General features: G+C 46.9%; 1 protein-coding gene across 2 annotated transcripts; it reads left to right on the top strand.

Moving 5' to 3' along the window:
- Positions 1 to 112,558: 112,558 nt before the first annotated feature.
- Positions 112,559 to 270,712, top strand: PNPLA2 (patatin like phospholipase domain containing 2). Of its 2 annotated transcripts, XM_069624022.1 has the most exons (10): positions 113,234 to 113,566; positions 208,282 to 208,514; positions 214,894 to 214,959; positions 239,982 to 240,191; positions 255,158 to 255,218; positions 262,428 to 262,610; positions 263,200 to 263,332; positions 264,624 to 264,746; positions 268,704 to 268,790; positions 270,230 to 270,712. In XM_069624022.1, exons 1-10 carry the CDS (start codon positions 113,380 to 113,382, stop codon positions 270,534 to 270,536), a joined length of 1,590 nt encoding a protein of 529 aa, XP_069480123.1. In that variant the 5' UTR covers positions 113,234 to 113,379; the 3' UTR covers positions 270,537 to 270,712. The 2 variants fall into 2 exon arrangements, with proteins under 2 accessions (XP_069480124.1, XP_069480123.1); XM_069624023.1 differs by lacking the exon at positions 268,704 to 268,790 and having other exon boundaries at positions 112,559 to 113,566.
- Positions 270,713 to 288,358: the final 17,646 nt, after the last annotated feature.

Genomic DNA, 288,358 nt, shown 5'->3' with positions numbered 1-288,358 from the left:
AATAGCAAAAAAGAAAATTGAAGCACACTACGCTGAACATACCGCCCATCAAATGACGAAGGCTAAACAGTTCTACTATGCCAAAAACAACAAAGCAAACAAGCTACTGGTGGCTAAACTTGCCAAGACAAGAAGGAATAACACAATTGTGGGCCTTTGGGATCAGCAGGGCAAGACTCAATACTCGGATCACGACAAGCTTCAAATCGCATCGACCCACCTGACCCAAGTGATGACCGCCCCGGCCCGAGACATCAAAGAACAGAGGGAATACTTGCAAAAGGCGGCGCTCCCCCGACTGAAAAACGTAGCTCGGGACTCGCTGGAAGCCCCAATCACCACTGAGGAAGTCGATGAGGCGATAAAATCCCTTAAATCCCGAGCCCCAGGCCCAGACGGCTATACGTCGAAGTTTTATAAAGTCTTCAAACCCCAACTCCTGCCACCTCTGGTACAGCTGTTTAATTCATTCAGGAACACAGGCACTATAACCCCGTCGATGCAAGAATCCATCACAGTTTTGCTGCCCAAACCTGGCGGTGACCCGAAGAATCCTGCGTCCTACAGACCGATTGCTTTGCTCAATATAGATGCCAACATTTACTCCAAAATTTTAGCAACCCGCCTGTCCCGGATTTTGCCAGAGATAATCGACGCCGACCAGAGTGGCTTCATCACACACCGCTCTACCGCTGATAACATTCGTAGAGCTCTGAACTTGGTGGAACTTGCCTCCCGAGACTCCCAGGAGCTGGTGCTTCTGGCCCTGGATGCAGTTAAGGCCTTTGACAAGGTGGACTGGAACTTCATGAGGCTTACCCTTGAGGCCTTTGGCTTTGGTCCGGAGTTCTGCGCCATGACGTTGGCTAACTATACAGCGCCCAAGACCCTTCTCAGAGTCAATGGCATCCTCTCCCCCCCCTATCGACCTGACCTGTGGAACCAGACAGGGCTGTCCGTTATCGCCACTGCTTTTCGCACTAATTATGGAACCATTCACCCAACGGATCAGGCGAATCCCGGCGATTAAGGGCTTCCAATCGAATGCAACACACCACAAACTGGCCCTCTACGCAGATGACGTCCTACTAACCATCACGGAGCCTCGTACTTCCCTCCCTCAGGCCCTAGCTGAGATAGAGAGCTATGGAAAGGTCACGGGCTTTGCTATCAACTTCCGGAAGTCAGCTGCCATGGGGGTGGGCCTGTCCCGAGAGATCCGGGAGGATCTGGCCCCACTATGTCCGATACAATGGACGACTAAGAGCATCAGTTATTTGGGTGTCCAGATCCCAGCGGACCCTGGGGAAGTCTATCGAGCAAACTTTCCCCCACTGTTCACGGACCTCGAGGCAGACTTAAAGCGGTGGGCGGCACAAGAGATTTCACTCATGGGCCGCATCACGGCCTGTAAAATGAACTTGCTACCAAGGCTCCTATATGCCTGCGCTTCGCTTCCAGTACCAATTCCGGCACCTGCTCTTCAGAAGCTACAAAAGGAAATGACACGGTTTATCTGGAAAGGGAGGAAGCCCAGAATCCCCAGGTCCACGATGCTGGGCAACGCTAGACTGGGTGGCCTCGGAGTTCCAGATCTACAAAAATATCAAATGGCGTCCCAACTCGCCTGCATCCGATCATGGCAGATACTTACCAACCGCCCGAGATGGGTGGACCTCGAACAGGCGCAACTGCCGCTCCCGCTACGTTTTCTTCCGCACATCAATCCCTCCGAGCGCCGACTGTGGCAGAACCTCCTGAGGACCACCAAACACACTATTGCTGTCTGGGATAAAGCGCTGAAACAAAAGAAAACCCCAGTGGGACTCAGCCCTTTCTCCCCGGTGTTCCTGAACCCAGCTTTCTCCCCTGGCTGGTCCACCCGGAACTTCGGAGCCTGGATTGCGGGAGGCCTGGAGACCCTGGGGCAACTATTCGAAGGGGGACAACCCTGCACCTTTGGGCGTTGTAAAGAACTCTTCCAGCTTCAGGAACAGGATAGATTTACGTACATTCAGCTGCGCCACTGGTGCTCCCATCCACAGACCCGCCAAGCCGCCACCCGCTCTCCCACGGCTATTGAACTGACCCTAAATGACCTCCCAACCAGGGGGAGAATTTCCACTCTATACAAACGCCTCCAAAATGACTTCCTAACCTCTAAAACCCGATACATGGCCCAATGGGAGGCGGACCTAGGCCACCCAATCGAGGACCAGCTATGGGTTGACATTTGGTCGCGGGCACACACTCTTCATCCTGCATTACGAACAGAGAGGGCGCATACAAAATCCTTCTTCGCTGGTATTATCCTCCCCTGAGACTACACCATATGAACCCTACACTTAACCCGAACTGTTGGAGGCAATGCGGCCAAGTAGGGTCTTTCTTTCATATGTGGTGGTCCTGCCCGAGGGCCCACACCTTTTGGAAACAATGCCTAGCAACAATCGCAGACATCACTCAGATACGACTTCCCCTGGAGCCCGAGCCCATCCTTCTGGGAGCCCCGGTCCCCGGGATCTACCCTAGATCTGGCCCTACGGCCAAACTACTGTCCCAATGTCTACTGGCAGGCAGAAATGTAATAGCCCGCACTTGGAAAACCGCAGAAGGACCACTAATGCCTTTTTGGTGGATTAAAATTTGGGACATCTTAATCGCGGAGAAGGTGACGGCTGCTGGGGCAGGCCGCCTACATCGCTTCGAGAACATCTGGGGCCCGATCCTGGACTTTGATCAGAATTATCCAGCTCTGACATACAAGCCCCAATTAGCCAGGAGAACCTTACGGAACGATAATTCGCAGCTGGGCCAGGTAGAGGAACATTAAGATCATGGGGAGGGGAGGGAAGAGCAACCAACTGTATTGCTTCTGTACCATATGTCGTGATTGATTAAGCTTTGTATCATTTTATCCTGTTTGTTTAAAATAAATATTTTGGAAAAAAAAAAAAACTAGACTTAGCAGTGTATCGTTCAATGTACCGATCTAACGAAAATCCCCATAAAACTTATATTATTAAGTTTTGAAGGGATTGAACCCAGATACTGATGAGCAGCCACAAGATAATATATAGGGGCAGGCAAGAAATAAGGTAAAATGTACCTCTTTGCACTTTTTTGAAATGTAAAGGAATGTGTACTATGTTGACAACAAAAAAAATGGACTAAATTCTTTTTTTAATTTTTTTATTAGTGTTAGCTTCAAAAGAAGCTTTTTACTATTTACAGTTCAGATTCAACATGAGAAAAATGAGAAAAAAAAAATATATATAGGCAAAAAATTCCATAACTCTCAAAACATTCCATAGTTCTGAAAACATATAATACAGTTATTTCAGTCAATTGCTGTGAAAAGGAAAAGGAAAAAGAGAAAAATAAAAGGAAGGAGAAAAAAACGGATAAAAGGAAGAAGAGGGAAGAATAAGTTCAGCCACAGTTGGCAGCTTCTATCAGTCTTGTTATGCAGAAATAAACTTTCTTTCTCACTTTTCTCCAACAAGTTTTTTTTAAAGATTATTGATACCATCTTTAGCAGGGCAAAAGTTATAGATAACCTTGAGCCCTGTAGCAGCTGTAACCAAACGTCTTTCTTTGTTAAAGTTCGATTGTTGACAAAAAATCTCCCCAGTAGTTTGCGACGAATGTCCATGATGCCCTGACAACTCATGATGAGATGGCGAAGTGTTTCCATTGGATGACCACAGAGTCGACATTTATAGTCTCTCGTACTTTTCTGTTTTCTTGCTTCAAGAATTTCTTTGGTTGGAAAGATATTGAAGCGAAGTCTGAGAAATTGCTGTCGCAACTCGGCCGAAGGAAACTTGCTCAGATACAGCAGAGTTTGGCCTTGCTTGTTCAAAGCAACGCAGTATTTGCCATAGAGTTTAGAGGACTGCGCCAGCACTGAGGACTCGATCCAATCATACTCATACAACCGTTTCTTTACAAGACCTGGATTTTCAATAAGTAGTTTCACAGTAGAGTCTATTGAGTCCAACAGGCCAAAGGTGCTCCATTCAACAAGTAAAGGCTCGCTTTCTGACTTCAGTGCTTGGCCCAACAGTCCAAAACCGCTATCTGGTGGAGGCAGTATGCATTTGCGATAGAAATATAGAGTTTTCCAGCTGACGTAAGTAATGAGAGAAGTCAGTCCAAACTCTTTTCTTATTACAGCCACAGGTATACAGTTAGGGAGGTCAAGTACAGCTCTCCAGAATAGGCCCTCTAAGATTTGCCATATCTTCCAGCTCATCTGAAGAGAGCACTCAGCCCCATAGGTCACAATGGGGACTACCTTCATGGTGTAAAAACGGAGCAAAGGTATCAATGTAAATTTACAATATCTGCGTTTGATCAGTCTTGCCTGGGCTGTCGGCATCTTCAATTTGCGCCTTAGCGCTATTTCTCTTGGAGCTTCACTATAGCTTGCGTTGATTGGGATGCCTAAATAAAGCAATTCTGACATCTCTTGGATCTGGTCACCATTTATGTGCCAACCCTTAAACTTCATAAGGTTGCGTCTTGTCTTCCCCAAGGTAAGCACCATTGATTTGGTGGCGTTTACTCTTAGGTCATTGGAAGATAAAAAGAGAGCTGGGGCATTCAATTGGCGCTGGATTGGAGTTTCATCTAGAAGAATGACATCATCTGCGTACAATAAACGATTCATTGGGGAGCCCGCAATACAAGGGTGGAAGCATCTAATTTCCGTAAAGGCGTCACCTATGTCTGAGATGTATACTTTAAAGATGGCTGGGGCTAGTCCACACCCTTGCTTGAGGCCCACTCCTGCCTCGCATATGTCAGTGGGGCACCCCCAGACTCTTAGCTTCTGCCAAAGTTTCTCTCGATTTACTGAATCAAAGGCTTGAGACAAGTCCACTGATGCGAGGTATACGTTTTTACTGTTCTTTTTTACCGTTCTCAGTTTCAGGTAGTTTATCAGAAAGAGGTTTAGCGATGTTCCGATTCCCTTTTCAAACCCTGCTTGCCAGCCATCCCGAGGTTTTGATACCCAGCTCCAGGCCGTGAGGTGATTCAAGATCAGGGCCGCAAAAAGTTTGCCGATAACACCCAAGAGGGCGATAGGTCTGTAATTTGCGGCCACAGACCTATCACCCTTCTTGAAGATCGGTACAATGATGGATTTCGTCCAGGTGGCCGGGTTACAGCGTTTTATTTTCACCAGTAGAAAAAGTTGGTGTAAGAAAGTTGCCCATTCCTCAGGATATTGTTTTAATGACAGATTCGTGAGGCCATCAGGACCCGCCACTCTGGAATTGTTGGACGATTTAATTAGGGCGAGGATATCTTCCCTTTCAGTTTCAAACTCCAAGTTCGAACAAGAGTTTTTTTTACAGCTTTTGAGGCTTGCAGGGTGGGCTTTGAGAAGAGCTTGGAGAAATGGTCCATCCAGTCCTTTGCTGGAATAGGGTTGGAAATTAGAATCTGTTGAGGTGCGTCTAGCATGTTAAAAACTTTGCCACATTTCACTAGAGTTTTTAGATGCAACTAATTCCAGCATATGTTCAGCATTCGATTGCAATAGAGATTGCTTATGCTGTCTTATCCAATTATTGTATGCAGTCCTCATTTTCTTGACAGCCACAAATGATGCCGGGGAAGGATTTTTCTTCAGCGCTCTTTGCAACTTTTTTAGCTTCCTTTTTCTTGTGGCAACCTCATGGTTGAAAGTGTATTTGTGGCAAAAGCCCTTTGATGTTCCTGGGCCAGATTTTTCGCTAAAGATGGCCAAGGGCAGCGTATAATCTATGTCTTCCAGCCTGCCATTGTCTCTTAGATTTTTAGATAATGTTGATACATTTTCCCTCAGTAATCTTACTCTGTTTCTTCCAGGCTGTACTTCCAAGGCATCTCCATCTAGCGAAGACTTTGATGTCCTGCCCAGTTCAAGTGTTAATTTCAACATATTGTGGTCACTCTGTGGCGTTTCCATGATCGTCAAAGCCACTACTCTAAAATGAAGGCTGTCAGAGGCAAGAAAGTAGTCCAAGATATGAGAAACGGTCCCTCTCTTCCAGGTTGGAGTTGGTGGGATGTCCCCCAATGTAATGCCATTTAGTAATGAGATATTTCTCAGCTGGAACTCCTTCCTAAATGACAGGCCTAGTTTTTCAGCTTCTTGTAGATTGCTCGCATAGAAATTTATGAGAGCCCCACAGTTATTGAAAAAGTGAATGTTTAGGTCCCCACATAAGATCACATTCAAGTTCGAGTAGTCAACAATTGCAGCGTCGACCTCCTCCAGTAACTGGTCCATGAAGTTCTTGGGTGCAAGGTTGTTGCAGTTCCAATACAAGTTACACAAAAGGATCCGCCTCATAGTCTCCTCTTCACCAATTTGATATACCAGTAGGGTGAGCTGAATAAATGGTGAAATGTTCTTTGACCAGGCCACCCGCAGGCCACAGCTTTCGTTGATAGCAGTCAATAGGCCTGCCATTGGTCTACCCTTCGTGCCTTTTATTGCTGGGTTCATAAGGACGACAAAGTCCTTGATGATAGGTTGAACATACAGCCACGTCTCCTGCAAACAAATGACCTCAAAATCTTCCAGCCGAATACTACCATCACCCAGTAGATGTTTAAAACCACACGTGTTCCAACAACCCAAGTGGATGTAGGGCGGGGGATAATTGTCGCCTGGGCCCTGGCATTATGATCTTCTGGCCAATGAACTTGCCAGCCAGTCCCAGTTGTCCCCATCCCCATCACCCCTGGTCCCTCGTGGTACACCGGAAGTGATCTTTGAGGCAGTATGGTTATTGATCGTGATTCTGAATTTGCCCAAGCATTTTTTTTTATTTTTAGTGCCTTAAGGCGATCTTCCAAGGAGGCATCAATGTCAAGGACCTCGTCCCAATCAGCGGAATACACTGAAAGGTTCATTAGATCTTCCAGGTCCTCTGAGTTTAGGATATTTTTAGGCTTATTTATGGAATTTGGGGCAAAAGAGGACTTTCTAATTTCATCTATGTCTTCATCTGATTCCATGCTCGTAAAAGAGTCTTCATTTTCTATCAATTGTTGGTGCATTTGTTTTGGATCATGGATGATGGCCTGTTTAAGCACCAAGTCCTTAAAGTTTTTTATTGCAACAGGTGGACGTGATTGTTTGCTTTTAGCAAGTTTATTTGCAAAGTTCACATGTTTAGTTTGTTTCTTGGACTGTATAGGTTTCTTTCAAGAATTGGAACCAATCTTAGTGGCAAAACTGGGTCCCATATCACAATTTGTGAAGATGTCATATGTTTTAGGAAAAAGTGAAGGCGCAGATGCAAAAGGCCTAGGTGCCATAGTAGATCCAAGTAGCAAGGGATTGGACAAGGCGGACCTAATCTCCTTTGTTTTTTTGGCGTTTCTCCCCACGGTTTTACTACAGTCATGGTATGTCTTAGGGGGAGACTGCTTCGAGGTCCCTGGGATCTGATTGTCTTCAACTCCCACAAACTTTCATTGCCCTGGATGGAGCATTGGGTCGTCTGGGTGTGACTCCTTGCATGATCCATTGATGGATTGTGTTGAGGGCTTCTTGGTTCCATCCAGAGGGGATGCAGCAGGGCCGCCAGTGTTGACCGTGCTGGTAGTCGATGAAATTGGTGTAACACCCAAATTCATAGAATTTCCCCCAGAGTTTGTCAATGTAGTGTTTAGATCAACATCGAAGATGGGACCATTGTGATTAGTGCTTGACAAGGATTGCCTTCTTTTTTCCTTGTCTCTAATTAGAGGTTCCAGGATAGTTTTCAAAAAGCTTGTAATGTGCTCCTCTTGCTTGTGTTTATTTTCAGGTAAAGCCAATATGAATCCTTCCACGAAGATCATTTTGGTGTGTAGCATTGCGATCAGGGTGGATTGGTCTTTTAGTTGGTCCGCGATGCTCTCGTACAATTTCATGAAAGGACTCATGGTGACCGAAAATGCCGCAATCATATTGGCATCTAAGAGTGCATTCGATGAAGACTTTTCCTCCACCTGAGCTGCAATCATGTCCAATAATAAATCTTTGTCAGATATTTAATCATTGTTCCTAGGGTCGATCTCCACTGATGAAGAAACCTGCGCCGTTTCCTAGGGCAACTTGCACTTAGTGAGGTCAAAGGATCTATGGGCCTTGGGGACTTGGCTTTAGTTGTGTTCTTCGTTCTCCCACTGTGCTCAATTTCATCTTCTTCACTATTATCCGCTCACTTGCCTGTTCGAGAAGGAGAGTTAAGCGCCCGGGAGTTTTCTCCAGAAGGAACTGCTTCCTTCTCACAAGCGATTTCCAAGCCAAGGCTGCCAGGATTTTTCTCTGGGTCGATTGTGGTTATGTGATGAATAATTGAGGTTTGCCTAGTTTTTCCGGGGCACCCCTCTTGGTTTTTCCGTTGGGGGGTGCATCCCCACCTTTTTACTTAGGCGGAGAGTCTCAGCAGTAGGCGGCAGGATGGATGGGGGTCTTGAAGAGGAATCACTCTGTGAATAGCATAGGTTCCCAAAATTAGAGCCAAAGCTTAGGCCACTAGGTTTCCATGCCTGTCGCCTAGGGACCTCTCTATTAGAGGTCTTATGGGGTTTGGGCTCCAAGGATTTGGGAGGACCGGTGGATGTAGCCGTATCACAGGATATAGCGGCTATAGGTAGGTAGACACCATCTATACTGACCACGGTCTCCTTATGAGGTTGAATTGAACCTGTGGCGATGTGCTTGTCCGTCATTGGACAATTTTCCTTAATCTCCTGTGGCTCTATTGTAGTCGCCTCTAGGTCAGGTTCCACATAGACGCAGGAATCATATAGCTGGTGTTGTAGTGTTGCCGAACTAGCCCCATCGCCAAGGGTATTTTCAAGATCCATGGTATTTTTAGCAGACTGTTTTATGCCCCACTACAACTAGAGCCTCTACCGGTTGATTTGTGGTAGGCTCTGGGTCGAGGCTAGCGACTAACCCTCCGCCCATGGTTTTGTCTGAACTAAATGGGCCTACAGCTGTCATTGCACCAGTGATTTGGTCAGGCAAACGAAATTCACAGCCACTCATGCTAGGCTGGGGGGTGGCTATAGTGTGTCAGTTGTCAGCTGCAGCTATGCCAACTGCAGCTATAGGCTATGGAAAGAGCACTGTAAGATGTGCAGGGATCTTTCCTAGCGTCTTTATCCTGTTCTTTTTTGACAATAGACAGTCAAAGGCAGGAGCAAGAGCAACTTTATTTTAGGGCGTAATCGAGTAGCAGCAATGTGAGTGAACAAGTAAGTGGAGGAGGAGGAGGAGGTAGAGAAGGAGGTGGAGGGAGCACTCTATGTGGCTAGGGGAGCTCAAGGACATATAGTCCACAGTCACTCTATAATCACTCTACAATCACTCCTCCTCAGACATGTGTCTGTGCTCTGTCCTTAACAATAGTGCAGTATAGTGTTATTGTCGATATTGGAGCAAGGAGCTTTTATAAAGCTGTAGTAAAATCAGCGCAAATCAGAGTGAATACAGCATCTATGGTGGCATCTAGGGCTTCTTACCGTGGTCCTCATTTTGTTTGTCTCCGCAGCTGCCCACAGTCCACGGCCTCCAAACCAGGTCCAACTCTCCTCCAGAGCTCCGTTACTGGGAGGGACGGGTAGGAGTGGGGGTCGGGGTGGGAACCATAGTGCTCCCCAAGCTCCCAGGGATGACAAAGACAAGGCAAGGATGAAAAGTACGGCACACGGACACAGACCTTGGGACTCAGCACTCGGCACTCGACTCTGTAGAGGAAAGGACCTGAAAACGTTCACGCACGCACGCAGAACTCAAGCCGCACCTCTCAGCTCGTCAACGCAGCAAACAGCAACAGAGGCCGCTTCCGAGTTCTCTGCTATGGACTAAATTCACCTTTTCTCTTCCTTTCTGTGTATCCTACGAATCCTCCCCATCGCCAACCCTTATCTTTCTGTATTTATAATTTTTTTCTTTATTTTACATTTCTTACATTTATATTTATTGTTTCGTTTTCTTATGTTACGAACATTTGAATATACCTAATATATGAATTTATATATGTTGTAATTTGATTATGCTTTATAATGCATTCAATAATGGTTTCTTTTCATTTTGAATGTTTCCTTTTGAATTAATTGCATGTTGGCTAACACCAACATCAAATGTTTGCTAACAGATTGCATTAATAATTAGTAAAGCGGCCCTGATTTGAAAAAAGGCTTTAAGGAAAGCCGAAACACGTGTCATCAACGAGGGCAAATTTGTTATGAAAAGCATCAATTGGTTTTGCAACCTATACTTGGCACTGTCTTCTATCTGGGTTTCATTTTTAGTAACTGGGTTTCTTTTTTAGTAACTCACCTTTGATGAGGTGCCAGCCATCGGTTATATGCGATATAAAGCTGGTACAAACATTGAGAGTGACTTGATATTCTTTCCAAAGGCACTAAACACCATCCCCAACATATTTTAGGACTGATGCTATTATATAAACAAACTCCAGTTCTAGAATATTTGGGGAAAGTGTTTTATAGTGTCTTAAAAAATATATTGAGTCACGCTCAATGTTTTTTTTCCCAGAGATGATATCACTCTATACCCCAGCCGTCCTCTCTTCCATTTCCTCCTTCTCCAATATTTGTACCACCAGTCTGTGATGTCAATCATCCATCCCCAGATTTTCAGCCCACTGCCAGCTCTCGCACTGCAATAGCCAATCATAAAACCCTCTTCAAATCGTTGTTCCCACAACTGTGCTCCATCCCTGTCTGGGTAACAGAACAGCCACTCCTTCAGCCGGTCGAGCCTAATCAGAGTTTGAATCTTTTTCCAACAGCCCCCTATCACAGTGTCTCCCTCTCCCGACTCTCACCAAGCTCATAAACCCTCTCCCCTGTCCTTAGCACTGCACCAAATGGTTTTGGCTGCTGCACTTGAAGCACTGATGTTTGTAACAAAAGGACGCTCTTGCACACAGGTCACTGTTAAAAGCCCAGCAAGTGCCCCATGTGACAGAACACCACCTGTGAGGGTAGAAATAGCCTGAGCATTTTTGATTTTTGTTAATCAAAAGATGCAGGTAGCTCAGTCTCTAAAATGGAGGTCTACTAATCAGACCCCCATTTCATAATGCTCCATGCGAGAAAAGCTTAGTGCACCCATGTGACTTTGCTGACTTGTCTACTGACACCGCTCAGCAGCTGCCTTGTGGTTTGGCCACATGGGCCATGGCAGTCATGAAGTGACATGTGCATTCCTTCCAGCAACTGTTAGAACCAAAGGTCAAGCATGTAAGGCTCTACCTTTAATTTTGGGCAATCATGTGCATACATTACAGTACATTATTGTGGGCCCCATGAGCTAGTGGCAGATGACAAATCTAAACATGATCCATGCCTGGTTATGACATGGTGATCTTAGGGACTCCACATGTATATGGGTCAAAATCTATTGATGTAATTTTATTGTTGGCTTGGTGGGCAGTGCCACATTTTTGTCAGCGCCTGGCGTGTACTCTTGACTGGGCTGGTTACGCTCAAAGCAACCATTTGGGTCCCACCCAAGGAACAATCTATTTGATCCTCTTGGAAAGGCTCACCGTCTTCTCCAGGGCACATGAACTCTCACTAGGGGGATAGCTGGGAACTGGTTCTCCAAAGGCAGCCCTTTCAGTGAAACGAACAACTGACACCAGTGTGCTGATAATTTGAGACCCTGTGATATGATATGATATATGATATGATATGGCATTTGTAACGCGCCTATACACAAGTGTTTCATATAAAAAGTAAGAAAGGGGCAGAGTCGTAGTATCCCAAGAGACAGCAACAGTCCACTGAAGTGTCCCACGATATGGACCAGCAGCTTGTATTTTCCTAGGATTTAGGGTATGACCTAACCAAGCAAGAATATTGTGAAACAGCATATAAGGATTGAACCCCTTTCAGAAGGATAGAAGGGAACCAATCTGCTGTGATATTTTGCCTATAATGGGTGGACCCTCCCCTTTGTTGATTCTTCTTTGCACTCTGAAAGAAGAAGGATTCACCTAGAACTCTGTTGGGGGTACAGTCTGCTCCAGAGCCCCCTTTCATAGAGGTGAAGACAAAGTTATAAGGAAGAGACAAGCGTTTCTCCCCAACTGTCCCAATGGCATTTTTGGGATGACTGATGTGGACTAAGTCCTAAACAATGGAACCAGGATCCTGCTCATTGGACGTGAAGGATCCCTGCAGGTGCTCTTGCAACTTCCTGGTATCGAGGTTCAGAACAAATGACTCTCCATGCCCCTGAAGGCCCTGGAGTGGGTCTTGCAGCCCAGAAGCAGCCCAAAGCCAGTCTGATGCCTAGAGATGCTTTTTGAGACTTATCGACTAATTTCAAGGCACTGAAAGACCTGCTGTGCTGCCTTTGGCACTCCAAGCACTTCAAATCTGCTCATCTGCTTTCCAAGCCGGTTGAACGCATTGAACCCAGTCGTCTCAACACGACCGCTGGATTGACCTAGTAGAAGAAGCTGAATTTCCACCTCCCGACCGCTGACTCAATCCAGCGGGGGCCTCATCTCAACACCAACTTGAACCCGCTTGAGGCAATCGTCTCAACCGATCTCGAGTGGCGATTTGACCCTATTGGGAGCCCTTTTCTCGAATTGTCTTGATGCCAACTTGCCATTGGGAAACCCCGACTCGACCCAGCTCAGCACCGTCTCGAACTTGAGCAATGCACCTGGAAGCCTGACCTGATGCCAGTTAGCCCCAAATATGAACATTTATAAGGCATTTGAAGTGGTTGTGTTCCCTTAACCCACCTTAAAGAGACCTAGTAATTTGTAATACACCATTTTCTACATTTTAAAAGCCATCTCCAATACATTTGACATTTGCTGGTGAAATCAATGCTTGTACACCTCTGTCTTCAACCCAGAGTGCCACCTTTTTTCCAAAGTCTGCATTCGCTATGTTTCGTTAACAGGAGTGGGTTACGGTGATTGTGATTAGTTCATTTGCATTATTAGTTTAATTAAAGTACCTTTTCTATAGAAGCATGGGTGGACATTCTTTTATTTTGGTGCCATAGTAGTATAAATGTTTGGTTTGCTTCTGTACTAGCTCACAAAACTCTTGAAGAGTATATCCTGCCCCTGGCCTGCACTATCCCATGAAGCTAGGGAAGTATACCGGTCCGGCTGTACCTATTTTGCCTTCATGTTTTGGATCACTGCTGGTTTAGTAGTAATGTGGGGGTGAGTAGGAGTTTTATTCACTACTTAACCCTTCGCTACTCAACCCAGACATAAACAGCATATGCAGCACCTGCAGACAAATATGGATGGATAGACAACAGTATCTGTCATGTGGTAAGAAAAACAAAAAAAAGGTTGAAATTCAGGGACCCTGGGGGCGTGACTTGCAGTCCTACAAAATGGCAGCCTGCCTCTGGAGCTCCGATCGCTCAAGTCCCATTTCATTAATAAAATAGAGTGGAGGGTCGCACATTGATATCTACTACTCGGGAAAGGCTGCAATCATCAGATTCTGCTTGATATATTTGAAGGTTCTAGGACTGATGTTATTTGGATGCAATCTATTCAGCCACTAGTCTCTGCCGTGGCGTCATGCTGAGATAATTATGCCAGAACCCCTCGAATGGAGCTACTTGGCAATTAAAAGGTAAACGATTGCAAGATTAATCCGATGTGTGTCTCACCATTATGGTTGCATGACTCTTCTCAGACATGCATCACATACTATTGATGCGCATGGCCTATAACGGTAATCCCCATAATTCAGTGATATGCTGTGTAAACTGAGCCTCTACTACAGCAAGATACTTAAGGCTCAAGCTGCACTCCTCATTAGGGCACACAATCATACTGAGCCTTGACAATAGGGGTTGCCCACATCTGTGATCACTTCTACTTCTGATACAAAGTTTGAAAGCAACAGTTTCCATGAGAATACTGGATCTTCTCAGAGCGATCATGAATACGTCCTTATAACTTTTGAGACTTTTAATCTTTGAATATACAATTGACACTATGACAACTAATAACTAATATGTATTTATATACTGTGATGCATTTCACTCCTCTGCATCATAGATTGTTCATAGTGAAATGCATAGTATGAAAAGCATATTCTGAACATTTCATTATATTACACATTCCTGTAAGACAGTATTGCATCAGAAGGATTTTGCAGTTCCCATGGGGACAGTAACAGCTACTCCGTTATTTTTAAAGGTATATTCCGTATACTACTGGAATTAAATTGTATTGGATCATCGTTACATGCGGTGGAATAATCCTCACTATACAAACAGAAATGTGAGCGATTACAGAAGATATAGCTGTCTGGGAATGGCAAAATGTATCTCTTCTGTGGAAGATGGTGTTGAAGGTCTTGAGCACATGCAAATGTACATCACTCAACTGGAACTATCTAATGCCAATTTGGAAGACTGTAGCAGGACAGAGAAAATAACATTCTTTTGTATACCTGTAACGCTCACCTGGTTCCCACGGAGGCGCGGTGTCGAAGGCGCAGAACTCTGAAGATGGACAGGAAGGGCCCCTCTATTCTGGCTTCCCTGGCTCGTTGGATACCCTCCTGTGCGTGAAAAGGGAGTATTACCACTGTGGAACAATGCTCAAGCCTCCCACTCCCTTCCAACCCTCCACGATACCTCCTCCACGATTCCCCGTGAAGCCTCACCTTAGGGTTTGGAAGGATGAGCTCTCCATCCTGCTTCTGATGCAGGGGCGCGTTGAAACCCAGTTACTTCACTGGATTGAGGATTGATGGGAGTTCAGGTAAGCTTTACTGTTCAGGTAAGGCGCTGTAAAAGTTCTGTTCAAAAGTTCAAGCTTAATAATAATGTTCGTTGTCTAATTGCAGCAAGCGCTAATGCTTATGTCTTTTTCCCCTTAGGGGCCGGGGTTCGGAGTGCCGGAGATATGGCGCCGACCCGAAGTGAAACAGTTCTGGATGAGCGCTCAGGTAATGTCTTTGCATTTGCTCATTCAATGTCTTTGTCTTTTTTCCCCATAGGGGCCGGGGTCCGGAGATGCCAGGAAGCGGCAGGACCCGAAATGCAGTGGGAATAATCCAACAGGTAAGACTTAAAAGGAAACTGAGCTTTCCTTATTCCTTTTCTTCCTCTCACCTTTGTTCTTGTCTTTTTTCCTCTAGGCGCCGGGGCGTAGCTGAATCCGGAAGATCGCTGCTGAAGATGGAAGCGCCTTGCAAAGGTGAGTAAAATGCAGCGCTGCAGCGATCGAAACGAAATGCCTTTAAAATGATGTCTTCCTTTTCAGGGCTGTTGGAGAAATGACTCCGGGATGCAGATTTAGCAGGTAAGGGCTTTTCTTCCCCTATTCTCTTCCTTTCTCCCCTTGCAGGTGTTCCAGGGTGCTGGCAGGCGTGGCTGAAGTCAGGATGCAGGAGCTGACACGGTGAGCGTCCAGCTGCTAGGTGCAGAACAACGCGAAGCATGTGTGGCTGTTCGGGTGGGGTTTAAATAGCCTTGGAAGAAGTTCCTGGTATGTATCCTTCCACCAATCAGGTATGTATCCTTCCCCGACCACACCCGGGTGGTGAAGTAGTCCTACAGGTTAAGTAGTCCCATTCAGGCCTCAAGAGGGCCTGGATGAAGCAGCAAGGTCTGCATCAGGTAAGTGTGCACCCAAGCACTTAAACACATATCCTCTTCTATGAGCCTGGCGCCTAAGGCGCCAGGACTGGGGTCCGCTATGAGCCTGGCGCCTAAGGCGCCAGGACTGAGTCCAAAGGGCCCGACTTGGGCCCGCTGAGACTTCCCTGGGGAAAATGATGTCTGCCTCTGGGGTTGCTGGGCCCGGCCTGGCTCCTTAGAGGTAGGCATCATGACAGTACCCCCCTTCAAGGCCCCACCCAAGGTCTTTTCCTCCGGGGGTTTTGGTTTGTGCGGGAATCTTCGATGGAATCTTTGAATTAATCGTGGTGCGTGAACATAGTTACTGGGTTCCCAAGATCGTTCCTGAGGTCCATATCCTTTCCAATCAACAAGATAGAAGAGTTTCGACTTAACTATCTTGGAATCTAAAATGTCTTTCACTTCGAATTCTAATTCTCCATCAATTTGGACAGGGCCTGGGGGTTCAGACAGTCTGGTTCCAGGTTGTACTGGTTTTAGAAGAGATGCGTGAAAAACGGGATGAATCCGCATGTTGGATGGTAAATCGAGTTTAAAGGCCACTGGGTTTATAATAGCTTTGATGGGGTAAGGCCCAATGAATCTGGGATTAAAAGTTTGCTGACCCTTGAGGGGTAGATGTTTAGTTGCTAGCCATATCTGATCTCCTACTTGGTAAGGAGGAGTTTTACTTCGGTGCAAATCAGCGTTTTCTTTATACTTTTTCTTGGCTTGCTGTAAGTGGGTTGTAGCTTCTTTGAAGGCTTGGGTTATTGTGGAATGTAGGTGATTTACTGCAGGCATCTCCAGGGTCAGAGGTGGATCTAGGTCAGAGGTCCGAGGATGGTGACCATACAGGGTATAAAAAGGAGTCTGTCCGGTTCCAGAATGCACTGAATTGTTGTATGCATATTCTGCAATCCAAAGGATGTCCTTCCAATTCAACTCGGATTGGTGTAACATGCACCGCAGATATTGCTCGAGAGTCTGATTGGTTCTCTCGGTTTGTCCGTCGGTCTGGGGGTGGTGGCTGGTGGATAACCGCACGTCTATTTGTGCTAGTTGGCAACATTTCTTCCAAAAGTGGGAGATAAATTGACTTCCATGGTCTGAGACTAATATGGAAGGGAAACCATGTAACCGTACTATATTTTCCATAAATTCCTTGGCCAAGGTGGAAGCTGACGGCAATCCTTTTAAAGGGATAAAATGGGCCATTTTGGAGAATAGATCCACTATTACGAGAATCGTGTTGTAACCACCACAAGGAGGCAGGTCAGTTATAAAGTCCATTGACAAGGTGTGCCAAGGTGCTGGTGGAATGTCCAAAGGTTGAAGTAGGCCGGCTGGCCTTTTCTTTTGACTCTTATTTTGGGCACAGATTCCGCAAGACAACACAAATGACTTTATGTCTTTTCTCCAAGAAGGCCACCAGAAGTGGCGTTTGATCTTTTCTTCTGTTTTCGCGATACCGGGGTGTCCTTCCATTAATGATTCATGATGATGGGTAATGACAAGTTCCTGCAATTCTTTACTTGGCAGAAATAACCGCTCTTGGAAGTAGGGTAAATCATCCTTAACGGTGTAGTGAGGACCCTTTTGACTCCATTCCAGTAAGGCAGAAGAGTCAAAAAGCTGTTTTTACTTGAGTTTGGATGTCCTCAATGGTTTGTAATGAAGTCAAGCCCAGAATTCTTTGTTCCGGTATGATTGGCACAGGTTCTAAACTCGAATTGGGTTCTTTCATGCCTATCCGGGATAAGACATCTGCCTTACCATTCTTGTAGCCAGGGCGATAGGTAATTACAAAATCAAATTCCGCAAAGAATAAAGCCCATCGGAGTTGTCGCGAAGATTGAGCTTTGGCCGTCTTTAAATACTGCAAATTTCTGTGGTCCGTAATTACGGTGATGGTGTGTCTTGCACCGAGAAGATAGTGACGCCAAGCCTTGAAAGCTGATTTAATAGCCAGTAGTTCTTTGTCAGTAATTGCGTAATTGAGTTCAGGTGGAGAGAATTTTCTGGACCAAAAGGCTACAGGGTGTAGTTGGTTAGTTTCTGGGTCTCTTTGCGACAGGACAGCTCCCATGGCCGAACTGGATGCATCGGTTTCCACGACGTAAGGGAGATCTGGGCGCGGGTGCTTCAATACAGGTGCAGAGGTGAATTTGGTTTTCAGGTCCTGAAAGGCTTGTTCAGCCTCAAGAGTCCATTCAAAGCGTTTATTTTTCTTTAGGAGAGCTGTGATGGGTTGAACAGTTTGAGAAAATTCCGGGATGAACCTTCGATAGAAATTGGCAAAGCCAAGCATGCTTTGCACTCCCTTCACAGAGCTAGGAGATGGCCATTTGAGAATGGCGTCCACTTTCCGCGAGTCCATTCGGATTCCTTGAGGTGTCAGGATGAATCCGAGAAACTCCACTTCTGTGGTATGAAAAACGCATTTTTCGAGCTTGGCAAATAATTTGTGCTGGCGCAATTTCTCAAGAACTGCCCTAACATGGTTTCTCTGATCAGATTCTGAGGAGGAATACACCAGGATGTCGTCAATATAAACGATGACACAAACATCGATAAGTTCCCGAAGAACATCATTCATGAAGTACTGAAAGGCGGCAGGTGCGTTGCACAAACCGAAGGGCATTACTTGATATTCGAAGAGCCCAAATTTGGTGCGGAATGCAGTCTTCCACTCGTCGCCCTCTTTTATACGTACCAGGTGGTAAGCTCCTCGGAGATCTAGCTTGGTGTACACACGAGCATCTTTTAATTGGTCGATAAGCTCAGGTATCAGGGGCAAAGGGTAACGATTCTTAATCGTTACCTGATTTAGGGCGCGGTAGTCAATACAGGCCCTAAGGTCTCCTTCCTTTTTAGGTACGAAGAACAAAGCGGAAGAGACTGGTGACTTTGATGGGCGAATGAAACCATTGGCCAGGTATTGATCCAAATACTGGCGCAAATGCAGGTTCTCAGGTTCAGTAAGAGCATAAATCCTACTACAAGGTAGTTGTGCATTGGGTACCAAGTCGATTTGGCAATCGTAAGATCGATGGGGAGGTAAGGTGTTAGCCTGCTCTTTCTGAAAAACGTCTTGGAATTCTTGGTATTCAGATGGTAGCTGTACAGGGGTGGAAGTTACAGAGGCTAGACCCATAGCTGGATTCCTTGGGTAACAGGTTGGTTCACAATCAGGAAAAGTTATCTTCTTTGCTCGCCAGTCTATTCTCGGATTGAGTGTTTCTAACCAAGGGATTCCAAGAAGTACTTGAAATTGTGGGGCCTTGATCACATCAAACACGATTGCTTCCCGATGTCCGTCCTGACCCACCAGAGTGATTTCAACTGTGGAATGCGTTACAGGCCCTGAGGCTATTTCGGTTCCATCAACTGTAGTAATTACATCTTGGGTTACTTTCGGGCGGAGAGGAAGCTTAATCCTGGAAGCCAATTCACGGTCTATGTAATTTCCAATAGCTCCACTGTCTATGTATGCTTTTATAGCATGCAACTGCTGAGGCTGTTTTGGGTTCACAAGCACCATTGGCATGACAAAATGCGAGGTCAAAGAGTTTGTTTTCAAGCTCGGCAAGCGGACCCCTACGCTTGTCGGGCTAGGTCGTTTCCCGAACCAGGTGTCAATAACTCGTTATCAGTGGCTCCAACCACCTTCTTGGGTGGTTTAACTGGACAACTTTGAAGAAAGTGACCGGAAGTTCCGCAATACAGACAAAGTTGCATTTGTCGCCTTCTCTCTCGTTCCTTCTGCGTTAATGGTCCTTTAACACTGCCAATTTGCATAGGTTCGGAAACGTCAGTACTCTTGGAGTTAACGTGGGTCTTGATAGGTACTCTGGTTTCATACTTGAGCCGATCTGCTTTTCTATTTTGAAGTCTGTGATCAAGTTGAACCACTAAGTCTATGTAGTCTGCGCAGGCCTGGGGTGGATCTACTATCTGAGCTATAACATCTTTAAGCTCTCCGCGCAGGCCTCGATGAAACAATGTGATCCTTTTATTTTCAGGCCATCCGGTTTCCACAACTAGTCTATTAAAGGTGGCGATATAGGACAAAAGATCCTGATTACCTTGTCGTAAGGATAGCAGTTCGTTGTCAAGGGCCTGTCCCTGCGAGTGTCGAGCGAACAATCTTTCCATGCTGGCCTGGAAGCCCTGGAAATCCCAGAGAATGGGATCATCCTGATTTACCAATGGAATAGACCAATCGGCAGCAAAGCCACTGAGGTAAGATCGTACAAAGGCTACTTTGGTCTAGTCGTTGGGGAAGGCCCCGGGCCTGAATAAAAAGTGTAAACGGCATTGGTTCATAAAAACGGCATATTTCTTGGGATCCCCCGCAAAACGTTCCGGCGGGGCCAAAGGCATGCGTCCAGGTAGATTGATTTGTACCGGGTTATTCGAACCCATTGTTGTAGAAATATCTCCGGAAACAGGCAAAGGAGTGTGCTCTGCCTGGCCCTGCAATAACCTTTTGGCCAGATCATCAGTTCTTTCCTTGGATAGGATTAGTTCCCTTCTGAGAGCATTAGTCTCCTGGCGGGCTAAGTGCACTTCTGCCCGTAATTCCCCTAAAAGATGGGCCAGCTGATCTGTCTCGGAAGTCTCCATAGCGCCCAGGTGGGAAATTGTGGTAAGGCTTCGCGTTCTGTAACGCTCACCTGGTTCCCACGGAGGCGCGGCGTCGAAGGCGCAGAACTCTGAAGATGGACAGGAAGGGCCCCTCTATTCTGGCTTCCCTGGCTCGTTGGATACCCTCCTGTGCGTGAAAAGGGAGTATTACCACTGTGGAACAATGCTCAAGCCTCCCACTCCCTTCCAACCCTCCACGATACCTCCTCCACGATTCCCTGTGAAGCCTCACCTTAGGGTTTGGAAGGATGAGCTCTCCATCCTGCTTCTGATGCAGGGGCGCATTGAAACCCAGTTACTTCACTGGATTGAGGATTGATGGGAGTTCAGGTAAGCTTGACTGTTCAGGTAAGGTGCTGTAAAAGTTCTGTTCAAAAGTTCAAGCTTAATAATAATGTTCGTTGTCTAATTGCAGCAAGCGCTAATGCTTATGTCTTTTTCCCCTTAGGGGCCGGGGTTCGGAGTGCCGGAGATATGGCGCCGACCCGAAGTGAAACAGTTCTGGATGAGCGCTCAGGTAATGTCTTTGCATTCGCTCATTCAATGTCTTTGTCTTTTTTCCCCATAGGGGCCGGGGTCCGGAGATGCCAGGAAGCGGCAGGACACGAAATGCAGTGGGAATAATCCAACAGGTAAGACTTAAAAGGAAACTGAGCTTTCCTTATTCCTTTTCTCCCTCTCACCTTTGTTCTTGTCTTTTTTCCTCTAGGCGCCGGGGCGTAGCTGAATCCGGAAGATCGCTGCTGAAGATGGAAGCGCCTTGCAAAGGTGAGTAAAATTCAGCGCTGCAGCGATCGAAACGAAATGCCTTTAAAATGATGTCTTCCTTTTCAGGGCTGTTGGAGAAATGACTCCGGGATGCAGATTTAGCAGGTAAGGGCTTTTCTTCCCCTATTCTCTTCCTTTCTCCCCTTGCAGGTGTTCCAGGGTGCTGGCAGGCGTGGCTGAAGTCAGGATGCAGGAGCTGACACGGTGAGCGTCCAGCTGCTAGGTGCAGAACAACGCGAAGCATGTGTGGCTGTTCGGGTGGGGTTTAAATAGCCTTGGAAGAAGTTCCTGGTATGTATCCTTCCACCAATCAGGTATGTATCCTTCCCCGACCACACCCGGATGGTGAAGTAGTCCTACAGGTTAAGTAGTCCCATTCAGGCCTCAAGAGGGCCTGGATGAAGCAGCAAGGTCTGCATCAGGTAAGTGTGCACCCAAGCACTTAAACACATATCCTCTTCTATGAGCCTGGCGCCTAAGGCGCCAGGACTGGGGTCCGCTATGAGCCTGGCGCCTAAGGCGCCAGGACTGAGTCCAAAGGGCCCCGACTTGGGCCCGCTGAGACTTCCCTGGGGAAAATGATGTCTGCCTCTGGGGTTGCTGGGCCCGGCCTGGCTCCTTAGAGGTAGGCATCATGACAATACCTGAAAAAGAAGAAGGGGATGATCCCATTTTTTTCCTGGAAGAATTTGCTCCTAAAGTCAAGGGTCTTTCATTCTCCACACAAACTGAGATTTAGAAGCCTCACAAAATTATCCCTTGCAATCCAAAATGTAATGACTCTCCAAGAGCCTTAATCATTTGTGTCTTGAGACATCAACATATGTAGGCTATTGTTAGGGCTGCAAAAACAACAAACGCATTTCAATATGATGTCAATTGAATCTACATTGTGCCTGAATTTTCTAAAGAAACTGCTGCTAACAGGAAACTATTTTTGGACCTTAGACATGTCCTAAAAGGCTTAACTTTAATTATGGCCTGATGAATCCTGCTAAAATATTGATTAGCACAACTGATTAAATATCTACAGTTTTTTTAATTCTAATTCCCTCTTATTTTATCAACTTCTATGCTCTAGACTCTATGAAAACGTCATCTGCTTCCACTGCAACGAACCCACCAGAATACAGCAAAGCCTCTAGACTTTATTTAATCCTACTCGCCAAGACTAACTCAAGCAAGTTTCTATCAGGGTGCAGCATAACAGATAATTGCCTGGTACAACTATCTTCATCGAATAGTGACATATCCTGGGATAAATCAAAGATCTCCCATTAAAACATAACTATCAACCTACTAATACGGATGCTTCTACCATCTCACCTCACTCTCCTTTGCATTTCCTACTAATATTATCCTGATAAATCCTTTAAACTTCCCTCAATATCCCATACTACACCTCAAGCCTAATCTCATTCCTTCTGCATTCTTTTCTTTTTAATCTAAATATTTCAACCTCATTGCCACAATTATATTATTGAATTACAATTTAATTCATGTCATAATATGTTGCATGAGAAGACATTTCTCTAGTTTGGAGTTTTATGATGAAGAGAGCAGGATTACTGCATGGGGATTCTGTCATCAAGCCTATCCAAACAAAATGTTTGAGAAAGCTTACCTGAAAGTTCGTGAAAATAACAGAGACAGTGTGTTATCCTCTAGGAACCAGTTAACAATACAGGAGGGTAAAAGGAAGATATCAGGTGTATATTTGGTTTCGATAAAGCGGACAAATATGTTAAAGATATTCTACGCAGACACTGTCACATTTTGATGCTAGACAGGAATATTACACCCATATTGGGCAAACGGGCAAACATTAGCTATTGTAGATCGATATCCATTAGAGATATGCTTGTACCTAGCTTTATGCAATGGAGGTTAAAACAGATGGTAAGTGGTTTGAGACATCAGGAATGGTTTTCCATAAATTTACAAAATGTAAGGTTTGCAAATTTGCACAAAATACTACTTCATATACATGCCCTGTGTTTGGACATAAAGTAAATATTGTTTGCAAGATAACCTGTAATACCCAATTTGTGGTATATGCTTTAATATGTCTTTGTATGAAGTGGTACATCGGGGGTACCATTTGTAAATTAAAGGTTCGTATTCTTCAACATATTACAGCCATCAAACACAATGACCAAGCATACCAAATGGCAACCATTATCCTGAAAAGCATGATGGTCAGGTAGAGGGTCTCGAATGGGGTGTACAATATAGAATTGTCACCTAGAGGTGGCGACAGACTATTGCTTCTGAGACAGTGTGAAACCAGATGTGTCATGGATTTTGAGATGCAGGACCCTAAATGTCACAACATTGATGAAGAATTGTACACTTTCTTAGGAACATGATTTGCATTAATTCTTGTATATAGATGATGAGTTGGTTACACTTATAGTTATTTGATTTTTCATTTTCCCTTCAAGTTTCATTTTCTTTTCTTGTGTTTTGTCATTTCTCTCTTGTTTCTCCCCCCACCCCACATATCTTTTTCTCTGTTCTTTTCTTTGTCTTACTTTTACATTTTGTTCCATCATTGTTATGTTGTTTTTGGTTTTCATTGAATAATGATATAGTATGAGCACTGTTTGGTGCTCTTATTCTTACGCAATTCTGGACAAGGTCTTCCCGGCCATCCCCCTCCCGCAAGCCCTCCTGCCCCATTTTCTTTTTGTGATCAGTGTAGCAAGTTGAACATGAGTCCCATTCATTTTTAACCAAACGTGTCTCACAGTTTTATATGGTAATTAGGCAGTTTGAAATTATTTAAGCTACAGACACTTTCTATTTATTTACATAGTCATACTATGTAAAAGTACTGTATTGTAGTTTTTTACATGCTTTTTTGCACAGCACTTTGACACTTTAGAGAACAGGTTTACATGCTTATTTGCACATTTGATCTATTGCCTATAGTACTGTATTTGAGGTGTTTACATGCATTTTTGCACAGCAAAAAGTCACTGTCTACTTGCGTATTTGTACGATTGATTCACTGCCGAGGGTATACATTAGATAATGTATCGAGTGTTTTATATATAAACTAATATATTGTGTGACATGTATTATATGGGTATTAGACATGGATTTTCTTGTCATATTTCCTGTGAAGAGTGCCCATTTAACACAATACGGAAAGTTTTTGTATGGAGGCGGGAAGTGGCAAGTGACTAACCTGATACAAGTAGTATTGTATTTATGTTGCCATTTGTTTATGTATCATGTTATGCAGGACATGAGAATGAAAGCATTGTGATCTTAAATTGAAATACATTTAACATTATATTTATGTGTATAATAGCACTATGCACTCCAATTAATGTAAATAAAATCATAAATAGGGGATTGGTAAGTTTGTATTTGAATTACCTAGCTACCTTCTCCTATGCCTGCATAATAGATTCAGGTTACATCCCCATACTTCAAGATGGCAGCTTTCTAACCTATGTAATACTGTTAAGGCCGAATTTTGAAGACAGAAAAGATGGACATTGTTTTTCCAACCATAGAGTTGTGTGTATATATGGCAAGTCTAAACAGAAACAAGTTTGTGTGATCAAGCCACCAGCTGGTGGTGGAATGCTTTACATGCAGCTTTCATCTGCCTTTTTTAACCTCGTTTGATATTTTTAGAAATGTAATACTGTTTTCTATACCCCACGGGAATTTTCGACTCTATATTGAGGAAGACTAGCGCGGTCCGTGCCATTATTGTGTTTGCTTTTCTTGAAATATCATAAAATATATATATATCTCTTTACTTTACTCCAATAACAATTGGTTGCAATAGTAATACGCTTACTATATCAAAATCACAAAAATTGTTTTAAAAGTTATCTCTTGGAATGTTAAAGACATTTCTGGGGCTGTGAAGCGAGACAAGATTATCTCTCATCTTGCAAAATTTAATCCTGATGTTGTTTACTTACAAGAAACCCCATCTTCATGATGCTGAAAACAACAAGTTGATCAAGTTATGGGTTAAACAGGTGAGGTTTTCTCCTGTGAAACTGAAGAGGAAAGGTGTTGCTTTTGTATTACCCAGTAAAATTCATGCTCAGGTAATTCAACAAGACAGTGATAATTTTGGAAGATGAATACTAGTATCAATACAATTTGCTGGAAAGATTTTAAACATTTTCAACATTTACAGTACCACCATACAAGATAAAACATTTTGTCAAATCCTTTGACAATATATATATTAGGTCTTGCACTTAATATTGTAATCATCTGTGATGACTGTAAACAAGTTATCTCTGGATCGTAGATTTCAAGCCAAATTCATAAATTCTAAATCTCCTAATGAATTTCTGAAATTCATAGACCAATTGGGATTAATTGATGCATGGCACCTGGTCAACGAGGATACCACTGAATTTTCTTTTTTCTCACCCGTCCATTAAGCTTACTCACATATGGACTACATTTTCTCTAATAAGTCCTTAGCCTCAAATGTTATACGCTCGTCTATCGAAGATAAGTTATCTCTGACCACGCTGCCAATATTTTTATTGTGATTTTTTGGAAACTGGAAACTCATACTGGAAATGTAGTAATTAATTACTCAATTATTAGCTTGTATAAAGAATTCTTCAAAAATAATATATTCTCAGATACCTTGGTTCCCAATACATGGGTTGCCTTTAAAGCCACAATACACTGACACTTTATTCGATACTCTGCTCATAAGAAGGAAAAGTGTAATTGCTATACCAATAATTTACTTACTGAAATCAAACAACTAAAAAAAATGTATCTTAGAAATTCGTCTGAGACTACATTAAGAAGACAATTAGAAAACAGATTGAATATATTACCCTTAGCCGTAATAAAACTATTAAAACTGAAATAAAAAATGTATGTCAGATCAAATAAAGCAGGTAAACTTTTGGCCGTATTCCTCATGTACAAGTCTGAACATACCCAGATAAAATCTATTTATTGTCCCAATACAAGTAAATCCTTAACTGCAAACATAGAAAAAGTAAATACCCCTTTTCAATACTATCAAAAATTATACCCTCCTGAAGATACTACTTCTATACCATTAATACATTATTTGCCCCAGTAATTCATACTTTATTCATTATACTTATCAATTATCAACAATCATCCAGCACTTTCTTATGACTCAATTCCCAAAACCAGGTAAAACCACAATTTTCCTCAAAACTACTGTCAATATCCCTTAATAGAGATTGCAAAATCTTTGCCAAAGTACTGTCAAACAGATGTATCGTCTCTCATTCACCCAATCAGTCTGGTTTGATAAAAATAGACATGCTGCCACCATTTCCCACTTATTATGTCACATTATTGATTTAGCTAAAAGACTCCTTAATTCTTGCATCATTGGATGCTGAGAAACATTTGACTGAGTTTCTTGAGACATCTTTGTTACTTACCTGCAACTGTATTTCTCCAGCATTGGTATCTTTCATAGATTCACATGCTTGAATATTCCTCATCGTCAGAATGGGAATCCTCAGTAATTTAAAACGGATCATTAAAATAAACTTTATACAGATAGCCCCATAGGGCCTGTGTAGCCATTCACTTATGTGGTCCCTCCACCTCCTTTGGTCCTTTTAGACCCTAACCAATGAGGTGGCAGGGCTTAAGCTTCACCCCAGGCAGCCATCTTCAGATTTTGGACCATGTAGGTTGATAGGTGATGACTGAATGGATACGGAGCAGTCACTCTGTAGGGAAGGAGGGCTGGTGCATGTGAATCTATGAAATATACCAATGTTGTAGAAATACAGTTGCAGGTAATTTATTTTATTTATTTGTTGGTTATTTATAATGCGCCTATAGAGCACAAAGTGGTTCAAGGCGCATCAAGACAAGGGAGTAGAGGGTACTGGGAAGAAAAAAAAAACAATAACGTTGCTACTATGTCTTAAGACATTCAGATCATGCAAGTACAGTAACAAGAATGCAGGGCAGAGGGGGAGGAGGGGAAGTGTAGGATGGGGAGGAACAGGGAAGAAAAACAAACAGTAACGTCCCTACTAGGTCTTGAGACAATTTGGAGCGTGCAAGTGCAGTAACAGAAATGGGGGACAGGGGGGTGGGGGAGTGTAGGATAGGGAGGTACGGGGAAGAAAGAAACAGTAACATTCCTACTAGGTTTTAAGACAATTTGGAGCGTTGCAAGTGCATTAACAGAAATTGGGGGACAGGGAGGAGAGAAGTGGGGGGTTGGGGATGAACAGGGAAGGAAAACAGACAATAACATTTCTACTAGGTCATGAGACAATTTGGAGCATGCAAGTGCAGTACGAATAGGAGAGGAGGGGAAGAGAAAGGAAGGGGAGGAATGAGTAATGCTCAGGAGGGAGGGAGGAAGAAGGGTATATTACGTGCAAGTGAACAGGTTCAAACATAGCACAAGGGTGGAAATGAAGCAGCATTGGAGCGGATGCACAATATGGGAAAGCCACATTCTATGTGCAGGTACAGTAGGTAAAATACAACAATGGAAACTCTCACTCTATGGTGAAGTGGGCTACATAACGTATGCTGGTACAAGTAGGTAAAATGCAACAATGGAAAACCTCTCACTATGGTGCATGGGGCTATATCGGGCATGTAGGTACAAGTAGGTAAGGTGCAAATTCGGACTGCCTCACCTAATGATGATCGGGCTACATCAATAATGCAGGGAAAATGGTAACAGGTAGGTTACGTACAAGTTCACTGCAGGGCTGAGAAGACTTTTACCACTTGGGCAAAGGGGCAACAACAATATGCAGGCACAATGGGTAGTACAATGCGGGCAGAGAGTGACAAACCAGAGGTATCATGTAGGCTAAGTACAAAAGGCAGTGCAGGGCTGAGAGTGTCAATCCAGTGGTCAGAGGTAGGTCAATACAAAGTACAACGCAGGGCTGCGAATGTCAATCCAGTGGTTAAGGTGAGTAAGGTACAAATTGCAGCAGGTACAGAGAGCTAAGCACTAGTAACATTGTGAGTGCCCAGATTGGAAAGGTCTCACCACATGGTGCATGGGGCTGGTATGCCGGAGAAATAGGTGAAATAAAGAAAGTCAGAACACAAACCCGCACAGCCTTACTACGTGGTTCAGGGGCAGGGTAGAAGTGAGGGCTGTAGCAGGGACAAGAAATGGAAGAAAAGGTGCAAGAGGCAGGTTAGGGCAGGTTCAATGCCATACCGGAAAGCGCTAGTGGGAATAGGGAGGAGGGAGGTGCAAGCATAGAGTCAGAAACGCGCAGGCTAGAAAGGAATGTAACCTTGTGGGGATCATTATAGGGATGTTGATGGGGTGAGGGGAGTGGGAAAAGCACAGGGCAGGAGGTAGATAGCGGAAGGAATGCTCCCTAGGGCTCTTCAAGGAGAGATGGTGCAAGCACACAATGACAATACACATGATGCTTGGTGGAGGAGCGGAAGCCCTCCTGGCCCAGACAGGAGTGGAACAAGGCCCTTTGATGGGGCCCTTAGATGGGAGCCATTTTCGACTGCCGGCTCCCTCGTTATCATAAAAGTAAAAAGGTCCCAACCAATCTGCATGTAGCAGATGGGGGATCGCGAGCAGCAGCACATCCGTTGGAAGGGGGGCCATGGCGGGCATGATGGAAGGAGCCAGCGCTCCATGCGGGAGAATGTATGCCCCACACTGTTTACCATGGATTGTTGTATTCTGGTGGTCATGGGGCCCAGACAGGAGTGGAGCAAGGCCCTTTGATGCGACCCTTAGATGGGAGCCGGCTTTGCCTGCTGGCTCTCGGAGATCATAAAACTAAAAAACAAAGACTTATCTACCATTGTATCTTTCATAGATTCACATGCTTAAATAGAATACCAAGCAGTTAAACCAAATGCGGTGTCTGTGTACAAGAGTCTTTCTCTATATAAGCAAGCAATTGCACAGAACACGCATGTTAGGAAACAACGAGGATAGGGAAAGGAGGGATATATAGGGTGCTCCCCCCTAAAGCGAACTAGTGCCGAAGGACTGCATGTCTGACTGCCGTTTCCTTTCTGGTATCTTCCTCCAAGGAGTAATGCTTGGCGAACATGTGGGGCGGGATCCATCTGGCGGCTCTACATATACCTTTCAAAGACACTCCCGCTTGTAATGCTGCTGATGCTGCTCTTCCTCTAGTGGAGTCTGCTGTCAGCAGAGACGGTAGTGGATCGCCTCTTATCTGGTGACAGTGGGTGGTTCAGCTTGACACCCAGCAGGCAAGTCCTTATTTGGAGATACATTGACCTTTGCTACAGCCCACAAAAATTACAAAAAGTCTTGTCAAAGATCTAAAGCAGTGGTCGCCAAACGGTAATTACCAAAAGTCTTGTCAAAGATCTAAACTAAAGTCTTTTGTCATCTGCTTGCTTTAAGAATGCCCCAGCACTCCGAGTCTAGTGCAGGGTTGTGGAATATTTACTGCTGATGTACTATCCGCTAAGAGACAGACTGGCAGGATTGTGGTGGAGGAGCTTGCCCTTGTGTTGAGACAGTAGATGCAGATGTGGTGGGAGAAGGATGGGGGTTCTCCCATGACATTTGTAGAAGCATTGTGTACCACACTTGACAGGCCCACGCCGGGGCTATCATGATCATGGAGCATGGTTGTTCCTTCATCCTTCATCCTTCTGAGTACACGTGGTGTCAGCGGGAAGCTGTAAAGGAATTTCCCTGTCCAATCCACTGAGAATTTGTCTCCAAGAGAGCGATTCTCTGGGTATCTGGAAGCAAACTGACTGCATTTCTTGTTGTCGAATGTGGCAAATAGATATATTTTGGGCTTCTCCCACCTGGCAAACAGCCCGCCCAGCTCCTATTTGCTCAGCTCCCATTTGTGGGATTGCAAAAATTCCCTGCTGAGCTAGGATGTTGTCCTTTCCCAGGAAGTGCTCTCCTCCCAGGTGGATCCTCCAGGTGGATCTTGTGCTTGAGAACCTTTGCGCTTCTAGCGACAAGATGTTAGATTGTGCCCCCTTTTGCTTGTTTGTATAGTGCATTGACATTGTGTTAGTTTGTACCGTCACCACTGGACCGGTGAGGACTGGTTGGAATGACTTCAGCAGCCAGCGAATTGCCCTCAGCTCCAACACATTTATGTGAAGGAGCGATTCTTTTTCTGACTCCGCTCGCTTGCAGGTCTCCCAAATGAGCGGCCCATCCTGATACAGAGGCGCCTGTCCAGAGCAGTGCCGTTGATGTGGGTGTTTGGCATGGTATGCCATGAAGTAAGTAGGCCTCTTTGGACACCATCCGCAGTGCCCTAGTGGAATGCTGGTGTGAGGTGCACAACTTTCTCCCATGATCCGCTGTACTGGACCCATTGCTTGTCTGGGTCTTCCTGAATAGGCCTCATCTTCATTCTGTAATTCGGTACAAGGAAGATACAGAGGACATCATGCCCAGGAGGGAATTGTATTGTCGTACCGTGGACATCACATTCTCTTGAAACCAAGTGACCAGCCCTAGTATCACTGCCACTCTGTCTGGCGGTGGACATACCCTTGGGATACATGTATCCAGATCTGCTACCAGAAAATCCCAGTCTGCGCTGGTACAGCAGATCACTTTTCCTTGTTGATGGTAAATCCTAGGTGCTGAAGCAGGGCTGTAGTCTGCACTACCGCTTCTGATGCCACTTTGAGGGAACTTCCCTTTAAGAGCCAGTTGTCCAGTTACGGAAAGACCTCTACTGTTGACCCTCTAAGATGGGCAGCTACTGCCGATTTGAGTCCCAAGGAGAGCACCTTGAACGGGAAATGGTCTTTCCTCACGAGAATCAAAGAAACTGTCTGTGCGAGTGTTGGATTGGAATATGAAAGTGGGTGTCTTCTAGGTCTAGTGTGGCAAGAAAATTGCCCTTTTTCAGCCATGGAAGGACCATCTGGAGTGATGTCATCTTGAATTTGAGGCGACGTACAAACTTGGTGAGGGCCCTTAGATCTAGTATTGGACACCACTGTCCATTCTTCTACTTGATCATGAAGAATTGTGAATAAAACCCTTTTCCTTGTTGCTGGAGCAGGACCCGCACTATTGCCACCTTCAGTAGTAGTTTGTTGACTTCCGCCATCAGTTGTTCTATTAGATGTGTGTTTCTTGATCGAGGAGACCACGGCAGAGGTCGCTGTAGGAAATCTAGGGTATGGCCTCCATGCACCACCTGTCACACCCACTTTTCTGTTCAAGGTGCTGGATTATCCGCCTTCCCAGTGGGATGCGATGTGGGAGACATGTTGCCCTGAAGTCAAATATTCTTGCCCTGTTCCAGGCCTTTTGCCTCTTTGGGTCTGGTACCAGGAAGAGGTTTGATGGTATCTGCCCTTTGTTGGTAGGAGCCTGATGAGGAGCCTTGTGTCTGGAAGGACCTATCATAGGATATTTACCTACCTCTTGAGCCTCAAAAACAGCGAAAAGGGCTACACTCTTTATCCTCGTCTCTGAGGGAACTAATTGCCCTTGCCGCGTCAGTGTCCGACTTGATGCCTTTCAGGAGGTCATCAATCTTTTTCCCAAAAAAGCTCTTGGCCATCAAAAGGCATGTCCAAAAGCTGTGCTTGAACCTCGCGTCTAAAATTGATGGCCTTCATCCACGCCTGCCGCCGCAAAACTGTGCCATGAGCCATTTGACGAAACCCACACTGGGCCACATCCACAGCGGGATCGATCATATGGTCAGAAGCACTTTCGCCGTCCTTGACTATGGACTTTGCTTCCTCTTGAAATTCTGCTAGTAGGTGGTTGACCAGTCGTGACATTCTGAGCCATGGCTCCCCATCTAATCTGGCCATCATAGCCATTGCGTAGTCAGCCCTCACCACACCGATGCCGCTGCTGACACCTTCCATCCCATAGCCTCGAATTTGCGTCCCTCCTTGTCAGGAGGGGCTAAGAGGAGCTGCTGTGTTACGCAACCTTTTTCTAGCTGTCACCATAACCATGGAGTCTGGCTTTGGGTGACCTCGTGTGCACAAATCAGCCGATTTGGGGGCCTTGTATTTTTCTCAGGTCTTGCCACCAGGTGTGGAGAGCACAGTGGCCAGGATCTTCTCACCCGCTTCCCAGATTGTGTCCAAAATTGGTATTGTGGTAACTGTTCAGCATATTTTGTCTCTATGTTCATAAAGAACGGATGTCTTCTCCTCAGTAGCAATGAGAATTTTGAAGATTTCAGCTCATTTGGCAATAGTTGAGTGAAACAAGACTAAATCATCTGGCAGAGAAGCCCCACCCGGAGAGTCGTGCCTGCTCTGCTTTTCAATGATATGGGTATCCCATTCATCCAGGCAATTTATCGGGTGCATCTCTGGGCAGCTGGTCTTCCTCCTGCTCTACACAAAGCATCTCAATGTCAGACAAATCCGTGAAAAGGTTGTCCCGTCATCTGGGTCCATCAAGTCCTCCATAGCGTCCTCTTGCCATTCAGAGACTGTAATAGTAGATTGCCCCGCCCGCCCTAGCCACCTCCCCGCCCCCGCCATAGTCCTCTGCAGAGAGGAACGTGACCGAGTAGGAGAAGTCTACATTTCTGAAGAGCTGATGGTGATCTATTCCTATGGGACCCACTGCAGTGTGAGCGTTCTCTACGATGACTGCTCACTGACGCTGAGGAATATCGAGAGTAAACCGTAGGGGACCTGCCCCGGTAAAGGGGTAGCCAATCCAGCCTTCTGTCTTCTCTGAAATCCATCTACTATTCTTTGCATGGATTGCATTAAGGCTGGGACAAATGTAAACCGATGTGCCTTTCATGATAGGCTGCCAGTGTGGCTGTGCTCTTTAGGCTGTGCTGGCTGTGGCTCCTCTGTCTCTGGATACTACTCCTGCAGGCAGTGCTTACTATGTAAAAAAATAAGTGCCAGTGTCCAAAAAATATTGGCCCCATATGCCGGGCGCGGCGCCGCCCCACAGTGCGGATGCGCGGCTCATGCCAGTTCAGTGCTAGACCTACCTAGATCGGCCCACCACCAGCCCATCACACTGCTGCTGCTAGGCACCTGGACTCCAGTTGTGGCCGTTTTGACATTTTTTTTCTATGTTAAGTTTTACGGAATGTAACCAGTGCACATTACCAAGGGTCTTGCCAGGTGCCACTAAAAGAAAGGAGTGGTGACCCTGTGAGTTCTACGATAAAGCAGAGAAAAGTTTAACCCTGGGCTCCCCTGGTCCTCACAGTTGCTCACCCACCTTTTGCCAGCTACCCTGCATTTTAGGAAGCATGGGGTTCCCCTGCCCAGTCTTAATCGAGGCACTGGGGTAGACATGTTTTCGATAATGCGGGGCAGAACTGAGATTCCCCACAAACCTCGAGAAAGTAGATATCATATTTCCCCAACATCCACATTGGGGTAACATTGGGGTAATGGGTTTCCACTTCCAAACCCAACTCATGTTATACAATGGCATTATTACAAACACATTCTGCAATCAAGGGGGATGCAAATGTAACCAAAGCCCAGTTAACTTGTAATCGCAGCCCAAAGGGGAGACTGGTTTCAATGATTAGTATGTCCACAATTCGCACCAATTTCTTGTTGAAATCTGCATGCACGTCAAAAGCACAGCATTTTCCCATTGCATTGCACCATTATAAAACTCTTGTGTGAATCAGGCTGCAAATGACATCCACACTCATTCACAGCACACGGTGCCCATCATGGTGTTAAGGAAGGATAACTCAGGCACAACACGCTTTTCTTGGAAGCAAGACAACAACGCGGAGCAACACCATGCATCAAAACCATCGTTGGTATTAAGCGCGTTATAAAGGAACAATTATTAAATCCTTCCGAAAACAACCAACTGAATTACATGTTACAAGAGTGACAATCTATGTTGGAAACAATTGTACAAACAATAAAAACAATTGTTGTAACACATAATATGTGTGGAAATTAACATTCATTAAGGATTAAGGAACACTTAGTCAGCGCCAAAGTACAGCAATTGGATCTCAGCCGCCCACACCAGCGTTAATTTACACAGGGACTTTTGGAGCTTTGTCCCTCTGAGATCTGCATACAGGCGGCACACTGAGCACAGAAAGAACGGTTGAAACGATAGTGCAGATCCACAGTTCCAACTAAGCTCCAACATCACTTCATCAACCAGAAATAGAGTGGTCTGGCGCCACGTGGGTGTTCATTTCAATGTCTATAATGGATACCCCTCTCGTAAGGAAAGAGAAAGTAATGAACTAAGAACTGTTTTTGTTAATGAAACTACCAAACCAGTAGGCCTAGTGAAGGCCAATGTAAAGTGTCAAAGTGGTCATACGTGGGTCAAGTCAAACCCCTTGTACAGTCGAAGGTCTTTGACATATGGTGAATGAGGCTAAATGAATTGGGAAGGTGCCGTTTGCGTCCGGAAGAGCGGAACACTGTCAATTTGTGAAAACCAGCATCTGTTATGGGTAAAACCGAATAACCCCACAAGACGTAATCGCCCTTCTGAGGTCTTTGCAATCAGCTAATGTTTTTTGGAAACCATAAAGGAAGAGAGTAACCTTCAAAATTGTTTAAAAATACATTAGGATTCCAAAACATTACGAAATGATGATACTTTTACTGACAAATGTGAACCAAACTGAGGGATGCCTACAAATTAGGGTGAACAGTTATATACCCACGAACATTGTGTCGACAAACGTGAACCCAACTGAGGGATGTCCACAGTGAATGGTTTGTCTGAGCCCAACTGAGGGAGACTATTATGAGAGATGAATCAGAGCCTGGCTGAGGGGGAGCCAGGGGTGAGGAATAATCGCCCACCATAAAGATTAACAGAAGGAACCTTTGTTGTTGTGTACGATACATTAGGCCCTCTGAAGCAAGAGCCTTTGCATGATATAGACTTGTGCATAGAAGGCCCCAATATTGGAAAAGGAACTGTAAATTCATGCCGGAAAGGCACAGCAGTGTACTGTGCTCAAGAGTCCCTCCTTGTCCCATGCTAAAAACGTGGGGAAAGGAGACCCCGGCCATACCATCCTGACTTCACATTTTGAGAACACCTCTTTCTTTTCTAGTCAACATTATCCCACACTCTTTTGTAATATAGCAGTAAGGATTGGCAATAGGTTGTTTAAGTGAATGTAGGGCCTTTTGTTTGACTAGACTCCACTAGGACTGCATCATTATTATTTGATGGTCACAGCTTGCTCCCATCTTAGATTTAGGTTTAGATTAGATGTTTATCTCACCCATTTTTACAGTTTAATATACACCCTTGAACTGTGATCACTTATGTATATCTTGCATAGATGCCATGCCTTCCTTACAAACCCCTACTCCAAAACATTTGTTTTAATGCATAAATCCAATGATTTGAATATAACAAAATAGAAGTAAAGGTTTCAGTTTATGCAGATGATACAATTATTTATCTCGCTAACCCTAAAGCATCACTTGACAATGTAGTGAAAGATAATACTCAATTGTTACAGGCTACAAATGTAAATGTCAACAAATCACAAATGTTCCCCTCTATAATCTTCATCCCAATCTGATGTAGACCACTTCTGTATGTCAAGGAATGCTAATCACTTGGAATATCTTGGTTTGATAATAATGAAAGACTTTAACTCTATTATAAATCTGAATTAAAAAAATATAATCTCCAAACTTAAATAATGAACTAATAGATGGTCACCCTTTTACTTATCATGGTTGGTTTGATTGGAGACCATCATGATAAAGTTTACTCCCATTATTCTACATCTTTTATCCATGATATCTTCTATATAACCTGACTCATTTAAGAACATTGATTTTATAGTACTAAAATTCATGTGGAAATACAAACGTGCATTAATTGCATTGACAAACTTAAATGACCTAAAACTAAAGCTGGGTGTTGCCTTTCCAACATTTGTCTCTACTATCATTTACACTATGTACTTTTTGTAAACATATCATATATCCTAAAGTAACTGATGATTCTCCATCTTGGTGCTAACTGGAAGTATCTTTAGTAAAAACTTTTAGTATCTATGATTTCTTAAGATGTACCGAAGAACCTCGTATTAAAAAGTATTCGGTTCTTTAATGTGCTAATCATGCTTGGAATACTTTCTTAGATATCATTGGTGTGGATGTTACCCAATCTAATATTTCTAGTTTGTTTAGCAAGGAAATAAAAACCATGAATAGATTATTCATGGATTACCAAAGGCATTCTATGCGTGGAACAGTTATTTCATGAACTATCTCCTGTTCCATTTATTTTTAGTACAAACACAATACAACATTGATGATGAAGAATAATTTGCATATCTAAATCTTATCAATGTAGTAACAGACTGTGGCATATACCCTTCTTCCAAAACTATTCCTGAGCCCATTTATGCACTACTGAAATCGACATTGATTTGAGCGTCATGTATATATACACATCTATGATCATGCAAAAACTACCTGAATGCAAATCCAAAACTGAATTTGCATGCAAAACATGTGGCCTTTTTAATAATCCCATTGAATGTTGGGAATAATATGGATTTGAATCTTTAACATTAGTGCTGCAGCAAATATAATGCAATAAATCTTTTTAATGCACAGAGCTCTCTTTACTCCTCAGTGCGTTTCTAGATTTTCTTTTCAACAAACAGAAACTTGTTGGTCCTGTAAAATTAATGGAGCAACCTTCAAGCACATGATGTACGACTGGTCTGGTTTAGATATTTCGGGCCCATATTTCGCCAATACTACAAAAGATCTTCTAATTCCCCTATCACTGGATAATATTCTAGTAAATTATTTCGGTACCTCAGATTAGATGCATATTAAATCTCCAATTTTGTAGAATCTATTGTCCATGGTTTACAAATTATTACAAAGCATTGGAAAGATGCACACAGTCTTAATATTAATGAATGTTGGAATTTACTGTGTGATGCCCCTAGAATTGAAGCTTGTGTAGCAAAAGAATACACAATCATACAAATATGAATTAAAATGGGCTGCTTTCATTGATTTTCTTAATTATTATCCACCTGTCGATGGTGTTTAACAATGTAGCCATAATTCTAATGTTTCCAAACCTCCATGCACTCTCAGTTTATCACTTATCACCTCCAGTTCTCACTCCCATTCCTTTTGTGTCTGTTCTGTTTTCATAATGTGGACTCTTATGAAATATCTGACAATATTATATTTATTCATTCTGATAACTTAATGTTTGACTATATTTATACTCGTTGGCTTATTAATTACCATTTATGAACACTTAATATTTATTGTTGCAAAATGTTATGGTATTAATTCAAAACTTGAATGCAAATTATTAAGCATCATGGGAGTTTTAACAAATTACTTTCAATGGTCCTTAGAACATACGTTTCATACCCCATTCTTTCGATTACTAAGTTTTTCAAGATCACGATACCCCCATCTTTTCAAGCTATAGGTCACCTATTAAATAGAACTGGGTATTGTAGGGGATGCATGGTATTACAAGTATGACACTGACACAATGGGTACAATTTGTAAAACCTTTATTGAAACGGTTGGGGTTGGAGAAACTCCTAGTCTGCCCTAAAACTAAGATGGCAGTGTTTTAGACCATCAAATAATAAATAACGCAGTCCTAGTGGAGTCTGTCAAATCAAAATGGCCTATGCTAACAAAACCTAATGCCTGCCCTATCTCTTGTATAAAAAGGTTAATAAAGGAGAAATGTATGCAAAAGGAAAAATCAGTGTTCAAATGAATAAATGTGGTTGAACCAGCTGTCCTCCCCACGTTAAGGCTCACGGAGTAAGGCTGTGCCTGTAGGCAGGATGACATACTCTGGCTTGGCTTCCAACACAAATACAGTTCTGGAACATGGATCAACGCCCATCTAGCCTTCCATGTTTAAGTCTCTTTTCTTGACTTTCAAAAATAATGTTTCAACCAAAAGTTCAAAGGTCCCCCCTCTGCTGGGTTCAGACCTCTCATAATAAAGTGCAACAAAAACCTGCAAGGGGGGCTTCCCCAAGCTTGCTTCACTTCGGGTCTCCCTCTGTCAGGCTTGGACCACTTTTGAATTTCTAAGTCTTTTCGAATGCGAGTGGCTTACTTTTCAGACCACTGCAGGACCACTTCGATTCAAAATGTATAATTCAACTTTTACTTCCCCCTTTCTAGGAGTTAAACTTTTCCATATCACTTTTGCTGTATATTCGCTTTCTCGCTTCGAACAATTTACCTTTCACAGAGACTTTCGAGTGGGCTTCTTCCTTTCACCGGACCACTCTGTTACGTAGTATCGCTGAGCTCGCAGCTGCCTTTTACTTCAAAGTTCATTCACAGGTCTGCCTTTCCTCACGTCTTATTCACATGCTTATAGCCTTCACTTGTGATAAATGTTGCTATTTCAAACTTTCACACACACCGGTCTGTCAGGTCTCTTGCCAAGTCACCGGCGTTTCTACTTTGCTTTACGATTTCCAATTCACGAGTAAAGGTTAGTACCACAGGCTTGGCCTTGCCTCCACTATTCAGCCGTTCATCCAGGAGGGTTGCTGACGTCCTTGAAACACAATGCAGTTTTCACTTGCAGGATCTGGCCTTCTCCATGCGTCTCTCATGGCCTGTCGGAGCCAAAGACCTCCAGTAAGGAACTCTGGTTTTCCGACCCGCTGCTCTCACCCCTTGGTCTGTCGCTCTGCTCCAATAGGTTTGTATTTGTCCCTGAAGCCTTGCTTCTTCTCGGTCTTTGCGTTCTGCCTTTTGTTTCGTGTGAGGAGAGCTAATTGTTATCAGGTGTATGCACTTAGAAATAAGTGCCTGATCCGATTAATGGGGAATGGCCAGTACGATGTGTGAAAGTTAATGTGGTTACTCTCAGTCTCCCTCTTCCTCGGCCCAGTGTTTGTGTAAAAAGGGTGGGGGGAGTTAAAAAAAAAAAAAAAAGGATGGTTTAGATAACCGAAATAGGGGGGAATACCGCATCTCGCTGTCGGCTGTCTTCCCCCTACTCCCCAAAGACCCCTCGCCCAGGTGATCCTCCCACACTGGTCCAGCCCCAGGGTATGGATCCAAAGGTGATGGCCGTGCCCTGGCCAAATGAGAGAGATCGATCCCCAGGGACTAGCGGGTAAGATACCCTCTGGTTTCTTATAGTATCCTTTATCAGCTTGTTAAAAAAATACTTGTTAGGTAGGATTGATGAATCTCCTCTTGTGATCCTTGATGGTGGTTTAAACCTAAAGATGTGTCACAATTTCCCTGAAAAAGAAATTGTTGATACTGAGGAATACAAGGCATTTGGAATTTCCTGACCTGTAACGAGCAACCTCAAAACAGATTGTAGAGCTTTGGAATGTATTACACTTTTGACGTAATCTTGGAAAGATCATTGAATGGGTGTTGTAAGGGCGCAGAAGGAGGACACTGACAAACAGGTGGCATGCTTGTTGGTATAAACTCTGTTTTAGTAAAAATAAAGAGGCAACCTATCCCTCCCTAACTCTAAGAGGCCTCAACTAAGGAACTAAGGAATCTGCCAAGTAATTGAAAAGAGTCCACCATTGTGTGTCAAAATGCCTACTTCTGTCCCTCACACTTGTAACTACTACTAAACAGGTAGTGGATCTTCTTGGTCCAGAGCAATGGCTCCTTTCTTCTGGGCAATGATCTATAGTTCCAATTGCAGATGGGAACTTCCTCTGTGGGAATTAATACCTTCCCCATGTCTCAGTTCCCTTCCAAGACACAAAACAAAGTTCCAGCTTGTGGTGTTGTAACGTTCTTAGTTCAAACTAAAAGCTTAAGATCCAACTCAAACATCATCCTCATTGGCCATAGTTTTCTCCACTATAGGGTCCCTGGAGAATGCCACCCTTCTCCAAGTGTCCTGTCCTCAATACTTTCACAGTGCCAGGTTAATGACTTGCTTCCCAGGGTCTTCCTTGGCTTTGCTTTATAGTACACGTGATAGCGGAGTATGGATTCCTTCCCCTGGCCTTTCTCAGGCTCTTTATCAAAGTTCACAGAGGCTGGGAGATTGACTCCCTAACTCACGCACTCCTCAGGCTTTCTGAGGCAGTTTGCAACGCCAGGGACAATGACTCCCTTCCCCTGGCTTTGGTGTGCCAAGAAAATGTCCCCCTTTTCTTGGCACCTTATTCTCACAGTTCTGCTTCACCAGGGAGTAGGATTCTCTTCCCCTGGCCTTCTTTTCACCTTCTAAGTGTGGGTCCCAGGCATCGAGGATTCTGCTGCTTTCCCTCGGCAGAGCTGGTTCACTTTCCTGCCAGATGCTGCACAAACAAGAGGATTTGTGATGCTCTTCTCACATCGCTGCGGGTCCCAGACCTGTACTTCTCTCTGTGGTTGCTCTGGCCAGCCTGGCTCACCCGTCTGCGAGGTACTGTGCTGAAGAAGAGGATGTGTGATGCACTTCTCAATTGGGTGCAGGTCCCAGACCTGGTGTTACGCTCACCTGATATGCCCGGGGCCGTCTGGAAGGCTCAGTGATCTGGAACCCTGGATGCGTAGTTGCCCAGTGCTGAATAATGAATCTGCAATTACAGAAGGGAGGATTTGTGATAACTGTCTCTAATGGGTGAATCTCCCACCTCCCTCTGACCGATTTCCTTCCCACTGGATTCTGTTCTCACCTTAGTTATTTGTAGGGTGAGCTATCCGTCCTGCGTTTCTTGTGCAGGGGCGCTTGACGTTTGTTGGCGAGCTGCCCGAGTTGCTTCACTGGTGCAGTATGTCTTCCTTGGGCCCAGGCCTGCTGTGGCCCCGAATCTGCTGGTAGGCAGGTAGGTTTGTTAATTGTAAATCTTTGTTCTGTATATGGTGGGAATTCGTTAATGTCTTTATCTCCTTCTTTTCAGGTGCAAAGGTCTTGATGCGGGAGTGCCAGATGGAGAGGCACGTTTCTAGGTAAGAGAAAGCGCGAAGCGCAGCACCTTTATTGTCTTTTAAAGCTAACCTATGTTTTCTTCTTCTCCTCCTCACAGGCCACTGTGGTGCTGCGAGTGGATGAGAGCGCAATGAAAAACAGGCCCCCGGAATCTGTTAAGGTAAGTACAACGATGTGCGGTTGTTTAATATTCAAAGCGAACCTGAATATATCTCTTTTCCGTTGCAGATGTTGCTGTGGTGCTCTGGATGGAAGCGTGGCGTAGCGCGATGGAATTCAGGTAAGACTGATGGAATTCGATGTTTTAGAAGCACGCGTTCTAATATTGTTTTTTCCCTTTCTCGTTATTGCAGGTCGCAATGTTCGAACAGCAGCTGTGGTAGCGGTTCGCCGGAAGTCCTTAAGCTAGTACTCACAGGTGAGTGATGTTTCTTTTTCTCTCGGTTTCCACCGATTGCAGCCCAGTTGAGATGCTGAGTGCTGGATGGTGTTTTCTCAGGTAAGACAGAATAATCTTGTTATTGTTCTTGCCGGATTATAGGAAGATGCTGAAGACCAGGAGCTGGACACGCTGCTGTTTGCTGCAGAACAAAGCATGTTCTGCAGTCAGGGTGTGGTTTATATAGCCCAGGGAAAGTAGTTCCAGGCCTGCCACACCCAAAATACTAGACCGCATGAACTAGACTGTGTGGGTGCTTCCATGTTGGATTTAAAGGCCCATGTACATAATTGGGACATATTTTGAACAGCCCTTCCTTCCTACATATGAGCCTGGTGCCAAAGGCGCCAGGACTGGCTCCAGGAGCCCTTTTGCAGTGGTTTTAAGGCCCTCAGGGTTCTGGTGGGAGCCTGCTTGTGGCACAACTTGTGCCCCCTCACAGTGGTCATGAAAGCACTCAACACCCACCGACCACCACCCCCCCCCCACCCCAAGGCCCCTCTCATGGTATCCTTCCTGTCCAGTCTGGGTTTGGTGGGGTTATCCAGGTGAAACCTCTTAATCAGCCGTGGTGCGTGAATATGTTCACTTGGTTCCCAAGTTCTGTCTTGAGGCCCTAACCCTTTCCAGTCCACTAAATAGTATAGCTTAGATCTGGTACGTTTCGAAATCAAGAATGTTTTTGACTTCAAATTCAGACTCCCCATCAACTAGCACAGGTTTTGGTGGTGTTAAGAATCGGGTTCCTGGTTGTACAGGTTTTACGAGTGACACATGGAACACCGGATGAATTTGCATGCTTGGTGGTAAGGCTAACTTGACGGCCACCGGATTTATCACTGATTTGATGGTATAGGGTCCTAGATATCTTGGACGAAAGGTCCGGGTACCTTTTATGGGCACATGTTTTGATGCCAACCAGACTTCGTCTCCAACTTGGTAATCAGGAGCTTTCCTTCGATGCCGGTCCGAGAATTTTTTTTGTCTGTCTTTGGCTTGCAGTAAATGTTCATTTGCCCTTTTGAAGGCTTGGGTTATGCTTGTGTGTAGAGTCTTTACCGCTGGCATTTCCAAGGTCGTGGGGGAGTCTAGTTCAGAGGTACGCGGATGTCTTTCGTATATTGTGTAGAACGGGCTTTGTCCCGTGCTGGTGTGTGTGGAGTTATTGTATGCGTATTCGGCTATCCATAACAAGTCTTTCCAATTCTCTTCCACTTGATGCAGCATGCAACGTAGATACTGTTCTAATGTCTGGTTTGTTCTTTCTGTTTGTCCATCCGTTTGGGGATGATGGCTAGTGGATAATCGAACATCGATTTGTGCCATGGTACAACAGTTCCTCCAGAAGTTGGATACAAATTGGCTTCAACGATCTGAGATTAGGACTGAGGGGAAACCATCCAGTTTTATAATCTGTTCAAGAAATGCTTTTGCCAGACCGGTAGTGCTAGGAAGTCCTTTGAATGGAATGAAATGTGCCATTTTAGAGAACAGGTCTACAACCACCAGAATGGTATTAAAACCTTGACAGGGAGGTAAGCCGTAATAAAAATCAAGAGAAAGAGTATGCCGGGGAGCTGGTGGAATATCCATTGGTTGTCGGAGGTCTGCTGGTTTCTGTTTTTTGTAATGTATTCTGTGCACATATCTCACAGGATAGAACAAATCGAGCAATGTCGTTACGCCAGTTTGGCCACCAATAATTCCGTTTAACCTTGGCTAGAGTCTTAGCAATTCCGGGATGGCCTTCGATCAGGGAACCGTGATAAGCAGACATGACCAATTCTTGCAGATCTTTACTTGGTAGATGTAATTGTTCCCTGAAGTAGGGTAATCCATCCAGAACCGTGTGATGTTCATTTTGGGAATTCCATTTCTGCAAGTTCTCGGGGTTCATTAAGGTTCGAATCTTATCTTGCAGTTCACTCAGAGTCAATGTGGTGGTGAGTCCCAGTAGTTTATCACTTGGGATGATGGCAACAGGTTCCAGGGTACTGTTTGTTTTCTCTTCAACACCCATCCGAACTCCCGGTCGGAATGTTATTACATAATCGTATTCTGTGAAGAATAGAGCCCACCGCAACTGTCGTGACGAATGGGCTTTTGCTGACTTTAGGTATTGAAGGTTTAGGTGATCTGTGATTACTGTGATGGTATGTCTGGCACCAAATAGATACTGCCGCCAGGCTTTGAATGCTGATTTTATTGCCAACAATTCTTTGGGCCTCATTAAATGGTAGGCGGTAAGGGTTTACCGGTACCGGTAAATCCTTACCGCCTTACTACGAGGTCCCTTTGCGGGTTGGGCAATTTAACGCCTGCTTTTTGCAGGCATTAAAAATCCAACCCGCAAAGGGACCAGGGAGCTAATTGCGGTACCATAATTAGCGCCTTCCCCATTCCCATTATGCCCTATGGGGCAAAAATGGGAATGGGGAAGGGCAATGGAGGAAGGAGGAATTACCACCTTCCCAACCTTGGAATAGGGCGGTAATTCCCCTTTCCTCCAAGGCGGTACCGGTAAATTACCGGCATGAACCATGGCGTTAATAACGCCATGGTTTACCGCCTACCGTGTAATGAGGCCCTTTGTCTGTAATTGCATAGTTAAGTTCTGGTGGTGAGAATTTACGTGACCAAAAGTCCACGGGGTGTAATCGTCCTGTCTCTGGATCTCTTTGAGAGAGAACTGCTCCCATAGCTACGTTGGACACATCAGTTTCCACTACATAGGGGAGATCAGGGCGAGGATGTCGTAAAATTGGCGTGGAGGTGAATCTTTTCTTGAGTTCTTGAAAGGCCTGTTCTGCCTCTCCAGTCCATTGGAATTTTTAGTTGTTTTTTCTCAGTAACGATGTGATTGGGTGGACTATCCATGAGAAATCTGGATCGGTGATAAAAATTGGCAAAGCTGAGCATGCTTTGGGTTCCTTTAAGTGAAGAAGGTGACGGCCAATTAAGGATGGCATCTACTTTGTGTAAATCCATCTGGACTCCATTTGGCAAGAGAACAAAACTGAGGAACTCAACTTCGGTGACATGGAAGGAGCATGCTGGCGAAGTATTGCAAGGACTGAGCGAACATGTTCCACATGATCTCTTTCAGAGGGGGAATACACCAGGATGTCGTCAATATAGATGAGGGCACAGACATTGATTAATTCCCGTAATACATCATTTGTGAAGTATTGGAATGCTGCGGGAGCGTTGCACAGTCCGAAAGGCATTACTTGATATTTGTACAGGACATACTTGGTGCGAAACGCGGTTTACCATTGATCCCCTTTCTTAACACGTACAAGGTGGTATGCTCCTCTGAGGTCTAGTATGGTGTAGATTCGGGCATCCTTGACTTGGTCCAACTGTTCCGGCATAAGGAGCAAAGGGTAGCAGTTTTTTACAGTGATTTCATTAAGTGCGCGGTTATCGATGCAAGTCCTCAAATCTCCTTCCTTCTTGGGTACAAAGAATAAGGGAGAGGCTACCGGTGACTTTGACGGGCTGATAAACCCATTAGCCAGGTATTGATCCAGATAGGACTTCAAGTGGAGATTTTCGGTTTCCGTAAGTGCATAAATTCGACCACAAGGAACCTGTGCGCCAGGTATCAGGTCGATCTGACAGTAATAGGGCCTATGTGGCAGTAATGTGTTAGCCTGTTCGTTCTGAAAAACATCTTGATAATCCCGATATTATTTTGGTAAGGTGTCCATTAGTTCTGTGATCTCCAATGCTATTCCTTGAACAGATTTCAGGTTTGGCTGTGGTATAGATTTCGGATAGCAAGCGTGGGCACATTCGTCAGAAAAGGTCAGTCTCTTTGCTCGCCAGTCTATGTGGGGATTGTGAGTTACTAACCATGGCATCCCTAAGATCAACCGGAACTGAGGAGCTTTGATGAGGTCAAACGTGATTGCTTCTTGATGTCCTTCCTGACACAGAAAGGTTAATTCTGTTGTACTTTGGGTTACTGGTCCCAAAGCAATTTCTGTACCGCCAACAGTAGTTACCTTTTCAGTTGTCGGTTTTGTGCATAAGGGAAGCCCCATTTCCGTTGCCAGATATCGATCTATGTAATTACCAACTGCTCCGCTGTCTATATATGCCTCTGTGGCATGCATCCATGACGGCCGTTGGCGATTGATCAAGGTTACTGGTAGGGCGAAATGTGAGGTCTGTGACTCATCCTTCTCGCTCGACAAGCGGACCTCTACGTTTGCCGGGCCTGGTAGTTTTCCGATTCCTTTCCATCATCTTCTTTCTCTGTAGCACCTACCACCTTCCTTGGAGGTTTCACTGGGCATTCTTTGAGGTAGTGACCGGATTTACTGCAGTATAGGCATAACTGTAGCATCTCCTCTTGTCTCTTTCAACCTTGGTTAAAGGGGGTCGTACTCCTCCAATCTGCATGGGTTCTGTGGTATTTTATGATGGACGTTGAACATTATCTTTTGAACGTACGTACATGGCACGATTTTCGAGTCTACTTCGGTCTGTTCTTCGATCCTGTAATCTGTGGTCCAACTGAACTACCAGGTTGATAAACTCTGCATAGTCTTTAGGTGGGTCTACCACTTGAGAAGGACGTAGCCCCCGTTGAAACAACTTGGTCCTTTTATCTTCTGGCCACCCCGCTTCTACAACCAGTCTGTTAAAGGTGGCAATATAAGTCAGCAAATCTTTATTCCATTGGCAGAGGGACAGGAGTTCGTTATCAAGAGCTTGTCCATGCAAGTATCGAGCAAATAACTTTTCCATCTCCTGTTAAAAACCCTTGAAGTTCTGCAGTAATGGGTCTTCCTGGCTCACTAAAAAGGTACCGACGAGTCTGTGGCACTTCCACTCAAATATGATAACACAAACGCCAAACTCACCTGGTCGTTTCGGAAAGCCCCAGGCCTACAAAGAAAATGGAGGTGGCACTGGTTCATGAATGTGGTGTACCTTCTGGGGTCTCCATTAAACCGTTCTGGTGGTGCCATGGGTACTGCTCCCGGCAACGTTATCTGTACTGGATTGACTGATGATCGTGTAGCAACGGATGGGGTGAATCCGGGCAATGGAGCCTGCCCCGCCTGTGTTTGTAGTAGCTGTTTGCTTAGTTCTTCAGTACGGTCTTTTGTGACTATTAACTCTCGTCATAAGACATTGGTTTCCTGCCGGGCTGCGTGTACCTCGGCGCGTATTTGTCACAAAAGCGTGTTCTGCAGTCAGGGTGTGGTTTATATAGCCCAGGTAAAGGAGTACCAGGGAAAGTAGTTCCAGGTCTGCCACACCCAAAACACTAGACCACATGGCTTGGTTCTTAGAACTAGACTGTGTGGGTGCTTCTATGTTGGATTTAAAGGCCCATGTACATAAATGGGACCTAGTTTGAACAGCTCTTCCTTCCTACATATGAGCCTGGTGCCAAAGGCCTCAGAGTGGTCATGACACCTGGCTTTCGTATCTCTTGAAACCTTCCAAAGCCCCACCAAGTGTCCCAGCAACCCTGGTACCTGTGAGAGCCTTGACTACACTCTCCGGGTGGTGTGCATCTTTTTCATGTCTTTCCTGGGTTTCTGTGGTCTTTGTTCGCCTTTCTTTATGCTGCGGTGGCTCAGCAGCACTCTGCTGCTCGCCGGCAGCGTGTCTGTCTCTGACCATGAGGTTCAGTGGTCTTTGTCATCTGGAGGTTGGCTCTCATAGCCTTCTGGGCCATTCAACCTCAGCGAACGGCGGGTTAGCTTCCCAGCAGGCCGGTAAGCGTCCCAGACACAGTGTTCGAGTTCCTCTGTTTTCCCATTTCTCACAATCCCAGGTCCTCCAGGAATGACTTCTCTCTGGGTTCCTCTAGAGAGGGTCAAACTCTGTTTCGAGTCCCTCCTCACTTCTTATGTTCATACAGTGTCCACATTGACTGGAACACTTACTTTGGTTCTGCGGTACGTTCCTCATAGCTCTGCACTTCTTCATCCCAGTACTGACATGTCCAAACGCCAATGGGTTAGTTGGATGCTTCCTTGTCCCAATCTTCCAGTGTACTTCAGGTGGGTAGTCCCTACTGTTCCTCATCTTAGTGTTTCTCATGAAGGTTGTGCTATCTACCCTACATAAACACATGGAAGGGTGGGGAACTAGTGTGCCCTGTATAGGGTAGGAAGATGAGGGAAGTTTTGGTGCGGAGTGGACATACCACGTTCTCCTCGGATAGTCATCCCTATTCCCATAGGGGGGATCCCTCCCCATGAGAACCACCCGCTGAGTACCACCCCCAGGAGAACTATCAGGTTGTGGCCCCACATCCCTGGCCTCATGTGAAGGGGCTCCCCCCCAAGGGAGAAGAGATGGCATCCAAGGATTCGTCACAATGTGTAAAACCAGGTGCACCTGGGAAAAAAACTGTCTCTGGTACTAGAGGCACCACAACAATCGACTATATTTGTGTTTCTGTTGAATTTTTCCACACAAAGTCCTTTGAAAGAATTGCTAGAACAAAGAGTGATCACTCCCCATTTTCAGTTGCATTGAATTTACAGATTCCGGCGACCAATGGAAAGAGGAACAATTTATTTCTGGAAGGTTCATTATCTAACAATTGCAGAATTTTTTGATGTCTAAAAGAAGATAAGGATACTATAATTACTAAACTATTTAAAGAGAATTTACCTCTTACAGAGTAATGTCTTAACAGACATATTGATGACATGATGGTTGTTGAAGCTTTTACATTGATTACTCAGGGATTTAAAAAAGGACATTGACGAAACAAATGCTGCACTTTCCCCATAATATATCTAGGGGACTACCGTGGATTAATGGAGGATGCAAAAATTACCATACCCTTCCTTTGTCAATATTAAAACTAAAAAGTAGACATCTGATGGAGATTAGACACACTAGAAACCACTATAAAGCTGTGGGAGAAGAAAAATACAAACAAGAAAATAAAGAAATAGCTTGGGAAGAACTTTTGCAAGCATCAATTTGATTTAACGCCCGACGGTTTTGGGAATTGGTTACCCAAGTGCGCGGCTGGGACACAGCTGGTACGGTGGAAGTTAATGTCCCGGAGGAGTGCTGAGAAACCCATTTGACAATACTTTACAATGTGCAATCTACTTTAGTGAATAATATCCCTAGTCAGGAACGCCAAATTATAAGCCCTCCATTTAAATTAACAATTTCCGTCACAGAAGTAATTAAAACTATTCGGTTGATGAAAACTAATAAAAGTCGGGGTTGTGAATGGGTTCCAGCGGAAATGTTTAAATACGTCATGGAAGTATGGGCCCCATTATTGGAAAGCGTTTAACTCATTTATTGAACTGAATGTTTACACAGAGTCCTGAGTTATAGCAACAATGATTTTGATCAACAAAAAAGGAGATAGATCAGATCCTAGACATTATGGACCCATATCTCTTCTGGACAACTCGAATAAGATGTTTGGTAAAATTCTATGCAATTGAAAACGGAGGTCCAAGTACAGCCCTCAAGAGCCCCTTCATGACTCTCAGCCCGAAGACAGAGACACTCTTATGCCCTGCACTGTCATTTTCGAGGTATCACAGATGTGAAAAACATTACTCTCTCAGACAGCCATTCAGGCCATACCCACTTGATAACCTGGAGGAGATGGAGATGTCAGCAATCGAACAAGTCGACTGACCGCAGATCAAGAAATCAATAACATCATCACTGACATCACAACGTAGCCGCACTTAGACATGAAGTATATAGCCATCCATTAACAAAGTTACATGAACATGCATTAGTTTATTGCATATAGACATGAAACACATGCTTATGACTGATGCAGGTAGATGATAGACACACATACATATCTCTCTATATACAGTAACATTATTTGCCAAAACTGTACCGCAAGACGCCAAAGTATACGTATACCAGGCGTGCAAATGCGTTATTGCCACTAACATGAAAGAGCCATAAGGGAGAAATATGGAAGCCATAGACCGGCTGAAATGAATAGGGAAGGGGAGACAGGCCTCGAATACATGGAAGGGCTTGCATGATTGCTGCAGCCAGATGCAAGCTGAAACGATGCACCAAGCCAAGGACGGGCGGAGACGGAAATTTCCTGGTTAGCAAGACGATAAGCCACCTGAGAGAAATAGACTAAAATCCCCATAGTTGCAGGAAAGAGAGCTCCATTTCGTGGTCTCAACACACGTGACCCAGCAGAACAAAATAATGCCCATTCAATCAAGGTGGACGGAGAGAAGCTGTTCCCATCAGAACAAAGATGGAAGGATACAACTGCTGCTCTCAAACTGCTAAATTAATGCACTCTCGCAGGCTTAGGTGATCAGGGATGGCAACATTAGGAACACACAGCCTCTCCATGTTCTTTCTCATTTCCTTGAAAAGGTACACTCAGTCTGGTAACCGTCCAGGGTCCCAGGGCTGGGAGGACACATTCTGACCAATCCAGAGTCATCTTCCATTTGGAGAAATATATGTTGCACAAGCCAATGGTCCCTCTGCGTCCATGCAACATTGTATATTGACACATGTAGAGGCGGTCCCAGGAGGAGCCACCAGATACGGCTATCCAAATGGAAAACTAACCCATTTAGGAGATATATGTAATGTACCTAAGCTGACCAATGTAAATGCCCAATATGCTTTGGGGTCAGAGCTTGGTTTTATGACATCCTGCCTGGATAAAACCAGTTGACACACGCTCAAAAGAAGAGAACTCTAGAGAAATGCTGTTTTTCTAGAGTGATCCCCGTCATTTGCTAGCTAATAAAGACAGTAAACATTTCCCGATGGCCGAGTCTTCCGTTGTTGTGGCAGGGAGAACGGGCCCAAGTTTCTCTCTGCTGGTAATTGGGGGTAACTGCTATACGGTCCCTGCCGCAAATTCTCACTAAACACAACAGGTTAGAACAATGGATTGTCAATCAAGATATTTAACTCCTATTCAATATGGCTTTCTGGAGGACTTAATATTGTCCACCAAAGTTTACAATGAAATTTGCTCTTGACAATGTCAGTCCATATCAGAAGAAAACCAAGGTCCAAAGCCTTTATGGACATGAGCATCAGTTTTGATTCCCTTAAATGTAACGTATAGACGATTTTGGCTTGTATGTGTATCTCTGAGGATCTTTTAGCAGCCTTTGTAGCTTTACACTCTAAAAGCGCGAGCGTAGGATTTGTTAATCAGTGCCACTTGATCTGAGATTTTCAAGTCACAAGAGCTGTGAAACAGGGCTGTGAATGGGCTCCTTTATTATTTAGCCTACACCCTAATGGTCTATAGGGGCACCTGGTTCATTTAGCAATGGATGTCCCAACTGTAAACAAGGAAAACTCCAGATTGTATTAAATGTGGATGACTCCATCCTGATTGCTTGTCCACCCAGCGTGCAACATAAATTATTTGTGGCCTTCACTCCCCATGTGGCCATTTTAGACCCAATAGTGAATGTAACTAAATCAAAAATGTTTGGCCCTGGTGGCTAGCATTATCGTTTGTTTCTTTTTAAATGCTAAGGAGAAAATGTTCTGCACATATGCAAGTTTAGCTACTATAGCACTTAATGAGAAATTGAACGCTAAAAAACATATTGAGAAGACTGTTCATATGAAGCAGGAAATTGGTGGCAATCACTTTTGTTTTAGATATAAACTACAACCATCAAATATGATTGTGAAAATGTATGAAGCTCAGAAAACGTTTATGTAGTAATGATGATGTTAAACAGCTAAAGTTTGTTGAAAACAGTTTTTTTTTTTTACGGTTATTGGGTTAACCCTCTTGAGCCCCTAACTTTGCTTTGCATAAGGAATGGCCTCTCCTTTCTATTACAGAATTAATTATGTTTTTACCTGCTCGTCTTTTAAAAAAAAATAGTTGGGAATCCTAATGGTCATATTTAGTAACTTTATTCTGAAGGATCTAGTAGTACATCTGAATAGAAAATTGATACTGAGGCTTAAACACATATCGGATAAGATAAATCTGGTAATACCCATTGAAACATGGCCTGAACCTTAGATCATGATTAAAACCACAGTATCTGCGCTTATTGAAACATTATCTGCTCAGATGAAATCTGAAAGGGAGCATAAGGTACTCTATTTAGTCACAAATAGGATTATTCTGAAAGGTGCCACGCAGACATATTATTTTCACCCTTCTTTGAGGGACCATATTTTGATAACAAGCCTTAGATTAAACGGTTTACCTACAAATCCACAGTTTATTGTGACAAATCCAGGGAATTTGTCCCTTCTCCCCAAGGAGGAGCCTCCCCCTGTGTGACTAGGCAGGCGAGACTTCTACGCAATACCCTCCCTATGGGTTTGGGTAAGCAGGATATCACTGGAAGTCAGTATGTATAACTGGGGGGGTGGTAGCTGCCGAAAGAATGAAACCATTCTTGAATTATAGAATGTTGTATTAATTGCAGGGAACTGTGACGGTGTTAGAGCTAATCACCCTATTCCCAGCATGCAAGTATTTCAAATTTTGCTTACATTTAGAATAATAACAGAGTTTTTTTCAGAATAAATTATAACAACTGTTATAAACCCCTTAATTCCAGGGACATGTGTTTATTTACATGTATTGTAAATTAAAATCAAGTGGACAAAACATATACACAAAGAAAAATCATTGTTATTATGTGTAATCAAGGAATGGGGCAATGTTCAAATCCATGTTTCCCCACATCTAAACTGAGCATAAGTCTTAGAATAGGAGTGGATAACAATGTTGGATTTAGCAAGAGATTACTTTCTTCATGAAAAATAATGGATTCCTAATATCAAGACTGGAAAAGATCATCATAGGCAATTTACTGATTCTGCTAACTTCTATAAAACATGGATAGATTGTAATATATCCAGTGTTTGCACAACTAATTGTGATCCAATGCCAACAAACAAATTAACAACCAAGGTTTAGTACATTTTGCTGAGAGGATGCTGTTGTTAACTAGGAACATGACATTTTGGTTAGGCAAAGAAAGTGTTCCAAGTGCATTGTTCTTGGGGAGGTCTGGGCCTAACTGTTTGGTTGTTAATCAAGCAGAGCCTTGTTGTTTATAGTGAGATATTACACATTAGTTGAGTAGTGGCCAATCCTTGGTCTATGTCGGGAAAGAGACTTTCCAGGTGTTGGACTGACGGCAGGTAAATACCTGCTGCAGTGACAGTTCGGCTTTTGAATGGACAGCCTTCTTCTGGGCCAGTAGGATTGTGAGAGCCTAAAAAACGTGTAAGAAGAAAAAACAGGAATAGTCCGTTTAGAAAGGAAAACTTGCTCGTATTTTACATTTACAGCAAGTAATGCTGGGTCAACAGTTAAAAATTGACACAGAAACACATGAAGATGTGTGTTCTGATATGAGAGGGATAAAATTAACTAACCTTGGGTAGGTCCGGGCTTGGAAAGTTGGGGTAAAAATCAAACTTGAACTGGAATGTGGTAATAAAGATCCAGTAGCAGTATGAGGGTGAGACCCTAGCTGGACGTTATAGAATTGGTCTGGTGTATGCAGGAAAGTCCACTGGGGTAGCTGGAAACCTAAGATAAAACAAGAAAAGAAAAAAAAGAAAAAAGGGGGATGATTTCTAGTTACTGGACAGTTTACTAAGCAGCCATCGATAAGTAGGCGGTAAAAAACGTACGCCATATTCTTACCTAGTATGGGATTGGACTGCTGTTTGGCTGGGATGGAGGCAAATCCATGGTGGAGAGTGTATCTGCAAGGAGCCAGAAGCGGTCAAAAAATTAGGACTTGTTTGCTGTTTTGGTGGAGGCGCCTGTAAAGTAAAATGGCAGGCCATTAGTAGATGGCTACAGGAGAGTGCAATCTAACATATGGTAGGAGAAAGAAAAGGGTACTGAGTGTGAGCCTGCTGGAGCCTGCTGGAGGCTGCTGGAAGCGTGAGCCTACCTCCAGGGGGCAGATAAGTAGAGCGTCGTAGTCCGCTGCGAGCTTACGGTGGGCTCAGGGCTGTGACCGAACTGTATCCCAACAGAGCGGTGTGCTGCATGTTCTGAGCATGCGTCTGGGATTAGTAGGCTAGAAGGCTCACGGTTTGCGCGCTCCTCTGCGCATGCGCTGAGAAATAGCGGCACGGTTGGGATGCGCTGTATAGTACCCCTCTACGCAATGCTGAGCGTTGCTAACATAGCGCATGCGTAGGGAGGGACAGAAAGTGTTGTGTCCCTGCCATGTTGTAATGGTATATTGCTGGGACAGCAGGGCTGGTATGCGACACCGCGTGGTGCAGGCGCTCTTTACATACAAAGGCTGGGGTACTTGTTGTGTCCCTGCCACGGTGTAATGGCATAATAATGGGACAGCAGAGTTGGTATGGGACGCCGTATGGTGAGGGCGCTATTTACATACAAAGGCTGGGGCAGTGGGAGGGTATATGTATTAACCCCTCACATGTTGCAAGATGCCTTTCGATGTAGCAGAATCCAAATATCATTGAAGCGAGTTGCTGATGAGGAGTGCAGGCGTTATTTCCATACAGAGGCTGAGGCGGTGGGAGGGTATATATATAAAAAACACCCTCACTTGTTACAGGATGCCGTTGGGCCCAAGTTTACAGTATGTAGAGATAGATGGGAAATAGGTTCAGTTGGTGGTAATTTTCTGAAGGGGAGGCTTCATTTAGCCCTTGTTCAATTGTCCGTAATTTGAAAATCCACCAAGCCTCTTTGTAATTTAAGGCATTTTTGATGTTTGAGGTATTTTGGATCTTGTCAAGGACCCACCATTTCATCTGATCTTTTGTATGTTGAAGTTACATAAAGTGGGAAACCAAAGGTGCTGTGGTGGAGCGGCATCTTATTTTGGAACGGTGTTCGCCGATACGTTTGTGTAGCGGTCTTGTGGTTTGGCCCAAGTAACGGAGGCCGCAGGGGCACTCTAGGGCGTAAATCACATTGGGAGTCTTGCAGTTGGTAAATTGTCTGAGAGACCAGTCTTTCCCTTCAATTTTGAAGGATTTGGTTTTGCTTGTATATTTGCAGGCTGTGCAGTTACCCCATGGATAGTGGCCTGTCATTGTTCGAAGTTTCCACATACCTGTTCTGATGGTTTTTTTGGGGAGACTAGCATGTGCGAGCCATTCGCTGAAATTTTTGGATCTCTTGAGAGCCATCCTGGGTATTGGTTCGTCGCAGATTTTGTAGACCAAGAGGCCAGAATTGTTTTATGATTTTCTTGATTCAGTTGGTATCTGGGCCGAAAGTAGTCACACAAGTGATGCGATCTTCTGGTGTATCATGGTTTCTGGGTTGGAGTAAGGTTTCCCTTGGAATGCATAGGACTCTTTTGCGTGTGTTCTTAAGTAGTTTCCTTGGGTATCCGTGTGCCAATAGTTTAGATTCAAGGTGTGAAGCGTGCTGCCGGTATTGTTGTGTTTCCGAACAGTGCCTGCGTACTCTAATAAATCGGTCGAATGGTAAGTTAGTTCTCAGGCTTTGCGGGTGACTGCTTTTGAAGTGGAGCAGTGTGTTGGGGTCAGTCTCTTTCCCATACAGCGTACATTGGAGCCTGTTGTCATCTGTAGTGATCGTCAGGTCCAGAAAGTTTATAGCTGTTTGACAGTTGTTAAGGGTGAATTGAATCTCTGCTGATTGAGTATTCAGCCATGTGTGGAATGAGACGAGTTCAGGAGTTGTTCCTTTCCAAACAAACAGGACATCGTCTATGTATCTGTACCAATTTTGAATTTTGTTCAGGAATGGATTATGTAAATTCAGAAAAACAAGGCTTCATACTCTGCCATAAAGATGATTGCTAAACTGGGGGCAAATGCTGCCCCCATGGCAGTACCACTGATCTGTAAGTAGAATGTTTCATCAAAAGTAAAGAAGTTTTTCATCAGTGCAAGAGCTGAAGGATGAAGTTGACGGGCACTCTTCTTCGTTCCATATGGGAACTTAGGGGACAATGGCTCCCAGTCGAAGAAGCTTGGAACATCTCCCTTAAACCCCAATGTCCCACATATGTTATGCATACATGAGAGCGGATGATGGTATTAATGTGGTGGTCTTCAAACTGGAGGGCCCGAATGATGTCCAGGGGGTCCCAGACTCTTTACAAAAGGGATTAAGATGACTGTGTTTAATATAACGTAAGATGTTCTACTGCTTGTATTTTCTATTAAAAGCAGTCACTGTAATCCTTTTTTAAAAAGAGCCTCCCACCGCTCACGGAAATCCTTTGGGCCCCCTAGCGGGGCGAACCCCTCAGTGGGGGGGGGGCAAGAAAGAATATTTTTACTCAGGTGTGTGGGGGCATGGTATGAAAATGTTTGAATACCACTGTATTAATGTAATGGAGCACTCACACATGTTTGGCTTGGTTGCTGACCCCACCTTAAATAAGAAGCCCCAGGACCAAGGGAATGGAGTCCTTCCATTTGTTGACCGGCATATAAGGGACCTGGCCCTTACCTGGGAGAAAGGAGCTGACATGTATCCAGCCAACCCGGAGGAAGCCATGCAGAGCGTACATCGCTGATACACTGCGGAGGAAATACAGCCTGGAGGCAGGACCATGACAGCTACATAGTGGGTGGAGAGCCTGTGCAACGCAGCCCAGCCCAGTTGTTCCTGAGTTCCGCAGTTCAGAGGTCTCTGTCAGCAAGAGATCAAACCTCAACCAACACTGAGATGGAAGTACCAGAGAGAAGGCATCCGCAAAGATAATTGCTGCAAGGGGAAACAAGGAACTGGCATCAAGCACAAGAAAGTTCCACTGCAGACAGAGCAACCGTCTCCCCCTTGGAAGGAGCACACAGAACAGCAGGTACGCAGGATGCAATAAGCAGAGAAACGAGGGCGTTCGAGCTCCGCGGCACAATGCAAGAAACTCTGATTATGAAACCATTTAAGTAGTTTAGGGGCCACAGTGGCCTAGTGAAGAAGAGAAAATAAACTCCAATGAAGGGGTTCCAAAAATCACAAACAGAAGAAGGGAGAACTAGAAACCAGGATATAGAAGAACCACTAAAAGTGGAAAATGAGAAGCATACACCATAGAAACGGGAAGAGGAAGAAAAATCCTGAGAGGGAGTTGTGTAAAGGACGTATCCTTCCAGAAAGAGAAACACAGTCGAGGGGCAACAGCCGGAACGAGACAGATACCCAAAGTCACAGACAGTGGCTAGAAACCCATAATCAGTTAGCTGAATACGAATCTACATGCTCACGCGGGACCACCCAGAGTTATCCCCATCGGAGAACGGCAGTGACCTGAAGGGTGCGGGGAGTCAAAGCAAACTCTTTAGAACACAACCATCTCTTAGGAATCCGACAATCTGGTTTCAGACCCCAACACGGAACAGAAACCGCCTTGGTTGACCTTAAGATACAAATTGACGAGTTGAGAGACGAGGGCAAGACAGCATTCCTGCTGCTCCTTGACCTCTCAGCAGCATTTGATTTAGTCGACCATGAGATTCTGTGCAAACACCTCGAGTCGGCCGCACACTTCTCCCAAGAGGCAATAGGCTGGATTCAGTCCTTCCTCAGTAACAGAACAATGTGCGTCTTCTCACCGTTAGCAGCTGCTGACCCCACGCCCATTGCCTGCGGCGTGCCTCAGGGCTCCTGCATCTCACCTACCTTCTACAACATCTTTACAAATCCCCTTTTCTATGATCTCGATGGTCTGGGTATCACCTACACAAACTATGCTGATGATACCCAGATCCTCATCCCGTTGACGGGGGATTATGAGGATTTGGCCTTTGTAAACAGAGTGTACCTCATCATCCAGGCATGGATGGCCTCACATGGACTATACCTGAATGATGACAAAACAGAACTCCTCATTCTTGATACTTCTGCTAATATTACCAAACTTGGCCAAAACTACAATTGACCATAACATCATCGCTGTGGCCAAGGAGGTAAAAACTCTGGGTTTTTACCTAGACTCCTCATTATCATTCAAAAAACAGGTAAACGCAATGGCCTCCACCACTGCCTATACCTGTAAACTCATCTGAGCAGCCAAACCATTCCTAACCCCCAATAACTGCATTACCCTGGCTAGAGCATTGATCTTATCTAAGCTGGACTACTGTAATGCCCTTTATGTAGGCAGCAACAAATACATCATAAATAAGATCCAAATCTTACAAAATAACGCCCTAAGAGCAGCCCTAAGTAACCCTAAGAAAGCCCACATCTCGGATACCAGAAGATCTGTTAACTGGCTCTCCACGAAAGATAAGATCGTCCTTAAATCTGTCTCCCTGACACACAAATGCCTCCACGACCTGGCCCCTAAATATCTTACAACGAGATTCTCTAGACAGCCTTCCCACCGCCCCTCCAGGAGTGCCAATGCCAATTTACTACTAGTCCCAAGATTTAAACGGACGTTGACAGGAGGGAGCAGCTTCCCTGTCAAAGCAGCAATACATAGAAACTCATTACCGCCACCTCTAAGGAAAGACCTCTCTATCCTCACTTCAGGATGAATATTATCCAATGGATTAAGGACCATGATAACTAACACTCTCTGGTATCCCTCATGCCTGGCCAACCTATCATTAGTTAAATTGGCCAGTGTGATCTACAGTAGGTTTTCATGCTCAGTGTACTCCTGTTATTTTCTCTGTCATTATGTAAATTGCCCTAGATAAAAGTGTCATTGGTATTTGCTACTTATGCTGTCATTGTGTCCCTATTGTAACTCCATGGGACGTTATCTAATATGCTATATGTAACCAAGCTATACAACCCTCTTGCTATTCTTGCGCCTTGTTACCCTTTGGGTTATGTGCGCATTATAAGTAATAAAAACAAACAAACAAATCTGAAGCATATGTCAAATGAAGCCCTACCTGCAGGAAAGACTTGTAGAGGTTGCATGGACTTTGATGTTGGGGCACTGGAGATTACCCTTTTTGCTATGAGAAAATCTTGAGGAACTTCATGATTTGTTGAGTCCGTTATAGGAAGCCAGGTCTGAGAAGGACAAGAGGAACACTTCTATTTTGTTTACATAAGAACTTTCAGTGATTCATTTTAACTGTGAAAGTAACAGAGAATCTGCAACGCTGAGAGGGGCAATTTCTAGAGACGTTGGTTAGGAGATGGTCATTCACCAGCCAACAACAAGCAGAACCATTGTTTGAATTTGTTTTCCTTTAATAGTGGTAGGGTCAGGTAGATAGCTTAGGTTCTGGACAAAGGACAGAATCTGGTTATGTATGAAGTCCTGACGAGTACCTTTCGTTTTGATTTATCAGATAGGGAATCTCTCCCATAGCAGTAGGGCGAGGTGAGGGATATTCTTTTACTTTAATAAAACTTGTACTTTCTCATCTATGTCCAGTTGTCTGAATCCTATCTCTGATCCACCACACTACTCAATGGTCCCCTGTTGAGGCCAGATATGGCAGGTGTCCCTTTTGTATAAATAAACTGGAGACAAGACTGCATATTTAATTTTTTGCCCTTTTTATAGGGATTTACTCCCGAATATAATTGGCCAAGTGCTAAAGAACTTTGGTTATTCAAGTCATATTCCAGCATTTATGTTTATACGGACAGCAAATTCAAAGTTAGTGTTGTGAGCCGTCAAAAGGTTTTTTATACAGAGTTCGGAAGAGAAGAAAAACATCTTTTGAATCATGTATCATGATTAGTTTGTTAGAAAGAACGTTTAGGATATATATACAGATTGTTTATAAGGTGAAGAATGTTTAGTTTGATTTAATTTATGCTGTTATGGCGGTACTTCAATTAATTTTAAGGTTCAATGCATTATTATACATCATGCAGTTTATAATTTTATGAATATCTCTTTTTTAAATTATCTGGTGGATTTTAATTATACTGTTCTGTTTTATATCATATTTCACCTTTTAGTCCTCAATCACAACTTGTGATCTTGTTATTGCTTTTATAGATTAGTTCAAAATAAAATAATGATCATGGGATCTGCTGCTTTAGTAGTAGTGTGGGGCTGAATAGGAGGTTTATTCATTACTAATCGCTGTACTCCTGTAGAGCAGTAGTCATTTTGTCACCCCACAACAATTGTCAGCAGCTGTCAGGAGTTGAGGTGGGCTTACATCATCCCCATCTCATCGTACACGACATGTGCTTTCAAAAGCATTTGACTCATACACTCACTCAAACGTACCATCTCGTAGCAAACACCTTAAGAATGTTTTAATACCTTGCTGCCCCAGGTTCGTGAAAAGCTATCCTTCCTTTCCTTTGCGATGGCGGTTGCCATGGAAATTGGGGCAGACACACTGACCCCTTCAGCGTCAGACGCACATTTTGATCATGTGATCATAACTTCTTAAACTCTCGTTTGCTTAGCATTCATTGCTTCTGATTATTCCGAAGTGCTCTACGTTCAAGTTTCCTGCTTTTCTATTCTTGACCTTTTGAGGGATTTTGTACCATGTGTTCTCCCTGTGTTTTCAGTCCCCAACCTGTCTCTCTGAACCTTGTTCTCCATTGTGTCTTGTCTCCCGATTCCTCGTAACCACCCCGCTTTGAACCCGATTACCTGCTGCCGACCCGAACTTCTTTCAGGATTGCCTTTGCCTCACGTTTGTTATTGTTGAAGACACGCACGTTGCCGACTCGGTCTTCATTTAGGATTACTCAGCTGCAAGTGCTACCCCGTAAGACTGACTGGTACCATCCTCCTCGCCTCACCCCTGTACGGACTAGAGATTGCCTGTGTACCATTGTTGGGGAAAAGGGGGAGCGTCCTTGTTCTGTCTGGTACTCTTTTTTGGACTTCCTCACCCCTAGGCGTTCGCGTGCCGGCGGGAATAGTCCTGTACACCTCGGTACCTTACAGTCTTACATGGAGCACTTGTCCTATCTTTGATTATCACATGATCATCCCATGGTAAGAAGTGTCTGTCCATTACTTTTGATTTTTTCTATCTCTGCTTGACCTTTTTCATACTAAGAATTCTTTCTATCATTATCTATTGTTAAAGATTTCCTCAGGGCTTCCTTTGATGATGTTTTCAAGCTGTGTCATCTTGGGATTTTGAGCATCTACACTAAGGTAGTAGATTATCTGTCCTCCCTATTTGTTCTGATAGTAGGAGAGAATTGTTGATAATCCCCCTTTTCCTTTCCAATTTAGGGAGTCTCCTGCCAAGCGTTTGGGTCCATTCTTCCAAACAATTGACCCCTGGTGCTGTTTTTTTAATATATCCAGACACAGGGTTACATTGTAGGGTAGAATTCTTCTTCTACACTACGTGGGCAACCGTGACCAGGCAAACCTGACAGCAGCTCACCCCTGGCCTCCATCCCTTGAAGAGTGGGTTGGGAACTAAACAAAAGTGTGGCAGTCCGCTTGCTGTGTACGCCCAACCAAAACGCCTCTTTGAAACCATCCACTGAAGCCACAAAACTTCACAGCTCCTTCCACAGCACAGAGATCCTTACACATCCCGCACCTGAGCACCTCAATGGATCACAGCAAGGATTACCTGCCAAAATTCATCTGTGCCTTCCTGACCACATCCATATACTTTATTAAAACTACACTATGATAGTGTATATGAAGAATGTCGAAGTCCAGTTCTCGATCATCATGGGCACCCTGGGTCTTCTTTGCAGATCCCACTCTTCCTCTTTGACCGCCCACTTTTCATATCATTTCCCAATACAACAACTTGATGACCTTCACAAACACCCCTGGACACATTTTTCCTACCTCCTGTTATGGCAACTGGATCTCATCTTCCTTGCTCTCTTCACTTACCTACACTTGATTCTCCACACAATTCTGTATGACTGTACATCTCAGCCTTCACCACATCATGGTCCACCCCATCTCCCACCTTACCCATGTTCTATACTACATTCTTCTCAATCTCCATTCCTTTTCCCATTTAATATTCCCAATGTGTCGGCCAACCCAACATTCTTCTCATGCCACTCTATTTCTTCTAACTTGATCTGTATGGGATCAGACCTTTTTGTTCTTTAAGGGTTGATGTGTAGTGAACACCTGTGTGCTTTCAGTTCAGATCACGTCAGATTACTCTACCCCCTGATGCACCTTTATTCCCACCACTCAGGAACATCCCATATCTTCACCTATCTGCAAGCCTGAATGTAGCCAGGTGGAAGCTGCTTAACAAGATAGGTGTCTCAAAAAGATCATCTACTATCCTATATGTGCAGCAGGGGTTCTGCCTGTTTACATGGGTCACAATGAAAGTATAAGGGTCACAGATGATAATCTTGCCAACCCTTACTGTTATAGTAAATGTTTGTTCATCAATTCAAGTTTGTTCCTGAAAATGAAGGTGTGTACTAAAGCACATATCAAGCCTGCAAGTCACAATATAGTGCAGACTAGCAGGCAAGCTACTATGCATTATCTGCCTGCCTCCCATCCATCAATCAATCCTCTTGTATATCCATACACGGAGGGAAGTAAGGAGAGAGGAAGATTGATTTTCCTCTCTCCTTACCTCCCTCCATCTGCCCATTGATACAGGTGCAGCAGGGGTTTCCCTCTAAATTACACATACAATGCCGTACATGGTCAGGCATTAAAGAACAGAGGGTTCTTTGTGGTTCCATTGACACTCGTTTTTGTGCTCATATTCGTTCATCATCGCTTATTGGCTCATTGTCCAACGCCAGTCTTTTTTCGTCCTCCCTTTACTCACATATGTAAGGGAAGCATGGTATCACAAGTATGACAATGCCACTAGAGGTACAATTTTGTAAAACCTTTCTTAAATTTTCAGGGTTTTGAAAAACTCCTACTGTGCCTTATAACTATGATGGGAGTAGTCTCAGACATCAAGTAATAAAGAAAACACAGTCCTAGTCAGTCTCTGTCAAATCAAAGATGGCCTATGCTAACAAAGCCTAATGCCTGCCCTATCTCTTGTACAAAACATGCGTGAAGGACAATATGAATGCAAAAGAAAATCAGTGTTAGAATATAAAGAATCAATGTGGCTGAGTCAGCTCTGCTCCCCACGTTGGACAGCACGGAGAAAGGCAGCTCCCGTGGACAGGATGACACACTGACTCGGGTTCTCAAAACAAAGGCAGTTCAAAACATGGATCGAGGCCCACTTGGCCTTCCATGTAAAAGTCACTTATTCCAGCTTTCAAAGGGACTTTCACAGTTCAACAAAAGGTTCAAGCAGTCTCCCTCTGACCTCTGAAAGCAAAGATTCAAAGCCAAAATGTTCACGTAGGTCTCGCTCGGTCGTGCTCAAACCTTTGCGATCACAGCACTTACAGGGGTTCCCTTGCTCTAACTTATCACACTACCTGTCTCCCTCAGCCAGGCTCAGACCTTTTCTTGATGTCGAAGACTTTCAAATGTGTGAGGCTGCGCAGGACCACTTCGACTTTCCCTTCAGCTCACACTCTTGTGTTATTTGACCCAGTCTCTCCTAGTCTGGGTAGTTCAGTATCGTAAGCACAAAGTTCAACATTCCCCTTTTCACTTCCCATTTTACAGGGGTTAATGTTGACCAATACGCATTTTAGAGTTCATTCACTCTGTCACTTTATAACAAAAACATTTCACCTTTTCGCTGAGACTTTCGAGTGGGCTACTTCCTTTCGCCAGACCACTCCGCTACTGTGTATCTGTAAAGTAGTCAGCGGGAGACAGTAATGGTTGGTTAATTCACTTTTATTACAGCGCTCACTCTTGCCACATCAAAAATCAGCTTAAATAGGTTATCTTCCTTGGGGTTTCTCCGCTTATCTAATTACTCTCACAGTGCTCTGTTATGTCTGACGGTTCTTCCTATGTACCATGTAAAACACAAGAATGTCCAAAAATAAAGGTTGAGACGGCTGTTGGCTTTCACTCCTTCAAGCCCAGCTGCCTGCCGTGATAAACTCTCACAACAATGGAAAAAAAACCTCCAGTGCCAGTCCTCACGCTTAGCAGTGCCTTCCCTCAGTCAGCCGTCCTTCTCCGCCAGATTGGGATCTTGGTGCTCGGATGAGACAGGAAGTTTTCCGGTGTTCGTTCCGCTTCTTGCTAATATGCCCAACGATATGCTTCCCTGGTCTCACTCCACTCAGGCGCTGCCTCGTTAGCCACGTTCCGCTAATGCAAGAAGAGACCCCGTCTAAGTGCTTTAGCTGTGGTTTTAACACCTGCTCGCTCCTCCCCTCCAATTAACCCCTGCCCGTCCCAGCAACTGGTTTTCCCACACCTGCAACTAGTTCTTCCTCCCCCCCTCTCGTGCAATCTGCCCCGCGGTACAACATGACTCAGTCATTGCCTATGTGGGCTGCATAGGATATGGACCCCAGGCTTCCTGTCTATTTTGTTTTCTTTCTGTTCTGATCACTTTGCCCCCTCCATGATGCTCTATCCTGTCTGAGGATCTAGGACATGGAGTCCACCTGTGGTTTAGTTCTCCCCCCCCCCAATACTGGCTCTGGCTATAGGTGGTTCATGCTCTTTTCCCCTTCCAAATGCCAACAGCTGAGTTTCTGGCTGGTACGCTGGGTTAATTGCCTCCTGCCTGGTTTCACTCGTAAACCCCTCATTCCTCACAGGATTTCGAGTGGCCGCCACAGCTTCCCTCTCACATACTCCCCCCCAAGGGCCCATGCCATTCGGGCAGGTCTATGGCCCGGGATAAGTAATCTGCCACCAGCTGATACTTCCCCGGTTTATGTACTGTTACAAACTGGTAAGGCTGCAGTGTCAAAAACGATCTCAGGACTCTGGAGTCTTTCTGGGTAGCCAAACATCTCAGCGGGGCATGATCTGTAAAAATAGTAAATCACCTTCCCAGTAGGTAATACCGTAGAGATTCCACTGCCCACCTTATGGCCAGGCTTTCTTTCTCTAAAGTTGAGTACGGCATCTCATGTGGAAGTAGTGTCCTACTGATGAAGGCTATTGGGCAAAGGTATGATTCAGTTCCTTGCGATAGCATCGCTCCTAGACCACTACCAGGTGCGTCTGCTTGCAAATAGAAGTCCTTGGAGAAGTCAGGACAATGGAGAACCGGTTGAGTCAAAATCATCTGGATCAAAGTTTGAAACGCTTGTACCGCCTCTGTCGTGATTTGAAGAGGACGGTTAGTTCTCAGAGCGTCTGTGAGGGGTGTGGCTATGGTTGAGAAGTGGTTGTGAGTACAAAAATAGGGATACCCCTGGTGCTAATGTGGATAGGGTGGTAAGATACTGTTAACAAAAAGGGGGAAATCCACGTAGAAACCAATATTCATTTCATTGTCATAAATTCACAGAGAAAGTAATAAACTTATGGAGAAGGATTTGAATCAGTGTCAGATAGGTCACTATAGAAAACGACAAAATACAGGTGCACTCTGGTAGCTTTGCAGTTCCAGTATATTTAAATTAAGAAAAAAGTAATAAGAACATCTATGTAACAACCAAAGACATGTGACAAAAAGTTCAAAAAAACATACAAAAAAGTTAGATATGTGCAAACAAAGAATACATATATATTTACATAATTAGATTCTTGAATCAAAACAAAATTGCAAGTAGTAAGAAAAGATAGTCAAACTGAAGTAATAGTTACAGTCATCTACACAGTAACAGACTTGTGTTTAGAGAGTAAGTTGAACAAATCCTGTTGGGCAAAAAAGGAGTCAGGATATTGTTCTATGTAAAGCATACGGGGCTGTAGTCATTTACAGGACTGTGGACCTGTTAGCTATTTGAACAGGTCTTCAAATCTGTTGAGTGCCAACGTGTAAAGATACCAAATCTTTTAAGAAGGAGTGTCCAGTGCTACTCTGGAGGGTATTTTGGAAATAAATTCCCCCCGTGAAGTTGCCGTGCACCGGAAAACACGTTTCGGCTATGCCAATAGTTGGTGGCATCTATATATAGCCTTCCTCAGGGCGAAAAAGACAAGCTGCTGGCTCTGTGAGAGAAGGAGGCAAGGAAAAGAGAAAAAAGATACAGATGTGTATCAGATAGGATAAATGAGTGCACCAACATATTGTTGTTTTAAAACCTCCTCTATGGAGGGTGTTTAGAGAGCTAAAAACAGGGAGGTGAGTCCACAGATTACTTACCCTGTTGCAGAGGCAGGAGTAAGCACAATATGCGACTACACACGCGCATATCCAGAGTCACATATGATGCATCAACCGGGGGCATGCTCAGGGGTCCACCTCGGCATTCCAAAGGGGCAGATATCTAAAGGCAAAGGTAAATAAGATGCAGACCGGAATGGCTAGCACTGAGTCAAATGAATACTCCTACCCATGTTAGTATTAGTGAATGCAAATAACAGTGACACCATGTGTAGCATGCTTGTCATCTTACTCATGGGGAGAAGTGGGTTAGTATAAATAAATGGAAGACACTCGGGGGCTGGACTGGCGCTCCCTGGTGGTGCGGGGGGAAATCACAATGTGGCATGAGTGCTGGGTAAGGCTGCTCGGGGTGTGATAAGAGACATGCTTAGGTGACCTTGCAGGCAGGCCTACCTGGGTATTGAGTAGGGAGACCTTAGTAGAACCAGGAAAAAAGGTCTAGACGTATCGGCCGTACGGCATCAGTGTATATAGTTCACTCTCCAGTGGAAAGGACAAACAGCTCACTGTTCTTGCATGCTGGAACGAGGAGTCTTCCAGTATTCGCAGGACTGAAAAAGGCGGGCAGGGGTAGGAAATGGTAGTATTAGCAGCATGTATCGCCAAAGAGTTTTTTTTATGGTTGAGAAGTGGGGCAAGAATCTCCTGTAATACCCCACAAACCCCAGGATGGCTCGAATTTCTTTCCGGGTTTGTGGGAGTCGCAGCTTCTGCAGGGCTTGGATTTTGTCCATTAGTGGGGTTATCCTTCCCCGCCCACTGCATAACCTAGGTATTTGGTGGTTTGAGCCGCCAATTCGTTTTTTTGGGATTAATGTGTAGCCCGGCCTCCTTCAATGCCTGTATCACTTGTGTCAGATGTGAAAGGTGTTCCTTCCAAGTATGGCTGAAGATAACAATGTCATCTAAATAAGCAGCTGCATATAGTTTGTGAGGCAATTTTTAAAGAATAAGAAGTAAATCTATCGGACTGTAGTTTTTCTAAATAATTCAATTTCACAAGTTCATTCACCATGTTAGAGGTTGTATTTGTATGCTTTAAACAAGTAAAGAAAACTTTTTTACACATTAGTTCAATTCAATCAATTAACAAATTAGAAAGTTGAGTCGAGAATGACATTTCAAAAAACAATTAAACATGTGATTTAAAAAAATGCAATTAATCATTCGATTGTCTACAGAGCTCTACGCGTTTCGAGAGGTTGTGTCTCTCTTCTTCAGGAGCAAAGTGTAAAAGTATTTAACAAGTTATATTCTCAAAAACATTTTTTTTTAAGTCTTTCTTTGTATATGGTGACCATTCCGTTGTGAAATCATGGAATCGTCATCTATTGGCGTCAATGTTCATTTTGTGATGATAATCTGTAAATAGTATGATGTACATATCAGTAATGATCAATTGAATTGATGTTGTGATAATTAAACTAAATCTCACATCAGTGAGTGAAATACCTGCGTGTGAGTGTACTGGATCTTATTGCATAGTCAAAATGTCCCCAATGACTTCTTATTAGAAGAGACTTCTAATAAGCCACAGCTTCCCTCTCACAGTATCACTGGCCTCACGGTTATCAGTAATTTAAAGTTCACCATAGGTCTGCCTTCCTTCGCATCTCATCCACACGCGTGCAGCCTTTAATGGTATATACTGTTGCAACTTCAATCTTTCCTTAGCACACAGCGGCTTTTCATGTTGCTTGCCAACTCACCGGCTGTGTGCATTCCTTTCTTGTCGTACGGTTTTAATTCACGAGTCAAAGTGAATACCACAGGCTTGGCATCACCTCCCCAACTCTATTGTTCACCCGGGAGGGCCACTGGCGCCCTTGGACCACAATGCAGTCTTCTTGTCTGGGATTTGGCCTTCTCTGTCTATCTTTCACATCTCTTTGGAGGCAACAACCTCCTGCAGGGATCTCCTGGGTTTCTCTACCCTTTGCTCTCGTCCCTCGGTCGGTCGCTCTGCCCCAGTAGGTTCACCTTCACCCCAGAACTTCTGTTCCTTCTCGTGTTCCACCCTGCTCTGAGTGTGTCTCTATATTCCACCTTTTATCCGTGTGGGGAGAGGTAATGGGTATCAGATGTATGTTATTAAAGGAAGTGCCTGACTTTGCCTGACCTAATTAGCTGGACATGTCCAATGAGATATGTAAGGGTTAGCCTCTTTACTCTCATGTGCCCTCTTCCTCAGCCCAGTGTTTGATACACAGTTAGACACTCCGCATAATGGGAGGAGTTGAACTGTTTGGCCAATTACACTTCTGCCACTGCCAAACGGGGGTTGAAATCTTTCATGGTCAAGCTTTAAATAACAGATCTCATCCCCTAAATTGCACCAACTGAAGACCCTGAAGGGCCTGTGTGTCCCAAGAATGCAGAGCATGTACAGATACAAGGGAGAAACGTACTGAAGAACAAAGAGGAGACAAGGTAGGGCCTTTATGTCAAGAGAAGACAGGAAATGTGCAGCTTGGATGGATCAGTAAAAAGCGGGATATGGCACAGAAAATACCATGAAGGGCTTCATGTAAGCAGAAGATAAAACAAGTACAGACAAAGGGAAGAAATGCTATTGAAGAGGCAAAGGAAATGCTGGGGCGCAGAGCCTGCGTGTCACAAGAAACCCGAGCATTATCAGGCAATCAGGAGCAGCCCACACGGCCAAAGCACAACTTTTTGTAGCTTTTAGAACTAGCTACTCTGCAACTATAATTTTTTATACTCATCCCAGAAATCATACCACATTGTGCAAAAGTGTAAATATTGCAGTACAAATTAGTCAACCCGTCCTTACTCCAGGAAATCATCCCGTCATACTCCCACACCCTTTTGCAGTGCAAATAGCTGTTGATATGTAGGGTGGCCCTTTCCTGGATACAGGAGACCCCTGTGGGGACAGTTCCCAATTTGTGTATATGATCAGCTGGCTGAGATGGGTACTTACAAGAGGCCGTCGATGCTTCCATCTCAAAACTGCAGTGTTATTGGACTGCCTAGCCTACCCCACCCCCCCAACCACAACATTATTTCTTCCCAATCAGCATGCTTCATTTAGCTTTCCTGCACCCACAGCACCTGCTTTAGGCCGAGAGATGGCGCACCCCACTCTTTATGGGGCAGTTCAGTGTTTCAGCATCATTCTGAAACCACAATTGTGGAGCTGCCTCAACACCACATGAGGCGGCCATAGGGAATTTTATTTTGCCTGTGGCTGTGTGCACCATGTGAGAGGAGTTTGAGACATGTACAGACACTGGGATAGACTTCTGGGAGAAATGACCAGGTATACTGGCCCTTGCGCCAAACGCCTTATTAAACGCTGTTCATTGCCATGACTGGCAAAAGCACCAGCTGGCCACTGGAGCAAGTTAGAGAATGGTTTCCCTGCCAAACAACATACTAAGGAAGGTAAAATGGGCACCTGGGGTCTTCATAACTCTGGACCAAACATGATTGCCTCCCTTTACCCATAGGGCCTAGCTTACAGTAATAAGTGGAGTCTCCAGACTGCCCCTTCATTTGCCAATGCCCAAATACTTGTTACACACAAGGTATAACTTATCCAGTTGAGAGAGCGAGAAAGAGGGTGAGAGGGTTTGAGAGTGGCAAAGTGAGAAAGTGAAATGGGAGCTGTCTGCAGAGGCCAGTGGTAGGAGCCTGGGGAGAACACCAGGTTGTTTTGTCGTGGTAGGCCTTTTTCATGCATTGCTATGCCATGTTCCGATTTCCTATAAATGGTTTTAGAACTGTCTGTGTTCCTCATCAACTTGCTCATCAAGGTCAATAATAGAACACCCTCAACAGACATATTATAACACTAAGCCTCCACAACCAACTTACATTCCACAGCACTAGGCAATGCATCCAAGCACCATAGGCACGGAGAATCCCCTTTGGACACAAATGCCTGTAGAGTAGACCCAAAACAACTAAAAACAGTACTGCAGGCAGAGCTCACGCATCAACACAACATCAAAGCTGTCTTGCATGCGCCTTCTCTCCCCCCTATCAAGTCCACCCCGTCCCTTTACGATCCGGAGGACAATGCAGATGGGAGTGGAGTGCTCTATAAATACCAGTAACACAACATCCACCGATCCATCCACCAAGTCCTCCATCTGCCTGGCGACTCATCATTCCATTCATCCAACATCTCATCCATACATCAGACCTCCTGCCCATCTACCACCGGGAACCAAAAGAGGCTCTGGAAATAATGTTCAAAGTGGCCCCATATTACACATGTTCAACAAGCCCAACACCATTCCTATGGGGAAATTCAGAAATCCCACACAGAAGACGCCCAGGGCGCAGAGGCCTACTGGGAAATCTCCAGAGTTCCCTTTAGGCCAGTCCACCCCTGCCAACTCCCCATCCATCTATCTGCATGCCCAGCTAGCCGCACATCTGCCCATACGCCCATCCAGCCATACATCCCCTCCTGTGCCTCCATATGTCTATCTGTAGGTTTTCTCTCAACTTTGAAGTTGTAGCAGTGGATTGGATGGGTTATATGCAGATGATAAATGGGGATACCAGATGGAACGCAGCATTTCTCTTTTCACCTATGTTAAGTGACAGCAATAGATGTGGTGTACGAGGCGATTCTAGACATGACAATTTCTTTTATCTTTACAGACATGAATCGAATGTATTTTTGGTTACTCTGGGCCTACTGCAAACGATATAAATAATGGTTTCATGCTCAAAGTGAATATCTTGAGTCCTTGCCACTTGCTCTAGTCCTAGGTAAGGCCTAGGTGCGTGCCGAAAATCTCGAAAACAGAAGTGGAAATGGTGATATGCACCCGAGAGAGTGTTTTTTCTACGGAAAACCCAATAGAAAAAAAAAACATTTTTTTTCTATATGAATATGTTCTTCAAACCAAATTCAGCAGTACTGTCCGTGTCTGGTCAAATCACACGTCTGCCAAATTTGGTGACCTTTCATGGGTGGGGTGAAATGTTGAAGCAGAAAACCACATCTAAACAGACATGCCAAATTTGGGGAACTTTCATGGATGTTATAAACCCCCCCAATAGTTTTTTTAAGGTTTTTCTGTTGCTTTGGTGTTACCACATGTGCACTAAAAACATTTTTTGGAGGACCTACACCTCGAAATTCTTTGCTTTGATTGTTGTATGCAAGCAGCTGCGGAACTAGAGGATGTCTCAACATTTTTTAAATCTAGGGCACGAGATGTTCATTTTTTTTTAAACAAAAAAATGCTTATTATTTTGACCTGCTCAGACTACACATTAGAATACATACATACATACACACGCACCCATGCACAGGACATGGCATTGAAGTACAGGGACAGATGGATGGATATGTAAGCACTCACTGGCAGAGACTGGCACAGATATAAACAATGGCAATCTAAACACACATGCCAAATTTGGTGAACATTCATGGATGTTATAAACCAAAAAACTAATTTTAAAAAAGGTTTGTTTATTTGCTTTGGTGTTACCACGTGTGCACTAAAAAACATTTTTTAGGACCTACACCTCGAAATTCTTTGCTTTCATTGTTGTATGCAAGCAGCTGCGTAACTAGAGGACGTCTCAACATTTTTTAACTCTTGTCACGTGATGGTTATTTTTTTTTAAAACAAAAAAATATTAATTTTCGGACTACACATTAGAATACATGCATACACACACACACACACACACCCATGCACTGGACATGGCCTAAAAGTACAGGGACAGATGGATGGATATGTAAGCACTCACTGGCAGAGACTGGCACAGATATAAACAATGCATGCGCAAGTACACACTGTTAGGAAAGATTTCGTAATTGTAGGGAATTTTCCTTCCATGTGGCAACCCCTAAACTTTTTGCTATTGTTTTTAACCTTGTTCTTGACTTTGCCAGAGAAGTACAGCCTTCGGCCGCACTTCTCTGGGCTTTCGCTCCTTTCTTACGGGGAAACTGACATGCCCTTAAGACAGTCAGTACCGGGGAACGTGGTTTCCCGTAGTTTCTTTTATCGTGTCGCAGCTTTAGTGCAACACGACACAAGAGGGCACTGTAAGCTAAGTTACAGCTCTCTTGGGTCTCTAGCCTTCTACAGGCCCTAGATACTCTTTTAGGATGGTATGTGATCGGTGCAAGTCATTCAGGGACTGGAATGGTGGCAGCGATCGTTTTGTTTATTTTGAGCTCCTTTTGGCGTTCTGAGCACGTTTTTGCACTGAACCCAAAATGGTGGCCTGGCTCCCAAAATGGCCAGGCCGCGAGGCTCCTTTGTCCTGTCCACTGTCCGTCTTGCTCCCTTCACCTTCCCCAGGTCCGGCGACCCGGGGCCTTCCTTATTTGGGCATGTACTTTCCCGCGAAACGTGGTTGCTTTCGCGGGCTTCTACATATCGTTTGTGTGCCTCCAGGGTGTGGGCTGGGATGTCTGGTCCCAATACACATCCTGGGTGCCAGAGAGTCTAGGGTGGTGTGAATGCCTGGGACCACCGTGGTCCGTGATTGGTCCACGTATGGTATGTGTTTTGATGAGCGGATCTCCCATTGGCTCCCCTCCGTTTTGGCGCGAAGGGAACCGTGGATAAGAGGGGGCTGGAAACACCACTACAATGTCGATCTCCTGAGTTCTCACGAACGAAGGAATACAGGAGCCAAGTATCCTGCAACCAAGAGGCTGGACCGAGGAATCGCTGGTGACCCGCTGAAGGAATCCTCCTTTGCACTGCTGTCGTCCTGTGAAACCCTTTCCTCCTTGGATCGAACCAGAAGGCCTGTACTGGTGCTTCGACCTTTGGAATAGCAGGAACAGCTATTCCCGGCGACTTCATCATCTCCTGCCAAGTAAGCCTTCGGAAGTGTCTCTGGGCCATCCAGTTGACTGACCAGCTTACAAGGGAGTCCTGCTCTGTAACTGCCGCCAGGTTGTGTTGTATTTCGAGTCCTGGTCACTCTCCCACGCTTCGTACGCTTGGCGTTCCCAAGTCTGAAGGGAGGAGTGTACATTTGACTTGAATACACACGGCCGCTCCGTTGTCCTGCTGCGGCAACAAAACTGTGCTGGTTTCGTCGATTGTGACGTCTTTTTGCTCTACACGACTACGAGGCGTTCCCTGCTCTTCTGAACCTGCCAGCTGCTGAAACTAACGTGGAGAAGCCTGGGTCTGCTTGCTTCGGGGACCGGTGAGTTGTTTAGCTAGGATCTGGTCGCCCTCCTGCAGTATCCCATTGCTTTTCCCTGCTGTGTAAAAACAGCACCCTTTTGGCCGTACTCGCGCTCTGCTTCTGCCCGCTGTGGAGGCTGCGCTTGAGTTGCGGAACCTGTTCTCCTTCTGCTGTGCACTAACCCGAACTGCCTGACTTCCTACGAAGAGCTCCCCCTTTTGCCCGTTGGCACCGGCGTGGCAGGTACTTTGAGCACAAGGCTCCACTCTTCGCAGGGCTCGGACTTCCATCTAGTTAGGTGCATGTGAAGGCGAACTGAGTCTAAAGCGTTATCGCACTGCCTGTTTTCCTTTCCTTTCAGGTGGACTACATATTTCGTGCTTTAAACGCTTGCGACTGTATTTGTATATATATTGTGTTGATATGGTATGTGTTGGTTTAATATTGTGATATTGTGATTTTCTCGCTACGGTCATTGTTTTAAAGGCCTTAAAATAAATGTGTATCTATTTTTGATATAACAACTGTTTGGAGTAGTTTGTAAGCGCTCTTGCTTTGTGTGCTCATTGCGGGCTTTCAGTCACCCTCACCCCTCTTGAGACCTAGTCTTGACCGCCGCGATCGCTACCTTGATTGGTCTGGCTCGTCCAGAGGTTACCCTGTTCCAAGTAATTAGGTTGGCCTTCTGAACTTCTGCGCCACCAGGACAGAGTTCAGAAATCCGTCTTAACACACACTGCCCTCAGCCTGCTGATCCAGAACATGTACACACCACACATCACTGGGCATGCCCGCAGAAACACACAAGGACCAACTGGATTCTTCTGGACAGATAATAACACTTGTGCATATACACAATACCCGGGCTCCAGATAAGACGAGTAGCAGACTATTTTTTACGCATGAAAATCTTGTAAATACGCCAGCTTTATTATTTTCGTGGGTACATTTACACACAAGTTTAGAACAGAGGGCAGTGCAAAGGTCAGGTTACTTGACAGAAACCAGAAGGCTTCTTGTGATTTTTATCTACATGGATGTAATTGCAAGCCACCTCTGAAACAGAATGTATTTCTCTGAAGCCTTTCAAAAAAATAAACTGCACATTGTGATAAAATGAATGGTTTCTTTCCATTCAGCTTCAGAAGCACTGTGCATGTTTTCCTAGAATTTTAGGATTGTATAATTAATAAGATGGAAAACTAAGTGCAATTGAGAATTTTCTTTAGTTTTTTTTTTTAAACAAGTACTGCCTTTTTTCTAATACAATTGTATTTTTCAGAGTTCCAGTGCTGTGTGCATAATCATGCAGAGGCAGCTCATTTTTACACTTCTTATTTAATTTACAGTCTAATTATAAAAACAGTGTGTAAAATGATGGCTATGCACAGTCTAGTGTAAATCCATACAACCTTGCAGTCAATGGGGTACATTACTATAAATGGTCAGTGTCAGCAGTCTTTGCTCAAGGGTGAGTAATTGTCCTTACACTGATCACAGGTGTTCTAGCCTCTCAAATCTTCAAATAAAACATCCAAAACCTGACTCTCAAGTGCAAGCTCTGTTCAAAAACAAATTAAAGTTACATTGGTAATTGAAATAGAAACTCAGCAAAACCTGTCCCTGTGATGATGCAGATAGGTATTTAACTTTATGTAGCGCTTCATAAAAGGTTTGTCATACATCTAGGTACTGTGATAATTATACCTCAGTCGATACTCAGTTAACAACCTCTGAAGGACGTTAGCGAATAAGATAGCTCAGCCAGTTGAGCACGCGTTGCTGCAATCTCTGTGTGATCTGTGGGTTGCTGGTTCGAATCCCGGCAAGTCCAACTCAGCCTTTCATCCTTTCGAGGTCGATAAAGGAGTAACAACTTTGGTTTGGTGGTAATTGTGGTGATACATATTTTCTATGTACAGCGCTTTGCCAAAAGAGCTATATAAATAACCATTTGACCACTAGATTAGATATAGAATTTAGCATGGAGTCCTTGCCTCTCTGCACTGTTGTATCATAACATTGGCATACCATTAGGTAGTAATAGCTCCAGGAAATTGGGACCTTCATTAAACATCAAAAGAAAATTCTGCTATTGAATCTCAAAACACACAATACAATTCATGTTTGCTTTACTATATAATTGGCTAGGCCTTTGTGATTTCAACATTTAAATACATACAGGAGAGATGAAATGGCCAGAAATAATGAAAGGTGTATTCTGTCACAATGCAGAAAGCTGCCGCATAGTAATGATTTTCATACAGGTTTTTTTCACACTTCGGCTGGATGTCGCATACATTTTACTCTCTTGCACAAAAGTCATTTTTACTCTCTTAAAATCACATTTACTCTCAAAGTTTAAAAATAGAGAGTAAAATACTCCCACCGCCAAATCTTATCTGGAGCACTGCTCCTTGCCAGTATACATGTCCACATATGTTTGGGTGATGGTATTGTCAGTGACAATACCATCACCCAAACATATGTGGACATGTATACTGGCATGGAAATAGCATGTGCATCCATAACAAGCCTCCAGATAACCCCTGAAATGGGTGTGGATAAGGATAATGTTCACACACACACAAAATACACAAATGCAACACATACAAAACAGGGATTTTTTAATTCTTAAATAGTGAAGGTTATTACCTATAAAAAGTCAACTTTACACCTCCTCGGAAGGCCAGCTTTACAGATTCCATAAGCACTTAGACCAAACAAGGCTTATCGCATGGAAAATTAAACTTTATCTCACTGTATGCCACTACTTCACAAGAGGTAGGTCTTTATGAGTGGGCGGTAACTGTAAAGCTAACAATTTTTGGCAAATATCACTGTTTTTACTGTTCGCCCAATTAAGAGTGAAACTTGGGGAATACCTTCAGTGATATTTCCATGGAGTACCACTTGAGGTATTAGGAGTCTGACTTGCCCAATGGAAACACACCAGTTTTAGCTCCATCTCAAAGAGGAGCAAAAATGCTAAACTGGCCCACAAAATCGATTTTGTTAGATTGGAGGCCTTCATATAGGGTGAAAACATTACTATCTCTGATGCACCCTCACACACACACGTAAAGTATAAAAGAATCTGACGTGAACCTTCTTAAATTGAAAACATTTACAATAGTGGCAAGAACCACAACTGTACATTGGCCAATTTCTATATCAGTATGGGGAGGTGGGGGGGACCGATGAAAACAATGAACAAAAAAGACTGATGCAAGTGGCATTCCTGGAATACTGCTGGAGGCACTGAAAAAATAGTGTCCTAACTTAGTAGACACTCCCATCCCCTGCACACATCATATACTGACATTAAAGTCAGTCAACACTGATATATATTTTCAAACTTGAAAATTTGCAAAATATAGGATATCAGTTAGACTGTTAATCGTATGTGTCTATAGTCAAATCAATCTCCATATTTGACAGTTGCATGAGTAAGTAATTTATTTACACGAAACAATATATTTCAATGAAAGTTGTTAGAGATACAAATAATAAAATCAGCTCAACGTGTTTCGGGAGAACATCTCCCTTCATCAGGAGCAACGTTTCATAAGATTCTAAAAAAGTTCCTGTCTTGGCTTCAATCTTCTAGCTTCAATCACTCAATTCTATCTATGAGGTAAATGAAATAGCTCATGTCCGTATTCTCAATGTGAAATTAATTCCTTAGACTGTCAATAGGTCAACCTAATTTCTGCAACAATAGTCACCTTCTGTGTTGGCAGTTCCAATTCACTGCGGATAGGATTTTGCTAGTTTTCTGTTGTGCTTATTTCTAACATGTTCTGCAACAGAGTATCAAACAAGATCTATGTAGGTGTGGGACATCAACATAAACATAAAAGTATTTATAGTTCTGAATCTAAACGCCTTCCTGTTCAAGAAGGCAGTAAGGTACGTCAAATGTGTGGAGAATATCTACTAATTGGGTTATGATAGCCCAAAGAGAGACACTTAATGCTAGTCAATGGCTGTACTCATATAGTGTTAAAGACCAGATAGCATCTTGGTTTATCTAATCAATGGCTTACCTCTGTTTTGCCAGGTAAGTATAGTCCATTTCCTAGTGGAGAATAAATGAATATGTGATACTCTCCAAGTGCTTCCTGAAGTTAACGTGCCAATCTCAATGTGCATAAAAAATATCTTACCAGAGCACCAGAATGCTTAAGTGGATGGCTCTTAACTTCTGAAATTCAAACATTGCATGTTTGCTGTCCCTTTTGAAAATGGATATAATCTGACTAAGAGGTGAACTAAAATAAAAAGTAGCAGTATCAAGAATGCCGATATTCGATGCAATAATGTCCTGTGGTGCTTACCAGTATTGCAGGATATCTGGCACCATGTAGCATGTTCGTCCCTTCTGCAGTGAACCACTCTCCATCCAAAATGGCTGTTGGTATATGGCGTGCAAGACGTCTTGTTATACATGCTGCCATCATCTCAGGCAGTCTAATATTTACACCTCGAGTGTGTGACTCCTGTGAAGGCTGTTGTACGAGTGACTGTTTACATTAAAATAGCTATGAATGGTTTCACGCAATGTTTGATGTTGTATCTACATATATGCTGTGTTATAAAATATAGTGGTTCATTACCTATCGGGTGGGTTTAAAGTTACGTGATGCTGTAGTCGAAGTGATTATAGTATGAATGGCAAGTGAAGTTAGATCTACAGATTCCCTGTATTAATGGATATTATACTCCTACATGTCGATACATCTTTCAAATTTAAGATAAATGCAGTTATGCACAAATGCAGTTGTCTCTGGCTATAGGGAACATACATACTGATGTCAAGTTAGCAATTCCACTTTCATCCATGATATAATTTCATTGTGCTCATCTGGGATTGATGTAGCTATCAACAATATCCATATACTTTAGCTTATGAGAAGTTTAGATGCTGACATTTCCAATACCTCAGGTGGTAGAACATGACAATGTTCGGATTGCTTTTATCACCTTAAGTGACTTTATAGATGATAGATATCTTCCCATTCTGACATATGTATGACCATAACATTTAAATATATATTCTAGTACATTTTAGTCTGGGCTTGACATCTTTTTCATGGATATCTGGTCTACATATGGGTATTTACAATTTCACAAGATGATCACAGTCAATATTATGCATAGAAGTCTACGATTCTGCAACATTCCACTTTAGAGAAACTGAGTTAAAGAAAATTCTTCATTAATCCCCGTCAGAGTGATGGAATACAACATATGGATCCAATGCATTTCTCTTTTAGAAAGTAGCTGATTTGTGTTCCCTCCCCTTGAAGGAGATTTGACAGTTTCTAATACTACAAATCTTAACTGTGCTATGCAATGCCTATTCTCAGTAAAATGTCTCACTATTGGTGATTTCTGATTGTTGGTTCTTATGGTTGATTTGTGTTCAGTGATTCTCTTGTTAATCTTTCTGGTATGTCCTACATAGAATTTGCCGCAGGGAAATATCAATCCATATATCAGAAATGTAGAATCGCAGGTGGCGAAATCTTTTAATTCATATTTCTGTCAGTTGTTTGGATGTCTGATATACTAACCCCTTTGAATATTATTGCAGTGAAGACATGGAAAGTCTTTCTGCCTTAAGGTTGTCCTTCAAGTTTCTCACTCTAGTCTAGGCAATCATTGGAGGTTTTGGAAAAGTTTGCCCAGTTGAGCATCAAGTCTTGTAATCCTCCAATTCTTCTTAACGATGCAATTAATCTACCCACTTTTTGAGAGAATCTTCTGAGATGTACAAATAGTGGTTCAAATTGCCGGACACCATATGCAGCAATTTTAATGTAAACAGTCACTCGTACATCGACAAGCATCAGGGGATCCACACACTTGAGACTGACTGAGATGACGGCAGCACGTACAGCAAGACATGCTGCACACCATATAGACAGCCATTTTGGATGCAGAGTGGTTCTCTGCAGAAGGGACAAACATGTTACATGGTGCCAGATATCCTGCAATACTGGTAAGCGCCATAGGACATTATCGCATTGAATATCAACATTCTTGACACTTCTACTTTTGAGAGGACCACCAAACAGGCCTTTATTTATGAGAATGCTGCCCTAAGAAAATAGTGGGAGCCTCAGGATCTCTAACCACTGCGCAAACAGCAAAATATTAGGGTACAGAAGTACCACAAAAAAGGAAACCCCACCTGACAAACTGTGCCTTAGTTAAAACATTGGAGGTGGTAGAAGAACCCGAAGTGCCATCATGGAGTAAGCCACTGACCGATGCCGGGAACCTCCACTCTGCCCAAGTGGCTAGTATAGCATACATTTTTTTCAATCAGAGGAGCAAAAAGGAAATTAACAAAAAGAAACAAGTAACAAAAAAAAAATCAATAAGACTATCACTCGACTAGAAGAGTCAATGCTCAATATACAAGAATTGTTTACAAGAAAAGAGCTGTCGTCATAAAACCAAAAGGGTAGAACTTTGATTAATGGCATAGTACAAACAGAGCCTGCTATTCTTACTTGTAACCAATGTGGCTCTGCTGGAGATCTACCGCTGGCCACTAAAGTGAAGGCATTACAAATCCAAAGCCTCTTTGGGGACGGAACTAAGTTGTATTTGAATCGCACCCGTCTCATGGAGTTGTTTTAATCGGTCATTCCCTTGCGTTTCATAAAAAGCTGTGACATTAAAATAGTTGACATCTGTGAAAATGGTTGCCAGTTATAGGGTCGAAAACAAAAGGATCGAATTCCTTTTGATCGACAAAGGACTGAAAAAAAGGGTCGAATTATTATTTTTTTTTTTGGGGGGGGGTCCCACAAACCCCCCCATTTTCTTTATTAAAAACATTTTTACCAATCCAAACAAAAAAATATATATAAATAAATGAAAAAAAATTCGACCCTTTTTTTTTGATCCTTTGACTGTCGATCAAAAGGTCATTCGATCCTTTATTTTTGATCCTTTGACTGGACACCTGTGAAAATGTTAGTCGTCATGTTACCACTCTGATATATTTCTGTGCTTTTAGCACTTTAGATTAGTTCATGGAGCATTGTTCCCTCGTTAATCTATTTATGTATGCAATGTTGTTGATATTGAAGCACAACGGGACAATAAGTCATTTGGGATACGTGGCTATGGAGGGAGAGAACTGAATAGGGGACATGCAGCACTGGCTGTTGAAGCTAAACATAATAATGGCAAGCCGAGTGACAAGAAAAACTGGGAGAAAGGGGAAGTGGTTGTGATGACAAGGAGGACAGGGGTAGCGATGCACACTTGGAATGGTTGACAAACTTAGTGGAACAGCGGGGAACGTGGTTTCCCTACCAATCAGGCACTGAAACCCACTCTGCTGCTGAACTGTAATACCTGTGGTCACCTGCACCTGTTTGACCGGGACAGTGTTCTGGAGCACATAGAGCATCTTTGTATAATAGTGCTCCAGGAGACATGGCTCACAGAACCCATATTAATTGATGGTTGGCATATCCTTTTCTCTCTGGCCACACAGGGACCTTGGTGCCACACTAAGGGCGGTCTGTTACTGGTAAAGAATCCATTGCCCCTCTAGAACTAACCTGTGTGTCAGCAAATGTTGTTGCTGGTAGAATCACTCTCCCCAGGAGATCACTAAATGTAAGATGAAGGAATTGATTATTATTAACATATATGATTCCCCTTACAAGGGAGCCCATGAAGAGACAATTAAAGAAGTCAAACTTCTAATAAACAACTTGTCGGGGAGCTCTCCAGTTCTGATATGTGGTGATCTGAATTCTAGAATCCCTACGGACGCTAACCTAAAGGAATGGGAAGGGGGAAAGGTTTCTAATCCTACGCAGAGTGATGGACTTTCACAAACATGCAGGCGTGGATTAAGATGGTCGAGATAACTCTACTCTATCGGCTTTACCATGGCTAATGTTGCCTTTCCTCTTGATTCAGTTCACCCGAATAGGGAATAAAAGCTTTAGCATCATTGATTATATTTTCTTTGCTACCACCTCGCCACTTATCAATGTGTGTGGCTAAGAGAGAGGAGAGTGACCACTATTCTCTTGTAGCTGCTCTTACCTTGCCTCATCAACTGTCTGGTCTGGTTCAGTCTGGGAAACTGAGGATTAACCCAGCACAAAACTGGATCACTTGGAGTGATGGCAACATGGGGTCAGCGAATGACGTGGCATAACAAATGAGTGAATACTTGCGGAAGTGTTGGTCAATCAAAGCATCTCTCACAGTGGACACTGCTAAATTGGTAATTACTGAGTACAAAAATTGTGTTGAAAAGATTTTGATTAGTGCCCTTGTTGGGGTCAGCTCGTACTCTTGTACTGGAATAGGTCACAAAACACATCAGCATCAATTTAACAAACACATCAAAGAAAAGAAGAGGGAGCTTTGAAGAGAATGATGCACTTTGGCCAGTGGGGATAAAAATATAGAGCATATCCAAACAGCCAAAAATCTAAAAAATACTCATCAGAAGTGGTTGAGGCAATATAAACATTAGGTGGAAGGCCCTTGATGGAGGGATTTGGCGTTTTCTTCCATCACCAACAATTCTGTTGGATTCTTGAAGATCATCAACTCTAAAAACACAGGAAAGTACAGAAAATGGTGTCAGCGAACAGGTATGGGAAGCTCATGTTGAGCAGACATACGGGAGAGAAGGGGGAGGGGATGACCCTCCGGCATTAACCATGGCGTGAGTTTAGAAAAAGAAACTCCGATAGCCGTAACTTAATTGGTGCTAGTACGTAATCTAAGGCCCCCAGGCCTGATGAAATGTCCAATGTACCAATTAAGGTAGACATGGACCTGTGGGCCCAGACATTTTATTGGCTCTTTTGTTGGATTGGCATAAATCAGGAGATGCCAGCGTCATGAAGGGACAGCATAATTGTGCCAGTGCATAAAAAGAGGAGCTTTGCAGATCCATGTAACGACCGCCTGCTAGCAATGCTAGATGCCCCGGCCAAAATGTTTGCTTGCGTTCTATTGAAAGAGCTAGGGGAATGGGCGGAATCAAAGATGGTCATCCCTATTAACCCGACAGGGTTCCGGGAAGGTCTAAATATCACTGTTAACAGTTGGGCCCTGGTAACTACTATCCAACAATAATAATAATATCGTCCAACTGGAGTCTAGATAAATAAAAGGGCCTATACTAAGAAACCTATTGCCAATCCTTACCTCTATGTTACAAAATAGTGTGGGATAATGTTCATAAGAAAAGAAAGAAGTGTTCACAAAATGATAAGTCAGAGTGTTATGGCCAGGGTCTCCCTTCCCCACTTTTTTTTTTAACACCGGACAAAGTGATACTCTCAAGCACAGCACACACCTGGGCTCCTCCGGCACAAGCTTACAGTTCCTTATCTCAGTATCAGGGCTTTCTTTGTCCAAGTCTCTTTCGAATGCAAAGTCTCTTGCTTCAGAGGGCCTGATATGCCAAAACAACAAAACACAAGTTCCTTCTGTTAACCCTCATATCGGGCGATTACCCTTCACCCTTGGATCCCCCTCAGCCGGGCTCTGATCCTTCGCTCAGTCGTTAGCCTCCCTCAGTTGAGTTCAGACGAACCACTCACTGTGGACATCCCTCAGTTGGGTTCATACTTGCCATCACACTGTTCACGGGTGTATTCACGCTCACCCTAATTCGCATGTATCCCTCAGCCGGGTTCACATTTGCCAAAATAACATTTTAGTTTCAACAAAAAGTCCCTTTAGACCCCTTAGGTTGTTCCCTTTACCCAAGCCCGGGTTTCAGCCCCCAGTCAGGCTTTCTCTAAAGGCCCCAGTCAGGCTTTGCACAGTTGTTATGTTCAAAGAGTCTTGCAGCCTGAATCACAGAGTTTTATAATGGTGCAATCCCATAGGAAACCGTTCTGTGAATCAGGCCCCAAATGTCTTTTTAAACAACCCCTTTGGTAAAGTGAGGTCCTCCTCATCCGGGCTCAGACCTTCCAGAGCACTTGCCCATCCAAACAGACTTCTGAAGGGTGATCTCGTCTCACTGGGTCACTCCGTTTGCTTACGGCAAGTGCGGTTTTCACACATTTACAGTTCACACAGCGTTTCCCTCAGCTGGGCGCAAATGCCTGTTTCACAATGTCAAAACTTCGGCACTGGGTTAAGGCCTTTCAATTGTACAAGGGATCTGGTTTGACCCTTGTATGACCACCTTAACTCTCTATACCAGCCTTCCCTTTGGCCTCTTGGTACTTGTAGTTTTCTTTCTTCCCAATATGTAATACAGTCTCTTTGTGCATAAGAGGGGTACCAGCCAGAGACCTTCGACTGTGCGCCCACCTGGTGTTGGGCCACTCTTTCTCTGGGACCAATGTGTTCACAACAGACCCCTTGTCTAATTATCTTCTTACTGTTTCCACTGCAACCTTGAGCCCAACATAGTCCAGTTGACCATCAGCTTCACCTGACGCACCGGCTCTGCTGAACTTCGTTGGCAGTTCCTTTGCCGCAGGAGTCAAGGACGGCACCACGATGGCAACCTCCTCTCCCGCCCTGGCTATCAGTGTTGGAGGGTGCCATGTACGCTGACATCCATCACACCATAGGCCAGCTGAGATTACCAGTGTTATGCTTCTTTCATCTGCGGTTTTGCAAGTCTTTGTTGAAAAGGGCAAGGGCAACTCCTTCCTTGACGTCCTTTCAGGTCTTGCCGCCTTTCTTCTCAGTTTGAACTGCCGTCCTGGAATGGCTGCTTCCTCATGCGTTCGGCCTTGCTTGGAGGGTGCTCCTGTGCTCTGCCTTTTATCACTAAGGGGAAGGGAAAGGCTAATCAGGTGTGTGTAGTTGTCAGTAATTGCCTGACTCTGCCTGCCCCTTGTGTTGGGACAGGTCAGGTAAACGGCTCGGGTATTAGGCCTTTGTCGTTCACATTGTGAGAAAGTGTTAATGTTGGAAAGGGGAGGCGGTAGAGTTTCTAAGTATCCTACTAGGTAGGATGGGGGAAAGTTGTTATAAGGAAGGGGATACCGCGTCCTAACCTTTAGTGTCACACTTCCACTCCCTGAAGACCCCTCATCCAGGTTATCCTCCCGCACTGGTCCACTCCCAGGAACTGGATCCAATAGCAATGGCCTTTGTCCTAGCCACCTAGATGAGAGCTCCCCAGGGACTAGTGAGTGAGACACTTTCAGGTTTCTCATACTACTCAGTAGGAGTTATATCAAGCTAAAACCCTTCCGATTTTACTGTATGGTGCGGAGATCTGGACCCATGGAAATCTTCCAGAAATTATCCAACTAGAGCGTAAGCTATTAAAGAGACTGGTTAGAGTGTCTCATCACACAGCTCCCGAACTAGTATTTCTGGAATTTGTCATTGACTCTATATAGGTGAAATGTTGTCTTTCGTACCTTACATATTGGAAGTTGAAAAATGATCATGAAGCGGTCAGACATAAAAATTGGAAATGTGCCCATTATCTGTATTGCGAAAATAAAATCAATAGCGGATAGATGGCTAGGACTGGTCCCTGCGAGAACCATCTGCCTACCGTATACAAAATACAAAAACATCATGAAGATCACTCTGAGAACAGCCGTGAACAACTCATCATTGATTTGGCAACTAAAAGTAATTCTGCAGAATACATTGAGTATATTCAGGGTCGTTCAGATCTCTATAGATATGTTGATCATTTTTGGGGAAACACGCTAGTATGGGAATATATCAAAATAAAGCCCTATTTAGTAAAGTTATTGGAGAGAAAAGGAGCTTTGATTAACATACTAAGAGAACATAGATGATGCCATCTTTGTGGGGATCCCACACTGGAAACTGTAAGACACCTGTTAACTGAATGTCCCTCACTTGAGAACTTACGGCACACAGCCATAGGGGCTGTGGGTGGGTATCGAAGTTATCATTCTGGGGGAAAAACTTTGGCATACTTTCATGCATGGAAACCAAGAGGCATACATTATATACTTCACCATCTTTTAAATAAGATCCTGATGATATTGGAACTGCTGGCCTGATATTAAGGACTCCCTAACCTGCTTGTGTTCTTTTATGTTATTTTAATTTGATTTTATGTGGAATGATTTTATTACTCTATGTTAAGTGTGTCTTGCTTTGGTTATTTACGGTTTGATATTATAGAGATGTATTAAAATTAGAGTTTTATTAATTGTATAATAAGATTATAAAAAAGAAATTTTACATATCCCTATCTAGACCAGATGTCCATGAAAAGATGCAGAATTGTAGACTTCAATGTATATTATTGATTGTGATCATCTTGTGAAATTGTAAATATCTGTTTGTAGACCAGATGTCCATGAAAAAGATTTCAAGCTCTGACTAAGATGCACTAGAATATATATTTAAATGTTGTAGTCATAGATATGTCAGAATTGCAATAGATCTATCATCTATAAACTCCCTTAAGGCGATAAAAGCAATCTTAACATTGTCATGTTATACCACTTGAGGTATTGGAAATGTCAGCATCTAGAGTTCTCATAAGCTAAAGTATATGAATATTGTTGATAGCTACATCAATCACAGAGAATATTATATTTTAGAGAAAAATAAAATATTGATATCATGGATTAAAGTAGAATTGCTCACTTGAAACCATTATGCATGTTCCATACACCCAGAGACAACTGCAATTTGTGCACAACTACATTTAACTTAAATTTGAAAGATGTACAGCCATTTTGGATGCAGAGGTTCTCTGCAGAAGGTACGAACGTGCTACATGGTGCCAGATATCCTGCAATACTGTTAAGCCCCATAGGACATTATTTTCAAATTTCCGATTCAGATTCAGGGAATGACCCGCCACAGGTGCTCCTGTGGGAGATGAGTTCCACTAACAATGGAGCGGCTGTGTTCAGGGGGGTTTATCATCAGAGGGATGAAACATACTCCACGTTAGTGCTTTCCAAGCGTCTAACATCACACTTGCATCATCAGGAGATCTGGCGACACTATACTCCCAAGCTTTGGTTTCAGCTCCCACCCAGCGTTCTATCTCTGCGTACCATGTGTTGTATTGTGGGCCATTAGGCCGTTTCCATGCCACTGCAATGGTCCTTTTGGTTATTACACAAGCAATGTCCGTAGGTTTCACCGTGTGCTTGATTTCAGCTAATCTGGGATAAGTTCCTAAAAGGCATTCACTGGGGGACCATTCGTATCGGGACATGCCTGCCCTCCTGCACGCATGCTCCACCTCAGCCCAAAGACGCCGCACATTGGTGCACTCCCAAAACATAAAACATATGTAAAAGATCTGCTTTGTCTGCGTTATACCAAGTGCAAATAGGGTGAACTTGTTTGTTGAACTTCGCCATTCTATGTGGAGTTAGGTATGTGCGATATAGTACATTCAGGCTGAATAAGTTGAAACCTGGAATTCCTGGACACCTCTTTAGGGAACGCGGGAGCCCTGTCCCACTTCTTAACAGTCATTTCTAGCCCTAGATCTTCCTCCCACCTGGATTTTAATTCAATGCTGCAAGGGTTAGGATTATCCATTAGGTGGCCGTATATTTGGGACACTGGTTTCCAGCCCTCCCCGAGGTTCTATAGTAATGTCACAAAGGGGTCAGACCTCCCGTGCCACCTTACAGATCTTTTGGTACCATACAAATTGACCACTGGGTATGTCATCTTTGGACTGCAGCGAGGCAAAAATCGCAAAAGGTGACACCTGTATGCAGATCTCTCCACGTGTAAACTCCCTTTCTTTCCCAGAGTCTAATTGTTGCCAGGTCGGCGCTGGTTTTGCACAGGTCTGAGACCATTGGAATTTCAGGGGAGTATGAATGTTCTAGTTACAAGAGTATCTTGGCCCTATGCCATATTCTTCTTCCCAACGTAGCTAGTAGAGGCGCTCCACTCAGGAGGTGTTGGGGCACCCAGATGAGTTCCTTTAGTCGCATTGGGGTAATCGGATGCTGTAATAAAGCAGTTTCAGAGGTGACTTCGTCTGCTAACCACTTAGCCAGGAAGCTAAGGTGGGCTGCTAAGTAATATTTCTCTAGATCTGGGAGTTGAATTCCACCTTGTCTATATGGAAGAGTTAGAGTGGATAGCGCCATCTTGTGCTTACCTTTCCCCCATAACAAAATCTCGGAATAATGTCTCAAGCAGGTGAAAAAAGGGGGTTTTAATGTAGCAGTGTACGTTTTGTAACCCATAAAGAAATCTGGGAAGGACAATCATTTTGATGATTGATGCTCTACCCATCATGGATAAGGGAAGCTTGGACCAGAAGCCTATCGATTTGCGCAGGGCAGGGAGTGTGTCCATAGTGTTGCCTTCATGCATCATTTCTGGGGTGTGCATTATATTGACCCCGAGGTATCGGAATGTGGTCAGTTGCCAATGTATGCCCACCAAAGGTAGGTCTTCAATGTTCTTGCCCCTCAAGTCTGCCAATGGGAACAGGCAGGACTTTTGTTTTCTGAACTGTATTCCAGAGACCATGGCGTAATTATCCAGGACTTCAAGCATGGTCGGTACGTTTAGGCGCGGGTCCCTGATGTATAGGAGTACATCATCCGCATATAGGGAGAATATATGGTTTACCCCTCCCAACTGTATGCCTGCATCAAAAAACTGCTTCCTGAAGTAGACGGCAATGGGTTCTAGTCCCAGTATGTAAAGCATGAGGGATAACAGGCAGCCTTGCCTAGTGCTCTTACATATATCCCATGCCACAGAGAAACCTCCCGGATTTCACCCGTGCCCTTGGCTTAGTGTAAAGTACTTTAGCCCATCTGATGAATTTCTCCCCAAAGCCAAAACTCTTAAAGGACCGCCAGTAGCCATTCCCAATAGATGGAATCGAATGCCTTTATGGCGTCTAAGGATAGCAGTGCATAAGAACCTCTGTTTAGATTAGGCTGGGCTATAACGTGCTGGAGCCTGCAAAGGTTCTCAGTTCAAAGCCACTTTGGTCCTTGTGTACTATCCCGCCTATCAATCTGGAGAGCCTTTTGGCGAGCATCGTGGTTAGTATTTTAGCATCATAATTGAGCATTGCGAGTGGGCTGTAGGAGTCACACTCGTCTGCAGGTTTATTGGGTTTAAGCATTGGGACCACGAGAGTCTCTTGCATGCTTTCTTGTAGGACCCCTTGATCGTATGCTTCTTGAAAGACTTTATGTAGTAGCGGTCTCAGGGATGATTCATAAGCTTTGTTGAATTCTGGGGGTAACACATCACTGCAGGGGGCCTTACAGGTAGCCAGGGATTTAATCGCCTCAGTTATGTCTTCCGTGGTGATGTCTGCATCTAGGGCTTCGGTCTGTTTGGGTGATAATCTTAGTAGCCGTATTTCATCTAGTGTGTCTGTAATCTTGTCTGGAGGGACCAGGGTCTTGTGAGAGTATAACTGGTCGTAGAAAAGTTTAAAGTTTTCATTAATGTTTTGTTGAGTCTGGTGTAGGGTACCATTGTCACCTTTCAGTGGGGTAGTTAAATGTCTAGGATGTTCTTTCTTGCAGAGCCAAGCTACTAGGTGGCTGGGTCTATCTGCTTCTGTGTGTGCCCTAGTGGTTCTAGTGGTGTAGTCGACTTTAGTGAGCCTGCCCCATGCCTCTTTGCATTCGACTCTGATCTGTCTTAGTTTGTCTTCCTCCTGCCGAGTGCCCTGGGTGGTGGATTCTAGTCTCTCAATCTCTTTTTCCCCATTGTTCCAGATCAGTCTGCAATAGCTTCCTGATGCCCCCTGCTTTTGCTATGATTTCTCCTCGCATTACTACTTTCAGCGCATCCCATACCGTGCTTAGGCGGTCTACACTTCCCATGTTTTCCTCAATATAATTCTCTAGGGAGTCTCTAAGGTCATTTCTAAATGCCAGTTCCTTCAGAGCTTCAGTGGGCATTCTCCACGTTGCGATCGGGGGGTCTAGAGCCAGCAATGTCCATCCCACCACTGAGGGCAAATGGTCTGAAATAGATCTTCCCAAATATTGTGCCATTTCCACCTGTGGTAGATGTTCCCTACCAGTAAAAACATAATCTAACCTAGTGTAGAGGCCATGTGGGGATGAAAAATAGGAGTAGCCCCTTTCCCCAGGGTGTAACTCTCGCCAGACATCTATGCGCTCCAACATGGTGTTCAGCGCGGTAGTGGCCGCGGTCGGGCCGTTTGGGAGGGGTCAGGATCTATCCATCTCCGAGTTGCATACACAGTTTAAGTCTCCCCCCAGATAAAAAAGCCACTCCTATATTGTGCAACCTTGGCATACATTAGGTTCAGGTGCACTGGGATATTGCTATTGGGTAGATACGAGTTCACAATGCATACCTCAATTTGCTCAATAAAACCCCAAAGTATCACATACCTGCCCTCCGGGTCCGATCCTCTTTTGGTTAATTGAAAGGGGAGTTGGGGGCTGATCCAAGTGAACACCCCTCTAGTGTATCTGGAGTAGGCCGCCCCAAATCCCTGCCCACCCCAGTGTCCCTACAACTTGGCCATGGATTCCTTTGTAAAATGGGTTTCTTGTAGTAGGGCTATTCCAACCTTCCTGTGCAGGTAAGATTTAATTCTGTTTCTACAGAAATAAGTGCCTAATCCCCGCACGTTCCATGATATCACATTAATACGTGTTGCCACAGTGATTCAGGGGATAGTTCTAGGGTTACCTTCCCTCTGCCATTGATACCTCCAGTGGTGTCGAAGCAGTAAGGGTGTCTTGCGTCCCAGACTCCTGGCCTCAGCCAGGTCGCCCCTCTCCCCTGCCGCCATCCCCCCAGATCATTGCATCACCACACGGAGACTTTGTAACTGCATTAACATTCATTCTAGCGAATGAGAGAACAAACCATAACAACAAAGAACTGCCCCCAGCAGTTGCTTCCAAAAGGCAACGCTCAGGAGCTCCCGCGACATCTAGGCCCGTCTGGGTCATTCGAGGCAGGTAGTGTGCCAGCAACAGACCTGCACAGGTTCCAGTAGGGTGGGTTGTAGCGACTTGCATATATGGTTCTGTGGGCTCCCATCCACAGTAGTAGTCAATGGTATTGCAGTGGTGGGTGGTTATAGTAGTTCTGCAACTTGCATCCACACAGAATAGTCGCTAGTTCGTGTGGAGCCTGCTGTCCCCACATCTCGCATCAGCTCATGTAATGGGTTCCTCATCTCCGGCAAAGTTGTTGTGCTCCAGCTACATGTTGGCCGCAGCTGGGATTTCCAGGAATATCGCCTTTCCTTTGTAAAGCACCTTGAGGCGTGATGGGTAGAGCAGCATGTATTTGAGGTTGAGCTTCCGGAGCCTTGCCTTCACTGGCACATAATAATTCCTTGCACGCTGCACTGTAGGGGTGTAATCTGGGTACATGACAATCCTGGAATCATTTTGTTTGATCTCTCCTCCTTCCCTCGAGAATTTAAGTATCGTTTCTCTGTCGCGAAAGTTTAGGATTTTTGGGATCATTGGCCGTGGGTATGATCCTGGTGGGGGCCGTTTCTGCAGAGATCTGTGAGCCCTCTCCACAGAGAATCCTTGGGAGAGTTTTCCAGCCCCGATTTCTTGTTGTAGCATGGTCTCCACGAATTCAGTTGGATTCGATCTTTCCATATCTTCCGGGATTCCCAACATGCGTATGTTGTTGAGGCGGGCGCGTCCCTCCACATCTTCTGATCGTGCCTCGAGTCGTGCCACCTTCATCTCCAACTCTTGGACTCTAGCTTTCAGATCTGAGGTGGTCTTGACTGTGTCCTGCAGACCTGCTTCCGCCATGGTCACTCTCTCAAACAAGTTGTGGGCATCTTGGCGCATTAGTTGCATGTCTGATTTGACCTCGTCTATTTTGGTGTCAATAAACGATCTAAGCGCTGCAATGGCCTGCAGTACTTATGCGTCCTTGGGATTGTCATCGGAGGTGGGTGGTTCCTGGTGTGTGGCGTCCTCGTGTTGCGGTTGCTGTTTGGGCCCGACCGCTGTGAAGGAATCCATGATCAATGACTTAGGTTTGTTCCTGGAAGAGGACATTCCTATTTGGGTCTCCTGAGTTAATGCAATGGTGTCGGCCTGGTACAGTTTTGCTGCGATGTGTTATGAGTGAAACTGTACTGTTGGCCCCTAATTTGACCAGCCTCAATCGTGGGTGAGCGTGGGACCCTCACAAGAGGTGTTGGAGCTCCTCCTGCAATGGATTCAACCAGAGTACAAGTGTGAGGAGCATGCACTCTCTTGTTGTCTTTCCGTGATATCAAACCCAGTGCGTGGTGTCTAGCACAGTTTTGTTACCCTAACTTGAGTGATAGGGTTATGGGGAGGTGTAGCCTCAGATAGCAACCCTCCAGTGATAAATGGGACGAGTGGAAAGGTCTGTGGTTCCTCCGTTGCGTGCAGGGGGTGCGCGCTGCAGATTGAGTGGTGGAAGTGTTCCTGTTGCCCCAGCTTTGTCTGGCGCCCCTTGCTCACAGCGTATTAAAGGATCAAATAGCCCTGCAGGGTTAACATATATGTCCCACAACGTCATGCAGAAACCTGGTGGCCTTGTACATAAGAGTGTGGCACCTTGCGGTTAATACCGGGCTTGTGCTGGTTAAAAGGATCTGTGCGTGTGGCTTGTTTCTATGCGGTCCAGAGTTCCAAGAAAGGGGTCCCAGGTGCTGGGAGGGTGAGAATGGGTTCAGGTAGTAGTAGCAGTTATGGGTCCGGGGGTGGGAGCCGGCACCGATAGTATTGCTTGCTGAAGCAGCTACGGCGTCACGTACCTCATTCCGGGCTTCGGACCGCCTAAAGCCGGTCCTCGGCAGCGGGATCTCCTGCTTAGGAGACCGTGGTGGCTTGGTTCCTCTGGGCACCCTTAGTAAATGACAAGTACAAGTCTCAGTAAGCCCTGCAGGGTCAATCTGACCGTTCTGGTTCTTCGTGTGGTGAGCGTATGGTTTGCATTAAAGGCCAGGCAGCCCAGGCTTTCTTGGTGGGATTTCACGAGTGGGTGCCCGCAGCGTGTGGAGAAGTCAGGGTTAAATCAAACCCACAGGGTCTTCATGCCTAGTTCGTGCCTCCGTGTTCTGTAGATTTAGGAGGAGTGTCCTTGGCGTTACGGCGACAGGAATGGTAATAGTGACCTTAACTTTAAGCATAGGGATGAACATCTGTGCCAAGGCTGCACGAGTAGTTCCGAGGGGTTATGGGTTTAAGGGCCATGGCGCTGTGTACCTTGATATGGGTTCCGGTCCTCTCTGCATTGGACCGCGGCTCTCCAGCGGCTGGGTGGCGTCTAGGGAGCACTCTTGCGGCTAATGGTGTCTGTCCCTTCTGTGGGCTTGCGAGTCACCGTTCCAGACTGTCGCACAGCATTGCGTGCCGTTTTTTGGCCCTCACCCCAACAAAGGAGGCTCCAGCTTGCACTCGGGATGTTCCGATGGGCAGAGAAGCAGCCTCTGCGTTTAGTCTGCCGTATTCAGTGGACTCGATTCCTCCTTGACCGAACTCCGCAGGCACCCAGCGCCATTTTGTGTAGTGTAGGGGAATTGTCTTATGCGGCTGCTACTTCGATACATGGGGTCCGATTCTCGTTGGAAAGTGCACCGGCTGGTGGAGAAGAAGTTTATACACTGGTTGTTGTGTTCAGCTGCGAAAAATATATAAAATTACGGCTGCAACAGGATCATTAGTAGGATCGGGGACGGGAGCTCAGTGGAGCTGCTCCTTCACACCATGCGCGCTAGCCACGCCCCCCTCCCATAGGACATTATCGCATCAAATATCAGCATTCCTGACACTGCTACTTTTTAGATCACAGCTTAGTCAGATTGTATCGATTTTCAACAGGGACAGCAAACCAGCGCTGTTTAAATTTCAGAAGTTAAGAGCCAGTCACTTAAGCATTCTGGTTCTCTGGTGAGATATTTGTATACATATTCAGATTGGTACGTTAACTACACGAAGCACTTTGCGAGTATCACATACACATTTATTCTCCATTAGGAAACTAGACTATACTTACAGGCCTCCTAAGACTTTTGGCAAAATAGATGTAAGCCATTAATTAGATAAACCAAGCTGCTATCTGGTCTATAACACTATATGAGTACAGCCATTGACTAGCATTGGGTTCTTTAGGCTATCATAACCCCATTAGGAGATATTCTCCACGCAATTGTCGTACCTTACTGCCTCCTTGAACAGGTAGGCATTTAGATTCCGAACTACAAATACATGTTTATTATGATGTCCCACACCTACATAGATCTTCTTGTTCGATACTCTGTTGCAGAACATATTAGAAAGAAGGACAACAGAAATCTATCCTATCAGCAGTGAATTGGAACTGCCAACACAGAAGGTGACTATTAATGCAGAAATTAGGTTGACCTATTGACAGTCTAATGAATTAATTTCACATTGAGAATACTGACATGAGCTATTTCATTTACCTCATAGATAGAATTGAGTGATTGAAGCTAGAAGATTGAAGCCAAGACAGGAACTTTTTTGAATCTTATGAAACTTTGCTCCTGATGAAGGGAGATGTTCTCACCAAACGCTTTGAGCTCCTTTTATTATTTGTATCTCGAACAACTTTAATTGAAATATATTGTTTTGTGTAAACAAATGACTTACTCATGCAACTGACATATAGAGAGTTCGATTTGACTACAGACACATATGATTTACAGTCCAACTGATATCCTAAATTTACTAATTATCAAGTTCGAAAACATATCAAGTGTTGACTGACTTTATTGTCATTATGTGTGGTGTGCAGCGGATGGGAGTGTCTACTAAGTTAGGACACTATTTTCTCTCGATTGTATATTAACGGCTTTCAGTACCAGAGACGTATTGTTCTCCCCTGCACCTATGAAACATCACTAAATTGAAGTGACGAATCATTAATAAGATGTGCACGCCCTTTTATAGATTTTGTGCACGATATTGTTTGCAGTATTACAGGAATACCACCTCGTTAGCACTGGGCCTTGTGCAAACTCGTAATTAAGCGGATTTTCAGAAATATCTCCAGCGGAGGTGGTCATTTCATTTTTCTTCCAGCAGTATTTAATTTCTACCCAAAAATCTGAAACGGCTATAGGGCTGATGTTTGCTGCCCAATGCTTCAAGTGAGTGTTGTGGAGAAGTGGTTTCGAGGGTATCCCTACAAAATATCCCCACCAAAAATATTGCCGTACATATGGCTGTTTGTCTCGCCATAGGCGATATTTTTGGGGGGGAAAATTGTGGGAGCGGGGGTGTCCCCTGCACATTTTAAAATAATGCAGGGGCTGTGGGGGTGTCCCCCGAAGGGTCCATGGGTTAATATTGCTGCAAATATATGGCAATATTTTTGTATCGCAATATTTTTGTGGGGATATTAACACATGGAACCTTTTGGAGTGAGTTATAGCATGTGTAGTGTGATCGGTGTTGTTTAGACATTGTTTGTAGTAACCTTAACATTTTAATTTCCAATGATTATAGAGTCCTTAGTGCCAAGGTCGAGGTTTCTCATCCTTACCACTACGTTTGCAGAGCCAAGGACGAGATACCTCTTCCTTTTTGCCACTTCACTTTGTGCGATCGCACAAAAGTAAAATCCAACCCCCTGGGCTATGTGAGGAGTAGGTTCCTCCTCACAGTCAGGGGGGTTGGATTCAGGGCCATCTGAAGCACTTTTGGGGCCCTGAGCATGGACATCTTTGGGGCCCCCTCCACCAAACCAAAGAAATGAAGTGATTCAAAATAAGTATCTTTACTCCCTTTCAGTCCCCTCACCCTCTTCATTCTTGCTCTATTCAGAATGATAAACAAGTAGCATTTGAAGGCCAACATTGGCAGTCTACGAATAAGTTATTTCTGTTCTAGTATAGATACAGGAGACTTTATCAATATATGACCTTTCCCGGAGGGAGAAGCGGTCACGCAGGCCAGCCAGAGTACCAGGATCATTGGGGGTAATTCCCCTAGCCTTGGGCACCCGTCTCCCATATGGCGTGGCCATCCCCAAGTGCAGCAGCTGTCCCATGGAGCTCCCGCGGGGTCCCCATCCCTTCCCCCCCAGGGAAATTCTGTAATGCAGCCGAGGCAGCGCTCCAAGATTTGTCAGGGGTGATGTCCCTGGCCTTGGGTGGTTGTCTCCCATGTGGGTCGACCCTCCCCATGTCCAGTGGCAGTTCCAGCAGGGTCCCTATTCTTCCCCGGAGGGAAAGGCTATAACATAACCCAGCCAGAGCTCCCAGCTGGGCTTGGGGATGGTCGACGCACATGGGAGGCGGGTGCCCAAGGCCTGGGACATCACCCATGACCATCCTGGAGCTCTGGCTGGGCTGCGCTGCGTTGCTGAATTTCACTCCGGGAATGGATGGGGACCCTGCCGGGGCACCCTGGGACTGCCCTCATGCTTGGGGATGGTTGACCCACATGGGAGACTGATGCCCAAGGGCAGGGACATTACCCCCACTATCCTGGAACTCTAGCTGGCCTGCGTTACAGCTTCTCCCTCCGGGAAAGGTTGGGCACCTTGCCGGGGCTCCCTGGTAGTACCGCTGTGCTTGCGGTTGGTTGACCCACATGGGAGATGGTTGCCCAAGGCCGGGGACATCACCCCGACCATCCTGGAGCTCTGGCCGGCCTGCGTTAAAGAATTTCCCTCTGTGAGCCGATGGGGACCCCGCTGGGGCTCCCTGGGATTGCTGCAATACTTGGGGAGGGTCAACCCACATGGGAGACGGGTGCCCAAGCCCAGCAGTGGTTTCAGGAAGCCCTGGCAGGGTCCTGGTCCTTTCCTGGAGGGAAACGCTTTAATGCAGGCCAGCCAGAACTCCATGATGGTCGGAGGTGATGCCTCCGGCCTTGTGCACTTGTCTCCCATGTGGGTGGACCATCCGCAAGCCCAGGCTGCACCTCTGGCTGGGTTCTGTTACAGATTTTCTTTCCAGTGAGGAATGGGGACCCTGCCGGGGCTCCCTGGGACTGCTGTTGCACTTGGGGATGGTCAGCCCACATGGGAGACAGCCGCCCAATGCAAGGGACATTACCCCTGACTATCCTGGAGCTCTGGCTGGGCTGCGCTACAGATTTTCTCTCAGGGGAGGGAAGGGGACAATGCCGTGGCTGCCTGGAGCTGCCGCTGTGCTTGGGTAAGGTACAACCACATGGGAAACGGATGCCCAAGGCCGGGGACATGGCTCCCTGGTGGGGAAAAGCTGTAACACAGGCCAGCAAGAACTCTGCGACAGTTGGTGGTGACGCACCCGGCCTTAGGCATGTGTCTCCCATGTAGGTCTACTGTCTCTAAGGAAAATTCTGTAAGCCCAGCCAGCACTCCAGGGTGGTCGGGGGTGATGTCCCTGGGTTAGGGTGGCTGTCCCTCATGTGGGTTGACCATCTACAAGCCCAGAAGTGGCTCCAGGGAGGCCCGGCACGTTCCCTGTCCTTTCCCACAGAATCTGTAACACAGGCCAGCCAGAATTACAGGATGGTGGGAGGTGAGGTCTCCTCCCTTGGGCACCTGTCCCCAATGTAGGTCGACCGTCCCAAAGTCCTGCAGCAGTTGTGGGGAGCGCCGGCAGGGTCCCCATTCTTCCCCGGAGGGAAAAGCTGTTAAGCAGCCCAGCCAGAGTTCCAGGCTGGGTTTGGTGATGGTCGACCCACATGGGAGACGGGTGCCCAAGACCTGGGACATCACCCCGACCATCCTTGAGCTCTTCCTGGGTTGCGTTACATCTTCTCCCTCTGTCACACTTTGCCTGAAATCTCACCGGTTTGTCTTTCGATGTCTTGGACTGGGTCTTTTTCATCTTCCGGACAGCTCGGGACTTGTAGAGACACGGTCACGTATCCTCCGTCGCCAGCGTGCAGGCGAGTGCGACCGAGGCGAGTATGCGTTCAATTCCAGGGAGTAGCACGAATAATATGCAGAGTCCCGGAAGGAAGGTAGGAAGCCAGGAAGGAACCAGGATTAAAACAAGGTAAGGCGCAAGCGCTACGGGCGGAAGGCCCTGGGAAGGAGAGCGCTGAAAGATGGCTTAGGGTAGAGGAGGGCTATTAGAACCCGGAAAGTAAAAGGTACGAGCACAGGGAAAGTACGACCACACTTGCTGAAGTTTGGAAGTTAGCGTTGAGACGCGAAGTGCCGCGGGCCTGTCTCTTTTCAAGGAACTGGCGAACTCCTGAAAACGTTAGAGCGGTAATCACGCACTAACGTCGGCCATGTTGGGTGTACCTTGGAAGGAATGTCGCAATGTCTTATGGACCACGTAGTCCAGAAGGGGCTGAAACGTCGATTCATGACAGCATGCCCCCTCTTAAACTGCGATCCACCCGGTTTGCCCGGATGGGTCAAGTGGAACCGTCGTAGCAAGCGAGGGGCATTCATATTGGACTCAGGTTCCCATGTTCGCTCACTAGGTGGGTATCCTTTCCATTCCACCAAATATTGTAGGCGACCCCTTCTGTATCTGGAGTCACAAATCCTGGGAACTTCGAATTCGACCTGGCCATTGTTGATCGCAGGGGGTAGGTCGAGGAGAGGTCCTAGTGTCTTGTGAATAAGGTTTCAGTAGGGACATGTGAAAAACTGGATTAATCCTTTTCCAGGATTGGGGCAATCGAAGCCTGAAGGCTACAGGGTTGATTATTTCTTTTATCAAAAAGGGCCCATAGAAACGTGGAGCCAACTTGTTAGGTCTTAGATGTCTAGGTAACTGGAGGAAAGGCAGACCTTATCACTGATGGCATACTTAGGACCTGGTCTTCTCCTGGAATCAGCATATCGTTTAACATCCTTCCTGGCTTTTTCCAAATTACTTTTCACATCTTTGTGTACTGTGACCAAATGGTCTATCCAGGAATCAACCGATGGAACTGGGGTGGAGTGAGGTAGAACAGTAGGTAAGACTGAAGGATGAAATCCTTGGGAGCAAAAGAATGGGCTGGTCTTAATGTCAGCATAGTCAGAGTTATTGTAAGCAAATTCAGCCACAGGAATCAAGACAGACCAATCATCCTACACCTTGGAGGCAAAACATCGTAGATATTGTTCGAGTGTTTCGTTGACTCTTTCTGTAATCCCATTGGTCTGAGGATGATATCCTGAAGACAAGGCAAGTTGGATGCCCAACATTTTGCACAGGTATTTCCAGAACTGGGAGATGTACTGAGGGCCCGGTCAGAAATGATTTTGGAAGGAAGCACATGAAGTCTAAAGATGTGGTTTACGAAAATTCCTGCCATTTCTTGTGCTGAAGGTAACTTTTCCAAGGGAGTGAAATGGGCCATATGGGAAAACAGGTCGATGGTCACCATTATGGTCGTAAAGCCCTTGGAAGGAGGTAGCTCTACAATGAAATCAGTAGCAATAGTCACCCAGGGTCGGTCAGGTAAGGCAGGCTGGTAAGGGGTCCTGCTGGTTTCTTATTGTCATGCTTATTCTGACTGCAGACTGCGCAGGCTTGGATGTAGTTTTTTATATCTTTGGCCATTCTGGGCCACCAAATGTTCCTCTGAATGAGTCTGAGAGTTGCTGATATGCCTTGATGCCCTGAATGGAAGGTATCATGGCAGAGTTTTATTATCTTCAACCCCAGTTCTTGCGTAGGTATCACTAGATTCTTATCTTTAAATAGGTATCCGTCTTTAGCCGAGAGTCTGCATCTGTTTGTCTTAAGGTATTCCTTCCAGAGATCTGATGAAGGTGTTTCTAAGCGAATATTATCCAATAAGGAATTTGCCTGGGAAATAAAGATGGAATCGGGAAACATCTTTGGAAGGGCACAGGTTTCCTCTGGTTCATAGTCGGGTTGTCTGGACAGGGCGTCAGCAATAATGTTTGTCACTCCTGGAACATGGTTTATCTGGAACCGATATTGAGCAACAAAAAAAAAAAAAAAAAAAGGCCCAGCGAGCCTGACGACTGTTTCTGCACTCTAAGGATTGAAGAATTTGTAAATTCCGGTGATCAGTCCAGACTTGAATCAGATATTTGGCACCCAAGAGCAGATGCCGCCAGTCGGTAAAGGCCTGTCGGATGGCAAGCAATTCCTTCTCCAAAACAGAGTAATGGAATATAGAGTTTGAGATAGATAGGCGATGGGATATTCTTTTTTGTCTTCCAATTCTTGTTTCAGAACAGCTCCTATGGCGTAATCTGAGGCATCTGTTTCCACCAGGAAGGGTTTGTTAATGTCAGGCTGTGCCAGGATGGGTCCATGAGTAAATCCACTCATGGAAGGCCGATTCTTGGTCTTTTGTCCAGTTGAAAGGAACGTCTTTCTTCAGTAAGGCAACTATGGGCTGTACAATAGCAGAAAAGTTAGGAATGAATTTCCGATAAAAATTGGCAAGACCCAGGAAAGACTATTTGTTTTACTGATGTGGGCCTGGGCCACAAGAGGATTGAGTCGACCTTTGCAGGATCCATTTCAATTCCTTGAGGACCTAGGATAAATCCCAGGTAACGAACAGTAGGAACATGAAATATACATTTCTCTGGTTTGCAGAGTAGATTATTCTCTCGTAAACGTTGTAGGACCATCGACACATGTTCGTGGTGTATTGCTAGATTCTTGGAGATTAGGATGTCGTCCAGATAAATGATGACAAAGAGGAACAGCATGTCCGAGAACACTCTATCCATAAACCTTTGAAATACTGCTGGGGCATTAGATAACCCGAAAGGCATTACTAAGTACTCGAAATGCCCAAAGGCAGTTTTCCACTCATCACCTTCTCTTATGCGGATCAGATGGTAGGCACGCCGAAGGTAAAGTTTGGTAAAAATCACAGCTCTACGGACCGCTTCTAGAATGTCTGAGATGAATGGTAATTGATAACGGTCCTTTCGTGTGCATTGTTTGAGCCCCCTGTAGTCAAGGCAGGATCGAAGTTCCTTAGTATCTTTATTTGGCACAAAGAATAAGGATGCTCCTGCAGGGGATTTCGTTGTGCGAATGGTGCCGTTGGATAGATTAGTGTCAAAGTATTCACGTAGGGCTCTCTTCTAAGGTTCCGAAAGTATGAACATCCTTCCGAATGATATGACTGCAGAGTCGTCTGTTTCAATGGCACAATCTTCAGGTCTGTGGGGAGGTAACGCTTGAACAATATCTGATGAGAACACATCTGAGAATTGTTGGTAATGCTCGGGTATCTGGGTGACAGAAACACTAATAGGCGAGTTCTTAGTCTCCTGGGATTCCAGGGAATAGGGTTGTGTCCATTGAAACAGACAATGTGAAAGACAATACTCTGATCCTAAGAACAAGGAACCCCCGGTCCAGTTAATATACGGATTGTGTCTTTGAAGCCAAGGCCTGCCTAGCACCATCGGATAATGAGCAGCCTTTATTATGTCGAAGTGTAGCATCTCTTGGTGGTCGTTTATAGTCAATAACAGTTCCGTGGTTTGTTGGGTTATGGGTCCTGAAGACAACGGACTTCCATCGATACCTTCGACTGCCTGGATCATGTCTTTGGTCTTCCGTGGAATATGTTGTTTCAGGGCCCCATCATGGTCAAGGAATATGCCCCTTGCTCCACAGTCTACCAGGGCCAGGACAGGATACGTTTCATTTTTGGTGATTGACAGAATCACCAGGCTGTTTGTGGGTTGACTGGTTTTGCTTGGAGAAGACTTGGAGCACGAATATTTCTCCTGAAGCTGGGCTCCGTTCAAGATCGGGAGCTGGTATTTCCTGAACGCCTGGGAGGAGCTATTGGGCAATTTCTCACTAGGTGTTTGTCCGATGCACAATACATATAGTCCTGTATCAATTCTACAAGCTCTTTCTTGTGGAGAAATGGGGCCCCGTAAGGAGCCAAGTTGCTTTGGCTCAGGATCTGGCTAAGGAATAGAAGCCGTCTTATGACTGTTATAATCCAAGGGGGCCTTTGTTGGCAAGGAACGTGTCTTTCTTTTCAGACGTCCTTTCCTGGATGCGGAAATCAATTTGCAATGACAGATCCAGTAAAGCCTGAAACGAGCTTGGACGGGCTACCCGGGAGAGTTCATCCTTGATTTCGTTGTTCAATCCACAGCGAAACAGTGTGAAACAGGCTTCCGGAGCCCAGTCAGCCTCCTTGGCCAATTGTTTGAAATGGGTGACGTATGACAACATATCCTGAGAACCTTGTTGAAACTCCAGTAGCTTCTCTTGAGCACTGTAAACTTGTTCAGATCGATCAAACATAGTTTTAAAGGCATCTACAAATCCTTCATAGTTGTCCAGGAGTGGGCCCCCCCCCTCCACTAACCAGGGGTGTTGCCCAGGCCAAGGCATTTCCTGAAAGGTGGGACATTATAAACCCTACCTTGGCTCTGGGTGTTGAGATGTAGTAAGGTTTGAAGGTAAAATGCACTAAACATGAGTCGAGGAAGGAACGCAATGCCTTGGTGGTTCCATAACATTTGTCCACAATACCCCCTACTATGGCACTTTCCTGGAAGGCCGAATCCCTGGAGAGCACGAGTTGTTTCAATGCTGCATTTTCAGCCTTTAAGTTCTGTACTTCTGTAGTCAGTTCTTGCATACCTCTCATGAGGTCTTGAACGGCTGCTTCCATTGTAGAATCAATATTCAATCCTTGGCGTCTCAAACTGTCACACTTTGCCTGAAATCTCACCGGTTTGTCTTTCGATGTCTTGGACTGGGTCTTTTCCTTCTTCCGGACAGCTCGGGACTTGTAGAGACACGGTCGCGTATCCTCCGTCGCCAGCGTGCAGGCGAGTCCAACCGAGGCGAATATGCGTTCAATTCCAGGAAAGAGCATGAATAATATGCAGAGTCCCGGAAGGAAGCCAGGAAGGAACCAGGATGAGAACAAGGTAAGGAGCAAGCGCTACGGACGGAAGGCCCTAGGAAGGAGAGCGCTTAAAGATGGCTTAGGGTAGAGGAGGGCTATTAGAACTTGGAAAGTAAAGGTACGAGCACAGGGAAAGTACGACCACACTTGCCGAAGTTCGGAAGTTAGCGTTAAGATGCGAAGCGCCGCGGGGGCGTGTCTCTTTCCAAGGAACTAGCGAACTCCTGAAAACGCTAGAGCGGTAATCACGCACTAACGTCGGCCATGTTGGGTGTACCTTGGAAGGAATGTAGCAATGTCTTATGGACCACGTAGTCCAGAAGGGGCTGAAACGTCGAATCATGACACTCTCTGGGAAAGGACAGGGAGCGTGCCGAGGCGCCCTGAAACTACTGCTGGACTTGTGGACGGCCAACCCACATGAGGAACAGCCACCCAAGGCCAGGGACATCACCCCCGACCATCCTGGAGCTCTAGCTAGGCAGCATTACAGAATTTCCCTCACGGAATGGACAGGGACCCTGCCGAGGCTCCCTGGGACTGCCGTTGGACGGTCAACACTTTCTTTTCTGCCCAGGTAGGTGCACCCTGTGAGGAGTACCACACATGTGAGGTACTGTTTTCATCCGGACACCTGTGGGAATGTGGGAAGGTAGGAAGGGAAATGTCTGAAAATAGTGTTTTTTTCCCTAACTTTTGGACTTTGCCGGGGCTTGTGGGTAAAAATATTCTAGGGCGATTCGCGCAAGTCAGACATCTGTGGATTCCCACAAGCATCTTCTTTTCAGGAATGCATGGGGTTCTCAGTTTTCCTTTGTGGCTGCGACACCCCAGGCCCAAATCTGTAGGTTGTCCACAAGAGCAAATTCCTGCAAAATCTGCTCTGCCGAAACACTTGGGGTTACCAGTGGTTTAGCCTTTTCCCTTTGCGCCCAGGGAGGTGCACCCACACATGTGAGGTACTGTTTTTGCCGGGACACCTGTGGGAACACAGGAACGTAGGACATGTGTTGTTGGCGGCGGCGTGTTTCAGTGGTTTGGAGGTGGGACATGTCTGAAAATTCTGTTTTTTCCCCTAAAATGTCAGAATTTGCCAGGGCGTGTGGGTAATAAATTCTGGGGCAATTTGCGCATGTCAGACCTCTGTGGATTCCCACAGGCATCTTCTTTTCAGGAATGCATGGGGTTCCCTGTTTTTCTTGGTGGCTACAGCACCCCAGGCCCAATTCTGTAGGTTTTCCACAAACGCCAATTCCTGCAAAATCTGCTGTCCAGGGATACCAGTGGTTTCGCCTTTTCCCTTTGCGCCCAGGTAGGTGCACCCACACATGTGAGGTGCCGTTTTCATCGGGACACCTGTGGAACACTTTAAGGTAGGACATGTGTTGTTGGCGGCGTGTTTCGGCGGTGGGAAATGTCTGAAAATTGTGTTTCTTTCCCTAAATTTCGGACTTTGCTAGGGCGTGTGTGTGAAATAAATTCTGGGGCAATTTGCGCAAGTCAGACCTCTGTGGAATCCCACAGGTGTCTTCTTTTCAGAAATGCAAGGGGTTCCCCCGTTTTCCTTGGTGGCTGCGACACCCCAGGCCCAAATCTGTAGGTTGTCCACAAGAGCAAATTCCCGCAAAATCTGCTCTGCCGAAACAGTTGGAGGTTACCAGTGGTTTAGCCTTTTCATTTTGCGCCCAGGTAGGTGCACCCCCACGTGAGATACAGTTTTCGTCGGGACACCTTTAGGAATGTTAGAAGGTAGGACATTTGTTTTCTCTTGGTTTTCATAACGTTTTCATACATTTGTTGCTGCACTTTGTTGTTACACAACCCTTTCATTTTGCAAATGTGACTTACATTTAGTCCCTGCTTTAGACACTACGCTTTTGTAACCTGCACAAGTCACCTACCCTTCAAAAGGTCCGCCTGTGCTCTTTCAAAAAATGTATGTTTGCCATTCCTCACCACATTTGTTTTCCTTATTTACACATGATAAATAGTCTGTTTAGGCCATCAGCATAAAAATCCTGTGTTTCACATCTCCGTTTTTGGCCTGTGGTAGTGCTTGTTTCATGAAACATTATGAAAAATGTGTGATTTCCTAACTGGAAGAGTCGGGGGAATGTAGCGGGGCATTGCTTTTCTCAATGTTCACAGAAGCCATTACCTTACAGGTCCAACCATGTCCAGCACATACCTTTTGTATCTGTAATTTTTCCAATTGTTCCCCAAACTATGGGAATTTTCCCTACATAGTTGTTGCCCGACCTGTGTAAATCACCCCTTCCTAAACTTGGAATTTTGTCTACTTTTTAGAAATGTATGCCTTTCTGTCTTGCCCTTCAGTTTTCCTACCCTCCTCTTCCAATCCGTCCACGCATGTCCTATTGGAAAAAAAGGGTAAAATCGCCTACCTCTCACAAAACTAATGGTAACCTTATAAAAACATGTTTTTTTGGTTTCCACTTGAAAGCCTGGAAAATGGCGAATTCAGCACAGCAAACCATTTGTTCCCAGCTCTTACAAGGAAAAAAACCACTGGCTTATTTGTACATCATTTTATTTTTTGAAAAAAAACATGTTCTCCCTTTTTTGGTTTTCTCTCACCCCTATACAGCAAACTAGGATCCCTTATGACCGCCTGCCTACATGTGGGAAGAAAAGGGAACAAATTTGGCCTAGATATCACATGTAACAAAAAAGTTACAAGGGATTGAATGTCGACATACCAAAACCACCAAAAAAGGGCTTGGCACTGGAGAGGATAACGATTGGCAGTTAAGGGGTTTAAAACTTGTTTAAATATACATGTTTTGCACTAAGGCCCAAGAGGTTAACTTTGTGGTGTAAAACAGATGCTACCACTGAATTGTACTTGATTTGTTGCCACTGGAATGAGGACAAGCCAAGCCGACCAATGAAAATTCTAATCTGTGACCTTATGTTTGACTTTGCATACAGATCTCTCCAGCACGCGCATCAACCAGCACGGCTACTTGGTGGACTGTCGCTCAAAACTTACAAAAAGTCACCTCGTGGTCGGTCTACTTTTTTTCTCTGCCCTAAATTCTTCTATTTTCCCTCAGCGCGGTTCCACGCGAGCGTGTGTTCCATGGTATGTGGGTTAAACGCTTGGAACCTTTGATTTACGTTTGACGTGCACAGCTGCGTCCGGAGCGTAGCGCCGGCACCCTCAGTGGGGTGGCACGGTGACAGCCCTTGTTGCTCCCAAAGCCCCCCCCCCAGCTTTCATTCCACATTCCGTCTCTCACTCCTGCCCAGCTACCCTCCTCCCAAAGCAGCCCAACCCCCCTCCACCCAAAGGATAGGCAGAGACCAGTAGGCTGAGTGGGAGAAAAAATTGCCACAGCAAACTTTATTACACAAAGTCAGGAGTTAGCTTACAGGTGTTCCGTTCACGCTCAGGATTTTCTGCGCTGAGAGCAAGCAACTTCCCCCCCCGCCCCTCCGGGTCCTTGGGGGACCCGACGCGGGCGCCCAGTCCCTTCCTCAGCAGTCCCTCTCTACCCTTTGGCCATTTCTTTATTTTGCAATTTTTCTTTTCATTTTCTTTCCCCAACGCTATTTAAGTGCAATTGTATTCCGTGATTTACTTTCTTTCCATTCTCCATTTCCGCTTAGGCTCCTTCTAAAGGATGCGTTCCGGTCTCCTTTCCCCTTTTTGCTCCCTTTCCCCTGGATTCCTTCTTCCCGCTTCCCCAGGTTGGCTTATTGATCCTAGTTAACTTTCCCTCCCCAAACAGGTCTTCCTCCAGCCCATCATGCCAGGGAGCCCCTCTCCCCCCTTCGGTCAAGACGCCGATCAGCCCTAGCTCTCCCTGCCGCCTTAGCTGTCCCATCCCCTCCGGCCCCCATCGCGCCCTCCTGTTCTAGAGAACCCCATCCATCAAGCGCTACCTATCCCGCCGAGCCCAGCATCCTTCTTATCCCCATCCTCTTCCCCTGCCTTTCGCTAAGGAGGGGTCCACCCCAACTAACCCCCCTGCTCCTGCTGGCCCCTACCCGCGCACTCCAAGGCCTCCCCCTCCCCCAGTTTCTTTAGATCTCTTTAAGCTGCCAATCACAAAGGGCCCCCCTTCTCTTGAGCCCCCCCCATCATACCCCAATCTCCCAGGGGCCCCCCTTCCCCTCAGTTACCAACGTACTTGCCGGAGCCCTGTTTACAGTGCAAACTTTTCAATTCACCCCCCCCTTGCTGACTTCATTGTTACTTTCCAATTTTCAGTTTCCAACGATGCACTTCCCATTTCCCCCACCCACTTTTGGAGTTGGAAAGGTCTTCCAAGCCCCCTAACCCTCCCCATTAACGTGGGCCTCCCCTGAGTCTAATACTCCTGGGCGCCGTTCTTGATAAACTGATGGCTGTGCAGTTCCCCTTGTGGTCTCCGCCAGTACTTTCTAACGGGAACACCAGGTAACATCCGCTGGGCTTGTCCGCCAAAGACCAGTCGCTGCGACCGGTGTCACCGCCATGACTCACAGCGGGCCACCGGCAGTAGTGAGTTCCCCCTCATGCACCTAGTCGCCTTAGCTCAGGAATCCCCAGTAAAACTATCAATGCACCTTTCACCCCTTTCACTCCGTCCGCAACAGGCACGCAGGCCCTCCGGCTGACAACCGGTGGCGTGATGACTTGTGTTGCAGCCTTTCCCGCTGGAGCTCCTCCTGACTGTTTGCAGCTTAAATGGGCTCCCCTGCAGGAGGGCCAACTGACCTGGCAGCGGCGTGCCGAAAGAGGTCTTCCCTTGACCGTTCCGTTCCATAACTGGAGACCCCCCCTCCCAGATTTAGGTGGGAGGGAGCGTTTCGGGCCCCTAAAGGCTTCCTTCATTTGCAAAACCCAAATCGACACTCACCCCTGCCCCCCCACCGCTGTTCAATTGCAGCCCATCCCCTGCAGAGCATCCTTTAGGTTGTACACGATCAACCTTACCCCTGCACTTTTGTAAAATCTTTTTATTTTTTTACCATTATTATTGTCTACATTCCCATCTAGTAATGATTGCTGATAAAATTGAGTTCCGACTGAGCCCTTGTGCCCCTTAAAAGAGAATTGTCCTGTAGGCCCCGTACTTTCGATTGTTCGTGCCTTGACCTCCCTTGCGGCTGCCCCTTCTATTGTCGGTCCGGGTTGACCCCCCTTCTCCTAGCCACTAATCCCCCACCTGCTTGTGCTCCCATCGCAAGCCGTGGTCGCTCTCCATGCTTTTCCTAAACCTTAGGTCGTTCCTCAGCCAAAACGTGCCCCCCCACTTTCTGTGTTCCTCCACCACGCATTCTCTGTAGTGTTGAAGGGCTGGCCCCTGGTCGTGATCCTTCTCCATTATTGTCTGCTCCATGACTCTGAATGTCGCCAATCAGTTCTGCAGGTTTTCATCAGGCCTCACCCTTTTTCCGGCCTGCCCTCTGCTCCCACATGACTGCAGGGTGTCCTGCCCTCGGAACACGACCTCCGGTAGGCCGCCGCTCCCTGGCGTTGGTGCCCCAAACCGCTGGCTCGACCTTGCGTGTCCACGCTCCTCGTATTTGTTGGCTGTAAGACTCGCCTGGTTAACCCTGTTCCCTGTAGGAAATGACGAGCCCGAGTAGGAGGAGGCGGCTGCAGCCCGGGAGCTGATTGCTTCTCCATCTGGCTGTGGGCCCCCCATCCTGGCCACCGCAGTTTCCCATCCTTCGGTCTTGGCCAACACTGCAAATCTTGCCCAGGCCTCTGCGTTCATTATCTCAAGCGGATGCGGCAAACGACCGATCTCGACCCTAGCTTCTGCTGCTGACTGCTCGTCTCCCATCTTCTCCCGGTCCATCCTTACAAGATGAAGCGTGGCGACCCTGTCTTCCTAACCCAAACTAGGGGGCTCGCCGCCGGCTCCTCTCCCTGCGTGGTACGTGAGCTGTCTGGTGGACCCTGAAGGATGAAAGAAACACGGTGAGCGAGTCGACAAACTGTCGTTGCCCCCCCCAAAACCCCATGCTCCAGGGCTATGTGCTGTCCTTTCAGTGTGCTGAAAGACCTGCCGATTCTTCCATCCCCCCCCTCCCGTGTACCCTCTACCATCGCCCACTCCCCCTTCCTAGCAACCCCCTGTAAATGTGCGCGTACTCTGCCCCACCTAGCGACCCCCTCCCTTTGCCCCCCTTCCCTCGCCCGCCCGAGCACCCCTCTCCTACCAGAGAGAGAGGGGGATCAGGCTTGCGCGCCCTACCCTCACTGCCTCCTAGTAACCGCCAACCTCGCCACAGTTCTATACTAATAACGTTGTACACCCCCCCCCCACCCGGCAAGAGCCAATTGTACGTCCACGCCTGATGCCCAAAGAAACCTCCTGAACACCATCTGCATGCCATCTGGATGTTACCCAATGCCCTTCCTTCTTTGGCCCCTCTGCTGGGGTTTACCTGTTTTGCATTCCGCGCCCCCCGCCCTCGCAACCCTGCCTTCAAACGTAACTCAGCATGCAGTACCTGATGTGGAACCCTGCATGACCCCATTGAACATGCATTAACTCGAGACGCACTACCCTCAAAACCTCTGCCTTGCCACGTGGCTAAATCACTCTTATTGCACCGCACACCACCCGGTAATCGGGACCCCTAGCCATCCTATTTTGTTACCGACCCCATCTAGGGTATATTATTGTAATGAAACCCATCCCTATTGCCCACCGCGGTTTAAACCCCTCATGGCTCGGAATGCTAACCTCCTCCTGTGATGGCCAGATGGCATGAATGATTAAACCCCTGTGTGGTACTCCAACCCTTCCAGACCCCTTTTGTGCCTTGAAACACTTGTGTATGTTCGTGTCCTAAATTCCCCACCGTATCAAAACGTGCGGTGTTCCTAGCACCCATTGCTTCCTCCTGCCACAACTGGCACCTGCGAACCCCATAGCAGCCTCACATGTATTTAATCCCATGCCTGTTTCCCAACCCAACCGCCGCTACCATTTTCCGCCTGCCAGCTCCACCTCTCCATGGTAAGTGCAACTGTCATGCTGCGTTAAGACTAGGCTCCTGTTAAGTGCCTGGAATGTTATTTTTTATTTTTTTTTTTGGCCCCTCCACCCCCGCAAACCGAGCGCCCCCGCCATCCCGTCTTACCGGGCCTGCCGTGAAAATGGTCTAACCAAGCTGACTGTCCCAATCTAGCCGCAGCAGCTAGACACCCTCGAACTTAAGCCCGCTTAGGCCGTTCCTTACCAGCCTAGCATTGAACCAGTTGCATTCTGGGACATGTGGTCCCAGAGGTACGCAGGTTCACCCATCGGAAAACATTCCTGAAGTTGCTCTAACGGTTAAAACAAAGCATACCTAAAGCCTCACTGGTGCCGTCAGCCACCTCTCACCTACTCCTGGAGGCATAGGTTCAAATCCTTCTTTGAGGGGCAGGCTGCCTTGACATTGATGCCCAGCCGACCCATCTGGAAAAACTTCAACCAGCTTGTGAGCGGTAAGTTGCCCCTTTTCTAATTCCGGCTCTACCGACCCAAGGCAGTCATCCCATAGCCATGCTTTCTAGCACCCCACCTCGGACTTCCCCAGCCCGACACAACAAAGCATTACCTTGTACCCCACTCCCACCGTCACCCTGCTTGCACCATCTATTTGGACCTAAACAACTGCCCTCTTATCTCCGCACATTTGTTTACCAGCTGTAACAGCAAAACCAATGCCTTTTATGGCACCCACCAGGAAAGAAAAGCTCCCAGTCACCAGTGCCACAGTGAAACGCTTTGAGGCCCCTTTACCTTTGATTCCACCACTGTCCCTTTCGGCTGCGATAGGCCTGGTTCTGGAGCCCTCCTCCGCGCTATGTGTCCTGAGGGATGGAAGAAATTGCATGAGCTCTGGGAAAGCCAGCCGTTGCGTTGCCCCTTTGACAGACCTGCCCTGTTTTGATAAGATATGATATGCTAGTTTATTTGATATAGCGCCTATGCCCAATGTGTCTGAAGCCGCTTCAAGGCAAGGGATGTCCATGCTGTCTCTTGTTACCTCTTCATCTATTGTATGGTATTCTGTCGAAGTGCGCTTAATTCTCATCCTCCCTAGTTCGGAGCTGTGCCCTTATCATTGCCCAATCCATTAAATACTTGTTTGTATGCGCGTTGCAACCCCTCTTCATTGCAATTACCAAAACATTCCTCTAAAGCAAACAGTACATCACTGCCTACCTAACTCTCCACAAAGACACGGAAAACAAACCGTGCCCGCGCACTCGCGGTGATTTTTACCAATTGCCGAGTGCACAGTGCCTTTTCAATAAACCCTCTGCATCTGCGCCCACCCCCGTACGCACTTGTGTATAGGTGCGTTATACATTCCTCCTCTCTTCTGCCAATGAAACTGACCCCATGTTTCTTGTATCGTGCCCGACTGTGTAATGGGCCATCTGTTTTTGCAGGGGCAGCCTGCTTACCATAGCTCGCCGAATCTCCGCCCGGCGCCCCGGTGCATTTGCAATTACCATTACAATTTGCTTGCATACTATTCTACCCAACTTCCTGCATTGCCGCCACCTGAAAGAAGGGGGGGCCGGGAGGGTACCGAAACCCTCATTCTCGATTGTCCTGCTACATGTCTCCCCTCCTGCGTAGGCGCCGCAAACCTGGTGCGTTGCTCCCCCTCCCAAAACCTCACCTACTTATCTCGTGCCCTTAAAACGCTCATCCCCGGCCCTCACGGGCAGCCAGCCCAAAACAATGCAATTGTGTCAAACAAAGGAAACCATTTAAAAGACACCGGCCGACAGACATTGAACATTCCCCCACACCGACCCCACCCTTGCCCTTTGTCCACGGGCATGTAAGTCATAGGCGTTTTCCCCCCACCAGGGTGACTCCTGGCCGCGGGGCTCGGAGGCCCGGATATCGGCCGCGAATCAAGACATCGTGGCAGGATGGGGCATTCCCTTTTAAAATATGCGCAAGGGTGGTGAGATGGTTCGGAGGTGCAGGGTCACCAGAACGCCCATAGGAGGGTTCGCTCGGGTGCGAGGGATATACCGGGTTTCAGGTGAGGGCGTCTGGAGGTGCATGGATGAAAGGGCAAGGTCCATGGCGCGGACTACCGGGCCCTTGTGCAACGGTTCGCCCGCGTGGGGTGATGTCGGTGATACCCCTTTCCCCATTTGCACCCAACCCTCGGTCTCTCCAAGGCACTAAGTGGAGGAAATACTGCGGTCTCCGGACCGCAGCAAGGACAAGCGCAACTGCGCTGCCCATCTACTCCACTCTGTCCCCATGCCTCCAAGGCACTAAGCCAACCCTCGCTAATCCCCCTAAAATCCCGCACCCAAGCCAACCGTCCCACAACAATGACCCCTCTCGACCCGATCCCCAAAATCTCCACCCATCGCGATGCCCTCCGCCTTTCCCACATAGCCCAATGCAAAACTTTCCGTAAGAGCATTTAACTTCCCCTTCTTCCCGGAACTGTTCGACTCCTTCACTGGAACCGCAGGAACAAACTGTCCTGGACCGCTTTCCTCTTCGCACTCGAACACGAACACAGCAGCAACGTAGGCGAGAGCTGGCAAAGAGAGACCCTGCAGCTCTTTCCAGGTCACCCGCCCCCCATCCCCCCTTCCGGATGGAGTGGTGCCTGTCTCACCCCTCCCCCCATGACTCCTCGTGCCCCTGTGCCTCGTGAGGCAGTCGGCACTAAGGGGGGCCCCCGCCGAGGGGCCCTCCTTCGTAGGGTGCGGGAGCCCGTCGTTGTTTCCCTCACAGAATGGACAGGGACACTGCCGAGGCTCCCTGGGACTGCCGTTGGACGGTCAACACTTTTTCTGCCCAGGTAGGTGAACCCTGTGAGGAGTACCACACATGTGAGGTACTGTTTTCATCCGGACACCTGTGGGAATGTGGGAAGGTAGGACATGTGTTGTTGGCAGCGTGTTTCAGTAGTTTCCAGGAGGGAATGTAGCGGGGCATTGCTTTTCTCAATGTTCACAGAAGCCATTACCTTACAGGTCCAACCATGTCCAGCACATACCTTTTGTATCTGTAATTTTTCCAATTGTTCCCCAAACTATGGGAATTTTCCCTACATAGTTGTTGCCCGACCTGTGTAAATCACTCCTTCCTAAACTTGGAATTTTGTCTACTTTTCAGAAATGTATGCCTTTCTGTCTTGCCCTTCAGTTTTCCTACCCTCCTCTTCCAATCCGTCCACACATGTCCTATTGGAAAAAAAGGGTAAAATCGCCTACCTCTCACAAAACTAATGGTAACCTTATAAAAACATGTTTTTTTGGTTTCCACTTGAAAGCCTGGAAAATGGCGAATTCAGCACAGCAAACCATTTGTTCCCAGCTCTTACAAGGAAAAAAAACACTGGCTTATTTGTACATCATTTTATTTATTGAAAAAAACATGTTCTCCCTTTTTTGGTTTTCTCTCACCCCTATACAGCAAACTAGGATCCCTTATGACCGCCTGCCTGCATGTGGGAAGAAAAGGGACCAAATTTGGCCTAGATATCACATGTAACACAAAAGATACAAGGGATTGAATGTCGACATATCGAAACCACCAAAAAAGGGCTTGGCACTGGGGAGGATAACCATTGGCAGTTAAGGGGTTTAAAACTTGTTTAAATATACATGTTTTGCACTAAGGCCCAAGAGGTTAACTTTGTGGTGTAAAACAGATGCTACCACTGAATTGTACTTGATTTGTTGCCACTGGAATGAGGACAAGCTAAGCCGACCAATGAAAATTCAAACCTGTGACCTTATGTTTGACTTTGCATACAGATCTCTCCAGCACGCGCATCAACCAGCACGGCTACTTGGTGGACTGTCCCTCAAAACTTACAAAAAATCACCTTGTGGTCGGTCTACTTTTTTTCTCTGCCCCAAATTCTTCTATTTTCCCTCAGCGCGGTTCCACGCGAGCGTGTGTTCCATGGTATGTGGGTTAAACGCTTGGAACCTTTGATTTACGTTTGACGTGCACAGCTGCGTCCGGAGCGTTGTCTGGGGCTGCGGCCTGGTTTGGTTATCTACAGATCACTTCCCGTGAAGAAGCAGGTCAGCGGGAGTATTACTCTCGGGCGGCTCTGTTCCTTTAAGTGGCAGCTCAGGTGTATTTTTGTTTTTGGGATCTGGGGTAGAAGTCGTCACAGAGCGTCCAGAGATCTGTCCCCTGACGGTGCAGTGATCTCACAGTGCACTGGCTGCTGATCTCCCGGCCTGTGGGGAGGTTGGAGGGGAGTGGTGGGAGGGGGAGGAGTGGGGAGGGTGTTGACAAACTGTGCTCGCTGCAGTCCTCCGTGGCTCCACCCCGTGCCGGCGTGACACACGGTGGAGGTGTAGCCCAAAGCTGGCCAGCTATTGGTTGACTGCAGAGGGCTTATCAACCTCATCTCCCCATCAAGCGTCAGAGGAAAAGATTGGGGCGAAGCGGTGCTGCAAGGATCCCCCACATTACAAACCGGCGCCAATCTCTCAGGTGCGGAAGAACACAAAGCACCAAACTGTACTGCGCCCGGTGTAGGCAGAGGGGGAAGAGGGAGCAGAAAGACCCCTGCCCGAGTCATAAAACTGCTCTTATTCCTATCAGCGGGCGGCAGGAAGCAGAGGGGTCGGGAGTGCAAAGGGGCTGGACAGTGGGTCTCTTCCCTGCGTAACAAGGTGTCTTCTAAGGGAACGAAGGAAGCAGCGGACATGTGAAATTAACTGCGGAACGCAGCCTGGCCCTTTTCACCCCCGAGAGGCTGATCCATTCCACCGGGGGAAGGGCGGCTGAACTATACAATCTGATTTTTCAACCAGTGGCTGCCGAGCCTGGCCGGTCGGCCCGCCCTGGCACCAGCCCTTCGCCTTCCCCATTTGAAGCAGGTTTGCTGACTCTCTGAAACATTGTACGCGATTTGCATTCGCGGTAACAGCGGCCAGCCGGCCACACCGAGCACTTGGGGCTGCTACTGGTCCGGGGTCATTCAGGGGCAGCGTTTCTGTTCCCCGGCGGTGGTGAACCAGAGGTCAGACATGTTCCCACCCGACTCCTCCTGGAACATTTCCTTCGCCGGCTGTGGCTTCCTGGGCATCTACCACATCGGCGTGGCCAGCTGCCTGCAGGAGCATGCCCCCTTCCTGGTGGGCAACGCCAAGAACATCTACGGGGCATCGGCCGGGGCGTTGACTGCCACCGCTCTCGTCAGTGGAGCCTGTTTGGGTAAGCTGAATTTGCATTTCTTAAGTATATGTTTGCATTTCTTAATTTAGTTTGTGGCGGACACTCCCACCAGAGTTGTCGCCAGACGCTTTGTTGGCTTTGGGGTTGTGTACTTAAACGACATGAGTCTCCAAGAGTGTTCTGGGGCCAGGGTTGTTTCTCTGGGCTGTATGGCGAGGGCAGCATACCTACCAAATAGCCTCGTCCCACGTAGAACGTATGCTTCCCCTTTCACTTGATAGAACGAATGACATGGGCAACTTGGCAGCTATGCAAATGTGTCTCACAAGCGTATGGTGCGCATGTGTGTTGTTGTGTTTTCCACTGAGTTAAAGTGCTCCAAACCCGGAAAAATCGATCAGTGGGCAGGCGATACTACAACTCCTGTGCTGCTGCCTGGCTGGGAACTCGCCTACATTGAACCTGCTGCAGGGGGCGGGGGTGGGAGGGGGTTCTAATGTAGGGAGAGGCGCTAACTTCAGAGATGGTGGGGGGAAAAGGCAAACACGTATTTGTGTGGGGGCAATTTAACTTCTTTATGCAGTTTTTAAAATTATTATTATTAAGCACATAGTTAATTACAACAACTTTAGCCTTAATATCAGGATCATCCCAGGAGCCCATCACTTACACATCTTTGAATAAAAAAAAAAAGACATAAAATCACTTCCAGAAATGTTGCCAAGGCACAAGTCAACCCAGCATTTTCTCCCGAATACAAGATCTCCCACCAAGCATCCGTATCAGTCCGCATTTCTTGGGCAGGTGTTTGTACAAATCCAAGGTCCTGTATGTTCTTAACTCTGGACAAAACGGAACCAAATGCTGCAGATTTCAGCTGGAGCATTACATAGCCTGCATGTGATGTCTTCTGTACCTAGACCATATGTACATAGGGTGGTCTTGGTGTGTAGTATATTTAACCTAAATCTGAGGAATAAGTCTCGGTGTCTAGCACTCGGTAGCTTTTTTTTATTATTTTTTATTTTTTAAAGGTATGATGATGTCACGTTGAAAGAGGCTACCGGATTTTTTGAGAGAGAGTGCACGTTAGAATGGGCTCTTCTCGTTAGAGTGCCTCTCCAATCATCAACCCAATGTCCTTTTCACATGTGTTGGATTACGGCATAAGATCTCAACTGTTAACCCCAGAGCACTATTTGTTGTAATCATACCATTCTAATGCAGTTTCAATGTTCCAAGCAGTTAACTCTCTCCTTTAAGGTTGAAAGCACCCAATTATGGACTGCTGTTAGAAGGAGCGGTCTCCCGTCCCCTCTCTACCCTTCCAATCACTCGTGTGATGCAAGTACTAACCCCACATCACTTTTTCAATTGCCTAAAAAGGGTATGCAGGGGCGGACAGTGCTATAAATGGAGAGAAAAAAAAGTGCAGGTACTCGCCAAGCTACGAAGACAGTTTAGTGCATCGCTTTCGGCATAGCACCTTGGGCACTGGTTCCTATTAGGCACACTGTTTTGTTTGCAGGCAATGCCCAGTGAGATGAAATGATGTGTCATGCAGCACACACCTTGCTAAAGCTGTGTATCTGAGATCCTTTCACACAAACTTCCAGTTTGTGGTTATGCATTGTGTCAAGAAAGTTTGACTATCTATATTAAATGAGACTTTCTTTTTTGCATATCAAACTAGCAGATATCAGAGGAGTAAACTAAGCTTGAGAAGGGGAGACAGGGACGTCATTTCACCAAAATGCCAGGGGTAGCGGAAGTGACATCACACGACCCTTGACCCCTGATGACATCACAGGAACTGATATCATTTGACCCCACCCCGAAGTGATATCGCGGGAAGCGATGGAACACGAACCTTTCACCCGTTGCCAAAACAGGAAGTGACATCACAGCATTGTACAGTACGAAAAATATGGTTACGATATCACTATAATGTGATGTACATTTCATGCAAGAATGGATTGCCATATGTAGCGTTAAGGTCAGTGTGTATAGGCCCATATTACCAAATTACTATGAATGCAAGCAGACGTCAATGACCAAATGATAATGATGTGTTAGTATATAGCACTTACACTTAAGCGCTTTATATAGAAAAAATATACACCCAATATCACCCAACCTGTCTTGGTACTCATTTATCGACCTCAGAAGGATTAAAGGCTGAGTTGAGGCGTTTAAGAACCGACTAAATCAGTGACTCACCCCCTGAAGTGTGCCTGAAATAAACCTTTAATGAGTTTAGCAATTATTGTACAGAATTCCAGAAAGACACATTATTTGGTTTCCTATTCTTTCTTATTTAGGGTCAGTGCTGAAAGTGTTAGACTTGTGGCACTCCTGTTCTTGTTTGTCTTATTATTTTTTTTTTAAAAGGGCCTGAACATGAGAGCCAGCCACTCCAGGACCTTGCATTACAAAAAACGAAAAAAAAAAGAAAAAAAAAACCGAAATTTTTTTTTTATTTCTTTTTTTTTTAACAGAGGTCGCAAGGGAGACCACAGAGGTCGCAAGGGAGACCTCAGAGGTCGCAGTTGCGACCTCTGGCGACCCCCAAATGACGTCCCTGAGGGGAGACGGGAGGGGCGAGGGCACTGCAGGTGGGGGAGAGAGGAGCAAGAGGGCACTGCTATCCCCAGCCAAGGCTGCAGAAGCTTAGTCCTTTAAGTTGAGATAAAGTGAAATGAAAATCTTTCATTTTCACCTCACACCATAGGAGTACCAGTACTCTCTTTCAGGCGTTGAGAAGCGCAGCTAGGTACTCAAATGCTCAAATAAGCTGAGGGCCGGGTAGGACTGGCCCATTTAAAGCACTATTGACAGTAAATGCTTTGTTAGTAATCGCAGGGCCTGTTAACAGCAAAGCCCAGGCACCATTTAACTTCCGTGTCCTGTTCTGTCCGGCCACAGGTATATTGGTCAGCCAGGTCGAGTCAACCTAGCCCAACATTTCGGGGCGGGGGCTGGCTGAAGCCCGGCCATATCAATGCTGTTGCGCCACTGACCTGCTGCCCTCGAGTGTACAAAAAGTTTTGGTTGTATTTGTTCAGATACCTGTATCCCGCCCCTGTGATCCATGGGGGATAGTGGTGCCAGACTCTCCCACCAGGACCCACACTTCACGAAGCCCACTGACTCACACGACAGCCCATCAAGGATTACACTAGAGCAACATCATCGCCAAGAGGCTCTGCACGATGGCTGTGGTGCGCTTTACTCCTGCTTCTTTATCTTGCTGACAGTTTTTCTCAGCGCTGTTGTTGAATGCGGAGTCTCAATTTCTGCGCTTGAAAGTGTAGTCGCGGTTTGGGTTGCTTCTCGATCGGTCGGTCATCTTGCCACAGGAGAATTGGATCATCAGCGCTGGGTAGCGATCACAAGGATTTGCAGTGTGCACACAGGTTTCTGGATCAGTGCCTCTGCGTCCTGAGCCAATCTTTGGCGTCTCTAGATGTGCGCTTTACGATTCCCCGCTCACCAATTTACGGCTTGACAACGACACGGGGGCGGGGAACAGGTAGAAGGGAAGTGCGTTTGACCAGTGGTTGATGGCTAACAAGCCACAACTTCCTGGTAGACACATGGATAAGAGGGCTGGGGGACAAGCGAGGCCTACCCGTTTAAGCAGCGTAAACAGTAAGTCGCCAGGTCAAACTAAACCTGTCGAGCAAGTGCATGTTATGTAATAGGCTGAGTGGTAATTAGGAGGAGACCTTGTTGGGATCGTCGAGTATTTGTACATTTTCTGTCACCCCACTGTTTGTGCAACAAAAGCCCTCAAATAAAATTGTAAAAACAATAAATCGCCATCGCCTCTTCATTACTGCCGGACAGAAATCAATGTAAGCAGTAGTCATAAAAAATTATGAACATCTACCAGGTACAATAAGAGCAAATTCTGCCAGTAAGAGGCCAGTAAACAGCTGGACATGTGCATGTCTGATGCATATGTTCAGTCTAAATCATGTTGTGTGGTCAAGCTGCAACTGTACTTTGCTACAGGAATGTGTTAATTTCAGTGTGGGGGTTCTTGCCAAACTCCTGTGATCCTTTTGCTACCCCCATCATTTCATTTATATACAAGAAAGAACAATACTCCTTTTGCTCACAAAAGAACGTACAATAGATAAATCATATTTGATGGGAAGCAGCGAGTTTTTTTTTTGTAATGGGTGGGTTTGAGTGATATTCTGGCCAGGTTGTGGAGGGACGTAAATGGAAAAGTCACTGGATGGGCGGACTTGCATAGATCAAGGACAATTAATATTAGACATTTTTAAGTGCAGGTAGGCGGTAGGGCCATCTGTGTTAGGCATGTACCCATGATGGATGAAGTGCTAGAGTGGAGGCAGAGAAAGTGAGGGACAGATGCAGGTCACAGGCAAGGGAAGAATGCTAGCCAGAAAGCAGATGAGATGTAGGCTTTTAGTTTGGTTTTGAACAAATTGGTGTGGACTGTTTCTCAGTTGTCCGGGGGAAGAGAATATGTCACAAATGCACTTTTTGAACTGTTGATTTTGAGCTCACCACACTCTCCTAGTGTAGAAGCAGCAGCTAAATAGCACCCAGCAATTTCAAACCATAACACGTAGTAACATTGTTTGCTTTATCATAGTTGCCTGCACTCTCCCTTCTGCTGCTAATATCGGTGCCCCGGCCCAAAACACACACACACACACACACACACACACCCCGCCCCCCCAAGGCCCTGCCCCCACAACATTGGCAACAACAGTGGAGGCAGCCAATTGTGAGGCAAGAAACGTGGGATGAATCTCCCGCTGTAAGTCCGCGTTCCACGCTGCTTGATGGCCCCCGCCCCCCCCCCTCTACCCTCCCAACCATCCCTTCCCTTTTTTCCTTTCCCCCACTTACCTGATGGGGCAGCAGAGGCTGCCACCTCCGCAGCTGCTTCCACTCCTGGTCCATTGTGGCCACCCTGGAAATGGAAGTAGGGCTCTGTATGGGACCCCACCATCTAGATTGCAAGGCGACCCTCTTACTGAAATATTGTATTTTCAATCAATGAATGGCCTCCCGTTCATTGAATGCCAATACAATGCTCTCAGCACCCCGGGCTACTGGATTGGCAACCAGGGGTGCTATCAGCATTAAAGCCCTCTCGGCGTGCTGGATAGGGCGTTTATCGGCCCGGGACCCACGTTAAAGGCACAAGCGAAATACACTTTAAAGTTAATCTTACCTTCTGCCCCTGTTCGGATGCTCATTACCACTGGGCTTCTCTTTAAATAAATCTGCCGCACCACAAATAGGAACCAGTATGCAAATGGTGCCTTCTGGTCTTGCACATGCGCCCATGAGCCTGAGCGCCAATAAGGCACTGCCCCAGGCAGTCTGAATGTGCAGGAACCCCCCCTAAACACATTCAGAAGTGCAGTTCCCAACCTGTATTCCCAATCTGGCACGCACGCTGTGGAACAGAAACTGTCAATGGAGTAACCACGTTCCCTTTGAGAGCTTAAGCCAGGACGGCACAACTTATTTTGCTGGAGGGCCGAATGTACCACACAAGTCCCATATACTGGGCCGAACTTTCAATGCAAATGTGCAGGTAGTAGGGGCACCGGTTTACACATTGGAGTTAAAAACATGTTTTTAAGGTGTCATTTTTATTTATAATTTTTTTGCTGTAAGCTATTATAGCTAGCCCTTTTTTTAAAAGTGCACAGATCATGATGCAAAGACAAAATGTGGCCCACAGAGGCTTCACACACCTGATATAACACTTAGCATCTGAATGACTTTAGGCCAGGCAACACTTCATCATTACATTCATTTGACTTGGAGGGCCATAAATAATGTCCTAAAGGGACGAATTTTGGTCCACGCCACAGGCCGCATGTTGTGCACCACTGGCTTTATGCTCCTCGATAAGGGGTGAGGGTACAAGCGGTCTTGGTCTAACGTGATTGCTTGGCTGCTGATGTGCCCAATGGCTCTTCAGCAGAGTCATCTGACATGGGACTTATTCTGAAGTGATATTCCCATGTGTTTTCTATTTAACTGCATTTTTGGTGTGGGGATACTGTACCTTGGTTTGGACCAGGAAGAAAGGGTCAATATGTGTTTTTAAATATTTTTAATTTTAAAAGCTTATATCATCTGCATGCAGTCTGTTTTGCACTGCACCTCACACCTTCATGTGAAGGCACTGTTTCGGTAAGGGGGAAACTATGTCGCTTCCCCATCATAGGGGGAATTGAAACAATGAATTCGCTAGCCAGCCTCTTAGCATGTTGAGCACCCAGTTATGGTCTATGTGCGTATAGCGTATTTTAATTTTTGTAGTGTGGCGTGGTTGCTGGTGGCATGTGGCACGCTGGAAGTACACACACAAATCAAGAAACTAAAAACAAATGTGCGTTGTTAATTCTCAAGGGGAGTGGCCAGTGCTTTAAGTGGGCCGGTGATGAGCCCCGCCAGTCTCCAAAAAGAGGGGCTGAGCTGAGGCTCTGCCGGGGCCCCCTGGTGCCACCCGCCATGGCGGGACATTATCCTGCCACGGCGGCAACAGCGATGGGCCATTTGCCCGCCGCCATGATGAACACAGGCAGCTGACAGAAGCGCCAGGCAAACTGCAATGCAACTTGCAGTTTGCGCAACGCTGTGGCTGGCCCTTCCGTCGGTCACAGCTGCAGAACTGTGTGACAGAGCCTCGTCAGCCGCCTTACAATAGGACTCCAGTCTGCATAAAACCGGAGCCCAGGTGCACCCTTAGACAAGACAGGACCTTCGTTACAGACACGGCAATTAGATGAATTAGAGTACCGGCTCGCACCCAGAAGTCCATGGTATTTGGGCAACAGATGGCTAGGGATTTTTGTTTAACAGAGGCAGGGTTTAAACAGACTGGCAAATACCTACATGCGTTTTAGTCAGGCCCGGCCTTAGGAGGGGGGGGGGGGGGCGAGCCGGGCGACCGCCCAGGGCGCGATGCTCCCCAGGGCGCCATTTGCTCCTGCCACACCAGCTCAGGGGAGTCTTTCAAGGGCTCCCCCGAGCTGGCATAGCAGGAGAAGGCGTGGCAGGCGGGCGGTTATTAAATGTGCCTGCGGCGGCCGGCGCATTCAATGACAATAGGGTGCTCAGCACCCCATTGTCACCAAATGCGCCCCTCTGCCGCGGGTGCCTTCAACAACAAAAAGGCGCCATTAGCCCCCCACCACGCCAGCTCAGGGGAGTCTTTCAAGGGCTCCCCCAGCTGGCAAACTGGCAGAAGGCGTGGCAGGTGCCCCACTGTTACCAAATACGCCCGTGGAGTGCATTCAGCAACAGGGCGCAGATGCACCCCATTCATATCATTACCTCCTTAACGAAAAAAAAAAAAGCCACTTCCTGGCCCTGCTTCCTGGAAGGGGGGGGCAATTCGCCCAGGGCGCTGCTGCCCCTAAGGCCAGCTCGGGTTTTAGTCAGGGCTTGAATCGATGGTACATGTGGGTGGACGGGCACCTTGATATGCTAATTTCTGGCGAAAGCACATTCAATTGCTGTTAATGAGCCCCTCCCCACTTTTTTTAACGACTTGACCCCTGACTTTAGTTTGATATGTTTAAAGCATCTTTGGTCCGGATTAGAATGATGTCCTTCAAACTGTCAAGGTTTTTGGGCAATAAGGTAATGTTTCCTACATGAACCTTCTAACGAAGTGCATTGAACTGCTTGGATAGTTGAGTGGAAAAACAGTCAATTGTTTTGACAAAACATGTTACGGTAATTTCAAAACGATGGGCACTAGAAGGGTTAGGCCAAAAGCGTGCATTATAATTTAAGTGCCCACACCCCTAATTATATATGCAAGAACACTGTGCCTCGAGACAAAAAAAAAATCTTTAAACCAATGCAATAGTTTTTGTTTAAAACGAGGCCACTAGTTGGGCACATTGATGCAGATTAGATCGCCGAGCCCCCAGCTTCTGCGATGGACAAGGACACCTCGTGCTCGGTGATCTAATCTGCTCTGCCACGCACATATCACCGAGACGTCTATGTCCAATGGCAGAGTTTGGGGCTCAGTGATCTAATCTGCCCTGTGCAGTGCATATTATATCATCAAGTCCCCTTTGGTATTTGTAGTCTCTGAAGATGGGGGGCAGGGGGAGGGGGAATGGTTGTCACAATTGTGCACGTTTTGCCTAACCTATTTCTAGGTTTAAGAAAGGTGGCTTGAAAACATAGTAAGGTACGCACAGAAACATCTATCCTTGTGTGCGTACCTTACTATGGTTTGTGTACTTTCCAAGCCATCTTTTATAAATCGGAATATCGTTGAAAGCCAGACCAGGGGGTTAGGTGGCGAGATGAGTGCAAGTGAGTCGTGAATATTTGAACATTAGCTTGGCAGTACCTGCCCCCACACTGTGGAATGTCCTTTTTTCCAACCTAGGGGCAGGAATTAACGATATGCATGTCCGAAAGCTCTAAAAAATGAGTATTCACCCTATCCTTTACCAAGGTCTTTCCACCACACAATTCAGAGGGATTCCAAGTACCTGCAATCTGTCCTACTCTACTGGTGTTTATGAAGTGACTGCAAATAAACTAAAAGAAGCAGGGGTCCAGATTTGCAATCTCATGCCTATGCAGAAGACGCCAAAAACCATGAGGCTGGTCAGGGGCTTACAGGCACTCATTCAGTGAGCTGTTTAGAAGCTGCATTGTTTTCATTCAAATAATGTTCGTCTTTATGCCACGCCCGTCATGCAAGCCACAACGTGCTCGCCTTGGAAGCAAGACGACACAAAGCAACACTGGTTCGATCCCTGGGTCCACGCTTAGAAACCTCTGGGTATTTAAGCGCGTTATAAATACTCAACTAAGAAAAATCAATTACGCAACTGAAAAACAAACAATACCTGTAACAGCGCCTCAATGCCCGCGGGCTGTGTGAGTGCTTTAAAAATGCAAATAATATAAACACCCTGAAATGCACTCTTCCCCCCCACCCCCCCTTTTTTATCATTAAATCATGGCACAAGCATGAAATCATGACACTACTGATCAAGTCACAAAATCTGCGATTGAAAATCACTGGGTGCTTAATGAGATCAGTTGGGGGTGGGGGGAGGGGAGAATCCTTAAAACATAAAACACCAAGGGAAAGTTGTTCGACAAGCTGAGCAGTGGTTTAGAAAGAAGTAATGGGATTGATTAATTAAAAGAACGGCATGGGAAGAAAATCAGGAGAGGTCAGTGACCATCTTGGATTTGCACCCGTTTCCTTATACCCTTATTTAGAAAGTGTAAAAATGGAGCAAAACTGCAGGTGTCTGGAGGGTATATATTGCCCCAAAATACTAGATTTAAAAAAATGCAGAATAGGTAAAAAAATGCTGAATCCGAAAATACTTCACCAAGTATACGGGAGTGTCCCCCCAGTTCCCTAGTTTGGTATTTTCTGGTTCGGGGATTGCAGGGGTGTCCCTGGAATACAGGAAGGGAAAGCGGTGGACACTTTCACCAATTCCGAAAAGCTTGAATTGCAAAATGCGACAAAGTGTGCTTCGCTATTTTGTATTCGAGCTTTTCAGAATGCGGTGTGATAAAATGTTACTTTCAAAAGCTCCTGTACACAATGTGATGCACACATACTTTCTCAAGGGCTTCTGCAGATTTGCTCCAGTTTTAGGCCTTATAAAAAGGTGACCTCTGCAGATTTGAGCTACACACGGCCACCAGCTGCTTGCTTCCAGTGCAAATCTTTGTAAATCAAGACCATTGTTTCCAATGGTGCTTGGGCCTGGATTATTTATTTATTGCAGGAATTTATTGGGCACAAACCTTACTTTGGGAACCAACGACGCACTGTACATAGAAGGGCCTGCATGCATACATTATATCTGGGGTCTGCAGCGTTTGTCTTTCCAGATGTTTTGGACTACAGACCATCACCCCTATCCAGCATAGTCAAAAGGTGAGTTATCCTTGCCGCAGGTTATCGACCAATACATTAGATAGTTGCACGAGGCAATAGTCAATAGAAGAGGTTTATTTAGGATGGCATGGAATAGTTAAAACTTACTACATTTGCAAGGGAGGTGCTACATATTTACATCTGCCAGGCGGGTGCAGAGCAAGCGCGGAGCAACTTTTTCCAGGCTTTTTCTGTTCTTAACCTGCTTTGAAAGATGCACCTCTTCGTACAGTGCCGGGTTGGAATCCCTATTGTTTGGGAACGTGTGTAACTGCCTAGTAAATGGGACTTCAGAAATCAGCACTCGTTACAACATAGTCTGTCAAAAGTGTGAATCTGCAACGAGGAGGACCATCTTGCCTAGGGGCTGTATTTTTTCTTTATTGGGTTCAAGGTAGTAACGCACATCACCCATCACTTAGTCTAACTACTTACTTTACTTGGCTGGTATTTTTGCCTAGAGCTGTGACTCTCCCCTGACCCCTCAGGGTGGTGGCAGAATGCTGTTGGGAACTGGTATAGAGCTACAAAAATCCTGCCCAGACCAATTTACGTGTCCCAAGGCTCAAACCAAGACCATCTTGTTTTAGGGGGTGTGTTTATTTAGGTCTTGTGGGTTTAAAGTTCTAGGGCCAATCGCCTTTGGTGCTGATGCAAAGCAAAGTGATTTCTTTTGGGGAACATCAATGCAGGCATGTCCGAGAAGGCACTTGGAGGTAATGCAGCAGGAACAGGCGCATTGTTCTAGGGTGGTTACTGAATAAAAACTTCATTTCTTTTAGATGAAAGGCCGCTTTTATCATTCTTCACAACAAATCCCCTATTTAATTATCTTCCTCTTCCCCGCCCCCATCTTCCCTTGTACTTCGTTTCTTTCCTTGCTCTTTCTGCTTTTTTCTTTCTTTCTCTTATCTTATCAGCAACAACTCAGCACCTTTTTGTGTAAACAAAACCTTGTGTTACACCATATTTAGGACAAGTACTTTTACAACATATTTGGACCCTATCCTTAATCCAGGTGCCACTATCCGTTCTTTATAGTTACGAAGCGTTTTCTTGGTCGACACGTGTTTCGGTCATGGGAACTGGGCACTAACAATCTTGCCCATCTGTTTTTCAGACCTTCATCGGGACGTAAAGCACAGATCTCATTGTGTCTTGCCATTCATAGACTGGAGTGAGCCACATCATCTCCATGTATCATATTCGGAGATGTAGAAGGTGTAATGGAATAAATTGCTGGTACCTCAATATAGACTCTTCAGTATGGTCAATTAAGTGACAGGATGCCTGAACGCTTATCCCATCCTTGTTTTTCTATAGATCGATGCACTTCAACTGATCAAACACCAGATATCTATCTTTTGTTCGTCTTTCCGCCTCAGGGTGGATGATTAAGTGGATTCCTTTTTCCAGACTCACAGGTGTCCGCTTCTTCTTTCAGATATATTTGTTATATTTTTTTCTATTTTCTCCTTTTCTATTTCTGTTATGAAGTGCTATGTTACTCATGTCCATGGATGGAAGAACCAACTGCGGTGTCTCGCAGCGTCTCATACCCGCTCTAAATTTGCCCCTTCTGTGCCATTCCATAAGGCGGCCCAGTTCTTTTTTTTCATAATTTTTATTATTTCTAGGCCGGTGCATTGCGTTAATTCATTTTCCCCCAAATGAATTATCAACAAACCTGCCATCCATCTTCTATCCCTTAATTCAAACAACATTGGCATCAACTGTCCCCATCTCATGACTCCCCACCCCGGACCATGTGACTGCCACCTCACTGTAGGCTCTTCCCAGCAGTTTTCCATAGGTCCTTGTCTCTGCTTGTTTACCCGGCCCATTTACAATGGAGTGTTCACAAATCCACACTTCCTTCGGCTTCATTGGCTCTACATAAACGACAAAAGGGGCGCCCCGTTACGATCCACCATATTCCACTACATATTCTTCACATCCCTTACATACAATCTAAACTTGTGCGACTTCCGCCTCTCCAACAATTTTACCTCCCTTTCGCCCAAACCAACAACTTTTGATGCAGCTCCAATACGGAACAAGTGTGTACTCCTTTGAGTCAGCCCCCACTCTTTTTAAACCTTTCCTCAGCACTACTAACACCTGTTCTCCTTTTACCCATTCCCCATTGTCATGTACAAAAACAAAAAAATACAAAATAAAGCACTCCACTCCGCTGGGCTCGTCCCCCCCCCCCAACTTCAACACCCGCACTGGGCATATTTCCCTGCTTTCTGACCTCCCGAGTTCCACCGCCACCCCTTTTTTTTTTTTTCTGATCCGTGTTGCTCCGTCTTATCCATAAACGCACTCCTTTTGTCCATGCCTCTTCGTTCACCCTCAAATCCTCCCAACCTATCCTGCCCACCAACTCTGACACTCTAAACGCTCCTAAAAACAAAGCTGCAAACCTAGCTTTAAACAAATGCACTTCCAAAACAGAGGAACACACCACCTCTAACTCTACCAACCGTCTCCTGAGAAAACCCACCCACATAGGCCTGCAGCTATCTTTCTGCCCTCCCCTCTTCCTGGCCCACCATTATAATATCCTCTTCCCCAATTCACCTGCTGAGGGTTCATAACCCCCAAAACACTTCCCATAAAATGCCACCCCTGCCAACTTAGCGGCGACAGCCACTTGTGACCGTCCTTTCTTAATAAGCATCATTGTGAAATCCACATCATCCATCGTTTCTATGCCCACCTTGTGTCCCAAACCTTTGTACCACTCCCCTGAAACTCTTCCCAAGCAAGCCTGTATGATGCTCTAGTCGATGCAGCGAAATACCCTTCCACCAGTTCCATCACTTCTTGATCCTTAAGTTCCACAGTTCGGGGGGCATCTCTGTCGGCCATTCGTCTGCCGCTGGTGCCAGCCCACGGAATCTCAACCACTTTGAATGAGAGTGCTTCAACAATATTATTAGTTGCCCCTGCAATAAGTTTTGCCCTGAAAATTACATTCCGTTTCAAACAAATCAGCACCAGACTTTGCAGTAAATTCAGTACCACACATCTTTGGTAGACTGCCTATTTATCACAGGCACAATATTCTCATTATCTACACTGAATACTATTGTTTCAAAAATCTCTCCCTCAGTTCCAAAGCCACCATCACTGGAAAAAAAACTCAAAGCGCAATAATAGGCTTCACTTTCGCCCATTCTACTGGCCATAACACCGCACACCACTCCGCTTCCCAGTATACTCCAAAACCCTTTGCCCCAGCTGCATCCGAAAATATCTCCACATTGCAATATCTCACCCAGTCATCTAGCCACAATGATATTCCATTGTATCCCGATTTAAAAAAAAAAACACCTTCGCACCTCTAGATCCCGTCTCATCCGAGCGGTGCCCCTAATCCTATGATATGTTCTTTTTGCAACTGTCAACGCCATCTGCCTACAAAAACGGCCTTCCTGGCGCTACCACCCTGCAAGCAAAATTCAGCTGTCCCAAAAGCTGTAGTATTGTCCTCACCACACACTTTTCTTTTGATGCCGCCTTGTACAATTTCGCTCTCAATTTTCCAATTTTCTCCAAAGGTAGTCTAGATTCCATTCTTTTTGCATCCAATTAAATGCCCAAAAACTCCAGAACTGACGCTGGACCTTCAGTTTTTTCTAACGCCAGTTTTCAGTTCCTCTGTTAATCTTTGAAATTCCCTTAGTAACCGTTCACATTCCTCTGCATTTTTTCTCAGCATCAAAAAGTCATCCAGGTAAAGCACCATATTCTTTGATCCAGGTGTTCGTAAATGCCCATTCTATGAAAGTGCTGAAACACTAAATGGTGCGCACGCTGTTGCACATCCCATGGGCAATGCGTTGTCCACATATATGCCACCCTCAAACTGAATACCGAATAGCTGAAAATCCTCTGGGTGTACTGGTAACAGCCTGAATGCTAACTTTACGTCACATTTTGCCATTTATTTATTTGTAGTTCTTGTAAAGCGCTACTTGCCCATGGACCTCAAAGCGCACAATTTGAGCCGTAATCCCACATGTCTTGGTGCAATTGTCTCATCAACGCTAGCATAAGTCACTGTACAGTCAAACGGGTTGATGTAATCATTAATAGACTCCACCTCTGGCCATGGCAGTTGATAAATAATTAGAAACTTTTTTTTTTTTGTTTTTTAGGCACAATGCCCATAGGCGAAACAATCCAATTTGACAATGGACTGTATTCAAATGGACCAGCCATTCTTCCTTCCCTCACTCTTTCCTGAACTTCTCCACCACTAAAACTGTATGTTCTTTTATAGATTTTAAGCTCTCTGCCCATCTTACCACTCTTGGACCCGTATACGGTATTTTGAAGCCATTCCCAAATCCCTCTGCTAGTAACTTTGCTGCCTCCCTGCCTGGGTATTGTAGCCGCTCCTTCAATTTTTTTACATTAACCGGAGCATGCCCCTTTTTCTAGAGCCGCCATGTAATTCCCGACGCCCTTACCTCCTCCCTCATTTCCTCTTCCCCAGCATTTTGTGAGGGGATATCGTTAGTGCCTTTTGTGTTTGTACTTGCATGCCGCTCTTGAACATGCCCCATCTGTTGTAAGACCAGCATGCTCCCCCCCACCACCATATCCCCCTCTCTGATGGCTCATCCCTCTTAGAATGGGCCTTCCTTCAAACAGGACAAACAGCACCGGCATCCCACTGGTGTGTGCCCGCGACTGGCCTGGTAGGAGACATCCACTGCAGCCATAGCTCTGCATCAATTTCTCCCCAATCTTCACCTTCATCCTCTGCCATCCGTGACCTGAACTCCTCATCATATTATTTTAACCAAGCAAACCCTCCAAAATGTATCTGCACCTTCCTAACCACATCCATGTATTTTCCCAGCGCCATGCTCCATTCAGGGATTTTTTCACAGTATATGCCCAATTCTCAATGGTCGTTGGTACTCTGGGTCTCCTAACTAATGCCCATTATTCTTCCTTTGACCCTTCCTTGCATCTTACTTCTCTGTGTAACAACTTAAATCTCAAATTCTCTCTCCAAATTTGTTATTTTGTAGTTCATGGGCGGTGCAACCCTAGAGGCTTTGCTACCCCCACATATGGCAATCTGTTTTATTTTTCTTATCTGCATCTGCCTCTTCCTTCTCCTCTGTTATTGCGTCTTTCACTTCTTTCTTTCTTTCTTACTCAGCCTGTTGCCCCTTGACACTCCTCATCCTTACATTCTTCTTTTTCTATACTTCCTCTATTGTCAACTAACCTCCCTTCTTTGCCCATTACACTTTCACTATCAGGCCCTATTTCCTCTTCCTCCTCTTTCTTGTCTCTTTTCTCTGCATCACAACCAATGTTCTTGCTCTTTTCCTTTATAAGAGAATTCCACAAACTCCACCACATCTCCTGTCTTTCGCATTCACTCTTCTTCTCCCTGCTCCTCTCAGCCACACCATGACGATATGTCATTCACCTCTTTCTGTTCATTTGTATTGCCATTATTTTCTCTTCACTTCTCTTGATACCCGTTGCTCAGGGACTTTCCAAAAAGTGCAGCCTGTGTGCAGACGTCCCTTCCATCTGTCCATTTTCTCTATGTTCCGTGCCAATCCTCCTGCCTGTAGTACTCCTCCCTTGTCCTTTTGCATTCTTCTCCAGTCTCTGTCTCCCACCACCCTCCCCTTTCTACCTGTTGCTCCATTCTTTCTATTGGCGACCAAACCCTTTCCTCTTTTGACCTTGCCCAATCTTCGCATCCACCCCTCCCCCCATCCTTTCTTCCGGTATCTTTGGTCATCGTGTATATTGCGTATTCCTTCCACCTCAGCCATTTCTCTTTGCTCCCTTTTTATCTTTTCTATCTGTAAAGTTGTAGCACCTCCTTTCTCCCAAACTCTATTTCACTTTTATTTTCCTCTTACCTCTACTACCTGCCTAGTTGCCTAGTTGCCTGCATGTCCCCTTCATCCAACATCCTCTTCCCACGCCATCCCAGCCATTTCTATTGTCCATTGTGGCAACTGCTGCACTCTCAACCCCTCTTCGCCTTCTGCTGTTCACCCTCTCCATAGGTCGGTCCGCACACTGGGCCCGTATCTCCCTCTTGTTTGCCACCCCTTTCATTTCTTTCTCCTTCTTGTCAGTCTCTCGTGCACCTTCACACTTCCCTTGTACCCCTTCTTTTACCTTCACTTCATTATCTCCCCTCTGTCCTCCAAATCCTAACCTCTTCTCCTCATTACTCCCATTTCACTCATTCTCAACCTCACATTCATCTCCTTGTGTCAATATACTTTGACTTATTTTGCTCATGTTCCGCTTCTTCATTATGGAACTCCTTTATTTCCCCCGCCCCCCCCCCCCCCATCTTTTTACCTCATCACCCTTTTTTTGCCCCCTTTATTTGTTTGCACTTCTTTGAGTTTTTTTTATTATGGGCTCACCTGTGCCTTCTCCCATCACCCTGTTCCACCTTCTTTCTCTCATCCCCACCCTTCTTTTTTCGCTTTGGGCTGCTACAAGCCCACACTGCTGCAGCTACACCTGCTGATGCAGCTATTTTATTAGGCCTCCCTCCTACACACACCCCCCCCCCTCCTTAGGTGGCTCTTCTGGCCCATCTTCCTCACTTGCCCTTTATTTTTTCCAAACCCCAGTTTCTTCTACCTCTACCCCCTCGCCCACCTCTGTTCTGCTGCCTGCAGTACCACAATTGCAGCTGTGATCTCCACTGCCAACATACCCGCTGCCTGTGCCGCCATTGCCTCTTTCCTCCTTTCAATTCTCCTCAGAAAGGAGTTTTTTATCTGGATGACGTGCAAAGCCGCGTCGGACGTCATCCCGGTCTCCTGTCCCTTCCTCTCCTCTCGCTCAATGTGCCTGTGGTCGGGATCGTTCCTTCCCACCTACGGGGCCCCCTTTCTAGAGCAAATCTTTTGTTGAATCAGCGATGTGTAGGCAATGCATGTGGCACACCACAGATCTTACATATTTGCGGGTGCGCTACAACTGCATGCACAAAGGTTTTTGTACATATAGTTTGTCTTTTATGAAGCCGCACTCAGGCAAACGTGTGCATCAAACACTTGCCTGTGAGTTTTGGCACATGCAGTGATTGAGCACTTTTGTGACTCAACAAATTGTGTGGGGGAATGTTTGTGAAAACAAAAAGTGTTCACAAAATGATAAGTCAGGATGTTTGGGCCATTGGCCTCCCTTACCCCCGTTCATCATGGGGTAAGGTGGGTCACTCGAGCCAAGCACACGCTCTGGCTCTCTTAACACGCAGATATAGTTCAAATTCCAGCATTAGGGCCTTCTGTGCTAAAGTCTCTTTTCCATCAAAGTCTCTTGATTCGGAGGGCCTGATGTACAAAACAAACATAGAAAGTTCTTTTCTTTCCAACTTTGTGAATCCGGTTTCTCACCCTGGATCCGCCTCAGCCGAGCTTGGATCCCTTTTCTGTTACTGTGGATCCCCTTCTTCCAGGCTCAGATCCCCTTACGTTATAGTTCCATAAACCTTCTTTCTTGGGTGACCCGCAGTTCACCCCGGATCCCCCTCTGTCGGGCTCAGATCCCTTCTTTGTATCCAATTAATCTCCCTGAGCCGGGCTCGGACCAATTGCAGTTCACTTCACACCTATCGAAGACTTGAATATGCATGCGGTTTAGCTTGACCCGTCGCAGGACCACTTAGATATAAAGTTACTTTTTACAAAATGGTTACCATTCAGTTGGATACCTAACAGAGACCTTTGAATGTGCACCTACATGGCGCGGACCACTCTGCACAAGGTATCTTATTTTGCGTTTCAAAGTACATTCATTTTCCACTTGTTCGTGCCTCAAATCACATTTGCTTCAAACACTGTCTTTTGTGGACTTCTTCATACAGTGTTGCCGCTTGCAACTTTGGTTCAAACACAAGCAGATTCCGTATCGGCTTCTCAGACTCACTGGCTGTGCTGCTTTTACTGTCATGGCTCTCTTGCTGGAGCCAAGGACAGTACCATGGCGCAATCGTTCCTCCTGGCCTGGGTTTTCAGCATCGGGGCACCCCGGATACCTTGATGCACAGTGTCGAATAGATCAGCGTCAGTTCCGGATCTTGGGCTTCTCACTTTCCATGGCTTCTGAAATTTGCAACCCTATCCGGTCTCTCCTCCTTTCTCCTTGTCAAATCGCCATCTTGGAACTGCTGCTTCCTTGTGTGCTTTTCTTTGCTCCGAGTGGGGGGGGGGGTGGTGGTGTTTGTCTGTGTCTGTGTCTGTCCATGGTCGCTTACGATGAAATGTCTGTGAGAAAGTGTTTGTGTCTGGAAAGGGGGAGGAGTTGAGCTTCTAGGTATCCTACCTGGTAGGATGGGGAAAAGTTACAAGGAAGGGGATATCGAGTCTCACCCTTCAGTGTCTCACTTCCACTCCCTGAAGACCCCTCATACAGGATTTCCTCCTGCACTGGTCAACCCCCAGGAACTTGATCCAATAGCGATGGCCGTGTCCTGGCTACCTGAATGACAGAACCCCCCGGGACTAGTTGGCGAGACACCTTCAGGTTTCTCACACTATGTACTGGATGCTCCTCACACTGCTGTGTTGCAAATTCCTTGCACTGTCTATTTTGTAGGCACTAAGTAATCAATACTCCGTCGTCATGCCCCTAGTTATGTCCATGTGTCTCGGGTACCCTAGAGAGATTACCCACCTCCACCCATTCCCTTTCTCCCCATCTTCCTTAGTGGGGGTTAGCTATTTAGGCAGCTTCTGTTAAGTGGTAGAAAATGAATGTAGATAAATGTGACTGCAACAATTCATTTACCTCCTTCATCAGTACACAGAAGGCTTTTATATCAATATGTGCGGTTTGCACCCAAGTGATTGCTAGCTGCCCAAGCCAGGTCCTCTCACGTCACTTTCCATTCAAGCATTTGTAATCTTAACAGTGTTGTAGTATACATATAGTCTCTACCATCACAACGTACTGAAAAAACCACTAGGCTTAGTTTAGTCCCACATCTGTATAGCTTTGTAGACGCGCAGTGAGTGACTTAAGCGAGGCGAGGCGTGACGGACTGTAATGCTAGTTCCAGCCAGAGCTGTTGGTCAGGAAAGCTATTATAACCCTCCTTTGTTCATGCACACACCAACCATGTTTAGCGCAAGGTGTAATCTGGTCTAGACACTGCCATCACAGTTCAGTCTTGCTTGTAAAACGGCCTGCACATTCCTTGAACTTTCTCTCATGCAAACCAATAACTAATTGCAGTTAAAGGTGCATCCAAGCAAGCACACCATGGTTCCTACAAATAACCCGTCCCACCCATTCCCCTCATCCCCCACTAAGTTGTTCACTGTCTTATCCCTTGTTCTTATCACCTCCTCCCAACCCTCCTTTTATATCCACAGACCATGGTCTGATGACACCATGTAGGGGTCACAGTGTGAAACTTCTCTGACAAACTAAGGCAAGTAAAACCACTACGGTGGTGATGGGTGCTGTATAAATACTTGATAACGCAACCTAAATTGAAAATGGGTGTGCATAGAACAACGGTTAGCAATGAATCTTCCTCCGTAATTTGCAGGGAATTAGCTGTAGATATGCTGCCCATTGGAATGTAGTGCTCTGAACAATCTGCAGGTTATATGATGCATTCCTCAGGCTATATAGATTATTAAAGCCCGCAAATTGTCCAATGAGGACACCATCTGAACATTCCAGAGTGTAAGCTTCATAGAGCTAGGCCGTACTGGGAATTATGGGCTCTAAATACAGAATTAAAGCACAAGGGTGTTTAACAGGGTATACAATACAGGCCCATACCTCCTGGTACTGTCCGAGGTCGAGGTATAAGAAGCTTCTGTAGCCTACGTCGGACATCAAAATATATAGTGCATTCACACATGTTGCCAGCACAAAAATCTGCCTGGGTGGTCGCAGGAAATTGGCTGCAGGGACTCTGCCCTTCTGGTATCCTTGGAATGTAGTTTTCAAAATAATCTGCAGGATGTCAATGCTCTTCCCATCATTCCAGTGGTTATAATTAAGCAATAAACCAAACCCGGCGGGGGCATTACTGGTTCAGGTAATGCAATGGACAAGTCTCTTCTCCCTTTCCACGGTGGCCATTACCATGACCGGAATGACTGGACAGCGCAGGGACCACCGAGTGTTGCTCGCGAGAGACCCTGCTCCAGGTAAGTGGGGCGGGGGTGGGCGAGGGATGTGGAAACTGGGGGTGGGGGGGGGGGAGTGCAGGGACACTTCCTGCTGTCCCGGCAGGGAAGATGGTGGCCTGCTGCCTCGGAGGAGGATCAAAACACAGGCTTTACCATAAGGTAAAGCCCCTGTTCCGAACTTCCTGATTGGCTGGGTGGGGGGCCTCCTGCCCGCCTCCCGCCGGGGTCCTAATGGAATTTAGTCGCTGAACTGCTGTGTGAAGCGCTTTTTTGTTCCGCATGTGATTGGAGGTTGCACACAGAAGTATGCAGCAGGTAGTTAACCAGCTGAGCTACTTTATCTGCTTTCTATTAGACATATTTATGGACATCATTTTCTTGCTGAAATTATGTATATTCGCTTATATTATAATTCATGGAGTTTGGCTTGTGTATTTCTACAGTAGCTTGTGCACGAGGTTTATAGTCGGAGGAATATAGTTTTGTTGAACTACGGAAACTGTGTGGGATCTTGGGTTCATCCACTTTTCGAACTGTTGTGTTTAGATGGACCATTGGCCAGTGATCTGTAGAATTTGGTGGCAACCTGTGTCAAAAGACCTGCATCTTCGCGTCCACTTGGATTTTTAATTAATGCTTTATGTGTATGCATGTCGGACTCCTTCATCAAACTAAATAAGCCACTGTGAGAGAGCAAACCGGTAAGAGTGAACCATCGTCTCCAACAGGTAGCTTGGGTCCTCATAGCCCACCAGTCGCCTAAGCAGAAAGAAAACACCTAGTTATTAAACAACACATGTTACATCTTTCATTGCCCATCCCACTCTAGGGCCCAGAGACAAACAGCCCAAAAAAAACAACCAATGGGGGTCCCTGGGCCTTTGTTGAGTTGAGGGGGATATCGAAGGTAACACCACCCAAATAGGATATAATGTGCCGTAGGGGGCAAATCGTTTCTTTTTTCAGGGCACTCAAACGGTTGATGTATTAATACCACTTCTATTTTGGTCATTTAGCCTTCTGGAAAGTTAAATGGCAGTCAGTGCTGGGACTTGAACTTGTGACCTGCAGGTTTACACGCACAGGTCCAGATCCAGTGAGCCACAGTCTCTGATCTCGACCTTTGTGACTCTTTAATAACTAATGAGTGTGTGCTCACAGACCAAGCTGTATAATAAGTTAACCATTCACCAAAATCAACTGTCACATTGACTTCTGTGCTGCAGCATCTTGAAAGATAAAAAGCAGTGCAATAATGAAGCGCATGGTGACCAAAATACAATCCTTGTGAAAAGGCTTTACGGAAAACGAAGAAACACGAAACCTACAAAGAATGCAGTGACCCATTAGAGAATGGGTATAGACCCATATTGCATAGGTGCCCAGGTTCCAGTCACAACTTGTTGCAGAATATGACGTGGCACTTGTGGCGAGGCCCACATGTGCACTAGAGGGGGGTGGGGATATGGGGATACATGCTGCGGCGTAACTGGTATTCTGTGCAGCATCTGGGCGTAAAAAAAGTAACATTGTGGCGCGAATTGCGTTGTGATGGATGAGAGCCCAAAGAGCATTTCCTGGTTGTGTGACTATGGCTTAAGACGTGGGTAAATGCCATGGGCTTGGGTTCAAGTTCCTAATTGTCATAAAAGTTGGCCTCCAGTTGTGCATAGTGGATTAGGCAGTGAGCCTGGATCATGTGGATTTCCCCTGCCATGTTGTCCCAGTGTCTGACCAGCATGTCGTAGAAAGCTGATCCTCTGTTTCCCTCTGGCGTAGCACATGGGTTCTAGTAGGATATGGTTGTGGGATTTTAGTACGCTTCTTGGGTGGTATTGGATGATCCGTCCTTCCCTTATTTCAGCTTCATGGTCCAAACATGTTCTGTAACTGATGCACGGTACAATTAAGGGAATTGTGGTACGAATGGAAAGCTTTTCGAGCTGGTGTTACCTCCTGCCGTGTCCGAGTAGTGGCCCTGCTGCTGTTTTCTGGATTCTTCGTCTATTCTTAGTACGTTAATCTGCCATTCCAACAGAAATGATGCTGGCATAAACTATTCCTGATTTTAAAAAATAACGGTGATACGACAGTGCATGTCCAGAAAATTGAGGAACAGCAATGTTTTTGTGAGCAAAAATGGTAGAATCATTTTGTTGGTAGAGAATTAATTAGGGGTCTGTGAGAAACCTGACAGTATTCTCCCACTTAGTTCACCCGGGATCTTGCATTCAGGTGGCCAGGCAAGGGCCATCGTTTTGGATCCTGACCCGGAGGGTGGACAAGAAAGGGAGGATCACCCGAGTGGAGGGACTACCCAAGGGCGAGATATGGTATTCGTCCTTTCCCCAATTCTACCCCAACCAACTCTCCCTCAGCCTTCATGGGGTATTTTTAGTCACAACCCATCTCCCCCCTCCGCATTTCCAACAAACACTGAGAAGGGGAAGATGCAACTAAGAACAATGAGGATTACCCATAGGAGTTAAGCAAGGTCAGGCACTCCATTCTAACTGTGCACACCTGACTCCATTTGACTTTATACACCAGTATAAAAAAAGATGTGGTTTTTCCATAAGCAATGATCGAGCTGGGGATGCCGACTGGACCAGACGAGCCAAGGTGTGGGAAGAGCCAAGAAGAGAAGCCTGCAGAGTCCGGAGGGGAGCAGTGTGCAGAGACGCTGTCCCGGTGGGTTTGAGGGGGTGCTGCGTGGGCAAGGAGCTGCGTTTTCCAAGAGCTGGAGTGAGGCAAACTGTGACATGCTGTCCGAATCCAGAAAGATGCTAGTTCCCTTGGGACGTGTGCCAGTCCCAAAGGAGTCTGAGGGGCAGGTGGTGAGACACTGACCTCGACCCAGTCTACCTCGAGGAGACCACTTGCAAATGCCACACTACCCAGTGAGTTTCGTGACCATGAAGAGAGAAACTCCGGAGCGTGTGGGTTGCTGGAGCTGGGAGTGAAGACTGAAGAGATTTATAAGCGGCACAATGCTAAAGAAAGCTGAAAGCAAGAGAGAAAGTAAAGAGAGCGGAAAACAAGAAAACTTAAGGAAAGTGAACTTTCAGGAATGTAACAGAATTGGAGGGTGCAAGTGACCCAAAGGTTGCAAAAGGAAAGTTCAAGCGAAACGACAGTGAAAAGAAGGTGCAAGGGTGCACACGGAACAGAGGGTGCCAGGGGCACGTTAAAGACAAGAGAAGTGAAAAGAGGGTGCAAGTTTCCACAATAGAAAAGAAGGCGTGCAGGAGGCACGATGGAGTGGAAAAGAACAGAGTGAAAGGCACAGAAGGGAGAAGGTGCCAGAAGAAAGGTCCAGAGTAAGGAGACTGGTTAGAGGTCATAGTGGTCGCTCCTGCCCAGTGTTTTCGAAAGTCTCAGATACATGGGGGGGAGGGGGGGCGGTGAGTAGTAAGAACTGTGCAGTGAGTCCTGAACAGGAGAACTGTTTGTTTTAAGACGAAAGGGGCCTAGACATGGGTATGGCAACCCCTAGAGGCCCAACAAGAACTGTGTTTTTTGTTTGGAACCAGAGGAGTCCGAGCTTGGGGAAGGGATCCCCAAGAGACCCAGAGACATTGGGAACTTAGTTGATTTGCTGCAAGAGACCTACGTGGAAGGTTCCAGTGGCTCCCCTTTAGAATTGAACTATCTTGCACTGGTAGACCTACACCTATTGGTAAGACTATCTGAAACCAATTGTGGTTTACATTTCCTTTTTCTTGAACCACTATTTTTCTTTAAGAAGACTTCCTATCACATTTTGTCAAAGAGTGAGGGCAAGCCTAGGTTAAGACCCAGGCGGATTCTGGTTTTCGATTTTTAGGCAGCGACGGTCCTTAGAAACATCAGTTGATGGAACAACCCCTTTAGAGATGGGGCCATTTAGGTATTACACCAACCCCGGAATTGTATTAAATAATGGTTTTTGAAATGGTTACCTTGAGTCTGTCTATCTTGATACCATGCCTGTCTCGCAGGTCACTCTATAAGTCCATTGCCCATAAGGATCCTGACCTTCGTGGTGGCTTTTTAGACTTGCACCCACTACAGTAGGCAAAGGTAATTGCACTTCTGGTGTGGCATTGGGTGAAACCTTTACGATTTGTTTTGTCCGGGTTAAGATGTTTTTAGCTGTCATCTATGTGTTTGCTTGTGTGAGACAGTTGGTGAGGGTAGCGTTTGTCATTGTTGCTGGTTATTTCGTAAAGGATTTGCATTTTGCTTGCATATTTGTCGCAAGGTAGTCTGTGGATTTGAAGTTGCCTCATGTGGGGGCCATTATTATTGTTATTTATTGATCTCGGGCCTAGCTTCAAGAAGCAATGGAGCGCTTTACAGAAGTGTACACCAGCACAGATGCATAACAGAGTGCTTTTCAGAGGTAACAGAACAGATTTACAGCAGGATACAGGGGGGGGGTATAGGAGAGGGGTACAGCTGTGCAGGGAGCAGAGGGGCGGATCGTGTCGGGTGATGCGGAGGAGAGGGGGGGGTGACATGATGACCTAGGTGTTAAGGAGGAGAGTCTCCTTGAAGAGGTGGGTCTTGAGTTATTTTCTGAATTATAGGAGTGAGTCTGATGCTGACGGGGAGGCAGGCAGTACACACGCGAGGTACCTGGGAATCTTCCTTCTTTTGTTGATTACGCCTAACGAGGACTGTATAAGAAGCCCTCTATATTGATCAGGCCTTGATGCAACCCAGCAGGAAGGACAACAGTTACCAGGGACCAAGGACATAACCACATGGCAATGCCATGGCTTATTCAAGTTCAAGAACTCACCTTTACCCATGGGGAAACATGATCATTTCTTTTTTTCCTTGAATATGACCCTGTGTCGAAACGCGTGTCTGCTGCAATTAGATATTACTATCTGGATTTGAATAAATCGAGTCTGACAAATTGTGAAATGATAGTTGAATTTTTGTGTGGCCAAGCACGACTCACCAGCCTTACTAGATTCATTTCATGTTATGTTTGAGGTGAAGGGTCAAACCTCTGTGTGCTGGTGATGCAGCGTGCCAAACCTTATCTTTTCGAGCCTGAGCGCACCCTTAAGCGTTATACCCTTACTTGACACAGACAGGTCTGTATGTCTGGGTGTACGGTGTTGTTGGTGAGGAGTAGGAATTCGGTCTTGGAGGGGTTGAGCTTCAAGAATGCATTGGACATCCAAGACTGGATCAACGAGAGACAGGTTTTGAGCCTGTGGATGTCCTGGATGGAGTCGATCTTGGGAGGTATAGCTGTGTGTTGTCGGCGAATTGGAGGATGTGGATGTTGTGTGTGGCTAGCTGGGCTCCCAGTGGTAGAAAGAGGGTGGTAAGGTTGAACTTTGCACAACTCCACAAGGTATGTAGTGTGAGTTGAAACTGATGAGGGCAAGGTGGGTTAGTTCTGTGTGAAGCTAGATCTCATCCACTGTAGTGTTTTGTAGTCTTAATTTTGAGGATGGAAATCGCTGCATTTTGCTTGGTGCCAAAGTGCAGGAATCCCTGGGCTCTGAATTCTGATTTATATTTTCTGGGCATCCATCTTATTCCTGCTGTCTCGTTGATGGGTTTCAGCTGAGTCTATATATTTTGCTGAGGAGACTTCCCACAGACCACAATCCTGCTGTAACACTTTTAAAAAATCTCCAATTTCATTGGTTCAGTTGTCGGCGGGTATTGGCCAGATGGCCATACTAATCCCTTCCTTCACCAAAATGTTTTAGTTGTGGAGGGGTGGATGTTTTCTCTTGTTGATATTTTGGTGGTCGGTCATCAGTACAAGTCTGCCACAAGTCTTAGGAGGCGTTGTCCTCTTCTTTACTTGGTAGGTGGGACTTTGTTGTTTTATTGCTATGGTTGAGTATGTTCTATTGTCATGGGTTGTCGTTCCGGCCCACAGGAAAGCCCAATGTAATGTTATTCGTTTCTATGTTGGCTGGAGAGGTTTCCAGGCCTGTAGTCATATGCCCATAGGAAGATCCTCTGGAATGTTTTGTAGGGCCACTCCATTGTTGATTCCTTAGTGGCTTTGTGGTAGCCACTTGGCGGGCAAATCTCCCGCACAATAGTTGTTGTGGGATCTCACCTGGTCACAATTATATTTTAATTGATGGGCCTCTTCATCATACTCTAGTAGCTTCAAGATGGATTTTGTAATTTCTGGACAGGACATGTCTTTACTTCGGTTAGCCACCTAATCTTCCTGTTGCATTTCTCCAACCAATAGGTAAGAGAGTGACTTATTGGATCCAATATTCCTCCAGCCAGTTAGTATACTGTACCGCCCTTTCAAAATTTGGATTAAAAAAAAGAAAAAGGAAAATATTCTGGTTCCTCCCGTAGTGAATATTTTGTAGAACAGAGGCGGGAGTATTCGGTGGGACCAGTGCTGAAGCAATCATTTCCTGGAGATGTAATATGGTTCCCAGTTTCACCTCCACTGCCCTATGCCGAGTGCCTTGTATCTCAACGGGTTCAATGGTTTGTTGGAATCCATGTTGATCTGTGGATGCATGCTGGGCCTGCTACTGCAAATGTTTGAATCAGAGTTGTATCAGTTCTCACATCTTTTGTTGGTCTTTTAACCCCTTAACTACTGAGCTTTAATCAAGCCTATGCAAAAAGGACGAGTGTACTCCTCCTTAGCACTAAACTAGTGCATGCCTGATATCATCTCACATACATTCTCCTTCCTGTTTTGAGCGGGGTCAGGGCATTTTGAAGAAGACCATGGATTCATCTCAACACCTTTATCAAAAGTTATTAGTCTTAGTAACTTGTTTGTCTCATGGTTCCTCCCTTTAGCAGCGTCCCGCTTCACACCATCTCTTTCTCAGTTTCTAAGTGCTTTTTCAGGTTTCTCAGAGCAGTTTTCAAAATCTAGGCACGTCTGTTCATGCATCCTTCAGGTTCAGGACCCCTTTCGGGGCTGTGAGCACAGCGTTCAGACTTTAAGTACAGAGGAGGGCTCTCATGGGCCCTCTCACGTTCCAGGTTCTCTGCATCCTAGTCAGGACCCAGGTGTGCTTTCAGGACCCCAGCAGCCTGCTCGGGCTCCAATTGCTTTACACGGTTTGTGGGTTCTGGGTGCTCCTCCCAGGCTTTCTGTTTTTAAGTCGCATCCGCTCTAGAAATGAGGAGTGGGAAAGATAAAATATTGCTCAAAGTGTTCCACAAACCGAAGTCCACCATTCCTTGCCTTAAAGGGGGTGCTGCGGATGCAGGAAGTTGAAGAGAAGCTTGCTGACAGTGAAAGAAAGGGCATTTGGGTGGTGGGGGAGATAGGCTGGGCAGTCCAGTAACACTGCAGTCTTGAATGTTCTCACGCTCTGGCCCCTTCCTTGGCAATCGTCTCTGTCTGAGCTGCTTTTTTTAATGCTTTCTTCTAATTTCTGAACAGCATTAGGTCATTTATGGTTCAAGCAGATGTTGTATTTGTGCAGAAAACTGTTTTATTCGTTTACCTGTGTGCTAGGAGAGTTGGAATGAATCTACAATTGCTGTGACACACCATTTGTTCTTTTCCCCCTATAAGGGGGGCACCAAACTTGATCCGTGTCACGTGGGGTAGCCCATGCAATTCCATCTTTGGTTATTAGGTATAAGCCGAAACTATTGCAATAGAGTACAGCTTGGGAGAATTGGCATATGAGGAGGGAAACAACACTGGTGTTTGGTTATTTGCCCACCCATTGACTGCCCATGGTTATGCTAATCTCCATGGCTATACCCACCCTCTTCCTTCACCCCTCCACTCAAAACACTTCCTCCCGGGATCTCTCAGCTAGCTATATCAAGCCTTGCAATCAAGCTCTGTGCTCGAGGTTCCTGCCAATATTTTTTCAAAAGCAGTCTTCTGAGAGTTAATGGTTTAATGGAGCTGTACACGGTGCTACTGGTGTAATAAAAATGTCTTAACCACGTCTGCCTTCAGCCACTTGATTTATAAGCACTATGCGTGTCCATCACCGAAGTCCTGTTAAAAAAACAACAGTTTTGACATGTGTATAAGTTATTAGGCACTTGCTATGCACTGCCATTATATGCCCAGGCACTCTCACCATTTGGCAGCTGCTACCATCGATGGCCAGTTAATACCAAAATGTCAGTGTCTGCCAAATGCCTTTCCCATGCCTACACAAAAGCCAAAACTGTTAAAGACAAGCTTTTCTTTGCATTAAGGGACAAGTAGAATTTAGAATGGAAAATAAAAAGGCCAAATAAAACCACCACTGAATGAGCTACGCCTGCATGCCCTGTGGCAAGTTGGAGGCTCTAGAGAGTTAGCCTGAGCACAGCTAACATGCAAAATATCAGCACACAACCTGGAAGAGCTTCAATATGTTCTGATTTGTATATTGTGTTGCATTTTTTGGATTGGGATCTATTCCTGCTTTTGCAGTCAAAATTCTGCTGAGCCAGTTTGCAGCCGAAACACAACTGCATAAACAGGAAAATGTTCAAGTACAAAATGTGAAACACAAAGAATGAAACAAATGAGAGACCAAAGATCGCAGGTAGAGGGGTTAAGTTCACATAAAGAATGCTAGAAAATGCTACAAATGAAAAGCAAACGAATCAGTCCCTATGTAAAATATAAAAATAAAAAGGGTCGACTTGAGAGTTCATGCACTGCATAGTAGACTCCATTCATTGTTTCTTTGTGGAAAGTGTGCTGACTTCAAGCTTCTGGGCGGGGCAGGCGCTTGCAGGGAGGCCGGCTGTGCTGTTGTGAACCATTGAGGGACGAGGTGTGAGGAGACACGCCTTTCTTGGGCTACGGCGAAGATGAAGGCAGGAGGGTAAAGGAAGACACTGGTTATCGAGGTGTTGAGGGCTCAGACAGCTGAGCCAGCGAAAGCCTGTACTCCAGTTTGGGGAAGTTGCAGCTTGGCAGCAACAGGGGCGGCTGAACAGTCTGTTGCATCCTTGTTGTAGACGTAGTCGCAATCTGAGATAATATTATGAAATTAATTTAACACTGTCTTTTTAAAGGCCTTTTCGATCTTTACAGTGTCCTGGGCCCTGCCCACTTAAAGCTCCACTCAGCTCAATCTTACCTGTTTGATGTGTTGTAAACTTAGTTGCATAGCTTCAGCCAAGTCGATAGGCAGGACCATCTGACCTTTAAGAATAGCACAGTCAGTGGAACAGCAAGCCTTTAAAGAGGGTGCTTAATGGGGTCAGGAGGGGGGGGGGGGGGGCTAGGTGTGTTTAAAGCCAGTAAGATAGCACAGTGAGTAGAGCGCTCGCTTTGACATCGGTGCAGAGCCTGCTGACGCAGGTTCAAATCCCAGCAGGGACAAACTCAGCCTTTCATCCTTCTGAGGTCAATAAATGAGCACCCCGCAACGTGGGTAATAATCAGCGCTCAGATGCCTGAGGGTTTGATGCGCTATATAAATGCTAAAATTAAATAAATAAAGCACTGTTTGGTTGATTGCCCTCAGTCACCCCATGTCTGAATGGCGTACGGGTGGGTGCAGCATAGGTAAACTATGAACTAAACAAGGTGGATTGTGTTTAGGGAGACAAAGATTTATGTGGGCAGCTACATTTCGAATTGTCATTAAAGGTAGTTTCATTGTTATGGCAGAGGTGCTGTGCAGTAGTGTTTGTTGTATGTGCGTGCAGGATGTGTGGAATGAGCCAGTGCCTTCCACTAAGTTACAAAGGTGCAAGGGGAGAAAAAGGTTTAGCTGTACAAACAATGTTTACATCCTGGGTTCCGTCTATGTACAAGGAGCAGTGCTAGGTATCCCCTGGATTCAAAAGGAGAGCCGGGCCTAAAATGTGTAGAAAGGTGTAATATGAACACAATTAGGAAAAACTTGCAGATTTAAAAGGGCAGCAGGGCCTCAAAACCATAGAGACTTCGAGTGATTTTAGAAACCCATCATGCAATGTATTGCTACCGTACACTATTAGGCTAAATGCGGAGTAAGGAACCTTACGGCCAAATGCAGAATATGGCTCCCTTACACAACTAGGTTTAATGCAATTATAGGCTACTCTACCCAATTGGGTCAAGTACAGGATAAGGCTACCTTACACAATTAGGCCAAATGCAAAATATGGCTATAATATTCAAGTTAAGATTGTTGATACTCATGTGTTTGTATGTAGCGCTAAACTGGCCACCTCATCTCCATTAAAGCCCTTCATTGTTGTTGGGGTTAATCACTTATGGTCAGTCAGTTGGTTGGGCCTAGGGATGCCTGTCAGATTGGCGTTCATGTTGTGGGATGAGGTATTGCCATTTGAGCCGAGACGGGCCTTGTCCTGGGAAATGGGTAAGCATGATGGAGCTTGCTGGAAATGTATTGCATCCTGACTTGGTAAGACCTTGTTGGGTGGCAGGCGGGGAAAGGATGAGCAGCCCTTTTGTGGAATGTGGGGATTAGGCCTTCTGTGGCATGCTAGCACACAAGTATTGTCTAAACTGTGCAGTTTTTCTTAAATTAACTGTATTTGGTGGTCTCCTAAAACAGGAATGCATGTGCACTAGCCATTGACTAGTAATATAGACTCTTGGCAAGGAACAAATGGTGTGTTGTTTATGTATAGGACGAAGGTGGAAAGTTATTTACTTTTTAAGGCTGGCGCTTAGCCTGCAACTTGAATTTGTACCCCTGCTCTAAGAGACTGGTCGGCACGCAAGACGAGTTGAACGCGTGGCTCGGGTTCCCAGTGGAAGCCCGTTGGGGAGGCCTTTTTTGTGGCTAGTTTGGACAGCTGCTCCAGAAGGCCTGCGTGATGCAGGATACCTTGAATTGTTTTCATTGGTTCTTGGGAGCCAGTGGAAACACTACAAAGTTGCAGTTTTGGTCTCGCATTTGTTCAGGCCTAGATGCATCTTGGCTGCTTGATCCTTTATTCTACAGAGATGTTGGCATTGTGCTTTGAGCAAATCCCCATCCAGATACTACAGACTTGTAAGTATGAGAAGACCTGTGCTTTAGATCTGCACTGTGGATTGTCTGGTAGAGTTGAATTATTGCAATGTATGTTCTGCTTAAGGTTGGGTCCCTTAACCTGCACTTGTCCTGGGGTGAAAGATAAACTGGAATGCTGAGAATGTCTACTTTCTACAGCACAGATAGGGCTAAACACAGGGACCATGCCCATAAAAGTGGGTCGGCATTGCCGTGTCCACTGGCAATCTGAAGAATCGGCATGGCTGCGTTCAGAGGAACCTGTCCTTCACCCACTACCTGCTGTAGTCCAGGCATGCTGTAATCACGGGCAGGCACACGGTTACACGTTTCAACCAGGGGCGGAACTGTGCGTTGTCTGCATTTAACGGGGAGTGAAGATTATGACTCCTATTAACACAGCGAGGCACATGTTAAATAAGAAGGGCCTGGCTATCTGTCATTATTGGAGTCTAATATTCTCCTGAAGTTCTTTAATGGCCTTGTGTGATAGGTTCTCGAACAGATGTAGGCAATTCTGATTCGGGCATTTGTTGGAAGATAGGATTCAGTGCGGACCATAACAACTCTATCCAGAGGGAAACTGCCTCTATGGAATTTACCTCCAGGAAATTTACCAAGTCTCTTTTAAAAATCCATTGTCTGAGCCTGCAAGTTATTCTGATCCCATATCCGCCACTCTCCAGTTATTCCACTCTTTCTGTGGGTCATGCATGGCCCACTCTGTCGTAGTGTCATGGAGTAGGCCGGTGAAATGATGCTCGACTCCCGATTTCGTACCTTTCTCAGAGATATGACGGTCAACGAACCAATGTTGCCTCTAATCTTTTTTTCTTTTATTGTGTTTGTTCAGAAGGCGGTAGTGGCAGAAGCCTGAAGGTTATCGTCTTTTAGATAAGATGGCCAAGGCTACCGATCAACACCTTCAGGTGGCCCCCTGCCTCTGAACTCCATCGGATCTGCGCTGAGCCTGCAAAGCTGAAGGGTCTGCACTTTGCCCGTGTCCGGCAGCAGGGCATGTCAATATTGTTCTCCGAGTAGCGAGGTGAAGAAGAGGGCTTAGTGTAGGAAAACTCTTGAACTTTCATCATGAGTTGGGCTGGTGCGTTTTGTGTTCAAGGGTCCCTAGTGGAAATTACATCTAGGCAAACCAGCTGATGCTTTGTGCCCAGGGTCACCAGTACTTTTAATACAAAGCATTGCGGTAGTTGCTTCTTTTTAATTGGACTACATTTTCAGACTACAGTGTGGTGTGAAACCAAAGCCAAAGACTGGGGGAAAAAGCGTGACGGTCAGTAACTTCTCTAGCAAATCTGAACCCCTGTATCTGTTGCCTTTTCCCCAAATAGTCACTTACACCTGCTGTCCCTTCCAAATGACCGCCCCTGCATGTGCAGCCATTTTCAGGTACCATCCCATTACCTGCACCATTACCAAATTCCAGCGCACCACGCCAGCGCCAACTCACGGTGTCGGCAGCACAAGGGCACTCCCGGCACAATAAATAAAGGGCACCTTGTCTCAGGTTTACATAACACTGAGCTGGAGGCTCCAGCTCAGTGTCATGTAAACTTAAGTATCATCTCGCCCAGCGCCTATTAAAGAATCACGCCACGCCCTTAAACACACTTTACACGAACAGTAAGGGGCTCAGTGCTGTTGTTCGGCTGAAATCAATAACCAGTAGCGGCCACACAACAGAATGGAGCCCCCTGCTGTTTCGTATCGAAAGGTGGGGTGGGGGGGGCACATAGAAAAATCTTGCACAGGATGCTGGCAGACCGGGGGCCGGCACTGCGCCACGCTTGCTGTTCTTAGCCATTCTCCCTCAAAAAATACTCTCCATCTTTCCCAAAACCCTGTTCTATACTGACTGTCCTGTCAGTGTCCCTAGATTAAGTTCACTCATCAAATTACTGCTCCCATGCCCTTTACCATACCACAGCGCTCTTAATTTTGCAGAATGCACTCAGATTTACATGGTCCTGTAGACCTCACAGCAAGAGCTGAATGGGAGGACACCAGCAGCCCTGGTAGAATGCCAGTGCAACCTAGTTTAGAACCTCAAAAATGTATTGGTACAGCCCTAAATCTGCATGGTATCAGCCCTATATACAGTCAACCCTACTGGTTAATGGCCAGTCCGCCCCTGCCTACCAAAATGCAGAGACCGTAAACCCCCACTTGCACCTGGTATGGCAGCACTCATCTCGAGGTGTGGATCTCGTTAAGGGTCAGATTCAGTCGCGTGCCTTCCTGTGCACCTGATCATCCCTCACCCTCATCCCAATTATATACCCGACTTTGCTTCTCCCTACCACTACTGAATGTCCAATCATACTCCTTCCTTTCCTCTCTGACAAATCACCTTGATGCCATAAGCTGTGGAAAGGTGAGCCACACAAATGCAAGATAATTAACATACTAGCGGTCATAGCCTTTCACTGGGCATTTCAGCTAGAAGTCTTTTCTTAAGCAGAGGCAATGAAATCTTGTTTTTTTAGGCAGAATTTGTATGCAATACCCTTTGGGACCACTACACACAACTAAGACTACAGGTGTAAGCAAAACCAACCTTTGGTTTAAGTCTGTACTACACAGTTTTTGGTAGTGGAGCTGAGCAGCCAGGCTTATCTCAAGGGGGAACGTGAGCTGTAATGATGTTACACAGAGATCTACAATCACAAGTAAGACTCTTATACTCAAGGTTTCTTGGTAAAACACTTATTAATTTATTTCAGTCAGTTATAAAACATTCAATAGAAGGAGGCAATATATATATATCACACACAAATATACCTCGGTACTTTACACTATAAGATACTGAGCATTTAAACTACTTTGAAGTAGGAGCAAAAAGGCATAGGTTAATAAAACTAAGGTTACAAGTATTCATAAACAGTGAAAATGTTTTGAGTTCACCAGAGGAGTCGATTCAGTGCAATAGATTAGGCCAAAGTCAATGGGCTAACGTCTTGTATAGGATAAAGCAGCTCAGGTAGTTAAAACAGAAAGTCTTTGCCAAAGTTCTCAGAAGTAGGTTTGTAAAAGAAAGAATCATATGTTGGGTCACAAGCTGATTAGGCCTGCAAGTTGGGAAAAGTTTTGAGCACTTTCACTGTGAGAGGCTAGTACTCTGTCTCGTTTCACAATACCTTAAAAATGAAGAAAAAGATGTAGCTGAAGACGTCTGTTCCTGACAGTTCCTGCAGATCTCGTCGTTCCTGTGCCTCAGTCGTGGGGACAAAAGGGAGGACGTCTGGGGACTCCTGCACTGCACAGGCACTGGTCAAAAAGCTGGCAATTCTTCTATTCCGGTAGCTGTAGTCAAGCACACAAACTGGTGTCCCTCTCCCTGGTTATTCGGTCGGTTTCCTGCAGCACTGAGGAAAATACAACCAGCTCCGAGAATGGTATCCAGGTGGCTTAGTGTCAAGTTGATTGGTCCCACCAACTCAAAGGGAGAAGTCGTCCTTGCAGTACTTTTCTGTCGAGATGAACTTAGTGATTTGGACCTGCAGCAGGGCTTCACCGGGCAAACTAATGGTCCAGGAGTTGTAGCAGCCGTCCTCTTCAAGCTAGTCTTCGGTTCTTTCATTCCAGTGATCGACTCTGAGACTTGCCTTTTATCCAGTTTTCTCCCATTCATTCCTGCCTAGCTGCCACTCACCCAGCAGGGTGGCTGTCCTTGCCAGAGAGTCATCCAGCCAATCACGCCAGAGTGAATTTGGGTCTCCTAGGAGACTAAGCACAGGGAGTCGGGCACCTCCCTCACTTCCAATCCACCCCAGACACTCTGGCGCCAGAGGCGGTCTTCAGTCCTGAAGCCCGTCAAAGGCAATGGAAAAAAGGTACAAAACCTGGTTTGGCACGCAGAGCAAAACTCTAGTAGGACCTTGCCAAAAAGAAATGGCAAAAAAGAAGACTGTGACCAAAGGGGTTTCAGACACCATCTTGAAAAACATGGCTCACGCAATTTAATGCTACCGTGTTTGCGGTCGGGAAAAATCATGGTAGTTCATTGTAAAACCACTGCCACCAGCCCTTTCGAGAGGAAAGGGTAGCATTTGACTGCTACATGAGTTTTTAGACACAGGGGATACTAAGTAACCCCTCCAGCACTCTACTGTAAGATAGGGTGTGGTGTGCTGGGTCTAGGAATTTGAAAAGACTAGTAAAGTCAATTTAACTTTACTTTCTCTGGGAAACAGTAGTTTATCCCAGAGAAGGTATTTAAACCTTGGGAGAGCCTGAAAGGCTTCCCTGTGCCACTGCACTGAGGGTGCTGTGTGACACAAATTAAAAGATGATGCCTAATGGAGTTGTCTAATATTAAATAATCCAAGAACAAGAGTAAAACACACATCAAAATACATGAGAGACTGGGAAAAAAGGGTCACACTATTCAAGTAAAAAAAAAAACAAATACAAAATAAATCCTCCAAATCCAGCAAAGTTGTTGGGGTTCTCTAAGGTGAAGGGAATTAGCACATTTCTGAGAATTCACCTTAACATTGTTTTTGTCCACATTAAGACCCATAAACCCGTTGTCAGTGGGAATTATACATTTATTGCATTGCACATAAATGGTTTAGTCCCCATAATTTACTCTAATTGGATAGCCCATTTGAACATCCAATCCCACCCTCCTTGGCCAGTCTTAGAGATGGATGCCAATGTCTAACGCTTGATCTAGTGGCTCATGAAGTTGTAGTAGAACAGACTCCTTTTCGGTATCGACCCAAAAGGCTGTATCCAGAAAACCGTACACATGATGTTACTGCGTTAGCTATATAAATATCATGAATCCAAAGATACCGAGGTAGGTGTGCAGGGGTGTCCCCCACACTCCTACTTCAGTATTTTCAGATCCAGGGGCTGCGGGGGTGTCCCCTGCATACATGAAAGTGAATGCAGGGGACGTTTAAAAATAAATAAAGACATTAAGATAGAATTCCAAAATGCGGCATAGTGGGCCTCGGCATTTTGCAATTCCATCTTTTCGTCCTACGTTATTTTAACGTACATCCCTCCTTTACACCTTACTGAAACTTGCTACCATCTTGTTTTGGAAGGATATTTATAGGCCGCTGGGAAATTCCTGGCAAAGACAACTGGTGTTGATAAAGACTGAGTCTAAAGGTACATTTATAATGGTATCTTCTCAACGAGAAAGTGGCGTTTTGACTGGCGTGCTAGGCGGCAGAGTAGTAGCCGGGATACTCTAACAAGTGGGGCCTGAAGCTAAGGTAGTTGGTCCCACCATAGTAACATTGACACCTGTAAATACCCTCACAGCGTCGCTCAGTGTGCATTTACAGGTTCGGGGTGGTCTTGCTGGGTCAGGCCCTACCCTGTCTATGCCCCTGTTGCTAGGTTTGGAGAGTAGACTGGCGGCCTTGATTGCGTTTAAATGCAAGGTCGTGGTACTCGTCCTCCTACAGTGGGGATCCGCTCACATTTACAGTAGCGTAACTTGAAAATTCTACAGCTATGCACTTTAGCACTTATACCTCCTATACTCACCAGCTTGGGGCGGGTGTCCTCCGCCCTTGACTAAATTCACCTTCAAGGCAAGCCCCATACACCCAAGCGGGCTCCCACTAGCACGAAACAAAAACATCCCATATCGCTCTCCATGTCCAATCCTCTGGTTGAGAAAAATGACTTTAGAGCCGCAACAAAGAGCATCGTCAGTAAAGGGCGGGTGAAAGGGGGGGGGGGATATTTGCATGCCATGTTAGTTTTTAAAAGTAGGAGATCGTGATTACCTGCTCACTGGAGCCGGGGGTTTATTTGTATTCGCCTGTTTTCTGGCCTTGTGTATCTTGAGTCCCAGGCATTGTGTGAGACCTGTAACTAGCGCGCGCATGCTCTCTCCTTCCTTCCTTCCTTCCTCCCTTGCCGCTGCCGCTGCCGCTGCCTCTGCCTGCAGGCTCCCAGCAAGGCTACTGCAGGTCAATGAACTCAAGTCACCTGACCCTCCCCTCCCCATATGAGAACTGCAGTGCACGAAAATATGTACGAACAGGCGGGGCGTTTTACCGAAACAAGCCGATAGCTCGCGCCTACACTTGATGCGCCTGCCCGTGCACGCAAATGAGGCGGCCGCAGGTGGTACTCTCCTTGAAAATTAAAGGACAGACCGCTAAACGTATTCGACGCAGACTGTTTCAGGTGCAGTGCATTTGACGCAGGCGTTTGTTTTCCTGGAAGGGCGAGTGTTATTACACTGGGCTCCGACCTTTTAAATTTTGAGTTGGAGCACCGTATGAGATGATTAGGAAGGGGGCGCGTTACGTTGACGTAGGCGTGGAAAGCAGCCACCTGAGTTATTTCTTATCAATTTGCGTTAGTCGGCTATTCTGGATGAGCCCGTTTCTTACAGCTGCTGGGTGTGGTGATTGCTTTGCGCGTGCGCTTTCAGTATGTGACTAAAATACCCAGTTGATACCTCAAACAGCCAGAGTGGTCCTACTTGACTGGTAGGTACAACTGTTATGCGTTATGCAATCTCGCGGAAATGCAGAGTTTGCAATGTGTGTAAACACGATCCAGTCCTGTTTTTTCTCACATGGATTCTGGGACTTGTAGTTTCTATACAATTTCAAACTTGGAAGGAAAAACAGTGCAAGTAAAAACAGGACTCGCTGGCCTTCTCGCACATGGCCATAAGAAACAAGAGCCCTCTGTGCACCTTATGGAGAGTGGTTGAGCCGGGATTTGGTGATCTCAGCTGTGGGCTTTAATAGCAGCACTTCAACACCTGCTCTGCCCACTCTTGTTCCCTTGGGGCACCCAGCCCTGCCTCTTTGTCATTCCGCATCCATGATTCTGCTGCCATGTCATAGAATTTGAATGCGGGTTAAAGATGTTGGACAAACCAGGAGATGCCGTAGCACTACTTTAGTGTGTGGGCACACCAAGGAAAGGGTGGTGGTGGTTGGGTGGAGCGAGTTGGTCTGTGCCTGTGTGTGCTGGGGTTTGTGTATTGGGCACAGAGGACTCAATCCAGTCAGAGAACTGGTCCAATTGCAGTAAACCTCTAGCCCATTGCTGGCCATCATTTCCTACACAGACAGTGATTTTTGCTTTCCCAAGGACTTCTTGCAGGAAGCAGGACAGCTTTCTGCGAAAAATAACCAGGGATTTTGGCCTCTGCTCAAGTTGCCTGACAAATTAGGTCCGCTAGGTGGTTGTTGCCCTAATGGGCAAAAGGCTCCACCGGCCTCATCCGGTACAGTCCCTTTGCAAGCTAGTGTGGAGCCGGACCTGCTCCAGAAAGGAGAAATGGACGCCCCTTGGTGTCCATATCCCGCAAGCTAGCTCTGTCCCATCAGAAAGGTTCGTGCCTCCCAGAAATCCTAGCGCGTAGGAAATGGAGTTAGTTCGCAGGCCCCCACCCCCCACATTACCTACTGTTCCCTGATCCTTGTTGAACACTGTGTGAGACAGTGCTACAAGGGGACAGTAAAAGTGGGGACTGGCTTGAGAGGCCAGTAGGAGAGGGGTGGGGGGGGGTCCTAGAGAATGGGAGCAATAAGGGCAGGGGGAGAGGGGTAACAAAAAAAAAGAAGACGAAAGGGGATACGCCCACATGCCCAGAGTTCATGGGCACATTTGAAGATGATTTTTGTTTTGATGTGCTACATTCACCCTTCCTGCTGGTTCCAAGGCACACCATTTTTTCCCCATTCATTTGGCTGGGCAACTTTTCTTCTGATGTCATGTCCCCCCCAACATTTTCAGCAAAGTTACTCCACTGCCTACGACACCAACCTTCAATATGCCGACTTTCCACAGGCCTGTGCAGGAGCCATGCGGGTACTCGCAGCCAGGTACTACACACGTAGGAGATGGGGAAGACGAAACGCAAAATGCAACACCCCTCTGCAAGGGCAAACAAATCACGTTACATCATGCGTGCAATTTAGGGGGGGAAGGGTGTTTGTCTCCCCCCACCCCCCAGCTTTTGTAGCATACCATTTTTGTCCCACCGATTTGGCAGGGCCCCCCCCTTTCATTTAGATGTCATGTACTCCCCTTCCCCCCTCCAACCCCCCCCCCACACACACGTGTTCAGCAACGTTACTCCACTGTGTTTCGTCTTCACACTTTATAGTTTCAAACACTGCTGGCTCGTGTTTCTGGCTTGCCAGCTCTCGTTCGCAACAACCTCGATATCCTCCAACACCCAACTGGTCCCACAAAACTAGACTGCTACTCCTGTCTAGCCCACAATCATTAAACCATTTCCCACTTCGGCTCTACTAGCATTGGGATAGTGAAGCAAAACGTGTGGTGTGTGTGGTGTGTGTGTGTTCCACAATGAAAAGCAATCCATTTTATTCACCAAAAACACCGCAGTAAGTACAAATGGCAACTGAAAAGAAGATCAAACACTGTAATAAATGGAACATGTTCCCTAAAACCAAAAGGAAACCAACAACATAAAATAGTGAGTGGAGAAAATGAAGTACCAGGAACCCTATACCGTGTGTTGTGACTGTTGCTTTATTAAGAATCCGAAAAGTTGATGTAAATGCATCGTGACAAGCCTTAAATAAAATTGAAATGCAAAAAACCTTAAACCAAAAATATAAGCATAGAACAATCATGTTACTACTCGATCTTCACATGGTTAAAAAATAACAACCATCTGGTGTGAGAAGAAACCATGGAAATGCACATTATTTCTCCCCCAAGAATGCCCGCAGGTTCAGAACATCCCAAGACCACACTTTACTGCCCCAGAGGCAGTCTCCTCTCCCTAGTGCTGTTGGGTACCTGACCCATGGCAACTTATTTCACTGCACCGGGATCACCTGGGTGTGACCCCCTGAAATGCTCTGCTACCCGATGTGTGCTGTTGATCTGCCGCAGGGCCCTCGAGCATTCCATGCTGCACTCTTGCATTATTCTGCTCGCATAGACCTTTCTACACGGCCATTGGAGAACGCAGAATGTACACAGTTTATCTCACGACTGATCAGAAGGAAGATGGATTCTGAAAGTCTTGGCCCCATTATGCTAATCTTTTTTTGTTTGTTCCATTGCATGCAGTCAACTTCATATATTTGAAAAACACACTGTTTGGATCACTCCATGGGGCTGTTTATTCCGCCTGGTTGTGGGTACCCCTTTGTTGCATGTCCTCTCGGGATATGGTCAAACTACTTTGTTGGTACTAAAAAAAAAAAAAGTTTGCTTGCTGGATGAACCTCAACTCCTCCAAATCATTTGCTCTGGTTCCTCACTCTGGTGGACAGGCACATTTCCCCTTTATTGTGTCGAGTGCTGGTATTTGTTGTGTTGCTGCTTTTGCTGTTGTAACCTATTTTCATGAATCTGCGTGCCACTACGAAAGCATATTTAACATACAATTTATTCTCACTACAAATACTCTTAACCTCCATTTCCTCAAATGGAATGTTTTTTTTTTTCTTCTTTTTTTAGCCTGCAGCATGTGCAGACTCTTCCTGTGCAATGCAGTATTGACTGCAGTTGCGCAACATCTTACCGCTTGTGTGTTTAGTCCACCACACATTTCTTGCTCCGTTCCATTGTGGAACTGATATTGTCTTCATTGTTCGAATGCGATGCATATCTATCAAATTCAGGCCGAACACCATTCCAAATCGAGGTCCAGATAACCTGTGAACTTTCCCCAGAGCAAAGCATGCTGGATAAGGTTGCTGTAAGTCCTTCCGGGCGTGCTTCCTCCCATACAACCCCAGGAAGTGGTTGGCATAAGGACAAGCAAACCTGAGACCCACAGCAATGTTTCTAAACTATTTTGAAATACTCCCCTTTGAACAACATATATCGTTCCCCTACACGCCCAAGTGCTGGTAGTAACGGTCCTTATTTCCAAAGTGGTTTCCAATATGTAATCCATATGTATGACAATCTATTTTAAGAAAATGCATGCTATTCCTAATGAAGGTTGGGAGCTGTAGCACTAGCAGTCCGATACACATCTATATACCTTGGCATGTGTTTTTTGACATACAAGTGCACTTCACTGAGATACAGTTTACTTTGCTAGAATTGTGAGGTTTTTCCAACCTGCAAAAGCACCCACTGATAGAGGTTTGAATGCACCAAGGAAAATAAGTTCTTTTAGTGATATATTATATCCACACACACACCGGCCTTGCTTTTAGCCTATGGTGTAACAGAGGGTATCTGCTGAATGGGCCTATACAGGATGGTGGCCTAACCAAATTTGAATCTGCTAAGTGCTTTGTTGTGCGACACCTTCATTCGAGGGGGCGGGGGGGGGGGGCCTCTCCCTGAGTTGAGAGTGACTTAAACCGTGACATGGTGGTGGACTTTGTAAGGGTTTTTTGTGATATTGCATTTTCAGTTTTGTAGGGTGGCTGGAAGTCGTTAAGCTGCATTGGGGGTGTACTTGATGCTGGTTTTGATAGGCCATATGGAGAGTGCGAGAACTTGTGCTTTTGTTTAATGTTCTCCCCCTGCCCCCCCCTCCCCCCGCTGCTGTACCTTTTCTGCCTGTGAGGGTAACCATCTATCTCACTGTATGTACACTGTGAAGGAAGCATGCGTTGCATTGTACGGAGCTCCTGTGATGCCCACGCTACTCCCTCTGCTCTATGTGTGAGGTGAACCTGCCCTATACGGCCCTGTGCATTGAAAATTACCTCAGCGAAATGAAAGCTCTAGTTCTTAGAAGAACAAATCAGGTTTAGGTTCCAAAGAACAGGCAGAAAGGGAGGGAGGGGTTGCCAGGGTTAGTAGCGTTGCTGCCACAATCCTCTCCCTCTTGTGTACTTGTAAGCTCTCTGTGTTTACAGCACAGTGTGTCCAGAAATCCAACGAAGAAATTCCACTGAATTCCAAACATGCCTTACCCAGCTACAGTATCTGAGGGCACTGGCGCGGAGGCCGCTGGGTACAGCCACTCAGCAGGAAAGTTCCTGGCCCAGGTCCTGTTCCGTGCAAAAGAATCGGAGAGCAGTAAAGCGAGTCCCCAAATCATACTGTTTATGCACGAGTTCTCAGGGTTGGAAAATTCCTGCTTGGCAAGTAGCCTGCCTGATCTGCGAGGGGGGGGGGAACAAAAAATTGCAGTAAAGTCTCAGCAAACGACAGAGGTTACCTTTCCTGCGCACTGTGCTACACTCAATGTAGGAATTAGCCGAATGAACTCCACAAAAATCACTTGATGCTGAACAAGACCATTAAAACCTAGTCTAAAAGTACACACCACCCATGCTGCACTCTATGGTGATGGCAGATTTGGTGCCGTTGGAGTGAGCCAACACTCTAAATTATTGAAGAGCAGTACAGCTTGTGAATATTTTCCATAGAGGGTCACAAAGCTTTATGCGAATTAGCAGGATCGATCACAGTTATGGACCCTGAATAATGTACATTGGTGCTGGGCAGTTCTTGCCCTGGCCATTCCCTTCTTTCCCCTTGTCTTAAACATTTTTGAAGGAAAAAAAGGGCTTTAAATGGTGCATTTTACGGCACCGCTGTTAAGAAAAAATGAGTACAATTTGCATTTGGTTCCCTCGGGTAACATATGAAAAGATCCAGTGGATTCCAGGCCACCAACATTTCAGAGGAGCATTTTACAACATGTTTATGATGCCTGTATACACAATATATGCCAGCATTGCAATTGTAAATCACTCCACGAAGCAGCGCTCACAATATATGGCAACATTTCCACTGTAAATCACTTTCATGATTTGCTGGCATTGACACTGTAATTCGCTCCCAAAGTTTTTCCTTGCAATATGTGCCAGTATTGCCAGGGTTAAAAAAAAGTCTCTAAAAGGCCAACAATCCTGTTCTAAACCACTTTTATGTCGGCATTGTCCCTGTTTATTACTTTTTTGATGCTTGTACGGCACTCTCCCCTACAAAAAAAAAAAACCCTTGCATGGAACGAAAACACACACACTCACACACACTGACACTATCTCAAACACATTGCATAACATTCTAAACATGCACATATATTCATTTTTTAAATGTACCTTTCACGCATGCACTTCAAGTTTTGGGCGGGACACAAAGGCAGCAGATGGGTTTCCACAACCAGAGCTGTAGGAAATGGAAGGGGGGGACACATGGGGTGCATGGCATATACAGGTACTGTCTGTTGTGTTGCTTAGCACTGACTGCTTAAGTGCTGCACCGAGAGTCTGTACTCATTTTGGCAATTTTATTTTAAATAAATAACCAAGTGGCAGCCATTGTGCTGGAGGGGCACCCCCGCCCCTCCCATCCCCCTCTACTGCACTAAACTCCACGCTACCTTAAAATACACTCATCAACTTAAGAATTGAACTAAACGCTACTCTTCACAAAACAACTAGATTAGACTAAAATACCATTAAACAAAACACTACTTTACATTAAAAGCTACAAAGAAATTCGTACAATACATCACATTGACCAGTAGTGACCAAAGCCAGGCTACTATTTTGACCAATCTGAAGCACTTTCTGCTATGTGGAGCAGCTGCTGATTTGCACCAGGCCCTATCTGCTCTCTAGCCCCACGCCCACACCTAAAAATGGCACTTAATCCTGCCATTGTAATTGTAATGGGTTATTTTATAACGCGCTTAATAACCGGAGGATGGCAAGCGTGGACCCGGTAATCGAACCTGTGTTGCTCGGTGTCCTCTTGCTTCCAAGACGAGCGCATTGCCCCTGAGCTATCCTCCCAAAGTGCTTTCTATGATTAAGATTGAAACAGCGTCTTTTAGTAAAGCATTTTTTCACTGATGCTCATTATGGTTTTCTGTGGACTGATGTACAAATGATACATGGTGCCAATCAAACCGGTATTAGTAATAGATTAATAAAACAAAACCAAGAATTAATATTAATAACTCGGCTAAAATGTGAACTTAAACCAGGGAATAGAGTGGCACAATTTCATATCGGTATAAAGGAAAATTCAAAGCTCCTCCCTATTAAACGAATCACAGCAATATAAATAGTATTCTCCCCCTCGCCGCCCCCCAAAAATGGCAGAATCATAGATTTGTCTGTTTTTGCAAAGAAAAGGTGTGCAATTCAGGGTCAACGCTCAGCCTTTATGCTTGCGTTTACATGCGTCAAGGCTTGCCATTGAAGTTCAGATTCATTGATAAGAATGATGCAATCTGCATTTATAAATGGCGATCGTGTTAGAAAAAGTGTTCATTGTAAATTTTGTGGTTGCCATGAAGAGAGGGGGGGGGGGGGGACTGTAGACCAGGAGAGGAAGTTACTAGCAAGCGAGGGGTTCCACCATCTTGGAAATTCTTAAGCCATCCATACTTCCTGTGCCACCTCCCCACTTCCTGTAGAAAAAAAAAACTTTGGGTCTGACATGAGAAGGCAAAGACTCTTGTCACAGTAGCCTTGATTAGCCCGTAAAGGAATATCTGAAATGTACCATTCTGCTGAAGAAAATGTTTAAGGGGGTGAGAGTCCGCAGCCCCCCCCGCCCCCCGTAATGGAATCATCTTTTGACTTCAGAAGTAGTTCACTAGAACTTTATGAGGGTACAGACTGCCCAATACCCTCAAGTGTTGAGGTGCAGATAATGTTTACCGAGGAAGGAGCAAGGTCATCCCTTTCTTCCACTCGGAGGAACACGTGGAGTGACCTGCTGTCTGCCTCCTGAGACTAAGGACTCCCCTTTCCTCATAGATCCTCAACAGGACATCACAGCACCCCAGGAAGAAAGTAAGCTGCATGTGGCTGTCACTGCAAACTGCTTTCAGCGCTTGCAAGCTATGCTGACCCTAACATTGCCTTGCCTGCCTGTCCCAAACGTCTTTGAGGCATGTGTTATTGCCGCTTGTTGAACTGCATTGTGGGTTAGACCCATTTGACCAGCTCAGACTCCATGCTAAATAGGCACTTTCTAGTGTTTATAAGCCTGGCTTTGCACTTGCGAGCCCCAAGAACAAGGCTGAAAGGTGTTTGTAGTGGTTCTGTCTCTGCGACTTAGTTTAGAGGGACCTTGCGACATTTAAGACGCTGCTCCTTACCTTTTTCAGCCGTATACTTTGAACTTGAACATTGGCTACATGCCCCTGTCTCCATACCCAGAATACTAAATTTCCATGAAAAGTCTGCATACTGGTGTTTTTCATTAGTGTGTATCTTTTAGTTTTATTAGTCTTGATTTCTATAGAACCTTTTGGGGAGATTTCTTTTATTTTGGTACCTCGGTGCCATTGCTGTTTCGGATGCTTCCTTGCTAGATCCCACCGTTCTTGAAGAGCATTGCCGGCCGTCGGCCCATGCTACCTTAATGAGGCCAGAGGTGTACCCTTCATGTTGTGCCTGTTTCGCTTTGATTTAGAGCACTGCTTGTTTTATTAGTAGTATGAGGCTGAGGGGGGTGTTAAGAAACATTAAACGGCTGATCCTTCTTGCTGTGCACCCAGAGGGAGCCCACGTGATTGGTCGCCTGCAGCTTTTTACAGCATAAGGCGACCGATGCTGGCAGGCGATCGCCAGCCTACACTAAAGGCCCCTGTCTGAGCCTATCTGGGGGGTGGAGGCACCTATCCAGCACATCATAACGAAGTCATCTGGACTCGGAAGGTAGTCTGTGTCCACAAGAACTTGCCCTTCAGAACATCCTTCAACCCTACAGACCTATTGTGAGTGGACAGCTCACCTACTTCGATTTCTTTCATTGACTTTTACATCTCAGCCACTCCCGCTTTTGTGTGCTTAATGTGCCCCTTCCTGCCTTCATTCTCCGCCTGCTCTTCACTGCAGGGCTCAAGCACGTAAACTATCAGAAATGCTCACTGGCATGAAGATAGTCTCATTGTTCTGTTTGTCTTCCCTCCCCTCTCTCCTTTCTTTATGTAAAGCTCTTGCATTGTTGAAACGACCGTCTGGTACGTACAATCATTATGTTCATATGTTGTAATCAGTCTGTATTAATTTTAGTTCTATGTTGTACCTCTAGCCCATAGCACTTGCCCATTCTCCTGGTTCCAATGCCTTTTATGAATGGAAATGACTATTCCTTCCCTGCGTTGGAGCGCTTTGAAATGCTTGTTTAAGTGAATAGGCGCTATATAAATGACTGATAAATAAATCGCAATGTATTCCTGTCTGAGACTAATGGCAGCACGTTTCCCTAATTTTAGTGTTTGAGTTTGGATGAGAAGAACCTATGGGAGCTTTTTCATCAGAAAGCTCCCAGATGGCTACTAAAATGTAGGTAGGTAATCACCCCTCACCTCCTTTTGAAATGCCCAAGTGTATTTCCATGCTGTGTTTGTTCTATAGGAACTTTACATTTTCTGTACGCTGTGGACAATTGTACTCTCTGATTAACCTATGTCTATAGGGATGTATATATTTGTCCGGTTGGTTTGTTGTATATGCCTACCATACATTTCCCTGAATCCTTCAGATTCTCCAAAGACTGAAAGGACGCAGGGCAAGCCCAGCACCCCAGCCCCAGCAATCCACAGCCCTCCCCCGTGCCCCGCATCTTCACCACCTTCAATGCTGGTCCATTGGCACCGAGCAAGAGGTGAAAAATTGACAGAGGAGAGCCATACACAACCCTAAATTAGCCACGGGCAACTTTCAACTACGGGATGTATTCCGGTTGGAGGTTCTGAGTGAGGACCTTCTTCCTCGTTGTCTATTGGGTGTCACTCGAAACCCCTCGTAGAATTCTAGATTTACCAAACAGATCTGAGAAAATAAGTGATAAGTTGTCTAAATTGCAGAGGGAGCTTCCATTCCAGTTTCACCAATTCATTAAAAATGTTGACCTTGAGCACGTTTATGCTAACTATTCTGACACAATTGCAAATCCATAGACGGGATTCAGTTTCCACCTTTTTCTGAAAAGCTAAGTGTGACCATTCATACGCAGATCACAAATGCCTTTGACTCTTGGCCAACACATTGCAAATTCTATTAATGTAACTTCCCATAATGCACTGGAGTATCCAAGCCTGATTTCACGCCCTACCAGTCTAATGGCACTTTCTCTAGTGTTGCTTCTGGCGATGTTCATACATTTGCACATTAGTGGATAACGCACGTGTTTTGCCCAAAGGACCTTGCAAATCCTAGACCTGGCCTGCCACTGGGGGCTGAAAGAGGTAAACGATATTTGAAGGACACGGCAATCTGTGGATGTTTTTAACTTTGCGGACGTTGTTTTTGCACATTTGTGTGCATTTTCTTGCCTAAATCAAAAATGGCTTAAGTGAAACTTTGGAGATGGCCGCCTCTTGTTGCTATCAGAAGTTGTGCCCCTTGGTGCTGATGCAATATAAGGGCACTGCAGCTTACTTACTCATCCACCTTCTCGCTCTGTGCTCCTGCAATTAATGAAAGGTGCAGCCTGTACCCTCCCCCTTAAGCTTTACAATGTGCTTCTCGCATTTGCACTGCATTAGCTTTACATCAGTGTTTTTAGTGGGGAAAGTACCGTCACAATTGGAGCATAATGTGTCCTGCTGTTGGCTGAGAAAGCAATGCTGGCGTTGGCATGGGGTTTTGCCTACCCTCTTTTGGCCTCATCAGCTGGTGGGCAGTATGATGCTTGCACTGCTGCAGAGGAGTTCAGTTCTGCAAAGCTTTCAGTGCACCACCTGCCAGGGGCTTTAAATCCATAATCTGAATGTTCCCAGAGCCCCGACAAACCGTTCATTTTGCACTGTGTGCAGCCATAGGGGCCAACTTTTGATTTTCTTTTATTCCCAGGGCAGGAATGGACCCAGCAATGAATATGATCAGGTGACCCAGCAAAGCAGTGGCATCTGAGTCGTCCCAGAAGGAGTTCGATGGATTACCCCGCCGATGTTTCTTTTTAAAAATGGGTTGACACGCGGCATTTTACAGCACACAACATTTTTATAAGAAATTCGGGAAATCAATCGGATTGACGGGGGAGTTCTGAACACATGATCTCGGCATCAATCGCTCAACCTGCTGAGCTACCTTCCAGATTCCTGCCCCGGATTACTCTCAATTTTCTAAGAATTAAACAACTGAGAGGATAATATTCCTTCATTACCCACTCTGCGCCGTCTTACATGAGTTAAATATCAAACGTTGGTCCATACCCAGCAAAATAGGCACTTTGCACAGTCTCATTTAGATGGTGCACCTTAAAAAGCAAATCTGGAAAGCTGTTTTATAGGTTAAAGTAAGCTACCTGCTCTTGTTGCTTAAGAAAAGCGGTGCTAGTCGCCCTCTTTGCCCGTGTTGTCTGCGCTTATGTGTGCAACATTAAAACCCCCCAGAGGAGTCGGAAGTGGGGGGAATCCTTGTTGGTTTTTTCTCATCACTCTGCGATGTCCGTTTGCCAACAGGTCACGTGGGCGTGTGCTCTTTTTTTTTATATCGAAAACCAGGGTGCAGATTCACTGAAATGGTAATTTAACCCAAATAGTCGGTACGATTGTTCAAACCGTGGACTTTCTTCAAAACAGTTTTTTGGGGTGCGGGTGGGGGGGGGGGGACTGGGAGAGAGGTTAAGTGGAGCAGAAAAACAGACTGCATCCTTTTTAGGTTGCTGGTGCAGCGCTTGGACTACCCAAAGGCCAATTCAAAGTGTTAAAGGGGAAGACTCAGCAGAGGGGGGGAGGGGTTGTTTGGGCACTCTATTAGGTTATGGAGAAAGTGCAACAGGCGTCGCTTGTCAGTGGGAGTGAATTCTAAGTGTATGCTAGTCCTGGTCCTAGCTTTCCAAGTGGCCTACGCGCGACCATAGCCTGTACCACAATTGCAATAGGTGAAAACCAGTTAAGATTTTGTTTGGTTTGAGTAACCATGACCACATTGTGAAATAATGAAACCCTCGGAGAAAGTGAACAATGACCAGCAACTAAGCACACTGCATTTCAGGATAAGCATTATCTGCTTGGCCAGCTAGACTTGTGCGTGTCACGCAGTAGACGGAGAGACGCGTCTTCTTGGTGGTGAAAGTCCGAAGTCTTCCTGTTGTAAATTTCAGCCACAGATGGAGCAGAGAGGTAGGGTTCAGATCCTGCATCTATGGCGAAGCTAAGCCGCGACCCCACATTTGACACGGGTATCTTTGGGTGGCCCTGAATATTTTCACTCCCCACTGGCTGGTGGCGAGTGAGAATTGTCTCTTGACGCTTAAGAAATTGTGTTCTCTGCATATGTATGTAGATAATTTAGACTGCAAGTGACTTTTATTCCGGCCTAGTATCTTGCACCCTGAAAAGTTTACCCCTGTCTTGAGGGCTTTGCTCCCATAAGTGTGTGTTGGTGTCTTGCTCCCACCCCACCTACGTTTGGGCTATTTGAGGAAAGTACAGAGATTCTCCCTGCATCCATGGGGTTCCCAGCTGGGGCTGTTCGGTAAGGGTAGTGGTGCCCATAGCCTTGCCAGGTCAGGCCAAGTCTAGGTTTTTACCAGGTCAAATCCTGTCCAAGGTGCCTTCCAAATAATTCCTCTGCTGCCTAGAGATATCCCACCAGGAAGGTCTGCAGCACCATCTCGGTAGGATAGCTCAGCGCCAACGTGCCCATCTTGGAAGCAAGACAACATGGAGCAACACAGGTTCGATTCCCCGGGTCCGCCCTTAGAAACCTCTGGGTATTAAGTGCGTTATAAATAACCTATCATATTGTACCATACAGCACCATGCAGTGGCCATTTCTGTGAATGTAGGCTCATGTGTGCAGAACCTGTGCCCTTGGTAACAAAGGGAATGGCTTAGAAATGTGTCGTTGGCCTTTAGTATATTGTTGTATCTTTGTGTGGCAGTAGCATAGGAAAATGCAAATGCGGTCACTCTAGAATAGGGACTTCACAATGGAAGTTCCCAAAATACAGGGATTTATCACTGCTCTAGGGGTAAGACCATTGGACTGAGCTGAAAGCGCACTTCACCGCACTTCACCGCACTGCCCTCACTAGATGGAAGGCTGCCTCCCTCACCAAGGAATCTACACTTCCTACTTACCGCACACAGTGTGTAATGGTATAACGTTGCTCCCTGGCATAGTAAGTGAGCTAGTTTCATGCATCCGTTCTTGTTGATGGCTTTTATGGTGTCCAGTAGTAGCTTATTCTCTTGCAAAATAGCAAGGCTGAGCTACCCTGCAAATGGATTCCTTTCTTTTAACACTACTAGCATTGTTCAAGGAACGCAAAAGGTCTAAAACTAGTAACTGCATTAGGTCATGCAATTATGGCTCATGCTTGTATTGCAATTCCCTTTCTGAGGACATTTCGAGATCCGATCGGCCCTAAAATGAAATCTTGAAATCTTGCTCCCTTGCCTCTCAGAACCCTTACTTAGCTATTCCACTAGCTTCTCTGAAATGGAGACTGCCCGCCCGCGCAAGTCTGGGCACGTCACGGGATCATTCACTTCCGTGCAGGGCTGCACATGTAGGGAGTTTCCAAAAGCGCCCCTGCCCTTAGCCGCTTACCACCTCTTGCGGGGTATATATCCTCTGCGTGCTGCTGCCGCCCTGTAACATGGGTTAGGCATCATGTATTTGCCCACTGATTTTGAATTTGCATCTGTGTGTTACTGCCGCACTGCAACATGGGGTCAGGCTCATTGGATGTGATCACTATGTACTTCTCTTTTGCACTTGCACTATGTTGTATTACTTTTTGCACGTTCCACAATGTTAATCACTTTGTGCGCTTCCTCTTCTGCAACCTGAAACACTTACTGTTACCGTATTCTTAAGTAAAAGCGTCTAGATACCTCTGAGTTTTGTGTGCTATATGTGTCAAAATAAATAAAATAAATAAAAAATAAAAATAAATAAATGCCCGTGCTTGCACATTGGGAGCGAGCGTTGGCACCATCCATCTGCTATTCTCAAGAACAAGCATCTCGCATGGCAAACAGCATGCACTTCACCACACCGCAACAACAAACACAACTCGGACTAACAGCACAGTAGGACTCGCATCAATCTGATATTCACACCCCAGCTCAGTGCAAGGTGAAAACCGAACTGAAGCTGCCAACAGGACATCACTTTTCTCACTTTCTACTCCCTCGTCACCCGATTAGCCCCGCCCCTACCCCCCTTCTTGTTTGCAGATCCACCTGAGCACCTGGGGATTAATTCCATTGGTGATGGTGCGTGGTACAAATACCTTTGGCATTAACAAACCTAATTTTGAGTACCACGGCCGCTGTGGGGTACGCAGTGTTCCGTTAGTTCTTTTAACTTTTCATTCACCACGTGGCCATGTAAAACATGCCCCCCAGCCATGAAAAAGGTGCCTGGGGTGCAGAAGTCCACGGGGACGTTTCCAGACCTGCCTGTAGTTGTTTCCAGAAAACATGCAACATCATTTCCTGCCATCGTAGTGCTGCACAAAGTGGAAACGTTCAGAATCAAATCTGCATCCCGTCTCTCGAATAACAATACATTTTGTCACATGTGTGACAGCAGGGAGTACTTTTTCCGCTATGGATCTGAGGATCTGAAAGAGGTGGGTCCCGGTTTTGGCCACCAGTGTTTTCCTCTGCGTGATTTCCCTTATCTGATCAAATTGGAAACTCTTAAAAATATCTGGTACCAGCACTCTTGCAGTTACTAGCCATATGCAGTAAGGTCTGCAATCCAGGGACTGCTTAGAAAATAGTTTTCTGAGGACTATCGATGATAAAAAAGCATGTTGTCTCTATTAACTTCCGGGTCCTAGCTAAATCTTAAATTTATCCGGGGGAACGACTGTAATCCCACACTCCTCACTGAAGCAAAGTAACTCGCATTGACGTCCTACTTTTATGTTGGTGGCCAGTCCCGTTTTTTAACATTTTGAAAATCTGGTCATCCTAAGATTCTAAAATCACAGAAACAGAGAAGGGTTATTGCAGAGTCTAGACTTGTTTGCAATTTGTTTAATGTTAAGACATGACAGTACAGTTTGCTATGATCAATATTGCATGATATGTGTCAAATGTCAAGCAGTGCATCTGCTTAAAACACAGGAACATATAATATATAGCGTGTGCCCTTGATCACAAGGTTGTACTGTAACGCAATCTCTACACCTTGCAGTGCGAATTGCTTTCCCGTAGGCTTCAGAGCTGGTCTTTGGACATCCGTAAAGACAAAGAGTTTGCAACAAGCCGCGCACCCTAATCCCAGCTCATTTCCATCCTATCGGGGCTCACCTGTGGAAATGTCCATGGGCTTTATCCCATAGAAAGTGGTGCCCGTCCATGTAGGACCTTTCAAAACCCAATAGGCAACTCTAAAAAAATAGCGTTTGTAAGCCCTTGTGTTTTTGGTGGCCTCGCTTTGACCCACAGATTAACTTTTACATTTCATTTTGGTAAGGTAATGTTATTGGACATTTGTGTAGTGCCTTTTTTTTTTTACCACTGGTATGATCTTAGACTATGGGTTAAACGCTCTTGGGGACCATGATCCAGGGCAGTGAAGAGAGTAGGGTAGTAAGTAGTGCGTGTGTGCACTCTGTACCCTTGTAGCCAGGCCGAATTTTAGGAGTGGTGTGGAGGTTGTTTGAGATCAGCAGTATGTGTACAGCTAGGCCCATTTTTGTCTTGGGGTAGCTGCATTCCCGCACGCAGAGGTGGTACTAGTTTATGAGATTGTGTGCAGCTAGGCCGATTTTAATCAAGGGGTATAGTTGCATTCTATTGTTTGTTGGTGCAGAGGAGAGTATGTTGTGGGCCCTTGGAAGGCAGGGCAACTGACCTGTGTTAGATGCTTGAGGTCTGACTCCGAGTTTGGGAGGTATGTCCCGTTCAGCTGTCAAGCTCAGACTGGCCCATAGTGAAGTTGAGGTTCAACATGCTAGTGTGGGCAATTTTTTTTTAAAAAACATTTTTTTTTTTTGAGTTACTTCATTGCCCCGTTCATTTTTTCTTTTTGGAACTGTTACTAAATAAATATTCTTTACAATGTTAAATTTGCAACACACTTTACCAAAAAACTCCCCCTTAGGTACAACTCAAACAGTCACAAAAGGAACGAATGGTGGCTGTGGGTTGCTTTTTCATTGGTGACCAGGCCACCAACATTATGCCCCAATCTGACTGTCGGTGTGGCACCGGGAGGGGTTCATTTTAGACTGAAGGGTATCAGGGTATCTATATTTTTGCATCGGAACCGCAGCATGCAGGCTGCCCTTATTACTCTTTTGTGTAAAGGTCTTGTGTACAGGGTGGCGGCAGTGGAGTAACTTTGCTGAAAATGTTGGAGGGGGGGCATGACATATGAAGAACAGGTGCCCCAGTCAAATGAATGGGGACAAAATGGTGTGCCATGAGTTGTTTGCAGTTTCCGGCTGTGTGTACCGCCAGCGTGTCTGCAGGTGGGACGCTATTGGCTCTTCAGTCATTAACTCTTTAACTGCACTGCTAGCAATGCAGTGCTTTTGTGAAATATCAAGGATCCAAATCAGATGTGGAGTTTTTGAAGTTGAGTGATTGTCTTCAAGGAGAAAAGTGCATAGGTAGCTCAGGAGGGTTGAGTCACTGTTGCTGAGATGTTACATTTTCAGAGCTGCCAGTAAATCCTATGCCCTCCCCACCCCCCATTACTTCTTTAAAATGGGTGGTAATGTGCGCCGTTTCAAAATAGTGAGGTGTCGTGTTGGCTCTCTGTGATTGGTCGCTTTCTTATAGTCGAGTCAGCGGTGGGGGAATTTCTGTCCCTGTTGAGCTTATCAAAAGTTGTCACCCATGCATAAATGAGATTGCCTTACTGAGAAAGGAGATACTAGCGCCACGTGGCAGGACTCCGTAGTGAGTGAGGAATTCCTGTCACGCTTTGCGGGCACAGGCCCGTGTAGGTAGGCACTATCTGTGCTGCGGGTGGCACTGCTGTTTCTTATCAATGGAACCACGCGACAGGAAGGGCGTTGTCCAGGCCCGATAGGCTGGTGTCGCTCACGGTTCATTCATTGAGCAGGTTAGGGTGCACTCGTTCGCAGAGCGCAAAGCTCACGCGACCGATTACAACGTTTGTCGCCATTGCTCTCAATCAGACACCAAGTCCACCCCCCCAAAGCCCCACTGACAGTTCATTTGGACGTGTAGATGGAAAAGGTCCCTCTGTGTTGTTGCACACCCTCCCCCAAAAGAGGAGGTTCTCCCTTGTGAATCACAGATTAAGCATGTTTAAGAGCAGTACATGTCCGACTACATTGAAAGGATGTGTAGTTGATTGTTGCACTGCGCCTTTCCGGGATTTGATTGGTGTTTCGGGTTTACAGAAACAGTGAGTGCAGCTATTTCCATCTCAATCCAAAGGGCAGCTGAATGTCCTCAAACAACCCGATTGGGAAGTGGACACAATGTATAAGCGGGCTCCCTGCAGACATTCGCAGAACTACTTTATTAACGCGGATGAGGATAATTCATTCTGATATGTGTTCATTGGTGGGCTCTATGATACAACTCTGTCACCAGTGCTTTACGTGGCCTTCTAACTTGTGCCGGGGCTCTTAGGGAGCGTGGCCTGACGGTAGGTCACTGGAACAATTTAGAGGCAACACTTATCTCACCTGAATGCTACGTAGTAGGCCACACCCCCGTAAGAAAGGCCCAGTGCCTCGCCTAACTGGCAGCAGTCAGGAAAGGTAATTGTTGTGTCTTATTTGATTGCTGCGTGGACCCCCTGCCAGGCACTCTTTTCCATAGAGATGTGGGGATTATCACCCTCTCACCTGGGGATCCCTGCATCTCTAAAGGGGCGTCTGGCAGGGGTCTGCATGGCACACCATGAAAAGGCAAGGCTTTTTTTACAAAGCCTGAAGTACACTCTTAAACACACACTTAAGGTTATGTGTGTATAAATAAATAAATAAATAGAAAGCCTCGCCTTTTCATTGTGTCCATGACCCCCTGCCAGACACCCCTTTCATTAGAGATGCAGGGATCACACCTGCATATCTAATGGAAGGGGTGTGTGGCAGGGGGTAGGCGCGGTGACAATGAAAGGCAAGGCTTTTCGTTTCTAAAGCCTTGGTTTCTAGGAGCGTGGTGGGCTGTGGTTAGCAGGGGACTTTAGGGAGCCATGGCAGGGCCCCATCTTGGACACAATGTTGAGAGCTTGGTGGGGCTCTGCCCTGGCTAGCCATCTCCCTCTTAAAGCACTGCTTTCCACCATAGTTATACTGGTGTTTGTTAAACATGCCTCAGTGCTCCACCCACAAGGCTGTCAAGATCTATGCTGCACTGATCACCGCTCCAGTGGAGTAACTTTGCTGAAAATGTTAGGGGGCACATGGCATCTGAAGAAAAGGTGCCCCAGCCAAATGAAAGGGGACAAAATGGTGTGCCATGAAAGTTGGGGGGGGGACAAACACCACTGCCCCCCCCCTAAAATTACGCCCATGGGTGAACCCAGGTGTACAGTTGTCTGGCAGCCTTGACAATGACTGTCTTGGGTTGACACATCTACGTATAAAGTCGCTTGTTCTTGGTAGAGGGGCTCCCTGACCTTTTTGTGAGTTTTTAGGAACTTTGGGTTTCACGCACTGGTCGTAGTGAGTGGGAGTGGTTGGGAGCTGTTCCCATACTTTTAAAACCGTTCCGGAATGGTTTTATTTTAAAATAAAAGTGTAGGAAGAAGTTGAAACTTGCCCATTCCATGCACTACACTGAATGTTCCCTTGAAAAGCAGGTGCATGTGTTTGGGGTTTGGATTGTGTTTGGGAGGGGGCATGATGATTGGGTTTGTGGGGTGTGGGTGCAGGCCATCAGGGAACATAGTTCCACTACTTTTCCTAAACATCGACCACTGGTTCACCCAAAGTTACCCAGGGTAATCCAAACGTGGACCCCTTGCTCACTGTGCTCAGAGAGGCACTGCTTCACCTCCCCGATGAGGCCCGACCAGGCCGAAACACGCGTCTGGGGTTGCTGTTGGTACTCTTGTTCAGAGGAGAATTGATTAGCATTTTGGTGCTGGACTGCCCTTGTGGGTGGGACAAAGACTGATATGCAAAATGGTGTTTCTTTTGTAGACCCCACTCCCCGAGTGGGCACCTTCCCAGAGAACTGGTTTCTGGGTTTGTTCTCTGTAGAGGGGCTCCCAGACATACTTTTGTGTATATTTCTGGAGCAAAAGGCTTGTACTTGGGTAAATTTGCATACCTACAATGCCTTGCAGATGTGATGTGAATTGAAGATTAACTTTCAGCTATGGTTACTAGGAGGCGCTGAAATGTGTGGGACTTGGCTCAAATGGATTATACCGCACATATATGCTCTATATCCAGTGTTTATGATGTCAATTTCATGAATTTTGGCGGAAGACATTTCTGTTGTGCAAAAGAGACTCCCACAGGAGACGGACTGCCCGCGTGTACTCAAGATTATGCAGCTTTTCTTTCATCGGGTTCTGGAAGCGTGTATAAATTGGTTCAGCTCCTTTGGAGATGTGGCCTAGTTGGTTGTCCATTAGGTGTTTGTACGATTATTTTTTTAGGTCTGTAAATTGAGCAGCTGTGTCTGGACCTCTGCTGAACCTATAATGGAGGTGTTTGAAAACCGCAGGCACCTGTGCAGACAACAGCCTCAAGGGGCAGGACTGAATAACCAGGAATGAAAGTAAAAAAAGCGAACACCGGATGACCCACCAAACATCTACATTAAGTGGCACTTGGTCAACCATAAAGGACTTCTGTGCCCTAAAGTGGGAACCCTCCTTCTCTTCGCGTGCTAGCACAGGATGCTTTACAACTGCACACATATTAGGCTATCCCTAACTGGAGCATTCCCAGTTTCTGGTGGTGTCCAATTGTCCCCTACTATCTCTTGTGCTCCCCTCCAGCCAGCATCCCTGCGCTTCTTCCGTGTAGAGGACGGGGCTACCCAACTAGGGGTTCATCCTGCTGGCACTCTATAAGACAAGGTGGCAACTGCAGCAAAGAAGGGGTGTCTGTGTGTGTGTAGAATTCCCCCATCACAACCTCCTGACTAAGGCACATGATTCCTAGAAGAGTCCACCAGTGGGTATGATGAGCCTGATACCCCCAAAATGAACCCAGCAGGGGGACTTTGAGGGCTGCAGGTAGAGGAGGCCCACGACCGTGGCCTCAATCGTGAGTTCACGATGGACCTTGTGTTGAAAAAAATCTAAAAATAGAACCTTGCTCTATACAAAGTTCTAACTCTGTCTTCTAGGTTTCCTTAACTTCAGCCTTACACTACATTAAATCCTTTACCTTTTAACTCGTGCATCTTGATGTACAGGCGTATACTTATGCCTCACGTTTTTTAAGTTTGTATTTTCGTACTGTTGACAGTCTTTTTGTTGAATGTATTTTTATTTTGTTGTTGGCTAGTAAGTTCTGGTTAACATAAGCGTTGTCTATAAACTGAACATTTTGCATTGAGGTACAGCTGGTGGGTGGGGGGGAGCTGACATTTGAGGAGGGACACACAGCTTGCACATATTTGATTATTCACCCACTGATTGACTATCCATAGCCATGCTAACCCGCTATGGCCGTTCCCTCCCACTACCTGCCCCTACCCGTCCCACCCAAACCACATCCACCTTGTATCTCTTTGTGCTAGCTCTATCAAGCAGTAACTTCAAAGGTTGGCCCAGCTGTGGCCATTCTAAGCAGTTTGCTAAGAGATAATGGCTTACTTGCAGCTGTGCATGTGCTGCTGGTGAAAAAAGTGACTTAACTAAACCTGCTCCAAGCCGCTTGATTTAGATCTGTTCCTTGCACTGAGCTCCTGTTAAAAGCAAGCATTGACTGTGATGGGGGGACTACTGCTCTGCAAGAGTACAGGGATGACAAATGGCTAAACCGCCTACTCTGCCCTACATCACCATTAAGCCAGCAGTGATCCCAATCATAAACGTGAAACTGGCCCAACCTGAAAGGTAGACCTCCTTCCCCCTTTTGGTAATATGGGCCGAAGGCAGGCTATATCTTCAGGAGCGATGTGCGCTTATAACAGTAGTAGACAGAAACTCCAAAATAAAAAATTGTCCAAGTTTATATAAATTATAGACCTTTAAATAAACCATAAAATGCAGTCAACTAACTTAAAAACAGTAGCAAAAGTCTACCTGTGTAAAGAAAACGCACACTGTTCTAGAATGGCATTCTTGGTAGATGAGCAGGGGTGTTCTGGCACTTAATGGGCATCATGCCAATCAGGCACTTAATGGGCATCATCTCAATGTTCAAGATTGGCTTGTAAAAAGGCAGAGAGGTGGGGCTGAAAAGTCACTATGTTCCCAAAAGTGGCCTTGGGGGTTGGGGTGGGGCGGCAAGGCCTTGTGTGGTGGCAAGGCCTCTTCACAGTGCCTCATTTTGTATTTGGCACGCTTGACGGGCAGCTCCCAGTGCGGGCCTGGGGGTACAAGGAGCTTTCAGCATGTTGCGCCAGGAGGAGGCAGCTGTGAAGTGATTGAGCGACGAGATCTGCTTGTCTGCGGGATGTGCAGGAAGAGCTGACTGCTGTAGTGGAGGTAGTTGGTCCCCGGCCACAGTGCCATGGGTGGTGCTGCAGGATCATTGGTGGAAGACTGGAGGACTCTGGGGATGTTTGGCAGTGCTCACTGTCCTGGGCAGCAGTCTAAATGGCAGAGGTGGCGTGACTGCAGTCAGACCTACAAACTTTTACTTATCTGACCCCTGCTTTTTACGCTTTATCCATCTTGTGCCGTATCTACCAGCTGCAGTTTTGCCTGTGTGACGCTGGGACATGGGCCATTTTAGATTTTATGACCTGGTCCCTTTGGATGGTTCTTGGTTGGGGCCGGTTTGGATTTTGTCTTGAAACTCCTTATGTTGCTTGACATTCTCTTTTGTTTTTTTTTTCTACAATTTTCATGGACCATTTCATTCATTTCCGTTCTTTGTTGGTATTTCATTGCTTTACTCTCTCTGATGTGACCTTTTGTTTACTGCTATCATATCTTATTATGTACCAGATCATTAATTCTGTAAAGTGACTTGGCGTAAGGTACTATAGAGACAAAATTGAACAAACTGACTGCGTCAAGTCAGGCCTCTAGGAGCTTCCTGGGGGTTGATTTGGGGTCTGGTTAGACTGGATCAAACGCAACGGCTCATGGCATGAAGAAACTTTTGACAGACAGGAGATGTCCGGGGTCAGTGTAGCTCATTGGGGGAATCGGAGCTCAGCGCTGTTCCTTGAATTAGGTTGCTGAGATGCCCAGTCGAGCATCTCCAGGGACCAGGTAAGCCATTCTCGCTCCCACTCTAGGGATCTTGGCTGCCACCTACAGAGGATCCTTCGGCTCCAATGAACAGGGCCCCTGGTTCCAGTGCAGCTAGCAGTGGATCCTGGTCAAATAGCAGTCACAGCCCCTGATCCCTGGGGGTGGTTAGAGGATGCATCTCGCCTCTGCCTTGGCTACCTTCAGCCTTCGCTTCTATGGCTAAGGACTTTGGAATGGACTGTACTAACAGCAGTCCAAAAGTGTATACTACTACCTTTGATGCCATAAAGATGAAACCAAGAATATGGGCGTGCGCCTCATTTTAAAGGTAAAATTCCACAGGGGATTGGTCCAAAGCAAGCCTGCTGTCGGCGGTAAAAAAAAATCCCTGTTGCTGCATCAAGTGTTCCTTGACATGGCATAACACCCAGAGTACTTTGTGTAGGTGCCTTTCCCCGGCTTACTACGTGTGAGAGAAAATAAAATAACCAACACCACCCCTGTCGGTGAAGGAGGCACTGAGATCCGGCTGCAAGAGTTCAAAGGATGGTTTATTTCTCCAGCTAGGAAATAACCCAAAAAACCCCTACCAAACATTTACATCATACTCGTAGATATATCAATTAAAGTAACTCTAACAAAAAATACTAAACTGACCCGATTGGCCAGGCGGTGTGGTACTGTAGGTGTGGGTGGCATCTCTTCCTCCTGATTGGCCGAGTGGCTGACGAGATGATGGACGTCAAATATCTTGTGCTCCACGCAGGTCAGGGTCCAGTCACTGTGGTCACTACCTAAGCTAATATGTTGCATTCGAAAAACACTAAATAACAAATTATCTAAACATGTTATGCTACTTTTCATATTTCTACACAAGTCACACATAGTAATTATTGTCAGTACAATTGGGTCATTCCTGGTTTTAATTGCCTGACCTTTATTGTGCATGTAAAAAGAATCAAGCTGTGTTTCACATATCTCCTAAGCTTTAGACCTATTAGTATAAGTAAAAACATATATTGTGGTAAGATGCTTAAGGTTAGTAGTGGGTGTTTTGGGTGGGTTTCGCAGCACAGGCGAGGGTCCGGGCACTTGAAAGAAATACCTTACAGGGAGCGCAGGGTCAGGATGGCAATAAATTGCTCTAAATGGGGGTGGGTGGCTTGCACGTTTATGGGGACGAACAAGCAGAAAGTGCTTAGGTCATCCTGGTTCACATGCTGGTTCTCATGCTAGCAGTGATCTCAGAGGAAGAAAACTGTATCATATTGGTTGTTGCAACTTTCTCCGGCTTCAGCGTGAGAATGGGAGCACAGAGCTTTCCTTCGCAGGGGGAGTGCAAGGGTGGGGGCCAGCCAGCTGCCTGCGCGCATTGTGTGTGTGTGTGTGTCTGTCCTTGGCTGCTGCGGTGGAAGGGGAGCTGAGCATTGCAGTACTATCGCAGTGAGGCCTGTTTACCCAAGATGGAGTCGAAAGGGGGCACAAAAGATGGATGCCCCGTGTCCTGCTCAGTAGTCCCATCTATGTAGCAGTCAACCGTGGTTAACTTTACATAAGGGCAAGGGGCAATCCCACTACCGGAGGCACGTGGTCCAAGCCTCGTACTGAGGAGTGTACGGCGCGAAGGGGTCTGGGGGCCCCTCACTCCCATACATTCCCCCCTTTCGTTACATCTAAAGTAACGAACTACTTATCTCGTTCTCTCCGTTCGCCCTTCGGTAGCGCTCAGCTTCAGCCACAGCCTCATCCCAAGCGGGTGTACCCTTTATTGGCATCCATGCTTTGCACACACTTCTTAAGCTGTTACCTCTTCTTGCGTATTCTTCTGGGGTGACCATTAAGTATATCCCACCATCCCCATCTAAATCTATCCAAACCTCGTTATACCACAGCAAGTCCTTTGGTTCTTTAATGGTAGTGTGATGTAGATTATCGGCCACGTCCCCATACTGCCTATAGATGGCAGTCATTCTATACTGCGTTGTGGTGTATTCTCCAGTTTGTATTTGTTGCTGCATCAAGTGTTCCTTGACATGGCATAACACCCAGAGTACTTTGCTTGCAGGAAATGGAGGGAACACAAAAAAGGAAAAGCACCCTAACAGAAACGAAGATGGTAGGAATTCCTTCCAACAGTGGCTACCCTATCCCCGCCCCCTTCTCATTCCTGCTGACTTCAAAGGGTCTCCAGTAGTCTTTGCCCTGGTGTAAGGGAGGCTTTTGTTATGTGCTGCCTTTTGAAGCAATGTTACCATTGGAGATCAAGTTGTAAGTTCCTGTTCCCTGAAAGCTGGGCATTACCTTGCTTGCCGGTGAATCAAAGGGCGCCATTGTGGCTATTCCACGTGGCTTTAGTGGAGACAGTCAAACCAGACACCAACTCACATCCGGCCTGTCCAAGTTGGCCCTACTCACAGCGGTGACATTATGCGACATCAAATTACTGTCAATGTCTAATTGTCTGACTCTAGCAGTCATCATGCTAAACCAAGCATTGCTTTCATTTACAGATTTACGAATCACCAAACTGTCTAGATTACACAATCATCTGAATTTAGATCAGCGTTCCGACAATTACAATGACGCATCTGCTTGCTGGGACTTTGTGTTCTTGCAGCTGTCGGGAATGCACAGCCACTGCAGAGCTGGAGATGTAAATGCCAGGTGCAAGGCACATGGCAATTTCAGGATGGAACATTTATGAAAGGGGGGGTTCTGTTTAGCAGACCTCCCTTTTGAGAAACCAAATTAACCGCACTTTTAAACTAATACAAATTTTAAAAAGCCAGGATTTTCACACCTTTGCCAGATGGCATTCTGTGACATTGACAAAGCCACCAGTTTTAGCTTGTATATAGGTTTTAGAGAGGCACCAGATCTAGACCTGCCATCTTTGCCCCATTTTGTTTTTGTTGCTATCTGTCCCTAGAAAGCTGGAGCTCTGAGTGCATGTGCCGAAACATGTGTTGACTCACTTTAATGACTGACACAATGATTTAATTCATTGACGGCACGTGTTTTCAGTCATACCTTCACTGAGTGCCAGCCATACCTCTAGTCTATAGTCTTTTGAGTTTCATCGTTTCCCTGAGCAGAGTGGGAGCGCATAGGTCATCCTTTCAACCCCTTTCAAGCCGCCTTTCCTTTTATAGTGTTGGCTGATCACAGTATCACCAAGGATCGGCTCCCTAAAGCGTGGCGTGGCGGTCCCCTAACATCTCTTTCCACCATTACTCCTTGAGGTCTCTAGTTCCACCAGCTTTCATCTTGGCATCCCCCAAAGTACAAAAATTGCTGAGCCAAATCACTGTTTCAATCAAACTAGGGCTTAAGCACCTGCAAAGCAGGGGGACCACCAGCCCCAGTGTGTGTATATCTACAGGTGCAGTAATGCCAGTGGGCACGTGCCACCTTTTGAAGTGGACCCGCCCTATTTTCTCAGCCTACTGAGGGGGAAATATAATCGGGTCTAGAGATTGGTAGGGCCCCACCAACGCTTATTCCAATCTAGGGATGATCTGCTGAACGTTTGGAAACCCCTTTCCTGCTGTCAAACAATTGTTGTGTCCCGGGCACAGGGTCCAGGCACACCTTTGCTGGGGGTCACCCAGTCGGCACACTTGGATGCAGGGGATCCCCCTACTAGACCGTGGGCGCATGGTCGGACCGTGTCCTGGGGGCACCTAGGCCATCATGGCATACATCGCCGGAGTTGCCCAGCAGGTGCACCGGCAAACGGGTGCAGAGTTGCCCAGCAGGACTCTGCTGACTTGGGGCGTAGGGTTTTGGCACCTCGAGGATGGTGTTACCCAGCAGGGGCACTGTCCTGTTGAAAGGGACCTGCAGGGCAAGCCCTCTGCCTGCTACGCAGTGCCAGCATTGCTCTGCAGGAAGAACGACACAGCATGCAGCAGTCAGTTGCTCTCGACTGAGGAGCGGGAAACCGCTCATCCCTTTTTTTGCTGACGAGCAGGAAACCGCTCATCCCTTTTATTGCGTGAGTCACATGGTCACAGATTGTGATATTAGCACGAGCCCTGGGAGGGACTCATTACCCTAAAAGAGGTGGCATCACATTGTTCTGAATAACGCTCTCATCCAGGACATACCTAAAAATCCACCTCTTTGAGCATTCGCTACTTGAGTGCATGTGCGGGATTCAGATCACTTCACCCTTCACCCTTAATAGTCAAAGCTCTTGGTTATCCTTCCTGGACAGATGGGCCCATTCAAAGTTATGTTGCTTTGATGTGATAGGTTATTTATAACGCGCTTAATACTCAGAGGTTTCTAAGCGCGGACCCGGGGATCGAACCTGTGGTGTTCTGTGCCGTTTTGCTTCCAAGGCGAGCATGTTGCCGCTGAGCCATCCTCCCAAGAGGATGCCTTCTCCACTTTAATAACCTAAAAGTGCTTGTGTGTTTAGAGGTCGAAGTAGCTGGGTAATAAAGGGACTGCTTTTCTCTAATTTTAAGGGAGAGCAGCCATTGTTCTCTTACTTTCTGCCGCCCAGGGCACTGCTCCTGCCGCACCCCCGCACCGCCATTACTAGGGATTCGGTCTGAGCCCTGCCGGTATCGGCTTGGCTCATCCTCGTGCTAGTCATTTGCTCGTTTGATTGACTGGCCTGCTCTGGGCAGAAGGCCCATTCCCGAGCCACCACACAGCCCTGCTTGATTGCAGAAAACCAATGCATAGCACTGCCGTGTGCGCAGAGAGCAGCATTTCTTTTCTTGAAATGATGCATGAGTAAACTGAAATTGCCGCAGCCTGCAGGGACTGGGTAGGGTTGGGTGGATGCTATAGTCCTGAGCATGTCCGTCAAGAAGTGTGAATAGTGGGTGATTGGGATGGAGAGGGCGTGTAAAGGTGGGGGGATAATTACTAAAGGTAAGGTTATTTTCTTTCACAGTGTGGTTCTGTGTTGACAGTACAGTTTTAAAAACAGTGTTGGGAGGGGAGGGGGGGGGGAGGAATGAGTGGAGGAAAGGCAGGACCCAGGCATGGGGCCTATTGCGGCGGGAGGAGGGCAAAATGGGATTGTGGTACGGCGGGGGCCTCGCAGAAAGGAACATGGTGGCACTACTTTTGTGTTTGTTTCTGTTTAGTCAATATTTGCATACCCGCACCCATGGCGGGCCACTATTCTGCAGGGTGGTGAGATTGATTTCGTTGGTTCCAGGACCATACGGAGGCCGTTTGGGGAAATGGTGATTTTTGACTTGTCTACTCCGCGCTTTCCCAGATCGGATGGGCGAATGACCCCGCGGGATATTTTAAGGCTTCGTACACAGCAGTCGAGTGGCGTGGCGCTGGACAGGAGAGAAGGAAGCGGGCCCTTCTCGGAGGCCTACTACACGCCGGCACTTTCCACGAATCCTCGGTTCCAGGAATTGTTTGCGCAGCTGGTCCCGTATCTCGGAGCTCTCGTGCCACCGCCTCGGAGGGAGCAGATGAAAACAAGCGTCTCTATCACCAGGGCTGGGGTGGCAGCAGAGGGGCCCTGACCCCACTAGAGGGTGCCCCAATTCACGACAGCAACAACTTCTTTTTTTAACGCTTGTTTCCAGGTTCTTGTTGTTGCGTAGCCCTGAAAATAGTCTATTTTAATATAGCGCACCACTCGTGGTACTTGTTATATCGGCCTCGGAAGAAAATGCAATATTAAGGCGGGAGTTGCCAGCAATTCAGCTATGCACTGCGGATTTCAAGTGCAGCCGACACCATAGCAATGGGGAAAGTGCAGGGGGTGGGGGGGGGCTGAATTGGCGTTGAGCAGTTAAATAAAAGGTGGTATTGCCCACTCGGAGCTATTCAATATTCCTAGAGCACACACGGGCGTTGTTGACGAACCAGACGACTGGAAGAAAAACAAAAGACGCCCCCAGGCGCAATGTATGCACAAAAACGCTGGTCATTGCCCTGGGTAGCCTTCATACGGGAGCCTGGCTGCAGCGAGATCACCCTGCAAAGATTCATGTCTTGAGCTGCCTTTATTTTGTGGAGTGCTGGAAAGCTGCTTCGCGCACTTGCTTTGCTCAGTTTTCAGATATTCTGGTAGCCCCTAGTGCCTTATTTTTTCTGGCTGCTGGATGGTCACGAAGAAGCAGGAGATGGAAAACGGGGTGCATGGGCGATGTGCAGGGGACGGGGTGGGCACGTGAGGGCTGCCTTGAAGGGTAATATTGGACGTGCTTCTTGAGGTCAGATGCAGGTAGTTTTAGAGGGGCGGGCCGCGCGCCCTTGTGATTTTGGCCCCACGTGTGTTGCGCCTGAACAGGTGTCCAGCTCCGCATTCCCGCGCCCGGGAGGAATGCACTGGCTGTCATTGGTGGGCAAGGCTCGGAGATGACTGGCTCTCGGTCCCGAGGGGCGTGCAAGACCAGGAAGGCAGTGTGGGGCTTCCGCTGCTGTTGCCAGGGGAACAAGGATTGTTTTAGCGGTTCATTGTTCATTGGCGTTTCAGCACATCCATGTTAGGGGTGTCTGTCTGTATGATGTTGCAGTAGCCCCATCTGGGAAGTTCAGCCTCTGGTGACAGGCATTCTTTGGAAAAAGGAATGTGTTGTTTGTTTATGAATCACACAGGCACTGATTCTGGAATCCTAATTTTACTTTGAAAGTAATGGAAAACAATAAAATCAGGTTATATAAAAATTACTAAATTTATTTCTATCCTAATACACGCATTTTGTTGAACCACCTGCTTTTGATCTAGGAGGAAGGTGGGATTCCACTTGCAATTTCCTATTTCCACCTGCGAGGGAATACTTTCAAAACGGGAATCCCCCCACGACTAACCACCCGCCCTCCATCTTTCGCCTGTCCCCCTCACTGCTGTAACACATGTCGCCTCCAGCCCAGAAGTCTTACTCTCTAGATTGGATGTTATTTACATGTATTTAACATTCAAGTTGGGTTGGTTTTGCTTTGGAAATGTTTAGCTTAGTGACCTTTGGTAAACGTTAGTGACCCGTGTTTGTTTTTTATTTTTGTGGAGTTGTGTTCACTGTATTGGGATTGGATGTGCTATGGCACTGTACACTGCCGAGTACCTATGAGTTTGGCAACATAGACAGAGCCAATGAGTCACACTTCTTGGAGTTAATTGCCTCTTTACACACAGTGAAACCTTGACTTTCTCAGAACATGGGCAGTTATTCCTGGGCCACCTATAAATACCATTCTGAAATGCTTGTGTGGCGCCCTCCATCTTACCCAGGAAGACCTTTCTAAAGCGCTTGATCATCGAAGTGTGATTTTCAGTTTTGGATAATTGCTGATGTAGCCACGAATGTACACCTCTTTTCATGTATACTGGTGGAATCGCCTGGACTCGCCACTGCAGTCCAAATAAACCACGCTGTGTATGTATTCTACTCCATCCGTTATATTGCAGTGCAAAAAGGCTACATGCAGACCCTGCGCTGTGACGATATTGCCCAGGGAGTGCCCTTTATCGTACAAGGACTAAGGTTGCGCTGTAACCTTGATGGCCTTTTTTCAGCTTTTGTCTCAGTTGTTGCATCAGCAACATCGATGTAGCCAAGAACAATTTTATCGCGAGGGGAGGATTGGATTCGCAGAGGTTTGTATCTATGCCAGCCTAAAAAACTGTATCTAATTCTATAGTCAAAAATCATGCTCGTTAGCGTGATTTATAAAAGCAATTTTTGCCGGGAAAAAAAGCAAAGGGGGCATTGTAGCTTTTAAACTATATCCAGTGCTTTAAGTGGGGTAAGAAATTGAGGGGGCCTCATTTGGGGTTGTCACCTATTAGTGGATGTTGAAGAGCCAGGGTTTTAGCAATTTTCTGAATTGTAGGTGGTCTTTGGTGTTTCTTATTTCTTTCGGGATGTTGTTCCAAGTTTTTACGGCTAAGTGGGAGAAGGAAGAGCCCCCAAGTTTTTTCTTAATGTATCGTTTTTCTTCCAGACGGATTTCGTTGATTGATCCGAGGAGTCTCGTTGGTTTGTAGAATGTTAGTTTCTTTTGTAGGAATTCAGCTCCTTGTCCGCTGATTGCCCTGTGTGTTATGCACATTGTTTTGAAGGTGATGCGATGTGTGACTGGGAGCCAGTGCAGTGTTTTTAGGGCTGAAGTGAAGTGGTCTCTTCTGGATAATTTGAGGAAGAGTCTGGCTGCTGCATTTTGGATCCGTTGTAGTTTCTTCAGGAGGTATTCTGGTATCCCGAGATAGAGGCTGTTTGCATAGTCGATTCTTGACATGATGAGGGCGACGATTGTGATTGTTTTGTGGGTGAAGGAGAGGAAAGGTAAGATTCTTCTTGCTGTGTGAAGGAGGAAGAAGCATTTCTTGATTATTGCATTTATTAGTGGTTCTAAGGTTAGATTGGGTGTTGTCCATCAGAACTCCCTGATTTTTTTTTTTACTAACTTAGAAGGAATTGGTGTGGTTCCCATTTCCGTTGGCCATGGAATTTAGGTGGTGTTCTCTTGATTTTTGGATTTCTGTCTTTCCTGGGTTGATTTTCAAGTTGTTGGCATTCATCCAATTAAAGACTTGTTTTAGACACTTGATTAGGGTTGAGTGATCGGCTTGGGTGTCTTTGATTTGGTAGATGATTTGAGCGTCATCTGCGTAGTTGTAGCATGTAATTTTGTATTTTTTGAACATTCTGATTAGTGGAGTTTGGTAGATGTTGAAGTACAGTGGTGATTTGGAGGACCCTTGTGGTACTCCACAGTCGTTGACTTGTGGTGTGGATTTGAAGGGCTTTAACCAAATGGTTTCTGTTGTGTCTGCTAGGAAAGATTTAATCCAGAGTAGTGCTGTGTCTGTTATGGCTATGTCTTCTAGCCTTTTGGTTAGGGTGTCATGGCTGTGTCAAAGGCTGCGGAGAGTCGGGCAGAATCAGGGCTGAGGTTGTGTCGGAGTCCGCGTTTGTTTTTAGGTCGTCCCAGATGGATAGTAGTGCTGTTTCTGTTCCTCTTGCAGGTCTGAAGCCGACTCCCCAAAGTACTTTTTGCTTGCAGTTTTTTTTAATGAAAAGTCAAGCACTGCGATATGGAAATGCGGGCCTCTTTTTTCTTTATGCCCAAGCATAAAGAAAAACATCTTCTGACAGTATAACACCCCAAGCCCAGCAAACGGAATTCCGGGCTGAGGCCACCAACAGCACATCACTGCTCTCTTGCACTTCTCCAGCTCATCCCCACTAACTCCCAACCCCCCCTTTTTTCCAGAGCCCCAGGGGACCACTCCGGTGGTGATAGTGCGCAGTACAAATATCCTTTAACATTAACATATGGCAAGTAGTGAGGCGAGGGTGCACTTAAAATAAAGCGTGAAATGAACCCCTTCCATTTCACACTTTATTTTAAGTGCACCCTGCTCCACAAACACAAAATGAATAACATATTTGGAATATGCGAGATAACCATGGCCAGTGTGCGCCGAGCCATGAAAATGCACGTTAAAAAAGGGGAGACAAATGCAAGCCGTTTGAATTCAATTAACCCACCCTCTCACTGAACACTCACAGCAGCTCAACTTTATCCTGTCTGCTTTGCCCTAACACTCATCCACAATATGAAGCCTTCTGTTGTGTTATCACAAAACATGACTACATCAAAATGTGTGAGAAAGAAAAATGAATGGAAAAGTGGGGTAACAGACAGCAGAAAGTTTGAAACGGGGGAAAAATAAATGAAAGAAAAAGCGAGGGAACAGAGAGCAGAAAGTAAAGGGAACAAAGGAGAAATAAAGCAAAAGCAACAGAAGTGTATGTTGCAGTGTCAGCTGGTCGAGGCGAACACACTGATGTGAGAGGTTTGCCTCGACCAGTTGAAACTGCGACGAGCAACAGCAAAGCCAGTCGCAGCAGTCACTTATGTAGATGTGTGACTTCTCCTTCTCGTTGGGTGCATTCTTGTCGGATGGTGGTTGTCGCCAATCAAAGCCTGGGCATAGAATCCAGTGCCAAAGGTAAGTAATTCTAAAATGGCGCACACTTTTATTAGGGCTGGCCAGGCTGGGACTGTGTAACTTCCTCTGGTGACCCTCGCGAGGGGTCACCGTAGGTAGTTAGTTTATAAAAGTGAAGCACTGCCTGGCAGCAGGCAACTGTGACTGGCAGAAGTGTCAGCCAGTCACAGCATCGCTGAAACAGTTTGCGCAACGCTGTGACTGGCTGGCAATTCTGTCAGTGACAGCTGTTGCCTGTTGCATGACTCTGTTGCCTGACTTATTCATGGGCAGCCGGTGGGCTCATCTCCCGTTGCGGCTGTGGCAGGGGATGATAACCCGCCGGCGCCGTGGTTTGATGGGACTCGAGGGCACTGGCTCAGTCTCACTTTTTGGAGACTGCCGGGGCTAAGCCCCGGGAGGCCCCGGCCCACTTAAAGCACTGGCTATATCTGAATCGGTCACATTATAGAGGTTCAGAGCAAAAACCTCTGCTTGAAAGGCAACAAAACTAATCCAAACTGCTTGACCAGTGGGCTTTACAGGGATTCAGTTTCACAGCGATACAGCCTCTCGGCACAGAGGCCTGGGTGAACCTATTTGCACACGCGGTCAGTTTAAATCTGAATATTCTGTTTTTGTTTTCATCTCTGTTAGGATGGGAATGTGTTGGAAAATAAACCTGGGTATGTTTTAGAATGGGCTGCAGCACAGCCCATTATTACGGATTCAAGGCCGGATGTGGTGCAACGTGATCCACATTGATGTGGAGTTTGCATAGAGTTTTCTTGATTGTTAAATATAAACCCCTGCCTCAGTAACTGGATGCCATTAACATGTCTTGAAGGTTTTTCAGGATCCATTTGCACGTAACATGAGCTGTGTAGATCTCTTGCACCGGTGTAACATGGGCTGTGTGGATCTCTTGCACCGGTGTAACATGGGCTGTGTGGATCTCTTGCACCGGTGTAACATGGGCTGTGTGGATCTCTTGCACCTGTGTAACACGGGCTGTGTGGATCTCTTGCACTGGTGTAACACGGGCTGTGTAGATCTCTATCACAGGTGTAACACAGGCTTTGTGGATCTCTTGCACAGGTGTAAAACGGGCTGTGTGGATCACTTGCACCCGTGTAACATGGGCTGTGTAGATATCTTGCACTGCTGTAACACGGGCTGTGTAGATCTCTTGCACCGCAGTAACACGGGCTGTGTAGATCTCTTGCACCGCAGTAACACGGGCTGTGTAGATCTCTTGCACCGCAGTAACACGGGCTGTGTAGATCTCTTGCACCGCAGTAACACGGGCTGTGTAGATCTCTTGCAGCGCTGTAACACGGGCTGTGTAGATCTCTTGCACTTGTGTAATACGGGCTGTGTAGATCCCTTGCACCGGTGTAACACAGGCTGTGTAGATCTCTTGCACCGGTGTAACACTGGCTGTGCAGATCTCTTGCACCAGTGTAACACTGGCTGTGCAGATCTCTTGCACCGGTGTAACACTGGCTGTGTAGATCTCTTGCACTGGTGTAACACAGGCTGTGTAGATCTCTTGCACCAGTGTAACACTGGCTGTGTAGATCTCTTGCAGTGTAACACTGGCTGTGTAGATCTCTTGCAATGGTTTAACACAGGCTGTGTAACTCTCTTGCACCTGTGTGATTAAGTTTTCTGTTGCTTTCCCCGTGCACTGCACCTCCATGCCTCTGCCTCTCTGCAGACCGCTCCTTGCCAGACCTACTCGTTCCCACCCTCCTTTAAAACGTGAGTTTCATCACTTGTTGTAGTAGAGATATTATCGGGCAACAATGCAACTGTAAAGCTAAGAAAAGGGCAGCCGGGTGACTCAAAACATACGCCATGCGTGACATAAAGTTGTACATGGCAGATTCTTGCGGCATTTCAGTGTGCACATGGCATATGTGGCAACAACTGTATCTGGGGGTTGTACCTTAACATATGAAGACTATGCCAGGCATATGATGGTCATGTTAGGGTGTTGTAGACTGTACTGCACTTGACATAAGCAAGACAACACATTGCCTTTTGAAAATGCGTATATTTCTTTCCACCCAGCATTCAGACCTGGCTGATGATACCTGTGCATTTGATGGAAATGGCGCGACCGCTTGATATTGTAATGCAATAGCTGGTATCTTATGTGTGTGTCAAATGAGCAAATGGTGGTTCTACTTGTGCATCGTGCCAATGGATTGCAAATGGTAAATGCTTGACATTTACATATTCAATGCTTATACAGAAACCAAAACTGTTGGCTTTGGCAATGCCGGGTTCTAATATAACAGATGAACAGTCTTTCTAAGGTTGTTCTTAGAATGTACTTAGGTTCATTAATAGTCTTCCCAGTACTCTTGTCTCTTCTCCATCAGTCTTTTCCTGTATCTTGGGGTGCCCCATCCCCATCCACCACACTTCTATGCCTATCTTTGTGGCCAGGCTTGCCTTTGGCGCTTCTGAATTACTTACTAAACCGTAGAGCAACTTCTAAAATAGACCATGCCTACCCTACCGACTGCCAAAGGAACACGTAAGGGGTAATAATGGTGTTGGGATGTTAGAATCTTCAATTTACATCTGATTTTACTCCTCGGTTGTTCCCTGGTGTGATGTCACTCCCGCGGTGCTCCCCACTGTACCTCTGCTCCCCCTTGTGATTTTTACCTCTGAGCTGTGCCTCATGGGTGACTCGGTTAAGTCGCCTAGCATTTACCTCCCTATATTTCTGCTCCCTGTTGTGCCTAGCTGTAGTTTCTGCTCCCTTGTTTGCCTAGCTGTAGTTTCTGCTCCCTGTTGTGCCTAGCTGTAGTTTCTGCTCCCTGTTGTGCCTAGCTGTAGTGCTGTAGTTTCTTCTCCCTGTTGTGCCTAGCTGTAGTTTCTGCTCCCTTGTTTGCCTAGCTGTAGTTTCTGCCCCACCCCCACCACCCCCCACAACCTCCCCTTGTGATTTGTACCTCTGGGCTGTGCCCCATTGGTCCGTGTTTTTATTTTGAGTCCCACTGTATTTTCTGCTCCGTATTTGATTTCAATACTTGGTGTTACCCATTGTCTCTCAGTTCCCCATTGTGATCTTGCTTACGTGTTGTGATCCATTGCGACTTCACGCATGCGTTGTGCCCCACTGCCTTTCAGCTCTCCTTTGTGATTGTACTGCTACGCTTTACCTTACGTTTTTTTTTCCGTTATACACCTAGGTTGCGTCCAACTGTATTTTCTGCCACCCATTTCTGATTGTACTCCTTGGTTATGACCACCCATTTCTGATTGTACTCCTTGGTTATGGCCACCCATTTCTGATTGTACTCCTTGGTTATGGCCCGTTTAGAGGTAAGCCAAAGCGGGGTTGGCTACCTACACTCCATAGGTCTTTCACTTTTTAAGCTGAGACTATGTTCTCTCTCTACATGATCCAATCTGCACTATGGCTTTTCTGGCTATTGTGTTTTTGACACAGGCCGTTACTATGAGGGCAAGAGCCCCACGTTACCCGCAGCAACCACCAGAGAACTCGTCCCCCAAACTGTGGCCAAGTAGGCTGGCTCTAGGCCTTCTCTCTCTCTCTCTCTCTCTCTCCCCCCCTCCTCCCTGCCCCCTTGTGGCTGCGTCATTCATTTTTCCAAGTACAACCATGGCACTGCCACTTCTGGCACTGGGCTTGTTGGACCCAGACTCATTTCTATGGGTTACGTCTGGGAACATGAAATACTTTGAGCTGGCATTTAAGCCTCCACACGTCAAGTGAATGCTTGCCCATCGCTCCATCATGCGCCGATGAATTCATGTTCGTCAGGTATTATTGGGAACTGTGTGCCGGCTTTTACAAGGAATTACCATTCACGGGAAAATGCCCTTACTCACAGGCTGGCTATTCTTCCCTTCTTTCCGATCAGCATTTTGATCTAATCCACTAAAAAAAGGACTACACATTCGCCCTTAACAATCCCTTCCCTACTTCTCCGACTTTACCATCGGCACTCCAACCCGTTTTGTTCATTTCCCAGCTACTCCTACTTTACCTTGCCTCTCACCATTGCCCTTTTTCTTTTCTCTTCACAGAATTTTTTCTGGTTACACATGATGGGGGCTCAGTGCACCACAGGTCGGGCAGGCCTCCGGTTCTAAGACCGCCATCCTGCTGGTGATGGGCGTGGAATCAAATCTGTGACGGCCACCACCACTGAGTGCAAATAGTTAAGTGCTCTTTTTCGGAGCAAAATTCTACTTGTTTCATAAACCAAGTAGGATTTTTCAGTTTCACACCACAAAAGTGCACCTTTTGAGCACAGCCAATGTATTGCCTCAACGTGTACCTTTCAGGACAGCCAATGTATAGAATCTATGTGCAATTTTGAGTATAGTCACTAGGCTGAATATGATACTGCTGCCCTTCAATCGCCACTGTGTTGAAAGCTAGCTACACTCTGAAGTTTGCCACTGCACTGTACTAACCACCCCTGCTCCTTACTCCTCTCCTGCATACCTCCCAAGTACCACACACGCCCAAAAGGGCCAGCCACACCACACACAAACCATACACCCACCACAACAAACAACCCAGAAACTGAGCCTTACCCCGCAGGACACAGACACACTCACAAAGTCAATACGCACAGACGCCAGTTTCTCCTGGTTCTGCAAACATCAACAGAATAGCAAACTTCTAATCTACCCCGCCCTCTTCCTTACAGAGCCATGTGAGTGCCTGGAGACTATGCAAATGATCAAACACTTTCCCTAATGCACATGAGCAGATGTGGCGAACATGTAAACAAATCTAATTGACACAGTTGGTCTCAGTCCAGCAGTATTATGCAAGCTGCCAATACTGGGTGCTCACCATTTCCTTCCTTCAGGCCACAAGAGTGATGAAAGGACACTGTTGCAAGCTTTCTGTTTCTCCAGCCCGTCTGATGGCGGCATTGGCCTTCACGAGCAAGTGCCCCCTGCGTTATTACCGAGCAGGCCTTGGCTACCCCCTGCCAGTCCTTCTGCACTTGCCGCTAGGACCTACACCCCACTGCACTTGTAATAAAACCTTGAGAGCTTCTCTCTCCGCACTTCACCGGTCTCTACTGACTGGGCGCACTTGGTCCCCCGCCCCTCCTTTGCACTCCTGCACTTGCACGATCTGTATACAGCCCTGCCTGAAGATCGTTCTGTTGTTCTCCCTTGTCTTCACGCCTTAATGTGCACTTGAAAAAACCACAATCGCTGGCAGGCCTATTTGCTCTATCTTAACTGTTAATGTATAATATTCACTTAATCTGCCGTTATTGTCTCAGAAATTCAAGGTCTCTGTTGTTTTTTCCCGTGTTCCTACCCTCCTTGAGCGCTTTGAAATACTTGCCTGTGTATAGACGCTATATAAATAAACATTACCATTAACCAGTGATGGCTTCGGTCTCCGGGTTGGGCTATTTCCAAAACATGATCGAAATATGCAGGGTTTACTATTGTCATATGATTCGTTACACACTTAATACCCTGAGGTTTTTAACCGCAGACCGGGGATCGAACCTGTGTTGTTTTGCTTCCAAGGCGAGCACGTTGCCGCTTAGCTATCCTCCCGAGACTATATATGTTAATCTTCATGAATACTCTGTCTGCAATGCGCACACTGTACACACAGTGCAGCGTTTGCTCTCTCCTTCTGTCCAAAGCACATGCTAGAAGTGGTGCAGCGTTCGCAAAGTGCCATCTAGTTGCACTGGTGGGCACGTTGTGGCGGTAATGCGTTCCTGACTTTTCTTCTTTGAAGACGTGGGTGCGCGAAGCACATGATCAAAAGAGTGCAGTGTTTACAGTCTGTGCGTGTGTACATTAAGCGAGCAATTGAAACGGGTGTTTTTCAGACTCTGGCTGCTAACTCTAGCGACATCCTATGCGTGTTAATGAAACCTTGTGAAGGCGAGCCTGCCCGCTTTTGCTTGCAAGCGTGAAATGGCACGGAGCAGGCCATATGGCTGTGAAGCGGTACACGGAATGGCGGTGATGGCACCATTGACGGACATGCCGATGCTTTGCCCCGCGATCACGGTATGGAAACAGAATCCCAGGGTGGCGTTTATCATCCCTCTGGGTTGTAACCCCCCGTGCAGTTTTGCCAGCCTAGCCTCGCCTTTCTGACAAAAAGCCTCCTTTCCACTTTAAGACCCCAGTGCTTTGTGAGTTGGGCAGCGGAATGTCCCTGGAACAGGCGCGTGCCCTTTGTACAGAGATGGCACGCGCCCAGAAAATCGGCTTCACGCGCTGACTAAATCTCGTTTCTCGGCTGTGATGTCTTCTGGCTCCACTTCCCGCGCACTGGCGGTGCGCCACACAGATGATCGTGGGGCGGACTCTGGGGACAACCCCAGAGGCCCCAGCGCTGGACGTGAAGCCATGTGTGAGGGCAACTTCAGATGCGCTGTCTGGTGATGGCACTGGCTGTGCCACATCTCTGGGAGTCGGTGTTCTTTTGGCCTAGCACGTGAAGCGTCCCAATTCTCTGGGATTGGCTCTACACGTGTCCCAGTTAGGAATGCCAGTATCCCTTTGGATAGCACTCTGTGCCCCTGCTGGTGGTGTCGGAGATAGCTTTGGATAGGCCCTCTTTGGGAGTACAGGTATCTCTGAAGAGAACTGGATGCCCCCCAACCCATCATACTTTACACAGCATGCATTTGTGTGGGCAGAACTGGATGCGTCGCAGCAGCATTTGCGGCTACACGACCTCTGCTGGTGGCACTGCGTAGGCGTATTTGGTGTTCAAACATCAGTGGCCATACTTCACCTGCTTATGCAGGTTAAGTGGGTGTGACTCTGGATGCGCTTTGGGTTTTAATGCAGGTTTATGTGGGTGTGGCTCTAGATGTGCCTTGGGATTTAATGCAGGTTAAGTGGGTGTGACTCTGGATGCGCCTTGGGATTTAATGCAGGTTTATGTGGGTGTGACTCTGGATGTCCCTTGGGTTTTAATACAGGTTTATGTGGGTGTGACTCTAGATGTGCCTTGAATTTTAATGCAGGTTTATGTAGGTGTGACTCTGGATGTCCCTTGGGATTTAATGCAGGTTTATGTGGGTGTGACTCTGGATGTCCCTTGGGATTTAATGCAGGTTTATGTGGGTGTGACTCTGGATGTCCCTTGGGGTTTAATGCAGGTGTATGTGGACGTGACTCTGGATGTGCTTTGAATTTTAATACAGGTTTATGTGGGTGTGACTCCAGCTGTGCTTTGGATAGTATAGCTTGGTGGCAACACGCTCGTCTTGAAAGCAAGAAGAAGTAGAGCAACACAGGTTCGAATCCCATGTCCACGCTTAAAAACCTCTTCGGTATTAAGCGCGTTGTTATAAATAACCAATTATAATTATGGGAGTGTAACTCTGGACAAGCCTTGGATTTTAATGCAGGGATCTCTTGGGAAAGAGTGGGATAAACCCTGCTTGCACTGACACATCCAAGTCCACTCCCCTTTCTTAGTTCCAACCAGCGATAGTCCTGAATTTGAACTGCACCTTCCATTACTGCCTGGACACAACCAGGGTGGTTTGCCTGGCATCATATGTGCGTCCTTATTAGTGTTGCACTAGGACAAAAAGTAGGCCGGGGCACCAACTATAAGTGGTTCACATTGGCGAATAAAAATGGATTGCCTTGGCACGAAAACATTTAGTGTGGTGGTTACTTTGGTAAAATATCTGTCATTTAATATAGTTTAAAATACATTGTATGAGTAACATTGGTCAAAACTTGACATCTGCGTTGCAAACGAACTTGTCAGTCTGTATCACACTAGCCTGTGTGACCAGCCCGTCAAACATTACCCCATTGCGCTTTAGGGTAGGTCCTAAAAAACCAAAACGCAACCTTTCCTTGTACACCCCAAAATGGGCAGATGCTGTAAAGTCGTGTCCAAGTCCATAAACTAAAATGGGGACCTACAGTAAACCTATTCAGGCAAAAGTATTTTTCTTTGACGTTTTTGGCAATTTCTGTCAAGCTCCAACCTATTGCCTGCCTCATTGGAGTCGGGTTAGTTTAGTTTGGCTTCTGTGTTAGTCAGGCACGTCTACTGCTGCACAGTTCTCTAGTACACTGGGCCTGGCTCATGCTACTGTAAATTAAATATCGCACTGGAATGTAAAAAGCCCAAAACGGACTTTTTTGGGTCTGGCCAAGAGGTATGGCTGACTTATCAGAACTACGTGTGTTACTTTTTGGTAATGCAGTTGCCAACAGAGCCCCCCCCCACACAGTGAGTTTGGCTGGCTTAGTAGTCCAACTGGCCACTGCACCCGTAGAACAGTTCCCATGTTCTAGAGAACTTGCTTTCTTGGCAGCTGATTATTTTACACCGGCATCAGGGTCCTGTTGCACCAACATAGGGTTAAGAAGAGCAGTGTGACACCACGTTGCCCCTTGTACAGGCTTGGAGCTTATCCAAAAAATGCACTTGGCAAGCTTCTGTAGTAATCCAATTCCTTCAGATGTGAAAGAGTTCCTGCACTCGACTGTGCACTGCTACTAGTCAATTTTTATTTTTTACTTTAGAAAGCGCTTTACACCAAAGCGCTGTACATAGAAAACAGGCAGTACATAAAATGTAGACAATACAAATTTAGCAATATCATTAACCAGAGTGAAGCATGTAGGATTTAAGAGAGTCCCGGAACAGAGAAAGGAGAGTGATGGAGCGAAGGTAAAGGGGAAGAGCATTCCAGTGCAGCGGGGCCAGCAGAGAAAATGAACAGAAACGTGACTGTGCACAAGGGGATATGTAGTTACGAGGCGAAATTGGGAGGCAGAACGAAATGTGCATGTGGGATTATAGAATGAGACCACAGAAGAAAGATGGGGAGAAGTCCAAAGAGGGATTTAAAAATTAGGCATATTAAATTTAAGACGAGAATGGAAGGGAAGCCAGACAAGAGTAGACAGTGATATAGAATCATGAGGAGCCAGAAGAAAAAGTAAAGGATTGGAGGCTGTGAAAATAGATTCAAGAAGTGCCAAACAAGTAGATGGGAGACCAAAAAGGGTAGAAGAACAGTAAAAAAGGCGAGAGAAAATTAACGAAGACGGCAAGAGTTTAGTAGCATCGAAAGTGAGAAATGGACAAGCTTTCTGGATATTGTAAAGATGAAAGTGACAAGCAAATTAGAGGTCAAGGAAGGATCAGCAGAAGGTTTCTTCAGAATGGGAATAACTGTAGCATGTTTAAATGAAGTTGGAAAAGTAGAGGATTGTAGACTGATATTAAAGAAAGAAGTAAGATAAAGATACAAGAGAAGGAACAACTTTAGGAATAAGAACTGAGGGTATAGGATCAGACGGAGAAGCAGTGGGATGGGACCTAGCCAGAAGAAGAGTAGTTTGCTTGTTGGAGCTCGATGTGAAACTGGAAATAGTGTCTTTAGGAATCGAGATGGGATGACTTGAAAGCACCCGGCAGGGGTTTGAAGACTCAATGGTTGAATGGATAGTGCCAATTTTGAAGAAAAGAATTGTGCAAAGCCTGTGGCAGATAGCATAGAATTCAGGCTTTCTGTTGCCATAGGCCCAAATGCGTGCATTCGCTCCCCATCTTTTCTCCACATTTGCCAGACTCTGCACCTTCACCAGATACCGCCCCTTCTGCAAACTCTCTCCACACTACGCCCCTTCGGCCCCATTTTGTACCCCATTTTGCCTCCATAACATAAGGACGGGTAAAGGTCGCAGGTAATAGAAAGTTATTGCTTCCTCTCTATTAATTCAAGCATGTCATCTATGTTAAGTTAGCTGAAAGACTGTTTTCAGATCCCTCCCTGCTGCCCAAGATTTGGGGAAGGCAGTGTGTTCTACAGTTGAGTGCACTAGAGATAATTGTTACAGGTAATTATTTTTTTTCGGTTAAGATCGAAACCAATCCTTTTAGAGGAAGTGATCAGAATATAAGCGGTCTGCCAACTGGACACAAGTGAGAGAAGGTTGGAATGAGGAATGTTGGTTTCAATGCTAATATCTGGTTTCTCTCACAAATGGCTTGCTGTTACTCTGAGAAGCACCTAGGCTGGTCTGTAAAATGAATGCAACATAACTACATTTCTACATCTGGTCTTGTCAAATGGTAAAGTTTACGTATGAAATATATGCTTGTGGTACAGGCACATCTTATAAAAATGTTGAAAAAAAAAAGAACTCCATCCCTTTCTCATGGTTACAGCTCTGGTGTTAGCAGGGGGCAAAATGGAAATAAGGCAAGTTACCTGCTGCAGTCAATGTACCCCCGATCCCTTGAGCAGGAAAGCCATTAAAATATGGCAAAATCCCTAGTGAAATTTGTAAACTCTGCCTGGGCATTAACACCTCAGTAGATTAAAGACAGTTTGAGAAGGTTGTTGGAATCTTTGGCTGTGCATTCTGATGGTGGAGTAATGGTTGTGAAGACGCCGGAGGGTGGGGTCTGTACTTCCGCTCTCTATTTGGTAGAGGAGAGTCACAGAGGACTCCTGCCAAGATTCTCTATTATTGGTACGTGGTCGAGCAATCAAGGCCTAGCTTCTCAGGAGGTGATGTGGGCTGGTTCTTAAGTACGGTGTAGTCCCCAAGCACCCACAAAGGAATGTCCGCACACTGTATCAGTTAAAACACAGTCTTTATATAATTAATATTCAAGGTTATTTACAACATCACGATAACTCACTTTGTACTCAGTTATCTATAATGGCAAATATACAGTTCTAAGTGGTACGACAATTACTATTAGATCTCGTTAAAGTGCATCAACTGTACGGTTAAATGGCACACAAATCAGTTCGTAACGGAAACCAACAATAGAGGTAAGAGGAAAGCAGTTGGTCAAAACAATTTGCAGAAAATTGCCCTGCTACCGAGACACAGTTCTGTGTGGAGATTCCCCCACCTGGGCAACCTGTAGAATAAAGATATATCACAAGCCCAGTCCATATATTGTTCACCAGTGACCTTCCAATAGTTCTGCAACCCCGAGTACCTGGCGTTGTAGCGTTCCTCATCGGGGAATCGATGGCCCTTCTTGAGTGCCCTCCCTTTAAGGCAGGAGTCACGGGTCGTCGACCGTCCGACGGAGAACAGGGTGAGCTACGACTGTGAAGTGGCAGCTTCTTTCCTAGCGGTGCTCGTCGAAGGGGAAGCCTAAACGTCGCGCAAGGAAGAGGCGTGCGGGGAACCTCGATGTCGATAGTTCTGGACCGCAAAGAGTTTGAAGAACTGTGGAGCAGCAAGGGCGTCGAGTCGTCAGCATCTCTGTGGTCTTTGGGTGACGGGAAACCCACCGGCGGATGCTCGGCGCGTCGACGGTCGGGCCTTCTCCAGCGGGATAAAGCGGGCGACGATGCGGGCGACAGCATCCTTGAATCAAGAGTTCTTAGGCAAACGGGAGCACGGTGGCTCCGGTTGGCAACGGTGGTCGTCGACAGTGGCAGACAACAGTCCGGGTGCTTCTCCTTGGGATTCCGCGGCAGACCCCGTCTCGGGTCGGCAGCCTGTCAAATGTCTGTCTACCAGGGAGCTTTGGCAAAGATCAGCTGGTGCACGATGGTCCCTCGTAGCTCGGGAAGAGGGCGCCTTACCAGGTCCTCTCTGGGTCAGTCCTTGGAGACACAGCAGCTTTCAGATTGATGAAGGAGATCAGCAGCAATTCTTCTCTTCCAGCAGGGCTTCAAGGGCAAGGGTCAGTTTCACTCCAGTTACTCTTCGTAGTTTGGACTTCAGCTCGGAACACTTCTGAACACGATTCCTAGCAGTGAAAGGTCCCCAGATATACTGTTGATCTCCCATTCATTCCGCTGGGTCACACTCCAGCATCCAATCACTACGAAGGGCATTCAGCAGTCTGTCAGCCAATCAGGCGCAGGGTGCATTCAGGCTATTCTTCTCCATCCAGACACTCATAACACAGAATGTGGATTCGGACAAGTACCACGCCATTCAACATTACACACTGCATTCATACCATTTTCGGGCAGGGCTGTCTCAGTCATCATGTCAAACACTATATACCAGACATCCACAACAAGAAGTGCATATTCGTCACACACTCCGTTCACCCAGGTCCCACCCACAGGTGTACCCACAACGTACGGTCGTTGGGAAGGCTCCAGCCAGTCTGGACGGCACTTCCCCACACTACCATATATGAAACTTCCATCCAACAGCCAGTCGGGGGGAAGGGACAGAGTCGGGGCTTCCCGGGACTTTGGGAATATCAAGGTAACAGGCGATGGAAGGCAAGAGGCCACGGCGGCCATCTTGTCTCCATCAGAAATCTACTGATTCCAATGACAGGGCCTGGGCATCCCAAAATGGAGGACGCTCAGGGCACCAGTCATTTCAGCACGGAGCTGCCACCAGCCCGTACTCTGCTCTGTGGGCCACACATAGGTGCCCAAAAACATACACTAGGGGCACAGGGTTGTACCCCCCCCACCCATTGGTGCCATAAGGGTATCCCATAGGTCTGTTCACCAAAACCAAAAGAGAGAACTGCACCGCCAGAAGTCCCACATGAACTCCTGTGTGGAAAACGCGACAGAACACACGATAAAAAGCAGTAAAGGACAAGGATACAGAGGCCCTGTCCCTCCGATGCATTTCCAGCATCACAATGGTCAAGGACGACCCTGAACATTCATGTGTTGGAAGCAACCACATTCCTTGTAGCTGCACAATGCAGGCACCTTTTATAACAAATGATGTGGCACATACTGTTTACATGATTGCTGTCTGTGCAATTGTTCAAAATACCTACCACTTCAAGAGTAAATTGAGCAATCGCTGGGGCGTTCCAGTACAATATTACCCTTTGTGGGTGTGGTTTAGGCTATGGGTCTTGCCAACTTGTGTTTATGTTAATTGAAAAGGTTTGTTAACTCTGCAGAGTTGGTTGGACTGTACAATACATAAGAACATTTTAAGATGTGTGGGTATAGATATAGATATTCTGCTGTCGTTTGAAGTACTGTTTCACAGTACAAGTCCTACCTTGTATCTAAAATATAATCAATGTAAAGATTACTTATCAGCATCACAGTTATGCATTGTGTGACATACTTTGCAGTTGGTTCTCCTGGTAGTAGTGGGCATGCAGTAAATTGTCCAAGACACAGGATAAACCCAGCAGGGATGCCATTTGCGTGCTTAGCACTGAGCAGCTTCTGTGAAGATGGCTGGATGGATATCTTTACTGGACATAGTTATAGCTGTCAAACAGTGTGTACCTTATGCACACAATTTTTTTTCTTACCCTTCTATGCCTTTGGGTATCCTTTCACAGGTTTCTTGATGCACTTGCACATTCAGATTTACTCTTCGCCATTTTAACTTCTCTATAATCTATTTCATGCTTGCACCTTTTGGGCAGCCACAGACCTCTGAAATGTGGGCCGGGGAGTGAAATTAGTGCTTGCTTCTGAACATATTTTAGTACCACCTGTGGGAACTCTGTGCTTGACCTAAGCATAGGCATGCGTTTAATGTTGAAAAGTGATGCATCACTTTTCACCTTTACCTTTCTGAAGTTAAAACGCTAATTTCTGCAGTGGTTTAAAAAATGCATGTTGTGTATGAATATGAAAGTGATTGCTTAACACAGTGTATGTGTATATTGATTAGAAAGAACTCCAGATAGTTTTAAGTGGCACCAATAAAACCAATTAGGTTTTGGCTGTTTTGCATATTAAAGAGCATTTTGAGAAGATAAGAATGACCAAATAACTTTATATGTCTTTGGGAGTTGGATGACTGAATCACTAAATACCTAAAGCATGCTAGGTTTGGAATGCGTTTCATTTTTTAATAAAGGTTTTTTAAACAAGTCAGCTTTTAAACAATAAAGTTTTTGCAGATATCGAGCATATATAAAAGTTTGGCCATTAAAGACTTTAGCTGTCACAGTGGAATGACCGCTAAGAATTACATGCAGTGTTGTGGATAAAAAAAAAATGACAACCAAGCCAGCATCGCTCAAGATGATGAAGAGCACGACGCATGGTGCGAAGATGGGCGGAAAACCAAGGTTGCAGTGGTTTACGGGAAGACCGAAAGGTAGAGGCTGGGGATTATCAAATGAGGAGGAAAGAGTGGACGTAGCCTCATCTGCCATCAGAGTGGCAAAGGATGAGTGGGAGGGAAGAGCATATATACGCGAAGAAACAAAGCGAGGAGTGTTAAACTTGCCCAGATCGTGGCAAAGATAAGATGGGGAGTGAAGAGAAGGAGCAACAGAAGCGGAAAAGGTAGGAAAAATAGAAGCAGAAAGAAGATGGTTATCAGAGAGAGAAACTGGGAGCGAAGAAACCGAAGATGTGGAGAGAGAGGATGTGAAGATATATAGGAGTAAGAATATAGTGATTGTGGCGTGAGTAGAGGAAAGATGGAGATTAAAGTCTCCCAAAAGTATAAGAGGGGTGACAGCCGGAAGAATTGAGGAAAGAATTTCTTCACAAAATGGGCCAATGGGCCCGGGTGGATGATAGATGAGTAGAAAAGAAACTGGGTAAAGTTTAGAAAAGACAGTATGAGAATTGATATGAAATGAAGAAGGGCAAGGTAAGAGTAGAGGGAGTATGTACAAAAGAGGAGTGAAAAAAGGATGCCAGTACCACCACCGTAGGCAGCAATATGGCGGGGTATGACATAATTAGGTAAGAGAAGTAGAGAGGGAAGCAGAGACAGTAGTGTTGAAAGAAGGAAACCATGTCTCAGTAATACAAAGGAAGTGAACGTTTTGCCTTAAAAATAAGTCAAGTACAGAGGAAGATTTGTTACAAAATTATCTGGCATTCCAGAGACCCAGCTTAAGAACAGTAGGATTAGCAGTGCTGGCAGGATGGATAAGGTTGGCAAAATTCCGAGGAGGACAGCCCAGGAAATCAGGCTGAGCGTATGCAGGAGGCATAGTTCCAGAGTAGGAGTAAAAAGTAGATATTGTAAGAAGGAGAAAAGGTTGACCAAACGCAAGAATGACAAACATGAAATAACCAGTAAATGCAGATGCTGGGTGTGCTGGTGTTGGAAGAGAAGGGGAGGCTGTTGGAAGCACCATTGGTGAGAGCGGAGGACAGGCACGGTGCATGATGTAAAAGTTACTGATGTGCTGTGTTCCATCGTGGACAGCCGCAGACAGCAAGGTATGACTTTCCCTGACTTTGCCTGGGCTTTGCCCAGGCCAGATGTTTTCAGGCAGGGGGAGCCGGTGAGTCAGAGGCTGGAGGAGTGGTCACTAGCATTGCCTGGCCAGTAAAGCTAGTGTGTGCACCGGAGGAGCGGCAGGGCAATACAGATTGAAGGCTGTACTCCAGTACAGCAGTTGGAAACAACGTGCTGCACACACCCTCACAACCGGGTATGTCGAATCCAGGCTCTCTGTCTGGTTCAGTTCAATCCAATGGCAGATGTGAAGAGCCACAGACCCCGCAGATAGTGAGGTCTGACTGCCCTGATTTCAGGCTGGATGAGCCCCAGCTCTGACCCTGGAGGTATCTGTTGGTGATAGGACATAGTCTGAGGATGCAAGTAGGAAATTGGGTTGAATGTGCCCCATCTCTGGGGATGCAGAAAGTTGATTGGTCTGGAGAGGGAAGGAGGGATTGTATTCCCACCTCTTAGAGTGCTGGTAATGGAAGGGCCCAGAGAGTCCCAACTTTTGGTGCAGGCAGTAGATGGTACTAGAAGTGCAGTTAGCAATAGGAAAAACATTGCCTTCCTTTTAAAATCCTATCCTTTCCATGCCTTTTTGAATGAATACTCAGAATTCTTATCAGCGTATTTATTTAGCGTGGACCTAGCGAAGGAAGCGGGGGGAGCGTGCAACGGGGGGAGGAGGAAGGCAGAGAATTTAGCAGGAAGGGATCTACAAGCATGCAGGGAATGAAACAGAGTGGAGCAGATCACCCAGTCCCAGGTTTGGTGGGGAGTGGAGAGTGTGTGCACCTAGGTGTTTGGGAGGAGCCATTCCTTGACGAGTCTTGAGCTCTTTCTTGGAATAAAGAAGTGAGGGGACGAGTCCAGTGTTGATTGGGAGGTATCCTCCCAACTATTTTCTTTACTTGATGTCCCTCTGGTACAGAGTAAAACAAACCCAAGTGTGTGGGAGGTACATACCCCCTCAAGTTACATTATTAGAACATACTGTGCCTCATTACAAGTATTACAAGTATGGCAGCATAGTACGAGATTGCCTGTAGGGTCACAGATTTCCCGATAGGCCTTACCTGCCGGGAGTTCAGGCCCCAACCTGCATGGCTCTTCAGTGTCACCATTCCCAGGGAGTCCGATAGGGACTCCCTGGGAATGGGGATTTACTGTTCCACCTCCACTTGTGATATCCGGTGGCACCGGGCTATCAGGCGGCGGAATCAGTGTTATGGGGTTGGCGGCAACCCACCGGGTTACCGCCACCCTTGTAATGAGGCACAGTGTATTATTATTACTCCTATAAGAAACTGAGTAAAATTCCAAAGGGAAAAGGCAACGCTCTTTAATGAAGCTCCAAGTGGGAGGGACCCAGCCTGAAGCACTATGGAAAATAATTACTACTAGAATCCATTGAAATGTGGTCACTAGCTGTATTTGAAGACCTGTAACTGCAGTGAAAACATACAGGGAATTTGTAACCAGCATTGGTAATTGTGGGGTATGGACGCAAAATATCTGACGTGCATAGAGCACAATGGAAAGCAGGTCGACATCCTGTGTAGAAAATTGTAACTTGGCGGGAACCATGCCACCTTTCTCTAGAGAAAGGAACCAGTTAGTCTTGGACGATACCTCTCTGATTTGGTAAATGTCCCCTGCGTCAGGATGAAGTCCCAAAAGAGGACCTCTGTTCATTAAACGGGACAGCCAGATAAAAAAGAACGGTCACATCAATTTTCCAGATAATGCCCTTGTAAGCCCATGAAAATCCAGATGACTTGTAAACTAATGTACATAATATTACCCTTCTTGGATTGTGAGAATTGATATGTATTTGCTAAAACACGGGAGAGTATTATGGACTGGAGTTTGAAATTTGGTATATGAAAAGACATTGAAGCATTAGGGGGAGGGATGCCCGAGAGCCAGCCCTGGGCGCAACAAAGCCACGAGGTGGAGACCACAGAAATCTGAGCCCTGTATGTAAGTAGTTCCCAAAAAGGGTCCCTTCCTAGCATATGTCAGTATGAGATGATCCCAAGAAAGGTAAGCGTTGTCAAGAAGATATAATCTGCATTTGTGGAAACTCAATGTATACTATCACAGTGATCCTCTAGGACTGGGCCTGTCAACTAGAGGATCCCTTTAGAATGGTATCGGCTGCTAAGCTTTCAGAAACTACACCATGCAAGCAGGAAGGGAAGGGATGTGATTGAAAATACCTAGACTGCGGAAAAAGAATGGGACTGGAGGAACCTCAGAACAGGAGCATGCAGAGTTTTTTGATTGTCTTCCTAATTATGAATCCACATGTCTCTGTAGCTTGGTTTTTCTTATTGTTTTTTTTAAAAGAATGTGTTTCTCGTTGTGTGTTTCACATAAACATACTCGCGTTGCATTGAAAAGCCATTTCAGTTTCACGAAGAACGCGTTCTTATTATCCAGTTAATTAGAAAAGAAATTTAAGGAACACTAAGCCACAAAGACATGAGGAGTCATAATTGGGAAGACAATCAAGAAACTCGGCTCATGAACACCAATGTTGACCCAGAAAAAAGAGCCAATTGTGGGCCTAAATTTGGAGTTCTTTTTTGAGACCTATCTCCCAAACTCCCACTGACAAGAGTACTAAATAATGGGTCCTGAGGAAGACATTCAAATGGAAGATGTCGAAACTAGCCTGTATGTAGGGATCCTATGACGAAGAACAGTTTTTGATACATAGAAGATGGCTTCCTCACCTAGTTGACCACTTTTTGAAAACTTTAATTTAACTTTGGCCCTTAATTGTTGTTCACAAATGATAGCTCATGCACTGTATGACTTGGATTGATTGGGAGGTATATATCTTTCTATTAGTTTACGAAAATGTGATATATTATTTTGTTATTTATTTTTGATGCAGGGCAATGTGAGATATATCGTTTTTTCGATGGGTTGTCGCACTAGGCATTTGGGGATTGATTTTGACGGAATCCATTTTTTTGTATGTTATACACCCAGAAATGGAATTTATTTCATATAATTCAATATATGTATATTCTATTTTTGATATTATGCTTCTTATCAGTGTGTGAGATATCACTGCAGATACTTTCAAAGGATAGCTTTAGCATCCATTATTTAGCAGTTTATCCCATATGATGCCTTTCATTGATGCGTTTTGGTTATTTTCCCTGGTTTCAATGGGTTATGGGGACCACCCACCCTTTTCAGTGTGAGTTTGTCTTGCAGTGCATAGCCATAGCAGTGCAGGTGGCAAGTGGATCTAGGTGTGCCCTGCCTCTAGCAGTGCACTGAGTAGATGAGACCAGATGTTACCCGGCTCTGGGAAGGTGGCTAGCGTGGGCCTAGTTCGCCCTGGCTCTGGGACTGCATGTGGCGGCTGAGGTCTGATGTTCCTTGGCTCTGGGAGTGCAGCGAGAGGATGTGGTTACATGTGCCCCGCCCCCCCCCCGACCCGCAGTGCAATGCATCTGTTGTTTTGGATACAGAGTGCTCCCCCGTTCCTGTACGGTCACATTGCCTCTCTACCAGTTGAATTCTTTGCCACACCATGAACCGAATGGCCATTGGCAGCTCAGATGAGAAAAGCGGGTTGTCCTAAATGTAACTTTCTTTTATCTGCAAATAAAAAAAGGTCAGATTTTTCAATATTCAGTAGTTTTTTTTATTTAAAAATGTTTTTTTTTTAACCAGCTTTTCTCGATGCCTTTAACCATGACACAGATTCTTGTAGAAAAGGTACGAATCCTATATTTTACATTACAATTTTCGCTGAGTGAATTGATTGTGACGGGGCAGAGCGGCCTAATATTCGTGGCGATCCAGACATGTCCTTGCGTCTCATTTCGTTCTCACCGCCCCTCTCACTACATGGCCATCACCCTGATCCAGGATCATACCTGTGTGCCATGCTACGGCCTATTACTTCTGCCTATTGGGCCTGCGGGTGATCAAGGAGTCCCTGGGTCACATGCACACAGGCTCTGCCCACTCCCAGGGGAACCACTCTGCCCGAGCGGGGCTTCGGGGTGGTCCTGATGCCATTAGTCACCGTTCTGGGGGCCACTCCCATCTGCAATGATGCCTGTTGAGAAGGGGGGGGAGGGATTGGTGGCCAGAAAAGCTATATGCCCCCGTTTCTGATGCCATGCGGGCGGTCAATATATGATCACATGAAAGTGTGCTCTGCTTTGCCGCAATCCTCGAGTTTTAGGAAGCCAGAAGTGTGGCTTTATTTTAGAGCAAATTGGGCCTAATTTCTAGTTTGGTTGTAAATCGTCTGTAAATCTGCCAAATTACTGCCAAACTCTATTACCGTTACTGCCACTTCGCTCGCAGATTTACCATGGGATTACAACTGGTGGATGGGTGGTGTTAATTCCCATTTTCGGAATCCATAGGATTCCATGAGGATTTTGGTGGTAAATCTGCCATTTAAAAATATATATATATATTTTCTTTTTTGGCCGATAATGTGGAGGATTTACCAGCAGCTTCTTGCTGGAGGTAAATCCTTCACCTTCCCACCAAATTTGTGGTTTGGTAGTGTGGTAATGCAGTGCTAATGTGCTTTCCGCACACCATCATACTTGTAATGTCTTTTCTTTGTTTCGTAAACAAAATCCCCCATTCATACATTTGACCTTTGACTGACGTACGATTGAATGCAGTTAAAACCTTTATTTTTGCACTTATGAAATTACTCCATGCTTGCTCTATGAGCTTATTCATGCTGCCAACCGTGTTGGCATGAACATATGTTCCTGCTTCCATGAGGATTAATTAGTAGAAGATGCATTGAGAAAGCACAACCGAACACACTCATTTGAAGCAGTGGCAGCGAGGCGGAGTCATTATATATGCCAGCAGCAGATTTTATAATGCAACGATTTATTGTTGGTTCATGCTCTTCTTCGTCTGGGTGCGACTCTGTTGGACATTTTTAAATCACTTACGTCTTAGAATGGGGCAAATCTCTATTGACTAAGTGTAGCGTAAAACGTTTTACCTTGACGTATTGGCAATGGCCTTTTCCGCAGTTCCCTAATCTGTGTGAATCAATGAGCTAGCCGGCCTGGTTAAGAGCATCTTCGGAACACGAGCCAGCAGGAAGAGTGCCCGGCAGCCATTTTGCGTGGCTGTCTGGGTGTTCTAGAGGCCCGCTTGCTCTGGTGCAGGAATTTAGCCCAGGCTCTCTCCCTGCACAGGGCTCTCTGATCTGTAACTCTGATACCTACCCAATAGATGCCCTTCCCGCTCCAGAGAGCGCACTCGCCCTTCTGGCTCGCTGCTTGACTTGCTTCATCTTGGGGGCGTGGGTTGAAGGGGTTAAGACACAAGTTTTCTCCATTTGCAGTTGGTACCTGTGCATTTTCTTTCACTTCCTGCATGCCTAATGCCCATGATCAATAGCTTCCCAAAGCGGGCTACGGTTTGGGTTGATTGGGTGGGTGGGGAAAGGGGAGTTTGGACACCCATCCATTCCTTGCACACCCCCTCTACCCCCCTATAAAATTTGAATGCGGTGGAGGGGGAGGCAACTATTCATAATTATGGTTTGGATGAGGGAGACACTGGATCTTGAAACTTAGTAGACCAAGCAACTCCCTTCATGTGGAACCTAGAGAAAATCAGCAGATACGTAGATCTGACCACTCCGAACCCCAGTAAGTATGTATGGAGCTAACCAATGAGGAGCAAGGACAGCCACGTCATCCTGCGCCACACCCCTCAGACTTCGACTCTCCTTTCATTGGATCTCCTCTCAAACTGAACCCTCGTCACCAGGGCCGGCCTTTGGGGTAGCAGCGCCCTGGGCGAATTTGCACCCCCCCCTTACCCTGCACGCCCCTGGTCAACAGGGGGAGCGTGCGGCCAGGATGTGCCACTTTTTTTTTTTTTCTTAAAGACCGCCTCGCTGCGGCGAGGAGGTAATGAAATGAATAGGGTGCATTAGCACCCTATTGTTAAATGCGCTCCTCCACCGTGGGCGCATTCAACAATGAGGCGCCTGCCACGCCTTTAGGCAACATGCCAGTTCAGGGGAGCCCTTGAAAGACTCCCCCGAGCTGGCGTGGTTGGGGGCTAATGGCGCCTTTTGTTATCAAACGAGCCAGTGGCGGAGGGAGCACCCCACTGTCACCAAATGTGGGCGTTTAACAGCGCGGCGGCGGGGGCTAATGGCGCCCTGAGGGGCGTGGCACCCCTGGCAGTCGCCCAGCCCCCGCACCCACCCTCCCCCCCCCCAATGCCGGGCCTGCTCGTCACCCTTCCAATGACTGAACTTCATTGAAAGCTTGCGATGTCCTTTCATCAGAGGTGTAGGCAGGATTGTCTGATAAGCGGGACCTGAAGCTGATGCAGTTGGGCCCACCACTGCACTCCTAAGTGTGGATTGACAGATTTTGAGTGGGTCTTGCCTGCTCAAGGCCTACCCTCTCTACGCCTCTGCCTTTCGTAGATGGCGATTTTAATTATTTAGTTTAGTTTGTGATGGTACCGAGATACAGCGAGGGCTCTCCTTCAACAGCACCTGCGCGAGTAGCTGGGTTGGGGGAGGTGTCCCGAAGGTGACCGCCAGAAATGTCCGCCTTTATGAGCAGGCAATTCCAGGACTGCATGGAGGGAAGGTCAGACTCTGCCACGAGCTTCCGAGGTCATTCGAGGTCCTGGTTGGGGCACGCCCGAGCACATTTTATTACTCCATTGTAGTGCGAGTTAAAAAAAGCCATGGAACAGCTATGATTAGGAGTTTGAATTGGTGGGTTGTCACAGTTACATATATACACCACTAAACAAGTGAACAAGAAGAAGAAAAATTTAAGATTCCTGGAAAACAAAAACAAATGACAAAGTAAATAAAAATCTGTGAAAAAGTAACATATCGATAATATTACTCTAAAGTAAACTTGATTATTTACTTTAAACAGTAGCAGAATACATATTCCCAATTAGTTTTCTGCTCTGTTGCATGATCAGTGCATGATTCATGTTTCTAATCTGCCAACGTCCATGTTCCTAAAACTAAATATTCTGTATCAGTGTTTCTAAAGATCTGTTCAAAAGGATCGGCACTGAAGACACGTTTCGGCTATTGCCAGTATTGTCGGCACCTAATCTGAGCCTTCCTCAGGGCGAGTGGACCTCATAGTCCCTGTACTCGAGACAGGGGTATGAAAACTGTGTGACCTTGTTTTGCTAGAGACGGATAGTCCCATGGGGGGTGCGAGCTTGAATCTTGCAGTCACTAATTAATTTGGAACGCTTCAATCGTCTCATGGCTTGAATCAGGTTCCAGATGGTTGTTGTTCACTTTGTGTTTACTGGTTTATATATGTAACTGTGACAACCAGTGGTCAAAGTGTATGAAAAGAAGTAGTGGAACTATGTTCCCTGCTGGCCACAGACCCCATCACCCCGCCCCCTCCCATGCACAATAAAACCCCCCAAAAACATGTGCCTGCTCTTTAAGGAAACGTCCCGTGCAGTGTACTGAAACTTCTTCCTACACTTTTATTTTAAAACGAAACCGTTCTGGAACGGTTTCTTTTTAAAATAAAAGTATATGAATGGTAAAACTTAATTAAAATAAGTAGAGGAGCACCGCTCCCGCCCACTTCGACCACTGGTGACAACCCACCGATTTAGATTGTTTGTTACCTTACAGAAATTGTTATTTGAACTTGCTATTTTCCTTGTGAAGATTTTGTGTCTCATAATTAAATGCTCAGAGAAATTTCAGACATATTTTGTGTTATTTCTTACCTGTGACTTGCCGGTCAAGTGGCACAGCGAGTAGAGCGCTCGCTTTGACATCAGTGCAGAGCCTGCGAACGCAGGTTCGAATCCCGGCAGCGCCAAACTCAGCGTTTCATCCTTCCGAGGTCGATAAATGAGCACCACACACCGTGGGTAATAATAAGCAGCGCTCAGATACCTGAGGGTTCGTAGCGCTATATAAATGCCAAATTATTATTATTATTATTATTGAGCACAGAATATTTCTTGATGAATTGTTATGAATAAGGACAGTAAATTATACTGTCTAGAGTGTTGATTCCCCCCTTTTTTTGCTTTTTTGTTAAACATTATGTACTGCCCCAAATCCACACTTGCACCAAGGGGCTACCCGAATTTTTGTGTAATAATATGATTAGGAGTTTGGCAGGAAGTATTTGGGGAAACCATAACTTTTTTGCCCACCAACCCCCCTGCCCCCCACCCCCCAACCCCACTCTCCCTCCCACTGCTGCTGAATGCCACCTCATTCTGGGGCTCTGGCATGAGTGTCACCCTTTTACCTTCCCCACGGCCCCCACCCGCTATGTATGCCAGAAGGGCTCAAGATTTGGTTGTCCCACTGGCGTTCTAGCCTTAGGCACGTGGCACTTTTGACCTGTGTCATTGGCTGAGGATATATGTACCGTCCCTTTTGGTGGCAGGTCATTGGCTCCCTCCCCCTCCTGCTTAGAGGAAGGTACTAGGTTGAAAGTGCTATTTTTTTTACTTTCTTTTTGTGATCTTATCAGACCACACTTACCAGTAGCTAGACCGACCCCATCATGAAATCCGCATGGGACAGTAAGCACTACATCAAATATGTATGGCTCCTGTTCATGGTTTTACTTGAGCCAAGCTTGATCTGGAACCCAAGGTTAACATTCTGGTATTTCTTGAGCGCAGACCTGGCTTTGGGAAGCAACAGAGCACTTCACAACTCAAAAGTGGGGTGGGGGGTGCTAGCACCTGGTGAGGGAATTGGAGATACAAGGGACTGGGGAACTAACGGGGGAGGGGGGCGGTGGCCAATTCTGGTAGCAAGGGATCTATCTACATGCAACCAGGGGAGGGAAATTGGGGTGGGGAGCAGAATAGTTGCTAGGCCACTGCTGACCCATCTAGTCCCTCCCAAGCAACCAGAGGCGTTGTTTGGGTTGTAGCCCCAGATAGAAGCTCAGGGGCTACAACCGAAAGGCTAGCGAGCCCCACGTCCCGACACTAGCGTAACCCTGGATCTTTTACAAACCTAGCAACACCCCTGCAAGCAGTGCTGATGGCAGTGCAAGTGGGTAGTCCAGGTTCCTTGTGCAGCAGACTTTCCACTAGCCTTCCGCACACTCTTCATCACTGTTGAGAATCTGCATGCCAAGCTACATGCCTATCCACAAAGGGGCGGAAAGTGCACAAGGCATGTCTGTAAGGACAGAGGAGTCGAGTGCCAGTGTATTCGGGTTGTGTTCTTTCATATTTAACTTCAGTGGGAATATCGAGTGGCTAACCAAGTTACGAAGGAGCGCGATGTCGCTAAGTCATTTAATCCAGTTCTCTGTGGGTGGAGTTAAGTTTTGAGCCACTTCCGAGTGGGTATCTTGATCTAGTTCCATTCGGTACCCCCTTGTGGTGGGTGAAAGGGACCAGTTTCTCCCAATAACACCCATCCAAACGTTGAGTTTAGCTTCGGGTCGTTAGCAGCCAGAGGTGAAATGCAAATGTTCTCAGCTGATCCCTCCTGGTTGTTGATGGTGAATGCGCTTGGTATCCGAGAATAGTCGTCCAATACTGATAGCCGTGGCAGAATTAAAGTGCAAGTTAACATTGGCATGTCTTAAAAATGCATACAAGGCATGACGGAAGAAGGTAAATGCATTTTGTGGAGAGTTCGTGATGCTGTATAAGTGTAGCTCTATAAGAGTTGTGCATAATTTTTTTTTTTGTTGGCTAATAAATAATTGGTGAACCTTAATGAAAGTCCCATTGAATGATGTTCTCCAGCCAGGGTTGTCCATCTCCAGGCCTCAAAGGCCGGAAACCTGATGGGTTTTCAGGATATTCCTTATTAATATTCATGAGCAAAAATGTGCATACATTTAGAACCATTGTATGCAAATATATTTCATGAATATTTAATGAGGGGTATCCTGAAAATCCGACATGAATCTGGCCCTGAGGGCCTGGAGTTGGACCACCCGTTCATATGGCACTGGATTGCGATACCTGACAACAGGAAACGTGGGGCTACAAATCATGTCCATAAGGAATTCGTGAAGCATGACTGTCGGAGGAAAACGTTATTGGTGATCGTCCTGATGTGAATAAAGGAAGTCTCGCCTGGACACATTTAAGGTAGTCTTGAAGTGTTATGAGAACTGGCCAATCAATGTAATTATCTGTTTCGGAAGGTGTTAAATTATTCAAAGGTAAATGCTTTAATTGCCGTGTTTTAACGTGTTTGTGCGTCTACTTTTTTTGCGTGATAAGGACAATAACGAGTAACAGTACACATGTCGCAGGTCTTTTAAATTCCCCTCTACCCAATCGCACATGTGCCCACTAATCAGCCCTACTAATTCCTCTGTCACAATGCTAGCCGCTAAGCCACGCCCTCGAGTAAATCTAACACTCCCCTCTCCTTACACACGGACTGTTTTCTTATTGTTGCAGGTGAAGCCGGTGCCAATATAATAGACGTGTCCAAGGAAGCCCGCAAGCGGTTTCTGGGCCCCCTGCATCCATCGTTCAACCTGGTCAAGATCATCCGCAAGTGTATGCTCAAGACCCTCCCTGACGACAGCCACATTCATGCCACAGGGCGCCTGGGCATCTCGCTTACCCGGGTATCGGATGGCCAGAATGTACTTCTGTCAGAGTTCAACACCAAAGACGAGTTGATACAGGTAAGTTGGTGGCTAGACTGCCTTCAGCAGGATACCTGGTTGAGGACCGAAGTGGGGGTAGGTGTGTGAACCAATAGGTGGTTCTAGTGAGAGCATCAGTGGTTTTTGAGAAGAGAAAGGAGTAGGAGGGTACACCACTGAACATATGTAGAATAACTACTGGAACAAGGATTCCTTAATCGCGATTTGTGCCACTTCTGTTTAAATACATTGTAGGCCATCTTTGTAAGCACATTGAATTATGAGCCTGTGTTCTTTACCCTTGAAATCGCATGAGCGCAGTAAGGCGTGTAGTGGGTAGGTCCACCAGTGTCTACCCCTTTCGTACAATATTGAGTAGAGCAGAGGCTGGATAAATCGCCCTTCTCTGGGGAGGCATGTATTCACATCTCTGTCGTGAGGAGATCAGTTTTGTTTTCATGGTGCGAGAGGAGAGCAACTTTTCATGGTTGGTGAGGAAAGCTTGGTGCATGAAGGTGATAAGGTTTTCAGATCACTTCAGCGGGGACACCCATTACAATTGCTAGGGTTTGCTTTTTATTTAGTCCATGTTAGTCAACTGAAGTGGCCCATGACCAGAACTTCCAGAATGTAATTAATCGAGGCATGAAAGCCTGGCACTGAGGATTGGTGTCCCAGATGGCATGGAATCACCAGTTCACCTTGGACGTAGGGCATCCTTGAGATTGGCTCAGTGTAGTGATATGAGTGACATTTATGGTGCATTTGCAGCAACTGCTTTTAAGTTCTAACCATGTGACATCCCATTTATTGTTTTTGGAGCATATGGTATCACTTGCTCTTCCTTTGGACAAATCAGCCGTTACCAAAAGAGAGGAGGGATTTTAGAAGTGGGATATTTGTTGCCATGGTCACTCTAAATGCTTGTTGCATACATCGCCTGAAGTCAAGATTTTTTTAATTCTGTGTTCTCCAGTATATCAAACCAATGAGGGTTAAATGTAAAAGCCGTAGGATAATTAGTTATCTTTGTTTCCCCCCCATTCCCCCTTTGCTCTGTCTCCCCCCTTTGCTCTGTCCCCCCTTGCTCTGTCCCCCCTCCTCCCCTTTCTCTGTCTCCCCCCTACTCCCCTTGCTGTCTCCCCCTTGCTCTGTTTCCCCCTCCTCCCTTTTCTCTGTCTCCGCCTCCTCCCCTTGCTCTGTCTCCCCCTCTTCCCCCTTGCTCTGTCTCCCCCTCCTCCCCTTTCTGTCTTCCCCCTTGCTCCCCCCTTGCTCTGTCTCCCCCCTTGCTCTGTCTCCTCCCCTTTCTGTCCCCCCCTCCCTCCTCCCCTTGCTCTGTCCCCCCCTCCCTCCTCCCCTTGCTCTGTCTCCCCCCTCCCTCCTCCCCTGGCTCTGTCTCCCCCCCCTTGGCTCTGTCCCCCCCCCCCCCTGGCTCTGTCTCCTCCTCCCCCACCCCAGCTCTGAAAGAATGCCATCGGCAACAGTGAGCATCCAGAAGCTTTTTTGATTTGTATAAAGCAAAACTATGCTGGTAATTCTGCCTCAGAGTGCGCTATGTTACGCTGGCTCACTTTCATAATGCTTCATGCTGAAAAGTACATTGCAAACATGTATCTCTCCTGGGACTGTCTATTGACAACACCACCAGCTTCCTGGTAGTTTGGGAACATGGCGGTTGCACTGTAACATGTGCATTCCTACAACTGCCTGGTGAAACCCAAAGTTCCTACAGCCAGAAGCTCCCTTTAACGGTTGGCAACCCTGATCCAAATTTTATAATTGTACATCTCCCAAGGCTTGGTGGCAGATTTATAACTATAAACCAGATCTGGTTTGATAGGGTGGTATATGGGCAAATACAATTATATTGGCCAAAATCCTTTTAAGGCCTGTGATTAATTTGATTCTGCTCTGTGAATTTGTACTCCTACTCCTCCGTGTACACTCAGCCCTCACACTTCTACAAACCAAGAGCCAATGCAATCATAAAGGTAAAACGGGCACAGTTGAGAGATATGCCTCCTTTGCCTTTTGTGGGCACGTGGGCCAAGGCAAGGCTACTATTCTGTAGCAACCCAAACAGCAAAGCATAAAAGTCCAAAATAAAGGAAATGTCCAATCCAAGTTCTAATAAAAAAAAAGTTTTTCTTTAATAAAACACCATCTGCAATAGAACGAAATAGAAAACATTGTATAAAAACTCACCCCTGTGAAAGAACGGAGAGGAAACAGACTGAAGAAACTAGCCCTCTGAGCGTGACTACAGGGATGATGGGCAAGTACCAGCGAAGGAAAGGATATGTCTCTGGTTAGGTCACCTCAGCACCTTCTTGTACTTGACTCTAGGGTCCCAGTGGACCGAGGGGGCAGTGTGGATCAATAGAACATGGTTTTGGTTCTTGATGGGTTGACGGATGTCGAACCCAGTGTTGAACATAGATGTGAGCAGATGAGGCTCAGTTTGGGCACGCTGAATTATGTGGGCCCACGCAACAAGTGGGTGTTGACTAGAGACAAATGCAGTTGTTATGTGCGGGCGAAGGGGGGGGCTCTTAGTGATGCGTGTCGTGCTGTCCCAGGATCTCTTTGCAGTTGATCCAGGCCGAATCTGGCTTCTAGCCACAGGGAGGGGTTGATGTGTGATGCTCCAGCAGTTGGAGTCAGCGGGCGACAGTCAAAGGTGGTGATCGTGGGTGCCTCCCAATGTGCAGGTCAGTGAGGCGACGTTCAAGGGCTAGTTGGACCGAGCCGTGGTTAACCGCTGGTCAGAGTGGGCATGTGACTTGCCAGTGATTCAGGTCGGCTTCCGACATCCAGCAGTAGCTTTTGGCCTAGCAAGTGACGGGCGCAGCTAGGGCTGGTTGAAGTGCAAGCAAGAGTTTGGATTGCGGGAGGAGCACAAAAGCCGGCGCCTGCATCTTCCCTCTTGTTCAAGGTGCGGTGAGCACAGAGCGACCAGTATGGTGTGGCAGAATAGAGATCTTCAGCTGGACTAGTCCTCTGGCTGCTGTGAGGCCCAATCAGAGGGGATGTAGGAGAGGAGGGTTCCATTCACGGTCTGCTCTACCAACTTTAGGCGATTACGGTGCAGAGTGGCAGGTCCTGGTCCACAGCAAATGTTCACCCCCAATGAGCCCCAGGAGTAGGTAGGGGACTTATCTATCTTTCGCCTTGAGTGGCTCCTTCTCACCAGGCTTGGGGCCTTGGAAAGTGAAACTTTCCCAAAGGAAGTCCAGTGAGTTCTTCTCAGGTGTTTCAGAGCGAATCTTTAGGTTGTCTTGAGAGGATCTAAGAAGTGGTGGGAGACCCCTTCTTTTAAAAGCAAAAACCAGCAGGCGATTGGACCAAAGGCCTTTAGAAATTCAGCACCCTGGTGTGAGGCTACTCCTTATGAATGGGTGTGCTCCTTTGATGCCTGGTCCATGACAGCTGCCTGCTGTGTGTCTATCCCTGGTGGAGGGTGTTACCTGCTCTCACAAAGAGATAAACGAAGAGGCATGGCCATTCAGATTCCTGTCTTGTCAGACTCAACCTGTCTGCCCCAAATACACATCACCTTCCACAGCTGAGCTTGGCTCACAGGAGCTGACACAGTTGTGATATCAAATTGGATGTGGCTGTAATAATTATGAGAATACCATCCACCATCCCCTAACTCGGATATGGCTTTTTAATAATTCTGCCTGCAGGAGGTAGACCCAAAATTATAGGGTTTTGGAACAGGGGTGCATATATTAAACAAAGCCCCTGCTCTTCAGAGACTTTGTTGTCACGTCAGCTGTCAAATGGGCACCTGTGACCTCTGATCCTGCTTTGGGCCACTGGTAAGGCAGGCACTGCAAATCCGGTTACTGATGCAGCAGGACACAGGTACCCACTATGTTATGTAAGGCGAATCCCATCAGCAGATTTCCCTTTCAGATATAATTGTATTAATTTATTAAAAATCAAAAAGCCAGGGCTCTTACACCCTTGCCAAATGGCAATCCGTCACAGTGCCATTATTTCCAACCTGGTTTCTACTCCTTCAACTGTTAGAGATTTGTGTACCCCGTTTGGTGCTGTGCTTTACCCCAAGAAAACCATTTGGGTTCAGCCCTAGACGCCCCTTTGTCCTCCCTGGGAAGGCTGTTCACCAAGAGGACAGGATTTACCCAAAAGGGGATCTTTGGAAATCATTCCTTCAAAGAGGAGTCCTGCCAGTAAAAGAAAAGGTCACCAGGGTGGTAATTACTGGAGTTTCTTTGATGCAAGACAGCCATTGGAGAGAGGGAGGCGTTGGAGTAGCCCATGAGAGAAGTTCCAAGCAAGAGAGGGGTTCCACCATCTTGGAGTTTTAGACCACTCTCACTTCATGCTGCTCTCTTTCCCCGCTTCATTTAAACAAAGCACTCTGGAGTTCACATCCCCAGGTAAATAATCTTGCTGCAGTAGCCAGGATTGGACTCTTACATAAGGCTTGAATTATTCCATCCTGCTGTGGCAACATTAATATACAAGGGGGTTAAACCCCTTAAGTTGAGTTATCTTTGAACATCTGAAGAAGGTGACTTCACCTGGAACTTTATTGGGGTACAATCTACCCAAAGTCATCTGCAATAGAGGTGGAGCTAAAGGCTTCCCAGGGAGGAGTAGGACCCCAGCTCATCCCATCCCAAGGGTCAATTTGGGGTGCTTAGCTGCTTGAACAAGGTCTGCCTGTTGCCTGAACTGTGATAACTGGGATTCAGCTCACTGGAGGTAACCTCCCCTGCGAGTACGCTCTGCCCACATTCCTAGCTGGGAAGGACAGAAGGAGGACAGCACCTTATCCCTGGAGACATTGTTCAGGGCCTCCATCAAGCAAAGAGTCAAGGAACAGCTCTAGTCTTTATTTCCCTCCTCAAACCTCTTTTGAGCTGACCTGTTAATAGTTTACCAGCTGCCACAGGATCCCTCCAGAGCTGCTGTCGACACTCGTAGTTTTTTTTTTTTTTATCGCTTTGAGCCATCGAGCTGCTGACTTGATCCTCACCTGCCTGCGCTCTAGCCTTATTCCAGCTGATTGCTGCTCAAAAACCGCATTGCATCGGCTGGATCCCGTCGAACCGACGACTCACACATTGCCTGCCTGCTCTTTAGCTGATTCAAGCCAATCACTGCTACATGACCATAGCTCATTGCGGCAGCGCATCCAACAGAATCTCCCATCTCGACGCAGACTTGCTTCATTGGGAGCTCCTGGCTTAACTGTCTTTAGACTGACGACTTATTGGTAAGTGCCAAGAAGACTTTGCTGCTGCTAAGTCACCCAGGAAGAGAATGGTACCCCTAATGGCTCTGCACCCCTGGCCTGGTTTTAAGGGTTCTAGATTATAGACCTTTTAGACTCTACCTTTTTAAAGGCATAGTTTCTGCTACAATGTCAAAGTTAAAAGGATATTTCCTGCCCACCCAGTCTTAAGAGCAAGCGTGCCCCCCCTGTGATTCAAAAGTCTGTATAATCTGTGTCTTCTTTCGCAGGGTGGGTTATTGGTGTGTTTTGTATTTTGAGTTTGATTAAAGTCTCCTTTTTTAAAAAGTGTATAGAACCTTCATTGGACATTTCCTTTATGTTGGTAACCCAACACCTATAGTTGTATGGATACTTCTTTTGCTAGCTCACACACCTCCTGGAGAAAATGGCCTACCTTAGGCCCATTTTACCACAAGAGGTAAGCGGGGCGGTGCGGGCAGGGGGGAGAATTGCCGGATTGTGCCTGTTTCACCTTTATGATTGGGATCACTACTGGTTTAGTAGTATTGTGGGGCAGAGTATGAGTTTTATCCACCACTCATCCCTGTTCCACAGAGCCGTGCCGATTGTGTTACTCTCCTTTTCTCTCTGTCTGCCTCTGTCTCCTTGCATGCCTCAGTTCTGCATCCTCAAACACATCGGAGCACCCCGCCCCCCCCCCCAGTACGACCTGAAAATGCTTGCTGATACCTCCTAAGTGCAAACCCTAACGAACAGCGAGCACCTACACTATTGACTTACCAATTTGTTTTTGTGGAACATATTAAAAGCTGACGTGTGGCTTGTGGTGGAAGGAACTACCCAACTCTATTCACATTGGCCTGGTGCTGGAAATGGAAAAACATTACTGTGGGACCCCTTTCCCCGCCCACCCCGTCATTCAGGGCTGCGCTATTGGTCCGAGTGATGTGGGTGGGGCAGGGACGGTATAGATTAATGAGGTGTCATGATTAGCCAATGATGGCTGCTTTGCGTGAAAACCTGGAAACGATCAGATGTTTCACTTGCAATCGCCGAGTGGATTTAGAAGCCAGGGCCTAAACTGTTGCCGAAAGTGGTGGCGATGGAGCCCCCGCCCACCCAGCTGCTGCTCCAGGTGCCCCCAGGTTGATGTTTGACGGCTGTATGTTTTCTCTCTTGTAGGCCTGCGTCTGCAGCACCTTCATCCCTGTGTACTGCGGCCTGATTCCCCCCATCTTGCAGGGAGTGGTAAGTACCCGCGCCTTGACTGGATGTACGTTTGGATGGTTTATGATGCAGTTGTCTGTTTCCCTATCACTCAGGCGCGGCATAGGTCACGCAGAGCGCTGCATGCCAAGCCGTGCATGCACTGAGCACGCGATGAGCTGATGCGAGTTGGCAGATGTCTGCTTGACCCAGTTCAGTGCTGTTACTGTGAGTGCTGGCAGCCACTCACCCCATGCCCCCAGTGTCACTTGCGATTACTCACGCTCGGTGCTGCACCCCTCCATGGGGCGGAGGGTGGGGCGGGTGGCATGGTGCTTGAGCTCGGATTGTGATGACGGCATTCGTTCCCTGGCTGGGCGCAGCTGGCCCGAGTTGAGGTTGAAGAACTCTTGGGCTGGGTGTTTGGGAGGGGTGGACAGAGAAAGCCAGCCTGGCAAACTCGGGCAAGGCAAAGAGTAAGCAGTGGGGCACTGCCAAAATTCAAAAGATTTGGTTTTGGGTGTTAAGTTACAAAATACATTGTACGTTCATAATTCTAGCGAGAATGTCCGAGCAAGACCTGCACGCAGCATGTAAGCCAGGGCTCTACTGAACGTGTCTTGTGGGCTCGTTATATAACACGATGGCGCATTTACAAGATGGGAATTTCCTAAACAGTCTAAAACATTTTTTTGGTGGTGAAATATGTTCACCCTTCATGGGGGTTCCCCTCTTTTGGTTAAAAACAGTAGAGTAGTCCCCGTTCAGATCTTATGCTAACACGCTAGCTTGCTCAGAAACGAAAGGGTTCCACACAAGCAAAAGGTGGCACACCTCTCTTCTCCAACACCAAGGACTTGGTGTTGGCTGACATCCTCTACTCTCCGCCCTGTGCAACTAATACAGAACAGGACTGTATCTCTCCAGCCTTAATCTCTCCACTGGCTGCCAGTGGCTGCAAGGATGAACTTCAAGACCCTTTCCATTGTCCAAAAGGCTTTCTGGGGCCAGGGGCATGCACTACATCCAACACTGTCTTCCAAAATAACTTCTCGAGCCCTTTGCTCAGCTACCTCCAACTCTCTAAGGGTTATATGCTTCTCCAGGCAGTGGGGGATGGCGGGGGGGGGGGTAGATCTCTCCTGCAGGTGCCTCCCTCTGGAATGGCCTCCCTGCCCCTCTCAAACTTGAGCCAGACTACCTGAAGTTCCGGAAGCAGCTCAAAACGTTCCTCTTCTCCTCTGCTTTCTCACTCTCCCTCCCCTGCTGACCTACCTGGTCTACCTGTCTGCTGTACTGACTGGTTGCTTAGCTACCCTCGGAGTCTCACTGAGTCCAGACTCTTTCTTGATCAGTCACCCTTGCAATGCCTCTGGGCCTACCATGCACTTAGGGGCTGTAACTGTAACCCTACAGTCCCTTTTTCTCCTTGCACTGCCCAGAGCTGCGCTGCCCTGGCTGCACTTACTCAGAGCATTGCTGTCCTGTTTCCCCCTCCCCTCTCCCTTGCACTCCCCCACTAATCCCCTCCATTTGCCCTTGCACTTCTTGTTCTCGCACTTGCATGATCTGAATGACACCTGGCCTAGTAAGATCGTTTGTCTTGCCTCCCTCCTTTGTCACGCCTAGAAACACTTGCGTGCAGGTGCATCATAAATCACATATATCATATCACATCACGCGAGGGCAGTAGCAAGAATTGCTATCACTCACACCTGTGCACAACCTTCAAAAACCAATGTCAGGCTGGTGGTGGAGGGTCGATAGCCGACACTTTTCTATAGTGCCCCACTTTTCAGGTCCATAGATGAACACACTCAAACAATCACATGAGTTGTGGGAGGACCAACGCTTGACTACGCCCTACCCAAATCAGATCTCTTCAAAGACTGTAAACCGCTATCTTTACTTTCCCATTGAGCATATGTGAAGGTGAGGTCAACCCAACTCAAAGGAACTGTCTCACCAGCAGTGCCAGGAAGCCATGAAGTTCTGATCTTCGAGCTGTACATACACGGTCTGAAATGAAGGCGTCCTTTCTATAGCAATGCTGTGTGCCATGGGTCCTGGAAAAGGCCTGAGGACAGGGCCTTGATGCAAGACTGGAAGTGAGATGCTAATAAGGGAGGCAATGAGTAATCAAAGCCTCACATTTTCATAATGTCGCTTCATGCCAGATTGCCACTGCTTTTAAGCACTACAATCATAGATATTGGTATTGCCCAAAGGAATGTTATTCAGTGTATTCATTTTAGCTCCCGTATGTGGGACCAGGCGTCCGCTAGAATGGACCATGCTAGTAAAGCATAGATGAGCAAGACTCCAAGTGCTGAAGTCCTGATCTAAGCATTGTAATTAATAGCTGCTGTCATTCTTATTGATTGCACAAGAGAAATCAGCGAGACCCCCATCTAACTGCCCAACACCAGTGATAAGGGTTGTTTGTTGCAGAACCTCGCAAGCCAATGATGTAGGAGCAAGTGTGAATCCACGGTGTGCATGGAGTCTGTGATAAACTGTGTGAGTTCTCATGGAAGTCTGAGACTAGTACTGGTGGTGCTGGGGGAGGATCTGCTGACGTCTGATATCCTCAATGAGGAAAGGAGTGAGATGCTGCTATGTTGCAGGAGCCCAGGTATGTTGGAATGCGTGATGGTCCACAATTTGTGGGAAGCCTGTGCTGAGGGGATGTGAGACCCCATTGTAGTCTATGGGGGGATTGGTTTGAGGGATGAGTCAGTGCCGATTTAATTGTGTAATGCCAATGATGATCTATCGATGTCTTTTTAAAAAAAAAATACTTCAGTGCGTGTATAAGGGGATCCTGTTAAGGTGTAGGGATCTAATGTTTTGCGCCATCAGATAATCCAATTTCTCCAGCATGGGGTCTGGCATGGATTCACATGCTCATGAATATTCCCCGTCGTCAGGCTGGGAATCCTCGGTAAAGAAAAAACCAGTATCAGTTTCGTTTCTGATCTGTCTTTCGTAGTAATAACCAATCACTGGTCTCTGCGTCATACTGACCACAGCCAATGACTGCCCTCTACCTAAGCACCGCCTCTGGCAGCCATCTTCAGATTTTTACCGCACGTTCATGTGTTGGGATCCTCGTGCTATTGCTCTCGAGCGTTAGTGCTATTTTTTCGCGCTTTTTCACAAAAACTTCGATTCTTTCGGTCAAAAGAGCCTCAAGCTCCACCGATCCTACATCCGATCAACGGGGACCCGTGTCGGATTCATCTGTGCCCCTCAAGGGTGAAGATTTCGTCGAGCTACACTTCGGAGGACTCCAGAAGCTTCTCAGGCCCGGTCTCGGAGATGGCCCAGGAGAAGGGAAGCTCGACGCCCGGAAAGCTGTTCAGGGCCTGCCCTGGATGCCAGCTGCAGAACGTCTTCAAGGAGGACGAACACTCTTTCTGCCTTTACTGCCTTCATGGGGACAAGACGCACGTGGAGAAGGACTGTGCGTTTTGCGGCAACATGTCGGAACGGACCATGAAGGACCGCCATCAACGTCTCGCCAGCTGGCTGGAGGGTAAGAGCCCGTCTGGCGAGAAGAAGAAGAAATCTGAGCGGTCTTCTAAGACCTTTGAGGGCGCCCCGGCGACGGGGGCCCAACATAAGGCCAAGCACCGCGAGTCCGCTGGCACCGGGAGCGCCGAACGGTCGGGCTCTACGGGCGCCAGGCAGGGCGCACCCTCCCCGGCACCATCAACCACGAGCCAACGCTCTGGGTCGGGTAAGAGGAAGGCCGAGCACCCGGCGAAGCTCCTGGAGAGACCCCGGTCGAGCTCTAAGGCAGAGGAGGAGCGTGGCAGTGCCCCCTCCCTCAAGGATAAGGCGGTGAGCGCACCTAAGGTGGTGAAGGCCTTGATCCATTCGACCAAGCCCTCTATCGAAACGGTCGCGGCGGCCCTGGCCCAGCCTGTGGAGGCTGCACCAGTGGTGGCGGCCTCGGGGCCCAGAATCTCCCTGCCTCCTCGGAGGGAGTCTTCTTTCGTGCCCATCGATAGGACCCCCGTGAAACCCTCCGTGGGGAAGAAGGGGGGGCAGGGCGTCGTCGTAGATTCGGCCTCAACCTCAGAAGAGGAACTGATCGAGGTCTTAAGCCACGGCCTAGGCGTGGAACAAGACCAGCCCGTCGGAATGGGCCCCGACGCAGGTGACGACGACGACATCGTCGAGGATACCGACGGGGCCCCTGCTCGCCCGTCGGATTCCCCTCTGCCAGCGCCGCAAGACAACTCAGCGGCCATTTTGTTGGCTATACAGTCCTTATGCTCCGAGATAAGGACGAGACTACCGTTACCGACGGAGGAACCTCTCCCGTCGGGGGATCCAGAACCGGGACCTTCTGGTGTTCCCCCTACCAAGAAAAGAAGGATCCATCCACCGCCTCCTTTTCAACCATCGCGCCCCGTCCAGCCCTCCTCCCCGTCCACCCGAGGGGATGATACGGGGACTGACACGGCAGCGACGGGTACGGACGACGAGGCATACGACGAGGATTTTCCGTCGTCGCCTCCCCCCAGGGCTTCTCCGCCCGACGAGATTGGATCGTTCCACTCAATGATCGCCAGGGCATCCGAGCTTTTCCAACTCTGCCCTGAGGAGAAGAAAAAGGAAGGCTTCCTTTACCAACGGCGCGAGACCAAGAGGAAGACGGTCCTCGCAGTGCCTCTGTTGGACGACATTTGGGATGAGGGCCTTTCCCTCCTCAAGAACCCTTCCACGACGCCAGCGAAAAGAGACCGGTACGAGAAAAAGTACCGGGTCCCGGACTCGGCCCCCCTATGCCTCCGGGCGCAGCCTACCCCGGACTCCGTCGTCTCCGCGGCAGCCAGGAAGAAAGCGGGGGGGGGTGCGGCCTCCACGTCGACTTCCCCGCCGGACGGCGAGGGAAAGAAATTGGATGCCATGGGACGCAGAGTCATCTCGTCGGCGGCGACGACGATTAAAGCGGCCAACGCCTTGGCTATCGTGGCCCGCTACGACAGGGAACTCTGGTACAAGATAGCTCCCCTGCTGGATTTTCTGCCGGACGACAAGAGGGCGGAGGCCCTTGAGATCCTGCAGGAAGGTGAGGTGGCCTCGGACCACGCCATCACCGTGGCGACGGACATCGCCGACACTGGGTTCCGCCAGATGGGCAACGGCGTTTGCCTTCGACGTCGCGGATGGCTCAAGGCTACGGACTTTCGGCAGGACGTCCAGAACAGGGTCCTGGACATGCCCTTCGACGGGAACAACCTGTTTGGGAAGACAGTGGACGATTCCCTTCAGGCCATCAAGGCGGATACTGAGACGGCCCGGGCCCTTGGAGTGCTGCAGCAACGGCGGACGCCCTTTCGGAGCGGCGGAGGCAAGGGCGCCTCCAAAGGTTCCGGCGGCGGTTTCGCTTCCTACCGTCAAGCGGCCCGCTCGTCGTCGCAAGAGGCCTACAGAGGACGAGGCAAGTCTGGCGGCCCCGCCGTCGTCGCCAAGGAGGCCAAGGCGGCAAGGCCGCGTCCAAGCAGGATTGAACCGGCCGTGGGGTCGGGCCCCCACCGAAGCACCCCGGTGGGAGGCCGGCTGGCGGGCTTCGTCAGCGTGTGGGAGTCCATCTCCACCGACCGTTGGGTGCTGGACGCCCTGGCCCGGGGCCACGCGCTCGAGTTTCAAAGAAGGTGCCCGCGCGTCCCCCCCGTGGCCAGGAAAGAACTTCACGTCCCTCAACTTCTCCTGGAGGTAAAGGCGATGCTCAGGAAGGGCGCCATCGAACTCGTCCCAAAGAGGCTTCGGGGCTCCGGAGTCTACTCGCGTTACTTCCTCGTGAAGAAGAAGACGGGAGGATGGCGCCCCATCCTGGACCTGCGACGCCTGAACAAGTTCATCAAGGCGCAGAAGTTCCGGATGGTCACCCTCCAGCACGTCCTGGGTCAGCTGGAGGAAGGAGACTTCCTATCGTCGTTGGATTTGGAGGATGCCTACTTCCACATTCCCATCCTAAAGGGGCACCGAAAATTCCTCAGATTCGTGGTCCAAGGGCGTCATTACCAGTTCAAAGCCCTTCCCTTCGGACTGCGGTCGGCACCCAGGGTTTTCACCAAGTGCCTCGCACCGGTGGCGGCGCAGCTGCGCCGCGAGGGGATTCACGTCTACCCCTACCTGGACGACTGGCTCATCCGCGCCAAGACGAGGGAGCTCGCCGTGGTCCACACGGCAAGGACCGTCCAACTCCTCACGGACCTGGGATTCTCCGTGAACTACGCCAAATCCCACCTGGTGCCCGCGCAAGTCGCACTGTTTCTGGGAGCGAGGCTCGACACAGTGTCCCTTCTGGCCTCCCCGTCGGAGGAGAGGACCAGGACCATCTTGGGCAAGGTGCAACGGATGTTGGTGGCCGACGCGGCCAAGGTGAGGTCCATCAAGTCCCTCCTCGGGATGATGTCTTCCTGCATCTACCTCATTCCCATGTGCAGGCTCCGGATGCGCCCGTTGCAAGAGTTCCTGGATGCGCGCTGGATCCAGACGACGGGCAGCTTCGAGGAAAGGATCAAGCTCGACGAGAGTTTCCGACGAGCGATACGGTGGTGGGGCACCCGCGCGCATCTGACGGCGGGCATGGACTTCCAGACCCCAGCCCACCAGGTGACTGTGACCACGGATGCCTCCCTAGAAGGGTGGGGAGCGCACACCGAAAATCTGCACGCAAGGGGACTCTGGCTCCCGACGGAGAAGTCCCTGCATATCAACGTCCTGGAGCTCCGTGCAGTGTTTTGGGCCCTCAGGTCCTTCCTTCCGTCCCTCAAGGGCAAGGTGGTGAGGATCTTCACCGACAACACCACCACCATGTTTTACATCAGGAAACAGGGCGGAACCAGGTCCCCAGCGCTGTCCAAGGAGGCGCAGGACCTGTGGCATTGGGCCGTCGCCCAAGGGATTCTTCTGGTGCCGTTTCATCTGGCAGGGATAAAAAACACCATCGCCGACTCACTCAGCAGGGAGCTGCGCTCGTGCCACGAGTGGGAACTACGGCAGGATCTGGTGGATCGCCTCTTCCGACGGTGGGGCACACCCCAGATCGACCTGTTCGCGACGGCGACGAACACCAAGTGCCGGAGGTTCGCCAGCAGGTTTCCCCAGACGAGGAGCATGGGCGATGCTTTCTCGTTCCCCTGGGAGGGCCTGTTCCTCTACGCGTTCCCTCCCTTGCCTCTGCTAATCCGGCTCGTCAACCAGCTCAAGAGGTCACGGTGCAGGATGATCCTCGTCGCACCTGCGTGGCCGAGGCAGATATGGTTCCCGGACCTTCTGGACTTGTCGGCGTCCCCGCCAATCAAGCTGCCGGCGGACGCGGATCTACTCTCCAGGGAAGGAGGCGCCATCCTCCACCACGACCCGAAGTCGCTGAACTTGCAGGCCTGGCTCCTGCAGCGCTAGAGTTTGGAGGATACGACATACCGGCCGACTGCAGAGAGGTTCTTGCAAAGGCCAGGGCGTCCTCGACTCTTAAATGCTACGGACACAAATGGAAGAGGTTCTCTGTCTGGTGCCACGCACAGAAGATTAACCCTCTACGGATTACGGCTCCCCAAGTGCTGCCGTACCTGCTGACGCTGGCCAAAGCTGGTCTGGCACACGCGTCCATCAAGATTCATCTTGCTGCGATCTCCCGATACACCAGAACCACGGGCCGGACGTCCTTGTGGTCTCATCGTCTGGTGAAAGAGTTCATGAAGGGACTGTTCAGATCGTTCCCGCCGGTGAAGGCTCCGGCCCCGGCGTGGGAGCTCAACGTGGTACTGACCAAACTCATGGGACCTCCGTTCGAGCCTCTGCACTCGGCCCCGTTGAAGTTTCTATCGTGGAAAACAGCTTTTCTCGTGGCCATCACCTCCGCACGACGAGTGGGAGAGATCCAGGCCCTTTCCTGCAAGGCACCGTACTTGACTTTCCACGACACGAGGGTAGTGCTCAGGACGCACCCCTCCTTCATGCCCAAGGTACCGTCGGACTTTCATCTCAACGAACCCTTGGTGTTACCTGTGTTCTTCCCGTCGCCTTCGTCGCCGGCTGAGAGGACTTTGCACTCGCTGGATGTAGCTAGAGCGCTGAAGTTCTACGTGGACCGCACGAAAGGTTTTCGGAAGACGTCACAACTCTTTGTGAACTTTGGACCTGTCAATCGGGGGAAGGCTCTCTCGAAGGCTTCCATCTCCAGATGGCTCTCCGGCTGTATCATGTACTGTCACCGGTTGGCAAACCGACCGCTGCCTGGCCGTCCGAGAGCCCATTCCACCAGAGCGATCGCAGCTACCACGGCGTTCCTATCTGGTGTGCCCCTGCTGGACATATGCAGGGCTGCTACGTGGAGGTCGACGCACACCTTCACGAAATTCTACTGCGTCGACCGGGATTCCAGGGAGGAGTCCAGGGTCGGCCAAGCAGTGCTGCGCAACCTGTTCGCCTGAGGTGAGCCTGGTGAGGAGGTAAGATGCTTAATGTTGAGTTGATGTGATGCTTAATGTTGAGCCTTTGCCACCTCCCGTGGTTGTGCATGTGTGTACTGCTATGTATTCTTTATTCATGAGCATGTGAATCCATGCCAGACCCCATGCTGGAGAAGGAACAAGTTACTTACCTGTAACTGTTGTTCTCCAGCATGGGTCTGGCATGGATTCACATGCGAACCCTCCCGCCTACCCCTCTGCGGCTCTTCACTTGGTCATACTGCCACTTCACGTGCTTCCAAATCTGAAGATGGCTGCCAGAGGCGGTGCTTAGGTAGAGGGCAGTCATTGGCTGTGGTCAGTATGACGCAGAGACCAGTGATTGGTTATTACTACGAAAGACAGATCAGAAACGAAACTGATACTGGTTTTTTCTTTACCGAGGATTCCCAGCCTGACGACGGGGAATATTCATGAGCATGTGAATCCATGCCAGACCCATGCTGGAGAACAACAGTTACAGGTAAGTAACTTGTTCCTTGTTTACTGTTAGGTGTTGTTTTTCCACAGCCCTCTGTTGGGTGTAAAAGGCCTTTCTTTGGTGAAGTAACTGGATGCCAACCAAGTGTTTCCCTACTGTCTGACTGGTGTCACTAGTGTGACCGAGCAGTCAGTCTTCACTGTTGGGAGGGGATAGCTGCTTTCAAAGGACAATTCCGGCCATACATGCACAACACTACATATAATGTACTGAAACATATAGCGATTGCTGGGGCTTGTCAATCTGTTTAGATTTACATACTGAGCAGGTTTCGCCATCTAGTGGTAAACCCTGCACATTGCTGGTGGTTGGTACGTGTATAGGTAGGTACCCTCAATGCCCGGCTATGCCTAAGGGTTTAAATTGTGTTTGTCCCCACCATTGTTACAGTTGCACAGGTAAGTGGCGAAGGACATAGACTACAAAACTGATACAGAATTGAAAAACAATGTCGGAACGACATGTTAAACGGAGCAGGATGGTATCGAAGAGCAATGCTGAATCGAGATTATAAAACCGGTCACAACACCATAGTGCTGGGGTGACGAGACATCCCAGTTTTGCCTGGACTGTCCTGTAAATTGACCCTCTTTCCCCCCGTCCAGAGAGTTTCATTTTAAAACCATGTCCTGGTTTTTGGTAAACACAGTGCCGTATTAAACCTGGTGGAGGCCTCTAGGCAGTTGAAATGTGTCCCCCCACTATCCCTCTCGGAAATGACGTTTTTAATTTTCTGCAGAAACAATAAGTGATGTCTCACGGAACAACAAAGAACCTAGTTTACAAATGGAGGCCTCACACAAGTAGAAAGGAGTGTGATAGGTCAGGAGTCATAATGATCAATTTATTTAATATTTTTATTAACACATTATCTTAAAACATGACCAATGTTCGTTCGATTATTTACACAAACACATGGTACTGCTAAAATCAATCTGGTTGGTCACAAATCCAGTAAAAGTGTATTAAAAAAAATGGTGCAAAGATGCCACAGTGATAAATCCTATGGTGATATGTTAGAGACAAACAAGTTCCCATACCCTCCAGGTTATCCGCTACGCAACACTAAAGTGCTAATAGTCATGTCATTAAAGTGCCAAGTGTCAACTAAAGGTATGCTAAAAAGGAAAGATGAACATCAATCCTCTAAAACGAATATCCCTTCATTATAGTTTTGACGACTGATTCATCTAGTTTTTAACGCAAACTTATGTTCGTCTTCCTCAGGACAAAGAAGCATATGACATGAATATACATTTTTTATTTTTTTTAATTTTTTTATTTTGTTATAGCTGAATAGAATCAACTTTTCAAAATTACATGATAATTCCATAAAAAGATCCCAATACATGGTTAGCATACTCTTAAGGACATATAGTAAAAGAAAGCTGAACAACAACAAATACCACAGTTTGTAGAATGATACAATTACTTCAGCACAAGTTACCCTATTAAAAACAATCTCAAAAGATAGAAAACCACATCAACTCATGTGCATTCAACCAATTATTAGTATGACTGTTCATAGAAAAATTTCACAAGGTAATATATGTAGTATACATTTTAAAGACGTTGTCTATAGACTTATTCTTATTTCCTTCAATTCTTTTAACACCATCCCAGAATAAATGCATACAACGTGTTCCTCGTTTCTTCTAGACTCAGGTAGAGGGAATCCCTTCATCCTCCAACCAGAAGTAAGTCAGATAATGTTATCTCTATCTTTAAATGAGGGTAAACCAAAGCCGCCCCTCCCAATAAGGCTTAGTTCCCTCAGGCAACGGGCATCATCGAGTTATCCATACGTCCCAGCATGACCGGTCATTCAGTGTGAGACGAGCGTTTCCCACACACGCGGTTTTTACAAAATGGTCTCTTTATTTTGGTACTATTCTAGACACACCTTGGAGGCAGCGATGCTGGGACGTATGGATAACTGTGTTAGAAAAGTTAGAACATTTCCTTTACGACCTGGATGCTCTATTTTGACACAACAGAACAAAACAAACTTGCAAGACAAGACAAGTCAGTTTCTCATTTTCTTTGCACCCGATCAAGAACTGGGTCAGATTGGGCCAGAAAATTGTCTCGGGCACCAATGAAAAGTAACCCACAGTTGAAAATGGTAATTCATTCCTTTTGTGGCAGACTGAATAGTACCTAAGAGGGAGTTTTTTTGATAAAATCTGAAACAAATTGGGCATTTTAAAGAATATTTATTCAGAAACCCTGGTCAAAACTACTAGCTGCATAGTGAATTAACTCCTCCAAAATGGCCGACAATGGCCAAAAAGTGGCTGACTTTGACCAAAAAAACAGGCCCACACTAGCATTTTGCGTATTTTTCGTTTCAGGCATTGCCCTATAGGCCAGTCCAAGCCTGGTCAAGAAGTCAATCAAGTCTCAAAAGCAAGTATTGATCAATGATTTGTGCACTGTGGAGAGGGGTGTCTTGCCAACGGGTCCAAGAGCTCACTCAACACATGGAATGTGAACCACTCTGGCAGGGCCGGCCTTAGGGGCAGCAGCGCCCTGGGCAAATTGGTGCCCCCCTGGTCAATGAGGGGGCGTGGCGAGGAGGTAATTCTATGAATACGGTGCATCAGCACCCTATTGTTCCTAAATGCGTGCCACTGCCGCGGGCGCATTGACTAACAATGAGGTGCCTGCTGCCACTATGCCAGCTCGGGGGAGCCCTTGAAAGACTCCCCAAGCTGGCGTGGCGGGGGGGGCTAACGGTGCCTTTTTGTTGGTAAAGGCGCCCACGGCGGAGGGGCGCATTTGGTGACAATCGCACCCGATTGACATTTAATACGTACGCCTGCTGTGCCTTCTCCCGCTACGCCAGCTCGGGGGAGCCCTTGAAAGACTCCCCCGAGCCGGCGTGGCGCGGGCTAATGGCGCCCTGGGAGGCGCCGTGCCCCGGGCAGGTCGCCCGGCTCGCCCCCCCTTAAGGCCGGGCCTGCACTCTGGCCTACTTAACCACGTTTCCCAAACATTCCATGTGCGGAGCAGCCACACGGGGTTCTGTACACGTTCATGCACAGCATTACTCTATTGATACACAAGCCGAGCAGACTCTCGGGTGGGACAGGTGGTTCTGCACAATCTGTTCGATTCCTAATGTTAAAGGTATTTGTACCGCGCACCGTCACCAACGGAGTTTGTCCCCAGACGCTCTGGCAGATCTGCAAACGAGAAGGTGCATACCCACGGTATCGTATGGTATCCGCAGCATACCCACGCTTTAGCATTTTTAAACCGTTGATGATATTGGCACCGAGCCTTTCATTTTTGGGGGTCAGCAGGCCCGAAAATATTGCAAGATTTCATGCAGTCAAACGAGTCAAAAGTTACCACCAAAAGAATATTCACAATGCCAAGATGTTAGGTTTCACCAGATGCACAGGGCGAGAGCCATCACTCTTGTTATTTTACAAAATGTTGTGAATGCATAAAAATATCAGCTTGTGACTTTTAGGTCCGAGCTTTTGATTCTTGGGATGCACTCCTTGTTAAGCGGTATGGCCAGGGAAGTGCTGCCCTCAGCCTCTCAAGGGATGGTAGACGGGAGCAGTACACACGCCCCCGCCCGCCCCAGTGTTTGTTTTGCACGTGGCACAGTGCGTGCTCCAAAGCTTTCCGTTAAAAGGTCTCCAGTGCTTTCTAAGCTAGTTGGGGCGTGGGGAGGGCGGCCTCGTGAGCCGAAATAGGTGAAAGGCCGCCGGGAGAGAGCTATTCTCAGAGCGGGCTGGTTAATAATAACTAGACCACGCGCGAGGATCGCTACTGACAGGAGGGATCCTCGCTGACCTTAAGCCTCGCGATGCTTCCAGAATATCGAGCCAGTCATGCTGCTTGCCAATGACTGTTTATGTAGCGCTCGTGAATAAATAGACTGCTTCAAAGCGCTTCTTGTCAAACGAAATGGTTTAGAGTGAATGCATGTCAAAGGCATGCTTTTATGGGTGCCTGCCCGGTACTGCACTCCGAATAAGGGACATAGGGGCTTACCAAATCTGGAGGTCACTGGGGGAGGAGCTGGTTTTGGCGGCCCCGCGCCACGAGGCTAGGGTGAAGCATTCGCCAAATAAACAAGTCACTTGCATTTTGAACCTGCCATACGTGATGCCATCAGTGATAGGTTTCTGATGGCCCACGCCACTAACACTGAAGAATCTTACAGCCACCAGTAAAACAAACAAAAACTGGACGCACATGAGAAGTGTGACTTGCGACCCGGCACAATTGGCAACCATCATGTGAAAGGCTTCACTCTGCAATCTAGCTCCACCACTGAAAACAACACGTACATGCAACTTAACACAACGGTCTTCATATGGACGACACAGTGTCACTGATGGAGCCTTTATCTTAGTCAGCTGTTCCTCTCCTCGGGTTTAATTCTGCAGTTTTGAGGAGTAATATGTAAGCACATTTAAATAGCTGCACGGAAATCCCCTCTTGTGGTGTGCTCTTATAGGCGTTAATTGATTTATTTGATTAAAATACGTGAACCGAATTCTAGAGAGAAAAGGTTTGTCTGAGGTCGGCGGGGTCACAGTAAGTGTCTTTCTGCCAATCTTTTGGATACACTCCCGTCTGGAATTTAAGTCGATTTCCTACTTCTCAATGACCGCTCCCCCCTCCTCCCTCGCCCCTTGCCGCTCCCCTCTGGTTCCGAGTTCTCTCCCTCATGCTCTGCCACCTTTTGACACTCCTTAGCTACCCCCTTCTCACCTTCTACCTCTATTCTGCATCTCCCCGTTTGTCCCCAGCCATTCATGCAGACTCTCCTTTTCCTTGCCAATCCTTTGCAGTCCAGCTCCTCGCCATTCCGTTCCTTCAGTTCTTTGTCTACCCCCCCTCTTTCCCTGCCTCAGCTTCTTTATCTTTGCAGAGCTCCCTAATTCTCTTACCCTCTCAATTACTTTCCCATTTCTTGTGTTTCTGGCCATAAATTAACTCTGAACTCCCCCTTCCCAGTCCGTCCTATTCACTGTTTATTATCAGAGATGCCAAGGAGTGTCCACTGCCCTGTATTTTCTTTCACATGTTGGGCCCCTGCTGTTCTTCGCTTCCATCATCAAACAGTACTACAAATACCAGAATGCAAGGTAAACTGGGCTGGGCGAAATAGTCACACCTGACAAAAGCACAACTTCTGATTGTCTTCTTTCTCCAGCATGGGGTCTGGCATGGATTCACATGCTCATGAATATTCCCTGTCGTCAGGCTGGGAATCCTTGGTAAAGAAAAAAAAAAAAACAGTATCAGTTTCATTTCTGATCTGTCTTTCGTAGTAATAACCAATCACTGGTCTCTGCGTCATACTGACCACAGCCAATGACTGCCCTCTACCTAAGCACCGCCTCTGGCAGCCATCTTCAGATTTTTACCGCACGTTCATGTGTAGGGATCCTCGTGCTATTGCTCTCGAGCGTTAGTGCTATTTTTTCACGTTTTTTCTCAAAAACTTCGTTTTTTTCGGTCAAAAGAGCCTCAAGCTCCACCGACTCTCCATCCGATCAACGGGGACCCGTGTCGGATTCGTCTGCGCCCCTCAAGGGTGAAGATTTCGTCGAGCTACGCTTTTGGAGGACTCCAGACGTTTCTCAGGCCCGGACATGGCCCAGGAGAAGGGAAGCTCGACGCCCGGAAAGCTGTTCAGGATCTGCCCTGGATGCCAGCTGCAGAACGTCTTTAAGGAGGATGAACACTCCTTTTGTCTCTACTGCTTACATGAGGACAAGACGCACGTGGAGAAGGACTGTGCGTTTTGCGGCAACATGTCGGAGCGGACCATGAAGGACCGCCATCAACGTCTCGCCAACTGGCTGGAAGGGAAGAGCCCGTCAGGCGAGAAGAAGAAGAAATCCGAGCGGTCTTCTAAGACCTTTGAGGACGCCCCGGCGACGGGGGTCCAACACAAGGCCAAGCACCGCGAGTCCGCTGGCACCGGGAGCGCCGAACGGTCGGGCTCTACGGGCACCAGGCAGGGCGAACCCTCCCCGGCACCTTCAGCCACGAGCCAACGCTCTGGGTCGGGTAAGAGGAAGGATGAGCACCCGGCGAAGCTCCTGGAGAGGCCCCGGTCAAGCTCGAAGGCCCCATCGGAGGGGGAGCGAGGCAGTGTCCCCCCCCCTCAAGGATAAGGCGGTGAGCGCACCTAAGGTGGTGAAGGCCTTAATCCATCCGGCCAAGCCCTCTATTGATACTGTCGCGGCGGCCCTGGCTCAGCCTGTGGAGGCTACACCAGTGGTGGCGACCTCGGGGCTCAGAGTCTCCCTGCCACCTCGGAGGGAGTCCTCTTTTGTGCCCATCGATAGGACCCCCGTGAAACCCCCGGCGGGGAAGAAAAAGGGGGGGCAGGGCGTCGTCGTAGATTCGGCCTCAACCTCAGAGGAAGAGCTGATTGAGGTCTTAAGCCACGGCCTTGGCGTGGAAGAAGACCGGCCCGTCGGGATGGATCCCGACGCAGGTGACGACGACATCGTCGAGGGTGCCGACGGGGCCCCTGATCGCCCGTCGGATTCCCCTCTGCCAGTGCCGCAAGACAACTCGGCGGCCATTTTGTTGGCTATACAGTCCTTATGTTCAGAGATAAGGACGAGACTACCGTTGCCGACGGAGGAACCTCTCCCGTCAGGGGATCCTGAACCGGGACCTTCTGGTGCTCCCCCGCCCAAGAGAAGAAGGATTCACCCTCCACCTCCTTTTCAGCCGTCGCGCCCCGTCCAGCCCTCCTCCCCGTCCACCCGAGGGGATGATACGGGGACTGACACGGCAGCGACGGGTACGGACGACGAGGTATACGACGAGGATCTACCGTCGTCACCTCCCACCAGGGCTTCTCCGCCCGACGAGATTGGATCGTTCCACTTCATGATCGCCAGGGCATCCGAGCTTTCCAACTCTGCCCTGAGGAGAAGAAAAAGGAAGGGTTCCTTTATCAACGGCGCGAGGCCAAGAGGAAGACGGTCCTCGCGGTGCCTCTACTGGACGACATTTGGGATGAGGGCCTCGCCCTCCTCAAGAACCCTTCCACGACGCCAGCTAGAAGAGACCGGTACAAGAAGAAGTACCGGGTCCCGGACGCGGCCCCCCTGTGCCTCTGGGCGCAGCCTACCCCGGACTCCGTCGTCTCCGCGGCGGCCAGGAAGAAAGCGGGGGGGGGGTGCGGCCTCCACATCGACTTCCCCACCGGACGGCGAGGGAAAGAAATTGGACGCTATGGGACGCAGGGTCATCTCGTCGGCAGCGACGACGATTAAAGCGGCCAACGCCTTGGCTATCGTGGCCCGCTACGACAGGGAGTTATGGTACAAACTGGCTCCCCTGCTGGACTTCCTACCGGACAAGAGGGCGGATGCCCTGGAGATCCTACAGGAAGGCGAGGTGGCGTCGGACCACGCCATCACTATTGCGACAGACATCGCCGACACTGGGTTTCGCGAGTTGGGCAACGGCGTGTGCCTTAGGCGGCGTGGATGGCTCAAGGCTACGGACTTCCGTCAAGACGTACAGACCAGAGTCCTGGACATGCCGTTCGATGGGAACAACCTGTTTGGGAAAACAGTGGACGATTCCCTCCAGGCCATTAAAGCGGACACTGAGATGGCCCGGGCCCTTGGGGTTCTGCAGCAACGACGGACGCCCTTTCGGAGCAGCGGAGGCAAGGGCGCCTCCAAAGGTTCCGGCGGCGGTTTCTCCACCTACCATCAAGCGGCCCGCTCGTCGTCTCAGGAGGCCTACAGAGGACGAGGCAAGTCTGGCGGACCCCGCCCTCGTCGCCAAGGAGGTCAAGGCGGCAAAGCCTCGTCGAAACAGGATTGAACCGGCCGTGGGGTTGGGCCCCCACCGAAGCACCCCGGTGGGAGGCCGGCTGGCGAGCTTCGTCAGCGTGTGGGAGTCCATCTCCACCGACCGTTGGGTGCTGGACACCTTAGCCCGGGGCCACGCGCTCGAGTTTCAAATAATGGGCCCGCGCGTCCCCCCCCGTGGCCAGGAAAGAGCTTCACGTCCCTCAGCTTCTCCTGGAGGTAAAGGCGATGCTCAGGAAGGGCGTCATCGAATTCGCCCCAAAGAGGCTTCGGGGCTCCGGAGTTTACTCGAGATACTTCCTCGTGAAGAAGAAGACGGGAGGATGGCGCCCAATCCTAGACCTGCGACGTCTGAACAAGTTCATCAAGGCGCAGAAGTTCCGGATGGTCACCCTCCAGCACGTCCTGGGGCAGCTGGAGGAAGGAGACTTCCTGTCGTCGTTGGATTTGGAGGATGCCTACTTCCATATTCCCATCCTAAAGGGGCACCGAAAATTCCTCAGGTTTGTGGTCCAAGGGTGTCACTACCAGTTCAAAGCCCTCCCCTTCGGACTACGGTCGGCACCCAGGGTATTCACCAAGTGCCTTGCACCGGTGGCGGCGCAGCTGCGCCGCGAGGGGATCCACGTCTACCCCTACCTGGACGACTGGCTCATTCGAGCCAAGACGAGGGAGCTCGCCGTGGAGCACACGGCAAGGACCGTCCAACTTCTCACGGACCTGGGATTCTCCGTGAACTACGCCAAGTCCCACCTGGTACCCGCGCAAAACGCACTGTTTCTGGGAGTGAAGCTCGACACAGTGTCCCTTCTGGCCTCCCCGTCAGAGGAAAGGACTAGGTCCATCCTGGGCAAGGTACAGCGGATGTTGGTTTCCGACGCGGCAAAGGTGAGGTCCATCAAGTCCCTCCTCGGAATGATGTCTTCTTGCATCTACCTCATTCCCATGTGCAGGCTCCGGATGCGCCCGTTGCAGAAGTTCCTGGACGCGCGCTGGATCCAAACGACGGGCGGCTTCGAGGAGAGGATCACACTCGACGAGAGTTTCCGCCGAGCGGTCCGGTGGTGGGGCAACCGCGCGCATCTGACGGCAGGCATGGACTTCCAGACCCCAGACCACCAGGAGACAGTGACCACGGATGCCTCCCTGGAAGAGTGGGGAGCGCACACCGAAAATCTGCACGCGAGAGGCCTTTGGCTCCCGACGGAGAAGTTCCTCCATATCAACGTCCTGGAGCTCCGTGCAGTGTTCTGGGCCCTCAGGTCCTTCCTTCCGTCCCTCAAGGGTAAGGTGGTGAGGATCTTCACCGACAACACCACCACCATGTTTTACATCAGGAAACAGGGCGGAACCAGGTCTCCAGCGCTGTCCAAGGAGGCGCAGGACCTGTGGCATTGGGCCATCGCCCAAAGGATGTTTCTGGTGCCGTTTCATCTGGCAGGGATAAAAAACACCATCGCCGACTCACTCAGCAGGGAGCTGCGCTCGTGCCACGAGTGGGAACTACGGCAGGATCTAGTGGATTGCCTCTTCCGACGGTGGGGCACACCCCAGATCGACCTGTTCGCCACGGCGACGAACTCCAAGTGCCGGAGGTTCGCCAGCAGGTTTCCGCAGGCGAGGAGCATGGGCGATGCCTTCTCGTTCCCCTGGGAGGGCCTGTTCCTCTACGCGTTCCCTCCTTTGCCACTGCTAATCCGGCTCGTCAACCAGCTCAAGAGGTCACGGTGCAGGATGATCCTCGTCGCACCTGCGTGGCCGAGGCAGATATGGTTCCCGGACCTTCTGGACTTGTCAGCGTCCCCGCGAATCAAGCTGCCGGTGGACGCGGATCTACTCTCCAGGGAAGGAGGCGCCATCCTCCACCACGACCCGAAATCGCTGAACTTGCAGGCCTGGCTCCTGCAGCGCTAGAGTTTGGAGGATACGACATACCGGCCGACTGCAGAGAGGTTCTTGCAAAGGCCGGGGCGTCCTCGACTCTTAAATTCTACGGACACAAATGGAAGAGGTTCTCTGTCGGGTGCCACGCACAGAAGATTAACCCTCTACGGATTACGGCTCCCCAGGTACTGCCGTACCTGCTGACACTGGCCAAAGCTGGACTGGCACACGCGTCCATCAAGATTCATCTTGCTGCGATCTCCCGATACACCAGGGTGCGAGAGATCCAGGCCCTTTCCTGCAAGGCCCCGTACTTGACTTTTCACTACACGAGGGTAGTGCTCAGGACGCACCCCTCTTTCATGCCCAAGGTACCGTCGGACTTCCATCTCAACGAACCCTTGGTGTTGCCTGTGTTCTTCCCGTCGCCGGCTGAGAGGACTTTGCACTCGCTGGATGTGGCTAGAGCGCTGAAGTTCTACGTGGACCGCACGAAGTGTTTTCGGAAGACGTCACAACTCTTTGTGAACTTTGGACCTGTCAATCAGGGGAAAGCTCTCTCGAAGGCTTCCATTTCCAGATGGCTCTCCGGCTGTATCATGTACTGTCATCGGTTGGCAAACCGACCGCTGCCTGGCCGTCCGAGAGCCCATTCCACCAGAGCGATCGCAGCTACCACGGCGTTCCTTTCTGGTGTGCCCCTGCTGGACATATGCAGGGCTGCTACGTGGAGGTCGACGCACACCTTCATGAAATTCTACTGCGTCGATCGGGATTCCAGGGAGGAGTCCATGGTCGGCCAAGCAGTGCTGCGCAACCTGTTCGCCTGAGGTGAGCCTGGTGAGGAGGTAAGATTGCTTGATGTTGAGTTTGATGTAATGCTTAATGTTGAGCCTTTGCCACCTCCCGTGGTTGTGCATGTGTGTACTGCTATGTATTCTTTATTCATGAGCATGTGAATCCATGCCAGACCCCATGCTGGAGAAGGAACAAGTTACTTACCTGTAACTGTTGTTCTCCAGCATGGGTCTGGCATGGATTCACATGCGAACCCTCCCGCCTACCCCTCTGTGGCTCTTCACTTGGTCATACTGCCACTTCACGTGCTTCCAAATCTGAAGATGGCTGCCAGAGGCGGTGCTTAGGTAGAGGGCAGTCATTGGCTGTGGTCAGTATGACGCAGAGACCAGTGATTGGTTATTACTACGAAAGACAGATCAGAAACGAAACTGATACTGTTTTTTTTTTTCTTTACCGAGGATTCCCAGCCTGACGACGGGGAATATTCATGAGCATGTGAATCCATGCCAGACCCATGCTGGAGAACAACAGTTACAGGTACGTAACTTGTTCCTTTCACATATCTCAATAAATGGGTCCTCGCCCTCACCTGTGACTTTGATCTGGGGGCGGGGTGTATTTATAAGTGGAAGGTTTTTTCTGCCGTGAACTAAAAGGATATTTCTCAGCACCTACATTGTAGGTTCTGAAGCAGGGTTGAAATATAGATGGCCTGTCTTCATTGGCTTTGGTTTGGCAAACTGTGGCATTATTGTTCCCCAGAATACTGCTCTGGAAATACCAGCTGTGATCCCGGACTTTGCTTGCTTTTGCAGGTGATTTGCTTATCACGTAGCTTGTGAAATCTCTTCCCTGTGTCCTCTGTACTGTTGTCATCAGGGGCTTTCAAGTATTTCACTTCTCAGTTATTGCAGCAACTCTCTCTATCGTGCCCCTTGTTATGAGAGCCACCTGACTTTATCCAGCGCACTGAATTCTGGGACATGCAGTGCCGCTTTTCTAATTGGGAACATGGGCCCTGCAATTCACAGCTTTTTATTAGAAAAACGTGCTGTCTCCACCCCGGTTATGGGAACACCTTCATTCGCGATCACACTGGTTTCATGGCATCAAGAGCCCATCCAACTTCACTTTGTATTGTAGCGCTGTGTTCCATAATCCGCGGATTCTCAGAACCGGCTGATGCATTGCAAGTGCGCCTACCACCCAGGGAATAAACGAAGCGAGGTAAAATGGCGTGTACTTGACGAATAACACCAAATGATGCACCAATTTACTCTTGCTGTAAACTGGGTGTAGCTCCCAGTTTAAACAATGAACCAATGTACTGCACATGGAACACTGACTGGTTTAGTTCATGCAGCACATAACCATGCATGTGAAGTGCTTGTTGCATGACATTGTCATGGACGATTATTTGGAATTGCTAGTCCATAGTGTCCAACCTGCGAGCACAGAACTGAGGGTCTACTGCAGGCTTTGCATTTGAGATTCAGTGAGCAGGAGCTAAAACCAGATCCTGGGTGTCGGGCATCACCCAGCAGGCAGGAGCTACCGCCGGGGAACCAGGAGCTACTAGAGATGCTCCTTTAACTCTTTGTCCATCTGGGATGAACCATTTCCTTTAAATGTGTATTACATGTGTTTTAATTCTTCTTCATTAACCTTCTCAAATACTCAAAGTTAATGTCACATTTACTTGTTTGGAAGGCACCTGTCGACCCCGAGGGTCAAAGGTAGCTCCTGGTTGCAAGCTAACCAGGCTCTACTATGCTAGATGCAGGAGCTAAATGGCTTTCAGCTCCCCTCAATTTCGAACCCTGCACTGACGCAAATGCTGGCCCATCTTGGACCGACCTTTTGAAATGCATTGGACTAAATGTATATATTGGACGGCCATTGCAAGAAACCAGTGACTTCGTGACTTGGATCAACATGTGGGTAAAGTGAAAGCAAAATGGGGTTAGAGGGGTCCCTCCAAATAATGGACACGGAATATGCAGCGGTGTATCACGCTGTTGGGGCTTTCTGGGAATGTGAAAACGGGCTGGATGTGATGGCATATGAGTAAGCTGCATATTTGCAAGGTGAGCAGTTTATTGTGCTTAAACGTGCATTATTTAGCAACTTTTCTTTTTAAATGAGAACCGACGAGCCCCTTATAAAGTGATCTACAAATCCTGCCTCGTTTTGATATGCCACAAGCTTTTAAATGCACTTAATTTTTATGAACTTCCCTTGAGGGAGACCTCTCAGCCACCAAGTTCACACAATGTCCAGGGATGCCTGATTGATCCCAATGCTCGGGTCACCTTATTCACAACGGTTACCAGATCAATTGCGGTTGCACCATGCGCTGCCGGTCCCCTCGTGAATTGGTAGCTATTTCTTAATTGTCTTCTAGTCCCGACATTGACATGTCTGGTCCATTTCTTCCCCAAACCCCCCTACATCATTGAGTGCCATGGGTAAGTGTGTCTAGAGCGTAGCTGATCATATGCAGACTGAAGCCGAGTGTACAGAGCATTTGTGAGCATAGTTTTGGGTGTCCCCGAGTTTCCAAAATTATCCCGTCAAGAGGAGCTATGCAGCACCCTTACATGTGCCCGGGTCCCTAAAATCCTTGAGATGGCTCCGGGGTAGGGCTGTCAATGGAGTTCAAGTTGCAGTCTCCAATAGCTCAATGGAAATGCTAATGTAACCTGCAGAATTCTTCTGCGAGGTGTTCCATCACCTTGCCTTTGCATCCTGATAACCCGTTCCAGGGGTCCGTGCAGCCCTCCAATTTTCACTCCTGCCCACGGGGTGTGCCAACAGACCAGGAACCAACTGAATTTCAGAGAAAATCCCTAGCTTCCCGATGGGTCAGGGTCTCTGGAGTCCAGAAGGGCTGGGGTAAAGCCAGTCCCTTATTGGGTTCAGAGGCAGGTGCAGGGTTTTGCAGGTCGATGGCTCGGTCATGCTCCTATTTGCTTTTCGGATGCATGGGGTGTCTGGTAAAGGGCCAGCTCTGCCATAGGTTAGCCCGCCAGTCTAGCCAGTCTAGAAAACATCCCTTCATCTCTGTACTTGGAATTAAGTCTGGAAGGAGGCCTACTTATTACTGACACAGTAGCTTTCACATTCTTTGAATGGGGACATTTTGGAGGCCATTGAAAGGGTCCCCATTACATGACTCGCTCCTTTGTCCCATTGCTACAGTAGACCTGTTCGTACAAAACTGGTCTGATGCCAACCAATGGCCCTCATTCAGAACATTCTATAGTGCACAATATAAGCCAAATAAATAAGGTGGTTCTCCACATGCTGTTCACATGTAAGAAGGAAAGACCTAATGGACACATCCATGTCCTGAACCTGGCATGCATTCCCACGCTGCGCACCTCCCAACTGCTCCCCTAGACGAAGTCACCGTCCTGACAATAAGGCCTAGAACAAACTCGTTATGAAAAGCCTCTAACAACCTATTCTGTTGAAATTAGGTCAAAGGCAGTTATGTTTTCATTTTCCAACCCAAAATGTCTAGTGTTTTTGTGCAGTGTACACCGAGAGCTTAATCCCCTTCCTTTTGTTAAAGGGAATGCATGGAGTAGGTGTTCATGAACTCTGCTCAATTTAAAATATTCACTTTATGATGATCTATTTGAATATATTGACTGCAGGGTGAGTCACATGGTTTATCCAGGTTGTTGGATGAAATGTAGGAATGTCTGGACACATGAACTCATTATGCATTTTGGCTGTGCATTAAAAAGCAGCGGTAACTTATTTGCTGCCAATTTACCACCACTTGCACTTTACCTCTTAAACAGGGTTTCAATTTCTCTGGTTAACAATGAAACTGTCTCTTGTTGCAAACATTTCCATTCCTTCAGGATTTCTGAAGCCAAACAGAAAAACACCCCCTCGTTCGCGGTGTTGGGCTCTCCCAAAGTACTGTGACTCTTGTATTAGTTTAGTTATTTTCTTGTATCCAAGTTGTTTCAGGTAGGGAAGCTGTTCATCCTGTCTTATCAAAGTTCTGTACCTTCTGTTGCTTTCTCAGCCTTAGTTCAAAGTGTTCATCGTTCTTTCTTAATCCCCCTTGATTAGTGTATTTGCATGCTCTGGTTTCTCAGGCTCCCGTCCCCTTGATGTCTTTCTCGGCTGTTCTTCACAGTGTGCATGTCTTTGTTTCAATCCCCCTCTGATGGGGTATTTGAACACTCTGGTTCTCAGGCTCCTATAACCTTGTTGGCTTTCATAGCCACGACCCAATGACTATTGAGTTTCCGAGGCTCCCATAACCTTGTTGGCTCTCCCCATTCCTACTTGGCTTGGTAGCTACAGTCTGATGTGTGAAGAGCTTGGGGACTCGTGCTCTGTCAGTCTGGACTTGGGGTCTGCTACAGTCCTGCCGGCCCACCACAGCTTTGTGGTCGTGCCACCAGATGAGATCATTGTGTTTCCGTCTCTGCCTCTCCTCCGACCCTGGCTTCCCAGTCAGATATAACATCAACCCTTAGATGTTCGGCTAGCGCTTCGCCTACCCTACTTGCTGCCAAATGTTCCATGGACCAGTGTGGCTCCACCCCTCCAGGACGTCAACGATGCGGACGCTTGCCTCTGCGTAGCCGTTCTTCTCCCTCGGTAGGTGTCTCCTCTCTTATATACATCAGAACCATACACAGAATGATGTCCTTCTTTGTCGCTTATGTCGTTCAGGCTGTGTTCAGCAGTGCCTGAAGGTAATGGGATGAAAGTATGATAGTTGGGTATTGTAGTCAAAGAGGTTGAGGAATTGTCACTATTTTGTAAATCTATTTGGTGAATCCAAAACAGAAGTATTCACAACAGAAGTAACAAGTCTTTTTAGTTCCAATGTAGACACATCCTTATCGGAATGGGAGTCCTTGTCCCAGCGAAGGGAGTCACTCACAGGGAAGTCCCACTTGTCAAAGGGAATGGCTCCCCCTTCCCCCTGGGGAGAAGGCATGAAAACCCTGAATTCATCACACTAGGTTTTGAGCAATTGCCCAACTAGAGGATGGAGAACACTGTCACACAATCAGATGGAGGGTAAGGGTACGCGATAAAAGCCATTGAGTGAGCGAGTTTGATGGGAAGGGGTACTGTTGGGGGTGCAACATGTGTGGCCATAGTGCTTGCTCTTGTCGCAGGTGGAGCAGAAGACCTCCAAGAACTGCACTCAGTCGTAGGGCTTCATTTAGGTCTGGCAAGAATGAGGTTTGTTTGTTCTTGTTGTGGGGCTTGCCTGTGCTGGGGCAGCAGAAGAAATATGGTGGCTAGCTAGAGAGTGTCTCATCTCCATGGAGACAGTCGGACCCAATCAAAGATAGAAAGCCCAGAGGTCATAGGTTGAGGTGGAGAACTGGTGGAGAGTGGGGGTTCTCATATCTCCAGGAGTGGCTGTCTAGGGTGCAGTCGGCAGTGACTACATTTTGGATGACGTAAAAGTATGGGATCTGCGTTTGGTGAATGTGATCCGTGAGTTTGCTGGTACCAGGGTAATTGGACATTGTACATTGCTTTGTGACGACGTATGTGAGCTTCTCTTAATCCTTGCCTGTCTCCTTTCAGAGGTACGTTGATGGGGGCATTTCTGACAACCTGCCACAGTATGAGCTGAAGAACACCATCACAGTCTCGCCTTTCTCTGGGGAGAGCGACATTTGCCCACGGGACAGCTGCTCCAACCTCCATGAGCTGCGCGTCACCAACACCAGTATTCAGTTCAACCTCTACAACGTGTACCGGCTGTCCAAGGCCCTCTTCCCACCTGAGCCTCAGGTAACAAACTCTGCTGGCCCTTTCATCTCCGGCAAGATGGCTAGCATGCAATGTGTCGATCACAGTAAAAAAGTGTACTCTTGCCCTGAAGATGGCCAGCAGGCCATCTTCTGCTCCCAACATGCAGCGTATCTGAGAGCTAAAGTAAAGGAGGTGTACCGCTGCGCCCTGGTTCTATGCACAGCTCCTGCGCAACTCCCAGCATGCAACATGCACTCTGCCATTGAAGTGAGGTGTACTTCTGAACCTGTCCTCAGCCCGTGCACAGCAGCCAGAAGGCAATATGTAAATGTTGATTGTGCTGTGGTGTCTTACTGCGACCAGAAAATTAGTGGTGTTTTCTTAATTGGGTTATCCCACCTAGTGCAGGGGGGCAGGATTGGATGTAGTGTAGGGTGGGCACTTTTGGCACTCTCAAACATTTGCTTCTCAGCCCCTCAGAAAATGAATCATGAACAGCTTGAAAATAGATTAATTTCTTATAATGTTGTCCGCAAAGTACAAGATGTTCTCACCTTTTAAACCCCCTCAAAAATGCACATCAATATTTTCAGTGCAGTCCAACACGGGATTTCACAGGGCTCCTGTTCACGCCCTCCAGTGGTCTTGTGCGGAAGTGTCGCCTCTAAACCTAGTGATAACGGTTCAAATCCCCCCCCACACACAGTTTAAAACACAAACGCACCGCAGTATTCTAAAATGAATGTAGAGTGCTTGCGTGTTTCCCAGTATCGGGGAGCTGCATCTGAGATCTGGGGAGACATTTTTGCTGGATCCTGGAAGATCTGGCCCAATGGCGGCACGGACTGACACCGCACCTGTCCTGAGCCAGCATTCAACTAGGGCAGGACGGGCAGACTCGTGGCGCAAGGTAATGACGCGCAAATGTCACCAGTCGCATTATACTCCTCGCTAGCTTAGGGCTTTGGGTGATCCCGGCAGACAGGGGCTTGGATGTCTTTTTAAACCGGCCCCATCCAGGTTGCTCTCAAGCATGCACTGCTCAGGTGTGGCGCTCTGCTGCTTCATTCAGTGGTAGCCCGTCCATGAAGAGCTCCCAACTTGCACTGTGTGCGTTTCGTGCGGGTGTCTCGTCGTCATTGCCCGCAGTCATTCACGGAAGTGATTACATCTGAAAAGCTTTCCAGGGCATTTGCAGCGTTGTTTTTATTTAAAAAATAATTTAAAAAGCAGAATGTGTGGGAGAGTGGTTCCTGGGTCGGTTCAGGAAGATCCATCCTTTCATTTTAGTCCTTCACAGGTTTGTGAAGTCCCTTGACCTGACATAACTTTCATCGTTGGTGACAGAATGATGACAGGGAACCTTCGGGTTAGAGAAAGTGTTTCTCGGGGGCCGCTCTGAAAGCGCACAGAGTGCAGACTGTCCTGACATCACTCCCAGAACTTGGCACAACCAGTGCTGTACTTTCTACTCGTCATGTCTCTGCTCTAAAATGCGTTCCTACCTATTGCTCATAGAGCTCGAGGCGGAGTATGCAGAGGTTACTGCCGGTGTAGCAATTCCTTAACTCAGTGGTGGAAATGGAAAAAATGTAAGGCGCATCCCACAAGATCCAGGGTGGGGGTGGAGTTATATGAGGGTGTTGAGTTCCGAGAAGGCAGAGCTGGCAGTTGAGCTCCACTCAACGGCAATGCTCAAAATAAAAGTTTTAAAATGGTGCAGTTTCTTTCATGTCCCTTCTTTCCAAACTTTGCACTGTACATCAGTTTCACTTTAAACCACTTCCATGGCAGTGGTGCACCCAAAAAACTGTTTGTAATGGAGTGGTTTTTAGTACATTAAAGATCCATAGAATGCTCTACAGTAGAGGGCTACCGGGGTATCTCACAAGGTTGAGCGACTGTCGGTGTGATTTAATATATTAAAAATTGGTTGTTAATCATATGACTTTTTGCAATTCCTTATAAGAAAAACGAGTGCTATAAAATGTGTTTGGCCCGTGGGTGATTTGGGCTGGCCGCTTGCATATAGTCAGGGTGGAGGTGGGGTTATTTCTGCCCTTGTAGTGAAAATCAAAAGTTGGCACTCATGAACCCACAGTTTCATTTCCTAATAACTGCTGTCTGCACAACAGAAGCATTTATTTGTGATTAAGCAGTTTGATAAGCATATAACATCTTTATAAATATAACCTTTGATAAAACAGGATGGGGCACAAAAATGACACGGTATTTGTGTGGTAGTCCAACAAAAAAAGAAACACATTTCAAAGAAAACTAGTGAATGTAAGTTTTATTCAGTATTTTTTAGTTTAGAAATGTCTTTTTTTTTTTTGTGTGTGTTTTCTGTGAACGTGTAATATGCACATTTGGAAAACAATAGTGTGCTCAGCATGTAGAAAGCTTGCTTTTAACAGTGATGGCCCCCACCCAAGTGATGGTCATGGTCCATTGATTACCATGGTCCCTTTCAGACCAGAAGAGCACAGGCTGAGGAAATCGGACCTGCAAACACGCAAATGACGGCTGGGGAAAGGCGCACACAACAGATTAGATCACTGAGGCCCCAGCTTCCCTCAGCAAAGCTGGGGGCTTGGTAAAGCGGGCCCGAGATCTGATGCTGTATCTCAGACCCATCCAGTGCATTAAGTGGGCCGGGGCCTGCTGGGGCTGGGCCCCGGCAGTCTCCAAAAAGTGGGGCTGAGACGGGGCCCTGCCGGGGCCCCCCGGTCCCACCGCAACATTGGCGGGATGCATTATCCTGTCGCAGCCATGACGGGAGATGCGCTTGCCATGAAGTCAGGCTAGCTGACAGAAGTGGCAGCCAACCACAGCGATGCTGTGCCTGGCTGCCACATCCATCAGTCATAGTTACTCCCTCTGGTGACCCCTCGCGTGAGGGGTCACCAGAGGCAGTTACTGTCCCTTTGTTTCCCCAGGTCGCCGAGGAGTCTTTAACCCTCGGCGAACCTGGGGATTCCTCGACATTTTTCGAGGTTTATAAAAGATGGCTTGAAAAGTACACAATTAAATTACGTGTACTTTCAAAGCCATCTTTTATAAACCCAAAATGTTTAAAAAGATGGCCTGAAAACTAGGCAAATCGTAAGGTATGCTCACAAATATATATCCACGTTATATATCTTTGTGCATACCTTACTATGGTTTCTGTACTTTTCAAGCCATCTTTTATGCAACATATTTCTAGGTTTAGAAAAGATGGTTTGCATAGTACACAAACCATAGTAAGGTACGCATACAAATATATAACATTTATATATATTTGTGCACTTACTTTTTAGGCCACGCCCCTCCCACAAGCCACACCCCCAAATGAGACCCCCCCCCGATTTCTTACCCCACTTAACGCCCTGGACCCAGCAAGAACCGTCCCATTGGGCAGCACAGCATTTACTCGAGTTTTAGACCTAATGTCCGTGCCTACTCATTGATCCAGTCTGCATGCCCTACGCTCTGGTCCTCCTCAAATCGGTACACCCCATTTCGGCGCCGCTGGTTCGGCGCGGCCAGTTCGGCGCGGGGATGTTTTGGTGCGCCAGCGCCAAACTGGCCGCGCCAAATCATCCCGCACCAGCCTGGGGATGGGTAGCAGAGCTGGGATGGATAGGAGGGCAGATAAATCCATGCCCAATTTCTTCTCAATGCCGCAGAAGCCTTGTACGAGTGAGGAAAAAAAACTGCCACTTAAGACAAAGACGAAGCTTGACTGTCGGACACTCAGGCTGGGATGGACGAACCCGATTGCTGGAACTATTCTGACATTTCCCTACAATTTTGGCAAAAGACATGACTTGCTATTCGCCTGCCGTTACCTGAATTGCAATACACTCTCCAGTGCATTCCAGGTGGCTACCCTATCACACTATGTGTATTGGAACCAGAATGAGTGCAGGCTCAAATTCTCGCAAGAGTACAACAGCCTTATGGGACCTATCAATCAGTTGGGTGACCTGGTTCTACGCATAAAATAATGTATAGAAGTTTGTAACCCTCGCACCTGCTGGGTTTCTAAGTGCTATGAGTAGGCATATAGGGGACACCTGAAGGAATTTCCTCTGCCCTACTCGTATCCGAGGTACCTGTGAGGTGGATTAGTCGCCTGTGCTACTCGCATCCGAGGTACCTGTGAGGCACTGCAGCGCTTTTGGTCACTTCCTTGCGTTTTAGGAACCGGTGGTGCTGCTTAGCAGGCAGGAGGGCAATACAAAAACGTTCAATGTCATTTGAAGGTGCAGGTTCATACTTCTTTTGTTTTTAAACAGCCCGAACTGAACATGCACAATATATAAACATTAAAAAGTTAATAAAATAAAAAAGTGGTGTCAGGTAGCCTGGCCTGCCGCGGCCGCATCCTTGGTCATTTCTGTGCGGCCAGTTCGCGGCCAGGCCAGTTCGGCGCGAGGCCAGTTCGGCACGGGTTCTGTGCGGCCAGTTCGGTGCGGGCTGCCGCGCCAAACCGGCTCCAGCGCCGAAACGGGCGCGCCACATCATCCTGCGCCGAATCGGCCGCGCCAAATCGTCCTGCTCCGTCCTCAAATAGCCCTCATCAGTGCTTACATTGCTGAGTGAACACGGCCCGGACAAACAGGTTCTTTCACTAGTGTTTTTTTTTAATACAATTCCAGTGCCTGCCACACAGCGGCAGTGTTTCCACACATTGGTAAAGCAGGCACTGAAGTTACTGTGAAGTTTAGTAACTTCTTATTAACGGCGGTCCAAAGCGTGAGCTGGAGCCAAAGAAATTAAAAAAAAAAAAAAAGCATGACAAGGAAAATAGGCTTTGGTGGTCTATTTTAGTTATGGCATCACACGTTGGTAAATTTGATGCTATGACTAAAGGACTAAACAGTAATCTTCACACCATTACAAGTGATACAAACATAGACTCATTACCTCCACGTCCACTCTTCCTCGTCCCAGTACTTACCTCATGAGGCACCCGCCTCCGACACAGGACCTTCTTCTATTTCTTCTTATTTCTATAACTCCTCCCCCACACCCACGTCACTTAGTTTTAATTTTTCCTGCCTCCGGCAGGTTGGGCTTGTTTTTTCTTCCCGGCGCGGGGCGCTGGGGAGCTCCGAATGCTGGCCTCCTGATCGGGCTGTGTGGCGGGGCCTTCGGCTCCTTCAGGTGTGGCAAGACTCCTGGGTTCCCTGCGGGGCTTGGGACCCGGTTGAGTCAGGCTGCCTTGCCTGGTTTCTGCTGGGCTTTGGCCAGCGCAGGGCATCGTGGCCCGGGTTCTGGGAGAACTGACCCGGGTTCAGGTAAGGAGAAGGGGGGCATGTTTTTCCTGTTGCATGGCCATGCTGCATGGGCGGCTGTGCACGGATTGGCGGCTCCTTTTTCTTGTTTGAGCCACGTGCTCCGGAGGAGGGTGGGCTCCTCCTCTGATGCTGCAGGCATGTTGCCATAGGAATTAATTGATGTTGTTCCTATTGGTTATTGTTCTTTCTGGCCTCTATTTGAATGTGGGAGAGGCACGTTAGCAATTGTTTGTATGTGGAGCCTTGGTTCAGTGTGCAGGGGTCTTTGGTGAAGCAGGCTTCCTTGGTCACTGTTTTTGGGCTTACTCAACATGGGAAAACATTCTGCAAAGAGCAGGCATCTGGTCCTGTCTTCTTCTTCTTCGTCTTCCTCTTCTCCTGATTTACACAGAAAGAGAAAGAAGAAGGCTAAGCGTTTTTCCCTGACCAGAAAGGATTTGAAGAAGCTGCTTAAGCATCGTAGAGGGAGTCGCACACACGCTCATGGACACAAGCGCAGGCGTCTGTCTTCCTCATCCTCCTCTTCTTCTGGCGCGGAGTCTTCGGCCTCTTCTTGTTCCTCTTTGGCTGATGCTGAAGGGAAGTATCTGGACAGAGAGGGAGTGGAGGAGGTGCTGGCTCAAGTTGGAGATTGCATGGGATTTTCAGAGCCCCTGGTGCCGGTGGAGGGGGCCGACCCTTCTATTCGCCAGTATAGGCATACACCTAGGAAGGGGTTGCCTTTGGTTTCCGATATCCGGGAAAAAATCCTCCGGGAATGGCATGACCCGGAGAAGATTGCAATGCCCCGCTTCATGTCCAAACTTTACCCTTTGAAGGGCGAGACTTTGCTGTCTGATCCAGTTGAGGTCGACGTTATCCTCGCCAGCCTGGTGGGTCGCTCCTCTATGTCGGCCGAGGAGGCGGCCGTCCGGGATCCAGTGGACCGCCGAGTTAATTCCGGCCTTAAGAAGGTTCATGCAGGGGCGCATCTGGCCCTTCGAGCAAATATCTATGGTTCCTACACAGCTGAAACAGTGTTGAATGGTTTCAGGGAGTTGAAAAAGGCTGTCAATGAAGGCTCTGATTGTGCCCCTTTGCTTACAGACATGCAGAGACAGGTTGAGTTTTTGGCTGATCTGGCTTTTGATGGGGTGCGTGGTTCAGCCATGGCCATGGGGGCTGGTATATCTGCCCGGAGGCATTTGCACCTAAGGGACTGGAAGACTGATGGGTCTCAGAAGGCGGCTGCCCTGAAACTTCCTTTCACTGGGTCCAGGCTTTTTGGTGATTGCCTTGAGGATAAGGTGCACAAAGTTTTTAGGGCGGACAAACATGCTGACAAACTTCGACGCAAGCCTCCTTCAACGGCCAAGAAATCTTCCTCTGGGGCTGGTCCAGTGACCAGCAGGTCTTTTCCTGGCTCCTCATCACATTCTTTTCGGAGGGCTAGGGGGGGTCGGGGTCCTCCACGCTCTTCACGTCCTGGCCCGGCACCTAAGTCCTGACGGTTTGGAATTGCCGGTGGGCGGGCGGCTCCGGCAGTTTTTTCCAGTATGGGAAAGGTGGTGTTCCGACTCATGGGTTCTGGACACAGTACAATGGGGGTATCGAGTGCATTTCCTGTCTCCTCCTATCCAGCATTGCATGGTTCGGACTGTGGTTCCCAGGTCTCGGCTCAAGAGGTTGGCCATGGACGCCGCGCTCTCCGAATTAATGTTGAAGGCGGCCATCATGCCCGTTCCTCTCCCTGTGCAGGGTCAGGGGTTCTACTCACGGGTGTTCCTGGTCCCCAAACCTTCGGGGAAGTACCGTCTAATTCTGGACCTCAAAGCCCTGAACTGCTTCGTCCAAAAGGAACACTTCAAGATGGAGACTTTACAGAACATTCTTCCGATGTTAATAAAGGGGGATTGGATGACATCTCTGGATCTCCAGGACGCTTATTACCATGTGGCTCTCCGTCCCTGGCACATGCAGTTCTTCCGCTTTGCAGTGGGATCCCGACATTTTCAGTTCAGGGTGCTCCCGTTCGGACTGCGATCTGCCCCCAGAGTTTTCACCAAGCTGGTGGCTCCCCTGGTGGCGCACTTACATCTGCGGGGCATTCAGATATTTCCCTACCTGGACGATTGGTTGGTCAAAGCGTCCTGCCTGCAGACTGTCATTTCTCATCTCCGATTGGTCTGCCAGGCATTACAGGACTGGGGTTTCCTGGACAACTGGCAGAAATCCCAACTGGAGGCTTCTCAGGATCTAGTTTTCATTGGTGCACAGGTTTGCACCAGGATGGGGAAGGTGTTCCTGTCCCTGGAGAGGGTCCGTCGCTTGCTGACTGTTCTGGGCAGGGTTCTCGGGAGGCAGTATGTCCCGAGACAAGCCAATTGCTGAAATTGCAGGGGCACATGGCTTCTTGCGTGTTTCTAGTTCCCTGGGCCCGTCTTCATCTACGCCCCCTGGTGTCCTACCTTCTCTCCCACTGGCTCCCTTCATCTCAAGCTTTCGAGGCTTTGATTCCGGTGTCTCTGGCGCTGCGGGTCTCCCTGCAGTGGTGGTTGAGGGTTCCGAAACTACGGGCTGGGGTGTCCCTGATCATTCCTCCGGTGACCACACTTACTACCGACGCCAGTGGAAGGGGCTGGGGAGCTACGTTGGGAGTTCTCTATGCTCAGGGGTTGTGGGATCCGGAAGAGAGCCATCGGACATCCAATTGGCGAGAGTTGTGTGCCATTCTCCGGGCTCTGGTGTACTTCAGGAGGTTGCTGATGGGCCGGGCAGTTTTGGTCCGGACGGACAATACGACAGCTTTGGCTTACGTCAACTGCCAAGGGGGTTCCGGCCGCTCCTTGAATGCCCTGGCAGCTCAGATAGGTGCTTGGGGGGGAATCACATCTGGTGTCCCTGGTGGCTTCACATATCAGGGGGGTGGACAATGTTCGGGCGGATCTACTCAGCCGCCGGTTTCCCTCCTCGGTGGAACTGGTCCTCTCGACCCAGGTTTTTGCAGAGATCTGTGTCAGGTTCGGGACCCCTATTCTGGACCTGTTTGCGTCTCCAGCCTCAGCAAAAGTTCCCCTCTTCTGCTCTCGTTTTCAGACAGAGGGTGCGAGGGGGGTGGACGCCCTCTCTGTGCAGTGGCCTCAGGGTCTCCTTTATGCTTTTCCACCTATTCCTCTTCTGCCTCGGGTGGTTCAGCGCATCAGAATATCCAGGGTGACTGTATTGTTGTTCGCTCCGTACTGGCCCCGCCGGAGTTGGTTCCCCTCTCTGTTGGAGCTTCGGTGCCAGGAGCCTTGGCTGGTTCCGAAGTGGCCTTGTCCCCTTCTGGGGGAGCTACGGTTGGGGGTCCGCCAGATACAATGGGCAGTGTGGATATTGCACGGGCTAGGCTGATATCTCAGGGGTTTTTTGGTCCTGTGGTGGATTCCATAATGAATGCTCTTAGACCTTCCACTCTGAAGGCTTACGGCAGACATTGGAGCCATTTCCGGGACTGGTGTGGGCGGTCTGGGATTCCACCCCTGCGTTCTGGCCTCCCCGCTATCCTTCAATTCCTCCGGGATGGGTTTGACAAGGGCCTGGCGGTTTCCACGCTTCGCTCTCAGTGGGCCTCCATAAAATTCCTTTTGGGGGACTCTGATGGGCACTTGGATGGGGAGGTGTTGGTGGGGAAGTTGCTCAGGGGTTTTTCTTCTTCCCGTCCTTGTACTTATAAGGGGCTTCCTCCTTGGGATCTCCCTCTTGTCTTAAAGTTTCTTCAAGGGCCTCCTTTTGAGCCCATTTCCGAAATTGATATGAAACATCTGACGCTGAAGACTGCTTTTCTGATTGCCATAACTTCTGCCCGTAGGCTTGGGGAGATTGGGGCTCTGTTATGTCACCCCCCTTTCCTGAGGGTTCTGCCAGACTCGGTGGTGCTGAGGTGTGATCCGAAGTTTCTCCCTAAAGTTGTTTCTCGTTTTCACACCTCTCAGGATCTGGTTCTCCCTGCCTTTTTTCAAAATCCGCAAACGCCAGAGGAAGTGGCTTGGCATAGCATTGATGTGCGGCGGGCGGTGTTGGAGTACTTGGCTAGAACTGCCCCTTTCCGCCGCTCTGACAGTCTTCTGATTACTTTTGGCCCGGCTGGGGCTGGGCGTAAGGCATCTGTAGTGTCCATTAGCCGATGGATCCGTCTTGTGGTCTCCATGGCCTATGTGGCTTCGGGCCTGCCTGTGCCTGCGCACGTTCAGGGGCGGTCCACCAGAGGTTTGGCGGCCTCATGGGCCGATGCTAGGGGGGTTTCTCTACAGGAGATATGTAGAGCTGCCACTTGGGCTGATCAGAGCACCTTCATCAACCACTATAGGTTGAATGTCTCCCACTCGGGGGTTGGTTCCTTCGGGGTTGGAGTTTTGTCTGTGGGGATGTAATATTGGAGTTATTAAAGGTGTGTGTTTCTGCACTGTTTTGACTCTTGTCTCATTGGGACCTTTTTCCCCGTTTGTTGCTTTGGTATACCTCATGAGGTAAGTACTGGGACGAGGAAGAGTGGACGTGGAGGTAATGTTCTGATTACTTACCGGTAATCTTCATTACTCCTAGTCCTACTCTTCCTCGTCACAGTACTGACGACCCTCCTCAACCCCCATGCTACGGCTTGGTAATATGAAACTAAGTGACGTGGGTGTGGGGGAGGAGTTATTGAAATAAGAAGAAATAGAAGAAGGTCCTGTGTCGGAGGCGGGTGCCTCATGAGGTAAGTACTGTGACGAGGAAGAGTAGGACTAGGAGTAATGAAGATTACCGGTAAGTAATCAGAACATTAACGCCACTCGAGCAAGAAGGTAGGACAAAACCAACATCCGGGAGTACTATTTCTGACGGCAAAGGGAACCAATAACAACTGAGGCACACATTGAATAGTCACCTTTCAGCAAATCACAAAGCCGAAACATCCGAAAGGAGGGAATAGTTGCACGTTGTTATGGCGGATGTGTAGTCCTGGCTATTGGCCATTTCCCACTATATATTGGCACTGAGCGTTTTGGTTCTCCTATGCTTCGCTAAAACGAAACCGCTACGAACCAAAAGCCTAAACAGGATGATGTGGAATTGGCAGAGCAGGTTGTTGAGGACACCCTTGCAAGTTGAAATAATACATTTGAAAAAAAAATTCTGCAGGGAATGAAACTAGACCCATCTAAAAAATCTTGACTGGTCTTCAAAACATTTAAAAGTGAAAAGAAAAACAACTCTCTTTATACTTTTTTGACGTTTGCCAAAAAAAATACAATGAGGGTCTACTTGCGAATTCGTTTCTCATGTTTTGTAGTGAAGCGTTCAACTCCTAAAATGTGTGAAGCTCCGGTTCCATCCGGTTTAATGACCGCTCTGCTCCCGTATACCCTGACTCGCGAGCATCTGATCATTTCATCGATGCTAAAGCTTGTCCCAAGGTGGCCATGCAGAGCACGGATGGAAGTCCAGCTTGGCTTGTCTTGTCTTGTCTGATTCTACCGGACCCCACAGTTTCATAAACCGGGCCTCTTACACTTTTGGAGACCCTCCTGTCCTGTTCTGGCCCCTAGCCAGCGGATTTTCATTCTCACATGGATGACCCACCAGGGGACCCGTGCCTTTTTACCACTGCTCACTGACTGAACCACTTTACGCCAGAACTGGTTTCGCCCCCTCACCTTGCCTTTATCAACCAAATGCCCATCAATCGGATGCACCGAATAGGAACTTTGGACTGCATTAATTTCTTTTTCTTTCTGGACTTCATTACATCTCTGCTCCATTTCTTGCGATAGATTTACAGTATCTTCAGTTGGACCCCCGTACCTCATTAGACCTTGCCGGTGTGTCGTATGCACTGCGTAAAAGTTAAGGGTGGTCTTAAGCACTTTAACAACTGGAACACACCTGAGCTTCATAATGGCAGCTGGGACACTGGAAACGAGAGTGTGGCCCTCTCAGGACCTTGCGCATCAATGAAACTGTGAGAAGCACAAATCGGCCTCAAACTCTTATCATTTTCACTTGCTTCATCAATGCAGCCGGCAGTTTGTCTTTCAGATTAGCAAACGCTTAACTGCCCCTTCTAGTTCTGCACTCACGTATTACAGCCTTCAGCTTTTTGTACCGATGTATGGCCAAAGTGACCACCAACAGTAACTGGATCTCTGCCTTGTCTGCATCTTATAATTCCATTAATACCCATCTCCCTGAGCCACAGAGACTCTGTCCCCCTTTTTCTGTATGAATTCAATAGTTTACATAACGAAACCTTTCCTATTTTGCCCCATCCTATGAAGATTTGGAAAAAATCTGTCTACTAATTTATCGGTTCTCTTTTTCTTGGATAGGTCCCTCAACATAGGCTTAGTTCCCAGTATTTTATTTATTTTTTATTTGTTTTGGTCATTCCCAGTATCTCTGCGTGAGGGGTGATCGCTGAACTCCGCCAAAAAGGTGCAGCTACATTTCCAGCAGTACCAGAAAATAGAATAGCTTCAGTGTTGTAAGCAGTATTGTTGGCCGAATAGGCGACTAACCGGCACCAACACTATATTGAATATAAATGTCTCAATCCTAAAGTTTTGCCTGGTTTGTGCCCCCAGATGGGTTCAGAGACGGCCATAATGGATGTTCGTGAGAGGGTCCTGCTTTGGCACAATCCTGACAATCCAGCCTTGTTCGTTGTTATGGTTTGTCGGCTGCTTTTGACACCACTAATCACGGTATTTTGATTGGAATTGCTGTTTGGAATCCTGGCTCCACCTCTTGCCTGGATTCGGATATTCGTCTCTGATTGGGTTGCGCAAGTCTGGCTTCGAGGATACTGATCTGAGGTGGCCTGCAGAGGTCCACAGGGCTCCCCTCTCTCCTGGCTCCTCTTCAATGCCGATCTGCTTCTCTTGGCTTTTTTGATCTGCAAGTCAGTCTTTGCCTTTCCTATGTACTTCAATGACTCCCAATGTTGCTTGCTCCCAGATATAATGCACAGGTCAATATTTGCATGTGCAACAACTGGCTCAGCCTTAATTCCAGTAAGTGAGAAGCCCTGCCCCTTAGCTGTACACCCGGCCAGCTCCCTTTATTTTTCCCCCCATATGAGTTGAGGATTGTCCACTGTCACAGTTCAGGTAGTTCCAATTTCCAACTGCCTATGGCACAAGTTACAATGAGTGCCAAACCGAGGTGTGTGTACCTTCCAGCACTATGGCCATGTTGCCTTCTGGTGTCAGGAGCAGGTATGACTCCCAGAGGTTAAACAGCTGAAGCATAACCTGTTCTCTCCAATCTTAAAAATCACTCCTTAGCTTGCACCCACCTTTGGCCACCAATCGTCCCTCAGCAGAATACCTGGTTGGCAGAATTCCCTGCCCGCCGTGCAGCTGGAGACTACTTTACTTTGTCCCTAATGTGAATAATCTAGCAAGTTCATCCCCGAAAACCCAGTATGGGCCTCCTCTCATATGGCCACTTGCAAGGCAGCCTCTACCTAATCCTGACCCTTGAGGGTGGTACTTCATGGGAGGGTCATGTGGGAGGGGACTCATGCCAGGGGAACCTGGTGAACCCCTAAAACCTAGAGTTTGCCCAAACTCACTAAAATTGTGATGGCTTATTGTAAAACAGCTTATTGATAGTACTACTAAGGACTTCAAGGTCCAGCAGGCTCGTGGTACTGGGACGAGGAAAAGGGGCTCTGAGGTAGTAAAGATCCAAAGTGCAACTAATCTGAGTGGTCCAGTTGTTGCAAAGGAAAACACTTGACCAGGACATTTAAATGGAGAAATGAAATGCAGCTGAGGGAAGGCGGTGGGAACGGCAAAGCTGAAGCAGACTGGAGTACAGAGGTCGCTGTACGAGCAATAGCAAGCCCAGTTGATGCCAATCGTAATGGGAGGCCGGAGATCCATGCAGAGCGCTGGCAGCGGAAAGGGGCATCAGAAGACAGAAGCTGAATGAAGGGTACAAGTGCTCCCATTCAGACAGGCATTATTCTGAAGTGTGAGGTGAAGCAGCAAAGCACAGAGCTTCAGAAGGAGCAGTCCACTGAAGCAAAGTGGATGCTGTCGGGAGCACGAGAGGTCACCGCCTCCAGTAACCAAGAAGAGGAGACCGAGTCAATCTTATGAGTTGGCCTAACCACCCACATGACCCAGTGGTGATCCAAAGAGTATGTAATAATAAGAGATCCTATGGAATACTGAACCAAGAAAGTAACATTACGGTGAGCCAGGCATAATTCCTCTTGTATGAGATACCAACTAGAGGAAACCTATAACCCACATTGCCAACAGCCAACAGGCTGTACAGAAGCAGCATATAAGAAACAAGGGTATAATTCCTCTTTTGTGGGACACCAAATGGGGAAACCTCTAACCCACATTACCCACAGCCAAAAGGCTGTACAGAAGCCACTAAGAAGCAACAAGGGTTCAAGTCTTTTGTTGGGATATCAATGGAGGAAAGTTTATAACCCATATTGCCAAGAGCTATGAGGCTATAAAAAGGCCAACCATTGTTCAGCTCTCCTTTCATGTGATGTTGGTGTGGAGAGACTGGAGAACAAACATTGGCACTGTGAACAATTGTAGAATTAGGAGTTTTATCCTGGCAGGCGAGTAAACCAGGAAAGAAGAGGATACTGTGAAACATCATATGGGTGGCAAAAAGGTGTGGCAGAATGAAAGTATTACCTTAAACTGTTGCTTTGTAAAATGAAGTTGCTTTGCTCTCCTGACATAAGTGTTCAGTTGGGAGTGCGATATATAATTGCTCTGTCTGGAAGAGAACACTTTTCTTAAGTAATAAACTGTTTGGTGAGAACGACATTGGACTTGGTAAAAAGAATATAAGATATTTGGAAGAGGAGTGTTGTGTTAAGACAGTTTCCTTAACTAAAAGGAAAGTAAGAAGAATGCCAAGTACTTTGTTTTTGGTCAGAAGTGTTCCCAAAGAGACCTTTTCTCTACCCAAGGCAAAGTCATATTGGGAGAGAAGGAACTTTTGTGTTGGATCAAAAAGGAACTTTGTTGAAACACAACTGTTCTTTGAGTGTGCATACATTGAACCAGGGGAAGGGACCACACCCCTTGGTACAAGGAGTGCTCTTTGAAACTTATGCTTGAACTTTTGCACTGGGGTGTTGAATTGAAGATTGCTAAATATTTCTTATATTATTTTGTTGTTTGTGGTAGTGTGAGGGTCAGGGACCTTTGGACACTAGGTCATCTTTCTTTAGTTTAGTTTTCCAGGTAGAGATATTCTTATTAGGATAGGGAAAGATGGGAGTTTCTCACCCTTTATTGTTTAATAAAATGGCAAATTCTGTGAAAACTGTACTTTTGTGTCTGCCTCACATTTCTGACCCCTCACACTAAGCAAGCAACGTGGTGATTTGAGTACTTGGTCTTGTGCCATTCGGGAGTGGTACCCTCTCCCTGCAGACATCTGGTGCGTTGCCTCTTATAGGGTGTTCTGCAGCACCCTAGTGGGGCCCCTTTTGGAGCTGGATTAATGCTGACTTGTCCATGTACCCCGTTGCTGTTCTCTATTCACTCAAATTGGATAGATCTTGAATTTTTGTTTTTCTAATGTATTTAGGGACAGGGTTTATCTGTACAAGTTTATTTGTGTGGTGCATTGAAGCCCATGGGTCTGTGCATGCACTAAATATTGATCATGAACAAAGAAAAGGCCCTTTTTTGGTACTCTGGTCTAAACAATGTTTTCCCTCCACAGGTCATGAAAGACATGTGCCGCCAGGGCTACAGGGACGCGCTACATTTTCTGAAGAGAAATGGTAAGTGATGGCGAGAGGCAGTCTTGTACCGAACAGTCCATCCATTCAGGTGGTATTAGAAAATCGGGCAAGGACGCTTTGCACACTGGGGGGGAAGGGTTAGCAGGGGGGAAACTTCATCTGTGTCACTGTTCAGGACCACAGTGCAGCAGAGCCAAAGCACGTTTCCCAGAGGTGTGTTAATGAGGGGGCAGGGTTAGTGATGGCGCTAGGGCAGGATCTGTGTTCTATGCATTTATGCACATATAGCCTGCAAGGTGGGATGCGCCGTGTGGAATGTGGAAGGCTGGGAGAGAGAGTCAGGTGGGGATGCACTAGAGGAGGGGTGAACTGCAGTCATGTTATGCTGTACTTTGTAAAACCAATACACCTTTGAACTTGCCTGAAGAGTGTTCAGCATCATTGTAGTCTGCAATCCCTCTTAGTCACACCCTGCACCTTTCAGATCTCTGTGCACTCCTCTTGTCCGCAAAGTAGTGATATATTGTTGACTTGTGCCTCATGAGGGGCCCTTCACTCCCTCTGGCACCAAAATCTGTGTGTCCTTGTGTGGAAATAGTCTATCCCCCTGAGCTAGTAACCCCTGCGGCGGAGCGCAAGCACATCAGCTTAACCACTGCCCCTCTACCCCCCAGTCAGTGACCTGTTCTATGCTACTGCACTCAGTGCCACCCTCAGGTCTGCCAGTGCCCTGTGTGAGAACAAGTATGAGCCGAACAGAACTGGGCCCCCTGCTGTTCTTGTAAAGTGTCTTTAAGGGCACCTTGCCTCCAGCTCAGTTTCATGTTAACGGCACTTATTACAAAATCACATTGTGATTCTTTAATAGGTGCTGTTTACATGAAACTGAGCTGGAGGCAAGGCGCCCTTTAATTGCTGTGTCGTGGGGGGGTTCCCTTGTGCGGCCGCACCCTCCGAGCACACCTTGAGCCGGCGCTAACTGCACTGATGGGGTGACCAGATAAAAAAAAAAGCGGGACCGGTCACAAACATAAAAGTAGGACTAACTGTATGTGGATCTAGGGGTCGTAAGGAGACAGTGCGCTTATTAATACATCTAAACATTTGTATAGCAACGTAAATTAGTATGGGTCGGATCTGCTGCGTTGGCACCCCTCCACTGGTGCCCCCTAGCAAGTACCAGGACACATACTAGGATTCCATTTCCTAATAAAAGTAGGACTAGCCCATCCTTTCTCCCCCTTCTGCAGAGCACCACTCACCCTACCCCTGCTTGTGGGATCCACAGTATTTCCACCACTGCTTCTGCATATAAATTGTGCGGTGAAGTATGGTAAAAACAAAGGCACTTTTGCTTGATTGCTATTGCAGACTTTGCTGTGTGGCACAATCAGTTAATGCATGTGGCTGTTGCCTGAAAGGGTGGAGATTCAAGCCTGTCTCGATCTGGCTTAATTGATAGTGTAAAATTGCAAAACTATTAAGTTTGTTTGGTTTAAACAGGTTATGTTGAATTATTACAGATGTTGTAGATTTAGCCAAGCTGGGATTGTGCCAGTGGTCCCCCTCCCTTTCCCAAAAACTGCAACAGGGTTTTTAAATTAAAAAAAAAACTCTGGATGAGGGAGCAGAGCACCCAATTTCGGGACAGTCCCGACAAAACGGGGACGCTGGTGTTGGGAAGGAGAGAGGGTCTTTCCAACCCCCTAAGCGATGAATGGGAAACAAACTGTAAACCGCACACCAAGGGAGCAGGGGTTTGGGGGGTGTATACACAAGTGAGTGTAGGAGTGCGTAGTGCACACAGTAGGAGCTATATAATAGAGCCGAGTGTAGACGCCATCTTGGCTATTTGCAGCCATTTTTTGTAAGTATGCCCAAGCACGGCGAAGGGCACCGAACGTGTTAGAGATTGGCATGGCCCACATAAACCCCACCACGAGTGAGCTTCTGCGAGTTACAAGCTTGCCATTTGTCTCAGTGGCTGTAGGCCTTCGCACCCCGGAAAGAATGTGCTCTGCAAAGCCACGAGAAGGGGGCAGAGCACCTCCGGGCAGTTACCATTCCACGATACAGATAACTTGACCCTCAGCTCCAGAGCCCCACACGTTAGAGTTAGAGCCCTCAAATGCTTTGATCGCAAGACCCTCACACACCACGGCACCAGCCAGACCACCGGCCATAAAGCTGTAAGACCCCCATGACTGATCAGAAAGCAAGGCTATCTTGCCTTCACAATTCAGTCACGTGATTTGTGCTGTGTGGTATCAGGTAGGGATGAAATTCTAGCTAAAAGCGAGGGTGGAGAACCTTGGAGGCTGCAAGCGCATATGGGAAAGGGTGAAGTACGAAAGTTGGTATGACCGTGGTTCTCCCCCTGGGCCCATCGCTGCGTCTGCCAGGTGCACCATTATAGTGATAGAGCATCATTGTTTTTTAAATAAGTAATTGCTTGTTATGCCTGTTTTACCGCGGATAACGAGCCCAGCAGCACCCACGTGGACGGAGAAGGACAAGAAGACTAGGACCAATGGCCTAGTATCCTCTATGGAGTGGCCCATCCATTTATAGTTCACTCCAACCAGCCTTGCTGGTTTTTACTGTGTATGATGACGACCGTGATGACGCCAGGCGTCCTTTCAACTTGCTGCTATTCCCCAATTTGCCTCAACGTTTGGCGGCAGCAGAGCATTTGTATGTTGCAGGAATAAATACTTACCCTTGCAAGAGATGACTTGGGCCTGTCAAGTCGTTATTGTTGCATGCGTAAGCCAAAAGCCTCCGTGAAGCTGTTAATGGACAAGTTACTCCTCACAGGACCTGAGGGTCGTTCCAGATCTCCCCCCCACCCCCCACACTGCAGCAGGGCAGTCACTCAACAGAAGGACGTGGCCTATGGTTAGCAGAGGGCGACTGCACAGCCTCTTGCACAGACCCCCATGCAGGGTATATGCCCGTATTCAGTATTCATGTATTGGCCTCCGTGCAGCTGGTGGAGCACAGTGCTTCTGTACCCTCTGTAGTAGCGCTGGCTACATGGAGCCGGCAGAGCAGCTTTCCCAAACCCTTGCTGCAAAACCAGGTCTGGACCATGTTCTCCCCCCCCCCTCCCCTTCAGCACTGGGCAAGGACAGGAGTAGCCTCTGAGCAGAGCTTCTGTCACCCGGACACCTCCTGCACTGTTTTGTGAGCACAAAAGCTGCCACAGACGTAAACCACTTTGATTCTGAGGGTAGTGTGTACCCTCACAGCTGAGGGTGTGCATGGAATAGCCCGTTTCCTATGGCAGACTGAGACCAAGGCACAGAGTGAAATCCATGCCTCTTGCCCTAGACCCCAGAACATGACCCACATCTCTGGGTGTTTCCGTTGCAGAATGTGTGGTGTCTGCAAGCTTCTTGCGACACCTCTGTTTCCTCTACTCCCCGGTCTTGCAAACTGGCAATTAGAGGCGTTGCTAAGGGTGGGGACTATTGGGGGGGCTATAGCCCTGGGTCTTTTGGCTGTGGCTCCGGATAGAACCTCAGGGGCTACCACCAAAAGGCTGGCTAGCCCCGAGTCCTGACCCTAGAGTAGCCCCAGATCTTTTCCTGACCTAGCAACACCCCTGCTGAGACCCCTCTGCTAGGATGTGCATAGTTTTCTCGTTTTGGGGTAAAGGGACATGGAAGCAGGTTTAGTAGCAGGTAGGGGACTGATAAAGGCATGTTCATTTGTGTATTGCAGCCCACGGTGTCCTTCAGTGCTTTAAGTGGCATAAGAAATAAAGGGAGGTGCGATAGACTTGTGAAAGGGGGTTTAAGGGCGGGGCCTGAGAAGTGTCTCCCAGTGCCCAAGAATAACCAGTAGCTAGGAACCTTTTGAAAGATGTGCAGTTTATGTACCTAAAGGATAGGCTATAATACGCGCTTAATACACAGAGGTTTCTAATCGCAGACCCGGGATTCGAACCTGTGTTGCTCTGTATCGTCTTGCTTCCAAGGCGAGCACGTTGCTCCTGAGCTATCCTCCCGAGACAAGTGGCTGGGTTTTCACACTTGGCATGAAAGGGACTTGCATCTATTTGAAAAGGTGTGTTCACTGAACTATATTGATCAGCAGTCAGAAAATGTACTAAATTATAAATATTTAAAAATCAAAAACCAAATTCAATAAAATTCATACAGGTTCCAATCCCTCAGTTGTTTTGAAATAAATGCATGACTCTTGAGACTCGAAATGTGCACTCCCCACTTGCTATTGGTTAGTGATAATTAGTGCTTATTGAGTAGGATATGATATGCTGTGTGTATGTTTTAAAATTCTGGTGACAAGCCACTTTTTAAAGGTTTGCTAGTCGCTTTCAACTTTAAAATGTTACCCCTCCTCTTGGGTAATGGTTTAATTAAATAATTTCTGGCAGAAGACCACAATATAGTATTTAGCAAAAATCAAGCCATGTCCTTGCTATATTAGATTTGATTTGTAATACACTGAAGGGAAAAGAGAACTGCAAATGTCCACAGCTAATGATGAGATTCTAACTATGGCTGATACCGACATCTACAGGGAGAGCACAGTATTGCCACTCTCGCCATTTCATTGACTTTTAGCTCGGATGAGGTGGGCAGCTTTTGGAGCCTGGCTGGGCTGAAAGTTAGCTAATCCCGCTCACTTAAAGCCTAGTGTACTAATGGCACAAGAGACTGACGATCATTCCAACGTTTGGGGCTCGCTGGTTACTCTGCGCTGAAGTACATGCAGGTGGCGCTGAAACTCCTCATAGCCCAAATCATTTGTGAAAAAATCATTCCAGAGAACTGGCGCAATTGACCGAGTCAGTTTGGAACGAGTACTCGCGTTTTTTCCCTAAAACAACTTTTTGGGTGATTGAGTGCAGCTGAATCGCTGTAATCAATCGGCGCGGCTCTTCTGGGGGGTAATTTGGTTCACCAGAGGAATGGTTAATAACGACGGTAAAACCAAGCACATTTTGTTTGGATGAGGAGAAGATTCCATACACTATATAGTGAAGATATGTGGCGCCACCTGGTGGCCAACGTTTGATTTTAGCATTCTCTCTTTTGGCGTTCCCCCCGCCCTCCCCCCCCCCCTTTTCTTTTTCTTTTACAGAAACGGGACATTGTCTCGGGAATATGCTGTGCCTGTTCGGTTGCCATTCCATTGGAGAAATTCCAGGGATCTGGCTCATCTTCCCGCCCCTGCAAGCACGTGCAACAACCCCCCCCCCCCTCAACCCCCCACTCCTCATTGCAATATACGACGCTCAGATTATTGCAATAGTACCTGCAGCATTGGGCTTTTTTGTATAGCTCACTATTGACTGAATCGTGTGAAGGGGCATATGATGTTGGTGGATAAAGCAGATCGAGAATCACCATTTACCCAGAATTACACAATTAAGTTTAGTGGTGAAGCTAGGATCCGAGACCAGTCTGCAACCCAGGCGCTAAACCAACACCCACCCAGCTCTGCATGGTAGAAATAAGATCACTGTTTTTTTTTTTTTTAGAGATAACTTGAAGTACACATCCTGATAATCCAATCGCACAAATCTATAAATCCTCCTAAAAAAACCCATAGAACGACAGAAGTACTCCAAGCACCAGTAGGGCTGACGCTGGACACAAGGGTCCACCCGCGAGACCCAGGGAGATGGAGGCAACAACTCCAGCCAACCCTTACCATCCCCCACCGCCCGTACAGCCACAGCTAGGTACCACAGGGCTGTGGAACGGCCGAGATACCACCAATCACCCCACAATCGGAAGTATGGACACTAGCAGCTGCGCTAATCATGTGGGGGGGTGAGGAGCATGCAAAGTTATTAAGGGAGCGGGCGGAGGGGACAGCTAAACCCTCAAACGGCCTTGAATGCAAAAACGGGCACATACCTCCTGAGGCACAGGGCGTACAAGCATTCCGTCGTGTAAGATTACACAAGCCCAACTGGCTCAATCCAGGATAGAGATACCAACTAACCAATACCACTAACAATTTCCTTCTCTGCATACACCTCTAAAACTCCAAATCAAACACAACCACAAACCTCTAGTGCAGCAAACCGCAAGAACTTCACTACACTGCAACAACAAAACAAAACACACACAGACTCGCACATCAGCAGGTTTAGTAGCAGGTAGGGGACTGATAAAGGCATGTTCATTTGTGTATTGCAGCCCACGGTGTCCTTCAGTGCTTTAAGTGGCATAAGAAATAAAGGGAGGTGCGATAGACTTGTGAAAGGGGGTTTAAGGGCGGGGCCTGAGAAGTGTTGTCCGGAATGGTTAATAACGACGGTAAAACCAAGCACATTTTGTTTGGATGAGGAGAAGATTCCATACACTATATAGTGAAGATATGTGGCGCCACCTGGTGGCCAACGTTTGATTTTAGCATTCTCTCTTTTGGCGTTCCCCCCGCCCTCCCCCCCCCCCCTTTTCTTTTTCTTTTACAGAAACGGGACATTGTCTCGGGAATATGCTGTGCCTGTTCGGTTGCCATTCCATTGGAGAAATTCCAGGGATCTGGCTCATCTTCCCGCCCCTGCAAGCACGTGCAACAACCCCCCCCCCCCTCAACCCCCCACTCCTCATTGCAATATACGACGCTCAGATTATTGCAATAGTACCTGCAGCATTGGGCTTTTTTGTATAGCTCACTATTGACTGAATCGTGTGAAGGGGCATATGATGTTGGTGGATAAAGCAGATCGAGAATCACCATTTACCCAGAATTACACAATTAAGTTTAGTGGTGAAGCTAGGATCCGAGACCAGTCTGCAACCCAGGCGCTAAACCAACACCCACCCAGCTCTGCATGGTAGAAATAAGATCACTGTTTTTTTTTTTTTTAGAGATAACTTGAAGTACACATCCTGATAATCCAATCGCACAAATCTATAAATCCTCCTAAAAAAACCCATAGAACGACAGAAGTACTCCAAGCACCAGTAGGGCTGACGCTGGACACAAGGGTCCACCCGCGAGACCCAGGGAGATGGAGGCAACAACTCCAGCCAACCCTTACCATCCCCCACCGCCCGTACAGCCACAGCTAGGTACCACAGGGCTGTGGAACGGCCGAGATACCACCAATCACCCCACAATCGGAAGTATGGACACTAGCAGCTGCGCTAATCATGTATGTCCGAGCAGAAACGCTTGGTTAAATTATCTACTAGAGAGAGAATTGCTTTCCTTGCCATGATCTCGCACCACTTACCATTTTCCCTCTTCCCTTGCCAGGTATCCTTCACCCTCCCAGGCCCATGCGCGTCCTTGCTCTCCCGTCTCCGGAGGATCCTGCGCAAGTAGCGGGCAACCAGGAAGACGAGGCGTCTGCTGCAGATGTGGCTGCCGCTGACGACGCTGCCCTGGTGGCCGCCGAGAAGCATATATTTGAACACCTCCCTCGGCGAGTGAGCCAAGGTATGGCTTTAGTGCCTGTGTGCGGCCCTGGCAGTTGCAGTTACTCTTCGGCCAGCGCTGCAAGAGTGTGATGCTGGTATCCTCTCATGTGGAGGGGATTTCTCCAAAGTGTGGGTGCATGTCAGTTTGAGCTGCCCAGGATCAACTGTGGACTGGGTCGGCTGCACGGGCAGGCTGGCCTGGGTGGGAATCTAGAGAGCCAATGTATGCGCTGCTGCCTCTCTAATGTGTGGAGTTTCTGTAAGGTATTTACTATAGACAAATGTCGATAGCGTTTTCCACAGCTTTTTTACATTTGAAATTCTACATAGATCCATTTTTGTTGTTCACCTAAGCGGGAAGTTTTTCCAGCTTCAGATGAGTGGTTTGGGAAGGCGGACACCACTATGAAATGGTTCTTGCGCATCTTCATCTGTCCCTGGTGGCTTAATTTGAGATTTCTGGGGTGTTTCCAAGCTGGTTTTCGTGACCCTCTTTCACTTTTCTTACCTGCCTCTGCATTGACCTGTATCTGAGTCAATCTGCCGCTCCCACCCCTCCATGTCGCTCCTCTTGTAACGGTTCTCCTCTTCTCTTCTGCCCTCTGTAGCCCTTGCCGAAGCTTGCTTGGAGAGGAGGAGCTTCTTGGAGTCCTTCTCCAACCTGCTGCCCATGCGGCTGGCCTCGGCCATGATGCTGCCCTACACCCTGCCGCTGGAGTCGGCCGTCTCCTTCACGTTCAGGTAAGCTGGGCCATGGCCTGCTGTCTGGGTACCTGATTGGTTACTATTCGAGGGGTATGGTTGGAACGAGTGTTTTAATCAATCGGGGAGTCTGGTCATTCATTCAGTGATTCCAAGCGCATCCGGGATGTTCCTGACCCATCAGGGTGACTCTTTCCTCGGATTGGGTGAAGCCCACGTGCTACTAAGATTCGGCCCCACTTCTGCCACCATTATCAGTGTGTGGTGCAGTGATTCAAGGGTAAAAAGCCCCTTTGCTTTCTTTCTTTGTCTCAGTAGATTATCGTGAGTGAAGATTGAGTGGAAGCACACCTGCATCACCCCCTCAGGCCCCCAGCCACTTATGGGAGGGTGTCCCTTTCACATTCTCTCTTGCTTTATACACCAAGAAGCCTCTTTTTTGTAGCCATGTCTGATTAGATGCTTCTCTTGGCTCGGTGTGCATGATCATGTATATTTAAACGGCTGAGGCGATTTCTTGGGCACTCTGACTACTATTTAGGGGGTCATGTAAAACGCTGGTGGGGTTTGAGCAGTAAGGCACCGGCTGGGGAACTTAACACTGGACTTACCCAATCCCGCTCCTTTTTCTAAGGCTTGGTGTAGGACTGTCCCACTCTTATTGGGGCAGTGGAGGCCCTGCCTTGTCAGGAAAGATCCCAATTACTCTGTATTGCACCTTCTATCTGAGTGGAAAAATAACGAGTGCTGTGAGACAGAAGGTGTAGAGCACTGTCCTCCCAGAAAATTACTCTTGGAAAATGAAGAATATTCAAAATCAAAGGTGAGGGGTATAACTTTAACTGAAAATATCTAAGGTAAAGATGAAGATGTCAAAAACCATTCCAACTTTAATCATTTCTATAAAAAAAAAAGATGATTACTTGGATCAAAACAAAAATAAAATGTGTTCTCTCCGAGAGAAGTCTGGTTAAGCAAGTTGTTAAGCAGGTTAGCATGGTTCCATGTGTTGATATCCCTGCAAAAAGATTGCGATACAAAAATATTGCCATATTTATACACCAATATTGAGGCATGGACTCTGCGGGGGACACCCCCGCTCCCACAAATTATCCACCCCCATAATGATCACTTACGGTGCTCCAGACAATCATATATACGGCGATATTTTTGGTGGGGATAATATTATCTGATAGTGTTAGCATGCCATTTCTCCTAGTACAAGTAATAGTCTTTAATCATTAAACGGCAAATTGATTTGTGGTGTGCACAATGTAAATCTTGCTCTTTGGTTGCCTGTTTGTTCAAACTCCTGTGGCCTCCCCCTCAGGCTCTTGGAGTGGCTGCCGGATGTGCCTGAAGACATCCGGTGGATGAAGGAGCAGACGAGGAGCATCTGTCACTGCGTCCTGACGAAGGCCAAGAAGAAGCTTGGAAGCCAGATCTCTGCCAGGTACTAGTCTCCCCTTTCCACCACGCACTCTCCTTTTAGAAGTTGGGACAAAGCGGCTGCCCCTGAAGGCTGCCCAAACTAGTGCAGCGTCTGTCCGATGACTGGCAGGATTAACAAAACCACCAACGGGGCCGAGTAACCTATGACAAAAAATCCAATTGAGGCCAGGTCACCAAGATCACGAAAGAGCTTTTTCCAAGGCATTTTCAGGATCACGTTGCTCACAATATATGCCAGCATTGCCTCTGTAAAAACACACACCTGCTGCCTTTGCCCAGTAAGGCTTATACCGTCACTGTAAGACCCCACTAGTCTCGGCTTTACCTCAAAAGGCACGGTACTATAAGAACAAGGCCATGATGAGTTTGCCCAATAATGCCAAGGCCAGAACTGCCAGCCTGACAGTACGAGCCACTATATGAACATACTTGTCCAAACATCCCACTGTTATTATCCCTTTAAAATCAGACTCTTGCTTGCATTCCCCAATAATGCCAGCTTTTCGCCGTTATAAAACACTTGTGTTGGTTGCGCCCACTGCCCAGCAATGCTGTAGGTCCATGTAGAACTCATTTGCATGCTGCAAGGCAGCCCTTCCTCCCTGCCAAATATATGCAGGGGCGAGGGTCCATCTCCCACTATGGAAATGTTATGCATGCAGTCTCTCTCTTTCTCCGCCCCCTTGCCCCCTTTTTATTTAAAGACTTACCCCAGGCCACTGTGGGGATAATATAATACAGGTGAAACCACGGCAATGCAGCAGGTCTGGAGTTGGGAGTTTCTCTTCACCCCTGACTTGAGACTGGCAGGTAGAGGGAGGGATGAAGAGTCTTTGTTCACCTGCATGGGCTGGATCTCCAGCACCCATGGAAGGAAATAAGTCCGTCAGTCTCCTGCTGCTTTTCTCATGGGTTGTGTTTAAGTCGGGGCTAGACGCAGACATCCCTTGGCACTGGCCAATGAATTGGCGATATACCCGTTCTTTGGATTTCCCGTTTCTGCTCAAAGTGGGCTAGTGATTGAGTCCTTTCACTATGCAGCTAGTCGTTGTGACCACTGTTACTGAACACTTATTCATTTATATGTACAATTTGTAACACTTTTGACCCCCCCCCCCCCTCGCCACGCGTGTTATTCAAAATGCCTGCCATAAAAGGAACAAATTGCTGTTTGGAACTTGGGCCACTCTTTCCTCGATGCCCGAGCCAATTTTATGCTGCAGTCCCACCCCGCCATGTCTCCACGGAGTGCGCATCGTTTTCTGCCTCCAGCACGGTGTTCCCTGTCCTGGCACCCTGTGTCCAACCTTGTGGGGTAGGAGGCTGCTAAATTGTGATTGACAGCCTGCCTGCCCGACAGATGTTGATGGAGAGGAGGTGTGCTCGTGCTGCTTTTTGGCCACCCATGTAGTGCACGTTCACTTTCCTGGTCCTGGGCTCAATCCTGAGTCCCCGGGAGAGGGATAGATTCTAGTGTAGTTCTGTCTCACGCCCCCCTCTGGTCTTTGTGCTTGGTGACCAATAACCTATAGGTTCCAGTTCATCATATGCTCACTTTGCCCTGCTTCTAATACCACATCTCTGTGTTTACGTTGCAATGGGGGAAAACCTCAGCGCCTCGACATGCACGAGAGTAGGTAATTCACATACATACAATTCAACCTGAGACCTTATTTGTATTGCAGTAGAGCGTGAATATCCCAGCGTTTGTGATTTTGGAGGGTGTCCTGCTCTTAGTTCTAATTGTCCTTATTTCTGTCTGTTGAAGCTGCTGTCTGATTCTCCCTTCTCTTTACTTTTTTCTTCCCTCATCGTCCCCAGTTAATGTTCTACATTTCCCTTTGCGTCTCCTTGATGCCCTTGACTTTCTCTTTTCTGGTTCCTTTTGAGTGGTGGAACCACTCTCGTGCTGTCTGCTCCCTGACCGGTCTAGCCACGCTCAAGTAGCCTCTTCCTCTAGTTCTGCGTTGCTTTTCCCTACTGACCTATGGCTATACATGCGTTTGCATCCGGTGGCACCTAACATGGCTAGACTGTTCTTCACCCAGAGGGATATGATGCCACACAGAATCTTCATTTAAATGCAAGCCACGTTCTTCTCCTGAACCACTGCGATAGCTCAACCTTTCCCCACCAAGCGCTACGTAGAACCCTCAAGAGTTTCCATCATCTAGTGACTCACTCCAATCCTCACATGCTGCTAGTAAACACATCCTAGTCTAATGGTGTCCAACCCTTTCATTTACACACATGGTGGAAGCTGCTTTGTATAGCGCTCTGTGTTTCTGTATGGCTGCGGGTTCTTCCGTGAAGCGCTGCACCGCCACAGTTCTCCGCAGGACAGTTGAGTAGTTGTGGTGTGCCAATCGTATGTATTTGTTGAATCTTTTATTCCTGGCAGCGGAGTAAGTGGTCGCCTTGACTCGGCCCTATGCAAACCTGCTCTACCTCATCTGCTGCCCTCTCAGCAACGCGTGCTGCATGAATGCTCTCGCGTCATGCGTGAGCCTACTGCCCATGCCTGTTGTGAGTGATGCGCAACCTGACCTTGATAGTGCTGCAAGAAAAGTTCATTTGACCAGTCCGGTGAAAGAGCTAGACAAATACCCAACGATCATTGGTAGTTTGGGAACAGACCCATTTAGAGATGTCCCCAAACAAGAACCCTGTACTCCAGAGCGCCTCCCCTTATTACTGGAGGAGATCGAATAAATGCACACATCTGGCCTTGTCTAGTCCTTTAGTTAATCTATTTAATGCGTGCAGAGCCAGTCGAGCATGGTGATGCCCGCAGATCTTCAGGCCTCCTGGCGAGGGGTTCAATCACAGTGCTAGAAAGTGTTATGAAACTGGAATTTCAGGTGGAACAAGCCGAGAACTGTAGGAGAGGGACAGTATTACAAGCGCTTGGTCTAGCATCTGATGTTACTGAGGAGATTCTACTAGGAACTGAAGGCTAGGAGCTTTGAACTGACAAATGGGTAGGATGCTGACAATGGGCGGGCTGTACTCTGCTCATTGGGATTGCCTGCTAGCGGCCAGTCTACTGGCCCCTGGTAGGCAATCACAACGTTTCCCTTTAACAGTTTAAGCACAGCTCCACCAGGCTGTATGTTATGTTATGTTACTTGCCATTTACATAGCACCTTATATATCATTGGTATGACCTCAAAGCGCTGTTAGGTTGAACGCCCTCGGGAACCGTAGTTCAAGTCAGTAGAGCGAGATAGTGTCGTATGGTGTGTGGGTGCACCGGATATGTGTGCAGCTGCTGTAGTTGTTGGATGAAAGCTGCTTTCTAGCAATAGGTTCTGGCAGGTCGGCGCCTCCTTGCTCCTTGAGGACGAGCCGCCCTTGCCCAGTGCTACATTCTGGGAGATATGGACAAAGCAACAGTTCTGATCACAGCCGTTAGTAGAGCAAAGGGACTTGATGATCCGCGCAGGGATCTGACCGGGTGCGATGCAAGGCAGTGGGGCCCTGCTTTTAGCAGGCTGGAGCCGCGAGCTGTTGGCTGGAAAGGGAGAACTGCTTGCCATGAACATTGCTACAACAACAGAGGTTTTCACTGCTTAGTCACCCTTTAAGAATGAGAGTGGCACACCAGGGAGAGAGTCTATTACTCTGCTGGATGGGTGCTGCCAAGGACATTCTAGAGGGTATAAAAAAAACATGTAATATGCACTCCCACTGAATAACCTATTATATGATGAGCATAGGGGTGAGTAAGTGAGTGGATGGGTGAGGACTTGAGTACCAGACACGTCTGTTCAGAAAAATGCCAGTGTAGAGGATGTGACATCGTGAATCGGATGATCACAGGAAGTGACATCACATGACGTTTTGTGAACCCAGGGTCACTGATGTAAACGAAAACTACCATTTGATCAAATAAAGTTACTGGTGTAGGAAAAGGGTTATTTTACTTCAAATATATTAGCTGCTTATTATGTTCCAGGGGCACAGCAATTATTTGCCAGGAAAACGCACATCAGGCCCATCACAGACCAGGGGTGCATCTTCTTATGCCAGATCAACCGAGAGGGTAGGAATGGCATTGTTTGTAATGCATGCTGCTTTTTTTCCCAGTCTAAAGACATTAATTCCTAATAAAGCTTCGCGGTTGCTGTTGATTTGTCTCAAGAAATTAACAATCGCGCTCTATGCATACATAATCGTTCTCCTTGCCGCTTCCAAAGCAGCCACTTAACCAGGGGGTGTAAGGGAAGCACCAGGGGTGGCCGCTGCTACCTCTGGTGACCCACAAAGGACGTCCGTAGGGTGGCTAGTGTTTTGGCCTGAATGCGCTTGATGAGAACCGTGTTGTTGTACCGATCTAGTGGTTTGGGTGTTTTGAGATTTCTGGTCCGTTTCCCCTCCTCATGGTCCACATTTAGTAGGCTTTTTTTTTTGTTTGTTCTGTATTTGGACTCTTGGGAAGGAACACGCCCGAGAAGCTGCGCTGGGGGAATACATGAACTTGTTGGTTAGACTGAAGTTTATGTAGGCCTGTAGCTAGTATGGGAGTCCTTGCAATGCCATGCATTTTAATTGGTAAGCTAGTACAAAGATTTCAATATAAAAAAAAGATTGAAGTGATCTGGTCTCTGGTGGCAGTCTGATTCCGTTAAAAAGCTTGAGGGATGCGCTATTGGAACCGCAATCCTTTCCCGGGGATTGCCACCATCTAATACCACCACTCTAGCACGAACAAGCGCAGTGCTGCCACTGGGCGCCCAGATGATCTTCTTGGACTGAGCAGCTGGTTTTGACCCTAGTGACGGCCCTGTCGGAGTGACTGTTTTCATCTCCATATTTGTATGCTAGATCTTTGAAATCCATGTCTCCTTCTGGTTGTCTAGCCGCATTCCCCTTTATTGAACTACCGCTCCCCTTCTCTATAAAAGTCTGTCCAGATTCATTCTCGTTCCTTCCTTTCCTCTTGTGTTGCGGTACATGGACCGTCTACCACTTTTCTGCATCTCCACAGCTGACCCTGAATGGCTCAACCGATTTGGCACAGTGCAAGTGAGAACTTTGATCTTGCCCACCAGGGAGGACAGTTACTTTTTATGGGTGTGTGAACTGAATGATCACCTCTCGGCTTTGATAGATCCAGAGTTTCCGACTTGAGGGATTATGCGAACGCCCATGCCTGCCTTCCAGTCACATTTTGTCGCGCAACCAACCACTGTCTTAGCCATACAAATTAACCGTACTGTGCTGTAGGTACTGCCAAAAGTGTGTGTTGAAAAAAAGGTCTTTCCGCATGATGTGTATCCCTGTGTGTATATTGAGATTCCTGCATGCTTGGGAGCTTGACAGACATTGGGGTGGGTGGAGAGCCTCTTGTGTCTTGCCACATGTGGTTGACTTCTTCTGCGGCCCTGGCTTGTCTTGGCTTTCCCATGGGCCCTCTCCTCTTGAGTCTCATCGTTTTCGTTTCTGTGCTGGTGTTTAACATGGCCTCTTTTTGTTTGGCAGGCTGTATTACCACCTGGAGCTGAGGCGTACCCAGAGCCTGCCTATGCCCATGGTTCTGAACTACAGCGAGGCGCTGCCCAGGTGGGTGAGGAGCAACACCTCTCTGATGGACGTTATGGTCAAGTGGGAGGGCTACCAGCGCCAGCTCATGCCCGGGCTCTTCAGCATCAACCTGGACATGCAGGCCTCCCTCTTCCACCAGCAGGAGCAGCAGTGCCTCCAGATGAGGGCCCTGGAGGACCAGCAGGGACTCGAGATGAAGCACATGGCCGAAGGTGGCATGCTCGAGAGTCTGGAGCCCTGCTGAGCGCCCCCCTGGATTGGCCAGCCGCTATGCTACCCACAAAGACCTCTGTATCGTCTTTCTCTACCATCGCCTGCTCAGACCCTCAAATGTTTGCGCTGTTTTGGGGAAAGGGAGAGGAGGGGTGCTTTTCTTAATGTGACTGATCTACAGTGGTCTAACGAAGAATTTTGCAAGGACGTCTAGACTTCAACAATGCTTTTTTCTGTGTCTGCTACAGTGTTATTTCAGGGGACAAGATGCAGATGGGCGCAATTTCAAACCGTATGCATGCATGTGTGTGTGTAGATGCATACGTACACACACATGCATATACTTGTACATCTTTATAAATGTTTGTATATATCATGGAATCACTAGTACCTACTTAGTGAAGATTACGTTAAACTTCCCATAGGAAGGGAACTTTGTCTCTCTCTCACTCTCTTTCCCTCTCTCTCTCTCTAAACGTTGAAGCGCATGTATAAGAAGACAAAAGAGACAATTATTTGGTTTTTGTTTCTATAAAAAAAGAGGATTGTCAAAGCCGGTCACTTTCTAAGGCACGTAAAAGAGAAGACAATTGGTTAAGCCTGTGTTATTCTCCCTCCCTAGTTAATTTCTCAAAATTGCCAGAACCTTTTTTGTGCAGTCCGGCTAACAAACCACCTCCTATCGGGGTGCCAAATGCCCATTTTTCGGGCTGTTCTATTAACATTTCGGAAATAATTGACCAATAGCTATGCAATCTAGCAAGTGTATAGTAGGTGGTTGAACTTTTCATTCTCTGAGTTTCACGAGGATTGGCCGAGTAGTCCAAAGCTCCACGAAAGAAGAGGGTATGCGTTGAGCAGTGCATGCAACGTTATAGGGAGACGCTGTTGGGTGGCTATATGTATAAAATAAACTTGATTAAAGACGTATCAAGATCCCCGGGTGGCCATGCATTCCACATCGACGCACTTTGTGCACCTTGTTGCGGCAGACGCGGGGATGGAATAACCACCAGAATCCACCATCTTAACTTCTGGGTGAAGAGGGAAGGTCCCTGGCAGAGAAAGCCAGGTGTCCTACATGTTAGACAAGGTGGCCTTCCGAATCTACATTAAAGAAATTAGGCAATCGCTCTTTTTGCCTTTGACAAAGGTGCCTGCAACCAAAGACATGCAGTGGGTGTTTTTAGTGCTGGCATGTTGGGGCTCGAGAACTAGGAATGATTTCATACATTTCACTGAAGCGGTGTCGACTGCATCATTTAGAGGCACAGGCAGGTTTGGGGCGAGGAGCATTATAGGACCTTTTCAGTTCAATGCCAATTTATTTACTTTATATGTCTTAAGTACAACTTATGATCCCTTTACAAACATTGTGATAAGAGTGGAGTCAGTAAGGAGAGCCTTGGGGGTGAAAAGGCAGACGTGCGCCTTCTTCTGTAGGATTGCAAACATTGGGCCAGGGAGGAGGCCCTACTGAGATGCCTGCAAACATACTACCTCAATCACCCAGCAATATTGGCAGGGGCAGACCGAAAACGTGGCAATTCCTTTTGGAATATTTGACTGTTATAGAGGCTTACTTCAAAATTCAATGCTTATGCACTTTTATGTGCGTACAATTTTTAAAAACTTTTATTAAAGCAGTTGATATCTAAAAACATTTTACTGGAAACTGCATGTGCAATGTGGACCTCACAAATACACAGCGGGTTTGACACATCACAGCACGATGGCAATTGTAAGTCCAGTGGCAAAAACCGGTGGTTCTCCGAGATGGGCACCGAGTGGCAAGATTTAGTCCCTTTATGAACCTGCTAGATCAGTCCAGCATCTGGTGATACCAAAGGGAAACCAAATTTTCCAGCCCATGTAAGATGTTGCCTTAATAACCCCACGTTGCCGCACCCTGATCCATGACTGTGCCGTCTGCGACACGGTAGACCTGCCAGTGTGTCTTGTTTGAGATGCACTGGACTCGCCTCCTCCAGGCACATTGGTTCCTCGATTTCCCTAGTCCTGGTGGCCTGACCTGGAAGGCGCGCTTGCTGCGCTCCCTGTGCAAATTCTCTGCACTCGCTCCATTGCTGGGCCACTTGAGTCACTGGTGGCAACCCTTCTTAGGACATTGCCACTCATCAGTTGCAGCTGGGTTGTGCGAAACGGATGAGCAGAGGTGAAAGAAGTCCTGGATTGTCTACAAATTGTAGCTCTTCCATTCACATTCTTAAATGGGGCAGCAGCCAATCAGGAGGCTTGGAATGCAGACTGTATTCATCTTTCCTGGAGTGCGATCCAAAAGGCTGCCTGGCTGCATCTCGTCTGATCTGCTGGTCTGCACACAGGGAGCAGGTTTGATGGTTTGTTTTAGAGCCAGGGCACTCCTCTACACTACATAGAGGGAAGGAAGTGTATTTTGTCCCCAATATCAAGGCCCCAGGATCCTGCTGAAGAAAGATATAATGTTCTAATTAGTACCACACGTGTGCAGTCACTAGACACGTTTCATTTGGATTTGGCCTGCAGGAAAACGTAGCTTTGAAGCACTTATTGAAAATAAATCGTTCCCCCTGCACCTGTCCTAGTGCCCTCAACTAGGGACTATTCCCTAATTCTTGGAGGTTGTACTTTTACAGCGGTCCAGCCATAGCCCCCGTGCTTCACCAGTGGTGTTCTGCCAGGCAGGTGCAACACACCGCTCAAGACCTTTAAACCCCTTGTTTATATTTTAAACATTCTTTTAGGTGTTTTCCTCCAATATGCTGCAAGATTATCTATTTTCTGATTGGACGTCTGGGCCTAAACTATATTGGACAAAATGGCCGCCTTGGGATGCAAAAGTGTGGAAATCCTGGACAGGAGAGCCATGGTGGTATATAGCACCGTGGTGTTGGGTCACTGAATGGCCTGTTCAGGTGCGTGGCTATCCACCGCCAGTGCAGAGAAAGGCAGTAGTCCTGCACTCCATTGGATAACCCTAAATGTTCAGTTATTGGGTGTTTGGTGGCTGATAGACAGTTCATAGCACGTGGATTCAGAGCGCAGAGTCATGTAGGCCGTAGTGGGTGGGGACCAGTTGCAGCCATTGAGAGAGATAAGTGCTGTATTGGCAAGCTGTATGGACTGAGTGGGGCCAGCGCCTTTCGGTTTTTGCATAGCAGCCAGCATGTTGATGCCAGGAGCATGGCAAGTGTGCCCTGGTGAGAGGGCAGTGAGGTGCCATGCTACAACATTGGCAGACGCAGGATGCTGGCACTTGAAAAAGGCAGTGGTGGTGCACCCAATATCGACTACACGGCTTGCAGGCCCATTCTTGCCAATGTACCTGTGTGCTAAAGGGGAGTAGACTTGAATTAACAAGGGAAGTTTTTGCCGAGTCATTGCCAATGTAACCTTAGTCTAAAGTTTGAGAAGGAAGAATGTAGAAAGTCAGAATGTAGAAAGTCAGTAGAGGACTGTGCCACTTCTGTTTCTCTTAAAAGTAGTTACTAAGTTAATTTCGTTTCTTGTTAACACTATACTATTATACTAATGTTATTTACCACATCAAGGGGATCTGTTTTTTAAGTCATTTGCCATTGTAACAACCCTGTTGTGGCTTTGTATTACCTTCTTAAGCACCATCTCGGTGCACTGTGGTGGGCGCGCACACACGTGACGCAGTCCGGTCGCCACGCACGCTTTGTGGGTAGCGATGAGGCAGCTGTATGTTAGTTGGAAAGGGATAGTTCTGATTTTCTTTGTGCTCAAATTCAGCCCGGAAGGTGTTGCTAAAGGTCTTTTCCTTCAGTCTCCGGAAGCGGGGTGAGGTGGCATGCAGCGCCTTCTGCCTCCCCTGTGCCGGCTCGTGACAGCAATCCTTGGGTTCCCAAATAATTCCATGCAACATCGTTATCCCTTTCGGTCTCAGTCAGCTGCACTTTGGGGGCTACTGCAAGCGAAGAGCCTCTGGCCCAAGTTCACTTTGAAACGAGTATTGTCAAAGACAAAAATTCTGGCATTGCCAATGTACTGTGTACATTTTATTTTATTTTTGGTGACTCCCACTCAGGACCAACAAGAAATCTCACCATCTGCATTTATGATCTCGGACCTTTTGGCTGTGCAGTTACGCGTAATTGTGGCCATCAAAACCTATCACGATTCCTAAGAAGGACCAGTGTACTTCTGTGCCCCCCAAAAATGTAACATTGTAATAGAAAAGAATAATGAAGCCCAGTAAAAAACAAAAAAAAAACATGGCGAGGTGGCAAAAAACAGAAACAATCACCTTTTATCAGGACAACGGAAAATGTTAAAAACTTGAGCAGCCATGAAAAAGAACTTTCTATGCATCAGAGCTTTTTGGCTTTTGCTTGTATTGTGAATCGTGAAAAGTGTGTGCTTTTAGTTCAGGCCCACAAAAAGTGTACAAACTTCTAGTGCACTTTTGACAGTATATGCGGAAGTGCCGGTATCCTGGCACACCCACTGCGGTGTTAATGCTGTGAGACGGGGGTACAGATGGATAAGTACGAGGCCGCCTACTACGCCATGACATTTACGTAGAATCTCCTTTGAACCTTTTGTCTTTCCACGTGGCACTCCCACCCAGCCACTGTGCACCGGGTGCAGCCGTGCCAGGCAGCGGAGCACCCTGCATCTGTGCAAATGGCACGAGTTAGGGGGCGGCCCATCTGGAACTGGCTGCCATGTGTGTTAATGATAAGTCGCACATACAAGGCATGGCTTGGCGTGTATGTTGGGAGATCCTAGTAGGGCATAGACTAGGCCCCAGGGGCACCCCTTCCAGTAGGTGCCAGTTCTACAGTGTGCCTGAATTTCTTTTGTTTTCTCGTGTGTGATCTGTGAAGCACTTTGGGTTAGACTGGATGAATTCTCTCACAATATGAGGGACATTCTCTATTAATATTATTATTTTCTTTTTTTTCTTTTAGTTTAGAAATATTAATGCCAACTTTTCACACCAAAATGCAGTTCTGATGCAAGTCAAGGAACGGTTTTGAGATCCCATACCTTGACAAAGACCGCTTTCCTACGTTATGTCCTTTTTTAGTGTTGTTGGTGTGCGTTTAGGGGTGGAAGGTGTGTGCGGGGCGCAATCGCTTTTTTACTCATTCTTTTAGCCATGCAGGGTGATTCTGGCAATCTTTGGCCTGTTGTTGTTCATGGGCCGCCTTTTCTTTTCTCGGAATGCTCCGATTGGAAGTTCAGAAATACTCTGCAGCCGCTTGGCACTTTCTACATGCTTTGTCGGAGAGGGGCAGTCGGCCTAGTTAATGCCTGTTGCTTTGTGCCACAAGTTTGTGCGTTGTTCATCTGAAAATCCTCTAAAACCCGGATGGAAGCCTGGTGCGCCTGTTTTCGGCACTGCCCTTTCGGCACCGGCTGTTTTGCCGGAGCACTTTGGCCACATTTGGCCTTTTCTATCGTGCCCGGTTTCTTTACATATAGCATCATCCAAAACACTAATAGATCCAGTGGTTAGGATGACGGTATATTTAAGGAATACACCGCACTCGGTAAACAAAGCTGTACTTTAGCTGTGTCCTGTATTCAGCATACATGACAGGTGGGACACAGCCACCTAGATGTAAAAATAAGAACTTTTCCTTGGACATTCTGCCATCCTAACCACTAGATTTACTAGTGTTTGGGATGATGATCTATTTAAATAAATAAATATACAGGGCTGCTAGGTCCCTGTGCTCTGGTGCCACGGCTATCTGGGTTGGCCGGAAGGGCAACTGCTGCCAACGCGCCGATCGTCACGCGCCTCCTGCACCTCTGCGATACTACTCTTTTCTTTGGGAAGTCTTCCATTTACTGTTTTTTCCTTGGTACAAGGGTCTAATTGGAAGGCATGACGTCTTACCCTTGGGTTAAGCAGACGTTCTAAATTCCATCCCGGAAGTGCTTTTTCTTTTGGAGAGTTCATGCTAATTCCTGCCAAATATGTGCCTGTGGCAGGCTTATAGGGTGAGGACAGTCGTCGATGGTTAAAGAGCTCCTGGCGTTTGACGCGGCCTGCAAGAGGCACCAGCCGGCCTGGATAGTTTTCCTTGATCTTTTCTTCAGTGCCTTGGGCATCAAGTCAAGGTCAGGGTATCTTTACAAATCTCTAGATATTGAACTCTGAAATCTTGCCAAGAATACAATGTGTTGAAGGTTAGACTTGTACAGAATTCTACAATGCAAGCCAGGGTTTGCCTTGTGAAAACCATGCTTTAACACATGTGCCAAGCTAAAGGAGCGAAAGGGGCTTGCCCAGCATGGGCGTACACCTGCTGTGGGCAGCTACTAAGGGGATGGAAGGCGCCAGAGCAGCCGCTGCGCGTGGACAGTAGCACATTTTCACTCTTATTGTTTGGCTGCATGACCAAAGCCCGAGCTGCTTGTTTGATGGATTTTGCTTAGTCATCCTCCGCTGCTCCACACAGAGCCTATTGGATGACTCTGCATGATTCACTAAGTACCAGATACAACAAATGTAGAAATGTAGAGGTGAACTAATGCAACAAGAAAACAACTAGTAATAGGACGTGTTCTTTTGCTCCACTGCATTGCTGTTTTGTTGCTCTGTGATTTGTAAAACTCTCCGGTTAGGACGTCCTTGCTCCTTAAACCCCCCCCATCCCCCTGCCCCTTCTTCCTCGGTGTAATTCGGTTTTCAGAGTGAAGTGAATGTACACCACATAAGAAATGAGGAATATGACTGATGTCCACCTTCCGGGGGCATAGAGGGGGGTTATTGTTGGTTTTTCTTGGATCATTCAACTGTTTTCACTCTGTAGAGCTAAATAAACTCTGTTTTCACCACTTAAAAGTCTGCGTTTGTCTTTTATCCTGGGTCATTGACCACTTCAGCTAAAATCGCTGCATGGAATATTTTCCAGGTTGTTTTCCCTTCCACAGGGGAGGTTGGGAAACATTGAAACATGTGGGCTGTAAATACTTGGCAAAGTGGGCGACCCTGAAACCACCCGCGCCTGGCAATGTTTGGTTGGGGCGCACGATTCTCACCTCATAAAACATTGAAGTGGGTCAAAATGGTGCATTTTCCAGCACAATTCTCGGAAGAGTTTGGATTCAAGTCATAGGCTTTGCACGTAGCTTAGAATATAAACCTTTCTCTGCAGTAAATGAGGTATAGACAAATGGTTGCGATACATCGCTGAGGCCGCGCCTGATCCAGAGGTCGCAATACCACACTGGGGAAAATGGCAATCGCACCTCGTGTATGCAAGAGTTGAACTAGTGTCCTAGGTCGCATGATTTCATAGGTTTTACATACTATTACATGTTCCAGGGATAGTGAAATGCAATCCACACACAAAGAAAGCACATGCGGGGACATTATAATTTTATTTACAATTATTCTTTAATAATGCCCTTCATGGCTTAATACCAGCAAGTGGTTTCTAAGCGCGAGATTGGGATTCGAACTTGTGTTGAGCTGCATTGTTGCTGCCAAGATGAATGCGTTGAACCTGCTACCCTTCTTCCCCAATTGGCATGCTTTCTTCACAAACAAATCCATGCTGCATTCACCAATCAGCAGATCCAAGTACACATCTGCGTTTGCCGAGGGCCAGGCCCACTACCCAGACACCAAATGTATATCGCTTGTTTTTCTACCTGCATTCTTACACGTTGGAAAAATAAAACACAAGACATATTTCCAAAAACATGCTTTTAGGTCCTTGCTAATGCTCGTCGCGCAAGTTTGTTGTAATCTAGTCCACCACCGCTGGCTGTAACCGCAAGCAGAATATTTATTCCCATTCAAACCTATCGCTTTGCCCATGCTGCATCCCCAATAAGCAAATTGCAGTACACATTGCTCCTTGCCGATGGCCAGGACTGTTGCCCAGACACAAATGTTGTATCACTGTTTTGCGTACTTCTAATTTGTATATTGGCATCTATCTGTATTACATCCATAATCTCTATGCGTGTACAATCTTCATTTTTAACTGCATTTCCATAGTTTGCTAAAAGTGCCATATCTGTGGTCCAGGTGCGCTATATAAATAAAATAAACAAACAAACTTACATTTTTACACTTTCAAAAAAATAAAGTACAGTACATATTTGCAAAACCATATTTTGAAGTTCTTGCTGACCCTCGTGCATGTTTCCTGCAATCCCATCCACCATTTCAACCTGTACCCACAAGCAGATTTTTTTTTCCCATTCAAACCTATCCCAATTTGAAAAAACATTACCACACAGCCAGTCCCTGGTGGCCATGCCCCCTTCAAACCCCATTGCTAATCCCTCGTGGTCATGGCCAGTAGCTAGATTGTCAGGGTTATGGCCTGGACAAACTGGCCACTGGCCATGGCCACAGGCTATAAAAGGTATATCGCTTTTTTTGTACCTACATTATGACTTTTTTTCAAAAAATAAAACGCATTTGCAAAACCATGCTTTCGGGTCCTTGCTAATGCTCCTTGCACGAGTTTGCTGCAAATCTGCCCATGTTTTATTTTTCGAAAAGTGTCAAAATGTACGTACATAAAATAGTCTTATAACTTAACTCCCACTTGACAAAATCCAATTATATTTTGCACAAACATTCAAGATTGAGTTTATAATCTTTCTGAAAACACTTCTGCAAATTCGTCAAATGCTAACAGTTATAGGCCATCTAAAAATGTTGAGACCCCCTCTAATTTTGCCCCCTCTTCACAAAATCCCACCAAAATTTGCAAAAACATTCATATTTGGGTTTAAAATCTTTTGTGCAAACATTTCTCCAGATTCGTCAAATGGCACCACATTTATAAGCCTTTAAAATATTTTGGGACACCCCCTCTAATTCTTTTCCCTCTTGGCATAACATCACCACATTTGGCAGAACCATTCAGAGACAGGTCTACAATTTCATGCAGTTTCATTGAGTGGCGCCAAAGTTATAAGCCCTCCAAAAACTGATTTTTACCAACCATGTAATGCAGAAATAGGCATAGATGCCCACGAACATCCCAGGTGTTTTTGAACATCACAGGACAACCCCGGACATCAGGACTGTTATCAGACTTTGAAGTTGAGAACGCACTCGTTTTTGGGCTTTTTAAGGCCATATCCCATCCAATCCTCATTGCCAGAGATTGTTGCATTAGTTTGACAAGTACAATGTTGTGTTTTTTAATATGTTTTCACCGCCCTGTTCGCAGGCACCAGCCGCTGTCTGTGAATCCAACATGGTGGCCGTTTCTAAAAATCTGACGCACCTCACGTTTCTTATTGACCAATCCACGGGTGCGTTTGATGTCCGTGGACATCACGTCACCCTCTATACCAATCCGCCGTCCTCTGACTGTAGAGGAAATGAGTCCGTGGACCGAACCCAGATATCACAAAAATTTGTTTTACCTACTTTATGGCCTTTTTACAAAAAAGCACTGGATGGATTTACACCAAATTTACAAAAGCAGGCTTTTGGGACCAAGCCTCCACTCCTGCCTCAAATTTGGTGAAAATCCATCCAGCAGTTTGGGCTGTAGGTGTGAGTAAATTGTTTTTCCATTGCGTGTTTGTTTAAAACCACACATTTGGGACCCCCTATAACTTTGCCCCCCTCCACCCCCCTGAACGAAACCTCACCAAACTTTGCAGGATCAATCTGACCGGGCCATACATTGTATTTGACAGGTTTTGTGAGGATTTGTCTGGGGAAAGCGAGGGGGGCAGAAAGTGCTCTTCCTATGGGTGAGCAACTGAACCATAACTGCAGGGCCGCTATCGCAGGCCCTGTAATATATAATATATATATATTTCCTGAAAAAACCTTAATCTGCGATAATTTAATGCAAATAAACTCTTCAAATTCAGCAGATGAGGGAAGTCATGGCCAGCTTAACTTGGCACTCTCCTGTTGGTGCCCCCCCCGTAATGCTATGTCCCACATAATGCCATTTTAGATGTCATTGTGAGTCCCTCTCTTAATATGTATGTGCTCATGGGCTTTGCAACGGGAACCCTCCGAGTTAAGGTGGTCATGACTTCCCACATCCACTGAATTTCAAGGGTTTTGTAGCGTGAAATCTGCACAACTTAACTGCACTTTAACTAAGGTTTTTTCAGTAAATGTCAAGGGTTTTGTTATGCCATCGTTTTTATTTTGTTTACAGGCCACTAGCCATGTCCTTTGGCCGTGCCCACTGTACATGTTCCCCCAATCTGATTCTTTTGGACCGACTAGGTGACCATGGCCACTATACATGTCTTCCAGGCCCACTGGCCACTACCGATCCAGAAACCTGTCCACTATACACGTCTTCCAGGCCCACTAGCCAGGGCCTTTGACCCTGGCCAGTGATCATGGCCTTCGTGCTCGTTGGCCAGAGCCATATCGCACCCCATGACATATTGCCCAATAGGTTACCCCACACCTCACCGTAGCTGTAAAATTCCAGTTTTTCTGCATTCATCGAATTTATATAACCCTTTCTATAAAAAAAAAAACACCTTTTCCCCCAAAACCTGCAGTTATATTAACTAACCAAGAATATGCAAAAATAACTGCACATTTCTGCGGTTATCAGTGTGATGCAATTTTATTTCCCGATCCCGTTTTCTACCATAATGCTGAATATAGCAAAATAAACTCAGAATATGCAAACCTTATCACGAATATGCAGAAACGTTTGAACTCTGAACTTGGCCCTCATACACCCCCAACTCCCGAATTTCACATGCCTCTTCCCCTCCCCTAGCTTGATGACATTTCTTCCTCCAAAAGGAATTTTGTCAACTTTTCATTTTCGTATATTATGAAAATGTTTGCAACAGATGTTCAAATCGAACAAAAAGAAAATAGCAGCTTTTTCATTTCTGAAAACCCTTTCCCTTGCAATGAACCACAGGAGATATGGCCATAAATTTGGGAGGCGGAGACCAGCGATTAATTGATCTTTGATATTTTGGTCAAACTATTAAATATGCATAACTCTTGTGACTCACTCGCCGGTGAGGCATTTCTATGGCCCCTCTTTTCACCTCCAAATCAGCATTGCATCCTTGAAAATATAGCCCTAATAAAAGTATATTAAATTACATTTGCTGTTAAGATCGCTCAGCGGGCTGAGCACTCACTGCTGCAATCTGTGTATGACCCTCAGGTTCATTTCTCGGCAAGCCTCTAACACAGCCTTCCATTCTTCCGAGTTTGATAAATGAGTACTAACTTCTGTTGGGTGATCATTGTAGGTAAAATGTTCAGTCTAAAGAGCTTTGATGAAAGCACTATATAATTAACAAATCATTATAAACAAATACTCATTCATATTTCAAAAGAAATGCACAAATCTACTTGCCCTTTGTGCAAGCTGAACAGATGAAACTGAAGTAGAAAAGCAAGCTGTTTAACACTTTGCGAAATCTATAAAACACTGAGTGATTGAAATGACCAGCTTGATGAATAGCTACACCAACCTATTCGATCTAATCAAATCTTCACATTGCTCAGCAGTAATGTGATTTTTTTTGTTTTTTATCGGATTTACATAGTTTCCACATTTTCATCCTCAAAATATCCAATGGTGTTTTTTTAAAACCTTATTTGTGTTCATTTTCTGAATAGCTTGCCACAGTACAGGGTGCGGAATAGATGACAAACTCTTGTCCGTAAAAGGACATATTTAAAATCCAACTAATTAATGAATAGTGAATTGTGCGCAACTGTCAAGTAGTCCCCATGTCACGTGTGACATCTGTCTTTATAGCAAGACCGACTCAGCATGTCTCCACCCAGGGGTGTTGCTAGGTCTGGAAAAGATCCGGGGCTATGGTAATGTCGGGACTGTCGGGACACGGGGCTAGCTATAGTCTTTTGATTGTAGTTCCTGTGATTCTATCCGGGGCTACAACCAAAAGACCCGGGGCTATAGCCCCCTAAGCCACCCCTTAGCAACGCCTCTGTCTCCACCTCTAAGCCCTTACCATAGAAGTGAAACTGCAAATCGGAAAAGGCAAAGTCCCACTTTGCGCGCCCTGCGCGAATAACTCACCCAGCCCTTATCGTCTTATTTGCGTGATGCTGATGATTGCAGAACCATTAGTCCCAGAATAGGAATATAAGTGGGGTAGACTAGTGATTCAAATGTGTCTGGGGATGCTTGTGTTTCTGTGCAGAGGGGACCTGGCCTAGCTTTTGGGGCTGGGCTGCTCCCATTGGTGGCAGTACCCGACTGATTTGCATATGGTTGGACCCCTTGTGCAATGGCGCAGACGGGCTAAGCAATGGTGGTGTGGAAGGTTGCCCAGAGCAATGCCTGTGGGTCAGATGTATTCAAAACCTTCCACCCATCACTTTTTTTGTTAGTGATTCAAATATGACATGGAACAACTTGTGAGGACTTGTGCTAATTGTTGCAAAATGGCGTACATTAGACCTTCATTCAATGAGTTAAAATTACTACCATTTAGGTAAATGGAGCTACAAGCCTCTGAGTCAACTGGTCATTTAAAATTGACCAGTCTCTAATAATGCTGTATTTTCTTTATAAAGTAGGCACTTCCTTAGAGCTGGAAATGATCCATGGAGTGTAAGAATGTGAGAATGCACCCAGTGCTCAGAATGACATCAGACAAGTATTCGGGGGTTTAAAAAATAATGCAAGCCCATCTCGGCACTGTCGGTCTCCACGTGCAAGTGCAAAATGACAGGCATTCTTTTTTAGTTCGGTAACAAGTCTGTGTTCACCGTAACATGTTTTTGTTTTTCCAGGGGTCCCATGTTTCCATGACCTCATAACGCCCCCTGACCCCAGCCACCCCACCCCCACCCCTGACCCCTGCCCCCTCAAAGTGTGTCACTGGCTTGCATGAAAGAATGACCATAGTACATGCAAAGGTGATAATGTAATGTGTGATAACAAAAGTGTGGTGAGCAGTGGTAGAATCCTACCAAAAAAGTAGTGGAACTTTGACTCCAGCGGCGGACAGAGTAGGAAGCAATGGAGCGACGTGCAACACATTTTTCATGAGTTGAAACAGATTTCACTTGACCTGTAACTGATATCAGGTGGTAACGTGAAAAAGTGCGCTCTAACTTCACAAAGAACAGTTCCGGCATGGTGAAAATGGTTGCAAAGAATAGTGGCGCTGTTAACAGTAAAAAAATAAAAGTAGTGGAACACCGCTCCTGACCGTTCCCGCTCACTTCGACCACAGTGGTGAGCAAAGAGTAACTCGTCGGAATCCCATAATACCGTCCATGCGTGTGTAAACCATACTTGCTCCGCAGCAGACACTTTCCATGCAGATCACCATTGTGTGGCAGAAGAGTAACCATGTTCTACTGCCAATCCAAGTAAATGTGTCCCCACAGGGACCACAGACACTCCCAAGAAGGAAGTGTACCATGGCCGGCCGGCCCTCTGAGCTCAAAGGGGCTGGCGTGGCCTAGCTGTGACTGCATGTCCTCTGATGCCACTCTGTGGCCTTGCATGTTCCCGATGCTAGTCAGTCGCACCACGCTATGTACAGCCATTCGCGCCTACATCCATCCCTTTCTGTTCTTTCCAAGAAGTGATTAACGCACAGCACCACCACAAGGGTTAGGATCCCCTTTGCCAGGCAGGTTATTGGACCCAAGATGTGGCAGGAGGTCACATCCATAGCTAAAACCTCCCAGACAACGGGCTCCACATTCCATCCTGAACCTTTAAGTGGCACTTAAGAGATGTTGTGGCGTATTTAAAAAAAATGACACATTTCATCTTTTTCGTTGCGAGCGCAAAATCATCAGTTGCATGGTCTCGTCAGTGGGTCAAGGGAGGAAACACGTGGTGTGGGGCAGCAAATGGTGGGAAAAGAAGGGGCCTAAAAAGGTATGGCACAAAGAACATGAGTGCTAGAAGGAAATGTTCTGTTATTGGGATGGGGTGGGGGGAGGGGGGGTGAATGCGTGCAGGGCACTTGCGCCCATTTCGCATTACAGAAGAAAGCTCGTGAGTGTGACGAGGCTCGTACCCTCCAGTTGTGAAGAGTGGGTGGGAGCACCTCTCAGCCACGGTTGAGCAGCCTAGAGAGAAGTCCAAAGCAAGTCCTAGGCCTCAGAACGGTTGCAGTTTAGAGGTACGCCAGTTGCTGACCCCTCCCACCCCCGTTGCCAGCATGTTATGTTTAAGGAACTCATACCGCACACTGTTGCCACCTGTGTGGTTCCTTTACCTTCGGCCTTGCCTCAAACTCCAGATAGTTGCTGGTGCCTCTCTTGTTTCTTTTAGGGACTCCTCATCCAGCTCGTCAGCCAAGAAACAACATAAAATGGTGAGATCAGACGCAGTGCCCCACATTCCAGAAGCGCGAGCTGATGCCCCACTGCTACCTACCGATGAAGAAAAAGACCCACAGAAAGTAGCCGCATCCACCCTGCGGCTGTGGGCGGGTGCTGACAGCTTCATTGCCTTGCACCAGGGAAGGAGCGAGGAGCTTGGAGTTGCCACGTCACTACATGGCTGATGGGACCACCAAGGGACTTCAGCAAGCCCCCACAACGAGCCCTAAATCCCCGAGGCCACCCTTCACTAACAGAGGCGTAATGCCCACCCTGCCCCAGTGGATTTACCTATTGGATGCTGGGGACCGGACCATGAAAGATGAACATGAACGTTGCACTTTGCGGGTCGCCATGGGCATTTCATGGCAATCCCCCAAAGTGGAAGTGAGCGGGGCTTAGCCCGCCGTTTCTAGCTTCAAACGACACAAAGCTGCCCCTGGGTGGGGAAGAATAGGCCATATTTGGAAGGGAAAGAGGACCAATCCCAGGAGGGAGTGGGCAGGATATAATGGAGCAATGGGAAGCCGGGTTATCTGTGTGACGTCAGACGTTGAGGAGGTGAAAGACCAAGAGATCAATAGGAGGGAACAAGAAGCGACAGAGTTCAGAGGTGATTTGTGAAGGTGAAGCATTGGATATCAAGGGAAAGCGGTACCACTGTGTGAGTGTCTGTGGGTCAAATGTGGTTAAGGGTTGGGCGAGATCTAGAAGGAGTGAGAAACATCAGAGAGATGGATGATTTAAGGAAAGTGTGAGGCAAAGTGGATAAGAGGAAAAAGTACCAAGGGTAGTGGTAGGATTGAGCATTCTAGGTGGACGACTGAATCCAACAGGGTAGTTGTAAGGCACACCTTTCAGACCCTGTAGAACACCAACACTTGGATAGTGCAGGGAAAGTTAGGAAGTCCATGACAGCGTTTAGAGAGATACTTTGTTCTGCCTTTAGCTCCTCCCAAGTAGCCAAGGGCAGAATTAGACAGTAGGATCAATCTTCCCGATCCTCTAACATGGGGTCAGGGATGTCTGGGTTAGTGAGTAGGTGCAATATAAGATGAGAGGGGGAGGGATGACCCTATGGCCCACAAAAACATCAATTTAAAAAACCTTGAACTGCCTCTTAGAATTGGAGGGTTTCGTATGCCATCTGTGATATAAGTGAATTAACATTGGTCAGTGAACGAAGCAGCTACGAAAGCAGAGAGAATTTACTAAATTTGTGGCAAGCCCAACATGGTCGCCTCCCTTAGAGAGCACAGAGACACACATAACCTGGAGTAGAAACAACAAGAAAGCGGGGACCCCACCAGGAAGTCACAGACCGCTATAATAGAAGAGGTGACCAAGAGGGAGTGCTGTGCTGCTGCTACTAGACCACCATGTACATTTGGCATGCAAATTATAGGGGGGTTTTGGCGAGCAGTGATTAAATGTAAATGGTAATATAGATATACACACAGACCTTGGGACGCTTGGGGTGAAGGATCTTAAAATTACTTTTATAATCTGTTCTTCCACCAGAGAACTGTCTTTTTAGTGAGTGAGGGACAATCGGCACTGCCCCAAGTTCACAACATTTTGCATGCCTCTGTAGCTCCTACTTTTATTGATCAATGCTAACTTGTGGGTCACCTTCTGTAAACGGTAATAGATTTGGACGGATTTGGGGCCTAAATAAAAAATAAAAAAAATAATCTCAATTGTCACTGCACATTAATGTCATCACGTAGATGTTTTCTACCCCTCATTAGTTCATGTTCAATAAGCAGCAGAACCAGAGTATCATAGACCCGTTCCATAGCCAGGATTGTCTAACAAGTGGGGCCTGAAGCTAACGTAGTTGGGACCACTGCAGTGACTTTGACATCTGTAAATACCCACACAGTGCTGTTGAGTGGGCATTAACAGATTTTGAGTGGGCCGTGCCCGCTCTGGCCCTACCCTGTCTACGCCTCTGCGTTTGGCCCAACCAGTACTCGGCTGCAAGTTGCCAAACTAAAAGAGGGGAGGCAGGCACAGAAGAGCCATTCTCACCCATGCACTTGATCAAGTACATAGGAAAGGGGCCCAGCTACTTGCAGAGATTGGTGTCTACATACTCGCAATCCTCGCTACCCACCTTCCTATCTGATTGCCATTTTAACAGCATTATCAGGTGGTCTTTATTACATTATGGATAGTAAGCGATAACTAGTTTCAACAGCTTAAGTACAACTGTGTTATATAATTGAGCATATATATATATTTTTATTTTTTTATTTTCATTTAGTTTATACAAACTTTTGAAAAACTTTGTCTTTAACACATACACAACATTCCATCTATCATCCTTAAGTATTCTTCTCTATAACACCTTATTTGGTCTACTTCTTAAGGATTGTTCTACAATCATTTCCTCTGACTTCGCCCCAACAATTATTCTTTCTTGTCGGTCTTTTCAGAGTGGTTGGTCTCCTAACTTGTAACTGTGTGGGACACTGTTTAGGCAACCACTGGACTCGTTTTTAGACGATTCTGCAGTAACTCTAAAAATCGCATTAATGCAATCAACAGTGACTTGCTTTCAGTCAAGTGTAGTTGTCTCCACCATTCCTCTTCAGACAGCATCTGGTAATTTGTCATCACCTTTCCCATGCAACTATCACGTTGATCGTTTAGTTCAGTACAATTTAGAGTGAGATGTTTTAAATTTTCATCTCCCCACAGAATCGGCATAGAGCATTTCCCCTTGGAATCGCGCGCCTGTTCCTCAGAATTTCTTTTGTTTCTAGAATATTTAAACGAAACATCAGATAGTATCTTCTGAGGTGCTTGCACGGAGACAGAGTCAGATATTTCTGAAGTGTATTCCGTTTTTTTGCTTCTTTTGGTTGATTTATCATGGATTTTTGACAGGCTCTTCTCTCCCCAATTTCGATCCAGTCGAGATCCAGCAATTTTCTTTTTACAAAATCTGGATTATTCCATAGTGTTAACTCATCCGTCCCTAGCTGTTTGAGGATCTCACGACATTGCTGTTTCCAGTCTCTTAGGGCTGACTTTTTTTCACCTGTTTCGTTTCCCAACAGGATTTTGAACGGTGGTAAGTTTGCTTCATCGTGCGTCTTCCTAAAGAGCAATAGCTTGTTCCATGTAATCCTTACGTTCAGGGTGGAAACTCCTACTTCATATAGAACACAAGCAGTCGGTGTACTTTGGGGTATTTGGAGGACTTTCTTCCAAAAAAAACCTTCGCACCTAGACCATATCTTGTGGTCACAGCCAAACATGTTCTCTGCCCCATAAATCAAAATTGGTGTAATTTTGTTTTGATAGACTTTTCTCACTGGCTCACACGTGAATTTCCCGAATTTCTTCTGCATTATGATCCCTTGTGAGGTTAGTTGTCTGCAACTATTTAGGATTATTTTTACCATTAGTTCGTCGTTTATGCTGGAGTTAATTATTGTGCCCAGATATTTTGTGTATTGCACTTTTTCCAGCTTCTTTGATCCCACGAACCAACTTGTTCTATACTTGCAAGACTTCCTTCCTCTTTTGTTCTCCAGGACTAGGATTTCTGA

This window comes from Ambystoma mexicanum, chromosome 11 (genome assembly GCF_040938575.1).
Source record: "Ambystoma mexicanum isolate Mex_15411 chromosome 11, UKY_AmexF1_1, whole genome shotgun sequence".
Lineage (NCBI taxonomy): Eukaryota > Metazoa > Chordata > Amphibia > Caudata > Ambystomatidae > Ambystoma > Ambystoma mexicanum.
Note: the sequence above shows the minus strand (reverse complement) of the source record. Positions and strands in the feature narration are given on the sequence as shown.

What these genes read in the sequence shown, in the direction of transcription:
- PNPLA2 (XM_069624022.1), top strand. Translation starts at nt 113,380, where the DNA reads ATGTTCCCACCCGACTCCTCCTGGAACATTTCCTTCGCCGGCTGTGGC. An exon ending in CCCCCATCTTGCAGGGAGTG is followed by an intron (nt 214,960 to 239,981) that starts GTAAGTACCCGC and finishes GTCTCCTTTCAG; the next exon opens with AGGTACGTTGATGGGGGCAT. An exon ending in ACATTTTCTGAAGAGAAATG is followed by an intron (nt 255,219 to 262,427) that starts GTAAGTGATGGC and finishes TTCCCTTGCCAG; the next exon opens with GTATCCTTCACCCTCCCAGG.